The sequence below is a fragment of the Pinus tabuliformis genome, chromosome 3_1 (genome assembly GCF_031772625.1).
Source record: "Pinus tabuliformis cultivar Carrire ecotype Pingquan chromosome 3_1, CPIR1, whole genome shotgun sequence".
Taxonomy (NCBI): domain Eukaryota; kingdom Viridiplantae; phylum Streptophyta; class Pinopsida; order Pinales; family Pinaceae; genus Pinus; species Pinus tabuliformis.
In genome coordinates this window covers 699639756-699928113 of record NC_142301.1, presented here as the reverse complement: position 1 = coordinate 699928113, position 288358 = coordinate 699639756, and the positions used below count along the sequence as shown (strand labels likewise).

Here is a 288358-nt window from a genome sequence, read left to right as displayed (position 1 = left end):
TTGTAACAAAAATTCTAAGATAGCTCATTTTAAATGGAATTCAAGAACAATGACAAACCCCAACTTTCGTCAGGTATATCTTCAAAAGTGTAGTGAATCAAAACTTGAAACTTTTACCACATGTACTTAGAGGTTTCTCCTCGATCTACTCAAAATTTATGTATCTAAAACTTCCTAGAAAAAAATTATAGTGAAAATGCCACAAAGTCTTGATTAAGGAGAAAAGCCCTAGGATCATAGCTCTAACACCAAATGTTATAAACCATATAGCTTAAAAATGGTAAAAATTCAATGAACACAATCCACTTCAAGGGTAGAACCTTCTTTGACAATGAATACACGAAAAGATAAGATATAATTATCGTAGTACTAACTTTGTTTGGTGTATCTATATAGGAGACAAATGTTACAATTATAATGAAAGAGTACAATAAAAGGTTCTAGCCTACATAACAATATAAATGTAATAACACAATATCTAGGGCTCAATAAGGGGTTTTAGGGTTAACATGGAGTTTGTCTACAACTTAACAATCCATCCACCTCCCCTCTCCACTACCCACCCATCTCCCTCTCCCTCCACATCCTTCCCACCACTATTTTAAATAGAAAGAAAAAGTGGAAGCACCCTCCCATCAACCCAATTTCAAAGAATGACACTTGATGTAGCATTGACTTTCAAAAAATTTATAATTAGAACCTCAAAAAAATGGGTGATACTAATATCACCACTTTTTGATTTGTGGAATGATTTTAATATTTTGGCTGCAACAATCCCAATTATTAAGTTCATGATTTCAGTGAGGTTGTAGCTTCAACAACAAATAAAATAAAATAAAAAGTGGCCATTAGTAACATTTTTTTTACGTCCAAGAGTTCAATTTAAAGTTCTATTTGGTAACATTACAAGTTTTAATGCCATGGTTTCAAAAGTTTGTAAATTTAACATATAACTGAGAGCACCACTTTTTGATTCGATTTAAAAGTAGCCACTAAAAGTGACTTCTAAAAAAAATAAAAGCTCTAGATTTCTCATCAAGTAGTTAACTATGTTAAATTTGGAAAAAATTATCACAACATTGTGTAATAGATAGCTATCTATAGGTGGTAGATTCATACGTATAAAATATGTTCTTGGGAAATACCAATTTATTCTCACTCTATGTCATACATCCTTGTTGGAAAGGTGGAGAAGATTAGGAAAACTGTTTCCACATTTTATGCATTATAGGAAAGATAAATATGGGATTGCTCTTGTTTATTGGAAGAAAAAAAATGAATCTTAACGAAACAAGCTTGGGGTTGAAAAAAGAGTTCATCACTTAAGTAAAGCACTAGTAGCTAAAATTTTATGGAAATTTGTGGAATAATGATATTTTACATTAATGCCTTGATCGTATGACCTCTAATGAATGTGAATAAACTCCAGTTAAATCAACCACTAATGTTTGAATACTCTGGATCATTTTTGTTGACCCTTTTCCCCTAATTGGTAACCAACTTGTTTGGTGAAATTAAGGTGTGATCCATGGGTATGAAGTTTAGACAATAATAATCTCCAACAGGATATTATAAAGTTTCTAAATGATCAATAAAGGCTAGTGGTAATTGACATAACAAATTCAATATTTGGCAATGAATATGGTTGGGGTTTGGAGTGACATGATGTTAATTATTAACATATGTTGTAATAGGAGATTGGCTTAGAGCTCCATTAAGATGAGACAACAAGAATATACCCTAGTATGGTTAGAAAACCTTGTTATAGGGTAATCTTCCTCTAGCCTAGGATATGAGGCCATGTTCAAAGATAAGACACCAGATGCTCCTTTGGGATGAGTGATGATTTGGAAAGTAAAAGCACGAATGAATTCTAGAATTTGTGTAGCTAGCCCTAGCAAATAAAACGTTGACATGGGACATCCTTCAAGGAAAGATAAGACAAGAACCTAGAATGCATATAATTTAATGCAATTATGAGGCATAAATAACCAATCATTTGTTGGTATAACATGTATACATAAATGATCATTGTAATTAAATTCTTCCTTGAACTTGAGGAAAGGTTTTTGAAAATATGATCAATCGTCAGACCATATGAGAGTTTGGTTTGATAATAGATATCTTGAAATTTAGGAAGCCTTGCCTCTAATTGCCTCAAGATCCAACCAATTGTCAAGAAATATTGATATTTTAGAGGGTAAGTAGACTTCTAACTTTTAGGTTCATTACCAATTACATGTTTATAAAAAGATATTAAACTCTTTCAAAATACTATAGTGCCAAGACATAAATGTAATATTTAGGTGGATGAAACATATTATCAACTTTCTTTGATGGTGCCTAAGGTATGCCTATTTTAAGTTAAAATCACAAGATATCTTTAAAAAATGGATTATGTGCAAGCACAAATAACATGATTCAATAGAAGGGATTAGCTATTATGTTAAATTATGGTAGTGGAACATGTGTCAATCATATTAATGTATTGGAAAAGTCAAAACTAGTAATTCACCAAGCCAATGGGGCATTGGGTATGTAGAATCTTGTTCCAAGACATTTGTTCAATCAACTAACCAAGTTAACTTGGTGGATCCAACCTTTATTTATTATTTCTTATGTTCATATCTTCAAGGAGCTCAAAATGGACACCAATGACTAGGACAAAAAAACATTTGGTTTAAAGGACCTTTGGAAATTTTGGAAAATAACATCCTAAACATAGCTACCTTGAGATCCTTGCAAACTGCATGATTAATTTAATAATATTAGCCCAACAATGTAAGTTAAATATATGTTAGACATCAATATGAATCAATCCGAATTATTTTCAATTTTGAGATTAATAATTATTTAGGGTTGTATTATTTTTTTTAATATTAATATTTAGGGCTTTCATATTGTAGAATTTTGTAGTTATGGTGGGTCTTCATAATTATCATTTTGGTCATTGACGTATTTTGCAAAGAATGATCTTCTCTTCCTTGAACTTGAGGACAAGGTTTTTGGAAATATGATCAATTGTCAGACCATATGAGGGTTTAGTTTAATAATACATATATTGAACCTTAGGAATCCTTACCTATAATTGCCTCAAGGTCCAACAAATTGTCAAGAAATCTTGATATTTTAGAGGGTAAATAGACTTCTACCTTTTAGGTTCATTACCAAAAAAAAAATTATAAAAAGGTATCAAACACTTTTAAAAGACTATAGTGCCAAGACATAAATGCAATCTTTAGGTGGACAAAACATATTATCAACTTTATTTGATGGTTCCTAAGGTATGCCTAGTTTGAGTGAAAATCACAAGATCTCTTTGAAAAATGGATTATGTGCAAGCAGAAATAACATGATTCAATATAAGGGATTAGTTATTATGTTAAATTATGGTAGTGGAACATGTTCCAATCATATTCATGTATTGGAAAAGTCAAAACTAGTAATTCACCAAGCCATTGGGGCATTGGGTATGTAGAATGTTGTTCCATGACATTTGTTCAATCAATTAATGAAGTTAATTTGGTGTAGCCAACCTTTCTTTATTATTGCTTATGTTCATCTCTTCAAGGAACTCAAAATGGACACCAATGATTAGGACAAAAAAAACATTTGGTTTAAAGGATATTTGGAAATTTTGGAAGATGACATCCTAAATATAGCTACCTTGAGATCCTTGCAAACTACATGATTGATTTAATAATATTATCCCAACAATATAAATTAAATAGATGTTAAACATTGATATGAATCAATCTAGATTCTTTGCAATTCTATGATTATTAATTATTTAACAACAATTATTTAGGGTTGTATTATATTTTTTTAATATTAATATTTAGGATTTTCATATTGTAGAATTTTGTAGTTATGGTGGGTCTTCATAATTATCACTTTGGTCATTGATGTATTTTGCAAAGAATTCTCTTCATGCTTGAATTAAAAGAAAAGAATTTGAATTTTTAATTCTAGATTTTGGTTCCAAAATGACATGGTCGACCCTCATATAATGACAAGTCTCCTACAAATAATCATGTTGGACCAGCTTCTAGAGGTGCCCATTTGAATTCTCCTTAACTATATATATACACTCCATTTCATCCTCCTTGATGCACAATAATTCAGCTAGGTATAAGGCAAAACAGGGGGAATTTGAGGCCACAAAAGAGGACTTTTTTGAGAAATCAAAGGAAGAAAGTTCGGACCTATGATGGAGAGGAAGGAACAAATTTGTGGATGAAAGTAATATCAAATCTATGGAGCAGATATAGGGCTGAATTTTTTGCCTTGTTTGAAGGGAAGTTGACCTGGTGTGACCTAGATATTTGGTTAGTCTAGTTGACCTTGTATTTGACAAATGTATCTATTGTTAACTTGATGATTTCTCTAAGGAAGGGTTGTCGGGTTTTCCCTTGGTTTTGGGTTCTCCCAGGGTAATTTTTCATCCTTGTGTTTGGTTGTCTCTTTAATGTTATTACTGGCATTGGTGTTCTATTTTTATGATTTTCTTGTATAATTTCTTAATGATGAATGTGGTATAAGATAAATTTAACTAAGAAACATTGGAAGTAATTATCAATTAAGGAAATAACTGGAAAATCAACATGGTATCAGAGCTATGGTAAAAAGAGCGGCCAAAGGAGTTCAAGAGCTTAACGAGACTAGGTCTGTCAAAAGAAGGAGGTCAAGTTTCTCCTTCTAGGCCTAGCTAGAGTATGGTTCTAAGTTGTGTTTATTATTGAACTATATGAGAGGGTCAAAACCCTAACTCTCTATGGTAGGAGGGTCGAATGGAAAGTGAGGGTGTTGGAAGGAGGGTCAATATCCCTCAGCTTAGAAGGACTTGTAGACCACTTACACAGCCTCAGTAGGCCAAGACCTCAAGAGAAGCCTTAGTAGGCTGAGACCTTGTGAAAATATTCTAGCATAACCTCATCAAGAAAAAAACCTTAAATGTTATCTCTAGAGAGGTTGAAAGGCTAAAGAATACTTTCATATCTAGTATGAAGTTGAGCTAAGTCTAGTCTAAAGGGAATCTAGCAACTTCAAACATAATTGTGATTTAGATCTATTGATGAAACTCTTTGTTGAAATTTATGAAGTATGTATGTATATATTCCCATTTAATCTCCTCATCTTGTATTGTGTCTTGATCATCTAATATGGTTCCAAGAGATGTTGGGTGATGAAGGATGTTAACACTAATACCAAATCCTTGATGCCTCAAATAATGACCAGGAGGTCAAGTAACTTTATAAAATCTTGGATTATCACAACCAGTGTATAATTTGTTCAAATATGTAATATTTTTGTGATTGATGGAGCTTATCCCTAGCACAAATGATACTATGTGATATTTTGAAAGGCCGAATGTATAAGGATTAGAGAACTTGTATGAAAATAAAACAAAACTGTCCAAATAAGATCAAAGCCCTAATCCTCAAAAATCTTAGAGCTCGTCATAATAACCTCAACCATATTTTGTCTTATCATGAAGATCTATTAGAACATCACATCTGAAGTAGGTATTAATTTGTATTAGGAAAAAAGGCCTCAATATACTTTGATAGCCAAGAGGAAAAAAAATATTTGAACCTCCATCTGTCCCAATAGACCGAGAAAGGCCTCAGAACATGTTTAAGAAAGTAGATATGTCTCAAAAAGACCGAGGATTTTTAAGAATCTAACAATTTCAATCTCAGTCCAAGGTTCAAATTTTGAAGGAGCTTTGGAGTCTCGATTAAGGGTTGATGTGATCCTCTTGATTGAAAAAGGTTAATCATACTTGAAGACTATATTGTGTTTAGAAGATCATACATGTGACTTCACATCTGAAGAAGACTTGAAATAACAACCTAAAGTATGATCTAAGATTGTGAAGTATCAAAGATATCAATTGCCAAATATCTATATGGAAGGACAAGGATTGTATTTTTTCTCTTGAAGCAGACCAAAGAAGCTTGAAATTATCTCTACCATTTGAAATAACAATATCATAAAATCTACTAATTAAAGGCACAAACGCAGATTCGGAAGAAGGATCCATACCTTTTTTATCCATGTGCAAAATTTTGAATAATTCATTTGTTACAATGATGATACCTTAAATAAAATTATCCAAAAAGGCATTTGGAAGGAATCTCTAAAGACATGTGAACAAATCATCTTTTGTGCTTCTAATCCTTGTGGTGTGGAAGGCATTGTACAGTGATGTATTAGTCAAACCAGTAATTAAGGGATTTTCCGGTCTAAAATGGGCCTCCTGAGGAAATTATAAAAAAAAAAGTGGAAATAATAAAATAAGATTATATTACATCATCAAATTTAAGAGGGAAAAAAGAAAAAACTATTTTTTTCAACTCATATTTTCAACTTATCTCCCTATGAGTTTACTCAAATTTTGAGTGACAAAACTCGTTGGATGCAGAATTTGATTCCTCATCCAATGAGTACCCGTGTTGCATACTTTCTATGGACCCTGCTATATGCAAAATGAGAAATACATGAAAAACGTTATTGCAAACACGCTTTTTCATGTATTTCTCATTTTTTGTGTAGTAGGGTCCATCGAACGTATGCAAGATGGTTACTCCTTGGATGAGGAATTAAATTTTGCATACAACGAGTACTCCCGCTCGAAATTTGAATAAAACCTTAGGGAGATAAGTTGAAAATACGAGTTGAAAAAATAGTTTTATTATTTTATTTTATTTTTGTATTTTTTACTTTTTTACTCAAAAAAAGGTGAATTGTCCCACATGGTTGACATCATCATCTTGAATCCTATTGGTTCTTATAAAGTTTATTTTGGTTGTACATTTTTCTTAGGAGGCCCATTTTAGACCTCAAAATTCCCCTCATGGAAGCCTATGCTCAAAGAGGTATGCATCATCAGTAATTTCTTATCTCAAAAATTTCTTGTTAAGGACCTTTGTCATTGAAGTCTTATATAGACACCAACAAAGATATAAATCCAAAGTATGTCGCTTGAAATATAAAGGTATGTTTTATCACTTACAAACTTGCTAGTATTTACAGTCTCATTTGGGACGAAAGGTTTCCTTGTACAGCATTCCTAGGTCTGTCTTCATTAGGGCCAAGTATAATTCTATGGTAAGGTTCATATCATAATTTTTCCTTTGAACTATTGATCTCTGGTTCAATAAGAGTGAGGTTGAATCTCATAGAGACCGTGAGGAATCTTTAATGACAATTGTGAACTCTGAAGGTGTCCTTTCACTTCACTGAATAATCTTTGATATTGTTAATGTGTCGCATAAAATTATGGAAAGGAGAAATGACATAAGATCATAAAAATATAGCCACATATGAATGTGTGGCCTTACTAATATATCAAAAAATCAAGCATGATAGATGTTGTAATATGTTCATAAGTCAGATATATCTCTACATTGCATTTTTAGAAGAATGGTATCTATTTCATAAAATATGGTTTCTCAATTTTGAAATATGGAAGAAAGGTATCACTATCAATAATAATACCTTTGAAGGAAGCCTTCCTACATTGGAAAATATGTTGAGTTCCTCTTTAAGGATGAAAATCAAAGCTTCTAGAAATCTAATATTGCCCTATTATTACTAAAGACCTATTTTTCTAAAAGTATGGATGTCATATGTGTCAGCATGATTGAAGTACTTGGGTACTGAGATTTTCCTTTGTGAAATCTATTGCTACAATAATTTAAAGTTGAGCTACCTAGTTTGATGTGACCTCATATCATAAAGATTCTAGGGTTTTAAAATTGAACATCTAAGGTTTGTGAACCCCAGACATAAACAAGGATTAATAAGTAAAACTCTAGGGTTTATGGAAAAAACCATAGGATTGATTGCTTCCGTGGAAAGAAGAAACCATGTCTCCTGCAAGGAAAGAATAACATCATGATGATGATGTGGATAAGGTTGATTTGCAAGCTGGATGCAAGAAGGATAATATCAAGAGGGAGATGACATGTTCTCAAAAGATAATTATTTTATATATATCTTTCTTGATTATTACTATTGTTGTTATTTTTACTATTAGTCTCTTGTCTTTGTATATATTTATTGGTTGTATTTTTTCTTCCCTGGCATCATAGTGAGGATTGTAGGTACATTATAAAGGCTAACAAGGTTGTGGTGGTAGATGAAAATAATGGAATAACAAAGTAAATCTTGTGACAAGAAGACTAGTGTTGTGGACTCAGAGGGATAAGATCAATCAACCATATTGAAGTATGCCTTGATCCATGTCGAAAAGAAGTGACTTGTGACTTCCAAGATGAAGATGGCTAGAAGTATAATGCATGAGATTACCTCAGTAAGAGAGAGAATATTATGAAGAGTCTTTTGCTCCCATTGCTAGGCACCTCGGGATAGGTTGGTGAGTCCTTTTTTCTCAAAGAACAATGTTGATCCAAATATGTATTACAAATTTGTTGGAGATGAGTCGTTGATTTTACTACTATATGTTGATGATGTTTTCCTGACAAGGGCTAAGGATCTCATTATCTAGTTTTTGAACTTGAAATGAAGGATCTAGGTTTAATGCATTATTACCTAGGATTAGAAGTGTGGAAAAATCTTGACGAAATATTTGTTGAGATCCTTAAAAATTTGGCATGATGGTTTGCGAGTCCATGGATACTCCCATGATGAAAAATTTGAAGAAGCTATGAGTCTCTGATTTTGATTTGGTTGATCTTACTAATTAGCTAGGTGATATATTTGTTGCATGGACTTATAATATTTTGATTTGGTTTGATGCACTAAAGATAAGAAGCACACTTCTAGATGTTGTTTTAGCATGAATCTTGCTATGACATCATGGATGAGTATGATGCAAACCTTTCTTGCATTTAGCATGGCTAAAGCTATGTATATAGTTGCTTGTTTAGCATATTGTGAAGCAGCTTGGCTTTAAAAGTTGCTTGCAAGCTTGTCATGATCAAGTGTTGGTGATGACTATGGTGATAAATCAAAGCACGTTGAGTAAGGAGTTGTGAGTCTCAAATACATTTCTACTAATGTGCATTTTTCTAATGATATGACTAACCCATTGTTCCAGAAGAAGTTTTTTTACTTCAATAGAAGCATGGAATGGCTGAAAAATCTCTCTCTTGAGAGAGGGATAATTGATTGTATAATGTCATGAGACTGGCAATCTTCCTTGGGCTTGGCTAAGAAACCATGGTTTATGGTTGGGAAGATTGTCATGATTTCTCCCTAGGGTCATTAAGTTTGACTAAGAAACCTCTATGGTTGGGGAGATTGGTTCTGAGGCTTGGAGTGTTCCCTTACGTGATTTTATTTACCAAGAGACTAATGGACTTGGTCGAGGAGACTAATTTTGAGTACTCTCCCTTAGGTCATTGTATTTGACTAAGATTTCATTTGGTCAAGGAGATTGGCTCTTTTGACATTGAGATCAGGATCCCCCCCTTAGGTCATGGAGTTTGACCGAGATACAATATAGTTGGGGAGTTTGATATCTGGATAGGGAATCTTCCCTTAGGTCATGGGTCTTGACTTAGAGACCTTTGTTTATGGTTGGGAATATTAACCCTTTGCACTCTCTTAGGTCATAGGATTTGACCAAGAGACCATTTTTGTGGCCGAATACATTGATCTTGATTACTCTCTTAGGTCATTGTGCTTGAATGATAAACTATTACATATGGTTGGATATTTTGGCCTTATGAACAATATTGATTGATCCTGTTGTCAGTTCGGTTCTGACCTTGATGCCATTTATTGTGGATTTTGGAATGAACTTGATGTAGTTGATACTGTTGAGTATGATATATTTTTTATTTGTTATAACCTTTTCTAAGAGAAATCTATCAACATGAGAATAACTGGATAGTCATTATGAATACCTCCCTGGCTAAGAGGGAGTGTTGAATTTTGTAGCTATGGTCAGTCTCCATAATTATCATTTTGTTCATTGATGTCTTTTGCAAATCATCTTCATGCTCAAATTAAAAGAAAATAATTTGAATTTTTGGTTCCAAAATGACATGGTTGGCCCTCCTATAATGACAAGTCGGCTCGTTCAAATAATCATGTCATCACAGCTTCTATAGGCACCCATTCAGCCCTTCCTTGACTATAAATATAAACTCCATTTGGTCCTCTTGATGCAAAACAATCCGGAAAAGTCTGATGAAAAATAGGATGAGTCCAAGGCCACAAAATAGGATGATTCTTAGCAAGCAAAGGAAGAAATTTTGGACCTGTGACAGAGAGGGAGGAAAAAAATCTATGGATGAAAGTAATATCAAATTTTTGGAGCAAACCTAAGGCCGAATTAGTTGTCTTGTTTGGAGGAAAAATAACCTAGCGTGACCTATATATTTGGTTGGTCTATTTGACCTTGTAATTAACTGATGTATCTATATTGAACTTGATGATTTATCTAAGTGTTGCTAGGTTTTTCCCCTAGTTTGGGGTTTTCCCATGGTAATTTTGTGTCTCTTTTGTTTGGTTGTCTCTTCAATGTTTTTACTGCCATTATTTTTCTACTATTGATGATTTTCTTATATAATTGCTTAATGATGAATGTGGTATAAGATAAATTGAACTAAGAATCATTGGAAGTTTGGGGCGATACGATGGCCTGCATTTTCTTTAGGATTACGATAATCTATTTAGCAAATAATGACACCACCATCATGAACAAGCCACAAGATGGTTACCATGGCACCTTTGGACAAGAGGATATCATTTCCAGTAGTGATAATATGTTAGGATGGGGACATGTACTATTATTACATGTGAAGTTTTGATTGGGACTATGGCATCCTATGTCCAAGGAGTTATTTAAAGTAGGGAGGCTCAGCTCTATCGATGCCTCTTTAGTTGGGGCTTATCAAAAGACTAAACTTTGTTTCAAGGACAATTCTTTAAGTCTCGTGACAAATGATGATGGCACTCTCCCTATGTTGGTGTGAATGAGTTAAGCCTTGCGGCCTAGTTTTTCGAGGGTATTTTCATTCCAGTGTGTACATTTTTGTTATAATTTTTATATTTTGGAACCCTTTTTGTGGTGGTTTTCAGCGGATGTGGAGATCATTTATTTGTCTCGAATGTTGTCTATTTATGAGCTCTTTAGAATCGATTTAGGGGGGGCTTCTTTGGGTTCATACTATTGGGATGCCCTATTTGAACTTAGTCCCTCATACTTATGCCTCTAGAGGCAACCCGATTCTCAAGCTTTCGAGTTTTGATCCACTCCACTATGGGGTTTTTAATTTACCTCGGGCTGAGAGGACACAAAATCAATATTTACATATTTTTATTAAAACTTTTAGGGGCGGATCTCTCACATTTTGGATCAGAAATGCAGAATTTGTCTTCAATCTACATGAGGCTATTGAGTTGAAAGGGGGCATTCCCACATCATTACAATGTCTCCAATTTGATGGGAAGGTCCTACAAGATTTTTTCCAGATAAAATAATACTACACCACAAATAATTCAATTATCATCCCGTATACAAGGTTACGTGGGGGTGCTCTTGGTGCCAGGACATCAAAAGGAGCTCTAATATCCTTAAGGCTACAGTACAAGGGAAGGCTACTACCCCTACAGATGTTTGTCAAAATATTCCAGGATCCTATTGTTTGTGTCCATTAGTTCTAGTGATCAAATTTACTCTTTCAATATCAGTTGATAAGGTCCTAGGTCCAATTGTTATAGTTTCAAATAAAATTTTAAAATAAAATTTGATCATTGGTCAGTGTCTAGGTATTATTACACCTCCCTCCATTTTCAAGGTCATAAAATTCCATCATGGTCATGTCATCACTCCTTGTGATAGGTCATCAAATGTGTGTCTTAGTCATCATTTTGGTCATCGAATCATAAACATGCATACTTGATAGGGTTAAAAGTTCCAAATCATGGTTTTACATATGCATTTGGTGTATCATTAGATCACGTCATTATAAGTGATGTAGGGATTCATGTCATCACCATAGTCACCATCATAGGAGTTAGTAATTAGGGAAAAAAATTCAAAAAATATTTCAAAGGTACATTTCACCCCTCATGGAGATGTAACCTTGCATAATAAAGTTAAAAAGTTGCAGTACACTACCACATTTCATCATTCCTCAAAAAACATATATGATGTCATACCACTACCTAAGAAAAAAAATCAACTTTTGAGCTATAAGAAGAACATCCAAGCATTCTAATTATTCATTTCATATTCATTGAGATTCTATCCATCATCTAGCTTCATCTCAGCCACCAAGGCATCGAATTTCTTCATTAAAACCCTTGCCTACCTAGCTTGTTGCGCTTCTGGTGCCTTCACGGTGTTTTTGGAAAAGGAGGAAAATCTGAGCATCCAAAGGGCTTCATTCAGGATTTGATAGGTTCTAGGGACTCCAAATGAATTAATTTAGCCTTTACTACCTCTCTCATGCAGTCATTTCCCTAAAAGCTCATTGAAAATCCCTCTCCTAGGGCTTCCCTGAGCCTTTGGTTTCTCTAAGTTTTTTCTTCATCTAAGTCATAAAATCCCTAGTTTTCCTACTCTATCACCCTCATACACACCTTATATACCCCCGCAACCATTTCACATACCCATTCCCTTCATCTCCCCCATTTTTCCCACAAACCCTAGCCCACACTACATTTTTTGCAGGTTTCTCGATTAGGACTGTGTTTTTGAGTTTTTTTTCCATCTTCCCTCACCCATTTCAAGGGATTTAACTTCCCTATCTCCCCTAACATCTACCTCTACCCCATAGAATTTTCCCACAAATTTCCCTAATCCCTATTCCCTCCATTCCCTTCCCTAAACTTGCTGCCCCATTTGTTTTCCCAAATTTCACCCTTTCCTTTCCTTCTACCAAACCTAGGGTTTTGTCAAGAAAACTAAAACCATGGACAGTGAGAAGAAGAAGTACAATAAGGGGGGTCCTATCTCTAGATTTGAGCCATCCAATATGAAAGAGATCAATGCTTCATCATTCATCAAGAAATCATTTGAAGATGTTGGTTTCCTAGGGTTTTGTGAAAGAATACAAGAGGTGGGATGCCTTGCTAAGTTGACCAGCCTCTTTGCCACCAATTTCAGGAGGGATAAGACCACAATAACAGGGATTGACTTCATCATATCAGTAGATTCCATAGCTTCAGCCACAGGTATCCCTAACCAAGGAGAGATTTGGTTTAAAGGGATGGATTTGGACATTGAAAACTACAAGGTCTTCCTAAAACCACACTATAAAGATGCTCCCACACACATTTTTCCTTTTAGACAGTTGCTGGATAGATATGCTCCATTGATGAAGATGATCATGAAATACTTTACATGTGAAAGGATGTTTTCAAGGTTGTATCAGTATCACATAAGGTTGCTGATGCATTTCATTGCCATCAAACCATTAAACCTACCCCACTACTTATTTAGGAGCTTAGTCAAGATGACTGAGAAAGTACAAAGAAAAGGGAAAGATCACCAAGAAAGTTTTTTTCATCATGGTTTGGTCAAAGTCATTTTTCTTCATCAGCTTTCACAGGTTAATATATCATGGGAGACATTCATGCAATCAGCTGCCTTTATGCCTACCACTAGTCAACCTACTAGTTAAAGCACTCCATCAGCACCATCAAGGCCACAAGAGGTTAGCTCATCCAACAAGTTTTCAGTTAGATAGACACCTAGGGCATATATCACACATACCTACAAGAAAGGGAAAATATTGGTTTTTTCCCTTGAGATCACTAAAGAGGTGCCTACAGCTAAACCTCTGACTAGGTCACAAACTAGACAATTTCCTAAGGAAACTATAGTTGAGCAAGTTCAAGGAGAAATGGAGCAATCGCCTAGGCATGCAACTGACTCACCCTTGCAGTGATATGAGGAGGATATGCCTCATGAGCAAGAAATTTTGGACCATGGAGATAGATCAAATGCAGAAATTATCAAGGAGCAATAAGCACAAATACAAGAACTAAAAGATGATCTTGCCAAGGCAAACTACATGGTGGCCTTCTTGAAACAAGAAAATAGACTTTTGAAGGTGAGCTTGATGCATCATAGTACCTCACAAGGCACTCCATCATCTATCAAGGCAAAGTACAAAGGTAAAATAATGATTGGTTTAGAAGAGCAGGTTGAAGACAAGGAACCATCTCTTTCATCAATATAAAAAGACCTTGTTGACCCTTTAGCTGCAAGAATTGGTAAGGATAGGGTATATTGTTTTGAGAAGCATAATGAGCACTTGGAGAAGCTCCTAAGAAAAGAAAATGGAGCTACAAACATTCAGAGACACATGGCTAGACATTACTACACCAGGAACTGGATTTCCAAAATTAGGGTTAGAAGCATGAAAAGGAGACTTAAGAAAACCCTAATCAAGATAAAGAAGAGGGATAACTTGGATTTGGTGGCGGATTCATATCTATTTGTCTAGGCCATAATTGAGAGATGCTAAGAATGAAGTTTCAGAAAATTTTGAGAAGTTTTGGTTAATTTTTGGATTTTTGGTTGGTTCTGGCAATTTAGTTGCACAGAAGCCACACTGCGCTTCTTCTCAGGGAACCCAAATGGAAATTGGTTTACATTTATGGATGCATATTGACCCCCACATCACATATATTCACTTTCTTTGCCATGTCAACTAAAAATTTTGGAGAAAAAGTCAATAAACAGGTCATTTTCATGTTTCTGCCTCCTTTTTGGACCCCATGTTGCGCTTCTGGAGTAGCCTTGGAAGATTTGATTTTTAGGTGTCATGGAGGTGGATTTTTATAGGATTAAAATTTCAATAGTCTTCTAGATATCCTATTCTATCTACACCAACCCTCAGTTCAGTTTGAAGATGCACAAAAGTGACCAAAAAATGGCTCTACAAAGGCACGTTGTGCTTCTGTCAGAAAGTCAAAATTCGAAGTTTTCTAAGGCAAAGTCACTTTCACATGATGTAATTTTTCTTCCTAGGTTCTTTTATGATGTAATTGAATGTCATAATGATGGTTAAGGTCATTTTCATGTAAATTTTATGTTCTTGTAAAAGTCAACTAAGTCAGTTAGGTCTAAACAGGGAGTTGGTTTCTAACCTCCCTAGTTTTTGGTATGGTTGGAGACATTCATGTAAACAGTTCCTATGATGCTGGATTTGACCCCTGAGAGGGGGGAATGTATTTTTTCATCTATATATAGCCTGATATAAGTCAAATTAAGGATTTGACATAGAGAGTCAAAAGATTGGAGCTAGTGTACACGTTTGCAGTAATAATATAGGAAGTTGCATCTATTATCTTAAGATTCATGTGTTATGGTTTGTGACAATGTTTTTCCTTTGCTTTATCATCAAATTGAATATATATTTCTCCTTACTACCATATATATGCCTTCATGTGATTATCTCATAAGTGTTTAAGAAGAATTCATAGTCTTTATGCTCTGTTTTGATGGGATTTTCATGTTTATGCTTCACTTCTTCTGATAAATGAATTCTCAAATATGTCACTGAGCATACCTACCTTTCCCCATTGTATCTTTACAACTGGTATTTTGAAACCTTGACCTAGTTCCTAGACCTATGACCCTGATCCAGCAAACCCTAAAAATCAAACCCTACTGTGCTAAATACCTAGCCTAAGATCTACTTATTCTCCAGTCACTTCCATTGACTGTGAGATTGTTTTTGAGAGAGCCCTCTCTGATTTGGTAGGGCTAGCTACCAAGTCCAAAGTTGGTTTGAGGTTACCTCCTTGGCTCCCTTTCTCAACCTCGGGACACTGAGGAGTGCTAACATTTTTGGCATCGTTTTCGGGGATGCGAAAGCTCACATTTTCCTTGGGTATGAACAACAAGGATCAGATCTTATTTTCTAATGGTGGACAGCGGTCGAACACATATGAAGGCTGACCCATTCACCTAGAGACTCCAATCAACTTTCAACGTGATTTGAAGACTCCACTAGAGGATGAACCTTACCAACAAAAACATGAAAAGACAATATGGAAAGATCAGGTATTCGAGTTGGACTTTCATCCAAGACTTCATGTTCTTTGTCATAAATTATTTCTTCTCTTTTCTTGAGAATGTCAAGAAGGTTTTCCAAAGCATATTATATTTGAGAAAAGATCCCATACCTACATTTGATTCCTTTCCTTTGAATATTATGAATAAAAATTCTGCTTACACTTTTGATCTTGGTCAACACCCTTCCTCTGAAACTTATGTTGATCATATTCAACTTGATGAGCCTCAAGAGATCAAGACTAATCTACATCTTTTGTACATACTTCTATACCTTTTAAAATTCTAGATAGATACAAGCCACTCATCTTACATATACTCCATGATTTCCCTAAAAATTATTACAAATATCTTACCAGGTTTGATGGAGAATATGGTAATGTCACTGCTGAAAAACACATTCAGAGTTTTGAAATTTTTCTCGACCTTTTTTAGGCTGAAGAAGATGATGTCAGTATCAAGATTTTTTCTCTATCTTTGTAAGGTGAAGCCAAGGAATGGTTCAAAAACTTGCCAGCTGCAAGAATTTTCGATTTCCATCAGTTTGTGAAAGTCTTCCTTGATAAATGGGTAATCAAGAAAAAATTGTTTCTGATTTTAGAAGAATATAATCATTTGAAAAGATAGTCAGGAGAAACAGTGCGACACTTTTCAGCAAGATTCAATCAACTATACTATTAAATCCCTACTTATATAAAACCACCTCTTGGTTTAGCTCTCTTACACTACCCGGATGCCTTTTGATCCGGAAATGGAGTTACAAATGAGAGAAAGGAACACTACAACACTCAAATAAATGCAGGGCAGTGCAATAGTTGTGGAAGCTAAGCTGTTGATCAAAAGGTCAAAGATGAAAGTAGAAGAGAGGGAGAACATATAGGAGTACCTAATATCTTCATAATTGAAGGTTGACATTTTGGTAAGTACGATGGAAGAAATGATGCAAAAGATCATCATGAGGGATGAACTTGTTGTTCAAAAACACCATGTCCCACTTATTGTAGAAGAAGAAGAGGTTGTTGACCCTAGCCATTTTGTTGCTAATCCTTGTTACCGTAGATCAGAAAATGATTTTTTTTGTATTCATTTATGGACAATCATGAAAATGGATTTGTAGATCAACCTGTGAAGAATCAATCTGTTGATCTAATGTGTATGCTTGATGACATTCCTTATATTGATTATTTACCCAAGTATGATCAGTATGATGATGATTATGTCATCAAAATAGAGGCTGACTCTTCAAGGCAATCAACGACATGTTTCTGGGAGGAGGAATTTCAACTACAACAGCTCAAATATAGTACTCATCCTATGCATATCAATCATGACAGAAATGAAGAAAATGCAGAAAAATTCAAAGTAAGTGAAAGGTCTTTGCCCTTATGTTTCACTTCATTTCAATTTATGAGAGAAAATTTTCCTAAAATTAAAAATCAGTAGTCTTTTAGTTTTGATATTGAGCACGGAGAAGACAACGAAATTCTTGATTGGGACTCCGTATCCTTGTGTTTCTCCTCATTTGCAAAAAATAAGAGAAAGTTATAAGCAAAAAGATAAGCGAGTTGTCAATAGTATAAATAGGAAACCTTCTCATGAATCGGCTGAGGATGTCACTTGTGATATGGAAGCTTCTTTGGCTCCAGAATCGCAACCACTAAGTTACATTGAGTTTCAAAACACAGATGAAAGCTTAGAACCTGAAACATATTATCAATTGATGCAGGATAATTCTGTACCATTAATTTTTGATTCATTTCAGTTTTTGAAGAAATTTTTTGATAATATCTTTGAAGCAAAGAATGACAAGCCTATAGAAAATCATGTAGTCTCATTAGAACCGATGTATAACAACTTACAACAGTCTTCTCAAGTTCTCCATGATCCAATAGCTGATGTTTTGGATGATATATGTAGTCAAAGTCCTTCTCCATTAGCTAACTATGAGCTTAAAAATAGAGATGATAAAGACTTGATCAGACAACCGACTTCATTGTCTTATTCAGCAGGAGTCTCATTACAAAGCTCATCTGAAAATTTGCAGCCATATCATGACAATTATAAGTTAGAATTGCACGAGAATAAGGACGAAAATGAAAGTTTACATTCATGGTATAAAGATCACCTAGAGCAGAATTACAATCAGTTAGATGATCTAAACCTCAATGCACATTTGTTTGAAGATAATTTTGCTAATTTTTTGCAGTCATCAAGGGCGATGAGTTTTATTGTATTTATGGATCATGTACACATGTTCAGTGGACACTTGGAGTTGTCTATCTTTTGTTCTTTTTGCCTGCTCAAGGAAAGTGTGAGCAGGATTCAAGTAAGTTGCCATTTGTTGGATTGGTTACATTAGAGGGATCATATCACATGATTGTATATATATCTTTAGCAGGTGAGCGGTTATCATCAGGATTTGAAACCCGAGGGGAAGGCCCTAAGATCCTGATTATCTGCTGCCATATGTAAGTCAAGTCAGATTTTATTTTCTTAAGTTTAGTTAGTTATTCATTTCAGTGTCAAGTGTTTTATTTTGACTACATTGCCCAATGGATGAGGCTACCTGGTCTACAGTGTTCTTGACACCTCCTAAAGGAGCTTCCATCCCCAGTTGGAGCCAATGTTAGTGTCCATTAGTTCCAGTGATCAAATGTTCTCTTTCAATATCAATTGATAGGGTCCTAGGTCAAATTGTTCTCGATTCAAATAAAATTTGATTATTGGTCAATGTCTAGGTATTATTACTCCTCCCTCCATTTTAATGGTCATAAAATGCCATCATGGTCATGTCATCACTCCTTGTGATAGGTCATCAAATGAGTATCTTGGTCATCATTTTGGTCATAAAATCATAAACATGCATACTTTAATGGGTTCAAAGTTCAAAAGCATGGTTTTACATATGCATTTGGTGTCATCATTAGGTCAAGTCATTATAAGTCATGCAGGGAGTCATGGCATCACCATAGTCACCATCATGGGAGTTAGTAATTAGGGGAAAATGTTCAAAAAATAGTTCAAAGGTACATTTCAACCCTCATGGAGATGTAACATTGCATAATAAAGTTAAAAAAACTTCAGTACACTACCACATTTCATCATTCCTTAAAAATCATATGTGATGTCATACCACTACCTAAGAAAAAAATTGACTTTTGAGCTATAAGAAGACCATCCAAGCATTATAATTCTTCATTTCATCTTCATTGAGCACCTCTCCATCATCGAGCTTCATCTCAGCCACTAGGGCATCAAATTTCTTCATTAAAACCCTTGCCTACCTAGTTCGCTACGCTTATGGTGCCTTTGTTGTGTTTTTGGAAAAGGAGGAAAATCTGAGCATCCAAAGGGCTTCATTAAGCATTCGACAGGTTCCAGGGACTCCAAATGAAGTAATTTAGCCTTTGCTACCTCTCTCATGTAGTCATTTCCCTAAAAGCTCATTGCACTCCCTCTCATAGGGATTCCCCGTGCTTTTGGTCTCTCTAAGTTTTTGCTTCATCTCAGTCATAAAATGCCTAGTTTTCCTGCTCTATCACCCTCATACACACCTTATATACCTCCCCCAACCATTTTCCATACTCATTCCCTTCATCTCCCCCATTTTCCCCACAAACCCTAGCCCACGCTATGTTTTGCAAGTTTCTGGGTTAGGGTTGTGTTTTTGAGTTTTTTTCCCATCTTCTCCTCACCCATTTCAAGGGATTCCACTTCCCTAGCCCCCATAACAGCTACCCCTACCCCCTAGAATTTTCCCACAAATTTCCCTAATCCCTATCCCCTCCATTCCCTTCCCTAAACTTACTAACCATGTTTCCCCTGTTTTCCCAAATTTCACCCTTTCCTTTCCTCCTACCAAACCTAGGGTTTTGTCAAGCAAACTGAAACCATGGATAGTGAGAAGAAGAAGTACAATAGGGGGGTCCTGTCTCTAGATTTGAGCCATCTAATATCAAATAGATCATTGCTTCATCATTCGTCAAGAAATCATTTGAAGATGCTCGTTGCCTAGGGTTTTGTGAAAGAATACAAGAGGTGGGTTGCCTTGCTAAGTTGACCAGCCTCTTTGCCACCAATTTCAGGAGGGATAAGACCACAATAGCAGGGATTGACTTCATCATATCAGTAGATTCCATAGATTTAACCACAGGTATCCCTAACCAAGGATATATTTGGTTTAAATGGATGGATTTGAACATTGAAAACTACAAGGTCTTCCTAAAACCACACTATAGATATGCTCCCACACACATTTTTCCTTTCAGATAGTTGTTGGATATATATTCTCCATTGATGAAGATGATCATGAAATACTTTACATGTGAAGGGAGGTTTTCAAGATTGTATTAGTATCACATAAGGTTGTTGATGCATTTCACTGCCATCAAACCATTAAACCTACCCCACTACTTATTCAGGAGCTTAGTCAAGATGACTGAGAAATTACAAAGCAAAGGGAAAGATCACCAAGAAAGTTTGTTTCATTATGGTTTAGTTAAAATCATTTTTCTTCGTTAGCTTTCATAGGTTAATATTCATGGTAGACATTCATGCAATCAGCTGCCTTTATGCCTACCACTAGTCAACCTACCATTCAAAGCACTCCATCAGCACCATCAAAGCCACAAGAGGTTGGCTCATCCAACAAATTCAGTAAGAAAGACACCTAGGGCAAAGATCACACAGACCTACAAGAAGGGGAAAATATTTTTTTTTTCCCTTGAGATCACTAAAGAGGTGCCTACACGTAAACCTCTAACTAGGTCGCAAACTAGATAATTGCCTAAGGAAACTACAGTTGAGAAAGTTCAAGGAGAAATGGAGTAGTCACCTAGGCATGCAACTGACTCACCCTTGCTACGATATGAGGGGGAGATGCCTCATGAGAAAGAAATTTTGGACCATGGAGATATATTGAATGCAAAAATTATCAAGGAGAAGCAAGCACAAATACAAGAACTAAAAGATGATCTTGCCAAGGAAAACTAAATGGTGGCCTTCTTTAAACAAGAAATCAAACTTTTGAAGGTGAGATTGATGCATCATAGTACCTCACAAGGCCCTCCATTATCCAAAAAGACAAAGGACAAAGGTAAAACAATGATTGGTTTAGAAGAGCAGGTTGAAGACAAGGAGCCATCTCCTTCATCAGTACAAAAAGACCTTGTTGACCCTTTAGCTGCAAGCATTGGTAAGGATAGGGAATATTGGCTTGAGAAGGTCAATGAGAACTTGGAGAAGCTCCTGAGAAAAGAAAACAAAGTTACAAACCTTCAGAGGCACATGGCTAGACATTACTACACCAAGAACTGGATTTCCAAAATTAGGGTTAGAAGCATGAAAAGGAGACTTAAGAAAACCCTAATCAAGCTAAAGAAGAGGGATAGATTGGATTTTCTTGCTGATACATCTCTATTTGTCTAGGCCATCATTGAGAGATGCTAAGAATGAATTTTTAGCAAATTTTGAGAATTTTTGGTTAATTTTTGGATTTTTGGTTAATTTTGGCAATTTAGTTGCACAAAAGCGTAGCGTGGCCACGTTGCGCTTCTTCTCAGGGAACCCAAATGACAATTGGCTTACATGGATGGATATCCCTTGACCCCCACATCACATATATGCACTTTCTTTGCCATGTCATCTCACAATTTTGGAGAAAAAGTCAATAAACAAGTCATTTTTCATGTTTCTGCCTCCTTTTTGGACCCCACGCTGCGCTTCTGGAGTAGCCTTGGGAGATTTGATTTTTAGGTGTCATGGAGGTGGATTTTTGTAGGATTAAAGGTTTAGTAGTCTTTTAGACATCATAGTCTATTTACACCAACCCTCATTTCATGTTGAAGATGCAAAAAAGTGACCAAAAAAGGGCTCTACAAAGGCACATTGTGCTTCTATTAGAAAGTCAAAATTTGAAGCTTTCTAAGGCAAAGTCACTTTCGCATGATGTAATTTTTCTTCCTAGGTGTTTTTATGATGTAATTGAATGTCATAATGATGGTTAAAGTCATTTTCATGTAAATTTTATGGTAATTAATGCTTGTAAAAGTCAACTAAGTCAGTTAGGTCTAAACAGGGAGTTGGTTTCTAACCTCCCTAGTTTTTGGTATGGTTGGATACATTCATGAAAAGAGTTCCTATGATGTTGGATTTGACCCCTGAGAGGGGAAATGTAGTTTTTCATCTATATGTAGCCTACACTAAGTCAAATGAAGGGTTGGACATTAGAGAGTCAGAAGCTTGGAGCTAGCGTACACTTTTGTAGTAATAATACAGGCAGTTTCAGCTATTATCTTGGGATTCATGTGTTATGGTGTGTGACAGTTTTTTTCCTCTATTTTATCATCAAATTGAATATATATTTCTCCTTACTACCATATCTATGCTTTCATATGATTATCTCATAAGTGTTTAAGCAGAATTCATAGTCTTTATGCTTTGTTTTGATGATATTTTCATGTTTATGTTTCACTTCTTTTGATAAATGAATTCATAAGTTTATGCTCATTTTGATCCTCCCCTATTTCAACCCTATACCACAATGACAACTAAGATATGTCACTGATCATACCTACCTTGCCCCATTGTATCTCTGCAACTAATCTTTCGAAACCCTGACCTAGTTCCTAGACCTATGACCATGATCTAGAAAACCCTAAAAATTAAACCCTACTGTGCTAAATACCTAGCCTAAGATCTGCTTATTCTCCAGCACTTCCATTGACCATGAGAATTTTTTTGAGAGAGCCCTCTCTGATTTGATAGGGCTAGCTACCATGTCCAAAGTTTGTTTGAGGCTACCTCCTTGGCTTCCTTTCTCAGCCTTGGGACACTGAGGACTGCTAACACCTATATAGTGGGACAAAATGGAGCAAGCTCCTTCCATGGAGATTAATAACTCAAAGTTTTCTTACCTATTATTTGTTCCTCAGTCAAAAGCCATCATTAAATTCAAATTCAATGACTTTTGGCCTAGACTCGATGCCTTATTTCAATGGGTGTTCACCTCTTGGAAACTAGAATGTGAAATTTTTCTATGCTCTAAAGGATTCTTCATTGTCCAATTTGAAACACAAAAGGACTTAGATTTTGTTCAAACTCAAAGATCATGGTTTTGGGGTAGAGCTAGTTTATCTATTACTCCATGGTTTCCTGGTTTTGATGCCACTACTATGGTGATCACAGCTATGCCAGTATGGGTTAGGCTTCCAAACCTCCCACTTCCATTCTAGTATCACAAATTTCTTGAAGACATAGGAAACGCATTGTGGAAATTCAAAAAAATGGACTTGGAGAGATCAGAGAATGGCTTATTCACTTTGCCAGAATATGCATGGAGATAAATCGAAGTAAAGGGCCACCAAATCACCTAACATTGAAGCATGGGGACTTTCAGTGGTCACAATCTTTAGATCATAAGATCATAGCATTCCAGTGTCGTGCCTAGTTTCAAACAAGTCATTTGTAGGACACGTGTGCATTGGCCAAAAAGTCAACAAAAAAGAAAAAAAAGATAGAATAGGCAAAAAAATTTGCATTTATCTGAGATGCACCCTTCAGATGATGAAGAGGAAGAAAACAAAGAAACACAATAATTTCAAACAGAGATTAAATTGGTTGGGGAAACTACAACTCAATTATAGGTTGGCACTCAAGTCCAACAGGTTTCTATTACTGATTGCTATTAGACTCCACAAGATCATCATATAACTACGACACACAATGACGATGGCACAACAGGCACAAACCATGTCCATATATCAAAATTCTCAGATTCAGACAAGGACCATCCCTTTCAGGTCTATGTGGGTGACTTGTTTATGGTGTCAGTGGATCCCAATGCTAGGGCTTGGCTATAGGTCCAAAAAAAGAAAGGGAAGATGGGGAAGACAAGTGTCTACATTATTTGATCATGCCCTTTGTATTTATATTTTTTTTGTTTTGGTTTTTGTAGAAATTATAATGTAGATTTTCAACTGCTCATGAAATTTTAATTGAAATCACAAGACACAAACCTACTCTACTGCTCTGCGGAATTCAATTCACAATTTAAAACATCAATCATAAACTTGCAATGAGAAATAACACATGTGCACATAATATTTTTTTTGCTAGGGGAAATAATATGCTAAAACCCCCTTTCTTTGCTTGCATTAATCTGATGAATAGAGATGTATTACAATTTGTAACTCAATCTGAGTTGAACATGCAAGTTAATAACATATATCTTTGCTCACTGAGAAGCTCTGACCCGGACGTTGTCAATTTCTACCTTTGCTTGAACCCCTATTTGTTTGCACAACTCTTGAGGAAATAGACCCCTATTAATTAGGAACTTCCTCAAAAATGCTTGCGCAATTCCTCAGAGTTGATCACCTAATATCATGCAACACTTGTACACTCAACTAGTTAACTTATTTGGAAACTCCACCACAACTAGGAAACTCATATTCTTTGCATGAATGAGCTAATTATTAGTTGATTAATGAGTTAAACTAGATGATCTCTGAGTTAGACTGATGTCCCACTACTTAACTGGCCACCAACTAGTTCTGTTAACAGTTGGAACTTGTTTAATTGGTTACAACTGAAATTAACTCAACCTAGGCTTCTAAAATTTAGAAATCACTACATACAATTGAACTCATGCCCCTAACTCGAATTAACTGAGCTAAATGAGTGACAAGAGCCATGTCACCTCAGTTAACTCCTCCAAGTTGTCTGCTGATGTGGAATTTCGAATTTTCTCAATTTAATCAAGGAAAAATCAAATTGAGAATTTCTTGTTGCATTTTTCAACAGTTTTTAGTTGTTTGTGTCTTTTATGGCTTTGGGCTCTTATGGAATTCTTACATGCATATGTATTGAAAATTTTTGCCACAAAGGATCTAGGTAGATCCTTGATGAATGCACACATTTATAAGTGTGCATATACAAAATGTATTTTCTTTTCAATCATAAATGAAAATACGGGTTTTTTTTCTCAGGAAAAAGAAAAAGAATAATTGGAAGTAATTATTAATTAAATCTCTAAAAAATCAATACATATTAATTGTTTTTGGATATGAATCCTATCAAAATCTTGTAATTAATTTCAATACAATTTCTTTACTCTTGAAGCTTATTCTTTTGTTGTTGAATACCATGAAAGTATCAAACGAATGCACACACATGTCATACAATCTTGAATTTTTTGAATTCTTAAAGTAGGTGAATTTGTAACACTACCAAATGAGGGGATGAAGGTGCACACGTGTCATATAGTTGTGAATTCGTAAAGTAGGTGAATTTGTAACATTGTCAAATCAAGGGATGGAGTACATGGCTATAGATTATATAACGGAAAAACAATTTAGAAACCCCTAATTGCATTCATTCAATCATGTATACGATGAAGAATATTATGTTGGAAACAATGAGTGGGGGGGTGAAATAGTATTTATTTTACAATTGTGAAATTATGTTAGTTAAGATCACTTTAGTAAAGCAAAACACACCAGATGTATGACAAAAGAATAATTTTATTAATAAAAATGACAAGGACTCCAACCCTTTTTTACAACAATTCAAGTACAATAACACTTCAGGGATCCAACCCTAGACGAAGACTCCAATATTCAATCAAACCAGACTCCAACATGTATTATACCAAGTTCCAACTTGGTCTGCTTTAGGACTCCAATCCTCTCAACAATTCAGGATCCAACCCTCTGCTTCAATTCTTCAAAAATGGTTATAGTACTGCTTCAATACTTCCAATATCTTATTCAACAAGTCTTGAAAATAACTTCAAAACATGATTCAACAAATGCCTCAAATAGTTTACAAAATGATTCAGGGGCTAGTTCATCAACAATCCAAAAATATTAATGTTTGCACAAACAATCCTCTTCAAAGATACATCATCAGGGCTTCAACAATGTTACTCCAAATATTTCTTTAATGGTCTGCACAATAGGTTCTCTTCAAACTGCTCAATAAATCATCAAGAGGTCTTCAAATTATCTTTAATACTCTATTACAAGTGGCCTCTAAGATGCTTCTAAGGATGTCTACAAAACTGCTACACAAACTGCTTCAAAGGTCTACTTCACAAATTGTCATCAAGATGTCTTCAATAAGTTCTCAATTTCAGCTTCAATATAGCTCTATGAAAGTGTGTCCAAGGTTGTTTTTCCATCAGCTAATAAACCACCTATTGGGTGGTCTTCAAATATGTCACTAGGTTGATCACGAGCCTACACTCGAGACGCCCTTCAATTCTTCCTCAAATATATATTCAAGAACATGTTCCAAAGTTGTCTTCAAAACATTCTCCAACAAGTTGCTTCAAGTTTGCTAAGAAGTCTTCCAACAAGCTGCTTCTAGTCTACAATGAGGTCTTCCAACAAGTTGGTTCAAAAATGCACAATAGATTAACTCCAAACAATGTTCAAGGTTTCCTCAAGTGGACTCCTCCAAGATACTCTTCAAAGTCTACTCCAAAGGTATCATAAGATAGTTAAAAAGTATGTCTTCAAAGGATCCCCAAAACTCTTGACTTCAAGACTTCAAGTATGTTCTAAATAATGTTTCAAAAAACCCCAATGACTGCCTTGGAAATTAGCTTCAAGAAGCTTACCAGATCTACTTTCAGAAAGTCTTCAAGATGCTCTAAACCAAAATACATGAACAATGCTTCAAAAATTTCTCTCAATTGCAACAACTCTTTATAGAATTTACCAACAAGTCAACAGGTCTTCAAAGAATGCTTTCAACAAATCTCAATACATATGCTTCAAGGTATTCTCCAGGGTTTACAAAATTATGTTCCCAGTAGTTTTTGCACAAAGACGAGGTTTTTCTCATAAAAATGCTACTCCAAAATATGCTTTTGGTCTGGTCCAAAGGATGTCACTAGGCTGCTCATAAGATGTCACGATCAGCTCCACAAATTTGAGTTAAGTAGGGTCACAGGTCCAAATGTAAAAGTCTACAGGTCTGTGAATACAAGGCTTGCTCAAAACCCAAAACTAAGTTACAAGAGGCCAGATACAGTGGTCTTGTCTCAGATGCAAAAACAAGGCCAAAAATTGTCTTGTTACGGGTCTGCAAAAATCACTTGAAACAATTCTGCAATCAAGCCCAAAATTGCAGACGTTTGTTGCAGACCTACCACAAACCCAAAGTCTTAATCTCGACAGGTAAGATAATAATAGTTTGCTACAAATCCAAAAATTTTGTCACAAATTGTTTGCTATAGATCTAAGTTGTTGGAAATCAAGTTTTCATAGATCGGAGCTTGTTAGAACAAGGTTGCCACAAGTCATCGCCTTATGCACAAGTCTGAATTGATGTCTATGTCCACAGGCTCGAGCACAGGTTTATAATTTCCTCTCTGATTTCTCAGTTCTGAGTTCTTCCTTTCATTCTTGAACAAGTTGGTGATGAATTGAAGGAATCCAACTTTATATTTATACTTGTTAGCATATGTGAAAGGACGTGTCTATTGAGAGAGTCGACAACCATTTGGAAGCTAGCCTATGCAGCATATATTAAATTCCTTTTTTTTAAATATTGAGGAATTCGATATCTTATCTACTTGTGTCCTCTTTTAATCCACTTGTTGCTTTGTTTATAATGCAAGTAATTGCGTATTGACTAACCAAGATTCTTTTCCTCGCTGATCACTTGTAACCGAGAGGGTACTTCATTACATGTTGACATGTAGTGGACTTACAAGGTTCGGACTGTTAAAAGCTAGTGCTTTATTCTCTCACAACCTCTTACCATATATCAATAATGCTCTAGGTTTTAAATATGGGCATGTGTTGTATGCATGTGAAGTGCCCGACATTAAGATCAATTCTACATTAACAATTCTAAACAACTAGTCATAGCTAGAACACAATAAACATGGAATTTATGTAGAACATTTCCTTCATACTTTCCAGCGATGAAGAGTGCACACAGAGCCACTAGTTGTTATGGCTTAATGCTTAGGAATTTTCCATGCGCCTAGGGTTAATTAAGACATGCTTCAACTAGGGCTTCAACAATGTTAAGGGTTGACATCATATTGACATCAATGACAACCTTATCCAACAATATCCCTCTTTGTCATTGATGGAAATACTCTTATTAACAATGAGACTCATTTTTCTCCTCTCCCCCTTTGAAATCAATGGAAATGGGGAGCTTTTATTAATAGTATTTTCCCATCAAGTGCTCTTGTCATTTACTCCCCTTGTCTTTATTAAGGACATCTCTTTCTGACGACATGTTACTCCTCTCGTCATCATGTTGTTCGTATTGTCATAGCGTTGTTCCCCCTATCATAGTGTTGATTTTGTGAGACAATATTTAATTAACCATTCTTTGACATGTGCTCCCCTTAATAGCATGCATGACCTCCCTCTTTCTAATAGGAAAAACTTGGTGGAACATAATCTCTACCCATGATGCCCATATTTGATAAAAAGAAAGCCTTGATGCCTTGAACATTCAAGGCACATTCAACATGTTCCTTTTCTAGTTCAACATGCTTCCTTCTCCAAACCTTTGTGACTCTTTTTCCATGTTTCGTTGATAACTCTTTGGATTGTCTAGAAACCCAGTTCAAGTTACAATCTCGAGTTATATGCCCAACATTATGGCATTTGAAGCATTATGTTCTGGACTTGAATGAGGGAGCATATTTTTTTTTGGTGAATACATTGTAGTATCTCCCTACAATTTTACTTCTAGGGAACTGATAAGAGTCCTCGTAAATGTATTTTTCATATGCCCTGCAATCCTTTGCCATGTGCCCAAAATTTGTACAATAGTAACAATATCCAAAAAAATATAGTTTGATAACTGGGAAATAAGGATTGTCATGGTGCATTCCTAAAGTTGTTATGCCTTAAGGTTTTCTCATGATATTCATTGCTACTTGAATTTTTTATAGCATCAACATATCTTCTTGGAGCATAGGTTCTTCCAATGTTAAACTCTTTTCCTTATTTTTGTTGGAGCCGGGAGTACAATTTTCAAATTTCTCCACATGTGGAAGGCTCACTTGCATATCCAAGACCGGTTTTGTCAAGTGATGATCTTTGATGACTTATGATGTCATCCAAGACTTGAGAACTCTTTAAACTCTTAGATAAATTGTCGACTTCATTTCTCAAGGAAACAGTCTCTTCTTCAAGTCTTTCACAAATTTAATTTTTCTTTGTTAATTGGATCTCCATTACTTGTTTTTCTCTCTTTTCTTCCTCTAGTTGAACATTTAGGTAGTTGACTTCTTCATGTTGGCCAATTTTTGCTTCAAATTTACTTAAGTCATCATATCTTTGTTTGAGATGACTAGTCAAAATGTCTTCCCTTCTCTCTATTTCTAATTGAGTTTTCATGGAGATGAATTCTTCATTATGTCTCTTCTCATTTAGATGTAATTATACCTTAACCTCGTTGAGATTCTCATCTCTTTCTAATACTTGGTGCCTTAAAAGGACAACATATTCCTTTGTTTTTTCAAGGTCATGATCAACATCTTGTAGTTGCTTCTTGAGTTCTTTATTTTCCTTTGCCAGTTTGCTTATCTCTTCTAGAGCAACCCAAAGTTTTTCCTTGATGTCTATTTCATCTTCTATTTCAAAATTCTCTTCATCTTCATCATTTTTTATGCAATTGGTGCCTTCATCTAATCCCTTTGACTCTTGATTATCTTTGTGCTCTAGTTCCACAAGCCCCGGATTTGTTATAGTTGACACAAAAGTAGATTCTTCTGAATAAATCTTTTGTTTCCCAAAAACTCTTAGTTGAGGAGCATTGACCTATCTTTAGTTTTACTAGATTTGATACACTGCTCATGATCACATTCATAGCTTTTGTATCGAATTTTTTTGACTCTTTTGAGCTTCCAATTAGTCACTGATTCCCATACCTCAAAACCTTGTGCCATCAAATAAAACTTCATTCTATTGCTCCATGCCACATAGTTTGTTCCATCGAACGAGGGAGATTTGTTGACTTGATTTAATTTCTAATTTTATGACTGAGGAGGAGATATCTTCAAAGGTTTTGGAGGCCTTATTCCTTGATTTTTCTATTTGTGTTCTTAGGATCTACTTTCGAGTTGTTAGGTTGTGACTGAAGGTACTGGCTCTGATACCAATTATTAAAAATACTAAGAGGGGGGGTGAAATAATATGTCTTTTACAGTTGTTAAATTATGTCAGTTAAGTTCACTTTAGTAAATTATAACACAAGATGTACAACAAAAGAATAATTTTATTAATAAGAATGAGGAGGAATCTAACCCTCTTTTACAATAATTCAAGTTCAATAACACTTCAAGGCTCCAACCCTAGACAAAGACTCCAATCTCTAATCAAACTGGGCTCCAACCTACATTATACCAACCTCCAACTTGGTCTACTTGAGGACTCCAATCCTCTCAAGAATTCAAGCCCCAACCTAGTTTCCCACAAGGCTCCAACCTAGTTTCCCACAAGCCTGCTCCAACCTTGTGTGAGGACTCCAATCCTCTAGGGCTCCAATCCTATGCTTCAATTCTTCAAAAATGGTTATATTATTGCTTCAAGACTTCCAATATCTTCTTCAAAAAGTCTGGAAAATAACTTCAAAATATGCCTTAACAAATGCCTCAAATAGTTTACAATAATGCTTCAGGGGCTAGCTCATCAACAATCTAAAACTCTTCATGTCTTCATAAACAATCCTCTTCAAGGTTACTTCACTAGGGCTTCAACAATGTTCCTCCAAAGGTGTCTTTATGGTCTACACAACATGTTCTCTTCAAATCGCTTCAATAAATCATCAAGAGGTATTCAAACAATCTTCAATGCACTGCTACAAGTGACCTCCAAGATGCTTCAAGGATGTCTACAAAATTGCTACACAGTCTACGTCAAAGGTCTACTTCAAAAATGGTCTCCATTATGTCTTTAATAAGTTCTCAAGCTCAACTTCGATCTAGCTCTATGAAAGAGTCACCAAGGTTTTCGTTCCATCAACTAACAGACCACCTACTAGATGGTCTTCAAATTTGTCACTAGGTTGCTCACAAACCTACACTCAAAAGATGCCCTTCAATTCTTCCTCAAAATATCTTCAAGAACATATTCCAAAGTTGTCTTCAAAACACTCTCCAGAAAGTTTCTTTGGGTCTACTAAGAAGTCTTCCAACAAGCTGCTTGTGGTCTACAATGAGGTCTTCCAACAAGTTGCTTCAAAAATTCACAATAGATTTGTTATGATCCTATACCAATAGGTGTCATATTTCATGATTGACTGGTTAAAATACCTAATATGTTCATCATTTCCCTGCGGCAAAGGTTTTCCATATTATGAAAAAATCAAAATTTAAAAGATGTAGAGATGGTATGCCCTAAAAGAAAGATCAAAGGGCATAAAAGAATGAAATGGTCAAAAAATGAAAGAAATGAACCCCAAATCAAATAGGCCAGGAAAGTGTGCAAATCCAAAATGCCACTACTATTCTATTTTTGCAATAAGCTGATGGTGTGCAGCTTGTTGATTTATGCCACTAATGATGAATGGCCAAATAGCTTAATCTTGGCTAGTTCATGTTTCAATTTCCTGTTTAGAGATAGAGAATAAAATCTATCCAAACTGTTCAATCTTGGCAGATAAATAGTTAGGTAGAGAAGCAAAGGAGCTCAACTGTTAAACCTGAGCCCTTGGATGTGATAAGGGTAGATCTAGATAGGATTGCAGTGAAAAGAAAAGAAGAGAATGAGGGTTTGCCAGTTCAAGTGCACCCAATGGCAAAAGAAGAAAAAATGTTAGGTATTGTAGGCTGGGTAGGTAGTTTTGATGTTGCAGAAAGAAACTTGTGATAAGTTTTGTCTCTCAGAGTGATTAAATCTTACTTCTATCACAGGTACTATGGCAGAAACATGACTAACTCCCCTCCATCCTTTCTCCAAATCATTTACTAATCTCCCCCAAGGTATTGAGATCTGCTCAATATCCCCAAATCACTCCATCTCATTGCATAAAACCCTAAGTAAAACTCTTTTACTTAGGAGATTGTACAAAATCATAAATAAACTCTTTCTTCCCCTAAGCCTAAGTTATCAAACTTTATAAACTTAGCGCTTATGTTCATATCGTTTCTCATATTAACCAATAACTTTATTATATAAATCCCTTGTATAAATTCCCCCTACCCCTATTGTGTATATACCACATAAAAACCCCCAATATGTAATATCCTACCCCGATTTAATTATAAACCATATCTTTATGTAATTCGGGATTTAAAGGTTTATTCGAAATCTTTAAATAACCTAACCCACTACGCAAAACCCAAGAGTTAATTAACATTCGGTTAATTAATAGCTTAAACCAAGCCCGACAACCAATGATATTTCCCCCGATATAATTTATTGGTGTTTAAAACATGGGCCCCCCACGCCATAACCCTCCGTCACCTCCATTGCCCGCCAACTGTCAGATCTCGGCCCGCTCATCCAATGGCCCACGATCAAATCGAGAGCTCCTACGCCGCCGAAGTTTACCGCTCGGGGGATTGGCGGTATTACACCCTACCTTGGACGCGTGGCGCATTCCCGCACTGCTCGCGACCCTCCCCACCAAAACCATTTCAGCTCATAAGCGGTGCGGGGTGAAACCACTTACCGCCCTCCCACTCCCCCCCCCCCCACTGACATCACCGCCACATCACCCTTCCGTACCCTCTGCTACGCGACAAAGTGTCCCATCCCGATGACGTCATCCATGCAATAAATGCCAAAAAACCCCGCCAAAGCCAAATTTTGTTAAATTGTCGGGAAAATGTCATTTTCATTCACTTTCTCTGCGAACTGTTTCCATGCACATTACGTTCGTTGATTGCTCGAGCACCCAGTCCGCCACCCGGCCAAGAAATTATAGTGTCATGCTCTGCAACTCGTCGGTCAACCTGCGAATCACACTGTTTTCGCCTAAATACAGGTATCTTTCAAGTTGCATCAGCAAACCGGAGTGGGTACATCCTCTGCTGGAACTTCACAGCAGCTTGCACAAGAAACTAGCGCACCAGTTACAAGGTCTTCTAAGGGAAAGGAAGTGGCAGGCACGGAGCAGCAAGCAGTGACTGATCAGCAGGGGCAAATTCCTCCGGTCCAAACCAAAGAAGCAAAGATTCCTGCATTACAGACTCCTCTAAATGAGGAAAGAGGCAAGAAAAGAGACAGGGAAGAAGCCACACCTATCAGTGGACCTGCAGAACAACCAGGGGAAAAAGGCAAAGACTCAATCCTCTGTCTGAAGAGGAAATCATTGAAGAAACAATAGAAAGTCTAAGAGGTGAAAGGATAACCAGCCAGCAGGCATCCCCAGTGGTGGAAACATCAACTAGCTCACATAGGCAGGAGCTAGAAAGGCAGCATAGTGTGGAAGTTTCATCCACTAGGCCACCAAGTAAGCAGACCTCTGACATCAAAAGAACATTCACAGAGATAAAGGCTAGAAATGATCCACTAAGGCTGCAGATTTATAACCAGTATCTTAAGATGGCCCCCACAAAGCAGCAAATATTAATGTCAGCATATGACATAAAAGAGGGCAAAATGATCATGAGTTATTTCAAGCCCAAGGTGCAGCAACCACAATCAGCAGCTGATTACATCAGGACAAATCTGGAGGTCCTAGCCAAGGACATTCACCCAATAGACCAGATTGAGCTGCATAAACAGACTGGAGAGATGGTATACTCCACGCTAGCTGACAAAGCTATGTTAGCTCATAAATTGCAAAACTCCTTGAATAATACCTCTGCTCAGTTGGATTTGGAGAAATCTTCTTCTCTAGCAAAGGACAACTGGATCAAATCCTTGGAATAAATTATCGTTGAACTGGGGCATGATCCCAAAGATGCCAAAGGTATAAAGGCATTGATGAAGAAGAAAGAAGAGGACATTGTTGCCCTCAGAAAACAGCTAAAACTGCCTCCTTCTATGCATCCACAGACTGCAGAAGTTGTCCAACAAAAATCTGAAGAGGACATGATGGACCTGCTCATGAGACTAAATGAGAGATTGAGTGAAACATAGCAGGCATTGGAGAAATCTCTACAAGAAAAGCAGGGAGAGTTGACCTCCCAGCCACCTGAAGTAGCTCGAACAATCACTACTGCCCCCTCCACACTTATAACAGCATTGCCTCCCACTGTCCCGGCATCAACAGCAGAGGTCATCACAGGAGCAACATCAGCAGAAGCAGCATCAGGTAGCAGTACAAGCATGAGCACAGAGCAATTAATAAAAGCCATAGAGGAATTGAAACTCCAAGTGTCAAAGCTGAAGCAAGTAAAAGAAAAATTGACAAAAGTTGAACAGAGTTATGATAAATCCAAGATGAATGTGGCAGAGAAAACAAGGGAGATCAAAACATTGGAGAACAAGGTGAGAGCATTAGAAAAATATCTCTCTCTGAATAAACCTCTAGCGGAAATCAGGGGAAATTTGTGGACCAACATCACTCAATCCCTTAGTGATGTGTGGAGGTCTATCCAAACCATTTATGAGCAGATTGACTTGATAAGATTGGCCCAAGTGGAGATTCAAAAAACAAGAGCCTTATTGGGACAAATACCTGAGCAAGCTAACCGGCTAATACATTTTTCGAACATCAAGGCCAGTGAAGAATTGGAAGCAATGGAAATTAGAGACAGAACAAGCACTATTCTAGACATCAAGAGAGTTCTAACCATGAAAACTCTAATGCAAAATTTGGACAGAAGATGCCAGGACATGCAGGTAGAGATTAATTCTTTCACAGAAAAGTTTACAGTCCTACATCAAAAAGGTTTGCCAAGTCCCTTGGGAAGTAATGATCGTCTAATGAAACACAAAGACTATGTACATAAATTGAATACATATGCTTTTTATCAAGTTAATACATCATCAAGTACTTTAGGAGGAAAGGCACTTCCATCTGGCCAAGCCCTCTATGACAGCCTGGAAAATTTGTTCTACATTGAGCACGAGGTGAAGCATCTATTCACCATCCCACCTAATTTCTTCAGGTACACAGAGACTGACGAAACTCTGAGGAAGCTTCAGAGACATAAATTACCAAGACCAGAGTGGTGGCAAAGTATGTTAGAGATCCTATAAACTTATCTTTGGTCAATTGAAAATTTTGGACCATCTACTATAATGCGGAGAACAGAAATGAATCAGAGTCATGTGGGTCAAAGTGCATCACATCAGGGTCAAAGAAAGTCCGGCCAAGGCAGAATAACCAGCACAGAGTATCAATAGAAGACGGTCGTGAACCGACTTGCAACACCTACCTCCAGTACATCTCATAAAGACGGAACAGCCAGCACAGCATCAATTTATTGTTCCCCTGTTTTCGAGACTGTCTATCTCTATCTTTGTAAAACACATTAATCATCACCAGATATTATCTTCTTCAGATATTTTGTAAGATATTTGATATTTTTGTACAAATACCCCCCCCCCGGACGAAGTATTTGGGGTTGTGGGTTGGTGGTTGTTCATAGTTTCTGACTGTAATACTGAAGTTTTCTGGAATAAAAGGTTGTTGGAACCATTTTTGTCTGGCTTACTGAATGAGGAATTGATGTTGATGACCATGTTACAAAATTCTTGAATCATCTTATGGATCAATAAGTCCCTTCTAACTTGTGTTTTACAGTTTCTATGTTTATTATATCATCTATGTTTCATAATCTCAGTAATAAAGAAAAAGAATAATTCAGAATTTGCTTGACTGCACTCTGTCTTCAATCTTTGTTATTTTCTATGTTTTCTTCAGAATTAGAATAAACAGTGAATTCTTAATTGCTCCTGTTTCCCCTGATTCTCCATCTTGACTATTTGCTAAGGAATTCTTAATTGCTCCTTAACAATAGTCAGCCATTTTCCCTCTGTCAACATGATGAAGGATTCTTAATTGCCCTTCACCCATTGACTCCATTCCATCTGATTTCAGCCTATGAATTGTTCCATATTTGAGTACCTTGCTCTGTGATACCTCCTCTGTTAAGAAACCTAATCCAGGAAGCTATCCTTCTTTGACTCCATCATGCCCAATGGACTGAAAATTTTCAGTTTTACCTCACTGTTCTATTGAATCTCCATCCCTCCAACCAAACTCAAAACAAAACACTTGCACTTCATAGCTAGCCTAATATACCTCAAAACAAAGCTAAATTATAAAGAGAATCTGTATCTAAAAGATTGGTCTATGGTTACCTCGGTCGTATTCCCTTTCTTAAAACTTTGGGGAACAACCTGAGTGATAACAAGATTAACTCCAAATAGTCTTCAAAATCTCCTCAACTGTCCTCCAAGATACTCTTCAAAGTCTGCTCCAAAGGTATCATAAGATAGTTCAAAAGTTTGTCTTCAAATGATGCCCAAAACCCTTGACTTCAAAACTTCATGTTTGTTCCAAACAATGTTTCAGACAACCCCAATGACTGCCATGGAAATCAACTTCAACAAGGTTACAAGATCTTCTTTCAAAAACTCTTCAAGATTCTCTAAATCAAAACTTGAAAAATGCTTCAAAATTGTTCTCAATTCCAACAACTCTTTAATGAATGTCTCAACAAGTCTACAGGTCTTCAAAGAATTCTTTCAACAACTCTCAATATAGATGCTTCAAGGTATTCTCTAAGGTTTGAAAAATTTTGTTCCCAAAAGTTTGTTCACAAACACGAGGTTCTGCGCATACAAAGGTTGCTCCAAAAGATGCTTTTGGTTTGCTCCAAAGGATGTCATTAGGCTGCTTAGAAGATGTCACAATCAACTCCACAAATCTGAGTGAAGTAAGGTCACAGGTCCAAGTGTAAAATCCTACAGGTATATAAATACAAGACTTGTTCAAAACCCAAAACCAAGCTATAGGAGGCCAAACATAGTGGTCTTCTCTCAGATGCAAAAATAGGAACGAAAATTGTCTTGTTACAAGTCTACAAAAATCACTTGACATAGGTTTGCAATCAAGCCTGAAATTGCAGAGATCTATTACAGACCTACCATAGACTTGAAGTCTTAATCTCCATAGGTAAGATAATAATAGTTCGCTACAGATCTGAAATTTATATGTCACAAATCCTTTGCTACACATCTGAGCTGCTAGAAATCAAGTTGTCACAAGTCTGAGCACAACGATGTAATATCCTCTCTGAATTCTTAGATTTGAGTTCTTCGGTTTATTTGTGACCAAGTTGGTGATAATTGAAGGATTCAAACCTTATATTTATATTTTTTTGTATATCTAAAAGATTGTGTCTATTGAGAGAGTCGACATAACCATTTGGAAACAGACCTTTGCAACATATATTAAATTCTTCCTTTTAAAATATTGAGGAATTTGACATCATATCTGCTTGTGTCCGCTTTGAATCCACTTGTTGCTTTGTTTATAATGCAAGCAATTGCATTATTGATTAACCAAGATTATTTTCCTAGGTAGTCACTTGTAACCCAGAGGGTACTTCATTGCATCTTGATAGATAGTGGACTTACAGGGCTCAGATTGTTCATAGCTAGTGCATTATTCCCTCATATCCTCTTACCATATATCATTAATGCTCTAGGTTTTAAATATGGACATGTGTTGTATGCATGAGGAGTGCCATACATGTAACATCAATTCTACAATAATAATTCTAAACAACCAGTCACAGCTGGAACCCAATAAACATGGACTTTATGTAAAACATTTCCTTCATACTTTCCAACCATGGAGAGTGCAAACAGAGCCACTAGTTGCTAGGGCTCAATGCTTAGGACTCTTCATGCACTTAGAGTTTATTAGGACATGCTTCAACCTGGGCTTCAACAATGTTAGGGTTGGACATCATTGACAACCTTATCCAACATATTCCACATTTATTAAATCTCGACCATCCATGCATTTATTTTTATTTAAATATTGTAAATTATGGAACCCCTATTTTGAAATAGATCACGCCTATCAATATAAATGTATTTTTTTTATTTTTTCTTTATATTTGAGTTTGCAGAAGGTGTTTACTTTCGAGCATGTTCAAGAGGTTACCCTATGCCTAATGTATTATTTAAATTTCAAGTGCATAACTATTGGTGGATAATGGTGGCCACCCACCTATTCCACTTGGACCCCCACCATTGTTTCTTTCAGTTTTTTAGTTTCCTTATTTGTAGCACAATTTACTATTTTTGGCAGTTTTTCGGGTCCTGAACTTCCGAAGCCATTTTGAGGCCCTAAACGACGTTTTTTTGGGAAAACTGGGAGCAACATGAGTTGTAGTTCTATGTTGTTCACTCAAAAGTTGTAGTCCTCATATATATCTTTCTAACGAGGTATTACGTGCGTCAAACGGAGATCGTATGCCAAAGTTACAACCCTGGGAAGTTGATGTACCAATTTACCCAAATGGGGCCCATAGTTTAGCGCTTCATCTCCTAGGGTTAGGTTTTTGGATGTTTAGGGTTCCTATTGTTTCTCAACAATAAATAGTCCTTCGAGCCTCATTGTAACACAGTTCAGAGGCATGTAGCCACCACAACTCTTCTTAGAGATAAGCTATCATCGTTCGAGCTAGTCTTATTTTCATTCTATGTGTAAGCATACTTCAATATTTTATATTAATGAAAATGAAGTATTGTTTCTACTACATCTTTGTATTTATGGTTATATCTATAATTTGTTGTGTTCTTGTTTAAATTCGGATCAGTGGTATCAGAATGGTCTGTTCTGTCTCTGTTTTTCTTTGCATGTCCCCAACGAGGTCAGGATATAGGGAGTTAGGGCTTGAACTAGTCGAACCTTTGCAAGACCAGCCTCGCAAATCCCGACGGCCTCCCATGGCAGTTGAAAAGAAAGATGAGGGAGCAGGAGATCCTATCAAAATCTTGCTCAAAGAAGCCATCGAGCGACAAAGGGACACGATGATGGACAACTTTGCCCAGATCCTTCAGCGGCTACCCAAGGGCGACGCATCTACTTCCGACAACTACTCTGCAAGCGCCACACCCTTTAAGGTACAAGTTAACTTTGACATTCCCATATTTAAGGGTCAGATAGACGCAGACGATGTAGATAAATGGTTAAATCTGCTAGAAGGATATTTCTCCGTTCATGATTTTTCCAGCCGAGAAAATATCACTTTCGCACTTCTCAAATCAATCCCCCACATCAAGGACTGGTGGGAAACCTACTATGAGCAGAAGGATGAAAGTACGAACTCACTGCTTTCAGTCGCACCCACCTAGAACTCGTTCTGGTGTGCCATCAAGGAGTAGTATTACCCTGTCGGGAGCTATGAGGATAAATACATAAAGTGGACAACGCTACAGCGAAGGGACCAAGATATGTCAAAGTTTACTAATGTTTTTTATACCCTTCGCACGAAGTTGGGTATCAAAGATTCTGAGAAGCATTTGGTTCTCAAGTACCGCGGCTACCTGCACAGGTACATCCAGGACGAGATGGAATTCCTAGACATCTCCTCACTCAGCACGGTATACTAATATGCCGTCAAGATTGTGCGGAATTTTAAACAAAAGAAGCGAGACTTTGGATATGCAAATCCAAAGCAAGGGAAAGGTGCCCCCAAACTGCAGAACAAAGGACAAAGCCAAGGCAGGGAGGCCCATGACAACCCGCCAAAGCTGCAAGCAAAGAACAATGTTGCGAAGCTAAAGAAGGACACGGGAAAGTGATGTGAGCTCCATAAGAGCTCCACTCACAACACAAGTGAGTGTCGGGCGAAGCAGTCACTAATGGTTGAGCTAAAGACTTAGAAATCAGATGCATGTTCCGACTCTAGGTCAGAACCCGACAAGGGGAATGACAAAGGGAAGCAGATTATCGATGCGTAGCCCAACGCCACCGTTGCCACCACGAAGATCCAGAAGGAGGACCCGAAGATCCAGAGGAGGAGGAGTGCCTCTTCCACTCCCAGATGTGGATAAATGGTTCCTCGCTACAGTTCATTATCGATAGCGGGAGCTAAAAGAACCTCATTTCGGCAAAGGTCGTGAAGCGGTTGGGCTTACTGACCATAGCACATCCACCACTGTGCACCACCATGGACGGTATCTTCACGTGAGCCAACGGTGCCGCCTTCCATACAACATCAAGCCCTTCACAGATGAGGTATTATGCTCCCCTTAATGTTTGTGATGTATTATTAGGTCAACCATACTTATGGAAGCAACATGTTGTGTATGAGTCAATGCCTCATGTTGTTATTGTTACTTTGGGAAATAAGTTGTACATGATACGGAAGGTAGCACCACCTACCACCATCTCTTTGGTTACTGCAAAACAATGCAGTAAGCTCATTTATAAAACCGGGAAATTTGTTTTCCTGATGATATGCCCTCAAGGAAAGAAGAAGATGATGGCCACGACCTCCAAATAGGGCCCCTCCGCGCGACAACAACAGATGGACAAGGTCATGGAGGAGTACGAGGACGTCTTCACCTCCCCCGCAGGGGTGCCTCTGCATTGTTAGGTCAAGCACTCCATCGATCTGACCCCAAGTACGTCGTTGCCCAATGGACCAATCTATTGGCACTCTGTTCTGGAGAATGATGAAATCAAGAGGCAGATTCAAGAAATGCTGCAAAAAGGTCACATCAATCCGAGTTCATCGCCTTGTGGGAGCCTGATCGTGTTGGTACAGAAGAAGGACGAGAGTTGGAGACTTTGTATTAACTATCGGGTGTTTAACAAGATTACTGTCCGGAATAGGTACCTGATCCCACAGATTGATGACCTTCTGAACCAACTGAAGGGGGGAAATATTTCAGCAAGATCAACAACTTGAAATCAAGATATCACTAGGTACCAATTGAACCCTCCAATGTGTGGAAGACTGCCTTCAAATCCAAGGAGGGCCTTTTCGAATGGTTGGTTATGCCTTTTGGGTTGACGAATGCTCCCACAACTTTCATGAGGCTGATGGATGACATCTTGCGGCCATTCACCAACTCATTTGTAGTGGTATACTTGGATGACATCCTGATCTTCAATGAGAGTTGGAAAGAGCACCTCCACCACATCCGACAGGTTCTCCAAACACTGCGACAACACAAGTTGTGTGCCAATTTGGAGAAATACACTTTTTGGCATGACCCGGGTTCAGTATCTGGGATACATTATTGATGAACGAGGGGTGCATGTGGATCCAACCAAGATCCAAGTCATTCGAGATTGGCCAACCCCAACCACTCTGACAGAGCTCTGTAGCTTTCTAGGTCTTGCCAATTTCTACTACAGGTTCGTGTTGGGATTCTCTCATATCACTTGGCCCTTGAGTCAAGTCACCAAGGGAGGAGCGAAAGAAAATTTCTTTTGGTCTGAATCTCAACATAAGGCATTCGTAGAGTTGAAACATTGCCTCTGATCTGCACCAGTGCTCACTTTACCAGACTTGCAACAGCCATTTGAGATCGAGACAGATGCCTATGACTATGCTATTGGGGCAGTCCTTACTCAACGGGAGCATTCAGTGGCATATCATAGTGAGACACTTTCAGACACAATCCAGAAGTATCCCACTTATGACAAAGAAATGTATTCCATTATGCAGGCCTACCAATAATGGAAGCATTAAATTTTGGGGAAGGAAACAGTCATCCACACAGACCACCGACCCCTGCAATTCATACAAACGCAAGGGAAGTTGCATAATGATCGCCATCAGAAGTGGTCCACGTACCTGCAACAGTTCCATTTGAATATCAAGTATAAGAAGGGTAGCACCAATAATGTTGCAGACTGCCTCAGCCGACCACCAATCATGGCGTTAACCACCGTGCTCAACTCTTGTGGGCACGAGACTTCTGATTGGCCACTTCTCTACAAAAGCGACCCAAAATTTGCCACATGTACCAGATGCTTTTGGAGGGTCAGCAAGTTCCAGATTTTCACCTCCAGGATGCCCTATTATACCACCTCGAACAACTTTATGTTCCTTCAAGCGAGCGAGCCAAGATGATTTGGGAAGCATACTACAGTCGAGCCGCTTAGCATTTCGGGGTCGAGAAAACAGTGGCAGTACTGCAGAAGTATTTATATTAACTGAATCTTCAATAGGATGTCGGAAATTACATTAGATCTTGCACTACTTGTGCCATTGCCAAACTGACCATCAAGAAGCAAGGCCTCTATACTCCGCTGCCTACCCCTAGTCAACCTTGGGAATCCATCTCCATGGATTACATGTTGGGCCTTCCTTCTACTAAGCATGGCAACGACTGTGTTTTTGTGGTTGTCGACAGATTCTCGAAGATGGCCATTATGGTGACCTACAAGTAGAATATCACAACAGAAGCCACTGCTAAACTCTTCTTTGAACGAGTGTGGGTACACTTTGGGATCCCACAGTCTACCATCTCAAATCGGGATAGCAGGTTCCTCATTACATTTTGGTCCAATCTCTGGTCGATGCTGGACACCAAGCTCACTAAGTCCACAGTTTTCCATCCCCAAATTGATGGCTAGAAAGAGGTCGTCAATAGGATGATCATACACATTCTGCGCATGTACAACTCAAAGCATCCACACACATGGGATGAGAGTCTCCCCTATGTCCAGCACAGCTATAACCGAGCTCTCCACAGCTCGATTGGCCACAGTCCTTTTCAGGTGGGCTTGGGATTCCAGCCACTATGTCCCATTGATGTGGCCATACCATTTGCAGCTACTCAGGCAGATTCAACTCATGTCCAGTTGGACGTCGATAAGGCAAACAGCTTCATTGAGCACATCCAACATATCTGCCAGCGAGTCCATGACATTCTAGAGAAATCAAATGCCAAGTACAAGCAGCAATATGGTCAACATCGGGTGCCACATAAGTTTCAGGTGGGCGACAAACTCTGGTTGCATTTGCAAAAGGAACACCTTACCGGAGCATATCGAAAAACTCAGACCACTCCGATATGGTCCTTACACCATTACTAAGGCTATTGAAGACAATGCATTTGAGCTCAGCATTCCCCCATTCCTTGGCCTGCACCCAGTGTTCAATGTGGACCGCCTTCGACCATACATCCCACCATTGTTGGACACATCAAACATTGCAGAACAGCTCACACCTACAAAGTTAAATCCAAATTCCATGGAGCAAGCCACAACTGATCGGAATATGGACATGCAGATCAAGAACACCTGACAGCGAAGAATCCAACTATATCGAGTTGTCAAAGCAAGCCAACTCCTTCACTAGGGCAAGTGGCTCACAAGGGACCAAGTTCAGCAGAAGTTTCATCATCTCATGGAGGAATTCAATGCAATGGGGACCATTGCTTCCTAGGGGGGGAGGAATGATTCAGATGGATATTGGTGGCCAAGAGGGGAGGAATGATTGAGATGGATATTGGTAGCCACCCGCCTATTCCACTTGGATCCCCACCATTGTTTCTTTCAGTTTTTCAGTTTCCTTGTTTGTAGCACAATTTACTATTTTTGGCAGTTTTTCGGGTCCTGAACTTTCGGAGCCGTTTTGAGGCCCTAAACGACGTTTTTTAGGAAAATTAGGAGCAACATGGGTCATAGATCGATGTTGCTCACTCAAAAGTTGTAGTCCCCGGATAGATCTTCTGATGAGGTATTGTGCGCATCAAACGGAGATCGTATGCCAAAAAGTTACGACCCTGGGAAGTTGATGTACCAATTTACCCAAACTGGGCCCATAGTTTGGTGCTTCATCTCCTAGGGTTGGGTTTTTGGATGTTTAGGGTTTTCCATTGTTTCTCAACAATAAATAGGCCTTCGAGCCTCTTTGTAACACAGTTCAGAGGCATGTAGCCGCCACATCTCTTCTCAGAGATAAGCTATCATCGCCTAAGCTAGTCTTATTTTCATTTTGTGTGTAAGCATATTTCAGTGTTTGGTATGAATGAAAATGAAATATTATTTCTATTGCATCTTTGTGTTTATAGTTATATCTATAATTTGTTGTGTTCCAGTTTAAATCCGGATCAATTAGGGTTGGACATCATTGACAACCTTATCCAACATATTCCACATTTATTAAATCTCAATCATCCATGCATTTATTTTTATTTAAGTATTGTAAATTATGGAACCCCTATTTTGAAATAGATCACGCCTATCAACATAAACGTGATTTTTTAAATTTTGCTTTATATTTGAGTTTGCAGAAGGTGTTTACTTTTGAGCGTGTCTGAGAGGGTTTCCATATGCCTAATGTATTATTTGAATTTCAAGTGCATAACTATTAAACACGCACATGGAATGGACAGCAAATAAGATAGAACGTGAGTTTCCTTTACTATTCACAATATATACATTTGTAATACATTTTGATGACCCTTGGTTTTCATATACCAAGTGGTCCCTTAGACTCTGGTCACTGTTCACATTTCACACCATAACCCTTAGAGGATTAGGTGTCCAACAATAAATATTTTATTTGTTTTATTCTATTAGATTGATAGGTTTACATTCTCTTTATTGTGTTTCAACATAGTAGAATTTCAACATACTCGAGGAATATTTAGAATGTAACCATTTTGGTACCAAAATTGGAGGTTATGATTTTTACACAAGGAAAAATAAAGACCCTATGTAGAAAGAGACTATATGAATGCACAGAGATGGCTCACAATGTTGTTGAATGGCAATCTCACATGTAAGAGAGTTATTAATAATGATAGTTGGAATTTCCCATGCGAAAGGAAAGCGAGGGGCAAGGGGGAGAAGATTGGTTGAGGTACTCTTGATCAATTGTTGAAATATAGAGTTTTAGTCGACCTAACAACAATGTTTAATGAAGTTTGTTTTATTTAGAATTCTTGAACAATGTCATTGAACAATAATCTCACTTATAGAATTGTTGTTAATAATGATATGATTAATTTAATCAACTTTAAATATAGTTTAGAAACAAGATAGGATTCATATGTTTCTCAAATCCAATGATAATGGAACTAATTACTTATAATTTAAACATGTAGAACAATAGTTAATAATGTTATAGCCAACTTCACTAGTTTTGAGAACTTGGACACATTGTTCATAACTTTCTCAAATTCCAATAACAATTTTATTTTGAATTAAACTAATTACTCATGGGTAATTTGGCACCTTTTAAAATATCGCTCTTGCCTAACCTTTAGGCTAAGAATTTATTAGAATACAACATATTTGATTTGACTAAATTTGATTACATTCCAATGAAAGATAGTATATTGTATTTAGTAAAGAACCCTCATGCCATACATAAAATCAACAAATAGTTCATTTGAATAAACTAGATTTAATTATAATGCTTTTATAATATTCACTATTCATGAACATATTCGTAGTGATACATATACATCCATTGGGAAGCTCAAAAAGCCAAAGCAATAGAAAGGATCATCACAACCCTTTGAAAGGTGGCAAAAATGTCCATTGCATATGTATGTTTATAATGGTCTTAGGGTTGGCTTATGGGTTTATCATTGTACCTTTGAAAATGATAATGTTGTTCATTGGAAGATCCCTTTGAAAGGTGGCAAAAATGTCCATTGCATATGTATGTTTATAATGGTCTTAGGGTTGGCTTATGTGTAATTAGATATGATTGTACCTTTGAAAATGATAATGTTGTTCATTGGAAGATTATTGCATGATTTCTATGAGTTTCAATAAGAACAAATATATTTAAAACATAATTAAAAAATAAATCTAATGTTTATTTGAAGTAAAATTGAGCATAAAAAATATTAATAATAATATCTAATCTTAAGATCATGGCCTAACCAAACACCAATTTGATGTACGAGTTTCTTTATTGTGAAACAATGTCCCCCTTTATGTAGCATTTTGATTGTTTAAATTTATATACTCTAAACTCCTATGAATATGAAACTATAACCTCCTTAAATGTAAAACATGTTCTTAATTGTTAAGTCCATTATTTGGTTAAATAAGAAAAAAGGATAAACATCACAATTAAGTCTTTTCATCTGATACTTTTTTAAAAATATTTCAAGCACAATATGCATATATTTAAAAAAATGCAGGGAAAATTGAACATAAATAAAAACAATAAAATTTGATATATTAAAAACACAAATAAATAAACCAAATGGGTATATTAATTCCACTCATAATAAATTTGATCATAAATATAAAGCTTATGTTAATGAGAATTGGTCAAAAGGCTACCATTGACTTTAAGTGAGTTTAATAAAATATACAGATGTTTATCTAGTTGATGATTTTAAGTGAGTTTAACAAAATATACGGATGTTTATTTAGTTGAAGAAAAATATAGGTAACATTAATGGTTTTCTTCTTATTTTTGAAATTTTTCCTCTAATGCACATGCTATACTTGGTTTTAATGATTTTAAAGTTAGTTTTTATGTAATTATTTGTGATTGTGGCCTTGAAAGTGACAATGTTATTCATTGCAAGAATGATTACACAAGCTCTAAGTTTTCTCTAATATTTCCCCCCAACCCCAAATAACTTTTCTCTAATATTTCCCTCAACCTCCACTTATTTTCATATATGAAGATTGGAGTGGGAAGACATATTAGAGAAAATGGGTGACAAGAAATATTAGAGAAAACTAAGTTTGACTTAAATCAGTTTTGTCTAATATTTCTCTCCACCCCCACCCTTCAAAATTATTAGAGAAAACTTGAAGTTTCATATACAAAGGTGAGGGTGAGGGTGAGGGAAATACAAGACAAAATTTATTTAAATTTTTCCACTTGGGAAACGAGGGTGGGAGTGAGGGAAATACTAGACAAAAAATATTTAATTTTTCCACTTGGGGAACGAGGGTGAGAACGATTGGAGGGGTAGGGAAAAAAGAATTTTAGAGAAAACTTAAAAAGGGGTGGGGGATAATATTAGAGGAAATTTATAGTGAGGTATGAGGGTAGGGGAAGGGGGATATACTATACAAAGGAAGGGTGGTAGAAATACTAGACAAAAATTATTTAAGTTTTCCCCACCCTCATACCTCAATATATTGTATGACGGTGGGGGTGGAAAGATATACTAGAGAAAACTTATTTTACCCCAATATTTCCCCACCCTTGCAAGTTTGATAATCATAAGAGAATAAGGCGGAGGTGGGAGAAATACTAGACAAAAATCATTTAAGTTTACCCCCATCCATCATAACTCAATATACTATACAAGGGAAAGGTGGAGTAGCCTAAAGCATGAACATTGAATCTCAGCTTAAAGGTTGAGACTCATACGACATGTCCACACTCATTGGCCATTAGTATTCTATGTAAAACACTAACTGAGTTTTCTTGTTTATGTAGATGAAATAACAATTTTTCTTTTGATTTTGAGAGTTTTATGTAGTTTCTTTAGGGCTGGCACACAAACTTGATAAATCACATTTTTTATAAATTGGGTTTATTTATTAGTTTGATTAGAAAACAGATTTATTTTGTAGTTGGATATGAAAATCTCAAAAGTGTGGTTAACAATTTATGATGCGTTAGATACATTCAAAAGTGAGTCTAAACACAACTTGGTACTATGAATTTCATCAAAATACATGTCATGCATATTATTATTGCTTGAAATGTTAGAATCCTTCCAAATTCCTATTTGTCATGCATATTATTATTGCTTGAAATGTTAGAATCCTTCCAAATTCCTATTTTTGTTACACCATGCAATCTTGAAAGATATAGTAAAGAATATTAGTTTACTCTGATATTTCCCCACCTTCAAAAGTTTCACAATCATAATACACATAACAGACATAAGTCAAAAATGGGTACGCCAGCAAGCACTGGTCAACTTGCTAACAATAACCCCTTGAGTTGAACAAAAAGCGATGTTTATTTGATTGAAGAAAAGAATACGTAAAACGGTTTCCTATTTTCTTTTCTTTTTCACCACTATTGTTTTTTGGTTCAAGGGCATTACTGGTTGCAAATTTATATCTTATTGCCCTGATGATGGACTCACTAAGCTAGTCCGAAACATTGGTTTCAAAACTGTTCACAGGTTTTTCCACAAAATTAAAAATTTATATCTGCTAAGTATCTTGTTTTATAATTAATAAATCATTCCAGAACTCATGTGCTATTGGCTTAGGACTGAAGCTGCCTTCTATTGATAAAAATTGATGGCTATTATAGCCCTCCTGATTAAATATGTAAATTAGACGGTGATAAATTCATCCCTAATATACAATGGTTGTCTTTACACTACAAGTCGAGAAAAAGGTTTTCTCTATGTGATAGTCTATGGAAATTTCAGGCAAAATAAAGTCGTGTAATAGGAAGGTGTGCTACTGTTGTTCAATGATGCGAGTGACTATACCCACAGCTATAGTTTTGCCAGTAGCTCGCAATGTGACTCTTCCAAGGGGTCTGTAATTGCAGTACTCCTCGATGCAGATTCCCCGGTGAGGCAAAACCTGAAAAAGAAAGCCAAGATAGAGTTTAAAACTACACCACAGGCGAAATCATTACCTCCAGCTAACTTTAGAAGCAACTTCAAAATCCTCTTTTGGACATATCTCAATAAAAGGTAATGGTGTACAGGTCCTTGATTTCATTCTTCTTCATAAACGAGGGAATGATAAAAGCTAGTCTTTACCTCTATCAAAGCACTTTGGTTGGCAGTTAGAAGTCGTGGTGCCTTCTTACGGACTAAACCAGTTTTTGGATCCAATATGGCCAATATCTGTACTATCTTTGCAGCCTCCTTTGCATGGTGTGCATGGAGTTCCACCTGTCATAATGCTTCCTTGGGTTAGTGAATTGAAAAACGTGTACAAAAAACATAACTAATAAATTTGTCCCCTCTTTCTACTGTAATTTACTGAGATTGCAGTATTAGTGATTTTTTCCAATGTGAATTAGGACAAGTAAATGGCATCTGTGCAACCTCCGCTCCAAATAATATTGGTTTTTTGATGTCCAAAACAGCAACCTTCAGTTCAATACGTCTCGCTACTGGTACAGGAAAATTGGGATGACAAAGGACTCCCCCTGTCATTAGAATTAAGGAGTCAACTCCTTGAAGACCAATATCTACGCTGTCCCCAGCCTTTGCAACATTTAGCTCGTTACCATCCTGTTCAATAGCTTTCACTATTGCTTCTTCCCCTGCAGGCATAACTAAAAGCTGCAAAATCGAAACCAAATGTTGAGCTTCAGGACAAGCTTGTTATGAATGTACAATCCAAAAAGGCTTTCCAATCAATACAATTCTTTTACAGTGATTAAATGCTAGAGACCACCTTTGTGCCAACTTTAATAGCTCCTGCATCCAATTTTCCACTGGCAGCAACTTGACCTAGTGTCCGTGATTGTATAACCTCAGCGATAGGAAGCCGTAGAGGACGAGATATGTCTCTAGTTGGAGGCTTAAAAAGGTCTATGGACTCTAAAAAATGTGGTCCAGTATACCTACAAGATGGTTAAAGGAGTTAGTTTGCAAAATTTCCATTATCCCAGTTAACAGGCATTACAATCATGGATGAAGCAATAATGACACCACTTTGGGAATATATCTGATCCAAAATGTTGTAGTTTGTACTAGCGTGATAAAATCTCGTTAGCAATGTGGAAGATGTTAATGTCAATAACATATGAAGTTCTACATAACGAATGGTTATATTTTGCGACATCTCACTCAAACACGAGGGAAGGCCATAAATTCTACTAATACATCTTTCTTTGCAAGAAAATAATGGCCCAACAATGTGTACACTGTGTTTGATTTACTGGTACAGTGGTATCCACCCAGCAAAATTCCCCTTAATCAGAAAAATATTGTCTGCATGGGAAAGTATTGTCTAAATCGATGTCTGAGAAGGTAAACACATAAGATTAAACCCTATTTGATCTTTTATCACTGTAACTCTGTGTATTCCAATAGCATGCACAGACATAATGGTCATAGGAAATAAATCTTACCAGGACATCAGACGGCCATCAGATGCGCTAGTCACTAAATTCTGGTTTTCAATAACGCTCATGGGAATCCACATTAGAGAAGATTCTTTAAAACCACAACGCCGAAGAAATAGCCCAAGCTGTAATTTTATGAAGTCAAACCTTTCTTTAGAATAGTCAACTACGTCCATTTTATTTATAGCAATGATTAATTGTTCAACTCCAAAACTTCTAATTAATTGTACATGCTCCTTTGTCTGTCCCCCTGTTCCTTGCCCATCCATTCCTGCCTCAAATGCACCTGTAGAAGCATCCACAACTAAGACTGCGGCATCTGCTTGAGACGCACCAACGATCAAGTTTGGAACAAAATCCTTGTGCCCGGGAGAATCTAAAAGTACTACATGAAATTTGACGGTGTCAAAATGTGCTACAGCAACTGTCATAGTTACACCTCTCTCCCTTTCTTCTGGACTTTCATCTAGAACCCATGCATATGCAAAGGATTCCTTCCCCTGTACCGAGAAAGACATTTATTTTAATCAACAACAGTCAACCAGAAGTGACCCACAGTAGAAGACAGTCTTGCATTCTTATGTACTAGCATGTTATATCACTAATTCCTAAAAGTGAAGTACATAACAGACATACTTTCTGCTTAGCCTCTCTTTGGTATTTGTGCATTTCCTTCTGCGAAACCCGACCCATGAGATGGAGAAGTCTTCCTGTTAAAGTTGACTTGCCTGCATCAACATGGCCAACCTACAAGGAAACAATATAAAATAATGATATGCACATCGATTCTCATGTTCATTGCAAAATCAGCATCACATAGATAAACTTGCATATCAATACTACATTATTAGAAAAGGCAAGCTAAGGCAACCCAAAATTCAAATGCACTCACAATTGCAAGATGTAGCAAGTTTTTGCCCTCTTCACTCTGTTCATGAAGCATCCAAGGTTCAGCCTTGTACTCCTCCAGAGCAACAGCATTCTTCAGGACTTTGTTACTATTATGAAAATTGTAACCCGTACTGAAGCTCTGCTTTTGCAACTCCTCTGATACTAGTCCATTTGAAGAAGATTTATCTTCCCAAAGGACTCCATTTTCTCTCTTCTCGTGTTTATCAGCTTTAATGAGTGATGAAGGAGCAGGTTCTTTTGAACTTTTTGCATTATCTTCTACTATTTCTGCCTCCACTTTAGCGGTAATATCCAAAGAAGCTTTTGTTGTAGTAGATGCTGGATTTGACATAGCTACAAAGAAGACAATATTGCTTCAGAACCACATAAAAATGCTATAGACCTCTTATGTCACTTACAGTCATTCAACTAATTAAACTAGTAATGCATTTATTTTAAATACAGATATCCACTAGTGGCCAAACTCAGTCAGTGGGAGAGTAAAAAGCGCAGATATTCAAATTAAGCACAGGATGTGCTAAAGCATCTCCATAAGCAACACAGAAAAAAGAAAAGAAAGGGGACATATCAGGAGTGCCAAAGCTACTCTAAGCAGAAGGAGCGATAGGACAAGAAAAAGCTATAAAGAGAAAGCACCAAGTAACAAAGAGCCACAAGTACAATATGGATGCAGATCAGAGAGAAAATGTAAACCAAGAATGCTCTCATCCTGCAACTCTCCTAACATCCAAGACACAGGAAACGGGTGGTGAGGATCCTATTGTCCACTCAGTTGGGTGCTAGGAAGTCTGCACTGTCAGCCTGCCTTTTGAAAGAGATTTGGTCTCAAGAGCTCGTGACTGGAACCATCCAGACACTAAAGGTCATGAGCCTAGAACTAGCAATAGAGGAAGATCTGTCACTAAGGGTAGCCTGTGCATCTAATAAAGGAACAATGTTAAACATATTTGGTCCTCATACTGTATGAAAGTTCAGTGAGAGTCCCCGAACAGGAATGATAATGGCAATACATCATATAATAGGTAAGGCATCTGAACATAAAATGTTTGTGTGACTTGTGTTCCTGCTGACACAATTTGCAAACACGATGTTCCTTTGGAAGATGATGGTTTGCCTCCATGTGTAACTGGTGAGATGACTCTCAAGTTGCAAGGTAACTGTAATCTAGTAAAACCAGGAGTATAGAAGCGATCATCCTTATAAGTTATAATACATATAAGAATGAAAGCACTGATGAAAAATTATGCACATCTTGTAAGCCGCTCCTTGTCTCTACTAGGATTCTCAATATCAATTAAATATGCATTCTTTCCTTCTACATCTAAAAGGTTGATGGTACCTTCCTAATCTAGGGAATTTATCATGTTATTGAACGTTGCTATGTATGTATATTAGCTTTTCTTCTCGCTGCATGTCAGTTAATGTTCCTCAGGTAGTGGATGAACCTATAAGTGGAACAGTTCCTCTCAATAGTTGAGAAATTAGGACATGGGATAATAATCAGATGGCCAACTGCAAGCTCCATTTCAATGCATTGTCCATCACCCGACTCCCGAGTATATTCTTCTGTAAAAACTAATTTGTAAATTTAGCATTAATTTACCTCAACCAGAAGCAAATTTTGCTTCTGATTTCCCTCACCTTATCTATAGAACACACCTTCAGAATAGTAGCTTTCCACCATAGTTATCATATACAATATGACAGAAATCTGTATCTGACAAAATCCAACATGGCCAGATATGGGAGTATACATCTCACAAATACAAAAATCATGCCAATTTTTCAAAATTCTAGAAAATTTACACAGAGATAGTATTTATGATAATTCTAGTGCTTTTTATGATAATTTGGTGTTGAGAAATCCATAGAGGTGGCAGTTAAATGATTTCTCTTATTAATGACATTATTTTGTGATGTTTTCGTTATCACCATTAGTTCTTTCGATCTATATTTTATTATCATCATGACTTATGCCAAGCAACAAATAAAAGAGTACACAAGATGTAGGCACGCTCCTAGGTCAAAACCCCACTCTAGGGGAAAGCCCAGTCAAAATTCTTCCTTCAGTAGATTCAAGATGAGACAACCAAGACCCTTACAACTTAGACTCGAGACTACCTCCATCCATCAAGTCAACCTTGTCATTCTTCTTCATACTTTGATCCTTGCAATGACACTAAACTTATCACTGTGATAACAATAAGATAGCACCGAGATACTGAAGAACCGAGTCTACATCACCGAGATATTCACTGTGGTAGCAATGAGATAGCACCGAAATACATCACTGTAATATCACTGAAATGTGATCACTGTAGTAGCACCAAAACCAAGGTAGCACTGAAACTGTGATACAGAAATAGCATCGAGTCACTGTGATGTTGATTTTTGGTAGCATCGGATGTGCTCTAAGCCTCAAAATTTGCAGGGAGGCTAGGACACATGTGTTCCACAATACCCAGAAATCGTTTTGGGAATTCCACTTGGAGACAACTTTATTAAAATGATTAATTTTTTTAATGGGTGCCTAAGTCTAAACTTAGGAAATTAAAATAATTAAAAGAGTATTAATCAAACTAAGGGTGAAACTTCTAGAAGAAGACGGAGATCGAGTCCAAATGATCTGATACATTGATTAGAATCTAATATGGGTCATTGATTACTCAACTGGAGGATTATAAGGACTTCAATGGGCATTTGGAAAACACATCGAGTAAGAGATCAAGAGATCGATTTCTTAAGAGAGCAATGCAGCAGTTGCCGGAGAAGTGATCGAGGTGATTTCTTGCAGTGAGGGGCAGAGATAGTTTCCGGTTGGAGAGTTTCCTAATCCGGGGATACATCGCAGAAAAGGCAAAGAGAGATCCATAAGAGGTAGCGCAGAGCCACGCTGGGCAGCGTAGGGCCATGCAGAGGCAGCGCAGAGCCACGTTGGGCAGCATAGGGCCATGCAAAGGCAACACAGATCCTAAGAGGAGATCCAAATTCGTTGGAGAGTCGGATTCTAGAGCCAGAATTCGGGGTGTGAGACTGGGAGGGCAGAAATCGAAGTTCCAAAAACAAATCGATCAGCCAGAAGGAGTGATGCAGGCCCCAAAAGATGTGACACAAAGCAGTGCAGAGGCAACAAGGGGCTAGCCATTCAGTGGCTAAATCAGTGTTGGATCACCAGTGATAGGTATATCTCACTCATGATGACTCATCTCTCTGTCAGTGAGATTCTCTATATCAGATAGCCAGTTGGGCATCCAACAACTTGTATTCAGAAAACTACTGCTTAATAATACAAGCCCTCAATTGTTGCACCAGTTTTCCCACGTTGGGTTTTTCCGAGGACATTTGTCCAAAAATAACAGTATCATGTGTTGTGTATTTCTTTCTTGCTCAGGTTCTTGTTTCCGCATATTATTTAAAGTTGTGAAGGTTGTAGTTGTATTTACTTCAATATTTCCAATAGAACACAATAAATAACTTGCATGGATTAACAAGTAGGAGAAGTAATATCAGTTTGTTGCAATAGTGATTCGGGGATTCTCGAATTTTTCCGTGTGATACATCATTGAACTGTCTCCACTGTAATCCATATTCTATATGTTGAGAATGTCACGAAATTATCTCTGAAATCACCGAAAGTTTTCCACTGAGATCACCCAAACTTCACCGCAACCTTCTCTGAGATCCGAGCTAGTAATCTGTGTCATATCACCGAAACTTGTTCTCTGAAATGCGAACTTGTGTTATGTTATTATGCGAAGATCCAGTGCTTGTATATATAGTGGTTGTCCAATATAATTGAACTGACATGAGCATTTGAATAGTTGTGTATATATAGGCCGACATGTGATCACTTTGTGGAAGTCGACTTGATGGAGATTCTTTCAACAGCAAGGAGACTTCGATGGATGGAGGAGTCTTCACAAATTGACTTAGACAATAACCTAAAGCCTACAATGGAGGCTTGACCTATACATTTGACCCAAGCATGAAACCCATGCTTTAACAAGTCAATAATAAAAATTCTTTTTTGCTTTCTTTTGACAAATATATTACATTTGACTCAAGTACAAATTATGAAGACCGAACCTAGTTACATTCTTCAACACTCCCTCTTAACTAGGGAGGTATTCATATTTACATATAATCAAAGAGGTATATGGAAGATCTCAAAACACATCATCTATGAAGAAGTTTAGGCACCGCAATGCCATGGACTAGATTCCTGACCAAGGCAATCTATTCATTGGTCCCTCAACAATTTAGGCACTGTAATGCCATAGACTAGATTCCTGTCCAGGGCAATCCATCTGGGTGGGACTAAGATGGACTCAAGCTTTCAGCCTCTCTAGGTACCATCAGGCTTACTTGTTAACCATCAACCCAAGGACCTAGGTGCATCCATGGTTAGAGCTCTATGACCCACACCACCCTCCCTAATTTGGGACCTGGACATCAGCACAAAGTGTCGGCCAGATGTCCTCCCAGGCAATGCTTCACTCGCAAAGCCTCTCCTTGATTTAGCAGATCAAGGACAACAAATTTCTCCCGATCAAACTAATCGGTAACCAACATGCTATCAAAACCTTTGAGAGATTTAAACACAACCCCAAACAATAATATACTTTCACATATTCATAAATAAACACAAACCTTTGGGGTTTTCCTGATGTTGCTTTGCAACACGGTAGGCCTATCAACTGAATCTTTCCTTTTCAACTTCACATATAGCAACATATTCTTCAAGCTTCATTCTTCAATCAAAACTAAGCTCTCCCTCTCAACCAGGGAAGTTTTCTCTATCCAGGGTAGCTCTTAAACTCAGGGAAATTTCTTCTATTTGGGCTCCCTCTTAACCTAGGGAGATCAGCTTCTTCCTTTCGTCATCAAAGAATCTTTCGTGGCTTCCATCCTTCTTATCAAAGATATCATTACCATTCACATCATACTTATCACATCAACTTTTCTTTTGATCATCTTCATCATCTCGAAGATTGTGTACCTGCACAACTTAGATAGAAAGTACAACAAAAAACTATAGAAGCATGAAGTTAGCCATATCAGAATCTTATAATAACGGAAGCATTTACAAACATAATTAGCAAGAGACTATACTTCAATACTTCAACTTCTTGCCCAAGTTTTGTTACAAACCCTAAATCTCATCCACAACACATCAAGATATCAAGCTCATTATATTTAGGGTTTCAATATTCTTTTAATAACATGACACGATCTTACATATAGCAAACCCTAGAAACAAATCAGATTAATACATCTAACAATTTTCAAATTTCATATGTTAGACTTCCTACTAGGATTTCATGTAAACCCTAGACTTTATACATGAGCTCCAACAATCAAAACCAATCACAGCTTAATCAACATCATGACTACCTAGATTTCCATCTACAAATTCTTAGTAATCACTATATAGATTCCAAATTGTCATATCACACATACTAGAGAATTTTAACTACTACTTGGTTCAGCTGCAAAACCCTAGATTTACCAAACAACATCATCCTAGAACATCAAATTTTAACTAGGGCTTGTTTCCAAACCCTAGGACTCATGACCATCACATACATCTAGGAATTCATCACCATGTACAAGCACAATCATATGTCAAACAACATTAACACATTAGGCATATACCGATCTGGACCAAGCAAGGGATTCAACAAGATGAACACATACCTAGGGTTTCATTCCTAGGCCTTGTAACAAGGGTTTTGCTTATAGCCTCAACTAAACCCTAAAGATCTAGGATTTCATAATATAGTAACGCAAACCCTACTATATCAAGACTTCAAAGGTTCAGGATTTCAAACAACATCATTTCAACCCTAACAAGTTAGGGTTTTCATGATCATACCAAAACCCTAAACATGACATCACAAACATAATAGCAATTTCTTTAGACTTCATCAATAACCCTAAGTAGATTAGGGTTTCATTCATTATCAACATACCCTTAGGTTAGGGTTTTCCAGAGAACCTATCTAGGGTTCAATAAAGTCAATTAAGAATATGACAAGGGTAGATTTATCAAAAGGTGAATCACACTCAACAATAATCTTTATGATTCAAGATAGCTAGACATAACGATGTTAGTAATGTAATGCAAACTTCAAAAATAAGATGATCATACTTTTTAAGAGAATCTTGTAAGGAGTATAGTTTGAGACCTACTTGGAGATGTTCCTTGGCAAACCTGGTAAGGATTCCTTCAAGTGTTCTCTTTGTATTAAGCCATCATCTTTTACACCTATAGTACATACTTACAAGCACAACATATGAGAGGAATATCTATTTCAAAACCAGTGCCTTTTATCTCACGCATAACAGATCTTACTTCTGATGCTAAGGCAAGAGGGTCATCATTTTTTAACTCAAGATTGAACAATTTGATCATCAATTGAACAACTTCAAGTTCAGACTGTGAGGCATACAATTCCTTCAACTTCTTTAAAGATTCAAAGGCATTTGAAAATGGTGAAATATGACAACTTGTTAAATTGGCAACTAGGGACAAACTCCATGTGGGTCATCTTATTTATGGCAGCTGATATGTTTTCTTGGGTCCCTCTCATCGAGAGGTGTAGGATTGATCTAAAGATCATCCGATTCCGATAAGTATTCATGGAGATATGAATTTATTTGTGTTATAAAACAATTCGTCAAGGTCGGCCAACAACCAATAAACCCCACAAGTGCTCAACGTTTTAGTATAAAAGGAGATGACTTGAGAGTCATTTCTAACACACACTTCTATCTTTATTTCCCTCCACTTGTCTTGGGTTTTAGTGGAAGGGAAATCTATGAGTGGAAGCCCTAAACGTTGGAGGAAAGAAGACTAAGGGAGCTGCCCTAGCCCTAAACGTTGTCAAAGAAGAAGTCAAAAACGTTTTCAAGGAAGCATGCCCTAGCCGCAGCCTTGGAGGAATCTTATCACAGCTAAGAGAGGCCCTAATGTTGTCCAAAAGGCAGCCCTAGACGCAATATTAGAGAAGCCCTAAACGCTGTCCAAAAGGCAGCCCTAGAAGCAGTCTAAGAGAAGCCATAAACGCAGTCTAAAGGGCGGCCCTAAATGCAGTCTAAAGGGCCGCCCTAAATGTTGTCTAAAGGCAGCCCTAACGCAGTCTAAAGGGAGCCCTAACGCTAAATTACGGTGCCCTAGATGCAGACCTAATACGGCTGAAAAGGTGGCTTGTAGGTGATCCTAAAAATAGGGACAGCATGAGAGTTTGAGGACTCAAACATGCCCAGGACAGCAATGCTAATAATTGGGACAGCAACAAGACATGGTGCTGCAATAGCAATTGTGACAGCAATGACAGTGATGGGACAGCAACATACTATGGTGGGACAGCAATGACATTGATGGGACAGCAACATATTATGATGGGACAGCAATGACATTGATGTAACAGCTGCATACTATGATGGGACAGCAATGACATTGATGGGACAGCAGCATACTATGATGGGACAGCAGCATACTATGATGGGACAGCAAGCTAACTTGGAATGGCTACGTCAGTAATAGTGAGACAGCAGTATGCCACATAGGACAGCAGTGGCTAGCATGGTGCAACAATGGCACATGGGACAGTAGTGCAGCATAAGGTGCAGCAGTATGATGTGTACAGCATGGTCATGAGGTCCAGCATTGTGATGATGGATGCAGCATGGTGCAGCACGGTGAGGTGCAGCATGATGACGAGATGCAGCACAATGATAGGTGAAAGAGTCACCTTGGAGAATCAGTTGAAGCAGCATGTCTTCAACTGATCTCATGTATCATCTTCTTAGAGATGATCTATGCTCTTATCTAGATAAGTCAAAATGTTGACTTATGTTGTAAATGTACTCTCTCTCTCTCTCTCTCTCTCTGTTGAACTATTGAAGAACATATAAGATGAATTGATCAAGGGTTCCCCACATTGGGGTTTGTCCCTGGGTAGTGCCACATCTTGTGTCCTCTTGTCTTGGCTTGTCTTTTGCGATTTATGTTTATGTTCTATCTACAGTTTACTTTAATGTTGATGTGATTGCTAATCTGGAAAAGATATTGAGCTAACTATAAAAATTGAAATAAATTGCTTTAAGCATAGAACATACCTAAAATTAACATGGTATCAAAGTTGAGGTGAAGACAAAGCCCAAGCAAGAGTGAAAGAGCAATCGCCGAAGACAGTTAGGAAATGACAAAAGGATCAATGGGTTCCTCATCCCTCTTCAAATTCACCGAGGGTGAAATCGAAGCAAAGAATATTATCAGAATGGCACAGCGGAATATGGCCTACCTAGAGATCACTTCATTGGGAAGATGAGATCTCAGGGTGGAAGGAAAGGCAAATAACTAGTTCGGCCATTATGCGAAGGAGTGTTCAAATGGCAGGGACACGTCACTTGATGATGATAACAATCATTCCAGGGACATCTTCAATGGTCAGAGGAATGACGGGTAATGCAGGTCATCAAGGAAACGGCCGACTCTTCAGAGAAAGCAAGGAACCCCGGGTATGGAAAATCAAATGTTGTTTCTGATAAGATAAAGTTATCTTGTATTAGCCCTCTCCTTCAAATTCTATGGGAATCTGGCTTATTGATTATAGTGCTTCAAGGCACTTCATCAGATAGAAGGGTGCTCTCTCGAATTTGGTAAGAAACAATCGTGGGATTATACTTGGAGCCGATGCCACCTATCCCGGAAAGGATGTAGGAAATGTTACCCCTCAATTGAATTAGGGTAACCTGATTCTTTTACAGAATCTCTTTTATGTACCTAATCGCAAGAAGAACCTGGTGTCCATTTCGGCAATGGAAGTCAAAGGCTACAAGGTGGCATTCATCGATGGAAAGGTACGTGTTTGAAAATGAAATTTTCAAAGATACTTTTTCTCATGGGTTCAGGGTTGGCAATTTGTATCAAGTTGCAGGATGGTCCATTGGGGATCATGTCAATTGACATATCTCATCTATAGCACCGAAGGTCTACTTATTATGGGACCCTACCTGATGTGAGTCAAATGGTGACAGGGATGCCTGAATTCAAGAAGAGCATGAAGGTACATGTCTGAGATGTACCGAATGAAAATCTTACAAGGGGATCATTCCCCTCATGTAGCAAGTCCACAGATTTGGAACAACCCGAGGGGTTTGAGATTCATGATTGGAAATCTCATGTATACAGGTGGAAGAAAGCCCTCTATGGCTTGAAGCAAAACACCCCGAGCCTAATATGAGAGTATTGATCGTTGTTTGATGAAGCTAAGATTCACTAAAAGTGAAGCCGATCCAAACCATTGTCTGAAGGTTGTGGATGATAGACCTCTCATACTGGCACCTTCTGAGAAATGACCTATTTCTGACAGGTGCAAACCCTCTCACTTGCAGAAGAGGGAGTTGGATTCAAGATATGGAATGGTAAACTGCAAGGTCGTGACTACCTCGTGGATCTTAACTTTCAGAAGTTATATGGTGGTGATGCCGAACCAGATTTGGGAAATGCCTCTGAGTTTCATAAACTCATCTACATTGATGTTCTTGGTGAACTTCCGTTTGTATATATGCTTTGCAGTTAGCATGGTGAGCTCATATTTGGTTGAGCCTCACTAGATTGGTGCCAAGAATATTCGGAGATATCTTCAAGGCACAATCTCTCATGGATTGAGATACACTGCCGGAAATATGAAGTTGCATGATTATTCGAATGCTTACTGGGCAGGTAGTGTGGAGGATCGTTAGAGCACTTCTCAGTGTTCGTTCTCTCTGGATTCTGCTTTGATATCATGGATGAGCAGAAAGCAGAAGTCGGTTGCTATAAGCACCGCCGAGACCGAATACACAGCTACGAGTATGATCTCGTGTGAAGCTCCCTGGTTGTGGAAGCTCATCAGTGAGTTGTTTGTACACATGATGAATACCACTGTGATTCTTTGTGACAACCAGGGAGGGATTCGATTATTGAGGAATCCTATATTCGATGATTGCTCCAGCGGATAGACATCAGATACTACCTTATCTGGGATACGGTAAGTCGATAAGCGAGGAGGCTCCATCGCATTGAGACTGATGTACAGGTCGCAAACACTTTGTCCAAGCCTCGGGGAAAGGTCAAATCTTTGATTTTCCCGAACAACTTGGAGTCATTGAGAGACCTTTGTATAAGGGTCCTAAATGTTGCATGCATTGAGCTCTAGGAGCTCTCGGGGGCTTCGGATACTTACTGGAGCGACATATAACCACAGAGCGACTCACCCTCCCCTGGTGGTGCGCTATGTACAGGGTGACAGGTTCAAACTTTCCCTGTGATACCTCGTGGCAACCATAGAACAGGATGATTAGTTCTCCTGTGGGCCGGGATGATTAGTTCTCCCATGGCGACTATGAGCCAGGATGATTAGTTCTCCTGTGGGCCAGGATGATTAGTTCTCCTGTGGCGACCAATGGACAGGATGATTCATTCTCCTATGGACAAGATGATTAGTTCTCCTATCTAGGCATCCTACCCATGCAATCTGGAGCTCATGGGAAGTACCTCTCATCTGATCAATGAGCAGGGAAATGGGTTAGGGACCATAGTAGTACTATCGATGGACGCATCATAGTAACTACTGTACTCCCTATGCTAGGATGACCTCCATTGATCTAGGATCAATGAAACTGACTTCAGGTCAGTAAGAGTGGTATGACACACTCTCCTCATATGAAACTGACTTCGGGTCAATAGAGAATGGTATGAGACATTCTCGATCAATTCTTCTTCTTCATGGTTCAAAAGAGCAGAGCCGAGCAGTGCAAGGCACTGATGGCAGAGATAGTACAGTCAGACAAATGGATCAGCGGATGGAGTTCTCCCTAGTTGAGAGGGAGTGTTAAATTGGCAACTAGGGACAAACTCCATGTGGGTCATCTTATTTATGGCAGCTGATATTTTTTCTTGGATCCCTCTCATCTAGAGGTGTAGGATTGATCTAAAGATCATCCGATTCCGATAAGTATTCATGGAGATATGAATTTATTTGTGTTATAAGATAATTCGTCAAGGTCAGCCAACAACCAAATAAACCCCACAAGTGCTCAACGTTTTAGTATAAAAGGAGATGACTTGAGAGTCATTTCTGACACACACTTCTATCTTGATTTCTCTCCACTTGTCTTGGATTTTAGTGGAAGGGAAATGTAGGAGTGGAAGCCCTAAACGTTGGAGGAAAGAAGACTAAGGGAATTGCCCTAGAGGAGATGCCCTAGCCCTAAACGCTATCAAAGAAGAAGTCAAAAACGTTGTCAAGGAAGCAAGCCCTAGCCGCAGTGTTGGAGGAATCTTATCACAGCTAAGAGAGGCCCTAACATTGTCCAAAATGCAGCCCTAGACACAGTATAAGAGAAGCCCTAAATGTTGTCCAAAAGGCAGCCCTAGAAGCAGTCTAAGAGAAGCCCTAAATGCAGTCTAAAGGGCAGCCCTAAATGCTGTCTAAAGGCAACCCTAACGTAGTCTAAAGGGAGCCTTAACGCTAACCTACGGTGCCCTAGATGCAGGCCTAATACGGCTGAAAAGGTGGGTTGTAGGTGACCCTCAAAATATGGACAGCATGAGAGTTTGAGGATTCAAACATGTCCAAGACAGCAATGCTAATAATTGGGACAGAAGCAAGACATGGTGCTACACTAGCAATTGGGACAGCAATGACATTGATGAGACAACAGCATACTATGATGGGACCGCAGCATATTATGATGGGACAACAGCATACTATGATGGGACAGCAATGACATTGATGGGACAGCAGCATACTATGATGGGACCACAGCATACTATGATGGGACAGCAACAAAAACAATGGGACAGCAAGCTAACATGGAATGGTTATGTCATTAATAGTGGGACAGCAGTGTGCCACATAGGACAGCAGTGGCTAGCATGGTGCAACAATGGCACATGGGACAGCAATGCAGCATAAGGTGCAGCAGTATGCTGTGTACAGCATGGTCGTAAGGTCCAGCATTGTCATGATGGATGCAGCATGGTGCAACACGGTGAGGTGCAGCATGATGACGAGATGCAGCACAATGATAGGTGAAGGAGTCACCTTGGAGAATCAGTTAAAGCAGCATGTCTTCAACTGATCTCATGTATCATCTTCTTAGAGATGATCTATGCTCTTATCTAGATAAGTCAAAATGTTGACTTGTGTTGTAAATGTATTCTCTCTCTCTCTCTCTCTCTGCTGAACTATTGAAGAACATATAAGAAAAACTGATCAAGGGTTTCCCCACATTGGGGTTTGTCCCTGCCTAGCGCCACATTTTGTGTCCTCTTGTCTTGGCTTGTCTTCTGCGATTTATGTTTATGTTCTATCTGCAGTTTACTTTAATGTTGATGTGATTGCTAATCTGGAAAAGATATTGAGCTAACTATGAAAATTGAAATAAATTGCTCTAAGCATAGAACATACCTAAAATTAACACAACTCATCTTTTCATTTACTGATGCTGCAATCAAGGCATAGGCCTTGTTGTTCTTGTTTTCCCAAATGACAAGCTCCTTGTCTGAAGTGGGATTTTTGGTGCATTGTCTCCTTCTCCTTCACAAACCCCTTTCCACAACTCATTAAAAATCAAGGTGTGTTTTATCTTCCGGGACCACTCATGATAGTTCTCTTTTCCAGAGAGAACTACACCCACAATGGAGATGAGCGAATGCATCATATAGTCTAATTTGGCCTCAAAATAATTATAATGGTTGCAACAAAAGGTTGATGTATTTTTAACAAAATTGAGTGGCTACGTCTTCAAAAAAAATTCATTAATACACCTCCACATATACCTTATGTAATTTCATATCATATGTCCATTAAAAACGAGTTCAGAGTGCCATTATTCATATGGCATGGCTCTTTTCTTCAAAATCCAGTATACACCACTCAACACACTTCAATATTATATCATGTCTCATACCATATATTCACTCACTTAAAAATGTCATACCATACCATATGTTCACTCACAAGCCATACCATATATTCACTCACCAATGCACATGTTTAAATTCACGCTTATAAAAAATGCCATGACAGGAATTAACGCACACCATTAACACAATTTTGGTCAACATACCAATTTGAATGCACAGCCAACATGGTCTCTGTTACACAGTCTCCAACACCATATGCAACACATGGTCACGGACTTCAGACATAGTCAAATGCACCATTGTAACACTGTATACAACACCGCATTGTACACAGGCCTCCAATTCAATGTCGGAGTAATGCAGCCCTTCAAAACTCCAACAGCCAACACCACGAGTCTTTGTCGGGGTTCTTTGTCAGTGTTCACCACGATTCTAGCGTAGAGTATCATTCAAGGGATTAGCTTTCAACATACAACGTCCAAGCAATTCTTTCAACGCAGCATATGCTCTAACGTGAGACAAGCGCGCGAACCATCATACAGACATTGGAGAAGCATACACAGCGTCCAAACAAACACGCAAAGGGTATACACCAAACAAACGCACAGAGAATAATTGTGTTCTCTCTCTCTCAACAGTTATAATTTGTTTGCGGAGACAACTCTGAATGGGAGCAGAAAGAATCACAAGAGTTATAAGGCTAAAATGGAACTTGTGGACCTGCACTCTGATACCATGTCAGGCCAGGAGGGTAACTCCACGAATTAACTTGTTTATTGCATTACTCAATTCATGAATATATACATGAGTGGAGAGACTCTTGGGATTCCAATTCCAAGGTCTCTTGGTTTTCTCTAATGCATAACTGAAACTATTTACAATAATCCCAATCCTTTCGAATTAGGTGTCAATATATGGGAGCCTTGTTCAGGTAGAGGTAATCATTAATGTAGGGGCCAATCCAACCCACGTCATGTGCACCTATGTCTTTCCACATGGTATGAGTCTATACAGTCTGTACGTGGCCTTGGATTTGGTGTTGTATCCTTCAAATGTTTCTTAGACATGGAAATGTCACGATCAGTGACATTTTCACGCTTCCCAAGGTAGTTCACAATGGTCAAAAAGTCAGCAGGGTGTCAGATTGCAAGGCTTAGTGAGAGGATAACATGCCACGTGAAATTTTTCCACTTGGATGAGGCATTCTCAAGATATGGTTGATCAAAGACAATCAACAAGTTTCTAATGGCATAGTAGGTGAACCAGTGCAATATTTTGGACATGCATTATGTCCAAAGTTATCTACTCAGTGAGAGGAACAAAATCCATGTTTCAAAATTTTTTGTTCTTCAAGAGCATTGGAGATCCCCCAATTTTACTATGAGTCAAGGGGTTTGAGTTTGACTGGGCTTATTTGGAAATGCCTTGGAATTTTTGAGATGACAAACCATATGATGTGGCACTAGGAGGCAAATAGTACCAAATAGCATGGAATGCTTAGCTAACTAGGCTAGGGCATTGGAGCAATAAAAATATGGTGTAATTCAACCCACTAATGCGTGGAAAAGTTAATTCAAAGAGAAAATAGCTGGAGAAGTCATCGCAATACAAACTATCCTCATCTAGGCTCCGAAACAAGGCATCATCCATCAAACAGGGTCAAGGCCAGCTTGGGGGTTTCTTGGGTCCACAACAGAGATGAACAATCAGGAAAGATGGAAAGTGGTAAATATGGGTTACCACAAATAGGGCCATAAGTTATAACCCATGCCACTATGGGAATTCCTATTATGTGGCATGTCCTAGTTCCTACAAATCACTAATGAAGAAGATTTTTCACATGGTGAACCGCTCCTGCAAAACCATCAATGAACAACTACATGCACTTCAAGGACAACCTCATCAGCACCCCCAGATATATCAGGTTGCAACTACACTGTAGCCTAGTAGTTCCTCTGGCCAAGCTTGGCATCTGCTCCCATCAATATTGCATAGAGACAGATCATCATCTCCAAAGGGAACAATGCTCTTGTAGATTGTGCATAACATTTCATTTTTAGAAGCCCCATCTCCTATGGCCTTGGATGTTAGAGAAGCTTCTGGACAACCTTGTAATTGGCTGTGTGTCTTGCTCTATGGCAATTGAACCCTCACCAGTTTTGCTCTTTTGGGCTCATTAGGTTTTGATGATACCTACTTCAGCATTCTCCTTGAACTCTTCTATTTCTTTTCAGTTCTTACAGAGATGACTCTACACTACCTATGGTTACTCATTGTGCACTTTCAACATTTAATAGACAAAGATTGCTGAATGGGTTTCTCTCAGCCATATAAGATGGATCAAAAGGTTAGAGAAAGGTGCAATGATGTCTTGCCAATGATGCCAAATGCAAAGCCTGGTGTATTTTCAAGAAATACAAAGTAGATACCCATCACCCACAGCAACTTAGCCAAAGGAAAGGGCTGCTCAACTAGACCTTGAAAAGCATTAAAAAGCATGTGCCATAAGATTCCTATACAGTGGAATAGTGATTAAGTTCAATAAAAAGGGCCATAGGAGTCTTGCATCTGAAATTATAATAAAAACTGAGGTGATGCTCCTGGAACTATTTAAACATTTCAATGATTACAAATGTTATAAAAAATAAAAAATAGAAAAACTTTAAAAAACAAATCGAAAGAAAACTGACCTTGGTCAAGACCCAAAAGATTTTCCTCATGTTTAGAGTAAGAAGGTTTATAGAAAAGCTTGAATGAATAATCACAAGGAAACCTCCAAGAAAAAAATTGTTATTTCACTAATAATTCTCTATTTCATTTGAAAGATAACAAAAGAACACAGAATTCTGAGACATAATTGACTAGTAGTAGTTCATACAAGTTACTATTTATTCATGGTGGTTTTTTCTCTCCTTGGATTATTTAGAGACCTGCATCATTGCTTCTGACTATGGGATTGGAAATAAGACACTGATTAATATTGTCAATAGATCTATAAATTATGCTGTGTAATTGTGGGCTGTGCTTCTTTGTTTCATCATACATATTTAATAGGTGGTAATTTTCTAGCGATCTATAGTTTCATAGAGGAAACAGAAGAAGAAGAGTTACCGAACCGCTGATACTAATTGCACATTTTAAATGCTGCATACAACACCATGACTCCAGTTTATGGTTTGGAAAGCTTTATCCACAACTAACTATATCCCCAGAACTATGTTGCATAGCGTGTCTACAGCTGAGAATTTCATATTCTAAAATCTGTATATAAGTAGGGAGAAATATTATCTACCCACTATATAACAATCACAAAGTATGAATTCAAAAAAGCTTCAAGTACCTGCAGTTCCTGAAGCAGATGCCTGGGACTCTTCCAAGGAAGCACTTCTAATTGTTCTGCACATGCCACATGTAGAAACATGCTCTGGATTATCATACGTGCAACTCAGACAACGCCAAATCTTGGTTTTTCCATCTGATCGGTCTGCTTTAGGCATGTCTGAAAATATAACACCCCCAAACAATCAGCTTTATGAGCAAATTGATAAACAATAGCCCAATAAGACTTGCATTAATTCAATATGATCATACCATTGTTCAATATTGTAATGATGATTTCATTAATGTATTAACAAATAATGTAATAAAGTGGAAACCAACCTAGATCCTTCTTAACTCCAGATCCACCACGCCCCAAGAGGGATCAAATCTCTTGAGGTGCCAACCTCTTTTAGAGTGAAAATGGATTTGATCCCTCTCAACGCTTGGTAGATCAAGAGTTAAGATGGATCTAGGCTGGTCTTGCTGATTTGGGATAGCATCAAATGCGCTCTAGCCACGAAAATTGGTGGAGAGGCTAAGGCACATAAAATCTCCAATACCCAGAAAGGGTTTGGGCAGATTCTAAACAGTTTGGGAGATATTAAAATAATTAATATTTTTAATGGAGTCCTTAAGTCTAAACTTAGGCAAAATAAAATATTAATGTGAATTAATATAAAACTGTGTTAGAATGGTCCAAAAGTCGTGGATGAATCCAGATCTAATCTTAACCGTTGCTTACGGACTTAATCTCGACCGTTGATTTCTCAACGAGAAAAGTATAAGAGGAGGCTTGAGGGTCACTTGGAGGACACACCGAGTTGATCAAGATTTCGACTTTCTGGGGTTGGGTTTGCTGAGGAAGTCGAGAGAGTGATCAGAGTTGCAGCTGAGGGACAATGCATACAGAAGCAGAGAGGCATAGATAGCACCAGGAGGATCAACACAGTAGCTGAGAGTGAAGAATGCAGAACCAGCTAGGGTTTCACGCAAAGCCAGCCAGGGCTCACGCGGAGGCAGCCAGGAGCTGTGTAGTGCCTCATAGGGCCAGCGTGGGTGACACAGAGGGCCAAAGGGTTGACGACTGAGAGGCACCATTGTCGAAATTATTCTCTGTTGGGTGAGTCGGTTTTGGCACCTAGATTGTATTCAAAAACTGCATAATAATAAAACCCTCAGATAGTTGCACCCATTTTCCCGCATTGGGTTTTTCCGGGGACATTGGTCCAAAAACAACGATGTTACTTGTGTGCTTGTTTTGTTTCCTTCAATTGATGATCTGTAATGTGTTGAGGATGTTCTTGTATTTATTTCCAATATTTACATGGTAAATAACTTGTTAATTAACAGAACAAGTAGGTAGGAATAAATCAGAAAGTACATGAAGGGTTTCTAATTGTTAGACTTAGAAATTCCAACATGGTATCAAAACGTGGTTGCAGATCACAGGAGAACTGAGGACATCAGCCGAGCAGAACAGCAGTAGCAGAAAATTGTTGTCCCGAGTGACAAAAGTTGTTCCTAGCAGAGTAGCAGCAAGGAAGGGGTGGCGCAGTGCCTGCATCATCAAGATTGAGCCAGGGAGAGACCAGCGCAGAGACTGAGGAGGGCAAAAAAGGCTCACGCAAAGCCACGCAGACACTGGGAGGGTTGACGCAGTTGGCTAGGGGAGCATTTCAGTCAGTCCCTAATTGCGCAGAGCCTAGGAGCTCTAACCTTCAGTTTGTTGGGGTTTAGGAGGCTGTGGGTAAGTTGCAGAGTGGTGTTGGTGGGGTACTGTGGTGTTGGTGGGGTACTGTAGTCAGAACAATACCTAACAGGGCAACGCCAAGGACGAGGGAGTTGTACCGAGGATTTCTAGCCAAGAAATCAGGATCAGTGGTGCAGTTACACTAACGATCGAAGTGGGGCCATCTCGACATTGGCAGAAGGGTTTCCAAGAGGGAAATCGAGGCTCAGAGGGAGTCACACCAAGAACTTCCAGGAGGGAAGTAGAGGAGCAGCGAGATGGCAGTGAACGGGGTAAGAGACCAGGAAAGATTCGACGGTGTTGATTTGGGGTAGCATCGGATGTGCTCTAGCCACGAAAATTGGTGGAAAGGCTAACGCACATGAGATCTCCAATACCCAGAAAGGATTTGGGCAGATTCTAAACAATTTGGGAGATATTAAAATAATTAATATTTTTAATCGAGTCACCAAGTCTAAACTTAGGGAAAATAAAATATTAATGCGAATTAATATAAAACTATGTTAGAATGGTCCAAAAGTCATGGATCAAGCCAGATCTAATCTTAGGCATTGATTAGGGACTTAATCTCGGTCGTTGATTTGTCAACGAGAAAAGTATAAGAGGAGGCTTGAGGGTCACTTGGAGAATACACCAAGAGATCAAGATTTTGACTTTCTGGGGCTGGGTTTGCTGAGAAAGTTAAGAGAGTGATCAAAGTTGCAGTTGAGGGGCAGTGAATACGGAAATAGAGAGGCAGAGATAGCACCAGGAGGATCAGCGCAGTAGCGGGAGAGAGGGACGCAGAATCAGCGAAGGGTTCACACAGAGCCAGCCAGGAATTGTGCAGTGCCTCAGAGGGCCAGCGTGAGTGACACAGAGGGCCAGAAGACTGACGCAGTGCCTCCGGAGGCTGACACAGGCCAAGCCAGAGTGACGTTGGGCTAACAATAGGCCAGAGAGAGCTGACACAGTCCCTAGAGGTTGACGCTGGGGTTTCGTGGGGCAAATTGGAGTTGTGGAGCTGCCAGAGTGTTTATTCGGGGTTTCAACTGAAATATCGGCTTCCGAGTAGAGAGCTACTACTGCCGAGATTTTTCTCTGTTAGGTAAGCCGGATTTGGCACCCAGATTGTATTCTGAAACTGCTTAATAAATCAAACTCTCAGATAGCTGCACTGGTTTTCCCGCATTGGGTTTTTCCGGGGACATTAGTCCAAAAACAATGGTGTCATTTGTGTGCTTATTTTGTTTCCTTTAGTTGATGATCTATAATGTGTTGACCATGTACTTGTATTTATTTTCAGTATTTACATGGTAAATAACTTGTTAATTAATCAAAACAAGTAGGCATAATAAATCAGAAAGTACATGAAGCGTTTCTAACGGATTAGACTTAGAAATTCCAATAGACGGAGCCTCAAACTTCGTAGTCTGGAAGGCCAGAATCTCATCCGTTCTAGACAAGAATTGTGTCAAGGACTTCGCCTTGAGGACGATAGCCCCCAATTGACCTAGCTGATAACGACAAGTACAAGGAGGCAATGGAAAGGGCCAAGAGCATCATTCTTGACGGGGTCAAGGACCATGTAGTACCATGTATTGCCGAAAAGGTCACGGCAAATGAGATGTGGGAGACCCTAAAGAAATTGTACCAGCATACTTCTATGCAGAGAAGGATGTTATTAGAAAATCAGTTGTGATCATACCAGATGCAGAAGGGAGTACAGATCGACCCCTTCCTTGTTCGATTGAAGGAGATTTGGGATCAGCTGACTTCCATAGGAGCCACGTCAAATCAAGAATTGATGGTGAGAACATCCCTGAATGCGGTCTCAGAAGACTAGGAGGTGTTTGTCCAGAGCATACTGGGCAGGGAAACCCTTCCAGAGTTGGAGGAAATGTGGGCGGCTCTTCGCCAAGAAGAGATCAGAAGGCTAAGCAAGGCGGGAAGCAGCAACAAGGGGATCAGAATCAAGAAGGAGGGGGAGGTGGATGCTGCCCTAGCATCTAAGGGAAAGCAGGAGAAACGAAAGAAGAAGGACCTCTCCAAGGTCAAATGCTTCCACTGTGGGGAGCTGGGTCATTATGCAACCCAGTGTCCAAGGAAGAAGAGCAAGGGAGAGGCATCCACGACCAAGGCTGCGCCAGCAAGGGCAGACAAGGAAGTGGAGACAGAGGATGATTGTGCCATGAGTGCGCACACACCACTTGAGCGGAAGTGGGGAGACATCGAGCTGTAGTCAGACGAACTACAGGCGATTAGGGGTAGGATCCTCAAGGTACCCATCCTCTTGGATTAGACCTTGCTATGGGAGCCCCGAAGAGTAGGAGCAGTACTGGCAGATGGCAGTAAAGACGGATGCGAATGGAGCGACAAAGGGAGCTACAGTGCAGCATTCCCAGGACAGTGTGAGGCAGCAGTGCGAGAAGCACAGGAGTGTTGCACCCGTGCAAGATGGCACAGAGATGTGCAACAGTGCGAAATGCATGGAGTTGTTGCAGCAACGCAAAGGTTAGAGACGGAGCACTTGTTAGCGACAGAGGGAGTTTCAGCATCGAGGGTGTCTCTAGCCTGACAGAGATGTCAGAGTTGGGAGATTAGTTACTTACTTCTTAGTATCTGGGTTGCAGTGCAGCAGTTAGCAGCGACAATGCTATGGGCAGCATGATGCAACAGGATGAGAGGGAGTTGCAGTACGAATGCAGCAGTGGCAATAGCAAGGCCATGGGTAGCAGTATAGATGCAGCAATGCAGATGATGGGCAGCAGGCCTAGCATCAGCAGAGGGACCGGTGCCGAATGATCAAAGTGATACTCACTGAGGAGTATTGCTAGAGCGCAGTCCTCGCTAAAACGGAGTGTTGATTTGAGGTAGCATCGGATGTGCTCTAGCCACGAAAATTGGTGGAGAGGCTAAGGCACATGAGATCTCCAATACCCCGAAAGGATTTGGGTAGATTCTAAACAGTTTGGGAGATATTAAAATAATTAATATTTTTAATGGAGTACCTAAGTTTAAACTTAGGGAAAATAAAATATTAATGTGAATTAATATAAAATTGTGTTAGAATGGTCCAAAAGTCATGGATCAAGCCAAATCTAATCTTAGTCGTTGATTAGTGACTTAATATCGGTCGTTGATTTGTCAACGAGAAAAGTATAAGAGGAGGCTTGAGGGTCACTTGGAGGACACACCGATTTGATCAAGATTTCGAATTTTCGAGGCTAGGTTTCCTGAGGAAGTCGAGAGAGTGATTAGAGTTGCAGCTGAGGGGCAGTGAATACAGAACCAGCCAGGGTTCACGCAAAGCCAGTGAGGGCTCACGCAGAGCTAGCCAGGAGCTGCGCAGTGCCTCAGAGGGCCAGCGTGGGTGACGCACAAGGCTAGAGGGTTGACACAGTGCCTCCAGAGGCTGACGCAGGCCAAGCCAAAGAGACACTGGGAAAACGTTGGGCCAGAAAGGGTTGACGATGTCCCTAGAGGCTGGCACTGGGGTTTCGTGGGGAAGATTGGAGCTATGAAGCTGCCAGAGTGATTATCCAGGGTTTCAACGGGAACATCTGTCTCCGACTGAGAGGTACTACTGCCGAGATTATTCTCTGTTGGGTGAGCCGGTTTTGGCACCCAGATTGTATTCAGAAACTGCATAATAATAAACCCTCAGATAGTTGCACTGGTTTTCCTGCATTGGGTTTTTCTGGGGACATTGGTCCAAAAACAACGGTGTTACTTGTGTGCTTGTTTTGTTTCCTTCAGTTGATGATCTGTAATGTGTTGAGCATGTACTTGTATTTATTTCTAGTATTTACATGGTAAATAACTTGTTAATTAACAGAACAAGTAGGTAGGAATAAATCAGAAAGTACATGAAGGGTTTCTAACTGTTAGACTTAGAAATTCCAACAGGTCTTTCCCTCTTAAAGAGTCTTTCCCCCTTTAAATAGGAAATATTCCACATGAATACCATGGGTCAACATGTTATTTTTATTTTAAAGTATTGTTCTGTTTATTTTTATTTTAAATATTTTATTATTTTTGTTTACATAACATAACAGGACAGGACAGGACATCACATCTCTTCCATACTGGGTTGTAGAGTTCCTATTGGCACAATAAGTCATATGCCAAGTCACCTAACACGACACAGAACACAGAGGACACAGAAATACAAGTGTCCAACAAAAGACATAGTGACCCCAGAAACAGGACAGAGAGGACACATTATATATATATATAACAAATTAGTGAATTACACAAACAAAAATGAACTATAGACATAAAGACTCAAATTTTTTGCTAGAAGTTAGAAACTGAAACATTTACATGACGATGATACAAATTTAACCATACAACTAGTTAGTATTTGCTAGTGCTACATCAGTGATGATCAAATGACACACACAAGAATTTAGAACCATAAACTACAGTTTTCTCATTAAGTCATCAAAATAAAAATGTATGACATAGAGATTGAGCCACTGCTACTAGGTGGGAATGCCAATGGCAAATACAAAATAGAGTAGATACTAGAACGTAGATGGAAGAATCCCATAGCTCGTGACTGTCAGTAGTCCTCCTCCATGTCAAAATTATCAAAATCAGCATCACCACCAGTGCTCTCTCCTCCATCCTCCCTTTCTATATCCAATTCAATCAGTGCATCTATTGGTGTGGAGGATGACCCCTCGAGAGGATCATCATCACCAATAGTGACCCTTGATGGCCTGTAACATGCCTCCACATTGGAAACTTTTTCATTAGAGCCTGTTGGCTTGCTACGGCAATGTTTTTTTCAGCATTTGAAGCTACATTTGCAGCACCACATCCAGCAGATGGAACACTCACAAAGGTTGATGAAATAGAAGGGGGACAAACTCAATAAGCACATTCCTCTCTTTCTTTTGGCCTTTGCCAACTACCCATTGCTGATTGAGCCATCAATTTTGTGAAATGAGGAAGAAAATGAACTGTTATAGGAAAAATCATGAAAACAAGTGGACAAATTGTTAGTTTTTGTAGCATCAGATGTGTTCTAGCCACAAAATTTTGTGGAGAGGCTAGAATACATGAAATCTCCAAAACCCAAAAATCGTTTTTGGAAATTTCACCTAGAAATGTCTCAATTAGACTATTAACCAATTTTTAAATATTTCCTAAAGTGTAAACTTAGGGAATATGGTTAATTAATCAATGTTAATTGAGATAAGGCGTGAATTATCTAGAAACTCACACACATCAACCCATAAATGATCTGAGCCATTGATTAAGTTTTAATCTTGGTCGTTGGTGCTCCAACAGTGGATTATAAAAACAAGTCGATGTGGTGATGGAAATCATCCAGTGCAAATACTCAGTTGCCCAGGCAGTTCGATTTTCTCAGTGGCAACATCGCAACAGAGAAGATAGAACCAGAGGGTGAGTAGCAGGTGGAAGAGGAGAGTAGCATTCTGGGAGGAAGTCTTTCAGTTCTCGGAAGAGTCGAAGGAAGGTCGAAATCTTCAGAGGAACAGTGTAGGCACTGCGCAGAAAGTGACGTAGGCATCTCACAATATTTTTGCCAGTATTTTCTTCAGATTAGATTGTCAGTTGGGCATCTAGATTATTGTACTCAGAATTGTTGTTCAACATTAATAATAAAACCCTCATCTGTTGAACCGATTTTTCAAGTTGGGTTTTTCCCGGGACAATTGTCCAAAAATAACTGTGTCAAATTTATTGTGTAATAGAATTTCTCAGTTTCTAGTATTTTATTTTCCGCAGTATTTTTATGGTGAAAATTGCAGCAGTGATTTTATTTGTTATTTGTCGTAGCAAATAAACTTCATAATTAATTTTTGAGTTAGAAGAAAAATTTCCAATAGCTACAATAAATAAAATTTCACATGGTATCAGAGTTTAATTGATCAGTCGAGAAGCTCAGAAGAAGAGAAAGGAATTTCCCTGTTTAGAGGGAGCAGCAGACTAAAATTCCTAGAGAAACTGTGCAGAGGCCAAAACAAGCAGTTTGAGTTCCTAGGGCAGCAGTTCGATTTTTCAGTTCAAAGGAGGCAGGAAAATCAAATTGCCCAGATTAGTGAGTCCAACAGTCAGAGGGAGCAATTGCAGCTCAGATTTTCACTGAGCATAATCTTGGTTGGATGCAAAGAGTTTTTGTTGCAGGTTGTAGAGCAAAATCTGAATTGGGAGAAAAATAGGAATAGCACACTAAATTTGTTCAAGTATAGCAATGGACAGAAGTGACATTCAGGAGACTTCAAATTTGTCTTCTACATTAGAAGACGAATTTGCTTGCTTAGCAGGGTCAACTTCACAAGGAATCTGGTATATAGACAGTGGAGCTTCAACTCACATGACTGGGGTTAGAGAATAATTCTCTAGCTAGAAAGAGGAGCAGATGGATTTGTAGATTACTATGGGAAATAGAACGAAATGTACTCTAGTACGGATAGGTACCATAGATTTTCAGGGGGAGTCAAGGGCAAGCACTAGTGTTTCAGATGTGTTGCATGTGCCAAGATTGGGGAAGAAAGTGTATGTCAAACACCTGAGCTGGAAAAGGGTCAGACAGATTGGAGTTCGAAGTAACAAATTGCACTGATTACAAATCGATTCTCCAATGGCACTGATAGGCAGTAATAGTAGCAGTGGGAAGGGGCTAAATGAATTGTGGCATAGGAGAATGGGACATCTACACCATGGAGCACTCAAGATGCTCAAAGAAACCATAACAGGGGTTCCTGAACTTGGAATAGAACACGATGATGTGTGCAGAGGGTGCGTACTTGGGAAGTATGCTAAGGCGGCATTTCCAAGAAGTGACAGCAGAGTTGATGGCATGTTAGGACTTATACACTCAGATATTTGTGGCCTGATGTCCACTAGAGCTCTCAGCGGTGCCGAATATTTCATCACCTTTATTGATGATCATTCCAGGAAAACCTGGATCTACTTCTTGAAGACCAAGGATGAGGTCTTCAATCGTTTCAGAGAGTTTAAAGCTCTCGTGGAGAATGCGACAGGGAAGAAGATCAAGGTGCTTCGCTCAGATAATGGTGGAGAATATATTGATAAAGACTCCACAATTTTTTGTGCGAAGAGAGGCTTCAAGAGAGAATGGGTAGCTCCATATAATCCACAGCATAATGGTGTAGCAGAGCAGAAAAACAAAACCATTGTTGGAACTGCAAAGGCTATGTTATATGACAAAGATCTACCCAGATTTCTGTGGGCAGAAGCATGTAACACAACAGTGTATATTCAGAACAGGGCTCCTCATAGAGAATTAGGGAAGAAAATGCCAGGAGTCTTCAAAGGGAAGAAGCCAGAAGTCAACCACCTCAGAAATTTTGGCAGCATTGCTTATTGTCACGTGGCAGAGGATAAAAGAACCAAACTAGATCAGACTGCAGAGAAGGGGTTTTTCGTTGGGTATAGCGAAACCTCAAAGGCATTCAGAATCTACATTCCTAGTAGTAGGAAGATAGTAGTAAGGCGAGATGTGAAGTTCATGGAGGACCAAGCTTTCAAGGGATCTCGTGAGATGCCTGTAGGTGATCAGAATCAGTCAACAGAAGCTCCTTTAGTCCAACAGCGGGGGCATCCAGTGGGACAAGCAGGGGGATAGTGACAAGGGTCAAGTACTGTGACCAGTACTAATATTCCTTAGGTACAGGAAATCCGGAGAGTGCCCAGCAGATGGAGCAGCAGAGACAGGATGAGGAGCTAGCAGAACCTCCCACGACTAGTGGTTGAGCCAACAGAGAGGTTCATCAGACATTAAGAGATGCAGAGGAGTTTATTGGAACTCCTAGGACGAGCAAGAGACAGCGCAAACAACCTTACAGGTACCAGGCATTTGTAGCTCAGATTGTAGAACCTTCCAGCTTTCACGAGACCGCACAGCGTCAGGTGTGGATAGATGCCATGGTAGAAGAGTATAGCTCTATCATGACGAATGATGTTTGGGAGGTAGTGCCCAGGCCAGAAGATAGATCAGTTGTAGGTTCGAGGTAGGTTCGAGGTGGATCTATAAGATCAAATATGCGGCAGTGTGGAAAAATACAAGGCTAGGTTCGCGGAAAAGGGGTATGCACAAAAGGAAGGGATAGATTATGAGGAAACCTTCTCCCCAGTTACCAAATACACTTCTCATTAGGGGAGTTTTGAGGTCTAAAATGGGCCTCCTAAGGAAATTATAAAATAATAGTGGAAATAATAAAATAAGATTAGATAACATCATCAAATTTTAGAGGGAAAAAAGAAAAACTAGTTTTTCAACTCATATTTTCAACTTATCTCCCTATGGGTTTACTCAAATTTCGAACGGCAACACTCGTTGGATGCATAATTTGATTCATCATCCAAGGAGTACCCATGTTTCATACTTTTGATGGACCCTGCCAGACGAAAAATGAAAAATTCATCAAAATCGTGATTGCAATCATGTTTTTTCATGTATTTCTCATTTTTCGTGTAGTAGGGTCCATCGAAAGTATGCAACATGGCTACTCCTTGGATGAGGACTTAAATTTTGCATCCAATGAGTACTCCTGCTTGAATTTTGAGTTAAACCTTAGGGAGATGAGTTAAAAATACGAGTTGAAAAAATAGTTTTATTATTTTATTATTTTTTAATATTTTTACTTTTTTACTCCAGAAATGGTGAATCATCCCCCATGGCTGACATCGTAATCTTGAATCCTACTGGTTCTTATAAAGTTTATTTTGGTTGTACATTTTTTTTAGGAGGCCCATTTTAGACCTCAAAATTCCCCGAATGATCCGGTCAGTTATATATCTAGCAACTCAAATGAGATGGCAAATTCTCCAGATGGACGTCAAGACAACCTTCTTGAACTGAGTGATATAGTAGGAAGTTGTTATGAACGTAAATTATGTAAAAATACATAAAAACAGATAATAAATAATAACCATAATAATATAAATATAATAATAAGTAAATTAACTAATGGTTAGTTCGGTGAGAATGAAAAGGCATGTCTAGGGACAAAAGGATACTTACATGGCTATATATACAAGACCCTCATTCTCATTTGTACTCATCCTACATCAATTATTATACAGTATACAATTTACAATCACTGTCTTACAATGGATGTCTTTATCTACAAAGTATTTTAATATTTCCATTGCATATACGACTTTTGGTCGTTACATTGGTATCAGAGTTGTTCGATCCTCTCGACGCTCAACTGCTGAAGAGAACCAGTGTGATTTGGCCTTTGGCCATTAATCCTGTGTCAACCTTGTTGTCGTTACAATTGAAGCATTTCGCTACACAAAGTTGGAGTTTCTCTGTTTCGCCAATTTCGTCATTCAGGGCTTTGGCCATTAAACAAAAAAAAAAAGGAAGAAAAAATAAGAAAGTCGAAGAAAAAAAGAAAATTAAAGTACAAACAAAGAGTAAAAAAAAAAAAAATACAGTCCGATATGAATTTTGAAGAAGAACATTCATATATATAAAAAGGTTCTACACATTATTCATACAAAGTGCATGATAAAGTTAAGAGGGAATCTTTCCAAATATCTTTAAAACTATACGTAAAAGGAAGAGTAGATGATATTATCTTGATTCTTCATTAAGTGGTTTACAAACCCATGGTTTTAGCAACCCATGGTAATTGCCCATGGTATTTTCAAGGTAAAATAAAAACAAAAGGAATACAAAAACTCTTTATGTGAATGATAAGTTTTACTTTTTACATAGAGAAAATTAACTGAGTCAAAGGCACATAAGTAGACATATATTCTATATTATATCCCAAAGAGGTGAATAGCCACGTTTCACTAGGGTTGTAACTTTTCAAAAAGAAAAATAAAATATTATAAATAAAAGATATGTAAAGAGAAGTTTTATATTATAAAGGGGTATTTTAAAGAAAATTCCAAGTCATAAAATTATTGGAAATATATATAAGTACAAAGCGGGTATTATTATAAAAGGTTACTAAAAAGATTCATATATTAAAGTACATAAAGGGTTTAATCTAGAACTATAAAGAGACATAAGGATAACAAGTTATAACCAATGTTTTACAAAACAGTTGGCTCGAAATCGAAACGGTTGAGCCGGACCGAGCCAGTTTCTGGCCGGGTTGGCTCAGTGGCCAAAACGATTCCACTGGCAAAGTTGTTACCGAGCCGATGACTAACTCGGTCGGCGTAGAAACAACCCGGGTGGCTTAGCCGAGCCCAATCTAACTCGGCCATCTCAGTCACTGTCGCTGAAAGGCGGCCTATGGATATTTTTGGGTCGGAAAAAGGACCCCACAGCCAATTCTAATTCGGCTTAGGGTTATTTTGAAGTCTATTTACCTCTCCCAAACCCTATAAAAACTACCCAACCCCTCTCATTTCCTCACAGCTATCTCATTGCATGTGTAAGAATTTGTGAGGAGTTTGTGAAGAGTTGTGGAGTTTGTTTTTGGAGCAGCAGTGAGGAGTCTTGGCCAAGCATTGGAGCAGCAGTGAGGAGCTTCTTGGGCAACCATTGGAACAACATTGAGGAGTTGGTTTGTTGGAGTAGCATTGAGGAGGCGGTTTGTGCCTAGAGGTATTTTTTTTCACTTCTAAAATCTATTTTTGCTTATTTATTTTTTTGTGCAAATCTAAAAATTGAAAAGACTGTTTTTTGTAAAAGAAATGAACATTGAAGCAATGCTATTTTTTTGTTTTCATTTTCAGTTTTTTCCTTGCATTTCCAAGTCAAAAAATGGCTCTTAGAGTAAAAGATGTTGCTTGGGCATATGCTAAAATGGTTGATAATCAAATGCATTGCCAACTTTGCCATAGAAAAATTAAGGAGGGTCCTGGGGGCATTCATAGGCTGAAACAACACTTGGTAGGTATTAGAGGTCAAATTACTCCATGTGAATCACCACAAATTAAGAAAAAGAAAGTTAATAAAGAAATATTTTGAAAAAAGGCAACAGAGATTGTGAAGGTTGTTGAGCCACTGGTTAAGGTGTTGTGGTTGGTGGATGGCGAAAGATTGGCTATGGGCTTCATTTATGAAGCTATGGATCAAGGAAATGAGCAAATAAAGAGGGCATACAAGGATAGAGTGCCTAAGTATGGGCCCATTTGGGCAATCATTGATGAAAGATGGAACAATCAACTCCATCGCCCTATACATGCAGCTGGGTATTATTTGAACCCACGGTATCATTATAAATCTCTGGAGGCAGAAGCTTTGGGTGGGGAGGTTAGAGATGGATTGATTGACTGCATTGATCGCATGATCCCAATGGAGAGTGACCAGCTGAAGATACACCAACAAGCCACAACTTTCAGCAAAGCCACAAGTACCTTTGGCAAGAACCTAGCAAAGATTGCAAGGGAAGCAGATGAGCTAGGTAAACAAAAATTGCAATTTTCAAATTCTTATTTTGTTAAATTGTTTATAATTTGAAAGTTGGATATATTTTGTTGAGCTAACTCATTACACTACTATTTTTTTTGCAGCACAATGGTGGGAGGCTTTTGGTAGCCATTGTCCTCAATTGCAGAAGTTTGCAATTCGTATTTGAGTCAAACTTGCAGGAATACTAGGTGTGAGCGCAACTGCTCTGTTTTCTAGAGGATTCGCACGAAGAAGAGAAACCGTTTGGATCAAAAACGGTTAAATGATCTAGTCTATGCCCAATACAACCTCCGGTTCATACGCAACCAATTATTGAACAAAAGACCTGATTCAGATCCCATTGTGTTGGAAGATATTGATCCAACATCAGATTGGGTAGTGGAGAGTCATCCAGCAGAGTTTGATTCTGATGAGGAACTTGATTTGGATTTACAAACGGAGGCATCACTTGAACAAAATGTTCAATTGAATGCAGATCCACTTGTACCAGCCTCAGGCCTAGCCCCAAGTCCTCTAGTTGCAGGTGCTTCCTCTACTCAGCCACGATGGAAGCGCATATCTCGTCTATCTCAACGTGCAACTGTTGCACAACCTGCTAGTGCTACCACTTCTACAATTGCAGTTGGAGATGACGATGAGGGGGAGGAACCATGGTTTCCCTGTCTGACTCTGATTTAGAGTCTGAGCCAGATGATGTTAGCTCCTCTAGCAGTGGCCAATAGCGTTGGTGACTAGTGATGTTTCATAGTTTACTTTTATTGTAGAGGCCATTTCTAGCCTACTTGGTTGTGTTTTTGACATTTGTTTTGATCTCTGTATCATTATTCATGTATGTATTGGACAGTGCACTGGGTGCCATTTTGATATAATGGATATATTCATGAGCTTACTTTGATCATATGTTGTCCTCTCTATATTCTAAAGCCTTGTGCTTGGAAACATGAATGAAAATCTTTAAAATTATGTTTCTATAAAAAAAAATATTTAATGTAATTTTTACAACGGCTGAGTCATTGAAATCAAACCGGCGGAGTCGATACCGAGTCAGAGTCGGAGTCGGAACCAACCCTTGGCCGTTTCCGAACCGGAGTCAAAGTTTTAAAACATTGGTTATAACAAAGGAAGAGTACTTTTTAAAAAACATTATAATAAATATAAGGTGCAGTTTATTTAAATAGTGGAGCTATATTAGCTTATTTTAAAGTGGTAAAAAATACATAATTGAGGAAAATAGAAGTTAGAGGAATTTATAAAGGTGTTCAAGTTTATCAAATAAAAAGACACTTATTTTAAAGAAGTCCATTTTTAAAGGAAAAAAGCGAATGAAACCTAATTCTAAGATGATGAAGGAAGGAAGATTTTCCTATAAGGGTGTTTTAATCACACATCACAAGTTAATTACATTAAGAGGGACTATCCAAGGGAAAAAAGTTAATATCGCTATTAGTACAAGTCGCGAGGAAAATTACATCAATGTTAATCTGACAAATCAACTATTAATTCCAAAGTCAAACATAGGAGAAAGAACAAATATTTTTGGCAAAAAAGAATATGAAATTAATGATTTACAAGTGACAATTGATCATTATGAGTACATATCTCAATTTAGTGTCATAACTATGCTTGACAAAGAGGTTGACATAATTCTCGGTCGACCTTGGTTCAAAGAATTAGGTACATTCATTTTAAACACAACAAAAAAAAATATCTTGATGTTCCCTTACAAGAGGAAGATGGTGACATTCCAAGACATGACAACGAAGTTAGAATTGATAATGTCTTCATCAAAAGATCTTAAGGATATTTCGAAACTAATATTTCAAGAGATTCCAAAAACAGTGTCAAGGAAATTAATGATTTACAAGTGACAATTGATCATTATGAGTACATATCTCAATTTAGTGTTGTAACTATGCTTGACAAAGAGGTTGACATAATTCTCAGTCGAACTTGGTTCAAACAATTAGGTACGTTCATTTTAAACACTTATAACAAATTTAAAAAAAAAAAAAAAAATTGATGTTCCCTTACAAGATGAAGATGGTGACATTCCAAGACATGACAACGAAGTTAGAATTGATAATGTCTTCATCAAAAGATCTTAAGGATATTTCAAAACTAATATTTCAAGAGATTCCAAAAACAGTATCAAGGAAGCAAAAAAAACTTGAAGTCATATCCAACAAAAATAAAGTAAAATCATGTTTGAAAGAGCATAATCAAAAACTACTTATGCAAGTGAGAAAATGTAAAGCTAAGAAGCACAAGTTAGAACAAGAAAAAGAAAGTTTTGACAAAAAATTCATCAAAATTCTATCAAAGAAAGAAGAGAATTTATGCTTAAAAAACCTTAACAAAAATATATTAGAACAAATCAAGTGTTTAAAAGACGAGAAACTTGAAGGCCAAAATAAAGTTGACTCAGAAAATGAGGAATGCTTACGTCTCAAAAATCATAACCAAAATTTGCTCAAATAGATTAAAAAACTTAAGGACGATAAGAAATCATTGACGAATAGGTTCGAAGAAATTGTCGCAAAAGAAGCATCAAAATCGCTAGATGTAGTAGTCCAAGTTGGGGAAGAAGAAACAAACATCGATCCCACTAATCTCACAGTTCAGGCAAATCCAAATCCTACTGAAGTAAAGACGTACTCAGAGGTTGTCGTTCAAACGACGAACACTCCAAATGAGGATTCAGTGATCAATTCAACAACAACAATGCCTGAAGGAAATCAGGAAACTGCCATAAAAATGTTAAAGGAAGTTCAAACAAGAAAAACTCCTTATCTACATCTGAATCACAAGAGTAGACACCTTAATCAATCTACAGAACATAAACAACAAACTTATGTTCCAAAGAATACTGAAGTGACCTCAATTCAGTCTACTGATAATAATTCATTACAAAGTTCCAGTGATCACAAGATTCCACAGAAGGTTAATCTAAAATGGTCTAATCCGTTCTCAATACGACAATTTTATATATCACTCCAAAGATCATATCAACTTGTATCGACAAAGATGATTGTTCCGAGACGAGCAGGCATTCGTAGCAGAAAAAGAGATCAAGCAGAAGACATTCGTAGCAGAAAAGAGATCAAGCCCTTTCATCAACAAGCTTTGAGGACAAATCTTTTTTAAGGGGAAGGCAATGTTATGAACATAAATTATGTAAAAATACATAAAAATAGATAATAAATAATAACCATAATAATAAGTAATAAGTAAATTAACTAATGGTTAGTTAATAATGAAAAGGCATGTCTTAGAGACATGCATGTTCTTGAAAGGGTACTTACCTGGGTATATATACAGAACTCTCATTCTCATTTGTACTCATCCTACATTGATTCTTATACAATTTTACAATTACTATCCTACAACGGATGTTTTTGTCTACGAAGTATTTTAATATTTTCGTTGCATATACGACTTTTGGTCATTACAGAAGCATGCATAGAACAATCACAGGGCTTTGAGACTCAGGAGAGGCGCACGCATGTGTGCAAATTGAAGAAGGATCTATACGGGCTCAAGCAGGCTCCCAAAGCATGGTATGGTAGAATTGACACCTACTTGCAGCAAATGGGGTTCGTCAAGAGTGGCGCAAATCCCAACCTTTACTATTTGATGGTAGAGGATGAGCCCTTCATTCTGGTTTTGTATGTGGATGATCTATTCTTGACAGGTTCACCACGGCTCATAGAGGATTGCAAGAGGAACCTGGCAGCAGAATTTGACATGAAGGATTTGGGGGTGGTACACTATTTCCTAGGATTGGAGGTGTGGCAGAAGGATGGGGAGATCTTCCTTGGGCAAGGAAGATACGCTACAAATATTCTGAAGAAGTTCAAAATGTAGGATTGCAGACTCATGTCTACACCCATGATCACCAGCTGGAAGAATATAGATGCATCAGATGACAAGGATGTCGACCCCACCCTGAATAGACAGCTCATTGGGTCTCTCATGTATCTGGTTAACACTAGGCCAGATATTTGTTTCACAATCAATACCCTTAGTCAGTTCATGGGAGAACCAAAAAGGGTACATTAGGCAGCAACGAGGCATATTCTAAGGTACATTCACGACACAGTCAAGTATCGGTTGAAATATACTCAAAAGGATGACATCAAACTTTATGGGTACACAAATGTAGATTGGGCAGGCAATTTAGTGGATAGGAAAAGCCCCTCCGGGTACTGTTTCAGTGTTGGATCAGGGATGGTTTCTTTGTGTAGCAGGAAGCAAAAGTCAATAGCACTAAGCTCTACAAAAGCAAAGTATCTGGCAGCAAGCATAGCGACGTGCGAAGCTATATGGCTTCGGAAGCTGCTAGTAAACTTGTTCAGGAAGAGGATAGAGGCGACCAATGTCTATTGTGATAATCAAAGTTGCATAAAGCTCTCTGAGAATCCAGTGTTTCATGACAGGTCGAAGCACATCGATATTCGTGCCACTTCATCAGAGATTGTGTACAGCGAGGAGCAGGCCAACTACAATATGTTCCCATAGAAGAGCAGGTTGCAGATATACTCACGAAAGCTCTAGGGAGAGCTAGGTTCATCTATTTCAGAGAACAGATGGGTATGGTGGAGAACCCATTTCAGTAGTAGGGCCGGGCTATTTTGGATGTTGCAGATGTTGCAGTTGCAGAAGCAACAAATGAGAGGGAGTTGCAATGCAAATGTAGTGTTGGCAGCAGTATGGTAGGGTCAGCAACAGCACAGATACAACATATATCAGAGTTGTGCAGTAGTTGGTGGGAAGCAATAGCCAGACATCAGCGGCGTAACATAAAGTGATGCAGAGACAGAGTGTTGCTACAGGAAGTAGCGACACTAGAACACATTCCTCGCTAAGAGGGAGTGTTAGTTTTTGTACCATCATATGTGTTCTTGCCACGATATTTTTTGGAGGCTAGAATACATGAGCTCTCCAAAACCCAGAAATAGTTTCTGGAAATTCCACCTAGAAGTGTCTCAATTAGATTATTAATTGATTTTAAATATTTCTTAAGTCTAAACTTAGGGAATATGGTTAATTAATCAGGATTAATTGAGATAAGGTGTGAATCATCTAGAAACTCACACGAATCGACCCAAAAATTATCCTAGCCATTGATTAAGTTTTAATCTCGGTTGTTGGTGCTCCAACAGTGGATAATAAAAGAAAGTCGATGTGGTGATGGAGATCATCCAGTGCAGATACTCAGTTGCCCAGGGAATTTGATTTTCTCAGTGGCAACAGCTCAGCAGAGAAGATAGAGTCAGAGGGTGAGTAACAAGTGGAAGAGGAGAGCAATAGTATTCCGGGAGGAAGTCTTTCAGTTCTCGAAAGAGTCGAAGGAAGGAAGGTCGAAATCTTCAGAGGGCCAGCATAGGCATTGCGCAGAGGGTGATGCAGGCATCTCAGCAGAGACGCTGGGGAAGCTATTTTGGAGGCAGAAAATTGTTGTGGGATGAGCGATATTTATCAAAATATTTTTGCTAGATTTTCTTCATATTATATTGTCAGTTGGGCATCTAAAATTATTGTACTCAGAATTGTTGCTGAACATTAATAATAAAACCCTCATCTGTCGCATCGGTTTTCCCAAGTTGGGTTTTTCCGAGGATAATTGTCCAAAAATAAATGTGTCAAATTTATTGTGTGCGCACTAGAATTTCTCAGTTTCCATTATTTTATTTTCCGCAGTATTTTTATGATGAAAATTGCAGCAGTGATTTTATTCATTATTTGTCGTAGCAAATAAACTACATAATTAATTTTTGAGTTAGAAGAATAATTTCCAGTAGCTGCAATAAATAAAATTTCACACAAAACTTCTCACCCAACACTTGAAAACTCTTCAACGCTGCATTAAAACTACCCACGAAACCTGCTTAATGCACCAACTTGTTGAGTAAAGTGAGTGAGAAATGAAAACAGGTTGCCCTTTTTGGACCCATCCACTGTTGCCTTACTACAGCAATGTTTTTTCAGCATTTGAAGCTACATTTGCAGCACCACTTCGAGCAGATGGAACACTCACAAAGGTTGATGAAATAGAATGGGGGACAACCTCTATAAGGGCTTTCCTTGTTGATTTGGGGTAGCATCAGATGTGCTCTAGCCAAGAAAATTGGTGGAGAGGCTAAAGCACATGAGATATCCAAGACCTAGAAATGGTTTGGGCAGAAGCTAACTAGTTTGGAAGATATTAATATTATTAATATTTTTAATGGAGTTCATAAGTCTAAACTTAGGAAAAATAAAATATTAATGTGAATTAATATAAAACTGAGTTAGAATGGTCCAAAAGTCATGGATCAAGCCAAAACTAATCTTAGTCGTTGATTAGGGACTTAATCTTAGTCGTTGATGGACCAACAAGAAAAGTATAAGAGGCTTGAGGGTCAATTGGAGAACACACTGAGGGAGACCAGTCAGTTCGATTTCTGGAGCGGGGTTAGCTAAGAAATTCGAACTAATGGTCTAGAGAGCAGCAGGAGGCAGTGAGTACGAAGCAGAGAGTCAGGATCAGCAACAGAAGACCAGCGCAAAGGCAGGAGAGGCAGACACGGGGCCTTTCAGGAAAGATGCTGAGGCAGCAGGAGACTGCACAGCCACTAAAGGGCCTGTGCGGGTGATGCAGAGAGGCCCAGGGCCGATGCAGACAAGCAGGGGCCAACACAGAGTGTCTGGGAGCTATGGAGAGTTCAACCAAGCTGACGTTGGGACTGGGAGAAGTGATGGAGAGTTTTTCTCTCTGTTGGGTAAGCCAATTTGGCACCCAGTTGTACCGAAGAATTGTTGAATAATAAAATCCTCCCTTGCTGCACCGGTTTTCCCACATTGAGTTTTTCTGGCGACTGTTGTCCAAAATATCTGTGTCAATGTGTTGATTCTTGTGCATGTGTTTGTTTCTGTATTATGGTGTGATATCTGCAGCAGAATTTATTTTAATGTTTATTGAAGGAATTTCATAAATAACTTATTGAAAACAAGTAGGCAAAGTAAATCATATGTTGCAGTGATAGAATTTTCACATTTTCACATGGTATCAGACCAAGTAATCAGAGATAGGAAAGGAAAATCAGTTATGGGACGAGATGATGATGCAGAGGCATCCACATCAGGGGACTTGCACAGATTTTCAGAAAATTGCACAAAAGATTTCGATGTCTCCATGTTAGCTTCCAGGATGGAAGAAGAAGTGGCTTGTATGACTAGTTTTGCATCATCAGAAGTATGGTATATAGATAGTGGAGCCTCTTGGCATATGAGGGAATCAAGGAATTTTTCTCAGAGTATCGAGAAGAGAAGATGAACTTCCAAATCACCCTGGGGAAAGGGGCAAAGTGTACTCCAGTTGGGAAGGGTACCATAGTTTTTCAAACAGAATCAAGAGATCAATTCCGCGCTAATGTGTTGCATATACCAGGATTGGGGATGAACTTTCCGTTTCGCAACTTCAATGCAAGGGCTATGACATCTACTTCATCAATGAGAAGGTATACATCAAACACCCAAGCTGGAAAAAGAAAGTGCAGATCGGGATCAAAAGTAACAGGTTGTAGAGATTACAACTAGAATCACCAATGGCACTAATAGGCAGTCATGGAGACAAGAACTTGAACGAACTATGGCACAAAAGAATGGGACATTTGCACCATGGGGCTCTGAGAATTCTCAAGAGCACTGTGACAGGAGTTCCAGATTTTAGTACCGAACGAGATGATGTATGCAGAGGATGTGCTCTAGGAAAGTATGCCAATGCAGCATTTCCTAGGAGTAAACACAAGGCCAAGAGTGTACTAGAATTGATACACTCAGATATTTGCGGACCTATGTCCACCAAAGCTCTTAGTGGTGCCAAGTATTTCCTTACCTTCATTGATGACCACTCAAGGAAAACTTGGATTTATTTTCTGAAAACCAAGGACGAGGTTTTCTGTTGATTCAAGGAGTTCAAGGCTGTGGTGGAGAATCTGACTGGGAAGAAAATAAAAGTTTTGCGCTCAGATAATGGCGAAGAGTATGTCGATAAGGACTTCATTGATTTTTGCGCTAAAGAGGGCATCAGAAGAGAGTGGACAGCTCCGTACAATCTGGAGCAGAATGGAGTAGCAGAAAGGAAGAACATGACTATTGTAGAAGCAGCTAGGGCCATGATGTATGATCAGGATATGCCAAAATTCCTGTGGGTAGAAGCATGCAACACAACAGTCTATGTTCAGAACAAGACTCCTCATCGAGTGTTGGCAAGATTACTCCAAAGAAAGTTTTCACAGGGAAGACGCCTGAAGTCAGTCATTTCAGGATATTTGGGAGTTTAGCATATTGCCACATACCCGAGGAAAAGAGGAAAAAGCTGGATCAAACTGCGGAAAAGGGATATCTAGTGGGATATAGCGAGAACGCTAAGGCATACAAAATCTATCTTCCAGGGAGCAGGAAGGTAGTGGTTCGACGAGATGTAAAGTTCATGGAGGACAGGGCTTTCAGAAAATCTCGTGAGATGCCTTCCGAGGAGCAGTGAAAAGAAGAGTTGTTGGTTAAACCTCTTCAACCAACAGAAGTAATGACTTCTTCCTCGGATCAGGAAGATTCCTAAGATGAGGAGGAGATAACAGAGGCAACTGCTGGTAGAGGAAGAACTAGCAGGGAACTTCGTCAGATTCTACGAGATGCAAAGGACTTCATTAGTGCACCAAGAAACAATAAGAGGGAGTGAAAACAGCCAGATAGACATCACACATTAGTAGCTCAGGATGGGGAGCCTGCCAGTTTCCAGAAGGCAACTCAACATCAAGTTTGGCTAGATGTGATGGTAGAGGAGTACAACTCCATAATGGTAAACAATGTCTGGGAGGTAGTGCCAAGGCCTCAAGACAGATTAGTAGTAGGTTCGAGATGGATCTACAAGATGAAATACACTGCAGACGGCAGTGTTGAGAAATACAAGGCCAGGTTTGTGGCTAAGGGGTATGCTCAGAAGGAAGGAATTGACTACAAGGAGACCTTCGCCCCGGTAGCCAGGGATACATCTATTAGCATCGTGATATCTCTTGCAACTCAGATGGAATTCATCAGAAGGATGTCAAAACGACTTTTCTGAACGTGGTAATAGAAGAAGATGTACACATTGAACAACCAAAGGGCTTTGAGACACATGAGAAGAAATCTCATGTATGCAGATTGAAGAAAGCCTTGTACGGGCTGAAACAGGCACCCAGAGCATGGTATGGTCGAATCGATGGCTACTTGCAGAAGATGGGATTTGTCAATAGTGACGCAGATCCGAATCTCTACTATCTGGTTATAGAGAATGAGTCGCTAATCATAGTATTGTATGTGGATGATCACTTTCTGACAAGATCATCCAGGCTCATTGGGGACTGCAAGAAGAATCTAGCCACAGAATTTGATATGAAGGATTTGGGACTAATGCATTACTTCCTAGGGTTGGAAGTTTGGCAGCAAAAGGGAGATATCTTCCTTGGGCAAGGGAGGTATGCTACAAAAATCCTGAAAAGATTCAGGATGGAGAACTGTAGACCCATGGCTACTCCAATGATCACCAACTGGAAGAAGATTGATGCATCAGAAGACAAGGATGTTGATCCCACCCTATACAGGCAGCTCATAGGGTCCCTGATGTATCTGGTCAATACCAGGCCAGACATTTGTTATGCTGTCAACACCCTCAATCAGTTCATGGTGGAACCGAAGAGGGCGCACTGGGCGGTAGCCAAACACGTTCTCAGGTATTTATGGGAAACAGTCGATTATGGGCTCTTGTACACCAAGGGTAAGGATATTAGATTGAGTGGATTTACTGATGCAGATTGGGCTGGAAGTTTAGTGGATCGGAAAAGTACCTCTTGATATTGTTTCAACATTGGATCAGAAATGACTTCTTGGTGCAGTAGGAAACAGAAGTCTGTGGCTATGAGCTCATCTAAGGCAGAATATATGGCGGCGAGCACAGCTTCGTGTAAGGCCATATGGCTTAGAAAACTGCTTGTGAACCTATTCAGAAGGAAAATGGAGGCGACCAAGATCATGTGCAATAATCAAAGTTGCATCAAGCTCTCTGAGAATGCAGTGTTTCATGATCGGTCAAAGCATATTGATATCCACTGTCACTTTGTCAGAGACTGTGTCCAACGAGGAGTTGTACAGTTGAGCTACACTCCTACAGGAGAACAGGTGGCGGACATCCTCATCAAGGCCCTTGGAAGGACAAAGTTTGATTACTTTAGGGAAAAGATGGGGATGATAAAGAACTCGTTTCAGTAGCAGAAATGGGTGTGATAACAACACGGATACAGAGGGAGTTGCAGTGCGGATGCAGTGTTGGGAGAAAAGGACCAGCAGCAGCACGGATGCAGAGGGAGCTGTCGTACAGATGCAGCAGTGGCAATAGCAGAGCCATGGACAGCAGTACAGGATGCAGCAGTGCAAAGGATGTTGGGCAGGGAGGCTTAGCATCAGCACAGGGACTGATGCCGGATGATCAGGGTGATACTCAATGAGGAGTATTACTAGAGAACAGTCCTCGCTAAGAGGGAGTGTTGATTTGGGGTAGCATCGGATGTGCTCTAGCCAAGAAAATTGGTGGAGAGGCTAAAGCACATGAGATCTCCAAGACCCAGAAATGGATTGGGCAAAATCTAACCAGTTTGGAAGATATTAAAATAATTAATATTTTTTAATGGAGTTCCTCAGTCTAAACTTAGGGAAAATAAAAAATTAATATGAATTAATATTAAACTGAGTTAGAATGGTCCAAAAGTCATGGATCAAGCCATATCTAATCTTAGTCGTTGATTAGGGACTTAATCTCGACCGTTGATGGACCAACGAGAAAAGTATAAGAGGCTTGAGGGTCAGTTGGAGAACACATTGAGGGAGACCAATCAGTTCGATTTCTGGAGAGGGGTTAGCTGAGAAATTTGAACTAGTGGTCTGGAGAGCAGCAGGAGGCAGCAAGTACGGAGCAGAGAGTCAGGATTAGCAACAGAAGACCAGCGCAGAGGCAGGAGAGGCAGACACAGGGCCTTTCAGGCAGACGCTAAGGCGGCAGGAGAATAAGCAGTCACTAGAGGGCCTACATGGGTGACGCAAAGAGGCCCAAGGCTGACGCAGACAAGCAGGGGCTAATGCAGAGTGTCTAGGAGCTACGTAGAGGTTAGCCATGCTGACGCTAGGACTGGGAGAAGTGCTAGAGAATTTTTCTCTCTGTTGGGTTAGCCAGTTTGGCACCCGGTTGTACTGAAGAATTGTTGAATAATAAAATCCTCCCTTGTTGCACTGGTTTTCCCACATTTGGTTTTCCGGGGACTATTGTCCAAAATATCTATGTCGATGTGTTGATTCTTGTGCATGTGTTTGTTTCTGTATTATGGTGTGATATCTGCAACAGAATTTATTTTAATGTTTATTGAAGGAATTTCATAAATAACTTATTGAAAATAAGTAGGAAAAGTAAATCAGATGTTGCAGTGATAGATTTTTCACATTTTCACATTCCTCTTTCCTTTGACCTTTGCCAGGGGGACAACCTCTATAAGGGCATTCCTCTCCTTCCTTTGACCTTTGTTAGCTGCCCTTGTTGATTGAACCATGATTTCTGTGAAATGAGGAAAAAAATGGACTACTATAGGAAAATTCTTGAAATCTAATGAACAAACCATCTCACCCAGCAATTGGAAACTCTTCAACGTTGCACTTCAGCTGCACACAAAAACCCCTTAATGCACCAACCTGTTGAGTGAAATGACTGAAAAAGGAAATAGGTTGCCCTTTTTAGACCTTTGGGGCGCCTTTCTCGAGTACACATATCCCAAACGCAGGACACATGTAAGGCATGAATCCCACACAAGTTTGGCCAATAACTTGTGAATAGGACACATGCCAAACTCATGTCCAATACGTTTGATCATGAATCCATGTTTGACACGTGAGATTCGTGACATAAGACCAATGTTGTCAAAATTGGACCAAAACTAATTTAATTGATCGGTCCGATCATTTTCAGGGCCTAACCAATATGGTCGGTGGCACGAAACTAGGAAAGGTCGATTTGGTACCAAACAGACATTTTTTCATCGCACTGATTGGCTCTGTATGGAACCAGCCAGTCTCGTACAATGCAACAAAGGACACTCAGAACATAAATTTAAAAACAATAATTTATGAGTGGGGCAACCCAATATTGAACCCTAAGGCCCTACTAATGCCACACAATTAAATTTTTAACATTACCATTAATTGTTCCAGAATGTTTGAGAGTGGTTACAACTTCATTGGATTTCATATGGAAAAACTAGAACCTTAGGTCCAACTCAAAATTCAACAAACTTAACAATTTTTAGCATTTCTGGATTGGGTGGACTACAATATTTCCACTAGATTTTGTCACGTATGAAGGTATGGAACTAGCATTTAATCAAGATAACCAAGCCCTTTATGTATCTCAATGTTGCAGCTTTCAAAGTCCTTTGTCATGACCCTAGTAAATATGTACCCATCATTCAAAGAAAACCTTGATTTGACATGTTAAGCTCTTCCTTTCTTTAATGCTTAGAGGGTGATATTGATGATGAGGATCCCAATATAGGCAATGATTTTGATGATATGTAGTCATAGCATGATTTATATTGGGCTTTAGAGGCCATCTAGAGCCCTCTTTGTTGATGTATTTTTTGGTTCAGAGATGGATTGCACTCAGTGCTATTTCAACTATATACACCCTTACTTGCTAGATATATGAGAAACTTCGCATATCTGTGTAATGGTTTTGATCCATACAGATGCACATGAATATATATGTTTTCTTTTCAAAATTTGTGTATTTATATATTTTTTGGTCTACCCTTTTATTCTAGTTTTTTCCAATTCTTGGTTTTTGGGTCAACTAGTTCGATGACTAGTCTATTTCTAATAACATTGCACAAGACCCCCTAGGGTTGTGTCTAGTGAATTAGGTCATATGTAATAAATGACATTTATGTTAAATGTAATTAAGAAATTAGTTCAGTGGTTCTTAACAAGAATAATGAAACTTGCTAGATATATAGAAAACACATTGATATAATACATCTCTCATTCAAACTCTCTTGTTCTTCTCTCATATATTCTCCATAACATAGTTTAACATGATACCAAAGTCATGATTAGTGTGGCCTAGGGCAACATCAAAATATTGTGTCAAGACCAGTGTTGTAGGGACCACCCCCTCTCCCCCGCCAAAACAGCCTAGAGGCAGAAACCCTACTCTAGGCACGCTGCTAGGGCAAAACCCCACTCTAGCGGAAAACCCAGTCAAAATTCTTCCTTCAGAAGATTCAAGATGAAACGACCAAGACCCTTACAACTTAGAATCAAGACTACCTCCATCCATCAAGTCAACCTTGTCATACTTCAGTTCTATTGCTCCTATAGCAATCATTCTTCTTTACACTTTGATCCTTGCAATCGTACCAAACTTTTATCTTGAGATAGCAATGATCTCTGAACCATCGTTGTGTGATAGCCGCGAATTTACTCACTGAGATAGCCCTAAAATTTATCCATGTGATAACATCGAAGTCCATCCATTGACATCAAAGACTTTATCATTGTGATAGCACAAACATTGTGACTTCATGGCACCGAGATACTAGAGAACCGAGACTTCCTTACTGTGATAACACTAAGACCTTCACTGTGATAACACTGAGATATATTCACTCTAATATCACCAAAATGTATTTACTGTATTAGCACCGAAACTGTGATATTCGATTTGTCACACTATGAATTACACCAAGATCATCCCTGCAATCAATCCGAGTTCCTCCATTATAATAACATCGAAACATGTCTCTGAGATATTATCCGAACTTGTCTCTGTAATAGGACTGAATTTTATCTCTGAAATTGTTGAGTTGCTATTTTGTAATTTCAGCGAAGGTCATACTCCTATATATAGTTGTTTCTATATTGAAATGAGCTGACATGAGCATATGAAGAGATGTGTCATTGTATTAGGCCGACTTGATGACGAGTCTTTTGACAGCATGAAGACTTTGATGGATGGAGGAGTCTTCAAACAAAATTGACTTTGACAATCCTAAAGCCTACAATGGAGGCTTGACCTATAACAATTGACCCAAGCATGAAACCCATGCTTTAACAAGTCAATTAGAATAATAATAAAATTCTTTTGTGCTTTCTTTTGACAAATATATTACATTTTGACTTCAAGTACAATTATGAAAACCAAACCTGTTACATTCTTCAACACTCCCTCTTAACTAGGGAGATATTAATATTTACATATAACCATAGAGGTACATGGAAGATCTCAAAACACATCATCTACGAAGAAGTTTAGGAACTGCAATGCCATGGACTAGATTCCTAACCAGAGCAATCTATCCAAGGTCTCTCAACAATTTAGGCACCGCAATGTCATGGACTAGATTCCTAACTAGGGAAATCTATCCAAGTGGGACTAAAATGGACTCAAGCTTTCAGCCTCTCTAGGTACCATTAGGCTTACTTGTTAAACATCAACCTAGCGATCTAGGTGTGCATCTGAGGTCAAAGCTCTATCACCAACACCACCCTCCCAACTTTGGGACCTAGACATCAACACAAAGTGTCGGCCTGATGTCCTCCCAGGCAATGCTTCACTCACAAAGTTGATCCAGCAGATCAAGGATAACAAATCTCTCCCGATCAAACTGATCGGTAACCAGTATGCTATGAAAAATTCGAGAGATTTCCTTGTACAAAACACAACCCCAATCAATAATATACTTTCACATATTCATAAATAAACACAAACCTTCAGGGTTTTTCTGATGTTGCTTCTCAACATAGTAGGGCTATCAACTGAATCTTTGACAAAAGATTCTTCAATCATACATTTTCTTTCACATGCAGCGACATATCCTTCAAACTCCATTCTCCAATCAAAACTATTGTTAAAATTGGCAACTAGGGCCAAATTCCACCTTGGGATAGCTCATATGATGGAGATGATTATTGCATTGGATTCCTCTTTTCGAGAGGTCCAAATTTGATATAAAGATCATCTCATTCGGAAGAGAACAAGTGGACTTTTGAATTTATTCTCTCTCATGCACAAAATGTTAAGGTCGGCCTCAACATAATGTAGGCTCAAGAAGCCCAATAGATGTGTCCTTTCACCCTCAACGAATTGTATAAATAGGAGTGACCTCTCTCCTCATTTGGACATCACTCACTCATAATTTCTTCTCTCTCAAAAACAGATTGATTCGTACAACTTGGTGATCATTTATCTCTCTCTCTCACGTGTGGATGAAGGACAAATTTTTGGGTCAGATTGCAGGCCGAAATTTTAGAGTTTCTCTCCTTTGATTGAGTTTGACCGAGTTGTTTTGGGTTGCGTTTAACCTCCTCTTTAGGTCAAGTTTGACCAAGGAGGACCAAGCTTCATGTTGGAAAATCAAAGTAGTTATATTATGGTTTGATTCTCCTTTCTTGATAATTACTTGTGAGTGCGTTGGCTTGTTTTATTTCTTTATTATCTTATCTTTCATCAAGCAATTACCATATTATGTGTGTATGAAGATCACAAAACAAGAGACACGAGATATAGGCACTATGCCAAGGCAAAACCCCCATCAAGGGGAAAACCCAATCAAGATAATCCTTCCTTCCAATAATATTCTTTGAGACTCTTCACCCTAGACCAAAACTAAACCTTCCCTCCACACCAAGTCAGCCTCCAGGATCTTCGATCTCTTCCAACAACTTCGACTAGGCAGCAGCTTCTGACAATAGCGAAACATGGAAGACTTCGATCTCCCAATCCAGAGGATGAAACAAAGAGAGATAGGCACCAAAAGTTCGATTTTCTTACTCTCCTTAGACTTCCCCAAACTCGAACTTCTTTTGGCTTCCCGGCAATAGACTTCGCACTTCTCTAGCGACTCTTGAGATATCAAACTAGCTTGTGAGATGATGCTTCAAATGACAAATGACTTCGACTAGCTTGTATTTATAGGCTTCTTGTGGGTCGAATTAGGGTCCTTAGGCCAACTTGATCTCCCTTGGGTCGACTTGATGTGGAGAATACATAAATCATATTTTACTCAATACTAAACCTTTTTACATGATTCGAAAGCCCAAGAAGGGTCTCTTTAAAATTACAATGACTCTATTGACTCAAAATAAACGTTATAAGTCCTCAATGGGGACTTTGCCTAAAACATGGTGACCCAAGCATGAAACCCATGCTTTAATAAGTACCAATAATAATAATAATAATTATTTTCTTTATTCTTTTGACAAGTATATTACATGATGACTCAAGTACATTAATGAAGACTGAACCTAGTTACATTTTCCAACACTTCATTGGTAATGTGTTGTTGTTGTTTTGACTAGCGTTGATTTTCTGGTTAGGGTTGATATTGACTACAATTGACTTCTGAATTTTACAAGGTTGATTTGACTGTGTATTGGGCAAGTGAATTTGATTATTATACTCTCTCTCTCTATGTTGAAATATTGAATAATAATAAGAACATTTGATCAAAGAGTTTTCCCCACAGCGGGGTTTTTCCCTGGCATCTGCCAAATTTGGTGTCCTCTTGTCTTGGTTTCTTTTTTGCATATGTTTTTATGTTCTATCTGCATTTATTGTCAATGTGATTAAGTTAATGTGATTGCTACTAGAAATAATTGGAAATTGTCATTGGGTTGCTAAAGGAACATTGAAGTAAATTGTGTTAAGCATAGAGCATATCATTGTTGTCTAAAATTAACATGGTATCAGAGCTCAGGTGAAAACAAAGCCCAAGCGAGAGTAAGGAAAAGCAATCACTAAGGGAAGTTGTTAGACAAGAACTTGGAACTAGTCCCAATGACAATAACATCTTACTTCAAATCTGAGGACAAACTTAAGGACAAATCCGACTATCATGCATGGAAGATGTCTCTGGATTTGACTATGGAAGAAAATGATGCTATGGACTATGTCAAAGGAATAGTAGTGGAGCCTCCTTCAAGTGCACCCATTGCTACAAAAACAAAGTACAAGAAAGGTGAGGTTAAAGCTAAAAAAACTATTGATAATTCTATTCACAAGCCTTTAGTTGCCTATATTTCTGATTTGGAAACATCTAAGATGTATGACAAGTTGATTGGAATGTTCAAAGTAAATAATGCAAATCAAGGTCTCTTTCTCAAGAACAAGTTGAAAGACATCAAGACGGATAGAGGAGAATTCATTCAATCCTACTTCATGAGGATCACTGAAATCAAGAATGATCTTCTATCAATTGGAGAAGTTAGTGGTGATAGGGAGCTCACTCTTATTGCACTTGGAGGCCTTACAAGTGAATGGGATGTGTTTAACACTACCATCCTCAACAATGGCACGATTCCAGGATTTGATGAATTATTGGCCACATGCACTCAAGAAGAAATAAGGATGATGGAAAGAGACAAGCCCTCAAATGGAAACAATCCTACCGCCTTCTCCGCTCATGCTAAAAGGAAGAACAATGTTGGTCTTGTTGACCACTAGAGTGGCACCTGATGATTATATGAAGACTCCATGCCCAAGGATGATCCAGAGGACACTTGTACCATCAGATATCATTAGTCAACAGAGTTTTTTAACTCTACTTCTATCTTTTCATCATCTTTCTTGACGTAGATGCCACACCCTACGGGGAATTGTAAGAAGTGATACTAAAAATGATGAGTTTTGAGTATGTAACAGGCATAGGATGTTGGGACTCGATCAACAAACGAGTACACCTTGGAGCGCTTTTTTTATCTGGTTAATTATCCCTTATTTTTCCGAGGAAGATAATTTTTTGGGTTTTTTCACTCACTTTTTACCCCAAAGTCGAGGTGATGGTTTGAAAGTTGAGCCCCTAACACATATTAGTGTCTAGAGTCGATGTATATTACCATAATAGATCACACAAAAAATTTCGTAGAATTTGGTTAGGTCTAGGTAGTCATTTTTTAATTTTTTAGATTTCTCGCAGGTCAAAATTTGCAAATAAAATTGTAATAAGTGTAGTATAGAGAAGTTGTATGGGGTATGAGTAATGAAATTTACACCTCTCACCCTCAAATTTCTACTATGACACACTTTGAGGTGTTAAAAATGTGTTTTTAACCCTCAAAACCCACTTTTCTTAAGTTTAGTGGTAAATTTGGCAATCAATTAAGCCAAAAATTAAATAAATGAAGAAAAATAAATATCCACACATGTTAAATGTTGTGTAAATGAGGTGGAAAATTATGGGGGAGTTAAAGTGAAGTCCCAAGGTGATGTGAACTCCTAAAATCAAAGAAAGGACATGTGCTCAAATAAAATTGAATTTCTGGCATTAAATGAGAAAGTTGCTTACTTGGAAATTCGAATTTGTGAAGTTAATGCACATCTGGGGTGATTTGGGGGAATATTTGGTGGAGATTTTTGTGGAAAATTGTCCCCACATGGGTTACCACCCATGTACACTTGTCATTCCGTCATAAAATTCGAATTTGGCACATAAGGGAAGAAGAAAATGATGTCCACTTGCCAGAATTCGATTTTTACACTTGGCATTGGAGCTTCATTCAACAAATTCGAAGTTCTCTTTGGAATTGTCACCTCATGCCACTTGTTTAATCACTTCTACATTGAGATTGGCTCCAATGCTATTTGTTATTGTCATTCTTCATTTGGATTTGCTCTCAACTCTCTATATTATAGAGCCATGGGCTGGTGGAAAAAACCCTAACGGAGCTCTGATGGTCGGTGATAATGGAGGTTCTGAGACGATGTCACATTGCCCGTGACGGTCAAGGATAACCTCCGCAGCTTGCCTGACACCGTCCTGCCTAGCTCCTACCCGCAGTTTCCTTGGCTCTCTGTTATTGTGGTCATCCCACTTTCCTCACAGACCGTAACCTCCACTGACCTGCTCCCTGTCGGTTAGCAATGGACCTGGACACCGTCAATTATATCGAGGACTGTTAAAATTGGCAACTAGGGCCAAACTCCATGTGGGTCATCTTATTTATGGCAGCTGATATTTTTCTTGGATCCCTCTCATCGAGAGGTGAAGAATTGATCTGAAGATCATCTAATTCCGATAAGTATTCATGGAGTTATGAATTTATTTGCGTTATAAGACAATTCGTCAAGGTCGGCCAGCAACCAAATAAACCCCACATGTGCTCAACGTTTTAGTATAAACAGAGGTGGCCTTCAAGTCATTTCAACTCACTTGGGATCTCTTCCTCTCTCTACTTGTCTTTGGGTTTTAGTAGGAGGAGAGATCCTAAGGAATAACGTTGCCCTGATCCGAGGGCAGAAAGTCGGAACTGCCAGAAAAGTTGGAAAAGCCAGAACTGCTAGAAATGTCGAAAAAGCCGGAACTGCCAGAAAAGCCGGAAAAGCCAAAACTGCCGGAAAAGACGGAAAAGCCGAAATTGCCAGAAAAGACGGAACTGCTAGAAAAGCCGGAAAAGTTGGAACTGTCGGAAAAGTCGAAATTGTCGGAAAAGACAGAAACACCGGAACTACTAAAAAGGCTGGAACTGCCGGAAAAGATGGAACTGCCAAAAAATACGGAACTGCTATAAAAGCCGGAACTGACGGAACTTACGAAAAAGACGAAACTGTCGAAAAAGCCGGAAAAGCCGACACTGCTGGAAAAGCCGGAAAAACCGGAAATGCCGGAAAAACCAGAAATGCCGGAAAAGGCGGAACTGCCAGAAAATCCGAAACTGTCGGAAAAGCCAGAACTGCCGGGAAAAGCTGGAACTTCCAGGAACAACCGGAACTGCCAGAACTACTGGTAACTGCCGAAACAGCCTGTCTCCAAAGGAGAGCAGCATGCAAAGGACAGCTAACTAACATTGGGATAGTTGTATGGTACTTAGCAACAAATACACCAAGCATGGAATGTTACAGCTAGCATGCAAGGGACAACTAGCATGCAACAAGAAGCATGCTAAGGACAACAAGCATGCTAGGGACAATAAGCAAGGTGTAGCCAACACATAGGTCAGGATGGCAACATGGTGCAGCAATGGCACATAATGCAGTACAGTGATGGGTACAGTCATGATTAATGAAGCGTGATGAGATGCAACATAGTGATGATGGGTGCAGCATGGTGAGGTGCAACATGATGACGAAATGCAGCATAATGATAGGTGAAGGAGTCACCTTGGAGAATTAGTTGAAGCAGCATGTCTTCAACTGATCTCATGTATCATCTTCTTAGAGATGATCTATGCTCTTATCTAGATAAGTCAAAGTGTTGACTTCTGTTGTAAACATACTATCTCTCTCTCTCTGCTGAACTATTGAAGAACATATAAGAAGAATTGATCAAGGGTTTCCCCACATTGGGGTTTGTCCCTGGCTAGCGCCACATCTTGTGTCCTCTTGTCTTGGCTTGTCTTCTACGATTTATGTTTATGTTCTATCTGCAGTTTACTTTAATGCTGATGTGATTGCTAATCTAGAAAAGATATGGAGCTAATTGTGAAAATTGAAATAAATTGCTCTAAGCATAGAACATACCTAAAATTAACATGGTATCAGAGCTGAGGTGAAGACAATGCCCAAGCAAGAGTGAAAGAGAAATCACCGAAGACAGTTGGGAAAGGACAAAAGGATTAGTGGATTCCTCATCCTTCTTCAAATTCATCGATGGTGAAGTCGAAGCAGAGAATATTATCAGAATAGCGCGGCGGAAGTTTTTGATGGCCTACCTAAAGATCACTTCATTTGGAAGTCTGGATCTAAGGGTGGAAGGAAAGGAAGATGCCTTGGTTGCAATAAATTCAGCCATTATGCGAAGGAGTGTCCGAATGGCAGAGACACATCTCTTGATGAAGATAACAATCATACCAGGGACATCTTCAATGATCAAAGGAATGATAGGTAATGCAGGCCATCAAGGAAATGGCCGACTCTTCAAAGAAAGCAAGGAACCCCAGGAATGAAGAATCAAATGTTGTTTCTGATAAGATAAAGAAGCGTTATCTTGTATTGGCCCTCTCCTTCATATTCTTTGGGAATCTGGCTTATTGATTGTAGTGCTTCAAGGCACTTCATCGAATAGAAGGATGCACTCTCTAATTTGGTAGAGATGGAAACAATCGTGGGAGATTATACTTGGAGTCGATGCCACCTATCCCGTAAAGGGTGTAGGGAATGTTACCCCTCAATTGAATGAGGGTAACTCTATTCTTACAGAATCTCTTTTATGTACCTGATCGCAAGAAGAGCCTGGTGTCCATTTCAGCAATGGAAGTCAAAGGTTACAGGGTGACACTCATCGATGGAAAGGTACGTGTTTGAAAATAGAATTTTCAAAGATGTTTTTGAGTTCAGGGTTGTATCAAGTTGTAGGAAGTCCACTAGGGACCATGTCCATTGACACATAGCACCGGAGGTCTGTGAGTCAAATGGTGACAGGGATGCCTGAATTCAAAAGAGCATGAAAGTACATGTCTGAGATGTACCGCAGGAAAATCTTATAAGGGGACCATTCCCCTCATGTAGCAGGTCCACAGGTTTGGAACAACCCGAGGGGTTTGAGATTAATGATCAGGAATCTCACGTATGCAAGTGGAAGAAAGCCCTCTATGGCTTGAAGCAAAGCTCCCGAGCGTAGTATGAGAGGATTGATAGCTGTCAGATGAAGTTGAGATTCACTAAGAGTGAAGTCGATCCAAACCATTGTTTGAAGGTTGTGGATGATAGACCTCTCATACCAGCACCTTATGAGGACGACCTATTTCTGACAAGTGCACACCCTCTCATTTGCAGAAGTAAGAGGGAGTTGGATTCCAAATGTGGAATGATAAACTGCAACCTGTCACTACCTCGAGGATCTTAACTTTCAGAGGTTATATGGTAGTGATGTTAGACCAGATTTGGGAAATGCCTGAGTTTCATAAACTCATTCGCGTTGATGTTCTTGGTGAACTTCCGTCCGGACATATGTTTTGCAGTTAGCATGGTGAGCTCATATTTGGTTGAGCCTCACTGGATTGGTGCCAAGAATCTTCTGAGATATCTTCGGGGCACAATCTCTCATGGATTGAGATACATTGCCAGAAATATGAAACTGCATGATTATTCGAATGCTGACTGGGCAGGCAGTGTGGAGGATCACTAGAGCACTTCTCAGTGTTGGTTCTCTTTGGATTCTACTTCGATATCATGGATGAGCAGGAAGCAGAAGTCGGTTGCTATAAGCACCGCCAAGACTGAATACATAGCTACGAGTATGATCTTGTGTGAAGCTGCATGGTTGCAGAAGCTCTTAAGTGTGTTGTTTGTACACATGATGAATACCACTATGATTCTCTGTGACAACCAGAGGGGGGATTCGATTATTGAGAAATCTCGTATTCGATGATTGCTCCAGCAGATAGACATCAGATATCGCCTTATCTTTGATATGGTAAGTCGATGAGCGAGGAGGCTCCATCGCATTGAGACTGATGTACAGGTCGCAGACATTTTGTCAAAGCCCCAGGGAAAGGTCAAATCTGTGACTTTCCCGAACAACTTGGAGTCATTGAGAGACCTTCCTATAAGGGTCCTGCATGTTGCATGCATTGAACTCTGGGAGCTCTGGGGGCTTGGGCTACTTACTGGAGCAACATACGACCACAAGGCGACTCACCCTCCCGTGGTGGTGCGCTATGAACAGGATGATTAGTTCTTCTGTGGGCCAGGATGATTAGTTCTCCCATGGCAATTGTGGAACAGGATGATTAGTTCTCTTGTGGGCCAGGATAATTTGTTCTCCGTGGCGAATATGGAACAGGATGATTAGTTCTCATGTGGACCAGGATGATTTGTTCTCTGTGGCGATGCGGAACAGGATGATTAGTTCTCCTGTGGGCCAGGATGATTAGTTCTCCGCGGCATCCACTGACAGGATGATTAGTTCTCCTCTCGAGGCATCCTATGCATGCAGTCTGGGACTCATGGGAAATGAAGACAGGGACTAGAGTAGTACTATCGATGGACGCATCGTTGTATCTACCGTACTCCCTATGCTAGGATGACCTCCATTGATCTGGGATCAATGAAACTGATCTGGGACTAGTATGTGTTAAAGACAAGCTCTTCCCAAGGTCTGATGATGGGCTTGGGAAGTGCAGACTGAACCTCTACATCTGCATGTGACTTTGTTGCTTCCTTGGGCACTGGATTTGAATCAACTTGCTGCTTATGGGAGTCTGCTTCAATGTTCTAAAGAGAAACAGGTTCAGAATGATGACTCCTCTGTTTTAATTCTTCTTTTTATAGCTGAGATTCAAGCTCCAAAATTTCTATCTTGTCTTGTGTATACTGCAGATAGGTTTTAATATCACAGAGAGTGTTCTTGTTGATTTTCATTGTATCATGAACTGTGGAGTGTATTACAGTATTTAACAACTCTAATACTTCACCAATTTTATCCATTTTCCAAACAATCAGACCAAAAATGCACTTGTAGAAATAATAATGGTTTTAGAAAATTAATTTGCCAACACGAATTAATTTGCACTGATGTCTGCTCATGTTCTCACTTCACAGTGTCTTGTGCCTCAATTTCTACGCAGCAAGCCCAATATTGTTGCCTTAACAGAATGTCCAGCTTGATAGGTTTGCAGCCCACAGGCTCTTCTTTTCCAGCAATAACAAGGCCCCAACAGAAATGAGATTAGGTTCTATATTTCATGTACCATACACCATATAACACCCGTGCACAATAGACTTCAATGCATTCAAAGCAGCATACAGTAGTTACAGGCCGTGGAATTTCAATCGTCCCCGCTCAATTTTGAATAATACAACACCAAGGGGATTGCCTTATGCAATGCTCAACACTCAACATTAAAATGCTCATGCCAATGTTAAGAAACTTCAAAGATTTCACATCCACTTGTCAACCCTGTTGGCCTTTAGGTGTTATATCATGTCAGCTAGCGTTATGATGGAAACGCAGTTGAAACAATACAATGGACAACGTTATACTATCTCTACAAACTGTGTTATACCAACAATATTCAACTTATCAACAGCGTATATATCTGGACAGCGTTAATGTATATAACCTGGAGCAGCCTTCTTTGCAGTTGGCTTCTTTGCTGGGGCAGCTGGTTTAGCAGCCTTCGTAGACTTGATGGACAGAGCAGCGTTCAATGGATACCAAAAGTTTGAAGCAGAGACCATGGAGGTATAATGTATATCAGCGTTCTTTGTATATGAAGACCACGGAGCACCACGTACAAGGACTATGCGTTTTAATTCCCAAAGAACCCGGTCAATCAACCAATAGTGGAATACACGTAAACTCACCTTTTCACCAATCTGCGGCTTTCGCACAGTTCCCGAGGTTTAACTTTATCGGGTTCATTCTCCACCGTAGATTTCAACCCCACGATCTGACAGTTGATATCCTTTCCGCGATCAATCAAACTTGCACGACCATCCTCCACCGTAGATCTGCACTCACAGGATCTGACGATCTTCGATGATTTCAGAAGGAAAACTTGTGTGACGATTACCCATCCGAAATGGGCGGTTTTTCTCTCTCCTCTAGTGGCTACGTGTCGAACGGTGAGTGGAATCGGGCGGACTCACGAGATTACTGCTTACCACTTTTTATGCCCCCGAAATACCATTTCCTGTGCGAAGACCACCTTTTTCACTGGCTATCTTCCGCGTGCCTTTTCCAAGCGATGACCGTTAGATCTGTCGATCTATCGATCGGACGACTGTTGCTCCCCTTCAGCTTTTGACTCAAAATTGTTGGGTTTTCCTCTGTTCCGCTATAAATTTAACACTTCCGCCAGTTTATATTGGAGTCGTGGTATGGAGGAGCTCCGATACCAGAGTGTGAACCGAAGTGGTAGGGACCGAAGTGTGAACGAGGTAATACCACGGAGGAGCGAGCAATGATATAATCAGGCCCGACAGACAACACCACAAGTCAAGTCCAATGGCAGTTCGCTTCAACGAAGCTGACAATGCATAGGCTGAGGATGACTGTCGTTGGTTCACACAAACGCCCTTCTTGCACAACACCTCCAGGCAGCGACTTGATGTTCGAGTTGGGGCTATGGTCAATGTGTCAACACAAACATTCAATACAATGTGTAGAGAATAAAATTCTCAGTCGAATTTGAATGGACTGACCTTCAAACACACAACAATGATGTACTAGAGTTTCTGCTTATAATGCATGGCTAGTGATTCACATCTCCCATTGGAATTGGAATTGGAATGAATCGAAATAGAATAGAACAGTGAACCAGACAAGTATTCAAGACTTTGAAGATGCCTTTTCCAGCGTAGGTACACTTCCGTATTCAAAAGGAATGCTTGCCATTACCAGAGGAAAAATTCAAGGCTGCCTTAGAGGTAATAAACTGTTGGGTCCCTATAATACTAGTGATTACCCCATTACTATTGTAGTTATACCCCTTATTTATATTGTTGTGCCCCTATTACCCACATATTGTTATTTCTGTGCCCCATAGAATCCCTCTATTATTATTTTTGTGGCTTTATATTATTATTGTTAGGTCGGCTGGATTATATTGTGACTCCTTAGACTCCTATATATAGAAAGGAGGTTTTGTCATTTGTATCATCCAAGAATTGTTCATTTATGTAATGTAAAGGAGGTTGCCCCCTCGAAGAGGCTGAATTCTAAGGCGTTGATCTATCTTTTCTATCTTTTCTTGAGCTGGTTTCATAACATTTGGTATCAGAGCTTTGGATTCTAGGGTTTCGCTGCTCCAAACAGGTCATCGTGGCATTTTCGCTATAACTTTTTTTCTGTGACGTTTCAGAAGTCGCAAAAAAAACCCATTTGAGAAGAAATCGCGCTGAACCTTGGGTCCGAATTTCAGAGTTTTTCGCGCGATATTTTCGGAGATATGATCTGAGGAAGTTGGTCTTTTTGCAGACTCCTGAATTACATTCAAAACAGGTGACCTAGGGAAAATCGTCATAACTTTCTTTCTGAGCATCGGATTGAAATTTCGTAAGAAGTTACAGAAAGAGGACGGACTGTAGTTTTCTTTTATATATTTTTCAGAGTCAAAGGTTGAAACAGTGACACGTGGCACGTCGTACAAGTTCGCTCTACTGAACTAGTCTATAATCAAGTCACTGTGGGAGATTTCGCATAACTCTTCCTTGGAGAATCCAATTTGGGTCAGACTTGTGGCATTGGAAAGAGGACACAGAGGGCTACTACAGGTCACAAATTCAGAACTAGATGATCAGAAAGTACAGAGATACATCAGAGGCAATATCGAGCTCCTACAAAGTGAAAAAAGGTGTGTAGATTTTCTTTAATTTTTGCTTAAGCTTGGTTTGAAAATTTATTTTGAAGGAATTCAAAGGGCATATTAGAGAATTATTATCGGTAACTGATGCCCCGAGGAAAGAAAATGCAAACACCTAGTAAGGAACCTGAAAGCTCTAGCATGACTCATGAAGAAGAAGAAGAAATGCTACATGATATATCAAAATTACAAGAACAAGTGCAACAAATGTCACTTGCACAAAAAGCAACAGAATCTAAAATGGATGGTTTAAGGAAAGATGTAGAAGCTAAGATGGACGGTTTAAAGAAAGGTGTAGAAGCTAAGATGGATGGCATGGAAGCTAAGGTGAATGGCATGGACGCTAAAATTGATGGCATGGATGATAAGATGGATAAGTTTCTACAAGAAATGGTCACTAAGGGTGAAAGAGTACTAAAGGAAACTCATGATGAGAACAAAAGAAATGTTAATCATGATTCCATAGACTCTAATGTTGGATCGAAGACTCACCATGTTCCAAAAATCGATATGAGGAAGTTTGATGGCAAGGATCCCGCCACATGGATATTACAGATGGAGCAATTCTTCGATCTCAATAATGTGCAAAACACACAAAAGGTACGTATGGCAACTTTATATTTGGAACCAAATCAGTTTGTATGGTATCAATGGCTTTGTTCTCGTAAACAATTTATCACTTGGGCAATTTTTACGGAAGAATTGATAGCACATTATGAGGATACAAAAAGCAACACTTTTTTTAGCCAATTGATAAGTCTCAAACAAAAGGGTTCAATAATGGAGCACATTGAGGAGTTCCAAAAATTGAACATAAGGGTAAAAGATATTCCAGAGGAGCATAGGATTGATGTGTTCATAGGGTCTTTAAAGGATAATATCCAACATGATGTGCGCCTTTGGGAACCTGATTCATTAGAGAAGGCATTCAGGTTAGCAAGAAAAATGGAAAGCAAAATTATGGCAACTAGGAAGCATACCATTCACAACTATAAAGACGGAAGTGTTGTTGCCCATAGTCTTCCACAACCTACAAGGTTGACACCACAACAATTGGAAGAAAAAAGAGCAAAAGGGCTTTGTTACAATTGTGATAGCAAATACACAAAAGGTCATAAGTGTGCTGAGAAGAAATTATTCTACATAGATTGTGAAGAGGAAGAAGAAAAGGAGCAAGAAAGGTCAAAAGAAGAGGATATATTCCAGGAACAAAGCCTAGATGAAGAACAAATAAATCCGACCATATCTTGTAATGCATTGGCGGGAATTACCACTCCTCAAACCATCAAGATAGAAGGACAAATCAAGAAGAAAAAGGTAATAGTGTTGATTGATTCAGGAAGCACCCACAATTTTATTCATTGTAGGGTAGCAAAAGAATTGAATTGCTTCCTATATCCAGCACCAGAGTGTCAAGTGATGATTGCAAATGGAGGAACAATAAATTGTTCTGGAAAGTGCCATAATATCAAGCTATCCATGGGAGAATATGTATTGACTAGCCCAATGCTTTCCATTCCAATGGGAGGTGCTGATGTTGTACTAGGAGTCCAATGGCTACAATCCTTGGGTACAATAGCTTTTAATTTTCAAGAACTTTTCATGAAATTTTCTGTGGAAGGAAAGGAAGTTGAATTAAGGGGTATTGCAGGGAAACCAGGAAAGATAATCAGCTCTAATGGCATGACAAAGCTTCTAAAAAAGGAGCAAAGAGGTGTAATTGCACAATTATGTTCGCTAGATGTTTCCACATTGGAATCATCTATTTCTCCAGATCTCCAAAAAGTCCTGGACAATCATTCCAAGGTATTTGAGACTCCCAAAGGTCTCCCACCTATGCGTGATCATGATCATGCTATTCATCTGATTCCAGGAAGTGTTCCTCCAAACATCAGGCCGTACAGATATCCCTATGTCCAAAAAAGTGAAATTGAACGTATGGTTGCAGAAATGCTAGAGGCTGGTATAATTCAACCGAGTCAAAGTTCTTTCTCAGCTCCAGTAGTATTGGTGCACAAGAAGGATGGATCATGGCGCATGTGTCCAGATTATAGGGAGCTCAACAAGCTCACTATTAAAGATAAGTTCCCCATTCCTGTCATTGATGAATTACTGGATGAATTGCATGGATCAATTTACTTCACCAAGTTGGATCTTCGTTCGGGATATCATCAAATCAGAATGAAGATTGAAGACATTCCGAAAACGGCATTTAGAACTCATGAGGGTCATTATGAATTTTTGGTCATGCCTTTTGGCCTTACCAATGCACCTTCAACATTTCAAGGTTTGATGAATTCAATTTTCAAACCATTCCTTAGAAAATTTGTGTTAGTATTTTTTGATGATATACTAATCTACAGCAAGTCTTGGAAGGATCATGTTGAACATGTTGACAAGGTGCTACAACTATTGGAGGAGAAACAATTATATGCAAAAAGATCCAAATGTTTCTTTGGAGTCCAGGAGGTGGAATATTTGGGTCATATTGTATCTCATGAAGGAGTTAAGGTAGACCCTAGCAAAATTAAAGCCATTAAGGAATGGAAAATCCCCACATCCATAAAGCATCTGCGAGGATTTCTTGGGTTGACAGGGTATTATCGCAAGTTTGTTAAGAATTATGGGAGAATAGCAGCACCTCTAACAACATTATTGAAGAAAGATTCATTTTCATGGACTCCGGAAGCAACAAAGGCCTTTGAACATCTTAAAGAGGCAATGTGCCAAGCACCGGTCTTAGCTACACCGGACTTCACAAAAACCTTTATTGTGGAATGTGATGCTTCAGGAAATGGAATTGGTGCTGTTCTAATGCAAGATGAAAGACCCATTGCTTTTGAAAGTCGTCCAATCAAGGGAAAGTTTTTAAGCAAAGCTATTTATGAGAAGGAAATGTTGGCAATACTCCATGCACTTAAGAAATGGCGACCCTACCTAATGGGAAGACACTTCAAGGTAAAAACGGATCATGATAGCCTTAAATACTTTTTAGAACAAAGATTATCCTCTGAAGAGCAACAAAAGTGGGTCACAAAGATGTTGGGTTATGACTTTGAAATCATCTACAAAAAAGGGAAGCAAAATGTGGTGGCAGATGCACTCTCAAGAAAGGATGAGGATGTGGAAGCATTGTTGTGTGCCATTTCTATTATCCAACCAGATTGGATAAACGAAGCAAGGAGGAATGGAAGAATGACGAAGAAGTGTGGGCACTTATTCGAAAGCTACAACAAGATTCCAGTACTTCTGATACATTTAGCTGGAAAAATGATTCGTTATGGTACAAAGATCGCTTATACCTCTGTAAGAATTCCCAGCTAAAACAAAAGATTCTTATGGAATTGCACACTTCTCCCTTAGGAGGGCACTCAGGATTTTTAAAAACTTACCACAGGGTTAAGAAGGAATTTTTTTGGGATGGCCTTAAATCAGATATTCAAAAGTTTGTGGCGGAATGTTTGGTTTGCCAACAAAATAAAGTTGAAACAATTAAGACACCGGGTCTATTACAACCTTTATCCATTCCAAGCCAACGTTGGGAGGAGGTTTCAATGGATTTTATCACAGGTTTACCCAAGTCTGAGGGAAAGAGTGTCATCATGGTGGTAGTTGACAGACTTACCAAGTATGCACACTTTTGTGCATTATCACATCCATTTAAAGCCAGTACAGTTTCTACTGCATTTATGGAAACAGTTCAAAAGCTACATGGAAACCCAAAGATTATTGTAAGTGACAGAGATCCCATTTTCACTGGAAATTTTTGGACAGAATTATTTTCTTGTCTTGGTACTCAGTTAGCTCATAGCTCATCTTATCATCCTCAATCTGATGGGCAAACTGAGATAGTAAACAAATGTTTGGAAGGATATCTTCGTTGCTTTGTATCTGATAAACAGACACAATGGGTCAAATGGTTGCCTCTGGCTGAATGGTGGTATAACACTTCCTTCCATACAGCAACAAAAATGACCCCATTTATGGCACTTTATGGGTATCAACCACCATCCATCACATCATATTTAAGAGAAAATTCTAAGGTTCAAGCAGTGGAACATCACATCGAACATCAACAACAAGTCCTCCAACTCTTAAAGGATAACCTCGTGTTGGCACAAAATAGAATGAAACAACAGGCAGATCAACATCGCAGTGAAAGAAGTTTTGATGTAGGTGATTGGGTATTCCTACGGCTACAACCATATAAGCAAATGTCCCTAAAGCAAGCTAAGAAGGATAATAAATTATCACCAAAGTATTATGGTCCGTACAAGGTGTTGCAAAAGATTGGTACTATGGCATACAAATTGGAGCTTCCTGCAGCTTCTCGATTGCACCCAGTTTTCCATGTTTCATGTTTAAAGAAGGTTATAGGCGACAAGCTCCCAGTTCAAACAATATTGCCAGAACTTGACGAGGAAGGAAAAATTATATTGGAACCGGAAGCAGTCACAGAAACAAGAACTCGACAGCTACGAAATCGATCAATTTCAGAGTATCTTATCAAGTGGAAGAACTTATCCGCTGAAGATTCCACATGGGAGGATGAGAATTTTATGCAGAAGTATCCAGAACTGCTCAAGCGTTGAGGACAACACTTTTTTTGAAGGAGAGGGGCATGTTGGGTCCCTATAATACTAGTGATTACCCCATTACTATTGTAGTTATACCCCTTATTTATATTGTTGTGCCCCTATTACCCACATATTGTTATTTCTGTGCCCCATAGAATCCCTCTATTATTATTTTTGTGGCTTTATATTATTATTGTTAGGTCGGCTGGATTATATTGTGACTCCTTAGACTCCTATATATAGAAAGGAGGTTTTGTCATTTGTATCATCCAAGAATTGTTCATTTATGTAATGTAAAGGAGGTTGCCCCCTCGAAGAGGCTGAATTATAAGGCGTTGATCTATCTTTTCTATCTTTTCTTGAGCTGGTTTCATAACATAAACAGATAGGCAATGTTCCACCAAGGTTCTGGGACGAGGGGGCGAGGGAGCTAGGGGGCGCGGGAGCGGCCTATGCAAAAGCTCCCTACCATTTTTTAGGAAACGTGGGGGAGCGTCAGGGTCTTAAAAATTTATAAATATAAAATATAATTTATTAATTGAGTCCACTATGACAATTTGGTTTGAATTGAAAAGCTGCAAAGCATGATCATTGATATGAATATCATTTGACATTATCCAAATTTATAATATCATATAAAATAATAAATTTAAAATTCTAATTCAGCTTGGTCAAATTCTAATTTAGATTTTGGTCAGACAGAGGGAGAGCTTCAGCTTGATAAGGTAGCCACTGAATTCTGTGAAAAGGTAAATGAACAGATCAGGAACACTGCATTGGCAGTAGAAGGGGCAACTACAATGGGTTGTCCAGCTGTATTGGATCCAATAGCTAGAAAGTTTGTTATATTATATATAATATAGACAGTACACCATACGTTGAAAGAAGAGTTTTAGTTCCAGGAGAGATGAGAAGGTCACATGAAAGAGTTTCTGACAGTTTACTATCAAATGACATTGACTGCAGGATGACCATCTGCGAACCAACTTGGGTGACCAACGATGGCATGGATAATTTGTCTACCTTATTAGAGCAATGCCATGCAGTTCAACCTTCAAACTAGCAGTGTATTTCAGGGGTGAAAATAATTTTCAGACCTGAGAATTCAAGTTGAGCAACTGTGCTCTGTGTAAATTTTGTAACTGTATAAATTCATATATAACAACAGTTCCTGAGATTTCTTGTTGCCCATAGTATGTTGTCATGCTTGCAGTAAACGCATGTTAGTCTATAGTCCACCCAAATATTTCCCACATGACATAGGTGTTGCTTCCATAGTTTGTATGTCAAATTTCATGCAAATTAAAAACACAAACTGAATGTCTCATATTCTTTGCCTGTCACTCCAGTTATCTCCCCACTGTAATCCAGCCATCACTTGAGAAAAAAAGGAGAAGTTTTAAAAGGGAGAATTCATGTACGTGCTATATGGTCCAACAAATTTCCATGATACTGACCCTCTAAAATAACGCTCTTTGAAACCAAAAGACAGCAAAAGACGTTATCCCCATACAGAACATGAGTAGCTTTGTACCACTTTAGGTCTATTAAATCATAAACTATAAGCAAGGCCATTTTTTTGGGAGCGTGGGGAAACGTCCCCTCAGGGAAGGGAAACGTTTCCCTGGCACATCCCCCTGAGTTTCCTCCTTTTTGGGAGCGTGGGGAAACGTCCCCTACTCGTCCCCAAGTCCCCCGGAGCGCGGGGGAGCGAGGAAACTAGACCCCTAAGGGGGGGGCGAGTCCCCGTGGAACACTGCAGATAGGCTTAGATGGCAGAGCCCTAAATTTGACAAGACCACAAGTCAATTCCAAACCAAACTCAGATTGGAGCAGCTATGAACCAGATGATATAGTGCTCACAATAACCTCAACGGATATATAAATACAACCGAAATTTACTACAGGAGTAACGCTATAACTTAGCATATAAACCTTGAACTTCAATTAACACACAGAAAGAACGTATATACCAGGAATAGAAATGTCAGAGGAGTTACTCTATATAAAACTAATTTGAGACCTGCGCTCTGACCGATGCAGATAGATTCTGGAAAGCGTATTAAGGCGGTTCACAAAATTCAAGGTATGGTATAACGTTTAACTCTTGACCAACTCATTCGACAACAAAGATTTTACAGAGATGGCAGTCTAGAATAGAGGTACAAGACTGATATGTATAGAAAGGCCACAAAACAACAAGCTCACATAAACAAGTGGCTCATACTTGAGCAGGGCAGGAGATCACCCGCTCTGATACCATGTTAAACACACACATGGCAGCAACAGAATATTAAAGATAAACAGGAGAGTACCTCTATTATTAACAAATGATATACATTTATAGTACATGGTGTGACCGTTGGGTTCCACATCCCAAGGTCTCTTGGACTTCCTTAGTCTATTCAGCTTCCACACCAACCCTTAGAGGATTAGGTGTCCAACAATATGAGCAGTTTGAGACTCTCTCTTGTGACATTGATCTGGGATCAATGAAACTGATCTGGGATTAGTATGAGTGGTTTGAGACACTCTCTTGTGACATTGATTTGGGATCAATAAAACTGACTTCGGTTCAGTAAGAGTTGATGTGACACACTCTCTTCAGATGAAGCTGACTTCGGGTCAGTAGAGAATGGTATGAGACATTCTCGATCAATTCTTCTTCTTCATGGTTCAGCAAAGCAGAGCTCAACAGAGCAGAGTAGAGTAGTGGAGGGCACTGATGGCAAAGATAGTACAGTCGGACATATGGATCAACGGATGGAGCTCTCCCTAGTTGAGAGGGAGTGTTAAAATTGGCATTTAAGGCCAAACTCCATGTGGGTCATCTTATTTATGGCAGCTGATATTTGTCATGGATCTCTCTCATCGAGAGGTGTAGGATTGATCTAAAGATCATCCGATTCCGATAAGTATTCATGGAGTTAGGAATTTATTTGCATTATAAGACAATTTGTCAAGGTCGGCCAGCAACCAAATAAACCCTACATGTGCTCAATGTTTTAGTATAAATAGAGGTGGCCTTCAAGTCATTTCAACACACTTGGGATCTCTTCCTCTCTCTACTTGTCTTTGGGTTTTAATAGGAGGAGAGATCCTAAGAAATAATGTTGCCCTGATCCGAGGGCAGAAATCTGGAACTGCCGGAAAAGACAGAACTGCCGAAAAAGTCGAAACTGCCAGAAAAGCCGAAACTGCCGGAAAAGACAGAAAATCTGGAGCTTCCGGAAAATACAGAAAAGCCGGAACTGCCGGAAAAGCCGGAAAATCCGAAACTGCCAAAAATGTTGGAAAAGCCAAAACTGCCAAAAATGCCGGAAAAGCTGGAACTGCCGAAAAAGTCGGAATTGCCGGAAAATCCGGAAATGCCGAAAAAGTCGGAATTGCCAGAAAAGCCGGAACTGCCGGAAAATACGTAATTGCCGAAAAATATGAAGCTGTCGAAAAAGCCGAAACTGCTGGAAAAGCTAGAAAAGCCGGAGATGCCGAAAAAGCCAAAACTGCCAAAAAAGCCAGAAAAGCCAGAACTGCTGGAAAAGCCAGAAACGTCATGAACAGCCAAAACTGTCGGGAACTGCCGAAACATCTGGAGAATCTATCTCCAAAGGAGAGCAGCATGCAAGGGACAGTTAACTAACATTGGGATAGTTGTATGTTACTTAGCAGCAAATACACCAAGCATGCAATGTTACAGCTAGCATGCAAGGGACAACTAGCACGCAACAACAAGCATGCTAAGGACAACAAGCATGCTAGGGACAACAAGCAAGCAAGGTGCAGCCAACACATACATCAGGATGGCAACATGGTGCAGCAATGGCACATAATGCAGTATAGTGATGGGTACAATCATGATTAATGAAGCGTGATGAGATGCAGCATGGTGCTGATGGGTGCAGCATGGTGCAGCATGGTGAGGTGCAGCATGATGAAGAAATGTAGCACAACGATAGGTAAAGGAGTCACCTTGGAGAATTAGTTGAAGCAACATGTCTTCAATTGATCTCATGTATCATCTTCTTAGAGATGATCTATGCTCTTATCTAGATAAGTCAAAGTGTTGACTTCTGTTGTAAACGTACTATCTCTCTCTCTATCTGCCGATGTTTTAAAACTCCAACTCCGACTCTGACTCAGCCGAGGGTCAACTCCAACTCGAACTCTAACTTGGTATTGACTCAGCCGACTCGATTTCAATGACTCGGTCATTGTAAAAAATACATTAAATATTTATTTTTTATAAAAACACATAATTTTAAAGATTTTCATTCATGTTTCCAAACACACAGCATTAGAATATAGATAGAAGACAACATATGATCAAATTAGGCTCATGAATATATCCATTATATCAAAATAGCACCCAGTGCATTGTCCAATACATACACGATGATGATATAGAGATCAAAACAAAAACACATAACCAAGGAGGCTAGAAATGGCCTCTACAACAAAAGTCTGTGACCAGTACTACTAGCTACTGCTAGAGTTGCCAACATCATCTGGCTCAGTGTTACTTGGGAGCGGGAGTGAAAGCAGGGAGCGAGAGCAAAAACGGGAGCGAGAGCAAAAACGGGAGCGGGAGCGGGAGCAACATTTTCAGAAGCTCCCGGTTTGGGAGCGAATCCCGGAGGAGTTCGACAACCAATGTCACTAACATCAAGGTACATAGAGGGATTGGTGCTCTTGATTAAATACGAGTTCCATACCCTAATACATGACAAAATTCAATGGAAACATTGCAATCCCCCAATCCTGAAAAACTGATAAGTCTGCTGAATTTTGAATGAAATCTAAAATTCTACTTTCTCCATATGAAATCCAATGAGGCAGGAACCACTCTCAAACATCCCGAGTCATTTCATGGTAATGTTAAAAATTTAAGTAAAAGTGACATTCTCCTTAATCTTCATTTTCATCCTTTTACTTTAAGAATTTAACATTACCATGAATAGCATATCAATACTAGGGATCAAAGCCAGACAGAGAAACCCATGAGTCAGACAGGGAAGCCCAGGGAGTCCCCAAAAATGAAATTTCAAAAAAAATGTCGTTGAAGTGACTTGACCGACCACTGTTACCGAGCCGGCCACGTCTTTAGCCAACTCGGTCGGCTCGATAACAACCCGGCCGGCCGGTCCGGTTCAAAGGTCGAGTCGACCCGATTGGGCTATGACTCGGACCAACTCGGCCTAATCGGAGTCGAAACGGCCAGTTTTTAAAACAGTGCTCTTTGTTGAACTATTGAAGAACATATAAGAAGAATTGATCAAGGGTTTCCCCACATTGGGGTTTGTCCTTGGCTAGCGCCACATCTTGTGTCCTCTTGCCTTGGCTTGTCTTCTGCGATTTATGTTTATGTTCTATCTACAGTTTATTTTAATGCTAATGTGATTACTAATCTGGAAAACATATGGAACTAACTGTGAAAATTGAAATAAATTGCTCTAAGCATAGAACATACCTAAAATTAACAAGGACCCCAATCCCCATGAGGAAATATGGACTCGCCATCATGTCGTGTCAAGGTCCAGAGCTTTTGGCTCATCTCTGCACCCTCTGGCTGCTTCAAACAAGGCGCCGGACCGACCAAGGCCATCTGTGAACCACCCGCGGCCCTCAGTCAACCTTGATGATGCCATCGGCTTGTACTGCCCTCCACTCTCTCTGGCTACCTTGAAACTCCTCGGCACCTACCTGCAACCATCCCCTACCTTCGACTCGCCGATACCCTGCCTACCTCATATCTCTGCCTCGCCCAGCAACCTTACCTTCTCAGGCATTCCTCCACTTGGGGCTGCTGCCCCCCATCCTCTGCACAAGTCAAAAGTGCCTTCAATACTAGCGGCCCTTCACACAGCTCCCCCATCCGTTCTAGCTGCTTCAGCACATTAGTCCCAAACCCTAAATCTACCCCGCCACCCCGCAGACGGTTAACCAGGGCATCAGGGGACTCCTCCGGGATTCCCCGACAGCTCGCAGGTCGGACAAAGTTAAGAAAGGGAGGTGTTTGTAGGTCGTTGACAGGGATATCAATCTTTCCTTGGGGGAAGACCTCTCGATGTGGGAAGTAGCTGAAACGGCCAAGAAGGTACTGGTGGGCCGAGTTCGGGGGCGGAATTACTCTATGGAGAGACTCTGTCTCTGGACCCATGGATATTTGGGGCACTTTACTCAAAGAAATGCCCACAATTTGGGTGCTCGCTCGAGGGTGGTTCGCCCTTAGATTTCACAGGGAAGAGTATACAAACTGGATACTCTCAAGGTTTTGGCATATTGAATTAGCTCTGGTTTTGCTGAAAATATGGGATCCTTTATTTGATCATGAGAGGGAACAGTTTGGAGCTGGGCCAATCTGGGTTTGTTTGCAAGGGCTACCTATGCAATATTGGTCTCCGGTTGTCTTCAAGCGCATAGGCAATGCGCTAGGCACCTATTTGGAACATGACCAGTCCTATGAAACATCGGGGATTATGACCATGGCGCGCATTATGGTTCATTTGGACAACCAAAGAAGGCCTGGAGGAGAAGATCACCCTACATTGGAGTCATTTCTCACGAAGACAAAATCTGGATTATAAAGGTGTCCCATTCAGGTGTCGAAGATGCCATAAGGTCAGACACCTTTACAAAGATTGCCCTCTGCTCTCGCCATCTGCTCCTCCTACATCAAAGGGAACGAAACATCACAAGTCAGAAGACCCAATTGTGGACGAGCAGCCCACAGGTCTGGATAGTCCAAAGGATGGAGCTGGGGACACTGTTCATCCATCTTGTGCTTCGTAGATGCCGCCAATCTCCCCTCCTATGACTAGATCCTGATCTGCTGCGGTGGCTTCTCCTACAACGGGTACTGTTTCTTCTCCCTTTTCCTCTGCACTGAATGTTAGTCATTTAGATTTCTCTTTAGCTTCATATGCATCTATACCTTGTATGGTCACCTCCCCCATCACTTGTGCACTTGATCCCCTGTTGTCCATTTTTTCCACCACCACCCTAGCTGTTTGTGCACAGGGGCTCCATGACTATCCTACATCCCCTTTTGTCTTGGGCTCTCATTCTTACAACCTCCACTCCCGCCACCAGGCTCTCCCTGGATCGCTTGGTTTAGGCATCACACCCTCTCATGCTGAGCATAATCCCTCCCGGGGGAGGCCATCCAAGATTTCCAAAACCATTAAGATTGTTGGGGCAGACTAAACACCACTGAATGGGTACTTAGAGAACAGGACACCCTGGGCAATGTTCCCACATGAAGTGGTTATCCTTCAATTGTAGGGGTTTAGCTAGCCCCTCTAAAAAGTTAGCTCTTAAGTAACTTTTGGGCAATGAGAGATGTGATATTATTTTTCTACAAGAAACCCTGGGTAGATCTGAGCAGATTGTTAAGACCCTACTAACAATCATGCCAAGTTGGCATTTTCAAGCCCTGGATGCTGCTAGGAAATTGGGGGGTTATAGCGCTTGGGGTAAACCCTCAATCCATCAAGGTTACCTCGGCTTGGGGAGGTCATGGATTCCTGGGTATGGATATATTTTCAGCTGAATTGGGCAGATCTCTCTGTATTATGAACATCTACGTCCCCAACCACAGTAGACTGGACTTCTAGCAAAAGATACTAGAGAACCCCCTGCTAGACCATTCCACTATTCTAGGGGGAGCTCTAAACCTCACCATCGGTCATGAAGAATCCTAGGGACACCACTCTCATTGGATCCACTCTCAGATCAGCTGGGATTACTTCTGGAGAAACACAATCTTATTGACATCCCTATGAACAAGAAGATGCCAACATGGCACAATAGGAGGATTGGAGAAGCAGCCCTGGGTAGAGGACTTGACAAGTTTCTCATACGCAAAGACCTGTTCACTTCCCTCACTAATTACAGACAGTGGGTGGGCACTGGTGGGATATCGAATCATTCCCCCATCTATTTGGAAGTCGTAAGCTCCTTTAAAAAACCCAGGGCCCCCTTCAAATTTAACTCGACCTAGTTAAAGGACCCTGAATACCTCAGATTGGTTATGGAATTTTGGAAAGCCCATCCCCTACCAAATGATCAAAGGAAGGTCGTCGGTTTCTACAGCAACCTGGTCAATCTCAAGAGAATATCCATTGATTGGGCCAAGGGGAAAAAGGCCAAGGAGGAGCATACCCTCTGGGATATTGAAAATCAGTTAGCCTCACTAACAGACGAACAAGGCAGAGGGTACACCTCTATCGAAGCAAAACTACACCTCATGGTCTTGGAAGCCCAGAAATCCAAGACCCTGCTAGAGCGGGAAAAAACAAGGAGGCTTAGAAGCAAAGCAATTTGGTTGCGAGCAAGGGATTGCAATACTAAATTCTTTCATAAATATGCCAATGGAAGGAAGGCCAACAATACTATTTGGCCGATACCAAATGCACAGGGTTTGATTGCTAAAACCCATAATCAGTTAGCTAGGATGGGGAACACTCACTTCAAGCAGATTTTCAAAGCCCCTCCAGGCACAACCCTAGCTGATATTATTAGCATTGCGGGGCATTACCCTAGATTTGTGGAACCAAGCTCAGAGGAGGACCTCATCAAACCTGTCACTATGGAAGAACAGGAAGGCACCCTGAAGTGGTTTAAGAAGGACAAAAGTCCGAGACTGGACGATTGGTCCGTGGAATTCTATCTTACCTTCTTTGACATCATTGGCCCGGATCTTCTCAAAGTGATCAAGGAATGCCGCTCATCTGGCAAAATGTATGAACCTTTAAATTCCACCTATATCGCCCTCATACCCAAGACGGACTCCCTACTATCCTTCTATGACTTCACGCCTATATCACTCTGTAATTGCCTATACAAAATCATTGCAAAGATCATTGCCAATCGCATCAAGCCAATCCTATCGGACAACATATCCTCTAAACAGTTCGCCTTCCTACACAACCGTCAAATCCATGAGGCCATCGGTACAGCACAAGAGGCCCTCCACTCAATCAAACAGAAGAAGCTTAAAGGGGTTATGCTCAAAATTGACCTCTCAAAGGCCTTTGACTGGGTCAGCTGGCTATTTATTAGGATGATCCTTACACACTTGGGCTTTCCATTTGCTTTCATCAAATGGATCATGTGTTATATCACAATTGTATCCTTTGGAACTTTGATCAATGGATCAATCGGTCATTTCTTTCAAGCAGAACAAGGAATCAGGGAGGGATGTCCACTCTCCCCACTTCTTTTCCTTAGTGTAATGGAAGGATTAAGCAGGCTGATTGCTTTGGAAATTAAAGCCGGGAAGCTCAAGGGCCTCAAGATCACGGAGCAATGCACTCTTTCGCATCTACTTTTTGTGGATGATATATTGATATTCTTAGATGGAGGTATTCAGGACAACAATACTCTCTCTGAAGTGTTGCAATTATTTTGTGCCGCAACAAGGATGGAAATTAATGAGGCCAAATCCACTATTACTCTATTTGCATGCTCTCAACGGGAGACCTGTCATGCACATCACAAATTCCCCTTCCAAAACCTGATGATGGAGGATGTTTTGAAGTATCTAGGATTCAATATCAAAGCAGATGGATACAAAATCAATGTTTTAAGACTCCGACTCCGACTCGGCCGAGGATCGACTCCGACTCCGACTCCGAAACAGTAATGACTCGGCCGACTCGATTTCAATGACTCGATCGTTGTAAAAAATACATTAAATATTTATTTTTTTATTAAAAAACATAATTTTAAATATTTTAAACATAATTTTAAAGATTTTCATTCATGTTTCCAAACACACAGCATTATAATATAGATGGAAGACAACATATGATCAAAGTAGGCTCTTTGCTTCTGTTCAATTTGTACATTAAACCTTGACTGTCAATCTTGACATTGTCACTATACAACAACCACTGTTGCCCTCGACACAAACACTGCAATGCTCACGAATGAATATGCAATAGGGAGCTCATGGCGCAGTTGCTAAATCAACTATGCCAAGCTGCTTTCAATCTGACACTGCTGCACTGGTGCCGAAAGGATGTATCAACAAATATGCTGCGAGCAGTGAGGCTCAGAGCTAGATGTCTTAGGTCAGCTCTATGACCTTGAAAATATCTCAACCTCTGCCCAAGGAGACTTACTGGCATGCGTCTTATAGCTGCTCAGATATAGCAATGAAGCACCTTCCAGAGTGCTACAACAATGATGAAACATAAACCTTTACTGCCCCCTATCTTAGAATGAAGGACTGTTGATGAAGTAAGCCAGAATATGTAAATGAACTCCTGATCATGAGACCAATTCCAATGATGATAACCTTACTATAGACAAAGACATATTCTTCTACAAATCTTCAACTTCAGTCAATAAGAGGAATGCTACTACATACAGTGCCTCAGTCTTTTCACTTAGAATCATCAAGACTCACAACTGCAATGTGAATACCCTTACTGCAAACCAATGAAACATGAACCTCTCACTGCTGCAATATAAGCCACTGAACCTTACACTGTCAGAAGGTGCCTACCATTAATTTCTAACTGCTACTATTGGAGGCACTGTTGAAGTAATGATTGATGATGTAGTCCTACTCAATCTGCTTGTCAAGTCACCTTGGAAATTCAATTGTGAATAGAAGACCACGTTTGAAGTTTCAACTTTGTAGATGATGATGTATATAAAGGATCAATACTTCAGTGCAATAAGTAGGTAATAAATGCGAAATGGATCTCATTGACTAAGCCAATCACAGAGCTAAATGATTCAGAGTTTTAAGCCTCATACAGTTGTGCAAGTCTGCAAGAACAGTCCTTATTAGCTTGAGAATGGACTTCGCTGACCTGCCCAGCCGTCCCCTTGTGACTCGGCCAAGTCAAATTGGATCCGGCCGGGTTGACCGAGTCACACATGACTCGGCCGAGTCATGTGTGACTCGGTCAACCGGACCGGTTACTTGGCCGGGTCACTCCTCCAGCAATTGACTCGGTTCGACTCGGCTGTTTCGGTTTCGAAACGGCCGGTTCGTAAAACACTGTACAAAATAGCAGATTGGACCTGGTTGATTGCCAAGGTGGAAAAAAGATTCAACAATTGGAGCCATCAGTTACTATCCAGAGCGGTTAGACTGTGCTCATCAAATCTGTGTCGAAAGCAACCCCAGTCTTGTTGTAGCTCCGATACCAATTGTTGTAGCTCTGATACCACTTGTTGTAGATCTGATCCAAAAGATATATGATAACAGAAATAAACCCAAGAAAGAACAAGATCAAAATAGATAGAAATGATTCTCTTTATTATCAAAACCCTTATGGTAGGGCAACACCATACATTCACTCCTTAAGGAAGGAGAACACTCCACAAGCCATATGCCTGTTCATACAAGAATACTTCTCTTCCTCTTCATATCTCTCCATGTGGAGTCTCTAGCCTCTATATAGGCCTCATACATACAATACCATGCATCATTACCATGGTTTCCTCATACCATCAACTAATACCATGGGCCCATTACATTATTATTAACTACTTGTGGTCCCTTACATGACATGGGTTAACCACCTTATTTATTACTATGGCCCATCCCATTATTAAATTATTATCTTGGGTACCTCCCTTGGTACCCCATATTACCCCCCCTAGGTATATAACATTCCACCCCCCTAAGCATGTTTCGTCCCCGAAACATGGGAAGAACACAAATAATAAGATCTACTCAAAAGAGTAGTCCACTGATACCATGCACGTGCATCTAGCCATCCAAGAGAAAGGTGAACCCTCGATCTCGCTGGTGCCTCGTTCGCTTGAGATGGAAGTTGACCGTGGCAGCTCTTCTGTGTTGATGTGTAGTAGGTGGATCGTTTCTCCTTTCTATCCATCATGTGACTACTTGGTTTCCATGATGGTTGTCGTGCGGGGTGATGTGGGTGATGATATGTTGAAGTTTTAACCCACGATGGCTTTTGCTTGACTTCATCTTGTTGTGGTGCCTGTTGTGGTGTCTTCTTTTTCAATATGACTTCAACCACTGAGCCCTCCTCTGATGTATCATCACCTGTAACCTTTTCTTCTGCAGCCTCTGTTTGTGTTTGATTGTCGATCATCAAAGGCTCATCATCTGATATGTCAGTCCCTTGAACATCATCTGCTTCCGCCTCCATGTGCTCTACCTGTTTATGGATGGAAATATCCTGTAATGTAATTTTCTTCTTTTTATACCATAGCTTCAGGAATTTTTTCTGCACATTAATATTGATAGTACCCACAGATTCCATCCAAGGATATCCCAAAACAACATCCATATTATCCATCTCTGAAGCATAAAAATCACCATGCAACACATATTTATCCAAAAAAAGCTTCAAATCCTTATAAATTTGAACATCCTTATCATCAACCTGTGTATGTTCAATTTGTTTCGCTGGGACTTGCAATTTTTTTTGCCAAATTAACACTGATAAAATTTGTTTACAACTAGGATTGATAGAAACAATGATCTTCTCTTTCTGAATCAATCCATGAATCTGCAATAAGGATATACTAGTAGGAAATAACCCTTTAGGTTCCATGGTTTCCTTCTTTTTTGTAAAAATAAAATCTTTGCTAGGCAATGTGACCTAACGAGCTACCTAGCAAGCCTCCTTCCACGTGGGAGGGTGGTGAAGTAGAACTTGAGCTTTGATGGCTTCTTTAAGACTGTTGATAAAACATTCCTTGAAGAATGCATCTGTGAGACCCCTAGTGCGGAAGGCTAAGGCTTCAAAAGCGGTAATATATTCCTCCACTGTACCAGTTTGTCGGAGCCTAACGAGACGACCCAAAAAAGATTCTTCCTGTTCAAAGCGATCTAGGCCCGCCATCACAAAAATATTGGCGAAAAATTGAAATGGTCACAGATCCGTCAATATTGCTCAGAATCCCTATTATAACCTGTTTTTAGAAATGGAACAATCATTCTGCATCTGCCCATGTGATAAAAATCCTGATCCAGGCACTAGAATTCCAGATCTGCTCTGCTACTCTCCCGCCGTCACCCAAAATGTCTGCAAAAATAGCTGATTTTAAATCAGCGATATCTCCCTCATAGGGCCTTGATATATCGGATCAGTGGCATATGGAGTGGAGGAGATACACTTCGGCTTTAATAGAATCCCATGTGAGAGTTAGAGATGCTGATGATGAACTGATATGGGGCCTTGCTCAAAAGGGGATTTATACACCAAAAGAGGGCTACCCTATTATACACGCTGGCCATAAACCTAATTCAATGGAAAGCTGGTGGAGTGGATTATGGAAGCTGAAAGGCCTGTCGCAAACTCGTCTCTTGATGTGGAATATAATTATGGACAAGACCCCATCCAAAACAAATCTCAGGAAACGTTCTTTTCAGGGACCTTCCTGGTGTGTTTTATGTCATGGGGAGGAGGAATCAAATCACCATCTATTTTTTTCCTACCCCTCAACACAGCAGGTCTGGGAGCAGCTGATACATACTCTAAATATAGCTCAACGTTGGGTTCGCGATTGTATATTGAATGCCTGGAACTGTTGGTGGTCTGAAGCCCCTAATCCAAAAACCCGAAATCTACCTCTAATCGTGTGCTGGCACATATGGATGAGTAGGAACAACAACATATTTCGTGGAAAGCAAATAATCTGGCCACTCATTATCCCTAAGATATGTAATAGTTACATGGAAATCCCGGATGATGAACTAGTAGACACGGTTCGTACCATCATTCTGGAGGTTATAGACAAATCACACCCTTGGGCTTACTTCAATGGTTCTGCACAGGGCCAGGGTTGTGGAGGTGGTGTTATCCTATATATCTCTGAGACACATATTTTCCATATTTGCATGGGGTTGGGGGATGGCACAAATAATTTTGCAGAGCTCTTAACACTTCGCCATCTCTTATACTTTGCATTAAACAAAAACTGCAGGCATTTACAAGTTTTTGTGGACTCCAAGATTGTTATTAACTGGTTCAACTGCACTTCGATATGACATGCACATACTCTCAGAACCACATTGGATGATGTTTTGTTTTTAAAAACTCGTTTTGATTATATCTCATGTGCTCATATCTACAGGGAGCGCAACGAACATGCGGATTAGCTTTCAAAAGCGGCAGCGCATCATCCCAAAGGGGAATGGTTGATCCGTGAGCACAGTGTAGAGCAGATCTACCAATACATCCATAGTCCATACATCGATCGAGATCTGCAAAGGGCTGATAGGTCCTAATACATTAATTTAAGTTATATCCATTGACTACAGAACAATAATCACCGTGGGTGACATTTTGAAAATTTTTGGAAATATGTAAGTATTTTGTATATGATCGAATATAGGTTGCATACCCTACTTAGGGTTATTTTGTATAGACTCCTTCATATCTTAACAGATTACAAAAGACTACGGTCACTACTATGCATATGCCTATGGCATTTACAACATGTAATTTCTCTTGATAATGGAAATTATGATACTTTTCCCCAGGAAAAAAAATAGAGCCATGGGCTCTCATATTGTATCATGTAATACGAGCTATTGTGCTTAAGGAGACTCTGCAGGATTGTATTCACTGCTTGCAATATAATACAACAGTCTTTGGGGTAAAGTGTGATGGTGTTCTTCTCCTTGCATGTGTGGTAAATTCTTGACTTCTTATTATGCTTCTATTTATTTCCTCATGTCATTATGTCTTCCATGCTTGTTACAAGTTATGTTAGTATGCAACTATCTCATATTAGCATAAGAATTAATTATTTTCTTTAGGAAAAGAAATCTTCTAGTGGATAATAGATGTATCTCTAGGAATTATTTCCACTGCACTTATTTAATTTCAAGTTGATTTAATGATTTGTGGTGAAGTTTTGTAGATGAATCATTACTTGATCAAGCTTTTCAAGTGTGAGGGGAGATTCTTGAAGGAATCAACCCATTCTTGAAAAATATTCAAGGAGAACCTGCATGTTTTGAATTCCAAAGTCTCATCTATATCTTACTTGTGTCTTGCAGGGATTTTTTCAAGTTTCTTAAAGCTTCTACTTCTTGCATCAAAATATAAAACTTGGAAAATTTTATTTTTTACGTATTGGACCTCATTTATCAATATCTGGCTATTTCAAAGAGCTAAGTCATGGCTAGTCAAAGAGGAGAGCTTGCTCATACTCTTTGGCCTAGCCTCTTCTAGATTATTTTGTAACATACTTTGTTGTCATCTTGGTCTAACATTTGAGTTATTTTCGAATCCTTTTGAGCAAGATAGTTTCCATGCTTTGATTTGTAGACTTATTCATCTTCAAAGCATTGATTATATCTCGTGCTAACAATTTAGTCTTTCACTTTTTTGGGTTGTCTTGGCTTTCCATTTGAAAGCATTTCACTTCATTTTAAGCAAAATACAATTTCATTTCTTAAAGATCAAATACTTGGAAGGCACTGCTTTATGTATTTGATGCTTATCTTATGATGGTTATTGCTCATATCAATTTTTTTGCTTATAAATCTTAAAGAGATAATCTATTTAACTCTAACAATTCTCCTAGAAACTTACATCCTTCTTAAATTAAATTTTCATTATGGACCACCCCCCTTAGCTAACCTGGGAGATAGCTCAAACGGAGAGAGTCAGGATTAGTGTGACAGCCCCTTCTCTGAGTTCCCTGCCACCAACCACACCTTGTGGGGTTGAAGGATTTTCTCACTAACTTGTAGGTAGGTGTAGGCGGCAGGGTCAACAGGGCCAAGAAGACAAGGTCAAGGGTTCAAGTCGAGATTCAAAGAGGGAAGAAAAGGAAAATGCTTTAATTGCAACAGGTTTGGCCACTTCACTAGAGTGTCCTCACAAGAAGGATACTCCAAGAGATGATGACAACAATAACAACAACTACAAAGGCAATGGCAATCAAAGGAACAACAGGTTCAACAACAAAGGAAAGAGGAATGCTCCCGCTGCTCTATATGGAAATGGTCCTCCTCCCAAGAAGTCAATAAACTCCAGGCAAAAAGAATTTTATCTTATTTCTGCCCTTACTACCGCCTCTCCTCCGGATACATTGGATCATTGGTTGATTGATATTGGTGCCTCAAGGCACTTCACTGGGTACAAGGAGGCTATTATGAGTTGGGAGTGTTAACAACATATTTTTATTCCCTATAAGATTATGAGCCTAATGACTATAATATTGTGGAGTGTTGAATTTCCACGATCTTGGGTCAAGGTTAGAATCTTAAAATCTTTAACGCTACCAAACCAAGAATCTCAACAATACTACTTTGCATAGCGGAATATAAACAGCAATAAGTCACACATGCACAGAATATGGACAACTTTTTACTTTTTTTCAACCCAACTTCGTTATATTAAACAACATATAATACAACAGTCTAGGGCTCCCGTACCAAGGATAATGGCCCTCATACATCCACTAGTACAAGATACAAATTGGGGCTTGGTGTCGGCACATCGACAACCAGTATGCCCTCAACAAGATACTTTGACCATTTGGCTGATAAAGTCGACTCTCTCAGCTCCCCTCGATCGTACCTTGTACCTTCCCAGTCCTTCGGCTCCCGATCTACAACTCATGCCTCTATCAATGCTCCAAGTCCATTTGGCCACTGAATCTCGGTTGTCAATATGCTCTCTAGTTGTGCCTTAGTCCATCAAGGGCACAACACATCGAGACTCATGTTGAGTTGTTCACAGCTCCACTTGTGAACAACTCTCAACTGCCCACTTTTGCTCCTCAGCTACTCTAGGACTTTAGCCCACTATGGTCTTCTTGTGTTGCACCTATGAAGACCAACATAGGGCATGGAGGGTTTCCACCTATCACTGCAAGATGTCCATCTCCCATAATGAACACGAGCTAGGAGGATTACCCATCATTTGTTGTAGAAGTCCTTCTCCACACACAAGTCTCGAGCTCCACAAACTACTCCTGGTTGATCAAACCCTTGAGCTCAACAACTGCCTCTCTCGCAACTACCTTTCTCCATTAAGGTGTTGCTCGCTGGGCTCCAACTTGGGCACTATCACGATGTCCTCCAGCAGACCATAAGTGCCCAATCCAAGTTCACACTTGGTCCACTCTCACGCTGCCCTCCAACAATCCAGGTTGTAGCATCTGCACCTAGCTAGGGCATCCCCATACTTACGAGAACCTTACACATGGCTGCCAATAGACTTCTCAACATCTATGCTTTGCTCTGTAATAGAGGAGCTATTGCACAAATCTAGACTCCAAACTTCATTGTGAAACTGCCTATTGGTAAGGGCTTCTAACATGCCACATCAGCCCTACCTCCTTGGCTTCCAAAGGCTGCAACAACTTTGTCCACACTAGGACACCTACATCACTCCATAGTAGGATTTGATCCTAGTTGGAGTTCCTTCATGCCCAAGGCAACTCCAACAAATGGCTCCCAACAAACTGCAATGTAGACTGATCCAAAACTGATCGTAAACTAGGATACAACATAAAACACAAATGTTGCCCTAATCTGTTGTCTTTTTGTTGTTCCTAACAGTGACTAGTTAGGGCAGCCACACGCTACAACAGCCCTTAAAACAATCACCAAACAACCTTCATTTTTCTGCAGCCTAGGCAAGGAAGGCTTCTCTCCATATGTCTTGTTATTCTAGGCACTTTACAGCCCCCCTAACACCTCCACGCTGCCCTGTTTTGTGGTGGCCAAGAATGCATGCTAACACAGTCCTGTGTTGCCACTTCCAGCCCACATAGAACAGCCCTTCGTTGCCTCTTGTCTGCCTCCAATAGATCCGCAACACAACTCCTACCTCGACCTTCTAGCAAGGATCCACAACATTCATTCCAGCTCCTCGGATGCTTAAAATACCCTTCAAACAATCCTCCAACCTCCTCGCTGGTCTAGCCTGTAACTGCAGCCCAAAACAGAGAATGTTCCCTCCTCAACGAGTTGATCTATTTTGTTTTTGTTGCACAAAGGGATGGTAAAATGCCTCTACAACACCTTGTATTTATACACATACAAGCGCTCCTCCAAAACGTCACAATGGGGCTTGAACAGTTGTCACTTGGCTTATTAACTTCAAGCCTACCTAGACACACATGTGCAAAACCCAATCATAACTTCAAAAATTCATAACTCCATTTCTACAACTCAGAATCAGATGATTCTCATTGCGTTAGAATCGTCTCATCGAGAGCTATCATCCTCATCCATCACATGTCGAAATGTGCTCATGGTTTTGGCCCAAATCCCGATGGGTACAAAACCCCAAGCTTGGGTTTCAAGCCCACAAGCCTCCTTGTTGCACTTTCCTTTCCAAACACGAACACTGGGGCTTGGAGTACCTCCCAAGCTACACAAAAATCAACACTCCCTCTTAGCAAGGGAGGTACTTCCAAGACTAGCAAGTAACCATCATCATCCGGCGACACTAGCCAATCTGGCATCCATCACCGCAGCAGACCCTATAGAATGAATCCAACAATCTCAGTAGTACCTCTGCCTCATCACACTTGAGCCTGAAATCCCGAACCTCCATAGGGTTGCTCCATCTGAGGCTAGACTCCCTCTGAGCCTACATGATCTCCATTGGCTCAGTATTGCAAGCACTCATCCTCCTGGATCAATTACAACTCGGGCAAATCCCGATTCCCACCAATTTGGATATGCAACATCACGATCCGATGAAGACTCTAGCCTGCCAGCCTGTAGTCCATCACATGAAGCCATCTTGATCAACCTGATCTCATCCAAGCCAAAGAAACCCTCAAGTTGTCCCAACCATTCATGACAAATCAACAGAAGTCCATGATCAGCAATCTGCCCTACAACAAACTGTTGTTCACCAGGCTCACCTGTTAAATTTTAGGTATGGTCTATGCTTAGAGCAATTTATTTCAATTTTCCCAATTAGCTCAATATCTTTTCCAGATTAGCAATCACATCAGCATAATAGTAAATTGCAGATAGAACATAAACCTAAATCACAGAAGACAAGCCAAGACAAGAGGACACAAGATGTGGCACTAGCCAGGGACAAACCCCAATGTGGGGAAACCCTTGATCAATTCTTCTTATATGTTCTTCAATAGTTAAACAGAGAGAAAGAGATAGTACATATACATCAGAAGTCAACATATTGACTTATCTAAATAAGAGCAGTGATCTTCTCTAAGAAGATAGCATATGAGGAAGCTGATCTGAGCTGAGTAAAAGGCGTACTGCTTCCACTGATCCCAGGTGACTCCATCACCATGTTGCTCCTCACTGTGTTGCACCCAATCATCATGTTGGACCTCATTACCATGCTGCACACATCATACTGCTACACCTTATCATCAAGTTGCACCTCCTTGTGTTGCATCATCAAGTTGTACCTTATCATCATGTTGCACCTACCATTGTTGCCTCATATTGTGCCTCACTGTGCTCATCAAGCTATATCTTATCTTTACTTCATGTTGCTCTGTGCAGTGTGTTGCACTATGCATAGTAGCATACTATTGTCATATACAATGTTGTCTACTTACAGCATTCATCATAAGACATCAAGGTGGCTAGCTATGGTGCTATGGCCAGATACCTAGCACATAGCAATGTCAATGTCTTCAAACAGCGTATTAGATTACAGTGAGTAATTAGGGAATTATGTTTGCAGCAACAACCCTAACAAATTCATCAAACAACCCTTATAATCTGCGGCCTAGGCAAGGGAGACTTCTCTTCAACCGTGTTGTTGTTTTGGGCACAAATCTGCCCCAAACCTATCCACGTTGCCCTTGTTCTGAGGTGATTAGGCCTACGGCCTATCATAGTTCAGTTGTCATCTACAGCTCACCCCAAAACCAGTTCTCCTTACCTCGATTGTTGTCCAAACAACCTTGATTAGGCTCCTGAAGATACTTGGCCTCCTAGTTGAAGCAACAGCCCTACACACAGCTCCTAAAAGGCTCCACGCAACCTCTTTTCCCATGCAGAAGTAGCCTCTCTTCTGCGGCTCAACAGAAGTGCCCTAGCTGCCTTTACTCCAGCATCTCGATGCTCTTGAAATACCTTCAAGATAGGCCTGCGAGGAGCCTCCTCAACTCGGCCTAACCTCCAGCTCTTTAATCCTTGAGACAACCCTGTTCTCGGGCCTATTTGCACCCTCAAACTAATCCACACTCCCACAACAACTCAGCCTCTAATCTAGGCTCTCCACACTGTCCTGAAGTGACCTTACCGAGTTGTCCTCAATTCCTCTTCTTATTACAGCTACGACATTCTGCCTTCATTTCCATCCCTGTGTCTTAGGGCATCATCTCCATTACGATGTTTTAGGGCATCATCTCCATTAAGGCAGCATTGTCTTCTTAAGATCTCTCCTCCCACCAAAACCCAAGACAAGTGGAGAAGAAGAGATCACAAGAAGTGTGTGTGTAAATGACCTTCAAGGCGCCTCTATTTATACAAAAACGTTGAGCACAAATGGGGGTTATTTGGTTGCTAGCCGACCTTGACGAATTGTCCCACAACACAAATAAATTCATATCTCCATGAATACTTATCGGAACCGGATGATCTTTAGATCAATCCTACACCTCTTGATGAGAGGAATCCAAGAAAAATATCAGATGCTATAACTAAAATGACCCACATGGAGTTTGGCCCTAGTTTCCAATTTTAACATCACTACCAATCCACCAAAACTCCTAGCCCATCTCGCCATGTAACCTGTCAAGACCACGTGTCCTTAGCTAAACCCTATGCTCCATGATCTAGACATCAACAACTCCTAGGTTGCTTCGATATGCACACTCTGATTCATTGTCCCTCAAAGTAGCTCAGATACACTCTGATACCATGTTGAATTTCCACGACCTTGGGTCTAGGTTAGAATCTTAAAATCTCTGACGCTTCCAAACCAAGAATCTCAACAATACTACTTTGCACAATGGAATATAAACAGCAGTAATTCACACATGCATAGAATATGGACAGCTTTTTACTTTTTTTCAACCCAACTTCAGTATATTAAACAACATATAATACAACAGTCAAGGGCTCCCGTACCAGGGATATGGCCCTCATACATCCACTAGTACAAGATACAAATTGGGGCTTTGTGTCAGTGCATCGACAACCAATCTGCCCTCAACAAAATACTTTGACCATCTGGCTAATGAAGTAGACTCTTTCAGCCACCCTTGGTCGTACCCTGTATTTGCCCGGTCCTTCGGCTCCCGATCTGCAGCTCTTGCCTCTATCAATGCTCCAAGTCCATCTGGCCACTGAATCTCGGCTGTCAATCTGCTCTCTAGTTGTGCCTTAGCCCATCAAGGCCACAACACATCGAGACTCCTGTTGAGTTGTTCACAGCTCCACTTGTGAACAACTCTCAACTGCCCATTGTTGCTCCTCAACTACTCTAGGACTTCATCCCACTATGGTCTTCCTGTGTTGCATCGATGAAGACCAACATGGGGCATGGAGGGCTACATATCGCTGCAATATGTCCATCTCCAAGAATGAACACAGCCTAGGAGGACTGCCCATCATCTGTTGTAGAAATCCTTCTCCACACACAAGTCTCGGCCTCCACAAACTTCTCCTGGTTGAGCAGACCCTTGAGCTCAAAAACTGCCTCTCTAGCAACTACCTTTGTCCATCAAGGTGTTGCTCAGCGGGCTCCAACTTGGACACTATCACGATGTCCTCTAACAGACCACAAGTGCCCAATCCAAGTTCACACTTGGTCCACTCTCACGCTGCCCTTCAACAGTCCACGAGTGACCAAGTCCACGCTATAGCATCTGCACCTAGCTAGCGCATCCCCACACTTAGGAGACCCTTACACACGGCAGGCAACAGACTTTTCCACATTTGCCTTTTGCTCTGCAATAGAGGAGCTATTGCATAAATCTAGGCTCCAAACTTTACTGTGAAACTGCCTATTGGTTAGGGCTTCTAACATGCCACGTCAGCCCTGCCTCCTTGGCTTCCACAAGCTGCAACAACTTTGTCCACACTAGGACACGTACATCACTCCATAGCGGGATCTGTTCTTAGTTGGAGTTCCTTCATGCCCAAGGCAACTCCAACAAATGGCTCCCAACAAACTGCAATGTAGACTGATCCAAAACTGATCCTAAACTAGGATCTAACATAAAACACAAATGTTGCTCTAATCTGTTGTCTTTCTGCTGTTCCTAACAGTGACTGTTTAGGGCACCCACACGCTGCAACAGCCCTTAAAACAATCACCAAACAGCCTTCATTTTTCTGTGGCCTAGGCAAGGAAGGCTTTTCTCCATATGTGTTGCTGTTCTGGGCACTTTACAGCCCCGAACACCTCCACGCTGCCCTGTTTTGTGGTGGCTAAGTCTGCAGCCTACCACAGTCCTGTGTTGCCACTTCCAGACCACACAAAACAGCCCTCTATTGCCTCTTTTCTGCCTCCAACAGATCTGCAACACAGCTCCTTCTTCCTCGGCCTTCTAGCAAGGATCCACGGCATTCATTCCAGCTCCTCAGATGCCTGAAATACCCTTCAAACAATCCTCGAACCTCGTCACTGGTCATGCCTCTAACTGCGGCCGAAAACAGATAATGTTCCCTCCTCAACGAGTTGATCTATTGTGTTTTTGTTACACAAATGGATGGTAAAATGCCTCTATAACACACCTTGTATTTATACACATACAAGGGCTCCTCCAAAACGTCACAATGGGGCTTGAACAGCTGTCACTTTGCTTATTAACTCCAAGCCGACCTCATAACTTCAAAAATTCATAACTCAATTTCTACAACTCGGAATCGGATGATTCTCGTTGCATTAGAATCGTCTTGCCAAAAGCTATCATCCTCATCCATCACATGTCGAAATGTGCTCATGGTTTTGGCCCAAATCCTGATGGGTGCAAAACCCCAAGCTTGGTTTTCAAGCCCACAAGCCTCCTTGTGGTGCTTTGCTTTCCAAACCCCGAACACTAGGGCTTGGAGTACTTCCTAAGCTACACAAAAATCAACAAAGAACAATGCTGATCCAAGAAGACAAGGTCAAGGGTTCAAGCCGGGATTCAAAGAAGGAAGAAAAGGAAGATGCTTCAATTGCAACAGGTTCAACCACTTCACTAGAGAGTGTCCTCACAAGAAGGATACTCCAAGAGATGATGACAACAATAACAACAACTACAAAGGCAATGGAATTCAAAGGACAGGTTCAACAACAAAGGAAAGAGGAATGCTCCCACTGCTCGATATGGAAATGGCCGTCTTGCTAAGAAGTCGAGAAACTCCAGGTATGAAGAAGTTAATGTTGTAGAAAAGCAAAAAGAATTTTATCTTATTTCTGCCCTTACTACCGCCTCTCCTCCGGATACATTGGGTCATTTGTTGATTGATAGTGGTGCCTCAAGGCACTTCACTGGGTACAAGGAGGCTATTATCAGTTGGGAGTGTTGACATCATATTTTTATTCCCCATAAGATTATGAGCCTAATGACTATAATATTGTGGAGATGCAGGTAGTGTTCTATTTTTAGTGACGCTTATTTTTAGGCTACTACATGTGGCAAGGTCCCCATATAAAGATTCAATTCCAGACATTTTTTGTCTTTTCCCATTTCTTAGGGGTACTGCTATTTTGGCATGTCTATTTATGTCAGGGTGACATGTGGCAGTCTGAAGGTTAACATCTAGCATCTTATGGAATTGGACAAGCGATGAGATTTTACAGATGAGTCGTCAATGATGTGGCATAATGCATGAGTAAATTATTTTGGAGGTGTGACACGGCAACGACGGAAATTTATTTTTCCTCCACCCTATTTTCTCTCTCCCAGTATGCTTTTGTCTCCTATTCTCCCTCTTACTTTCACTCCTTTTCGTACTCCATTTTTTCCTCAACACGAAAAAACATATATTTTTTGGCCTAACTCAAACTCCCAAAAAACATTTGAAGTCAAATTAGCCAAAACTGCTTTGAGAATATTTTTATCATAGATAGAATTTACTCAAAATACTCCAAGATGCTTTTACCCAAGTCGAATTAGCTAAAATTGTGCTCAAAAACATTTTTACGTCACAACAAATCGAAGATACTTCAATTAAACTCAAGCACGTTTCACTTCACTCAATTTTTTTCTCCAGTCCAAGTTCTGTTGACTCTACATGCTTTTTTCAAATGTCATTTTTGGGGGATTCAACCTCCTACATTGCCTATACTAATTAGAGGAATTAGAGGGGGGGGAAGCCATATAAATACAAGTGGAGGCCAGGCTCACAACTCGAATTGTCTTCAGCAAGTAGCAACATTACTCTCATCTCCTTGCTCTTTCTTTCCTCTCTTTTCTAACTTCTACTTTGTCGTGTCTGGATATCATTGTCATCGGTTCTGGAATAGTCATCTTGGTGCATCCATCCTTTTGGCCGCTGCAGAATAAAGCTCGGTTATGGTCTATTATTTCTCTCCGGGTTTGTCCGATGTCTCAATGGTATGTTATGCAATTTGGTAAAAGCTTTTAAGCTATTTTCTTTGGTGAAATCTGCCATTAAAATATGCTTTCTACCTATTTTATTTTCCATATAAAAAGCTGATTTCTAGAGATCATTCCACTTATTAAAACGCTAAGAATTTTACTAGTTTGTTTGGACACTAACTTGTTGATCAAACAGCCATTATTTTTCTGTATTTTACATGCTATATTGCATATTTATAGGTAAAACAGCCCTTGCCAGAGCGGGAGATTTGCTAGTGATTCTAACTGTTGATTCTCATATATGTTACATAGAATATTCGTATCCTAGATTCATCAGATAATTTAATTTTTCGAAGGGGTAAAAATTTGTGCTAACACACCCACAAGAGGAGGCCTTACAGCAAGCATTTTCCAGAGTTAGAGAGAAAGAAGATCTACCCACTGTCTTCTAACAATATCCAAGTGAGGCAGCAGCTGCCAGGAGGGATCCTCATTGATCCGAGGTAATGAGGAAAGTGGCTATGCTTGGGGCTTAGGAATTGCCACAAATAATGAAGCAGAATCACAGCCTCTCTACCAAGGTTTGCAAAGGCCGAAGGCACATGTGATCGATAAGATCAGTCTTATCAGGGACTCGTCAATCATAGTGCAGTTCCTCCTCAATATTTCAACTCCCAATTATGTCAGGTTAAAAAAGATAAATCATTGAGTTTTGGCTCTGGCTATGCAATTGGACTCCATTTAATTTTATCAGGTGCTATGATCTCTAAATAGGACCTCAGGCACAGACTGCCCAGACAAGCTTGCAATGCAACTTGACAAAGGAATGAGAAGACTTTGAAATGGTGATATACCCAGGATCCCTAAAGGCATATGAAGGTAGCTATGACACATTCAAGCATCTATACCATGGAGGTAGCCAGAAGAGAAAAAATAGTTCAAGGCACAACAGCAGAAGGAATTCAATGATAAGTCTAAAAGGGGGGCCTCCAATTCCCATGACCATCCCTTGAATTAATTCAGTATTTCATAAGGTGGTGATAGACATGTCAACACAGTGGAAGGAATGACAAGTCAGACATTAAAGCCACCTTCTACACCTCAATTCAATTGTTTCAAACTGAGAGTAGAAGGAATTATAGGGATAGCAAGAGGGTTTTTAATGCTGTGTCAGATATTTTGGCCCATGCAGTCTCCTTATTTTCTAGTTTCATTTGCCTCATCTTTGCACTGGTTCGAGGGTGAAGGGCACATCTTGGAGCGGGGAAGCCGGTGGCTATATTGTCTATCTCTGTGGTTGCTCCTCATTATGGTTATAGCACAATACATGAAATGGTGCTATGTAATGTGAACTGGTAGAGCTATGGTGACATATTAATTATTGAAGTTTATGGGAGGGGGCTAGCTAAAGCCCAGCACAAGGTGATCAAGGAAGGATGAATTGGTGTGATTAGCATGCAAATTGGGAACATGCTTTGCTGGCAGAAGCTAAGGAGCAAGAAGGCATGCCACAGAAATGACAGGGCAACTACCGGCAATGACAGACATGGAAAGGGCCACGCACACATGCAGATCAAGGTCCTCAGATATCAGGAAATGGGAAACTGCTGAGTTTGATGGCCACCAGGGTGGATAGTGCAGAAAGGTTTCTTTGCAATCCCATGGATGGCACTCTGAACACCACTCTGCCACCAGAACGCAGGCAGTTCAACCTCCAGGAGGTCAAGCAGGAGCGCAAACACAAACCATCAATCTCAGAAACCAGCTCAGCAGTGCATAAAGGCATGAATAGAAGCAGAAGCAAGTCAGCTGAGAAATCTCAGATTCAGGAATGTGTCCTCCATGGGCCTGCCTTTTAATCTTTCTGTCTAATTAGAATGTATTGCATATATTTGTTAGTCTTGGGTTAGTTTGTACAGCAATAAACTTGTCATTATCGTCATTTCAGTACCTGGACCTTCAGTTTAGAAGTTATTTTGGAACCAGACCTCAAATTTTTCATGCAGGCTGTCACTCTTTTTTTATATATTTGTATTACAATGACATATGGTTTGGCTGCAGCCTCCTTCTAATACAAAATTTATCCATTCTTGTTAAGAAAAACAATCTTGAAGTATGAATTCCAAAAAGCATTAAACACCTCTGGTTTCTGGAGAAATTTCCTGGGACTCTTCAAAAGAAGCTTTTCTAGCTGTTCCACAAATTCCACACACAGAAATATGCTCTGGATTGTCATAGGTGCAACACAGACAACGCCAAATCTTGATTTGCCCCTCTGACAGGTCTGACTTAGGCATATCTGAAAATGAAACACTCTAAACAATGAGCCTTGCGAGTAAAATGGCAAAAAATGAGTAATAAGACTTGCATTTGCATTTTAAATCTATTCAGTATGTTCAAGGCACTGCAACCTAGAATGACGTCAATATTTCACAAAAAGGTAAAGCTAAACACTGATGAGCTAATCCAATAAATACATGTGCATTGTTCTCACAATCCAGAAGGGTCAATTCCCCAAAATGCTCCAGTACCTTTAATCGTTGAAGCTGCCATCTGACAACCTTTCAGAGAAGCATTTCTAATCACTCCACACATATCACATGCAGAACGATTCTCTGGATTCTCATAAGTGCAAATTGAGCAATCCCAAACATCAGCTTGTCTATTGAGATTCTCTACTTGTGACACATCTGAAAGTAGAACACCCAAGTGACTCAAAACGTAAATAGTTAAGGAAGAAACCAATTAGCAAGATTCACAATATCATGACACAAACACTGGGATTATCAAACTGAATGCAACAGACCTGAATCATCTTGCTTTAAGGAATCACCAAATGTACCAAAACAACTCAAGACTTTGTTGATGTTTGTAGCTCGGGCAGGTACTTTTGCACAGGCCTAAGTATCCAGGCATCCAGAAATTGCCCAGAGTCTCCTTAGGACACTTGCTCAAGTATGAGCAAATTGCTACTGTAACTTAGCCTATGTCTAACTTAAGGAAAACACAATTAATTATGTTGGCTATTGAGCTAAAGAAACTTAAGATAGAAAACACAATTAATTATGTTGGCTATTGAGCTAAAGAAACTTAGGAAAAGTAAAGTATTTACTTTAATAATTGTGTTTTAATCTCAACCATTGATCTAAAGTGAGGTGAGACTAATCTCAGATGTCACTCACTTTGGAGATTAGCGTTAGGGACTTAGCTCAGTGTAAAGTTATAAAAGCAAGGCTAAGAAGAGGAGAAAGACACACCATACAACAGCACAAGACATTGAGAAAGACATCTCGGTGGTGAGTCGAGAAGGACTTCCTATTCTAGTGTGCCGGGTCTGAGGAAGGTGCAGAAGTGCAGCATAGGAGATTCAGATCAGCCAAGGAGATCTCGGAGAGATCCAGGACCTGAGCAGGTAGATAAGATCCAAGGACCAAGGTATGTTGTAACTATAAATTTATTAGTTGGACCATTATCCCAGGAAGAGAACCTTAAACGGTTCTGATTTAATGAAGAACAGATTTGACTGGGCAGAATATGTATGTGTCACATGTGATTGAGATTGGTTGTAATTTTGCTTCTGCTGAATAATTACGTTAAGAACCTTTTTGTACATTTATTCAGTAGATCTGTGATAAATCTAAGAAGAACTAATTGTCAGGTGTTGGGTTCAAGAAATTGACATGGTATCAGAGCATAAAGTCTAAAACCGATCTCTAAATCACCAGGGAACCCAGGTTCGCACAGGTGTTGCAGAAAGAACAGGTTCAGCCACAAACACGTGGCATCAATATTTTATTTGCATGGTCAACCATAGGCAAGCCATACATCATATGACATGGGTTGGCCAGCAAAGGAAAAAAACTTGGCTGAATAAAAGTCACAGCAAGTGAAAAGTTTGAATTAAAAAAAAAAAAAGTAAAATAAAATTTAGGTTGTATCGGGTTGAGCTGGCAGACCTGAACTCAAATTAAAAAATATTTAATAAATGGTGTTTGGTGATTATGGTGGCATAAAAGCTAGCAACTAAACAAAGCCAACAGGCACAGAGATTCAAGGCAGTCACACGCATGAGTGGATCAGGAAGGGGGCGCACGAGTGGTTGCAGCCACAACGTTGTCGAGTAGTCGCATGAGGGCCACAAGATCGTGTTGAAACCGCTGAGAGACGGTCATCGACAAGTGCAAACTCGAGGCCACGTGTGGAAAAGGGGGTTGAGTTGGGTTTGTATAGCAACCATGGAGGAAGCAGCCCGCGCACGTGAAGCAGAGCCAGCGATAAGGCCAACAGTCTTGAGCGTGTGTGCATCAACCAACAGAGAAAGTTGTAGACCACCCAACAAGCTGCCAACAGACAAACATTTCAAGACACACATGAAGCAGGAGCTATGCGCAGGCGCTGAAAGTCAAGGTTGCCAACCAGTGTAGGTAGACGCAGTAGGACTGTGTCTCAAGTCTGTTGTAGCGTCCTAGGGAAATTTTGCCCTTAGGGTTCTTCTATGGCTATGGTTTTCTCAGTAAATGAGGAAGACTATGTAACATCAATGCATATTCAATAACAATGGGTATCCTTTTATACATACATGGATATAAAGATTCTCCACAGTAACCAAACTCTTCAACCAAATCACAATTATTAAGGCATGTCTGCCCAATAAATAGTGAATATATTCAACCAATTAAATTCCAATATACCACATTGATTTTACAATTGTCAGATCAAGTAAACCAACATTCAATAGCCACTAAACTCTATAATCTAATTCAAATGTGGTTATGCTAGTTCCCTATCTATTATGCAGCTCTGAAATTATTGCAGTCTGAGTCTTCTCTCATGGGTAGCCGAAAGGGAGACTAAATTGTCACAGGATCAATTTCACAGGTGGTTGTCTCTCACCAGCAAAATTGAAGATGCCACAGTTGATAATTTTCCAATGTTCTATGCTGTAACAATAACTTGAACAATTTTTTCTCTCAATAGCAATGGCTTTTCCTCTTCAATTGCAATCACCCAATAACAGTGAGCAAATGTAGATAGAACAATAAACAATATGTACAATCGAAGACAGCCAAGATCAAATGATACACAGAAATTTAGGTCAATGACTAGGGAAAAACCCCATAAGGGGGGAAACCCAACCAGATTCTTCTTCTATTAGATGTTCATCAAATGTTCAGCAGCATGATACATAGTCCAAGTACATCAACAACTAGTCAAAGGTCAAAGCCTTGACCAAGTCAGCAAACCAATATCCAATCAGATATGAGCACAAAAGTCAAATCTGATCAAACAGCAACTCTGCAATTTTCAGTCAAAATCAGCAATAGTCAACGCAGCTCTAACCAGTCCAAGGTCAACGGTCAAATCAGCTCGAAAAGATTTGTTCAACCAGTCTAGGAATGTGGCCTCCTTTGCTTAGCCAAAATAGTCCAAAACTCTACCCACAAATTCTGGACAAAGTCAAAGTTGATCTGCGAAAACCTAGTTATACACCTACGGTCAATGTTAGTCAAAGTGCCCAGAAAACTTTGATCCAAGTCCTGGTCAACTCGGCCTCCCAAAACAAAACCATAAACCAATTACACGAAGTCAAATCTCCTCAAGTCAACACCAGTCAAACAATCCCAAAACAAAATTCAAACTCAGTCAAATCATATTGCCTCTCTCTCCTTCGCACGTGTGAACTCGAACCCTACAATTTCAGACCAGATCGAACCAATAGAAGATGAATGAATGAGTGATGTGATGCCTCCAAGTGATGCCAAGTGATGTGTATTCCAGGCCGACTTGTACTTTTGAGGGTGACTTGGACCAATACTAAAAATAATATTTTCCCATGTGCAAATTTAATTTTTCCAAGGGCCAATGGGGTCTCCTTAGGGTTTGTAGGGCATCTCCAAGAAGGGTATCGCTCCCTCAGCTGCCACTTTTTAACACTCCCTCTCAGCGAGGGAGGAATTTCCAACTGCATCATAAGTCTCATCTCAAATGGCTCGATATCATCATCGCTGTATCATATCATATCTTTGTTGATTTGGGGTAGCATCAAATGTGCTCTAGCTATGAAAATTGGTGGAGAGGCTAAAGCGCATGAGATCTCCAAGACCCATAAATGGTTTGCGCAGATTCTACCCGGTTTGGGAGATATTAAAATAATTAATACTTTTAATGGAGTTCCTAAGTCTAAACTTAGGAAAATTAAAATACTAATGGGTACTAATATAAAACTGGGTTAGAAGGTTCCAAAAGACATGGATCAAGCCAAATCTAATCTTAGCCGTTGATTAGAGATATAATCTCAACCGTTGAAGGACCAACGGGGAAAGTATAAGAGCAGGCTTGAGGGTTAGTTGGAGGAGACACCAAAGCAATCAGTCATTCGATTTACTAGAGCGGAGTTTGCTAAGTAAAGTCGAATCAGTGATCAGTTTGCAGCGAGGGGCAATGAGTACGAGGCAGAGAGGCAAAGATAGTGCCGAGAGACCAGCACAGAGGCAGAGAGGCAGACACAAAAGCTAAAGCAGGCCACGCAGAGGCTAGCTGAGGCAGCGTGGAGGCCAGAGGGCTTGCGTCATCCACGCAGAGGGCAGGAGGAGTGACGCAGAAGGTCGTAGACGCTGCGCAATGCCTCGAAGGGCTAACCAGAGGCCAAGAGGGTTGACACAATGCTACAGTTGTGCTGGAGAGGGTTTCGTGGGGGAGATTTTCTGAATATCTACTTCCGAATAGAGAGGAATTACTGTCGGTTATTTTTCTCTGTCAGGTGAGCCAGTTTGGCACCCAATTGTACTCAAGGATAAACTGCATAATAAATAAGCCCTCAGAATTGTTGCACCGGTTTTCCCGCATTGGGTTTTTCCAGGGACGAGTTGTTCAAAAATAACGGTGTCACTTGTGTGTTTGCTATTCTTTCAGTTGTTGATATGTAGATGGTTGAGACTATATTGCGTTTATTTCGATGTTTATATGTTTAAATAACTTGTTTGTAATTAACAAGTAGGAGAAATAAACCAAAAGAATACAGATAAAATTTCTAACAGATAGACTTGGAAATTTCAACATGGTACCAGAGCGTGGTTGTAGATCACAGGAGAGTTGACAGCATCAACTGAAGCAGAGCATTTGCAACAGAGACAGCTGTCTTGAGTGACAGAAGTTGTTCCTTGCAGAAAGCGACAAAAAAAGGGTTGACGCAAAGGGACTGTGTCATTGGTCCGGGCCAGAGAGAGGCCAACGCAGAGGCTGAGGAGGGCAGAAAAGGGCTCACGCATAGCCACACAGAGACCAAGAGGGTTGATGTAGTTGGCTAGGGGAGCATTTCAGCCAGTGTCGAGATTGCGCGGAGCCTAGAGGCTCAGTCCTTCAGTAGCTAGGGCATAGGAGGTTGTGGACAGATTGCGATGAGTGAATTTGGTGGGGTGTCGTGGGAAGAACAGTACCTAACAGGGCAAAACCAAGGTAGAGGGAGTCGCTACCGAGGCGGATTTCTAGCCAAGGAATTCGGATTAATGTTGTAGGTGCACAGGAGATCGGAGAGGTGCGACTCGACAGTTGGAAGGCGGATTTCCAGGAGGGAAATCGAGACTCAAAGGGAGACTAGCAGAGAACTTCCAGACGGGAAGTAGCGACTCAGAGGGAGTCGAAGAGAGAACTTCCAGAGGGAAGTAGAGACTCAGAGGAGTCGAACGAAAGAGTAGAGAGATGGCCATGTGAGCTGAGGGATCAGGACAGGCTGGACGGGGCGTCCAACTTTGTGGTCTGGAAGGCCACGATCTTGTCCATTCTAGATAGACATCGCATCAAGGCCTTCGCCTTGAGAACAGTGGCTATCTCAGTTGATCTGGTAATGATGGACAATATTTAACATTATGTGATTCTGCATGGACAGCACAAATATCAGCATCTTCTTTTTCTTCATCTTGCATTCTTAACAATTCTACTTGTTCACTTAGATTGCTTAGAATTTCCATTTTAAAGTTATCAAGCAAATTTCCAAATTTAGCTTGACTTACCGATCTTGATGTTGATTGAATTACTCTTGCCCTTCCTCTTGATATGCGTTTGCATGTTTCACAAATTTCTTCAATTACATATATAAAATTCTCCTTTCTCAATTGGTAATCAAACTTCTTCTGAATCAATAGAAGGTTGGTTTGAGAAACCCTAGTGGCCTATCGCCCAACTCAGCAGTGACAAAAGAGTGGACCCATTGCATCTACTTGTGTATACAACATTGTCACCTCCAAGTTTGTACGAACCCCGGGTTGATGAAGTAAATTTGGTTGATAATGAGAAGTACGAGGAGCAATGGCCAAGGCGAAATGCATCATCCTTGATGGGGTCAAGGATGATGTGATCCAACATATTGCCAAGAAGGAGATGGCAAAGAAAATGTGGAACACCTTGAAGACGTTGTACCACCATACTTCCGTGCAGAGGAAGATATTACTTGAGAATCAGTTGCGGTCATACCAGATGCAGAAGGGGGAGCAAATTGATCACTTCCTCGGTCGGCTGAAGGAGATCTGCGACCAACTAACTTCCATAGGGGCCACGCTGAATCAGGGGTTGATGGTGAGGACCACACTTAATGCAATCTTCGAGGAGTGGGAGACATTTGTCCAAAGCATACTGGCAGGACAAACCTTCCAGATTGGGAAGAATTGTGGGCGGCTCTTCGCCAAGAAGATCTCAGACGGTTGTCCAAGACGAGAAGTGGCAACAAAGGAGTCTGGATCAAGAAGGAAGAGGAAGAGGATGCAGCTCTAGCATCTGCAGGGAAGTAGGAGAAGAGGAAAAAAAGGACCTCTCCAAGGTTAAGTGCTTCAATTGTGGGGAACTGGGTCATTATGCAAATCAGTGTCCGAGGAAGAAGAAGGGAGAGGCATCTGACTCCAAGGCAGCGTCAACAAAGGCAGAAAAGGAGGTAGAGGAGGATGACGATTGTGCCATGAGTGCTCATGTACCTCTAGAGAAGAGGTGGCGAGACATTGAGCTGTAGTCAGGAAGACTACAGGCGATGAGGGGCAGGATCCTTGAGGTGCCCAAACTCTTGGATTATACCTTGCTACGGGAGCCCCAAAGAGAGGGTAGAAGGACTAGCGGATGTCGGTAGAAACGGATGCGGATGAAGCGGCAGAGAGTGCTACAGTGCAGGAGTCCCTGGCAGTGCAGAGCTAGCAGGCTGCAATAGTGCGAGAGGCACAAAGAGGGTGGCAACAGTGCAGAATGGCACAGAGAGGTTTGCAGCAGTGCGAGAGGCAGGGAGTTGTTGCAGTAGCGCAAAGGCAGTAAGGGAGCACTTGTCGTTTACTTCTCGGCCATATGTGGGACCACATGATCCTTGACCCCATCAAGGATGATGCACTTTGCCTTAGTCATTGCCTCCTCGTACCTTTCATTAGCTATCGAGTCAACTGGGATAGCCATTAATCTCAAGGTGAAGCCCTTGATACGATGTCTGTCTAGAATGGACAGGATCCTGGCCTTCCAAACCACAAAGTTGGACGCTCCGTCCAGCCTATCCTGATCCAATATCTACTTTTCTCTGTCGACTTCTTTGAGTCTCTCTATTTCCCGCCTGGAAGTTCTCAGTTCGACTGCTGCTGAGTCTCTCTACTTCCCGTCTAGAAGTTCTCGATTCGACTCCTCTGAGTCTCTCTACTTCCCGTGTGGAGCATTAACTATAAAATAAAATTCCTTGATCATGAAACCCATGATTCAAGCATTACAAAAATAATTTTATTTTCTTCTTTACATCTACATAAAATCATAATTACACATGTCATTATGAAGACCGAACCTAGTTACACTTTTCAACACGGGCATTCATATATTGTGTTTAAATTTTTAAATTAAATCGTTATTTCATTGTAGATGATAGGAACATTCTTTTTGTAAGCTTCGGGTTTATCTTAGGTGATCTGATTTATTGTTGTTCTAACAGTTTATGCTTGAGGAATTATATAGTGTTTGCAGGTTCCCCAGCCCTTGGGCTCCAAGTTCACAAACTATGGGCAGAGGCTAACCTTGTTTGGATTTCAAATAATTTTATGGTTTTTCTAACGTCGTTAAGGCTATAGCTTGCATTTATTTTTCAAAGTACATTTAGCCATTATCAAAAAAATTCAAAAATTTATCTCTCAAAATCCCTTTAATCATTGTATACTTGTACATTTTGTAAATAGAATTTGTATAATATAATTTTGTAAATTATTTTCTACTTCTTGTTTTGCAGTTGGGTTTTTAAGGGTTTTGAAATTATTTTGGAATGTTTGTATATATTGAGGTCTTGGGTATTTGTAAATTCATTTGTGCAAGTGAGATCAAAGGCAAATAGCTATATTAGAGCTAGATCTAGGCCCTTGAGGGTAAGATGTAGCCTCTAAAATCTTTTGCAAGGCTAGCTACTGAAGAAATTTTGCAAATATTGATGATCTGAAGCTAAATAAATATTTAAGCGAGGGTTTGCAATTTTTTTAGGGCCTTAAGGCCTAGCGTCCACCTCCAAGGCCAGTGTTAGCCCTCCTTGGCCTTGCTTCACCCTTTTGCCCTCTGTCTCCCCTTCTAGCCACCTAGAGGTCGATCATAAGCCCTCGAGGGCCTCGGCCTTCTCTTTAGCCTTGGTCGCATGCCTTGTGGGCCTCTCCAAGCCCTTGACCCTCCTCCTCTTCCTCTCGACCCCCACCCTATTCCCTGCGTCAAGGTTCTTAGGCCATTTTTGGCCTGGCCATAAGCCTAGAAGGCTTCGGCCCCCTCCTAGATGTTGAGAAATCTAGGGCATCAAGTATTAGGTGATTTCTCTTCTTTAGATAATTGCTTGTGAAAGCTTTTTACTTCTTAGATTAGGATCTTCTTTTACTTATGTTATTATGGTGTTCTTCTTCATCAAATAGTTATGAATGCATAAACATAAAGAGACAAGAAACAAAAATATAGGCTATCAGCTAGGGCCAAAACCTCTCACTCTTTGAGAGGAAAACCCGAACAAATTCTTCTTCTTATAGAGATTCCAATTGATGAATACCAAGACCAAGAACATTGACATATTTGATCTCTCCAAGACCAAGACACCAAGTTTCTTCTCTTGCCCTCTTGAGTCAACGATAGCCAACTGCCTGCTCCTCCCTTCTGCTTCAACTTTCTTTCAAATTTTGACTTCCTTTCCTCTGCTTCATGTTAGAAAATCAAAAAGGTAGAAATATTTTCTTATTCTTGATAATTACTTGTGATGTTTCTTGTTATTACGATTGTTTATATCTTCTTTCTTTTAGTTCATCAAGCAATTACCAAAGCAGCAGCACATAAAACAATAGACACCAGATGTAGGCACAATGCCAAGGCAAAACCCCCCTCGAGGGGAAAACCCAGTCAAGAAATTCTTCCTTTCAATAGTATTCTTTGAGACTCTTCACCCTAGACCAAGACGAGACCTTTCCTCCACACCAAGTCAACCTCCCAGAACTTTGACCTCTTTCCAGCAACTTCGATTAGGCAGGAACTTCCAACAACAAACAAACTTGGAAGACTTCGATCTCCCAATCAAGAGCACGAAACAGAGAGAGAGAAATACCAAAATTTCGATTTTCCTTTTCTCCTTGGACTTCCCCAAACTCGCATTCACTTCAGCTTCCCAGCAATAGACTTCGCACCTTTTCCCAGCTACAAGAGAACTTCGCACTTTTTCCCAGCTACAAGAGAATTTCGCACTTCTTCCCAACTACAATAGAATTTCGCACTTCTTCCCAGCTACAATAGAAATCGAACTTGTGTGATAGAAAATGATGCTCCAAATGAATTCGATGAGCTTGTATTCATAGGCTCCATGTGAGGTCGAATAGGTGTCCTTAGGCCGACTAGATCTTCTTTAAGGCCGACATGGCGTGGAGGTTACATAATTCATATTTGACTCAATACTTAACCTTTTTACATGATTCAAACGCCCAAGAAGGGTCTCTTTAAAGGTACAATGACTCTATTAACTCAGAATAAATCCTAGAAGCCCTCAATGGGGACTTTGACCTAAAACAACATGACCCAAGCATGAAACCCATGCTTTAATAAGTCACAATAATAATAATAATAATAATTTTCTTTATTATTTTGACAAGTACATTAATGAAGACAAAACATAGTTACATTTTCCAACGCTTTCTCGTAACTAGGGAGGTATTCATAATGTACAAATACAATGGAAGATCTCAAACTATATGAACCATGAAGAACTTTAGGCACCGCAATGCCATAGACTAGATTCCTAACCAGGGCAATCTATCCAAGTGATCTCTCAATAATTTAGGCACTGCAATGCCACGGACTAGATTCCTGACTAGGGAAATCTATCCATGTGGGAATAAGATGGACTCAAGCTTTCAGCCCCTCTAGGTACCATCAGGCTTACTTGCTAACCACCAACCCAAAAATCCAGGTGTGTATCCAAAACATAGCTCAATGACCAACAGGACCCAGACATCAACACAAAGAGCCGGCCAAATGTCTTCCCAAGCAATGCTTCACTCACAAAGCCTCAACACCCCTTGATCCAGCAGATTAAGGACCACAAATCTCTCCCGATCAAACTAATCGGTAACCAACATGTTATCAAAAACCTTCGAGAGATTTACATGTACAAACACAACCCTAATCAATAATATACTTTCACATGTACATAATCAAATACAAACCTTCGTAGTCATTCTACATGTTGCTCCTCAACTCAATAGGACTATCAACTGAATCTTTGACAGAAGATTCCTCAATTACATGCTTTCCTACTTTTCATGCAGCAACATATCCTCCGAAAATTATTCTTCAATCAAAACCAAGTTGTGCCCTCCCTCTTAACCAAGAAGCACCTCTTCATCTAGACCCCCTCTTAATCTTAGGGGGATCTTTTCTATGCAGGCTTCCTCCAAGAGATGAGCTTCTTCTTGTCATCGAAGAATCTTTCGCGGCTTCCAATCATTTCATCAGAGTTATCATTATCCTCATCATGCTTAGCACATCAACAAGCATCTTCCCCATATTGAAGATTGTGTATTTGCACATCCTAGATAGCAAGTACAACCAAAACTATAGAAGCATGAAGTTAGCCATATCAAAATCACGGAAGCATTTCAACTTTATACATATCAGATATCCAGACTTAATTACAAACAAGGGACATGCACTCTTCAACATCTTGTTAGGGACTTTGTCATACACCCTAGACTACTTCATAATAACTTTCATTCCATCTAGGGTTTCAATGTGTCTTCCAAAGGTATGACATACCTTACTACAACATATATCAAATCCTAGAAACAATTTAGACAAATATAGATCTACAAAGTATCTAAAAACCTTTTCAAAGTTCATATGTTAGACTTCTCACTAGGGTTTCATACAAATCCTAGATTTCATACAACGGAATCAATCAAAACCAATCATAGCTTAGTCACTAACATGACTAGCTCCCACTAGGGTAATTTGCAAACCCTAGATTATTTATCAACCATCAATCCTAACCAAAACTTCAGATTTCAACAATCTTACACAAATCTCAAATTATCATGTTGTCATCATACATTAGAGATTTTTACTACGACTAAGGTTCAACTCCAAAACCCTAGAATTCCATTTTTCACAATCTCAACAATCATTAAATAAATAGATCTCAGATTGTTATATCACACATACTAGACAATTTAACCAATACTAGGATTTGGCTGCAAAACCCTAGATTTCCAAATATCATCATCCTAGAATCTCAGACAAGGCATTCCATTAAATACTAAGACTTATGACCATTAATAACTAGGTCAACACACATATCTAGGAACTCATAATCATACATAAGCATACCATATGTCCAACAACATTCATACATCTAACCTAGACCAAGCTAAGGTTTCAAGTTTCAACCAAAAGGACATATCTATATATGCCTAGATTTCATCATCATGCAAAGACATTTCATATCATGTGATAGTCAAACCCAACTTCACAATGATCAATAAGAAAATCTTGATTAGAATAGGGTTTGATCAGACAAACACACCTACACCAAGGAAAACATGTCTAAGACAGTATAAGGGTCTTGCTCACACATTCCACCAAACCCTAATGAGTTAGGGTTCCAATGTAGAAACATAGCAAACCCAACATTACCAGAACTTCAAAGGTTCGGGATTTTAGACCTTATCATTCAACCCTAACAAGTTCGGTTTTCCTAATCATACCAAAATCCCAAACATGACATCTTCAATTAGCATTTCTCAATATCCCTAAACAACTTATGGTTTCAAACATTCACATTAGTATACCCTTTGGTTAGGGTTTTCCAAAACCTGTCTAAGGTTCTACATAATCAGTCAAGAATATGAGTGGGGTGGGTAGATTTATCAAGTGATGAATCACCCAAAGCAAGAATCACTATGATTCAATATAGCTAAACATAACAATGTTAGTAATAGATTATCAAATGAATAATCCTTTCAATATCAATGTATTTAAAGCATACCTTAGTTCCTTGACCAACCTTGTCTTGAGAGATCCTCCTTCATACTCCTTGTAGATGTTTTTCCTAATCAAAACAATAGAGGGAGAATGGTGATTAGTATTTAATATAATCAAAACTAAATGAATACATGAACCCAAAACTGAAAGGAAATGAGATACTTATCTTTGGGAGTTGTTGGGGGCTCCCTCCAAAGCTTGAGGGATACCTACAAACTTATAAAAACAATAAAAGAATGTCTTTTCCAAAAAATGTTAAAAACATATAAAACAAGACATATAAAGCTACAAGTAAAGTTCTTAGTAGTGTAAGTCCCTAATGTCAGACTCTTCGAGCTTGGCCTTCTTTGAGTCTCCTTCCTCAGCAAAGTTAGCATGTTCTCTATCTCTCCTTATTCTTTGGATTGTCAGGACAGACACTCTTGTAGTGACCCTTCTTATGGCATTGATAGCACTCTATCTTGGACATGTCAACTTTCGTCCTTGGTCCCTTCGATCTCTTTCCTTTATGTTGGGCAATGTACGCATTTGAAACTGTTAAATTATGGTATGTTCTATGCTTAGAGCAATTTACTCCAATTCTTCTTATTAGCCCAATGAAAATTCTCAGTATAGCAATCACATTAACATACAAGTAAAACGCTGATAGAACATAAATGAAATCGACAAAATACAAGCCAAAACAAGAGACACAAGATGTGGCACTAGCATTAATGGAAGCACAAAATAGTGAAAGTATGACGGTCAAATCAGCAATGAATGCTACAGCAAATTGTAGCCAGCCCTAACAAGTTAACATTGTCATAAATGTGCCCTCAAACAGTCAACACAAACTTGTCTAGCACTTCATCTAGCCTAGGAGAGGTTGCTCATACAAAGTCGCAGTCAAAGAAGGCAATATGTTGGTCAACGCAACGCTAAACCACTTGTTGCACCTTCATGCGTCCTTGCTGCCCTAATTGTGTCCTCCTCTGCCCTAATTGTATCCCCTCCAATGCTGCCCTAGATTTTGTGTCCTCCTTCAATGCTTCCCAAGAGATCTGCGTCATCCTTCCTTCGTAAACCCAAGAGACAAGGAAGAGATGAGAGGATGAGATGAGTGCTCTAATGCCTCAAGGTCTCCTCTATTTATATCCCACGTTGAGGCTTAGCTGGGGGTGTGCAACACAATTTTACATGTTGGCCGACCTTGAGAAATTGTCAAAAAATACTAATAAATTCATATCTCCATGAATACATGTCGGAATCGAATGATCGTTAGATCAATCCTACACCTCTCGATGAGAGTTATCCAAGAAAAATATAAGTTTCCATAAATAAGATGACCCACATGGAGTTTTCCCCTAGTTGCCAATTTTAACACTCCCTCTCAACTAGGGAGAACTCCATCTACTAATCCATTTGTCTGTCAGTACTATCTCTGCCATCAAATGCATTGCTCAACTCTGCTCTCCTGAACTATGAAGAAGAAGAAATGATCGAGAATGTATCATACCATCCTCTACTGACCCGAAGTCAATCCCAGATAAAAGAGAGTGTCCAATAGCACTCTTACTGACCCGAAGTCAGTCCCAATGACGAGAGTGTGTCATACCACTCTAACTGATCCCAGATCAGTTCCAAAAGAGAGTGAGTTATATCACTCTTACTGACCCGAGGTCAATTCCAATTGATCCCAGATCAATGTCAACCTAGCATAGGGAGTACGATAGATACACGATGCGTCCATCAGAACTACTATGGTCCCTATCCTCATTTCCCTACTCATTGGCCAGATGAGAGGTACTTCCCATGAGTCCCAGACTACATGGGTAGGATGTCTCGGCAGGAGAAGGATGAACCACTAATCCTGCCCACATGTCGCCACGAAGTATCACAGGGGAAGGTTGAACCATTCACCCTGTACACAGTGCACCACTAAGGAAGGGTGAGTCACCCTATGGTCGCTCGGCACTCCAAGAAGTACCCCAAGCCCATCGAAGCTCCCAGAGCTCAATGTATACATCATACAGGACCCTCATAAGAGGGTCTCTCAACGACTCCTAGTCGTTCTCGGAAACAAGAATTTGACCTTTCCTAGGGGTTTCGTCAGAATGTCTGCGACCTGCTCATCTGTCCCAATATGATAGAGCCTTATTGCTCCTCGTTGTACCATATCCCGGATAAAGTGGTACCTGATAGCAATGTGCTTGGAGCGATCATGAAATACAGGATTCTCTGATAAACGAATCCCACTCTGGTTGTCACATAGGAGCACGTAGCATCTAGCATATCTCCTAACAGCTCACTGAAGAGCTTCCTCAACCAGAAAGCCTCACAAGAGGCCATACACGCAACAATGTACTCTACCTCAGCGATGCTCAAAGCCACCAACTTTTGCTTCCTGCTCATCCAAGATATCGAAGCAGAACCCAAGGAAAAACAGCACCCGGAAGTGCTCTTTCAGTCCACCACATTGCCTGCCCAATCAGCTTCAGAATATCCATGTAGCCTCACAGCTTCAGCACTGTATCTCAACCCATAAGTGATTGTGCCCCGAAGATATCTCAGAAGATTCTTGGGACCAATCCAATGTAAGTGATGAGGCTCCACCATATATTGGCTCAATGTGTTGACTACAAAACATATATCCGAACGGGAGTTCACCAAGAACATCAATGCTCCTAAGAGTTGACGAAACTCATAAGCATTTCCCAAAGCAAGTCCGACAAAACTACCGCATAACTTCTTGAAGTTAAGCTCCATCGGGGTAGTCACGGGCTTGCAGTCCACCATACCAAATCTCTCCAAAATCTTCACCACGTATTTTACTTGAGATAGGAAAATTTTTCCTATTTCTGCCAGACCTCCAACCCTAGGAAATAGTGTATAAGTCCTAGGTCCTTCATCTCAAATTCGGAAGCCAACTCCCTCTTACATTTGTGAATGAGAGGGTCTGCACCTGTCAGGAAGAGGTCGTCAACATACAGCACCAGTATGAGAGGCTTATCATCCTCAACCTTAAAGTAAAGGTTTGGATCGGCTTCACTCCTAGTGAACCCCAGCTTCATCAAGTAGTTATTAATCCTCTCATACCAAGCCCAGGGTGCTTGCTTCAGCCCATAGAGAGCTTTCTTCAACCTGCATAAGTGAGATTCTCGATTATGAATCTCAAACCCCTTGGGTTGTTCCACATAGACTTCCTCTTTAATCGAACCATGCAAGAACACGGTCTTGACATCCATCTGATGTAGGTTCCATCCTTGCGAAGCAGCAAGGGCTATCATCGAGCGGATGGTGGTGTATCGAGCAACAGGTGCAAATATCTTGTCATAATCTACACCTTCCTTTTGAGAGAAGCCTCGAGCAACAAAGCGATCCTTATACTTTTCAGCACTCCCATTAGTTCCATGCTTTATTTTGTAAAGCCACTTCGAGGTGACAACTGTTTTGTCCTACGGTCTGGGGACCACATCCCAGACATCATTCTTCATGATAGACTCGTATTCCTCATTCATAGCATCCTTCCATATTTGCTGCTTCACAGCTTCTTTGAACAATGAAGGCTCATTTTGAATGATGGTGCTCATAAGGGTCAAGTATCCCTGATACCTGGTTGGCTTCTTACTTTCACGAAAAGTCCCTTTGGGTGCAATATGTCCTTCGGCATCATCAAGTGTCCCCCTAAGCCATGACGGCCTCTTCCTAGAAGAGGGAGGCTGTTGCGGAGGGGGATCAATGCAATCCATAGGTTCTTCCACATCGGGCATCGTCTCATCTTCCTTCTCATCCGGTTTCCCAGTGTCAGATTCTTTAGTTTTCCTTAGAATAGGAAGATTGTTAACCTTGCTAAGAGCTGTATCTTCGTCAAAGGTGACATCATGACTTATCTCAACTTCCCTTTGACCAGCCACAGATTCTATAGCCCTTAGAATTTTCGCTATAGCCCACGAAGATTCCCTTCTTTCTAGATGCACCCAATTTGCTCCTTTTCTCTTTCGACACATGAAAATATACAGGACTTCCAAAAATTCTAAAATGAGAGACATCAGGTTTCTTACCAGTGAACATCTCTTCGAGAGTCTTAGAATCCAATGCTTGATGAGGACATCGGTTTTGAACATATACAGCGGTATTCGCAGCTTCAGCCCATATAAACTTCGGAAGCCTTTGATCATGGAGCATGGCACGAACAGCTTCCACAATCATAAGATTCTTCCTTTATGCCAAACCATTATGTTCAAGAGTGTATGGTGTTGTGGTCTCCCTCTTAATGCCAGCCTATTTGCAAAATTCATGGAACTCATTGGATTCATAATCGGTCCCATTATCAGTCCTTAAGATCTTTATCCTCTTCTCGGTTTGATTCTTGATCAAGGCTTTGAAGTGACGGAACCAGAACACTTCATCCTTCTTTTTCAAGAAGTATATCCAAGCTTTGCGAGAATAGTCATCTGTAAAAGTGAGATAATATAGATATCCTCCCAAAGAGTTCACGGCATCATACCAGATATGTCGGATTGAACTAACTGCAAAATGTCGGAGGTCTTGCTATGGCTTGAGGGGAATGGTCCCCTTTTGAGCTTTCCTTCGGTACATCCCAGACATACACCTCTATTTTGAACTTGGGCATCCCTTTCACCATTTGCATCACATCGGGTAGAGCCCTATAATGAAGGTGGGCAAACCTCCAGTGCCATAGTTCAGACTGAAGAGATGTGTCTCAAGACATGACTCCCAACGGACTTCCTCCAACTTGATATAAAGAGTCAACTCGAAACCCAAGAGTGAAAGCATCTTTAAAATTCTTTTTCCACACACGTACCTTGCCATCGATGAAATCCACCTTGTAGCCTTTGTCTTCTATTACCGAAATGGACACCAGGTTCTTCTTGAGATCGGGTACATATAGGACTTCTTGCAAATGAATTGTGTTACCCTAATTTAATTGAAGAGTAACATTCCCTACACCCTTTACGGGATAGGTGGAATTGTCTCCAAAAATAATCTCCAAGTTTGTCTCCTTCTCTATCAGATTAGAGAGAGCTTCCTTGTAACCAGTGAAGTGCCTTGAGGCACCACTATCAATAAGCCAATTGCCCAACGAGTCCGGAGGAGAGGTAGTGGAGAGGGCCGATATCAGATAATATTCATCTTGCTTATTGTTAACAACATTTCATTCATACCTGGAGTTCCTTGCTTTCTAGGAGGTTTGACCACTTCCTTGATTTCCGACATTCCTCTTTCCTTTGCCATTGAACCTGCCATTCCTCTGATTGTGGTTGGAGTTGCCCCAGGAGTGATTTTGATCATCGTCATGAGATGTGTCCTTCCTATCTGGACACTTCCTCGCATATTGGCCAAATTTATTGCAAGCGAAGCATCTTCCCCTTATTCCACCCTTCGATCCGGCCTTTCCTTCGAATTTAGACCCAGAATTATTTCTCCTTTTAGCATGACAGGAGAAAGTAGTGGGATTGCCTTTGCTTGAAGGCATTTCTTGCTTTACCATCCTTGTCTCTACTTGAATGCATCTCGCCATCAATTCCTCAAATCCAGGAATTCGATCATTGTTGAGAAGAGTGGTTCTAAATACATGCCATTCTAATGGGAGCCCTCCAAAAGTAGTGATAGTCAATTCCCTGTCAGCAATCACTTCTTCAATCGATAGGTGTTAAATTGGAAACTAGGGCCAAACTCCATGTGGGTCAGCTTATTTATGGCAGCTGATAATTTTATTGGATCCCTCTCGTCGAGAGGTGTAGGATTGATCCAAAGATCATCCGATTCCGATAAGTATTTATGGAGATATGAATTTATTTTGTTTATGTAATTATTATCAAGCCGACCAGCTCTTATGTAGGCTCTAGAAGCCCAAACGTCATGTCTGTCCGTCATATATGATTTAGTATAAATAGAAGAGTTTTGATGTCAATTGGAACACTCATTCTTGAAGTGATCTCCTCTCCACGTCCTGGGTTTTTGGAAGGAGAATCACAAAAAGAGTACGTTGGTCCATACGCTGTTTATGAAAACATCTGTTCATAATATACGTTGTGGATGATATACCCTGGTTTCATGTAGTCATGGGATCACGTTGTACATGTTGATTATACGCTGCCCTAAAGAGATCAAATCACAGTCCTAGGAGGAGACATCTAGACGCACAGAAAGGAGGCTCTTCTATGCAGCAAGGAGAGGCTTCAAATGCGTTGTCCAAGGGAGCTTCTATTCACTGTCAGAGGAAGCTCTAAAAGAGCCCTCAACGCAGTGAAGGAAAGATCCATAATTGCAGACACCTATACGCTGTCCTAAAAAGAGTCTTAGCTGCAGTTTAAGGAGGCCTATCTAGCAGCAAGGAAGAAGCGCTAATCACTGTCTTGAAGGTGCCCTAATCCGCAATCCTTAAAGGGCCTTATCCGCTATCAAAATAGACCCTTTAACACAGGTCTAGAAGAGACTTTAATCCGCAGTCTTATCTGTTGTCCTAACTGTTGTTCTGGTGTACCCTAGACGCAGTTGAATGGGGACCCTAGCCACTGTATTGAGAAGAGTTTAGGCAGCAGAAAGGAAGTCTTCTATACGCAGTCACAAGAGGCTCAATCCGCAGTTGAGAGGAGGGCTAATATAGGCCCTAAATGAAGGCCATAATCCGCAGCTTCAGAAGGCCTAAATCCGCAGTCTGTTGACCCTATACGCAGCAAGAAAGAGACTCATAATCCGCAGCAAAAGAAGGATCTTATTCACAGTATAAGGAGGTCTGGAAGGACAGTGTTTCGGTTGCTATAGATAAAAGAAGCATGGTGACAGCACATTGATAAGGGTTGTTCCTTAGGACTGTTCAAGGTTGATAAGTCACTGTCATCAGATCAGCATATGTTATTAGTTGCTGACTGTTTGAGGATCATAGGCCTATCTTGCTGCTGGGCTAGGCCGTAGGCCATAGCGAGCAGCATAGGTTGTTCTATCAGTCTTGGACTGCATGGCCTACTGCAGACTTGAAGGCCTTCATTATTGATGAGAAGGATAACTGCTGGAGCAGTGTCAGTTAGTACAGCAAGAAGATCACAGTGTTCTGGAAATTATATTGAGTCAAGGTTTGACTATGTTCAACTCAGTTTGATGAGCTTCCTATTGATGCCACCTGGATGGAAGATTCTGTCTAGTTTGACCAGCATTAGCTTCTCTGGTCAAGGGTTTTCTACTGCTGTCATAAATATCAGATTTATGTATTTGTACTATCTCTCTCTCTGCTGAACTTTGAAGATAAAAGAAGATTTGATCAAAGGGTTTCCCCACACATTATGGGGTTTGTCCCTGGCTCGCGCCATATCTTGTGTCCTCTTGTCTTGGCTTGTCTTCTGCGTTTTATATTTATGTTCTCTCTGCAGTTTATCGTAATGCTGATGTGATTGCTAACTGTGAAAATTTAAATAAATTGCTCTAGCATAGAACATACCAAAATAACATGGTATCAGAGCTAAGGCGAAGACAATGCCCAAGCAAGAGTGAAAAAGCAATCACCGAAGACAGTTGGGACAAGACAGAAGGATCAATGGGGTGAAGTCAAAGCAGAGAATGTTATTAGAATGGTGCAGCAAAACTTCTGATGGCATCACTTCATTAGGAAGTTCAGATCTAAGGGTAGGAAGGAAAGGTAGATGTGTTGGTTATGAGTTCGGCCCTTATGCGAAGGAGTGCCCGAATGACAGAGATGCGGGTCATCAAAGACAATGGTCGACTCTTCCACAAAAGCAAGGAACCCCAAAATCTCTTTTATGTACCTGATCACAAGAACCTGATGTCTATCTCGGAAATGGAAGTCAAAGGTTACAGGATGGAACTTATCGATGGAAAGGTACGTGTTTGAAAATCTTTCCAAGATGTTTTTGAGTTCAGGGTTGTATCAAGTTGCAGGAAGTCCACTAGGGACCATGTCCATTAACTCAGCACTGGAGGTCTGTGAGTCAGATGGTGACTTGGATGCCTGAATTCAAAAAGGAGCATGAAGGTACATGTCTGAAATGTACCGAAGGAAAATATTATAAGGGGACCATTCCCCTCATGTAGCAGGTCCATAGGTTTGGAACAACTCGAGGAGTTTGAGAATCATGATCAAGGAATCTCATGTATACAGGTGGAAGAAAGCCCTCTATGGCTTGAAGAAAAACACCTCGGGCATAGTATGAGAGGATTGATAGCTATCTAATGCAGCTGAGATTCATCAGGAGTGAAACCGATCCAAACCATTACTCAAAGGTTGTGGATGATAAACCTCTCATACCGGCACCTATGTCTAACAGGTGCAGACCCTCTCATTTATAGGAGACAGAGGGAGTTGGATTCTGAATGTGGGAAGATAAGCTGCAAGCTTGTGACTGCCTCGAAGATCTTAACTTTCAAAAGTTATATGGTAATGATGTCGGACCAGATTTGGGAAATGCCTTTGAGTTTCATAAACTCATTCGCATTAATGTTCTTGGAGAACCTCCGTTCGAACATATGTGTTGCAGTTAGCATGGTGAGCTCATATTTGGTTGAGCCTCACTGGATTGGTACCAAGAATCTTTTGAGATATCTTCAGGGGCACAATCTCTCATGGATTGAGATACACTGCCGAAAATATGAAACCACATGATTATTTGAATGATGAGTGGACAGGCAGTGTGGAGGATCACTAGAGCACTTCTCAGTGTTGTTTCTCTTTGGAATCTGCCTCGATATCCTGGATGACCAGGAAGCAGAAGTTGGTGACTCTGAGCACCACCAAGGCAGAATACATTGCTGATAGTATGGCCTTCTGTGAGGCAGTCTGGTTGCTGAAGCTCTTCAATGAGCTGTTTGTACACATGATGAATACCACTGTGATTCTCTGTGACAACCGGAGATGGGATTCGATTATTGAGGAATCCCGTATTTGACAATTGCTCCAGCAGATAGACATCAAATACTGCCTTATCTGGGATATGGTAAGTCGATGATCAAGGAGGCTAGATCGCACTGAGATGATGTACAGGACAGAGCCATGAGGAAAGATCAAATTTGTGATTTTCTCGAACGACTTGGAGTCATCGAGAGACCTTTGTAAAAGGGTCCTGCAGGTTGCATACATTGAGCTCTGGGAGCTTTGGGGGGCTTGCAGTTCTATTGGAGCAACATACGACCACAGGGTGACTCACCCTCCCCTGGTGGTACGCACTGGAACAAGATGATTCGCTCTCTTGTGGGGCAAGATGAATCGCTCTCTTCTGTAGCAGGATGATTAGTTCTCCTGTGAGGCTTGGATTGATGTGTTCTCCATGGCGATTGTAGCAGGATTGATGTGTTCTCCTGTGAGGCCTGGATTGATGTGTTCTCCATGGCGATTGTAGCAGGATTGATGTGTTCTCCTGTGAGGACAGGATTGATTAAGTTCTCCTGTCGAGGCATCCTACCCATGCAGTCTGGGACTCATGGGAAGTACCTCTCATCTGATCAATGAGCAGGGAAATGAAGTTAGGGACCATAGTAGTACCGATGGACGCATCGTTGTATCTACCGTACTCCCTACGCTAGGATGTCCTCCATTGATATGGGATCAATGATACTGGTCTGGGACCAGTGGTAGGAGTTGTACATACTATGACGTTGACTTCGGGTTGGCTGAGACTGGTCTAGGACCAGTGGTACATACTCCGAGACTGACTTCGTGTCAGTGCAGGACTGGTCTGGGACTAGTGAGAGTCGTACATACTATGACGCTGACTTTGGGTCGGTTGAGACTGGTCTGGGACCAGTGGTATGCACTCTAAGTCTGACTTCAGGTCAGTGGAGAATGGTATGAGACATTCTCAATCAATTCTTCTTCTTCGTAGTTCAACAGAGCTGAGCAGAGTAGTGCTAGCAGAACCAGCAGAGCTGAGTAGAGCAGAGCCAGCAGAGCTGAGCAAAGATGGGCAGAGCAGTGCAGGGCACTGATGGCAGAGATAGTACAGTCGGACATATGGATCAGCAAATGGAGTTCCCCCTAGTTGAGAGGGAGTGTTAAAATGGCAACAAGGGCCAAACTCCATGTGAGTCAGCTTATTTATGGCAGCTGATAATTTTATTGGATCCCTCTCATCGAGAGGTGTAGGATTGATCCAAAGATCATCCAATTCTGATAAGTATTTATGGAGATATGAATTTATTTTGTTTATGTAATTATTATCAAGCCGACCAGCTCTTATGTAGGCTCTAGAAGCCCAAACGTCATGTCTATTCGTCATATATGATTTAGTATAAATAGAAGAGTTTTGATGTCAATTGGAACACTCATTCTTGAAGTGATCTCCTCTCCACGTCTTGGGTTTTTGGAAGGAGAATCACAAAAAGAGTACGTTGGTCCATACGTTGTTTATGAAAACATCTGTTCATAATATACGATGTTCACATTGGATACGTTGTGGATGTTATACCTTGGTTTCATGTAGTCATGGGATCACGTTGTACATGTTGATTATACGCTGCCCTAAAGAGATCAAATCACAGTCCTAGGAGGAGACATCTAGACGCACAGAAAGGAGGCTCTTCTATGCAGCAAGGAGAGGCTTCAAATGCGTTGTCCAAGGGAGCTTCTATTCGCTGTCAAAGGAAGCTCTAAAAGAGCCCTCGACGCAGTGAAGGAAAGATCCATAATTGCAGACAACTATACGCTGTCCTAAAAAGAGTTCTAGCTGCAGTTTAAGGAGGCCTATCTAGCAGCAAGGAAGAAGCGCTAACCACTGTCTTGAAGGTGCCCTAATCCGCAAACCTTAAAGGGCCTTATCCGCTATCAAAAGAGACCCTTTAACACAGGTCTAGAAGAGACTTTAATCCGCAGTCTTATCTGTTGTCCTAACTGTTGTTCTGGTGTACCCTAGACGCAGTTGAATGGGGACCCTAGCCACTGTATTGAGAAGAGTTTAGGCAGCAGAAAGGAAGTCTTCTATACGCAGTCACAAGAGGCTCAATCCGCAGTTGAGAGGAGGGCTAATATAGGCCCTAAATGAAGGCCATAATCCGCAGCTTCAGAAGGCCTGAATCCGCAGTCTGTTGACCCTATACGCAGCAAGAAAGAGACTCATAATCCGCAGCAAAAGAAGGATCTTATTCACAGTATAAGGAGGTCTGGAAGGACAGTGTTTCGGTTGCTATAGATAAAAGAAGCATGGTGACAGCACATTGATAAGGGTTGTTCCTTAGGACTGTTTCAAGGTTGATAAGTCACTGTCATCAGATCAGCATATGTTATTAGTTGCTGATTGTTTGAGGATCATAGGCCTATCTTGCTGCTGGGCTAGGCCGCAAGCCATAGCGAGCAGCATAGGTTGTTTTATCAGTCTTGGACTGCGTGGCCTACTGCAGACTTGAAGGCCTTCATTATTGATGAGAAGGATAACTGTTGAAGCAGTGTCAGTTAGTACAGCAAGAAGATCACAGTGTTCTGGAAATTATATTGAGTCAAGGTTTGACTATGTTCGACTCAGTTTGATGAGCTTCCTATTGATGCCACCTGGATGGAAGATTCTGTCTACTTTGACCAGCATTAGCTTCTCTGGTCAAGGGTTTTCTACTGCTGTCATAAATATCAGATTTATGTGTTTGTACTATCTCTCTCTCTGTTGAACTTTGAAGATAAAAGAAGATTTGATCAAAGGGTTTCCCCACACATTGTGGGGTTTGTCCCTGGCTCGCGCCATATCTTGTGTCCTCTTGTCTTGGCTTGTCTTCTGCGTTTTATATTTATGTTCTATCTGTAGTTTATCGTAATGTTGATGTGATTGCTAACTGTGAAAATTTAAATAAATTGCTCTAGCATAGAACATACCAAAAATAACAATAGGAGATCATTCTTGATCTCAGTGATCCTTAAGAAGTAGGATTGAATATCCTCGTCTTTGCCCTTCTTAATATCCTTCAGCTTATTTTTGAAGAACAAAACTTGATTTGCATCACTAACTTTAAACAAGCTTACCAGTCTATCGTAGATCTCCTTGGAGGTGTTCAACTCGGAAACTTAGGCCACAAGACGCTTGTCAATAGAGTCTCGAATGATCTTCTTTGCTTTGACTTCACCCTCAGTGTACTTGTTCCTTGTAGCAACCGGTGCATTTGATGGAGGCTCTGTAATTTTGCCTCTCACATAGTCTAACAATTCCTACTCTTTCAATGTCAGATCAAGGGACATCTTCCATCCGTGATAGTCAGACTTCTCACGGAGTTTGTCTTCGGCGGGGAAGTATGATGAGGAACCCATGAATCCTTTTGACTTTTTCCAACTATCTTCGGTGATTGCTCTTGCTCTTGCTTGGGCTTTGTCTTCACCTCAGCTCTGATACCATGTTAAATTATGGTATGTTCTATGCTTAGAGACATTTACTCCAATTCTTCTTATTAGCCCAATGTCAATTCTCAGTATAGCAATCACATTAACATACAAGTAAAATGTTGATAGAACATAAATGAAATCGACAAAAGACAAGCCAAGACAGGAGACACAAAATGTGGCGCTAACCAGGGACAAACCCCAATGCGGGGAAACCCTTTGATCAATTCTTCTATATTCTTCAATAATTCAACAGAGAGAGAGATAGTACAATATCACAAATATGTGATTTACAACAGCAATTATAAAACCTTTGAACAACAGTAGTAAAGGTGATCAATCAGCTCCCAAAATGTCTCCAAGACAACCTAGGAGAACTCAGTCTCCAACAGCATTAATGGCAGCCCAAAACAGTCAAAGTATGATGGTCAAATCAGCAATGAATGCTACAGCAAACTGTAGCCAGCCCTAACCAGTCAACATTGTCATAAATGTGCCCTCAAACAATCAACACAGACTTGTCCAACACTTCATCTAGCTTAGGAGAGCCTGCCCATACAAACCGCAGTCAAAGGAGTCAATATGCTGGTCAACACAGGGCTAAACCACTTGCTGCACCTTCATGCGTCCTTGCTACCCTAATTGCGTCCTCCTCTGTCCTAATTGTGTCCTCCTCCAATGCTGCCCTAGAGATTTGCGTCCTCCTTCAATGCTGCCCAAGGGATTTGCGTCCTCCTTCCTGCGTATACCCAAGAGAGAAGGAAGAGATGAGAGGATGAGATGAGTATTCTAATGCCTCAAGGTCTCCTCTATTTATATCCCACGTTGAGGTTTAGTTGGGGGTGTGCAACACAATTTTACATGGTAGTCGACCTTGACAAATTGTCAAGAAATACTAATAAATTCATATCTCCATGAATACATGTCAGAATCGGAGGATCGTTAGATCAATCCTACACCTCTCGATGAGAGTTATCCAAGAAAAATAGCAGCTTCCATAAATAAGATGACCCACATGGAGTTTGGCCCTAATTGGCACTTTTAACAGAAACACCTTCAGAATTGGTAACTAAAGAGTTCCTCAATTCTTCCAAACTGAAGGCAATCCATAGTTCTTCAAAAGTGGGAGCTTCCTTCCAAGTGTTAAGACCTGCAACAAATGCACCCCAAGTAGGTGGTAATCCTAATAGGGCAGTGATCACGAGTTCTCTGTCTGGAACAATTTCATCAATGGCCAAGAGATCATCCCTAACTCTAGATATCTTCACAAAGAAGGCTGCCATAGTGTCTTCTTTAGTCATCTTCGTGGTCCTTAGCTCATTCTTCAAACCAGTGAAGCACCATCCATATAAGACCTGCGAGTCTTGGCAGGTTCTATAGCGAGTCGGGTCACTCGCATAGAACACGTGCTTAAGCCCTAGACTAGACAGGTATTTTATTATACTCAGCTACCTGTATAAGACTCGCGGGTATGCTATAAAACCTACATCGGACTGTTATAACACCCGTCGACCCTCAAAAGGAAAAAAAATATTTTATTATTTTATTTTTATTTTTATTTTTCTTTCCTTTTTTGGAAATGAGGTGAAGGTAAAGGGAAATTGGAGGGAAGAAAATCCTTTGTAAGCACCTCTCTCCCTTCCATTTGTAATTCACTTGTCATTTGAGTGTTTAGCTAATTTCTATGAGTGTTGAGTGACACCATTACACAGTGAAGGAGCTCTTGGAGGAGGCTAAAGGAGGCTTCATCGAATCGGATCATGGAGTTTGAATGTTTTCCATATAAATTTTTTGTATTCAATTTAGTTTCCTTTTGTTTTCAATTTTTTTTATGTTTGCAAACTTTTTGGGCTCTGTGGCTGAGTTTCTCAATCACACAGGGCTGATATGTGGCTAAGAAACTCAACCACAGGCCCAAAAAAAATTGCAACTTCAAAAAAAAAAAAAAAAAAAAATAAATAAAATAAAATAAAATAAAATAAAATCAAAACCCAAAAAAAAAGAAAAAACCAAAAAAAAAAATGCTTCCAAATTATGTCACCATGCCACCAAAGGGTACTAGAAAGTCTCGTGATCTAGCATGGGCACATGGTCAACGAATCATTGTCGGTAATGAGCACCATGTCAAGTGCAATTATTGCAATGCCACATGCATGGAGGCATAAACATGCTAAAATACCACCTAGCTAGAATTCCTCGAAATGGTGTGGGATGTTGTCAAAATTGCTCTGATGAAGTCACTACTGAAATGCCAGTTGTTTTGGAAGCCATTAAAGATGAAAGTTCTAAGAGGGCAAAAAGGAAGGATGAGATTTTTGGGATAGGTAGATCTTCATCTTAGAGTGAAACACAAATTCAAAGTCCAGGTATTGGTAACTACTCTTCAAGTGTTGTGGCAAATAGGAGTATAACCTCTTCTTTCTTCAGTCCTCGTACAACTCCAGGATCTCAACCAACCTTGGATAGTTTTAATGAAAAGAAGAGGAAGGAGGTAGCTATGGCAGTGAGGAGATTTTGGTACCATAACAGTCTTTCATTCAACTATGCAAAGTCTTATTTTTATCAGCCCATGGTGGATGACCTTGCAAGTGTTGGCCCTGGATACAAAGTCCCATCTTATAATGCACTTAGGGGGGAAGAGCTAGATGAGGAGCTTGAGTGTGTCAAGGAACAATTGGAGAGCATTAAAAGCTCATGGAAATTTACAGGTTGTACAATTATGTCTGATGGGTGGACAGATCAAAGGGGTAGAACAATAATAAATTTTGTTGTAGCTTGCCCTAAAGGAGCCATGTTCCTAAAATCCATTGATGCATCTACAAATGTAAAAGATTCACATTTGATTTTTACATTGTTGGTTTATGTGGTGGAGGAAGTTGGAGTTGCAAATGTTGTCCAAGTAATCACTGACAATGCAACAAATTATCTAGCAGTTGTAAGGTTGCTTTGTGCCAAATATCCCACCATTTTTTTTACTCCATGCACTGCCCATTGCATAGACTTGATACTAGAGGACATTGGGAAGTTGGAGTGGGTGCAAAATGGTGTGCAAGAATGCAAGCAAATTACCAAGTATATTTTTAATCATGCTTGAGTATTGATCCGTACGAGGGAATTCATACAAGGTGAGCTTAGTCGACCAACTGTCACACGGTTTGCTACAAACTTTCTTTCCCTCCAAGGCCTTTTGTATGAGTACCAAGCTTTGAGAAGAATTTTTTGTAGCCAGCAATGGGTATTTTGGAAAGACAGCACAAAACCAGAAGCATTGTCTGTGAAAGCATATGTCTTTGGTGATAGTTTGTGGTACTAATTCACTGAGATTGTCAACTTCACTGAGCCCCTTGTGAAAGTATTGAGATTGATGGATGGAGAGAAACCTGCAATGGGATATATTTATGAGGGCATGGACAGGGCCAAAGAGGCCATCAAGACTTTCTATAAGGGAAATGAATCTAAATATTTCCCTATATGGCAAATTATTGATCCAGGTGGGGTAGGAAACTACATTCACCATTGCATGCAGCAGGAGCATAACTCAATCTGAGCTTATTCTATAATTAGGGCTCTAGCATTCAAAGAGATCCCAAGGTGATGAGAGGTGTCATGATATGCATTGAGAAGATGTTACCGACCAAGATATTCAAAACAAAATCAACATACAACGAGATATGTACAAGGAAGCATCTGGCATGTTTGGATTCAGCTCAAGCCAACGTCTCAAGGACAAGAAAATGCCTTGTAAGTGCAAATTGTTAGAAATTAGCTTTTAATTTGCTAGTTCTCTTTTATATGTTTGGCATTGCAAATTGATAATCTTTGTTGCTATCTTTTTATAGCTCATTGGTGGATAGATTATGGCACTGAGGCACCACAATTACAAGAATTCGCCATCAGAGTTTTAAGTCAACACTGCAATGCTTCTTCTTGTGAGCGCAATTGGTCAGTATTTGAGCACATCCACAGCAAAAAGAGAAACAGGTTGGAGCATGAGAGGTTGGAGAAGTTGGTTTTCATCTACTACAACCTTCGAATGCTCACAAAACAAGTGTAACCAAAGGATACAGATCCAATTTTATTGGATACTATTGATTTAGAGTCTGAATGGGTTGTGGAGGAGTCGTCCCCTTATTTGAGTTAGCTTGATGAAGAAACTGAGGATCTCTCTAGTTTTCCATCTCAAATGGAGACTCCAAATACACCTGCCTCACAGTTGCTTCAGCCTTCCGATGTTAGCACTAGCTCCACGAGGGCTTATTGTAGGCGTAGTCGTCCATGAGTGATGAGACTCAAGATTGTTATGAGACAATCATTTATCATTTATGACATATGTATTTGAATTTTGAACTTGCTAACATTTTTTATTTTAATTATGGAATCATGAGTCCTTTTCTTATTCAGTATCTAAATGTTTTGCTTACAAAAATCGAATATGTTATGTTGTACTTTTATAGATATGAGATGATGTTATGAATTATTGCATATATTGTGGTTTTTATAACTTATAAGGATTGCAATTTTCATTAGTTTCTTTTTTGTGCTTAAAATTTACCATATTTTAACATTTTTTTGTATTTTGACGAGTCTTATAAGGGTCGTTCCCAAGTCTTATACGAGTAGAGGAGTCAATAGCGTGACGAGTCTTATACAAATACGAGTCGTGCAACATTGCTTCAAACTTGCTACTTGACCAATGTTCGTAATAGTAAATAACTTCGACAAGGCCTCATACATTTCCTGCGCATGATCGATGTTAGCTATGAATGGGACAAGATTGTCCTTTATTCCTTCTACCATCAGAGTAATGGCCACCAATTCTAGTTCCTTGTATTTCACTTTATCAGCATCACTAGAATCCTTTGTAGACTTCTTTGCTTTTCCTTTGACCAAGTCTAGTACCTTGTTCTTTTCAAGGATTAGGTCAATCGTCTTCTTCCAGGACCTATAGTTGGAGGCCCCTTCAAGTTTGTTCTCTATCTTAATTGTGTTAGACATCTTCCTTGAATATAGTATATTCCTTCCCTGAGATAGTCCCTTTGAATGGTTCCTTGATTAAGTGCTTGACACTGCCTTTTACTTCCTTCTTCACCAAAGTTGTGATACCATGTTAGAAAATTAGAAACGCAGAAATATTTCCTTATTCTTGATAATTACTTGCGACGTTTATTGTTATTACGATTCTTTGTATCTTCTTTCTATTAGTTAATTAAGCAATTACCAAAGCAGCAGCACATAAAACAATAGACACCGGATGTAGGCATAGTTCCTGGGCAAAAGCCCCCTTGAGGGGAAAACCCGGTCAAGAAATTCTTCCTTTCAATAGTATTCTTTGAGACTCTTCACCCTAGACCAAGACAAGACCTTTCCTCCACACCAAGTCAGCCTCCCAAAACTTCGACCCCTTTCCAACAACTTCGACTAGGCAACAGCTTCCAGCAACAGAGAAACTTGGAAGACTTCGATCTCCCAATCAAGAGCACGAAACAGAGAGAGAGAAATACCAAAATTTCAATTTTCCTTTTCTCCTTAGACTTCCCCAAACTCGCATTCATGTCGGCTTCCCGGCAACAGACTTTGCAACTTTTCCCAGCTACAAGAGAACTTCGCACTTTTTCCCAGCTACAAGAGAATTTTGCACTTCTTCCCAGCTACAATAGAATTTCGCACTTCTTCCCAGCTACAATAGAAATCAAACTTGTGTGAGAAAATGATGCTCCAAATGAATTCGATGAGCTTGTATTCATAGGCTCCATGTGAATTCGATGAGCTTGTATTTATCAATGTTTTAAAACTTAGACTCCGGTTCGGAAACAGCCGAGGGTCAACTCTAACTCCGACTCCAACTCGATATCGACTCGGCCGATTTGATTTCAATGACTTGGTCATTGTAAAAATTATATTAAATATTTACTTTTTTTATTAAAAAAAATAATTTTAAAGATTTTCATTCATGTTTCCAAATACAAAGCTTTAGAATATAGAGAGAAGACAACACATGATCAAAGTAGGTTCATGAATATATCCATTATATCAAAATGGCACCCAATGCACTCTCCAATACATACATGAATGATGATATATAGATCAAAACAAAAACACATAACCAAGGAGGCTAGAAATGGCCTCTACAACAAAAGTAAATTATGAAACATCACTAGTCACCGATACTACTGGCTACTACTAGAGGAGCCAACATCATCTGGCTCAGACTCTGAATCAGAGTCAAACAGGGAAACCCATGGCTCCTCATCATCATCATCTCCAACCGCAACTGTAGAAGTGGTAGCACTAGAAGACTGTGCAGCAGCTACACGCTGAGATAGACGAGATATGCGCTTTTGTCATGGCTGAGCAGAGGAAGTGCCCGCAACTAGAGGACTTGGGGCTGGCCCTGAGGCTGGTACAAGTGGATCTGCATTCAACTGAACATTTTCTTCAATTGATACCTCCGTCTGTAAATCCAAATCAAGTTCCTCATCAGAATCAAACTCTATTGGATGACTCTCCACTACCCAATCTGACGTTGGATCAATATCTTCCAACACAATGGGATCTGAATCAGGCCTTTTGTTCAGCAATTGGTTGCGTCTGAGACGGAGGTTGTATTGAACACAGACTAGATCATTTAATCGTTTTTAATCCAAACAGTTTCTCTTCTTCGTGTTAATCCTCTCAAAGACAAACCAATTGCGCTCACACCTAGTAGCACTGCAAGTTTGACTCAAAATACGAATTGCAAACTTCTACAATTGAGGACAATGGCTACCAAAAGCCTCCCACCATTGCGCTGCAAAAAACATAGTAGTGTAATGAGTTAGCTCAACAAATTATTTCCAACTTTCAAATTATAAACAATTTAACAAAATAAGAATTTGAAAATTGAAATTTTTGTTTACCTGTCTCATCTGCTTCCCTTGCAATCTTTGCTAGGTTCTTGCCAAACGTACCTGTGCCTTCGCTGAAAGTTGTGACTTGTCATTGTATCTCTAGTTGATCACACTCCAATGGGATCATGCGATCAATGCAGTCAATCCATCTCTAACCTCCCCACCCAAGGCTCCTACCTCCAAAGCTTTATAATGATATCGTGGGTTCAAAAAATACTCAGCTGCATGTATAGGGCGATGGAGTTGATTGTTCCATCTTTCATCAATGATTGCCAAAATGGGCCCATACTTAGCCACTATATCCTTGTATGCCCTCTTTATTTGCTCCTTTGCTTGATCCATAGCCTCATAAATGAAGCCCATTGCCAACCTTTCCCCATCCACCAACAACACCTTAACCAATGGCTCAGCAACCTTCACAATCTTTGGTGCCTTTTTCCAAAATATTTCTTCATTAACTTCTTTTCCAAATCTTTACCTTCTTGTTTGTTAAACCACTGGCTTTGATTCCAATCATCACTGGAAAACATCTTTTGCAAGTTTCTATGTTGGGAAAGCATAGATTGCAATGTCAAAAATGAGTTGCAAATCTAGTGATGGCAGGGCTAATAATATCTCTGCCCCCTGTGTGTCTCCTCATCAGGCTCAAAATCCATGAATGATTGTAGATAAATTTTGTTATGCTTTTGGCATGATCTACAGTGTTCTTGACCCAATCTAATTTGCCAATATCCTCAAGCATGAGGTCTATGCAATGTGCAACACATGGGGTCCAAAAGATGGTTTTGTGTTTTTCCTCTAATAGTTTACCAGCAAGAACATAGTTAGAGGCATTATCTATGATGACTTGAACAACATTAGCCACCCCCACCTCCTCAACAACCTCATCCAATAGCTGAAACAACAATTGTCCATCTTTCACCCTATCAAATGCATCAACTGATTTTAGAAACATGGTTCCCTGTGGGCAAAAGATAAGAAAGTTTATGATGGTACGGTTCCTTTGATTAGTCCATCCATCTGACATGATGGTACATCCTGTTTTTGCCCACGAGTTTTTTGAAATATTTCAAATACTCATTAGTGGAGGAAATTTCTTTCTGCAAACGAAGCCCCCTTAACTCATGCATAGTAGGGCCTTTGAAGCCCTATCCAGCAGCAAATATGGCATCAAACATAAGCTCATAATATGGTGAACGGGAAGCATTGAAGGGGATATCAGCATCATACCACCATCTAGATATGTAATCACAAGCAGTCTTCCACAATTCTTTCTTCTAATGGTCATCTAGAGTGGGCTGCAAAGTTCTACTAGCTTGAGGACCATATCCATCAGATGGAAAGGAGGGCGTGACAGTGAAATAACTTTCGATATTCATCTCACCCTTCTTTTTCATTTTACCCTTACCCTTTTTCTCTTGCATGGAATCCAAAGAGGGAGGAACATAGCAGAAGGGGTTGGATGCATTAGTACAAGGGATAGAACAAAAGCCCTCAAAATCAAAATGGGGGTTGGTAGCCATCATTTGTTGTATACTCCTCTTCCTCCCAATTTCAGCCTCTATTTATTTTTGCCTAGCTTTTTCTTCCTGAAACTCGTCAAAGCTATTTAACAACTCCTTCCTAATCTCCTCAATTTGTGGTGATTCAAATGGAGTAATTTGGCCTCTAATACCTGCCAAGTGTTGTTTCAGCCTATGAATGCCCCCAAGACCCTACTTAATTTTTCTATGGCAAAATTTGCAATGCATTTGATTATCAACCATTTCAGCATATGCCCAAGTAGATCTTTCACTCTAGGAGCTAGTTTTTGACTTCGAAATGAAAGGAAAAAAAAATCTAAAAATGAAAACAGGAAAAATAGCAATGCTTCAACATTCATTTCTTTTACAAAAAACACTTTTCAATTTCCAGATTTGCACAAAAAATTAAATAAGCAAAAACATAGTTTAGAAGTGAAAAAAAAAAAAAAACCTCTAAGCACAAACCACCTCCTCAATGTTGCTCCAATGGCTGCCCAACAAACTCCTCACTGCTACTCCAATGCTTGTCCAAGACTCCTCACTGTTGCTCCAAAAACAAACTCCACAACTCTTCACAAACTCCTCACAAATTCTCACACAAATACAATGAGATAGCTGTGAGGAAATGAGAGGGGTTGGGTAGCTTTTATAGGATTTGGGAGAGGTAAATGGACCTCAAAATAACCCTAAGCCAAATTAGAATTGGTTGTGGGGTCCTTTTTGCCCCCCAAAAAATTCCACAGGCCGCTTTTCAGCCACAGTGACCGAGTCGGCCGAGTTAGCTCAGGCACGGCCGAGCCGGCCAAGTTGTTACTGAGTCAGTCGAGTCAGTCACCGGCTCGACCGACTCGATAACAACCCGGCCAGCCGAATCGTTTCGGCCACCGAGTCGACCCAGCCATGCATTAGCTCGGTCTGGCTCGGCCGTTTCGTAAAACACTGGTATATATAGGCTCCACGTGAGATCGAATAGGGTCCTTAGGCCGACTTGATCTTCTTCTAGGCCGACATCGTGTGGAGGTTACATAATTCATATTTGACTCAATACTTAACCTTTTTACATGATTCAAAAGCCCAAGAAGGGTCTCTTTAAAGGTACAATGACTCTATTAACTCAAAATAAATCCTAGAAGTCCTCAATGGGGACTTTGACCTAAAACAAGGTGACCCAAGCATGAAACCCGCGCTTTAATAAGTCACAATAATAATAATAAAAATTATTTTCTTTATTCTTTTAACAAGTACATTACATGATGACCCAAGTACATTAATGAAGACCAAACATAGTTACATTTTCCAACACTTCCGGCCTGCAACTTCTCGGCCTTAAATCAGAAACCCTAGCACGTGTAGATGACCGTCCTTTCTACCTTGATTTCCTTCGGTTGAGATGGAGGATTCCTTTTTGGCAACTCGGCTTGTATTGCACCTCAATTTCTCTTAGATCTGACCTTCAAGTATCACAGTAGAAGTCCTCAGCTCCTTCTGTATTATGCAAGTCTGCAATTTCGTATGTGTGGAGGTAAGTTGGCCCACAAAACAGTCCCAAATCAACACTAGATACCTCGTTGCTCTTTCCTTCTTCCTCGCTGGTTATTAAACTCCCTTAATGACCCTCACACTTCTTCCAAGCTTCAAATCTTAACCAAATTGTATCTCTGAAATTCTACTCTGAAATAAGGTCGAGCTGCCCTATTTATAATGGTTGGAGCCTCATAATTAGCTGACTTGAGAGAGCTAAGCCGACATGTCTCTTTGAGTAGGTTATATACTCCATATTGTAGTCAACTTGAAGGAGTTGTTTTGTGCTTGGTCTTGGAGGGCTTACATACTGATTTAATGACTCATACAAAATGTAGCATACCCAAGAAGGGTCCTTCATACATGACATTGACTCAATTTGACTTTATCACCAATGCTAAGGACTCACAATGGGAGTCATACTAAAAATAAAATTCCTTGCGCTCATGAAACCCATGAGACAAGTATTACAATAATAATTTTATATTTCTTCTTTGCATCAATTACAGAAAATCACAATAACACATGTCATTATGAAAGTCGAACCTAGTTACATTTATAAACACTCCCTCTTAACTAGGGAGGTATTCATAATGGTACTTGGTTATTCTCAATCTGAAGAATTCTCATAAGAAGAGTCAGATTGGTAACCCATTTGTATAGCATCATATCAACCAACATTGTCACATAGCAAGGCCTTGACTAACAACTCTATCTTTGCACAAGATTAGAGCACAATATTGGGGATACCAATGATGTACAGGTAGCCTCATCATTGTCTCTCTCAAAACATATCCCACCCAGGTTCTCAGGGTGTGTTCCACCAAGACTATTCTTATCTTGGATTCCCAGTCCTCAAAGAATATCAGTCCTTAACAACTACTCTTATCTTGGATGCCCTAATACATCCTCAAAGAACATCGGATGCCAGATGTTTACCCAATCCTCCAATTTGTCTTCCCAAGTGAAGAAAAGAATGATGTGTCTATCTCTCCCTCTTAATTAGGGAGGACATATCTATTCCAATAAAGGATTGTATTCATTCCTACGGAAAGAATGTACCTAAGCTCCCTCTTGGCTTAAGAATTTCCAAGTTTCTTCTAAGAAACATGTTTCCAGGCTCCCTCTTAATTAGGGACCTACAACAGCTCCTCAGGTGGAGATGATGGGACAACCAACTATTTGAAGAACTCCTCCTCACGATATCATGAACTTTTTCCATTATCTAGGAGTCTTCATGTTTGGGACTTCTACATAGGGCACCAACCATCCATCACTTTCATCCATGAGCCAGCCATGTCATCATCGGAAAGTGATCTATCAGTCCATATTTGGCCTTCCTTCATGCCATGTTTACTTAAGAATCTTTCATCCTACTACATGTGCATCGATGGTGCAAGACATCCATAGATCTTCCCTTAACAGCTTCGCATAAACCCATCCAAATATTTGTTCAAAAATAAAGGAATGAACATTAAAATCAACATTACCTTTGTGATGGTCTTTCATCGTGACAACTTCTAGTTTGCATCAATATCCTGCATACATATCAACACATCTTTCACAAATATATATTGTCAAGGGTCTCTTTCTTTTTTAGACTCCATCAAAGTCTTCATATCTTTCATGGAGATATCCTAGTCAAATCTTCTTGGTCTTTCGGATGTTGATTGCTTTTACCATGGTTACAAATCCCACGATCTCTTCCTTCCTTTCTTTACACATTTCATTCCCAGGAGCTTCCAATCAGAGTTCCTCAATTGTCGTCACCCACCTCATACTTCATATGAAAACATATTATGTTGATTCCATCTAGTGAATGTGTGAGCCATGCATTCCTGCATCCCTTTTGAGGGAGGAGATCCTTCCTCTTGTTTATGCTCTCAAGATAGAGCATTGATCCATGTTACCTGCAACCATATGACATGACTCTTTAATATTGAATATAATCATACATACCTCATTTTCCTTTGGGTCATCCAAACTTCCTGCAGCAGCTTCCTTGATTGAAAGAGATTCAATCCCTTGATCTGCTTCACTTTTATGTCATCATACCATCATCCCATGAATTCCACAAGTTTTGAATTCTTGATGAAACACTTGCTTCCCCTCATGATCGGTGAACCTTTCAATGAAGATTCCATCAGAGAATCTTGAGGATCTAAAGTATCCCCATCAGCAGATGTTTCCATTTGACAAATGTATGATGAACCTTGTACTAGATGACCTTGCCACTTGTGTTTTCAATGAGATTCCCAAGAGCTATATACTTGACTTCCATAGATTCTAACCGTCTTTCATGCTTCTCTATGATGATGTCCTGAGCTCTTGCTTTCAATGCTTCTATTATGCCTTGATGCATCCCATTGTTTTACTTAGTAAATCATGATAGCCATATCTTAAAAGACTTAGGAACTTGAAAAGAAATTATGTGAGGAAGACTATCTCAATAGTGGAGATCTATTACTTCCTCCTTGGAATTCTTCTTTTTAGCTTCCTCCACTTCCTTGGTGATGTGGGCTTCTTTTTCTGAGGACCAAAATTTCCAAATTGTCCCTTTCTTTTTGTCATTGCAGCATGAGCTTGATTTTGCTCACCTATTCCCACATTAGATTTGGCCTTTAATCTAAATTCTTCAATCTTGCACAGTGACCATAGATCCTGGAATGGAGTAGCTTCTTTCTTCCCATAAATACTTGAAGTAAAGTTACCCCACTCCTCTGGTAGTGCATTTCATACAACTATAGTCATTTCTCTATTAGACATGACTTCTCCCAGATCTTGTAGTTGATCTCGGATCTCAAATATCCTCGTAAAGTACGAGGCTATTCCGTCTTCCCTTGACATCTTCGGCTTGTAGAGTTCTTTCCTTAATGAGATGAATTCTCCAACAGTGCTTATGTAATACAACTCTACCAGTTTGTCATAGATTTCTTTTGAAGTTTTGAGTTTAGATACATAAGGGATGAGGGGATCCTTGATGGATTCTATGAGAATCCTTTGAGCCCTAACTTCCCCTTTCATACACTTGGCAAGAGCTTGGGCATCTTCCTTTCTTGGATTAGTGATAGAACCATTGATATGTTCCATAACCTCGTTTTCAATGAGATTCAAATCTCTCATTTTCTTCCATGCAAGATAGTTTGAAGCCCCAACCAATTTGTTGCTTTCCTTGCAAAAAGACATTTTGATAGATTCAGGTGTGGACATAAATATACTTATACTTCATAGAATGTTCCTTCTTCTTACTGCTTCCTTGATGTTGATGATGATATAGAGGATAGAAAACTTCTCCTTGATGAAGGTAGTTTTCTTCAAGAATGATCCTAGATCCCACAAAGAATGAGATGACACCGCCTTTTGATCTAGCTTCCTTTGGATGAATAGTCTTCAAAACACTTTAACTTGAGTAGAAGTAGGGTTTTGGCCTTCTCCCTCTTGATGATGATCCCAATACTTCTTTGTAGACGTCTTTGATCTAGGGTTATGATGCTTACTTCAAGATGATCTTCGCTTCTATGTCTTCCTTGAGATTTGATCCTTGAGTGTCCCTTGATAAGATGCCCTTCCTTGACTTAGTAACCTTAGCTCTGATACCATGTTGAGAAATCTAGAGCATCAAGTATTAGGTGATTTCTCTTCTTTAGATAACTGCTTGTGAATGCTTTTTACTTCTTAGATTAGGATCTCTTTTACTTATGCTTTATGGTGTTCTTCTTCATCAAACAGCTATCAATGCATAAACATAAAGACACAGAAGACACAGAATATAAGCTATCAGCCAAGGCCAAAGCCTCTCACTCTTTGAGAGGAAAACCCGAACAAATTCTTCTTCTTATAGAGATTCCAATTGACAAATACCAAGACCAAGATCCTTGACCTATTTGACCTCTCCAAGACCAAGACACCAAGTTTCTTCTCTTGCCCTCTTGAGTCAACGATAGCCAACTGCCTGCTCCTTCCATCTACTTCGACGTTCTTTCAGATCTCGACTTCCTTTCCAGTGCTTCAAGCCTGCAACTTCTCGCCCTAAATCACAAACCCTAGCAAGTGTAGATGACCGTCCTTTCTACTTTGATTTCCTTCGCTTGAGGTAGAGGACTCCTCTTTGGCAACTCAGTTTGGGTTGCACCTCAATTTCTCTTAGATTCGACCTTCAAGTATCACAGTAGAACCTCGACTTCTTCTGCAGTATGCAGGGCTGCAATTTCGTATGTGTGGAGGTAAGTTGGCCCACAAAACAGTCCCAAATCAACACTAGAGACCTCATTGCTCTTTCCTTCTTTCTCGCTGGTTATTAGACTCCCTTGATGCAACTCACACTCTTCCAATGTTCATATCTTAACGAAACTGTATCTCTGAAATTCTGCTCTGAAATAAGGCCGAGTTGCCCTATTTATAGTGGTTGGAGCCTCATAATTAGCCGACTTGAGAGAGTTGAGCCAACATGTCTCTTTGAGTAGGTTATATACTCCATATTGTAGCTGACTTGAATGAGTTGTTTTGTGCTTGGTCTTGGAGGGCTTACATATTGATTTAATGACTCATACAAAATGTAACATACCCAAGAAGGGTCCTTCATACATGACATTGACTCAATTTGACTTTATGACCAATCCCAAGGACTCACAATGGGAGTCATACTAAAAATAAAATTCCTTGCTCATGAAACCCATGCAACAAGTATTACAATAATAATTTTATTTTTCTTCTTTGCATCAATTACATAAAATCACAATAACACATGTCATTGTGGGCTTTTCCAGCCCTTTTTCTTTTCCGGCCTTCTCCTTTCAGCCTTCTGCTGCTTCCTTCACCCTTCTGCCCTCTTTTTTGGCCTCCATTAGCCCCTATGTCAACCTCTCCCAACCCAACGCTAACCCTATTAAGCCTAGCGTTAGCTTCTTTTGCCCCTATTTTGTCCTCAATCCATCTCTGAAATTTCTGGACTGAATATTGGTGGGTTTTACAGGAAAGAATTTGCTCAAGTTTGATGTTTTCAGGTGCCAAGTTCATTTGAAAATTTTTGGCAAATTGGGCAAGCAATTTTCAAGGCCTTGGGCTTAAGGTTCGATCTCTAAACCCTCATTTTCTCACTGTTTGCTATTGCTCTCTGAATCATTCATAACAGTGGTGAAATTCATGTTTAAATGCTCTAAAATTCACAAATCAATTGCCTAAATGCACTAAGAAATTCATAGTAAAAATTTACAAGTGTTTTGGTAAGTTGGGCATTGATTATTGGGCATAGATCTACTTGTTTGCTGACTGAAATATCTCTGCATAATCAGTGAAATCAGATCTGATATATCATGAATACTACATCTTAAAGGGGCTAAAGAACTCATAATTTCATATTAATAAGCTTGGTTTGGCATTTGGGAATTTTTGGGCACATTTTGGCACACAATCTTACATTGGTAGTTCACTATTTTCACAATTTTATTACTGATGTCATAAGTGCCTTAAGATCTGATATAACACTTAAAAATACATCATAAGAAGGTTGGTTAGCTCAAATTTTCATTTGGCAAGTCATTGGGTGTCTCATTGCTCACATTTGGTTCATTACTTGCTTGTCATTTTGGAGTAAAAGTGATTTTGTTTACTGCTGTCCTAAATCTATCTTAACAGTGAACTACAAGTTACATAAGTGGTTTTCATTGTTTCATGCTCTAATAAGTTCATTGTGGAGAAGATTTGTTTTATTATGCTATTGTGAAGAAGGTTGCTTAAACATTGGAATCTAACATTTGCTTGTCTTGTGTTAGATCTAAGAATCATTAACTTTGCACTAAAGTCACTCATAAAGCACTTACACATCTAAGCTCTAATCTTCTAATCTTATTGGATGGTTTAAGTTACTTTGGGCATTGAATCTTAATTGGCATTAAAGTATCTCTCTCTCTCATGAGTATCTTGGCATCTAATTGGCATTATTGTGTTGAGCATCTAATTGTCTAAGGAGCATTGCTAATCTCAAAAGGAATCATTGGATAATTGCTAAACACATAATCTTGCTTTGCCATCAAATCTTAAGAAGCTTTGATAATTTTATTGTCTATCTTAAGCATTGGCATATTTAAGAATTATTTGTTGTGAATCATTCTAAGTGAGCATCTCTTAATATTGGCATAAGACCATTGGCATTTACTTTGTTAAAATATCTTGGAAAACTTTAAATTGTCTCTAGTAATTGTCATTATTATTGCATCTTGTGGAAGATCTATTGTTTAATATGGCACTGGATAACTTGGCACATTATCTTGTGGTTAAAACTTGTCTCTTAATTTTCATTAATAAGTACTTACTGTCGTAATTGAAGACTAATCATAACTAAAGTACTTAACATAAGCAACCTTAAACCAAGAATCACCCATCCGCCTTGCATAAGCATTCTAAGCCTAGTTGCATTAATAATTTAGCTCCAAGCCTAAGCTTGGTTGATAGACCTCTAGGGCCACCCTTTTTCAAATTAGCGTGAGGGATTCAGGACCTTTCTAGTGGTTAACACAGAGACCTTGAAGTCGTCAGAGCCACAGTCTCCGCAGCGCCAGAGGCATCGGGTGGTTGGAACACAAGGGGAGGTATCGTTAATCAAGCCTTTGCTTGCTTCCCGTTGGCTTCCATCTCACAACCTACTCTAAAGACTGGTTCCAAAATAGTTAGGAAGAAGGATATACTTAGACTAGGCATATATCTAAAAGTAACCAGGATTCTTGCATCACACCTAGGTCCTATGATTTGCATAGCATATAGGTTAGTGGAGCATCTAAGCAGCGATTATCAATCCAGTTACTTGGTCTTGAGTTAATAATAAGCAAGAATTTGACTCTGTAAGGCACTGGTCTCATATTTGAATTTAATCTAATCTTTGAGTCTTGCTAAATTTAACCAAAAAGCTAGGCCACTCAATCATGTCTCCCGCACTTGTTGGTTGCCAACTTGTCCTTCGTCTTCACATTTCCATAGGGACTGCCCCCCATAGCCTGTTGTTGGGAGACAGCTAGAATGGAGAGGTCAGGGATCAGATTGACAACCCCCAAAATAAGTTGTTGTCGTAGTCCCTGTACAATCTGAGTGACAACAGAGCCATCATTCTCATCGCCTACAAAAGAAAAATTCTTGTCCAAACAATTATCAAAAGATGGAAAAGGGCAGAAGGATGACAGTGACAAGGATCGCAGAAAAAACCAGTTCTAAAGTAAATTTGGCAATTGGGGATTATAGACAGATAGCCATATCACCTCATGTGACATGATGAAGATAGCCAAATCACCTCGTGTGATTGTAATGTAGATGGAATGCTAAAAGGATTTTAAAAGGAAGCAAAACTTCTTACGAGCCATCATTCTCATAGCCAACAAAAAAAAAATCTTGTCCAAACAATTTGCAAACTAAATAACCTAACACATGGATTCGGGATTTGTCAAATACGGGGATTCGAGTGTCGGATTCGGACACGTTGACCCCCTGAAATAGGACACGTTTGGATATGTTATATATTATTTTATTAAAATATATATATATATATATATATATATATTAAAATTAGATATTTCTTACACAAATTCTCATTCATGATACAAATTCATTGATTCCAAACATAGATCTTCATCTAGATGTAAGTTTTACAGTTTACAAAGTAAGTTAGTAACATTATAGTTGCATAGTACATACAAAATTCAAATACAATTGTAATTTGTGACATGTCACATAAATAATAAATCATAAATTCATAATACATATTCAATTCATCAATGATCCAATAGGAGAAAGACAAGATAGTAAGATAAAGACACTAACAGTTGTAGTTTTCTCAACTGCAAATAACCTACTTCTGAAGTGTTTAATATGCAAAACTCTAAAATTACACCTGAATGCTTCAACGGGACACTTATACTGTCAACTGTAATAGTAAATATCTCATTATATGAAATTGTTCTAAGCAATGAAATAATTAACAATCAAAATCATTTCAGTCACTGCAAACTAGGTTCTTCCAGTTTAATTAACAATGTTCTAAGTCACCAGGTTCGAGTTCGAGTTCGAGTTCGAGGACCATGAAATTCGAATAAAGTTCGGCAACTCAAATTTTGTCGATAAAATTCGACATAAAATTCGACATATAGAAATTCGAAAAAAAAAATGTATATTAAAGATAGATATATCATATGCATATGAGAAATGGTATGGCAACTTCAAATGCATTTAGTATAGCTGTTTCTGTTCTGTTTTAGAATAACTGAACTACGTGCCATTTGTTTCTTAAAGATCAAGCAAAAATGTTCTTATATATTAATTCAGGCCCTCGGAGAGAGAGAGAGCTTCCACTATTGTTCATGTATACAGAACTTGACATATAAAACATAAAAGATTTAAAACAGATCATTGATGTCCCTATAGATAGTATGTACCTATCATTACATGGAAACACTAAATAACTTGAAAAGAATTGTACAGAATTCAGAACAGACCAGTGCAGCAAGTCCTGTAGGCTGTGAGCAACCATTCATAACTGTTTTTTAAAGATAGATCATAGATTGGCATAAAAAAAATATACAAAAACAGTTTCCCAGTAGGGGAATTCCTTGATGCCCCAAGTTGTGTGACAAAAGAGCAGCCTTGTCACTGTGGAAGGGCAGCCCTAGAAGACCCTATAACTTATCAACCATCCGGGTGAAAAACTTGAGAAAACATAAAAAAAACAATAAATGTAAATGAAATGCATGGTTTGGACTTTAATCTGTTGAAGCCTGAAGGTCAATACTGAATAACTCAGACACCAGTAAGAACTGGGTGACCCGTGAGTCACCATTGATAAATTGTTACAAAGTTAATGGCTCAAATAAAGGTTTCTGGATGGCGAGAAATTTTAATTTTACTTAAACAGGTGTAGTTGAGCAATGATTATATGTTGCTTATAGTTATATTTAGATATAAAGACTAGGGGAAAGCATTAGGCTTAACTTTGAGCAGCATTGATCGAGTGTATAACAAAGGCCATTTGTAATAATGGTCATTTGGTTTGTAACTCATGCAGCATAGAGGCCTCAAGAAGATGATCGGAATATACATTGAACAAACTCTGACAGCTCTGCTTTGTAGGTTGTGTGTAAATCTCTTCTAAGTAAGCTACAGCAGATATTAAAAGTTGTGACACAATAAAAGTTAGGAGATTTAACTTCCCAACATAGTTCAGGGTAACATATCTGATGGTAGACTATGCTTCGAGTCCCAGGGTAACATATAAGTTTATAACGTAAAGCATACATGACTTCCAAAATGCTTGTCCTCAATTTCTCATCCGCTTAACAGCATCTCTGGCTTCGAATAAATTTACCATAAAAATTAAAACAATTGCAGGTAAATACTCGCATAATTTACCACAGGCAGAAGCAGCTCATGCACAAAATATTACATATAAACTTAGGACCCTCCACACATTCAATCAGAGATGGAAATGCATAGAGAGTGGACTCACGCTGTAGACTCACGCGGCAGTGGGCACGCCTGCAGTTTTCTCGGCCTGCAGTTTTGCACCCAGACCAACGCACCAAAGGTTCAAAGCCCTTACGTATCGCCTATCGGTATGGAGACTGGACAGCGTTCTGAAGCTTCAGATCCAGGAGTCGGTATGGAGACTGGTAAACACAAGCCCTTACAAGTTACGATCGTGACTGGAGACTGGAGTATGGCGTCTGCTGAGTGACGAGTCTGGACCACCGGCGCCAATGAAACAATGAAACCCAGGTCCCAAACAGGAACAATAAAACCCGCGGGCGCGAAAAAAAAAAAAAAAAAAACGAATTTAATGAACTGTAGGCGAATTTCAACGATTTTAAACGAATTTCATGCGATTTTATTCGACAAAAAATCAAATTCGACTTGAAATTCGAGTTCGCCGAATTTAATGGCGAACTCGAACGAATATGTTCGTTTGCCCTTGAAAATCGCCGAATTTCGAATTTAATGGTTCAAATTCGGCGAATCTGGTGACTTAGACAATGTTACATTACGTATGTGTTTCCTTCTTAAAAACCAAACAGGAAGGGCAAAGCCATGTCAAACCTTGACCACTGAGAACTTGAGGCTAAAACAACAATTAGAAGAACATATGATTGAAGAACATTTTTAAAATGACAATACCCTTGAGAACAAAGTAATTTGTTATGAAGATTAGGATAAGATCAAACCAACAAAGTTAGAAATTGGTAGAGGAACCCATAAAGTTGAATGGGAAAAAAGAAGTTTAGACTGTAATGAGCAAATGAGCGTTAAATAAATGGCGCATCAGGAAGTTGCACAAAATATGTGCACACTAGATGCAGAAATACCTTTTGCTCCTTGCTCCAAACCCCTCAGCAAACCCACAGAAAACCTATAGCAAAAGAGAGGAGAAATGATAAAAAAGAACAGCAAAGTCGCCTTTCTTAGGCCATGTGGATCACTTTTTCTGGATTCCTGTCCGGAAATTGGGACACGATTTGTCCGATTAGGACACGATCCAGATTCGATCGTGTCCCAATCGGACACAACACGTCTCGATTTCCAAACACGAATTGGCACGAATCGTGTCCAATTCGCCAGATTCAGGACACATTGGCCTACTTCAACGAATCCGGTTTCAGAGTTTGCAAAAGATGGAAAAGGGCAGAAGGGTGACAGTGACGGGGAAGGAGCGAAAAAACCAGCTCTAGAGGAAATTTGGCAATTGGGGATTATAGACAGATAGACATATGTCTCAGTAGCATAACTTTCTTCCAAAGACTTGTAAAGGAAGGAATCAGAACACAAGGGAAGCCTCTTCCAGAGTGTGTCATGACCCAATCAAAGATGGAAAAGGGCAGAAGGATGATAGTGATGGGGGGACAGAAAAAACCATCTCTAGAGGAAATTTGGCAATTGGGGATTATAGACAGATAGCCATATGTCTCAGTAGCATAACTTTCTTCCAAAGGCTTGTAAAGGAAGGAATCAGAACACGGGGGAAGCCTCTTCTAGAGTGTGTCATGACCCAATCAATTCAAGGTCAAGAAGGAACATATTCATGCTGTTGAAGTCAATAAGTCAAGAACTCCATCATTTCTTCAGAGTCAGGGAAGTTCTAATTTGAATGGAAGAGATCAGCGAAAATGCTATTGAAAAGCTTGCAAAGATACCAAGAGGCAACAGAAGCACTGAGGGGAAGTAATTATCATTTCAATTTTAGTTTTTTTTCAAGAAGGAAAAATGCTAGACCCTGCATGTCCTTCCCAAACAAACTTCTAGGTCATCCATGATATTTAAGGAAAGGACAACACCACAATTCAACATCCTCAATGAAAGAACTACAGAACGAGCCAGACCACCTCATATGATTGTAATGAAGATGGAATGCTAAAAGCATTTTAAAAGGAAGTGAAGCTTCTTATGAGCCATCATTCTCATAGCCTACAAAAGAAAAATTATTGTCCAAACAATTATCAAAAGATGGAAAAGGGCAGAAGGATGACAGTGACAAAGAGGGCAGAAAAAACCAGCTCTAAAGGAAATTTGGAAATTGGGGATTATAGACAGATCAGATCACCTCATGTGATATGATCAAGATAGCCAGATCACCTCATGTGATTGTAATGTAGATGGAATGCTAAAAGGATTTTAAAAGGAAGCAAAACTTCTTACGAACCATCATTTTCATAGCCTACAAAAGAAAATTTCTCATCCAAACAATTTTCAAAAGATGGAAGAGGGCAGAAGGATGACAGTGACAGGAGGTGGGGAAAGCAGAAAAAACCAGCTCTACAGGAAATTTGGCAATTGGGGATTATAGAGAGATAGCCACATGTCTCAGTAGCATAACTTTCTTCCAAAGACTTGTAAAGGAAGGAATCAGAACACAGGGTAAGCCTCTTCCAGAGTGTGTCATGACCCAATCAATTCAAGGTCAAGAAGGAACATATTCATCCTGTTGAAGTCAATAAGTCCAGAACTCCATCATTTCTTCAGAGTCAGGGAAGTTCTAATTTGAATTGAAGAGATCAGGGAAAACGCTATTGTAAAGCTTGCAAAAGTACCAAGAGGCAACAGAAGCACTGAGGGGACTTCTGAAGCAGCAACACTCGTTATAGATAGTAATAAGGAAAAGTAAGGAGAAACAAAAATAGTAGAGAGAGATATCAAAGAAGATTCAGGATGATCAAGATATAACCCAATAACTGATCTTACAGATTCAAGAGACAATTGTCAAGCTAGAAAGGAAGATAGCCAATGAATGAAAATAACAAACTCCTCAAGAGCAGACCAGTTTATATTGAGAAAGAGCCCTTGGAGCAACCTGCTTCAGCCAATCAGCCCACCAAGGAGTTGTCCCAGCCAAACAGCCACCAGTACGATCTAATGTTTTTTGAATTGATTTCAAAGCATGGAGGAATACTGCATAGAACAGTTTTCTAAATATGTTTGAACCTCCAGAGTATGATATGTGTCAGCATGTTGTGAAAAAGATGTAGCCCTAATGTCATTTGTCTCATTTAGGCAAATTTTATAGTCTGTTAGTGAAATTCCAGTTGTTGTGAGCTTCAGAGCAATATCTTAGGAATTAATTATTAAATCCCTGATTCCAAAGGATAAGGCATCCCTCCAAAGCCTCCAATTTTATACTATAAGTAAATATTCTGGCTTTCAGAGCCATGGTAATATAAATCTTTATTTCCTATCAGAAAAAAGGACGAGGGAGGTAAGAAGCATATGTAATAGGGTGTAAAAGCCAAGTGCTTTGCACAAATTTTGCATCTCTCAGTATTTGAAACAGCTCTTCTATGTTAATTCCTCTTGCCTCTCAAAACAGGGAGCAAATTATGTACTGCTTTTGTAATTTTTCTGTGGGGGTAATAGAAGCACTTTTAAATTATTGTCTACCAAAAAGCAGCAAATTTAAGGAGAGGAGACAAGAGAAAGCGGGATATCAATGGTTTGTTAATGTAAAATATTAAACTAAAAATTTCAGATAGGTCTCCAACAGAAGGGAAATATACCATGGCATTCAGCTGATTCTTCATTGTCATCATAATCATAGGCATAGTCCTCATCATAATCATAAGAATCATCATACACGTCCTCATAATCGCGATGCTTGATTTTCCGAGGCATCTTCCTGTACATAAATTTGAAATCAACACCTTAGAATGAAAACATAAACATGCACATAAAGTGTAACAGCAAAGCATCTGACTGTTTCAGAGATCAAATGACTAATGATGCATGCAGCCAACTAAAAATACCTTTATCTTAAAGCAGTAAAATACATCTTTTTGCCCTATCTGTGTGCATGACTTACCATACTCGGTACATAGTTTACAAAAGTAGAATAGGAACATAAATAGTTCATCCAATAAAGTTTATACTGATTTACCGGGATACAGATACAGATACAGATAAGGATTCAGAATCAGATCCAGATATGAATACAGATTCACCAGACATTTGGAAAGCCCGGATCCAGATATGGCACAGAAATGGTAAGTACAAAAAAATAGAGTTAAGAATCAAAACGATTCAGGAATAACAACAGTATAACTATAAGTTATAACCCAAAAAGGTAGTTCTTGTGCATATTACTATCAGACATCCATGTACCATGATTGATAACTGATAAATTGATAAGTTATAACCACCAATGATAATTGATAATTTGGAAGACCACTTCAGCATGCACATGAAACAGATCATAACAGCGTTTTTGTGAGTCACCTCCATGTCTCCATATCAACAGTGAATAAAGTGGTTTTCTTAGAGGCTATGCCAGGAATAAACAACAGTGTGGGTGAAGTCAATAATGGCACAACACATAAGGATAGGTCAGACCTTGACAGAGACCTTGACCATAATGATATATCAAACCTTGAGAGATCAGACCTCAAGAGAAAATCTGGACACAAGGATAGATTAGACCCTTGACCAGGAATGGGGTTTATGGTGTTGAGAGATTTTAACTTTTTTCCATTAGAAAATCGATTTTCGTGATCAGTGGGTCAAAAAAGCACTGAAGTTTCAGGATCCGGGTCCATTTCATTTTCCACGGAATTTGTTTCCTTCTCCAAGGGATCTGCTTCCATCAAGGATCCTAGGTGGCTCCTATAGGATCTGGATCCGGATCAGATTTTTTTCACCCCATATCATATGAGGCTCCACTTTGTGATTTTCATCACATCAGTGGAAATTTGCCATTGGTAGCTTGGAGCATTGAACCAACTTGGTAAATACATCTTCAAGGACCCCTTTCTCTTCGTAGCATTGGATCATTTGATGGAGACCTTTGGTTGGGGGAGTCTATCTTTTCCTTGGATGGATCGTTGTGCTTGCTAGTTTGGTGGTCTTCTCACATGTGCTCTCCTTGTTGATCACCCTTTGGTTACATATTTTTCTGGTATCTTGGAGCATATTATCTCATTATGATGTGGTTTGGTATACTGAAGAGCACAGATGTGCTACATCTCATCATTCTTAGATGATGATTCTAGCCCATGCAAGTGGTTTTAGCATGGAGTTAAGAGGTAGATGTTCCAAGGTCAAGTTGGAGCTTCCTAGTGACTTTTACATGGTGATGTTGTATTATTTGTGTCACTAGGGGAGGATGTTCTACATGGTCCTCTTGTGTTGGATCTGTGGTGGGGTCATACTTGACAATTCGATGAGTTAGCATCTCCATTGTTCCCTTTTCTTATGATATTGATGCCAATATATGGATGTGTTGTGGTAGTGCACTTGCCTTGCTAGGATTTCCCTAGGAAATACAACTTAACATTTCTAACCAACCTTAGTAAAATGTATTTGATGATGTTAGTACCCTTGTGGATGTACCTTTTTCCTAAGTTAGAGTGGAAGGGTACTACATACATCTTGGATTATCAAAGCTTTTTCTAAGGTTTGTAAGGTAGTTGTCTATTATAGTCCTTCAGTGGCATCCACTTGTTAAAACCAAGGTGGAGCTTCTATTTTGTCATTGTGTTGTTATCATGGTAATCTTTACTAGGAGACATAACTTGTTTGCATAGTGCAACACTTGTTGGAAACCCCCCCCCCACATTGGCACACATGTTCATGTTGATTTAATTAATTGGTGACTATCGAGACGTTGGACTATGGTTTTATTTGAGCATTAATCTTTGTGTAAACATGTTGCCGCTGATTTAACAATTTAATGTTTAAATTTAACCCAATTTATTACCAACTAATAGCTTGAATGACCTACTTAACTTGTTAGTTGTTCATGCTTGGAGGGGTTACTTTGAGGAAACTTAGGGTCTCGAATGGATCCCCCCTCTCATGGATACAATTTCCAACGCATGCATGGTCAAGGTTGCCAAAAGCTTCCCGCCTCCCACCATTCTAACCCTAGAACCACACTCCAAGTGGGTGTGCTCAAGGAGTGCACTCAAAACCTTTTAAGCATGCTCCCTACCAATTTGGGAGCATGGTGCTCCCAAAGCTTGGAACTGTGCTCCCTCCATGCTCCATGGATGCTTCCTAGATCCTCCAGGGAAGCTCCCTAGGTGCTCCCTAATGGTAATGTTAAATCCTAAAGTAAAAGTTGACATTTCCTTTATCTTTTCTTTTTACATTTCCTTTATCTTTCCTTTGACATTTCCTTTATTTTTTTCTTTTTACACTACCTTTATCTTTCATTTTTATCCTTTTACTTAAATTGCTAATGTTACCATTAGTTGTTTTAGGATGTCTGAGAGTGGTTCCAACCTCACTAAACTTCATATGGAGAAAGTAGAATTTCGTATCCCATTCAACACTTAACAAACTTAACAATTTTCAAGATTTCATGATTGATAGGATTGTGACATTTTCATTGGATTCTACCACATATGAGGGTATCTAATTGGCATTTAATCAAGAGCACCAAGCCCTATATGCACCATAATGTTGGTGGTGATGATTGTTTAACTCCTTTGACATGGCTTTAGCAAAAATGTACCCTTCATTGATCAGACTTGTTAAGCTTTTTCTACCATATTTTAAGGCTTGGATTAGGTAGTTTCATCAATATTGGGTGGTGGTGACTGATGTCCCTAGAGAATCAAGGTAGAGGCAAAGGATAGACAAGAGGAAAAGAATGAAGGATGATACTAATGATGACGATCTCGATATAACCGATGGTAGAACATTGCTTGTCAAGGAGGGGTGGAACATGCATGGCAATGCTACCCCACAACCACGTTATTTTGCAATGTGGGTGCTTTCACAATTGATGAACATTGCTTCTATAAAGCAGCATTTAGAAACTAGTTAAGTTTATTGTTTTGGACCTTTCAGTCTTCATATTTCGATGTGCAAATGGCCTATTTTTCAAACATAACTATTTGGTCATGTTATAGTCGATAGTTTCTAGGTAACCTATTTCATTCCATGAGTTAATGATTTACCTTCTATTATATGGCTTAAAAATTTGTAAGTTTATCTGTAATTGATAGAATCTAAATTCTAGATGGTTGATGCTCAAATGGTTAATCATTAATGTACTATGGATGTCATTTCTATCTTCATTGATGTACAAATATACATGTTTACATATATTTCGCAACTAATTTGGCATTTTGCATGTTTTTTAATATAGATGCAATAATATATATATATATAATGGATGCTCTTGGGATGCTCTGCTACCCAAGATCTTTGGAAAATGGCACTTCTGATGCTCCTAATCCACTCCACACTCTAGCAACCTTTTGCATGGTTATTCTACTATTAATGGACAGATTACCACATTTCTCTAGGGTTCACTTTCTCCTATGCGCATGGTTTAGTAGGATTAGTTGATGGTATTGAGAAATAACACATGGTTTTGGCATGAGCATTGATCATGTCTAACCACTTTTGGCACTTCTTTCTAGGAAACACTTCACATGGAGATATCATATTATTTGTTGAGTGGTTGAGGTAGTTACATGGCACAATTTGCTTTGCTAGGACACACCTCTCCTAGGTGTTCTCTCATCTTTATTGCATAGATATTTCGACTACACATTTCACCTTATTAGCTTTCATTGGAGAGCGCCCTCACCTCTTTGACTTGGCACATATATTATTTTATTTGAGTTGGTTATTGAGGATTTTATTGAAAGGTGTGTGGCATACTTCGAGGGTACAGCAACTGCATGCTCTTACTTGGTCTTAATACTATTACTGGAACATTATCTTGGAGAAAGCATTTGTGGAGATGGTTCACTTACTGTTTTTCGGAGTTGACCACTTATTTTATTGTGGAGCACTCCATTTAGTTGGCACTTTGCACATTTATCCATGGAGTTGTTGTTTTGGGATTCACACATCTAGATTGGTTACATGCATTTTGTGGATCACTTGTTATTTTTCGAGGTTGGTTATGGAGAATTCTCACAAGAGAACTATTTTATCGTTTTATCTCTCACGCACCTTGGAGGGCGCACTTTGTGAACTTTTCTAGCTGGACCGCTGAACACATCCTGCTAGGTTGAAGATTGTATAATTATATTTTACATTCATCCATTCTTGGAGACCGAATTCTATGTGGACCTTTTGCATGTTGATTTATCATTCTTATTTTTAGGTGTAAACCCTCTCTTGGAGACTTTTGATGTAAACATTTCCTATTTTAGGATGACAGCAAGTTCTCCTTGAGAGGCTTCTGTCACTCCACATATTGTGACATCGTCGACCATGAACTAAGGAGGTAATGTTCTGCTATAAATTTCAGCAAGCTAAGGATGATTTGTGGCATGCATAGCAGCCCTATTGCCTTACATCTCCACGCTCTTGGCCTTAGGGTTTATATTAGTATTTTATGTGAGCCTTTCATTGCACAATTTATTTTCTTATGCTGATTTTTGTATTAGGAAACCTTTGTAGCACATTGCAAATTGCCTTTTAATGAACTATGCTTCATTTGGATAGAATAATGTGAGGAACTGATCCCTCTTATCACTATTGTTGTTGTGTTAGCCTAGCATCTAATAAACTTAATTCTTGCTAGATTAACATAGACTAACTTTAATCATAACTCTTAAGAATGGCACTCCGCGCTTTCCAAACTAATTTTCTGCTATAAATTTCAGCAAGCTAAGGATGATTTGTGGCATGCATAGCAGCCCTATTGCCTTACATCTCCATGCACTTGGTCTTAGGGTTTCTACCATCATCTTTCCTTTTCAAACCACTCATGATTCCATATATATTACAACCATCCATTTTTCTTCAACTTACTCTTCAATAAATCATCTTGTGCTTCCACTCTATCACCTTAGTAATCCTATCTTTACAGAAGTAGCCCTACAGATGGAGAATAGCAATCTAGTAGTGAGAGGAAGAAATATTGCAATGATAGTCGGTAGCTTTCTTAAGTTGCACGTGACTATCCCCTTGATGCCTGGGACTTTACATCATATGGGGATGCTAGATTCTGTTCTAACAAGATCTGTGGATCCTACAAACAAGGGTGGCAAATCCACTAACACAGAGTTTTTATGAGCATTCTATATAAAATAAATGGGAACTTATAAATATTTAAATAACTATCAAGTACGTTTTTATATATGAAAATATGACCTTGAATTGGAAAGGGGGGCCAAAATCCTAGGGCATGGAGTATTCAATTACCATCTTTCAATAAAAAAACAAAGAAAAGAAAATCTGGCACATATTTATGATGTGCATGTATATTTCAAAAATGATATTTTAAATATTAAACCAGACTAGTCACAAGAGTGCATATCCATTCTTTTAGTTTGTTTCTAGCAATTCTTTTACCTCTACTTTTGTATGTTGTTAGTATATCTTTACAAATTCATCAAAAATTTTAAATTTATGTTAACATAGGTATATTTCAGTTGTGACACATCAACCAATTTCACAATCTAGATAAAGGGCGTCCATAATACTTGTGATTTTATGTCTTGCTAAAAGAAGTGATGAGCATCCAATGAGTTGACTTGACGTAAATAAATTTCTACAAACATACGAAACATCCCTCTTCCAAAGTCTACAAAGATAGCTAGGTGGTCTTTTGAGATTTTGTGACCTTAACAATTGATAGTCAACCTTGGGAAAACCAAGGTTATGATTTTCAATTGCTCAAAGAAGACCCTCTCAGAATTTCACTTCTACTTGAGGGGGTAGGAGGTCAAGATTACCATTGCATACACCTATCTAGGGATTCATTTCTTAAGACCCATGTTAGGGTTGAGGCAATCTCTCGAACACCAAGTTAATAAAGGGTACAAATCCCTTGCCATTCTAGAGAGAGTTGCATCCAACACCACTTCGAAGATATCTTGTCCAAATTGGACCTCATGGACTCCATCTTCAAACCTACAATTTTATATGGTCCAAAGGTGTGGAGGCATAGTTTAGTCAGTTCAAATTGAACCCATACTGGAAGCATTCGAGTCCTCTTGCCTCTCTATATTATATGACGCAAAAAGACAATTCTCCAACTCATCCTAAGCAGAGTTTGCAGCAAACCGTTTTTGGGTCAAGAATGTCTTGAAACTAGTAACATGGTTGCATGGTCTCCAAAGATTTGTTGACTCAATGTTGACTCTATATATCCATATCTTGCCAACTACTCCTCAGAGGCCATTGCTTTGTGTGCACTTACTAGTGGAGATCAACATTCAGTCAAACATACAAATGGACTACCTTCCCATGTTCAAGTAGTCTCTGGATGCTCCTAGCCACCTCTTGACTAATTAGCATGAGGGGAACAAGATTATTTGGGAGCATATCTACAATAGATATATCTAGATCAGTTGGAAGTTGGATCACCCCTCCTAGGGGGTTAAGGCCCAACACAGCCCTCTATGCAAAGCACTTCTTGGAGATGAGAAATGGCCCCATAGTTTGACACCCTTACACGCTTTAATATTGGATGCACGTACTCAAGAAAATTTTATGAATATAATTCATAGTAAGTAAAATAAATAAAATTAATGTAAATATTAAATAATCAAATATTGGTTATGTTAAATAGTCATTAAGTGAAAAGGCATGTCTAAAAGACATGCCCAGTCACAAAAGGACACCTTCTTAGGTATATATAGGCGGGTCCTCATTGTAACATTCATCACTTATACATTTTTATATATAATAAATTATTATTACAAAATACCTCTTGTGTATTTTTACATTCAAGTCAACAAGCTATCAGTTTTTATGCTTCAGTGGTATCAGAGCCATGGCGCACAATATAATCATGCGGGTCTTTGAACGTGGTCCGCCGCACAATGTGCCATTCCGTTCACGTCCTGAATGCATTGAACAGATTAGTAAAATTCAAGAAGCATTTCAGTGTTTAGAAAAATCATATGCAGAAGTTAAAGCATGTCGAAGGGAAATCGATAATAAGGAAGATAATAGCGACCGTAAAGAAACGAAACAAGGTAAAGCAGGAAAAGAAGATTTTGATCAGAATGATAATAATGAAAACAAAGATGAAACAGATAATGATGAATATGAGAATGATATAGATCAAGATGATGATCCAAATGAAGGTGATGATATGAATATGGAAAATTTTGAAGAAGAGGTTATGTCAAATACAGATTATGATGAGAATGAAGATGATCCTAAAAATAGAGATGACTATGAAAAAGATGATGATGATAATGATGAAAATGACCTTGAAACATTTGAAGTTGTGCAACATGTTCCCTTAAATGAATTTGGTAAACTTGATCCATCAACTGATGAGAAAGGAAACCATGATCAAAATGATGAAAATAATGCACAAAACATTACGTTTAATAATGGTGAAGATAAACTTGGTCGTAGTAACGAAGATCCACATGAATATGATGATGATCACAACCATAAACATAGAAAGAGAGGCACTCAATTTCAATCTTTTGATTGGGATGGTGAAGAGGATGATGAGACAACACCTATCAAGAAGCGAGGCGGGTTTATAGAGAATGGCCAGTCATTGTAGGAAGGTGAGGCACAGTTTTCAGATCACTGCAGGGAATATACACCATTACAAATAGAGAGAGAAGGCTCTGTAAAGTTTGACAAGAAGCGTTATGGTTCTTCACCCTTTGCTCGGTTGAATGTGGAGGGAGGTCAAAAATCAGTGAAGGGAAGTCAAACATATCGTGTTGGACTTGCTCCTCAGTTTGATGTGCAGAATTCCCTTCTTTGTGCTCCCTTAGGAAGAGGAAGGGGAAGGAGTATAGGTAGTTGGGCTCTACATGATTCAAGGTTCACCTCCATGGAGATAGTTGATTTTTCGTCGGCAATGCCTCAGGGACCTAAATCTTCAAATATGTATCGTGCAAGGCCTATATCAAATCCTAGAAATTCTGCAAATTCATCATGGGATGCATTTGGGCTGATTCTTGGAATGCCTAATGGTGGTCTAGAACAGATGCATACACTATACACATTAAAATACAAGGAAACTGGAAATTTGAAGTCACATCCTTTGTTATGCCACTACCCTATCAAGGCTCAGTTCCTAAAGAACGATCCTTTTTATACTTCAAGTGTTATTAGTTATTGCAAGTGGAGAATTGGGCACAGTTGCTTAGTCAAGGTGTGCACTGGTTCTATAACATTCAATGTTATAAACATCCGCACTGATGTAGAGTTTGTACAGAGATGGCCTTCATACCCCCTGCATACTCAAGAGATCCAAACCTCTCAAATTTGCTTACCCAATTATGCCTCTATATGGTCATCTCTCCAGTATGGATTCCACAGGAACGACAATGAAAATATTGTTCAAGATTTCTGAGACAGTCCACAGTGCAATTTCTTGTTTACCGCCAAACCATTTAATCCTAGTTTGCGTAGACATAAGAAAAAATGATGGTCCTGATCTGGTAAGAGTAAGGGAAAGAGGTGATATGTGTCGAAAGGCCTACGACATAACTGCAGAATTGTTTGGAACTGTAAATGTTGTTGATCCAAATGTCTTTGACCCACAAGAACGATGCAACGAAGGGCGGCTCTGTTACAGGATGTCACAACATTTCGGCTGAATTACAAATGTTATCGATGTGGGTGAATTTTCATCCACAGAACCATACATTTAAATTTTCTTCATATATGGGGCATGACAATAGCCACCAGCGGGATAGACGCCGCTACCCATGGTTGTCTTCGTTAAAAGCATGCTACCGCTCTGTTTCCACACCCGCTCCCCGCCATGTCTCCTTGCAACACCGCTACTCTTCTGACACTGTCGCTATCACTCCAGTCTCCATCGAAAAGTCTGTATAATCTTGTTCCTAACTGAGCCGTAAAATCCTTGCTGTAAAATACTTGTCGGCTAGGGGTCTCGATGCGTCACGCCTCATCTTTATCACGATTCGTACGGGGTATAAGGGTGGTCTTATATATATGACGAGGTTAATATATAATCGGCCAATAAACATAACATTAATACAGTAATAATAATCTTATAATAACATAATTTAATTAATTAAAAATATTTAATTATTATTAAATAAATATATATATATATATTTTAAAAAATTTAAAAAATATTGTTAAAATAAAAATTAAAAATATTAATAAAAAAAGGGGGAATGTTATTGATGAGCTACATGACGAAACGATGAACGGATTATATAGATCAAGACGACAAACACTAAGTGAAGAAAATCGACAACATTAAAGCTTTGAGGACAAAGCTTCCGAAGGAAGGGGCTATGTTATGAATATAATTCATAACAAGTAAAATAAATAAAATTAATGTAAATATTAAATAATCAAATATTGGTTATGTTAAATAGTCATTAAGTTAAGTGAAAAGGCATGTCTAAAAGGCATGCCCAGTCACGAAAGGACACCTGCTTAGGTATATATAGGCGGGTCCTCATTGTAACATTCATCACTTATACATTTTTATATATAATAAATTATTATTACAAAATACCTCTTGTGTATTTTTACATTCAAGGCAACAAGCTATCATTTTTTATGCTTCAAATACCTTTAGGCCAGTTCAAAGTGGGTTCTTGTGGAAGCTAAGCATCAAATTCCATTGGAGGACAGAATATGCCAGCCTTGCCATAAGCAAGATGCAAAGACAGAGGAGCACTTTACTCTGTGTTGTTAGTCATATTATGAGGTACATCATAGGTTCCACTACATGTTTTGAGAGTCTTTAATTCCCTCTATGCTTTTTCCCGTATCCAAAACAAAGACACTTAGCATTATATATGGGAGCTACTCTTATCATTAAGCCTTACATCATTCAGCCACCCCACAATTCAGATACTACTCATAAAAACACATGTTTCTACCTAGTGCTTCCAATGGCTAGAGGAAAAAATGAACACAAGGGGAAACTCCATTTCAACTCCCAAACACCTCAAACCCTAGAAGGTAGTCCATCCCCGCATTACAAGACCTTAACGGAGTTCCTACCCTAGATTTCTATATAGTTTACACCAAACAAACAAGCATCCCTCCTCCTCCAATTCCCTTCTACAGGCCACCTCTTCTAGATGGAGAGACATCCCCCAACCAAATCCAACTCTTCCAGCTAATATTTATACAGAGATACTTTTATTCAACCTTGGATGGTAGGTGGGTTATCAATTCAATTTCGAATGAGAACAAATGAAGATATGAATTTATTTATATTATGGACAAATTGTCAAGGTCGGCCAGCGAGCAAAACCCACAACTCATCCTCAACGTTGCATATAAAAGGAGGAGACCTTAAGTCATTTTCACCATCATCTCATCTCATCATCTCTCCCTCTCCTCTTGTGATTGGGTATGCTCTAAGGCTCTACCCGATGTGAGAAAAATGGTGACAGGCATGCCTGAGTTCAAAGTAGAGAAAGAAGGTGTATGTCCAGGATGTGCCGAAGGAAAACTTACAAGGGGACCATTCCCCTCAAGTAATAGCAAGACCACAGATATATTGCAACTGATCCACTCAGACATATCTGGTATGATGCCCGTAAACTCTTTGGGAGGATACTTATATTATCTCACCTTTACGGATGATTATTCTCACAAGACCTAGATCTACTTCTTGAAGAAGAAGGATGAAGTGGTCACTTGGTTCCGACAATTCAAATCCATGATCGAAAACCAATCCAAGAAGAAAATCAAGATATTGAGGACTGATAATGGGACTGTGTACGAATCAAATGAATTTCATGATTATTGCAAAGAAGTTGGCATTAAGAGGGAGACTACAACACCATACACTCCTGAGCAAAATGGTGTGGCTGAAAGGAAGAATCGTACTATTGTAGAAGTTGTTCGTGCCATGCTTCATGATCAAGGGCTTTTGTAGTTCCAATGGGCTAAAGCTACAAATATCGTCGTGTATATTCAAAACCGATCCCCTCATCAAGCATTGGACTCCAAGACTCCCGAAGAAATGTTAACTGGTAAGAAACCCGAAGTCTCTCATTTTAGAATTTTTGGAAGTCCCGTATATTTTCATGTGCCGAAAGAGAAAAGAAGCAAATCGGGTGCATCAAGGAAGAAAGGAATCTTTGTGGGCTACAGTGAAAATTCTAAGGGTTATAGAATTTATGTGGCTAGTCAAAGGGAAGTTGAGATAAGTCATGTTGTCACCTTTGACGAAGATATGGCCCTCAGCAAGATCAATAACCTTACTATCCCAAGGAAGGATAAAGAAGCTGACACCAGAAAACAGGGTGCAAAAGAAGATGAAACAATGCCGAATGTTGAAGAACCTATGGATCCTATTGATCCTCCTCCTCAAGAGCACTCCTCCTCCAAGAGTAGACCCTCATGCCTTAGGGAGACTCTCCAAGATGCCAAGAGACATATTGCACCAAGGGGGACTTTCCGTGAAAGCAAGAAGCCGAACAAGTATCAAGGATACCTGACCGTCATGAGTACTATCATTCAAAATGATCCTTCATCATTCGAAGAAGTCGTGAAGCAACAAGTATGGAAGGATGTTATGAATGAAGAATACAAGTAGATTATGAAGAATAATGTCTGGGATGTGGTTCATAGACCCCAGGACAAATCGGTTGTCACCTCTAAATGGCTCTTCAAAATCAAGCATGGAGCTGATGGAAGAGCAGAAAAGTTCAAGGCTCGCTTTGTTGCTTGAGCCTTCTCTCAAAAGGAGGGTGTAGATTATGATGAGATATTTGCACCTGTTCCTCGATACACCACCATCCACTCAATCATAGCCCTTGCTGCCTCGCAAGGATTGAACCTACATCAGATGGATGTCAAGACATGTCAAGACCGCTTTCTTACATGGTTTGATCAAAGAAGAAGTCTGTGTGGAACAACCAGAAGGGTTTGAGGTTCATGACCGGGAATCTCATGTATGCAGGTTGAAGAAATCTCTCTATGGCTTGAAGCAAGCACCCCGGGCTTGGTATGAGAGGATTGATAGCTATCTGATGAAGCTAAGATTCACTAGAAGTGAAGTCAATCCGAACCTTTACTTTAAGGTTAAAAATGATAAACCTCTCATACTGGTTCTTCATGTGGACGTCCTCTTTCTGACAGGTGCAAACCCTCTCATTCACAAATGTAAGAGGGAGTTGGCTTTGAATTTGAGATGAAGAACCTAGGACTGATGCACTACTTCCTAAGGTTGGATGTCTGGCAAAAGCCAGGAGGAATTTTCTTATCTCAAGGAAAATATGTTGTGAAGATATTAGAAAGATTTGGGATGGTGGATTGCAAGCCTGTGACTACCGCGATGGAACTTAACTTTAAGAAGTTATGTGGTAGTGCTGTCGGACCTGAATTGGGAAATGCTTCTGAGTATCGTCAACTCATAGGAGCACTGATGTTCTTGGTCAACTCCCGTCCGGACATATGTTTGGAGTTAACATCTGAGCCAATATATGGTTGAGCCTCATCATATACATTGGATTGGTGCCAAGAATCTTCTGAGATATCTTCAGGGCATGTTGATTTGTGGTAGCATCGGATGTGCCCTAGCCATGAAAATTGGTGGAGAGGCTAAAGCACATGAGATTTCCAAGACCCAAAAATGGTTTGGGCAGATTCTACCCGATTTAGGAGATATTAAAATAATTAATATTTTTAATGGAGTTCCTAAGTCTAAACTTAGGAAAATGAAAATATTAATGGGTATTAATATAAAACTAGGTTAGAAGGTTCTAAAGGACATGGATGAAGCCAAATCTAATCTTAGCGGTTGATTAGAGATTTAATCTCGGTCTTTGAAGGACCAACAGGGAAAGTATAAGAAGAGGCTTGAGGGTCAGTTGGAGAATACACCAAAGTGATCAGTCATTCGATTTGCTACAGTGGAGTTGCTAAGCAAAGTTGAATCAATGAGCAACAGCAAGGGGCAATGAGTACTAGACAGAGAGGCAGACACAGTGCCGAGGGACCAGCGCAGAAGCAGAAAGCGAGAAGCAGCAGGCCACGCAGAGACCAACAGAGACAGCGCAGAGGCCAGAGGGACTGTGTCATTCACGCAGAGAGCAGCTGGAGTGACGCACAGGGTCCCTGAGGCTACGCAGTGCCTCAGAGGGCCGACGAAGAGGGGTTTGGGGCTGACGCAGAGGCCGGAAGGGCTAGCGCAATGCTTCAAAGAGGTTGGAGAGGGTTTCGTGGGACAGGTTTTCTAAATACCTATTCCAAATAGATAAGTATTGTTGCCAGTTACTTTTCTCTATGGGGTGAGCGGTTAGTCACCCAGTTGTACACAAGGAAATACTACATAATAATAAATACTCAGAATAGCTACACCGGTTTTCCCACATTGGGTTTTTTCCAAGGACATTTGTCCAAAAATAACAGTGTCACTTGTGTGTTTGTTTTCTTTTAGCTGATGACCTGTAGATGTTGTGACTGTATTGTGTTTATTTTGGTATTTAAACGTTTTAAATAACTTGTTCCGAATTTACAAGTAGAAGAAATAAACCAGCAGAATACAGATTAATTTTCTAACGGATAGACTTAGAAAATTCAACAGGGCACAATCGCTCATGGACTGAGATACACTGTCGGAGATGTGAGGATACATGGTTATTCTGATGTTGATTGGGCTAGCAATGTGGTGGATCGCAAGAGCACTTTTGGATGTTGTTTTTCTTTGGGTTCTGCTTCGATATCCTGGATGAGCAGGAAACAGAAATCGGTTGTCTTGAGCACCGCTGAGGCCGAATACATAGCTGCTAGTACGGCCTCCTGTGAAGCTGTCTGGTTGAGGAAGCTCTTCAGTGAGTTGTTTGGACATGTGCTGGATACCACCGTGATCCTCTGTGACAACCAGAGTGGGATTCGATTATCAAAGAATCATGTGTTTCATGATCGCTCCAAGCATATAGATATCAAGTACCACTTTATCCGGGATATGGTACAACAAGGAGCAATAAGGCTCCATCACATTGGGACTAATAAGCAGGTCATCGATATTCTGACAAAGCCCTTGGGGAAGGTCAAGTTCTTGGCCTTCCGAGGACGACTTGGAGTCGTGGAGAGACCCTCTTGTGAGGGTCTTGTATGATATGGACATTGAGCTCGAGGAGCTCCGGGGGGGGCTTGGGGTACTTCTTGGAGCGATAAGAAACCATAGGGTGAGTGGTTCATCCTTCCCCTGTTTGCTGTGTACAGGGTGAGTGGTTCAGCCTTCCCCTGTGATACCCTGTGGCGACATGTAGGCAAGATGAGTGGTTCATCCTTGTCCTGCTGGGACATCCTACCCATGCAATCAGGAACTCATGGGAAGTACCTCTCATCTGGCCAATGAGTAGGGAAATGAGGATAGGGAGCATAGTACTACCGATGGATGCATCGTGTACTTACTACTACCATACTCCCTATGATAGGATTACCGATATTGATCTGGGACCAATTAGAACTGACTTTGGGTCAGTAAGAATGGTATGAGCCACTCACTTTTGATTGGAACTGACTTCGGGTTAGTAAGAGTGGTATGAGACACTCTCTTTTATCTGGGATTGACTTCGGGTCAGTAGAGAATGGTATGATACATTCTTGATCACTTCTTCTTCATACTTCAGTAGAGAAGAGCAGAGTCAATGTTCCTCGGGAGCGGGAGCGGGAGCGACCATTTTCAGAAGCTCTCGGTTTGGGAGCGAATCCGGGAGCGATTTTTTAAAAATATATATATTTTATATTTTTAATTTTTGATACATATATGTCAACAAAAACATGTAGAATGATGAATTAGACATAAAAAACATAAAAAAACATAGATTGATCATTGAACCATATCACATCAATCATCTAGAAATTATAATCGTCATCAACCATGTCCACAAGTTAGTAAAATACATATTACAACTGCAACATATTGAGTCTCATCATCATGAATCATGATTCATCAAATCCAATCTTAAAGTTTCAACTTCAAGCTTTCAGAATTGAAAATTCAATAACATTTATCATCATTGATCACCAAAGTTGTACTTGTAAGCTAAGTTTAACCATTACAAGAAGTAATATCTAAGATATTTCTAAATCCTAACTTCTAACTGTTAACATGATATGAAATGTTATAAATTTATAAAATGAAACATGAATAATGAAATGAAATGAAACAACTTTAGTCTTTCACGAAGCATCATATTCATAATTCACATCATTACCAATGAGTTATAATTGCCAAGGCCCAACTTCAAACTTCAAATTTTCATTGTCACAGTGATATATTGTTTACAAAAAATATCATTATGATATGAAAGAGTCAAGAGTCAAGAGTCGACTCAAAACTCAATAGTTATGAAAATTAAAGTCTAATAGAAACTAAAAAAGACAAGTAAACTGTAAATCAGAATCTACATGTGGCCCTTGCCACGAGAGTCTCCAGGAGTATAAGCAGGTCGTGGTGGTCTTCTAGGAGTCTCCTGCACTGACCAACGACCAGAACTAGAACCTCCACGTGAGGGTGTAGATGGAGGTGGCGATAGCAAAGGAACAAGACTCGGACCTCGAGCACTGCTACTGGATGGTGGAGGTGGAGGTGGAGGTGGCATGGCTGCTGCGGCTGCTTCATCTTCATCCCTTACAAGTTCCTCTTCCAGTTCTTCAATATGTACAATGCCATCCTCCAAATTGTCATCCTCTGGGTGATTGTCCCAAATTTTATATGTGGGATCCTCATAAGCCCGATCACAGTAATGACTCAACAACCTCAAGTTGTAGTGCACATAAACCAGGCTTTCTGTTCGGTTTTCATTGAGTCTGTTTCTTTTCACATTATGTATGTAGTTGTAGGTGCTCCAACACCTCTCTGCAGAAGAAGTATTTGCAACCTGTGAAAGAACTTTTTTTGCCAATTTTGGCAAAAGTCCATGCCCGCCATATGTTTCCCACCATGTGAGAGTATCAAATCTATCTCTGTCGTCCATTGCATGGAAGTTACCATACAAACCAATGCCACTGAAGTATCTGCCTATTTCAAGGCGCACAGCTGCACATTCCTCCCTGTCAGGTACCAACTTTTCTAATGCTTCCAAATATCCTTTAGTTACCTCTGGATCTAAATGGGGTTTGGCCCAAACAAGATGTAGAGTAGTATTTTGGCGTAAGGATATACGCCAAGCAATGCAGTGGAAGATTAAGCCTATTCCACCGTTCACACACACAATCATGAATCAGTTTGTACAAGTTGGGATCTCTATTATGAACAATGTCTTTTATTTCCCCCAACATGGTATCCATTTTCTCATACACCTCGCCAATCACTGGTCTGTCTGTATCTGCAAACCGAATCATGTGATAAATTGGCTTGGTGAAATCCAATACCTGCCTCACAGTTGTCCAAAACTGCCCATCAAGAGCGGCCTCCTCCACCATTTCAAAACCTGCCATGTCAGCTACATTTGTAGCCCTTTCCTTTAATACCTGCCAATGTGGGCTTGATACCATGCTAGCCAATGCCTCTCTTACCTTCAAAAGGCGCCTAAAGGTGAGGTAATAGCTACCAAATCTGGTCTTCGCAATCTTCAACAACTCCAATCTCGAGTGACTGCGGAAAAGGCCATGGGTATTGCTATGATTTGTAATAAATTTTATCATTTGTTGGCCTTTCTTGTACAAATCACCAATCCATTGGTATTGTTCATTTTTGTTCTTGACAATATCATGCAACAGAAGGTTCAATGTGTGAACCAAACATCCAGACCAAAATATGTTCGGGTATTTATCCTCAATAATTGCTCCCGTTGCCTTACAATTAGGAGCATTACCAGTGATGACTTGGATGACATTGTATGGCCCAATACGCTCAATTGTTTCAAGTAATGCTTCTGCAATGTTGATGGTGGTCTTGAACTTGTCTGAGTAATCATGTGCAGCTAGAAAGATCGGACCACTAACAGACACAGCAAGAACACTTATCAATGGCTTGCCTTTTACATTTGTCCACCCATCAGATACAATGGACACCCCATGGTCAGTCCAAGAACTTGTCATTCTATTCAAAGAATGTGATATTTTTGCTTTTTCATGATCAAGGCCAACGGTTCTTGCCTTGTCATATCCAGGGCTCTTGTATCCTTTAGGCGCATCATTTATGGCAGAAACCATTTCGTGCCAATAAGGTGAGCGAAGAACATTGAATGGTATCCCACATGCATAGAGAAACCTGTAAACCTTTGAATCCACATCATTCCTACACCCCTCATCAAGGAAATCTGATATGGTTCTACGCCTTAAAGATGATGACCCTGTGCCTCCATATCCACTGCCTTGGGAGGATGCTGAAGGAGTTCTTTGTGAGTGTGAGCTTGGTTCAAAGAAACCCCTTGATTTTTTTGATCTGTGTTGGGCTTCCTCCTCTTCTCTTATGTATTTGGCTCTATCCGCCGCTGACACCGCTGTACAAGTTTTGATTCCTATTTGTTTGTCTCCATCCCATGGCGTTTTCCCGTAGAGGTGTCTTCTAGCACGGGTGTATGAACCTGTGTAATCAGTGTTGCAATGCGGGCAATGAAATTTAGTGGTTCCACCCCCTCTCCCTGTTTCAGCCCTGTTAACATATTTCCACAATGGAGTTTGGTCTTGTTTAGTTTTTTGAGGGTCATGTTCACCCTCCTCCAGCGCCTCCTCACCGGGGTTTTCACCAATTTGACTTTCTCCGACTTCTTCATCCCCCTCTTCAGTTTGGCCCCTCCGTTTCCTACTCTCCAGCACCATAATAACCATAAAAGGGACCAGAAGAGGAAAATTCCAAGAAATATAGCCAGGTCCATGGTGTTTGATGTTTATAGGGTTTTGATCCCTGAATCTGCAAATTAATTTAATTTATTGGGATTAATTAATTTAATTTATTAATTTAATTTAAATTTATGATTTTTAAACTCAATAAACTAAATTAAATTAACTAAATCAATACCTAACTAACTAAACTAACTAAATTACTAAGTTACTTATCTCTGCAGGCTTGCTCCTCGCTCCTTGGCACTTGCTCCTCGCTCCTCAGCACTTGCTCCTCGCTCCTCAGCACTTGCTCCTCGCTCCTTTGCTCTTGCTCTTGCTCCAAACTCTTGCTCAATGAAGTCATAATGAAATTTTTTTAGGCCCATTAGGCTTTTAAAACCAAAAAAAAAAAAAATTAAAATTTGATTTTTCTTTGCGTCCGCGGATTTTTTTTCCTCCGGATCGCTCTCGGCCTGAGTCGAAACGCTCCCGGAGCGATTTTTTATGCCCGGAGCGATCGCTCCCCGATCACTCCCAGGCGTTAAAAATCGCTCCGGGAGCGACGGAGCGATCGCTCCCCAAAATGATCCCGAACAGGGCAGGGAGCGTAAAAATTTTTTAGGGAGCGTGCTCCCGAAAATCGCTCCCATCCGGAGCGATTTTGGGAGCGCGCTCCCGAGCCGCTCCGGCCCGGAGCGCGATTCGGGAGCGGGTTCGGGGGGGGGGGGGCGCTCCCCCGCAACTATGAGCAGAGTAGTGCAGTGCAGAGCAGAGCACAGCAATGCATTGATGGCAGAGATAGTATCGACTGGCAGATGGATTAGCAGATGGAATTCTCCCTAGTTGAGAGGGAGTGTTAAAATTGGCAACTAGGGCCAAACTCCACATGGGTCATCTTATTTATGACAGCTAATATTTTCTTGGATTCTTCTCTCCAAGAGGTGTAGGATTGATCTAAAGATCATCCGATTCCGACATGTACAAATGTAGACATGAATTTATTTATATTATGGACAAATTGTCAAGGTTGGCCAACAACAAAAAAACAAGCATTCAAACCCCCAACTCATCCTCAACGTTGCATATAAAAGGAGACCTCAAGTCATTTTCACCATCATCTAATCTCATCATCTCTCTCTCTCCTCTTGTGATTGGGTACGCATATCTGGGCAGCTTTCTCTCATACGTGCGAAGGAAGAAGGACGAATTCTGTTGACTACATTGACCAGTGTTGACCAAGCTGCAGGGAGGTTGTTTGACTGCGTTGACCTCAAGTGTTGACCTGTTTTGACTGCAAAGGTGACATATCTATGTCCTAGAAAGCCGCAGATCTAGGCACTAAAATCGAGGCAATCTAACCTCTCCTTTGACTAGCGTTGACTGCCCTAGGGTTGGCGCAAGTGGACTTTTGTTGACCAGTGTTTGACTGGACTTTTTGGGCTGATTAGACTTGTTGTTGGAGGTCGAAGTTGACTGGGTTTGACCGAGCTAATTAGAGGAATAATTTTGCCCTATTTGACCAACATTGACTTTTCTAGTTAGGGCTTTTTGTTGTTGTCATAAATTATCAGATTTGTAAATTGTATTGTCTCTCTCTCTGCTGAACTAGTGAAGAATATAAGAAGAGTTGATCAAGGGTTCCTCACATTGGGGTTTGTCCCTAGGTGGTGCCACATCTTGTGTCCTCTTGTCTTGGCTTGTCTTCTATTGTTTATGTTTATGTTCTATCTGCATTTTACTATCATGTTGTTGTGATTGCTAAACTGGATATTGATATTGGGTTAATAAAGAAATTGAAGTAAAATTGCTCTTAAGCATAGAACATACCATTGTTACCTAAAATTAACACAGGAGAAACATTTTCCCAGACAGCAGCACACTAGACGGCTTGAGGAGAGGTTGATCTAGACTAAGCGCAAAAAGGACTACGTTAGGGTGACGCAAAGGCAGTTTGGACAACTCACTTGGAGCTGCAGTCAGAGCCCGAATTTGCTTATGGGGTGAAGAAAATTCCTCGCTAGATTTTTGTTAGTATTTTCTCTGCAGGATTTCCAGTGTTCAGCATCCAAATTGTACTCTGATTATTTCACTGTTGCTTAATAATAAAACCCTCAGTTGCTGCAACAGTTTTCCCAAGTTGGGTTTTTCTGGGGACTTTTGTCCAAAAATAATTGTGTTATTTTTATGTGTGTGTGCTAACATTTCTTCCAACGTTTCTTCTTCCGCAGTTTTATTTGTGTAGATTGCGGTGTGATTTATTCAGTGTTTGTCGTAGCAAACAACAACAAAAGTTGTTAAATAAAATTAACAATTAAAAGAATAATTTCCAGTTGCTGCAATGGGATTCCGGTATTGGAATTTTCACATGGTATCAGAGCGCATTTGATCAGTCGGAGAGCTTAGAGACGAAGAGAGAAGGGATTTCGCTATTCATTGTGGGCAGCATGCCGAAATTCTGCCAAGAGGTCGATCTACTTGTGGAGTTTTAATTTTTCTATGTGAGGGGCAGAAAAATTTGATCTTTCCAGATCAAGTGATTCCAGAGGCAAAGGGAGCAGCTCAGATTTTTCGTTGAGCAGATCTCTAGCTGGACACAGTGGTTTTTGCAGCAGTTTGCTAGAGCAAAGCCAGCGTCAGGTGGAAGGAAGAAGAGCACACACAGAGGGAAAATTTTCCTCAGGGAACTTCTAGTCTCAAGAAGTTCGATTTTTCCTTGCAGATCAACAGTTGTTGTGAGCAGATCTTCTCACTCCAAAAGGGAGTGTGAATAGCAGAGCAGCAACTGAGTAGAAGGAAAGAGGAGATTTTCGACATTTTGTTGAGATGGCCACTGCTAGGCTTCGTGATCAGGACAGGTTGGATGGGGCTTCCAACTATGTCATCTGGAAGGCAAGGATGTCCTTCCTTCTAGATGAGTTTGGCCTGAAAACATATATTGATGCAGTGGTAGTAGTTCCCTAGGATGCAGATCAGCTGAAGGAGTACAGAAAGGAGATGGCACGGGCGAAACGATTGATCCTAGATGGAGTCCAAGATCATGTTTCACACATAGCTGGCAAAGATATTGCCTGTGGGATGCCATCGCCATGTTGTATCAAGGTACTTCCTAGCAGCGGAAGGTGTACCTCAAGGAAGAGTTGAGGCTCATCCAGATGCAGAAGGGAGAAATCATAGACACCTTCCTCACCAGGATTCAGGAGGTTTGGGACCAGTGGTCAGTTGTTGGGGCAGCACCTCAACCCACAAAGCTTGTGAGATTGGCACTCAACAGTGTCTCCGAGGAATGGCAAGTCTTTATCCAAAGCATATTGGGCAAAGACAAGCTACTAGATTGGGACAGGACGTGAGCTGACTTGCAGCAGGAGGAATTGAGGCAAGTTCTTCTAAAGAGCTCCATCAGTGACAGCAGCAACGGACAAAAGCAGGTGAAGGAGGGGAGAATGTGGCCCTCACATCGAAGGGTCCCAATCAGGGACAGAGAGAGCAGAGGAAGAAGAAAAAGGACATGTCGAAGGTCAAGTGCTTCAGATGTGGTGAACTCGGACAATACAGTACCCAATGTCCTCTCAAAAAGAAGGACAGCGAGGAGAAGCAGGACCAGGCTGCAGCACATGCTGAGATGGATAGCTTATCCACCAGGCTGGAGGAAGACTTCGCTATGATCGTCGACTACCTCTAGGAGTGAAGTGGGGTGATTTGGAGTTGTAGCCCAGAGAGCTACAAATGGGCAAGGTCCTTGAGGAATCCACCTCTTGGATCAGTACCTGGCTACGGGGGCCCACAGTATTCAGTAGTAGGATGGATCAGTGACAGTTGTTGAAGTCAGAGACCAAGTGATAGTTGCAAAGACTAGTAGCAGTCCGATGCTGGGGAGCACAGTGCAAAGTTGGGAGCAGTGCAATTGGCACAGTGCAGAGTCAGCAGCAGCGCAATTTCTCCAGTGACACTGCAAATGCTAGTAGCAATCAGAGACTCTAGAGAGAAATGCGTCATACTGATCAAAGATGATTCAGTATTTTGAAAGCATTTCAGTTGCAAATGTTGCAGCGGCAACAGATGAGAGGCAGTTGCAATGTCAACAGTAGCACATATGCAACCTATATCAGAGTTGCACAGTGGTTGGTGGGCTGCATGGCCAAACATCAACAGCGTGACAGGAGATGATGCAGAGAGAGGGTGTTGCTACAGGGTGTGCAGTAGCACTAGAACATATTCCTCGCTAAGAGGGAGTGTTAGTTTTTGTAAAGTGTTAGTTTTTCTAGCATCGGATGTGTTCTAGCCTTGAAATTTTGTGGAAAGGCTAGAATATATAAGATCTCCAAAACCCATAAATTGTTTCTGAAAATTCCGCCTAGAAATGACTTAATTAGATTATTAACCAGTTTTTAAATATTTCCCAAGTCTAAACTTAGGAAATATGGTTAATTAATTAGTGTTAATTAAGTCAAGGTGAGAATCATTTAGAAACTAACACGGATTGATCCAGAGATGATCCTAGCCATCGATTATGTTTTAATCTTAGTCGTTGGTACTCCAACAGAGGATTATAAGAGGAGGTCGATCTGGTGATGGAGAAGATACTTGAGAGGTTTGATTTCTGAGCAGATCGATTTCCAGAGTAGCAGCAGTCAGTTGCCGGAGAGAGTCAAATATTGAATCAATGGGAGAGGGGAGAGACAATGAAGTCGGAGGAAGATTTCCAAATCCGGTGAGTGCAATTGCAGAGAGGCAGAAGAGCCACAGAGAGGCTGACGTTGGGGCAGTGCAGTAGCCTCTAGAGGCAATTTCTATTCTGCTGAGGAAAAGCCAAGTTTCAGTGCCAGACATTGGATAGAGGTTCTGGGGACCAACATTTTCCCAGACAATAACAAACTAGACGACTTGAGGAGAGGCTAATCCAATTGAGCGCATAAAGGAGTGTGCGAGGGTGACGTAGGGCCAGCGCAGAGGCAATTTGGACGGCTCACTTGGAGCTGCAGTCAAAGCCTGGATTTTCCTATGGGGTGAGGAAAATTCCTCACTAGATTTTTGCCAATATTTTCTCTGCAGGATTGCCAGTATTCAGCATCCAGATTGTACTCAAATTATTTCACTGTTGTTTAATAATAAAACCCTCAGTTGTTGCACCGTTTTCCCCAAGTTGGGTTTTTTCCGGGGACTTTTGTCCAAAAATAATTGTGTTAGTTTTATGTGTGTGCTAGCATTTCTTCCAACATTGATTCTTCCACAGTTTTATTTGTGTAGATTGCAGTGTGATTTATTCAGTATTTGTTGTAGCAAACAACAAATAAATTGTTAAATAAAATTAACAATTAGAAGAATAATTTCTAGTTGCTGCAATAGGATTCTAGTATTGGAATTTTCACAAACACCACCCTCTTAGGTTGGTCATCTAATGCTTAAGCATTAGGGCAAGAGGTTAGAACCCCAAAGCCAAACTAACCCCTCAACTAATCAAGGGAAAATATTAAATCGTGGCCCCACTAGAAGGGATCCCTCAAAGGGGAAAGCCTTCAAAATTCAACCACAATCGAGCATGGCATGAAATAGAATCAAAACCATTACTAAGGAACTTTTAATTATGGCCTCGCAAGGAGGATTAAAATGTACCCCAAACCAAAGGAGATCATGTGAGAAGAGCCTCTAGACGTCCTCCCTCCAAGTGACAAAGTTTCCATTCAAATGGATCAACCTTAGTAGCATTTTGGTACTCTTGAGTGGTCACAATGATGCCTTTAATGGTGTAAAAGAAACAAACAAACAAAGAACAGATTCTAAGTTAAAAACATTCACCACATATATAAACCCTTAAAACCAAAAATGCTCCAATAAAGATATTTTCATTGAGCTACATGGAGAGGAGTGCTCTCACAATCCAACCATGAGTCAAAATGAGGAAGCTCTCCTCTATTTACAGATTGAGATCTAACTTCCTTTACAATAAAATATCATTATTTGAATTAATTCCTTATATCTAGCTTAAGAAAACTAAATCTAATTAACTCCTAAAACCAAGTAAACTAACACACCATTAAAATTAAAGTGATCACCCAACATGTCAATTGGGTTTATCTCAAGTGGTTCGGAGGAATGATTGTTATCCTCCCCGCTCAAGTTCAGTTCAGTTCTTGCAAGTGACAGTGATGAGCTTTGTTGTAGTGGCTTCGAGCCTTGTTGTTGAGTCTAAGCAAATCCCTCAAGGACTGAAACATGTATATTTCTCATATGAAATATAAAGATATTTCTCATTAAAAAAAAAGTGATCAAGCCACATCTACAATGAAAGGTGGACTAGAACACTTAAAGAAAGGGATCAATCCGCCCAAGAAGAGATAATGATCATCCCTGCCAGGTCTAGCCTCCAAATGGTTTGAAGATGGTCAACATTCCCTTCAAGAAGAGTTAACCCAGCCACAAAACATGGTGAAATGTCCTCCCAAGTCAACCAACCTCTGACATTCATCCTCCTTTTATACAACAACCCCATGGAAAGGCTAGACACATACCCTTATAGGGGGTGCCATCATGAAAACAGCTCCAAAAATCATGCAATAGAATGCACCAAGACCCCCACATAGTGTCTCAAATGAAGGCCCAAGGTAAAACCTTGGGTCAAGGCATCTCCATGGATTAAGTAACCTTTCAACTCATGAAATGGGCTATAAAATCCCCCACTAGCAAAGTGACATCTAAAAGAAAGGTGATCACCCTCATTTCCAACTCATGAAACTTCAAGGAAGATCATTGAATCACCTCCACATCATCAAGCTTGTTGAGGGAGTGCTAAGTCATATCATCTTTCTGATAAAGGGGCCTCCATAACTTAAGGGGATCACCCCTCCATATCAAATCACAACACAACAATATACCCCAAGGTTATCACAAGGTTGCCAAGTGTGAATCAGCCATTTGATCAAGTGAAATAAAGGTCAAAATCATCAATAATTCCTCCAAGACATAACCACATCACCACAGTGCACCCACATGACCAATCGATATCATCAAAACACCTTGAAGCTGCCACAAATGTTGTAGTTGCAAATCAATCCTCAAATCAAGTGCTAATCAGCTCATAAAGTGACAAACAAGGATAGCACTAAATGATCCTCTATGTAGCATGTCAAGGAGATGTCCACGTGTGCCCAAATAACCCCAATAATGTTGTGGGATGTGACCAATTCCTCAGAACACATGAAATGCCTTGGGAAACATGAAAGTACCTAAAAATCAGAATGCAACCAGCCCATCCAAAGGGTTAAGCCATGCCACCAAAATTGCTCTACTCCAAAATTTTACTAAGGTACCCTTGCTGGAAGGAGGGATAATAAACACAATTCCAAAACATAGGTTAGCAATGAATTTCCTTAATGTTGGAATAACTGGTACGTTTGTTAATTATAAAATATGCATAGAACTATGAAAGTTGCTTTCTACAATAATGGACATTAGGACCTTGCCGATTCCTTTCATTGATAAATGGACGACCAATTTATCAAATTAAACCTTTTTAGTTGCAGAAACATTGCAAGGGGGGTTACAAATATTAGAAGGTTGCTTCTCAAGCTTGCCAACACAAATCGAGATTGCTACCTCCTGAACCTACACTTCAAATGTTACAAAATCCCTTAACCAAGTGCAACCCTAGGGGAACTAAGCAAGGTTGCCCATTGTCATCACATCATCTCATTTTAAGGCAAATCTTTTCAAGCACAAAGGGGAACCTAGTAAATATGTTTTGTGATGTTCTATAGAAATAACAGGATGGAGGATTACCAAGACCAATATCCATCCAATTGGGTGATGGAATCAAGATCCAAGAGCAAGAGGGTTTGAATAGGATAGAGAAGATGTAATCAAGCCATTCACCAATGTGCCATAATTAGTCCAAAATAGACTTTCAAATTATGCCAGAATAAGTCAAATCCCTTATAATATCACAACCATGAAAATACATCCAAAATAACATGCAACACATAAACAAAGAAGGAACAACCATAACATGAAACCCTAGATGAAGTATTCAAAGATAGATTGTTGAAGTATGTGGTAGCCTTGGAAGGTCTTTTGCATAGACTTGGTGTCTTAGCATGCAGAAGACATTGTTTACCTATTATAGGTGCTTGCTTGGTGGAGTAAGTGATTTATGTCTTCTTTCCTAAGTCTAACTTAGGAAAAGTACAATAATTAAAGTCAATTAATTATGATGGACTATTAAGTCATTTTTCTAAGGATAAGTAATTTAATTATTTGACTTTGAAATAATCTCAATCGTTGATATCCAGATGATTCTAGAAGGGAGATTGGGGTTAAGGATTTGGACTTAATGAAAATTAAAGAGAGCCTTATGTGGAGGAGAAGACACAAGCTGTGTGAGCAGGACATCATTCGGAGAAAGCAATTTTCTCTAAGTGTGAGTGGATTGGGGCTAATCCAAGAAGGCCGAGTAAGAGGAGATTGCAGGGTTGAGTTTTCGGAGGGAGATTGATTTTATCTGGAGGAGGCCAAGTCACTAGAGGGTTGAGTTTTCCCTAGTACACATTAGTGGCACGCAAGGAGGGCGCAAGTCGATTTGTTGGCTGAGTATTTATGTCGAGTTCTCCAAGCTGAATTCATCCAAAGGTTAATTTCCTAGAGGTTAAGTTCCTTGAGTCAAATTCATGCTGAGATAATCGTGTTATAGGTTCTGGGATTTTGTATTTTTCCTTGTATCTTTGTGGGTCGTGTAGACCACTGAAGTACACTTGAAGACTCAATGCCCAAGGATATGTCAGAGCATTCCTGCACTTACAGAGTTCCAGATTTCATCATGGCTTCTAAGCCCCTTTCCTTCTCTCTTTCTTCTTTCAGTCCTCAAATTCTACAACCATACAGGGATATTGTATAAATGTCACTAGCATGATGAATAAAGCAATGTAACAGACCTAGGATGTTGAGACTCGATCAGCAAACAAGTACACCTTGGAGTGTTTTTTTACTTGATTAATTATTCCCACTTTTTAGCAACGAATAATTTTCTAGGTTTTTTCACTCACTGCATACCCCAAATTCGAGGTGATGGTTTGAAGATCGCGCCTTAAGTAGATCTTAGTGTCTAGGGTCAATATATATTACCACGCTAGGTCATATTTGAAATTTCGCAGAATTTGACTAGGTCTAAGTAGGATTTTTTAATAATTAAAAAATTCTCACAAAACGGGATTTTTAATTAATTTCTATGTAATGATGTAAATAAGTGGTCTTAGGAAATGTCTGGGGCGTGTGACTACTCAAAATCCATCCTCAGAGGCCCAGCATCATCTTAAGACCCACCTTAAGGGTCAAAAAATGACTTATAGTCCCTCAAAAGCCACTTTCGCTAATGTTAGTAGCAAAAAAAAAATAAATAAATAAAATAAAATAAAAATAAAAAAATTTGGAAAAATTTATAGACTTTTCCAAAGTCAAAATTTGATATGGAAATTAAGTGGAGAATCACTAATGATATGGAAACCATGTGGGGCCCACCACATGAACCACAACTCAAGTCAAAGTCAAAATGCCAAATAACCAAGTCAAAGAGGCCCACGTTAAGATTCATGAGGCAACGAATCGTTGAAGATCAAATTTAATTTGTGGTAATGTGCAAAGTATAAAGTTTGAAATAAATGAGTGGGAATGGACTCCACCTCAGTTATGGTCTACGCGTCATAAAGGAAAAAACGTGCTCTTGCGCTTGGGGAGATTATCTTGCCTTGGATACTTATATTTTAGTGCAACAACAAGACTTTGGGGTTCATATGTGGTGTCTTGCTTCCATTTTCATGGTATGATTTTAGGTTATGTGCTTATGTTCTATGTGCTATAATTTCCATTGTTATTTCCATTTGCTTTATAGACTAAGTTGCACGAAACGAGGAAACGGGTACGACTTTCCGAAACGGAAGCAATATGAAACGCGACCTCCCCAAATTTTGGAAACGGGGAAATGCAAATATATATATATATATATATAATATATATATTAAAATATTTAAATATATATATATATATATATATATGTGCAATCATAAAGCATAAATGATACATTATAATTTATTGCACTTAAAAATTAAGATTTAATTTACATCACATTTACTCATGAATGATCACATAATGGAAATAAAAATATCGACTATCCAGAAGCAACCTTTATTATATATCCAAATCTCAAAATCAGCCTTTATTTATATTAATATATGAGGCTGCAAGTACAATAAAGACTATAAGGCTGCAAGAGAGAGATCCAAATCAGGATTTTCTACATCCACATCCCATTCTTTAGAAGGATCACTGTTATATTCAGAGTCTCCTCCTACATAGTCGAACGACCTTAATGCTCTTGATTAAATACAAGTTTCATACCCTAGTACCCTACATGATCTTAATTATTGGAAGTTTCCCCTGCATAGAGGGCTTGGTACCCTTGATTAAATACAAGTTCCATACCCTAGTACATGATAAAATCCAATGGAAACATTGCAATCCCCCAATCTTGAAATCCTGAAAAACATATAAGTCCGCTGGATTTTGAGTTAGATCTAAAATTCTACTTTCTCCATATGAAATCCAATGAGGGCAAAACCACTCTCAAACATCCTGAGTCATTTCATGGTAATGTTAAAAATTTAAGTAAAAGGATGAAAATGAAAAATAAAAGAGAAATATCACTTTTACTTTAAGAATTTAACATAACCATGAACTGCGTATCAACACTAAAATTCACTTTTATAACTTTAGACACGCATCTAAAGCAACTAGAAGTCACTAACATACCCTAAAAATAAATTTAAAAACAAATTTAAAAAAATAAACACAAGTTAATAAGGAAACGTGGGTTGTACGGCCGTGAAACGCGTTTCCGGCCGTACTGGCCACGTTTCCATTTCGGGAAACGTGGCAATACGGTCGGAAACGCGTTTCACGGCGGCGTACCAAATGCATTTCCGCATTTCATACCAGTTTCCGTACATAAACGGACCTCTGTACCACGTTTCCTGCAACATAGTTCATAGATCTACTAGTGTCTAGTTACCTTGCACTAGTATTTGGATTGGAGAATTATTCTAGAATTGAACATTTTAGTTGATTTTTGGTTAAATTGCTAAGATTTCTTTTTCATTATATTATCTAATCCCAAATGGATCTAACAATTCATCTTGAGTTTGTGTAGAATTTCTTGTGAACCAGATCTCAAGCGTGAGGGGACATTCTTGGTTGGACTATCCCACTCTTGAGGAAAAAAGTGGAAAGACTCACATATTTGTTTTTCCCAAAGTCTTATCATTTGATTTATGGTGCAAGGGTCTCCTTGGCCTTGGCTTCTGGCAAAAGATCTACTTCAAAACTATTTTCTCAAATTTATATTGTGCTTATATTGAATCAATTTGCTTATATAAAGCATTGTTATTGGCTAGGCTAGGAGAGGAGTTATACTCTAATCCTTGATCTAGTTCCTTGTAGATTATTTGTATATATTTTCTCCTAAGTCACCTGACACAGGGATTCAGGACATATAGGATTCGAGATTCGGGTGTCAGATTCGGACACGTTGACCCCCCAACAGGACACGTAGGATTCGTTATATATTATTTATTAATATATAATATATATATATATATATATATATATATAAAAATTAGATATTTCTTACACAAATTTTAATTAATGATACAAATTTATTGATTTCAAATATAGATCTTCATCTATAGATATTAGCATGCATAGTACATACAAAATTCAAATACATGTCAATCTATTATCTATTTATTATGCTTGGCCCTCTTGCCACCACAAGAAATGTATAATTTTTTAGTCTTGTTGGAAAATCAGGATCTTTGTCATTAATATCACCCTCTAAGCATTAATATCCAGAGGTATTTTTGTCATTACCTCTATATCTGTATAGGGATCTTCGTCATTAATATCACCCTTTAAGTATTAACATAAGATAGAACAAGCATAACATGTCAAGTCAAGATTTTGTTTGAGTGATGCGTACATTTTTAGGAGGGTCATGATACAAGAGTTTGACAACCAATGTCACTAACATCAAGGTACATAGAGGCATTGGTGCTCTTGATTAAATACGAGTTCCATACCCTAATACATGACAAAATTCAATGGAAACATTGCAATCCCCCAATCCTAAAATCCTGAAAAACTGATAAGTCTGCTGGATTTTGAATGAAATCTAAAATTCTACTTTCTCCATATGAAATCCAATGAGGCCGGAACCACTCTCAAACATCCTGAGTCATTTCATGGTAATGTTAAAAATTTAAGTAAAAGGATGAAAATGAAGATTAAGGAGAATTTAACATTACCATGAATAGCATATCAATACTAGGGCCTAGACTTGATCATTAAGCTGCCAAAACGCTTGCCAAATGAAAATATGTGTGGCTGTAATGACCAAATGCGGCCTTTTCATACCCGTGCAAGTCACTTTTGCCACCTAACGAGTCCTGGAAAACAGGACATGTTGTCAAAATTGTGACACGACCTCGGATTCAACGAGTCAAGAAAGGACACGACGTGTCATGGTTTTTGGACACGAATCAGCGCAAAATCGCGTCGGACACGCTTGATTCGGGATTCGTGGGGCCTATAGGACGAATCCGGTTATCTAGATTTTCTCAAATTACTCTTTTGTATCATTTATTAATCCTGTGAGCGCATTTTGCAGAAAACAATCAAATTTATTTGGGAGTTTAATCATCTAACTTTGGCAGGGGTTTAGGCTCTCAAGGCTGGAAATTACTTCAAAATTTTTGCAGGCCATAACCATTGTTTGGGAGCAGAAATTTCTCAAGGTCGTGGGCCTTCGAGGCCACTTTTTACCTCCACTAGACTGTGGACATTTGGAGGAGGCTCATCCTTTTTCATTGCACAAGTTCTTCATCTTAAGTGGCTGACCCTTGAGCAAAAGTCATTCAAGAAATTTTCAGACTTGTTATGAAAAATTCTCTTGTATCTCATTTCCATCAACTCTTGTAAAATTTCCTCACTATTTTCTTGAGGAGGGATTCTATTGTTTCAAAGCTAAATTTTCATTTTAAAACCCTCCTTGAAGTTTGAGCCCTTCCTCATTAACAAAGGAACTCTTATCTTGTAACATCATAATAATAAAAGTGACATTTTTCTCTTGGAGCTTGGGGAACCATCCCCTTGGCATCCATTCCCTTTCTCTCTTTTGGGGAGAAGACCCTCTTCTTGTGTAGTGTTTCTTTAGCTTTTCATTTCTCTTTTGAAGTTAGTTTTGGTGTTGTCAATGCTCTCTTATTCTCATTTGGAAAACTAATATTTCATGGTCATTTGCTAATTGTTCATTTTTCATTTTATGCCATCTAATTTCAATTTCATTCATTTACTTCATAGTTTCATACTGAATTTGGTAAAGTTTACTTGCAACTTGTTTCAATTTGGAATCTCACTTTGAGCACATCTTAACACTTGGAGCAATCTTTTGTAAGTTTCATTTACTTGCAATCGAACTTGAACAATCTAATTGTGCATTTTTTGGATCATTAGCTCAAACCTACATTCCATTTACATATTGAAGCAACTCATTAGCCTATGCTCTCTTGCTTTACAATGCAATTTTCACTTGGATATTTATCATAATGTTGCAGTAAAGATAAATTTTCCATTTCAAGGCACTTGAGTTGGTATTCTAAACATTGAATTATTTTTCGTTTATTGTTTCCATTGAGTTATTGATACATCTTTTATTGAGCATCATTTCAAGCTTATGACATATTGTGCTTAGTACAATCTTGACCACAAATTTCATTTGTTATCTCTCTATTTGAAGCATATTGTTATCAATATAACTCTTTGGATACATTTCATCAACATTTAGGCATTTCACTTGCATATTAAACTTAGGCTTGCATTTTTAAATCTACCTCCAAGCATAAGCTTTGTTGAATAGACATCTTAGGACAATTTTTTTCTGATGTTCTATCACTTGTGCAGGGAGTAAGGTTAAAACACGTGACATCGCAGTTCTCTTGCGGTCGAGTCCTTGTAGGAACGAAGGCACGTGAATTGCAAGGATCTTGGGAAGGGTATTGTTAACAAAGGACTTGTGCCTCCTCGGCCCATCTTTCTTGCAACTCACCCCAATCTTTACCTTATTGTAAGAAATTGAAGGAAGATTTCTCACCATAGATTAGGCATTTAATTATAATCAACCAAGATAACTTGCATCTCACATAGTTCAAAGTGGCAACATATCATTTAGCATCAATTTGATTTGTGGGCATTCTATCTTACTTGCAATATTAGTGTACATGTTATCTAAACTTTTGCTCATGGCTATTTGATATTGTCCTATTTTACTTGAGCACTTCTTTCATAGTACAAGTTTCACTTATTTTGCAAGTTATATCTTACTGTTCATATTTCAATATCTCTTGTACTAACACTTGTCTTGCAGCATTGCTTATCATTGTAACTTGAAGTGTTATTTCCATTAAGTATATAATTTTTACTTGAGCATTGTTTATAAGGCATTGGTCTCTCATTTTAGGTTTTGTTGAATGCCATATTGATCTTAATCGAACTTATCTTTTACATCGCTCATTAACTCTTGTACTTGTTAATTTTAAAATCAAGTTGCATTGGGAAGTGATTGTCTTCCCTTAGTCTCCTAGGACTTGTTTTCAACAAATCTTTCCTTTTAGAAACCTTCCCTATGGTCTACCCGCCTTGGCTTTAGCTAGGAGAGAGACTAGACAGAGAGAGTTAGGATTAGGTGATAGCCCCTAATCTGAGCTTTGCCACCACGGCCACATCTAGTGGGGTTGAGAATTTTTCCCACATTAACTCAGTGTGTAAGTGAGGCAACAACAGGTCGAAAAACCCAGATTTTCCAGATAATTAAATTACAGAGAATTGTTGTGGGTGATTTTATCTTGCAATATGTGATTGATCTCTTCGGTTTATTTTCATTGCATATATTTAATTCTAGAAATTAAAAATGCCAATGATTTTATTTTTAAGCGATTCAGCGTTTGTTTGGGTGAATAAATAAATTGTTGAGGATAGATAAATTGCCATGAGAAAATAAATCTAGCTTGTATTAGAAATTCAAAATGGACAACCTTCTTATTGAATGAATAGCCAACAATACATCATTTCTTCAAGTATGATTTCACAAAAAGATCAAGATGACCAAATAGGTCTCACCTGAAAAGAAGATTATGGTAAAAAATCCTCTAATAATTCATGGTTACATCAAGGATTGGGGAGGGTTTGACAACCTCAACCCCAATCTCTTTTATGACAAATTTAACCTTGTCAACGATTATTTCAAGAATAAACCCTTGGCAATTCTTGCAAAAGACCTAATCATCCATGAAAAGAATAAAGAGATGGATAAACCTCACTTTGAACTTGTCCTTCTTCCACCCCCTTCCCAAAGCCATTTAACTAGGTTTCGAGCAGAACTCCCAATCTTCCAAACATGCCCTTAGAAAATGAACCCTCTCCTATATCCATCAAATCAAAACCCCGAATTCATAAAATAATATTTTTTTAAAAGACCCTAAAATCCTCCTTGAATGGAGCAATCCCATTTGCCTTTGGAGTAAATAAAATAGGTCCACAATGTCACTCATCATCTCCATAAAAAACACCTTTCCTTTGAAGCTAAGTTGCACAAAATGCCGAAACGTTTCGGAGTTTTTGAAATGGGTACATTTAGAAACGTCACCACCCAAAAATGGAAACGTTGGCCGAAACATTAACCAAAACGCCATATATGTATATATAAATAAATATATATAAACAATAAGTGAATAACACATTATCTTGCAAGAAAAAAGGGAATAAGACCCATAGACAACATTTTAGAAGGAAAAACAAATCTATATTAACTCTCTTATATGATTACATGATGGTCGAGTTTCGGCCAAGTTTCGAAAGTTCGAGTACGGGTACGGCCCGAAACACCAGGTTTCCTAGAAGTTTCGTGCAACATAGCTTTGAAGGTTTGATATTGTCAATGATGCCACATGCTATCTCCTTATGCAAAGAGGTTGCTCCAAATTTGTATAGAATACCTTGAACAGATAATGTGTCCCTACCCCCGAATACCTTAAAAGGTGAAATACACCTCCAAATATGTGAAAATGGATTAAATTATGTGTCCATACTCCTAAGAGTTCTCAAAGTGGAAACACACCTCAAAATATATGGAACATGCCTCAAAGAATGTGTAATCCCCCCCAAGGGACCTCTTGTGGCCATACAAATGCTTCTAGTGCCACATGACACCTCTCAACGAGGGGTGTTCCTCTTTTAGCATCTTTCCTTGCCATCTATCATACTTCAAGCCTCCTCCAAGGTAGGGTGTTTGTCCTATGGTCTCTGTTTGACCTGTACCTCACCATAAATCATGCATTGGACACCTCTTGAGGTAGGGCATTCATCTTGTAAGGTTTTAATTGCTCACATCCTCCATCTAGGTGGACCCAGACCCTGGGCTCAACCTAGGAATAAGGCTCATCTTCAATGACGCAACAAAAGATAATGTAAGCCATGTAACCATGCCTCAAATGTATCAATCGTGTATGTTGCCGCAAAATCTAGCAGGCCTAGTGTAAAGCCTCACTATGCAACCTAGGTCTTGTGGCAGCAAGAATCAACCACCATAGTCACCTTGGTGCCTTCTCTCCAGTTGTTTAGTGGTGTATATTATCCCCACAAGGGAGGCTTCCCTACAAAAATTCACCAGCAAGATATTCAACTAAGGAGGGCTCAATGCAAGGTCTAATAACTAATGGAAAAGGTATCGACAAAGCCTTGAAACGCTGAGATAAGAGTTGCCTAGGGTTCAAGTACGCTTTTCTAAGTACCTTAGGAGAAGGCTACAATAAGTTAGGGTTTGTATGATATGCAAATTTAGGGCACACAATGGCATATAGAAACCATAGAAAATAGTCTTTAAGTGATAGGATCAATAAAGTAACAAAGGCTATGAAAGAGGTAGGGTAGGTTTAAGTAAACAATGGTTTTAAATGGTTGAAAATGCATATAAAAGCAATGAAAATTAACATGTCAACCCTAATTTTAGAGGTGAAAACATGCAATTAATGTTATATTTTGCCTTTTTATGTTTATTAAATGCAATCTCTTTCAATAAGGAAATAATAAATGGACAATAAATTGTTATAAAATGCAAAATTAAGCTAACCCTAACCCTAGTTACCATAATTTGGAAGAAAACAGAGAATTTATTGTGACCACCACAAGTTAGTCTAGTGCCTTCTCTCAAGGACAATGATAGAGGAACCTAGATGAGGTGGGTGGAGGACAAAATGCCTCTCTTAGAAACCCTAGTGACTTTTTCTAAGTGGAAATTTTAGGTCAAGGGATGCATGAACCAAATTCCCTTGATGGATTCTTGAAAGACTAATTTTGCAAAGCTTAAAGAAACAAGATTTCATCAAAGATATTGCACTTTTCAGTTGGTGCATGAAGAAACCCTAACTTCAGAAATTTGCATGCAAAATGGAAGGAAATCAACAATAAACTTAATTCAACCAAGAATTACTTCATCAATCCAAGACAAGTCTCCTCGTGGAAAAATATCCCGCTCAAAACAATTTACTCCATTCGGATCACATTGTGTCCAAAAGAAAAGAACAAGAGAGCTAACGTGCACTTCTTGAGAGAGAGAAGTGTTGTGTTATGTGATGATTAATAATGAAAAGTGACTCCAATCTATTTATATGAGGGTAACCAAGTCATTTTTTCATAATTTTATAATAAAATCCCTAAAAGGGTTGCTTGAAACATTCAACTAGGTCAAAGGTCACAAACCGACCTTGAGATAGCTCTAAAACATAATAAAAATGTTAAAATATCCAACACATGTGGCAATAAAAGCTCTTCACTGTCATGCCATCCTCCAAGAATGGATACTCTATCAAGCAAGTGATAAAATGGTCCATGAGTGTTCCTCAAAATCATCAAAGTGCATGGCTACATCTCCAAATGGCACCTCCTCCACCATAACGTCATCGTCAAAAGGGCCTATGTCACTCTTCTAGGGCCCATATGGATGATGTGGCATCATTTTCATCAAGGCATGGTGTGCTAGCCCTCCCAAATCATTTTAGTGATCTGTTTACTCATCTGGGCTTTAGAACAAGGTGTTAAAATTGGAAACTAGGGCCAAATTCCACCTTGAGACAACTCATTTCATGGAGATGATGATTGCATTAAATTTCTCTTTTCAAGAGGACTAAAATTGATATAAAGAGCATCTAATTTGGACAAGGAGAAGTTTGGTTTTGAATGTATGCCCACAGATGTGCAAATTGTTCAGGTCGACCTCATCATCATTAGGCTCATGAAGCCCAATGGACAGTCACTTCACCCTCAACGACTTGTATAAATACAAGTGACCTCACACTTCATTTGGCACCATCACAACTCATCATTTCTCTCTCCTCATCTGATTAGGTCGTACAAAATTGCAAGTAGCTCACTTTCTCTCACACGTGTAGATTTCAGGATGCTCCTTTGACTACATTGACTTTTCTGTTTTCAGCTGAAGTTTGACTAGCGTTGACCAAGGTGTCTTTGACCAATATTAATTGTAATTTTTGGAGAAATATTTATGTTTGACCAGGCCACATTGACTGGCATAGAAATCGAGATTTTCTAGACTATTTGACTTGAGTTGACAGCAGACCAGTTTGACCATAGTGTGGACTTCATGTTGACCAACTTTGACTGCAAATTTGTTGACTATTTTGGGTTGAATTTGCTCAGCAAGGAAGGTCAAATTTGATTGGGTTTGACCGAGTTCTAGGTGGACTGCTTGTTGTTGCGTTGACCTTCGTTGACTTCCTGGTTAGGGTTGATTTCACTGTTGTTGACTGAGAGCAATATTGCAGATTTTACAAGGTTGTTTTCGATAGTGATTTGGCCAGTGAATTTTGAATTTGACTTTGTATTATTTTACTCTCTCTCTGTGCTAAACATTTGATATAATAATAAGAAGAATTGATCAAACAGTTTCCCCACATTGGGGTTTTTCCCTGGCATTCGCCAAATCTGGAGTTTTCCTGTCTTGGCTTGTCTGCTGCATTTTATTTCATGTTCTATCTACAGTCACTGTCAATGTTATTTATGGTTAATGTGATTGCTACTGGAAACTAATTTGGAAATTGTCATTGGGTTGCTTAAAGTGCATTGAAGTAATTGTGCTAAGCATAGAACATACACCATTGTTATCTAAATTTAACATCGAATCAGAGCCCAAGTGTAAAAAAAGCCCAAGCAAGAGAGAAAAGAAATCACCAAGAGAGCTTTATTGGACAAGTTTCAATGGCTTCTTCATCTCACTTCAAGACTAAGGACAAGCTCAACGACAAATCTGACTATCATGTATGCAAGATGACTTTGAACCTGACTTTGGAGGAGCATGAACTATTGGAATATGTGCAGGGAAAAGGGGAATAGCCTCCGTCAAATGCACCAACTGCTACTAAGACAAAGTATAGAAAAGGTGAGGTCAAAGCAAAGAAAATTTTGGTTGACTCTATTCAAAAGCATTTGGTTACCTATATTTCTGATTTGGGAACTTTTAAGGAGATATATGATAATGTTAAATTATGGTATGTTCTATGCTTAGGGCAGTTTACTTCTTTTCTTCTTATTAGCCACTCATTAGCAATCACAACATAAAGTAAAGTGCAGATAGAACATTAAATGATCGACAGAAAACAAGCCAAGACAAGAGACACAAGATGTGGCGGCTAGCCAGGGACAAACCCCAATGTGGGGAAACCCTTTGATCAAATCTTCTTTTATCTTCAATAGTTCAGCAGAGAGAGAGAGAGAGATAGTACAATATCACTAATCAGTGATTTACAACAACAGTAATAAAACCCTTGGACAGCAATAGTAAAAGTGATCAATCAGCTCCCAAAATGTCTTCAAGACAACCTAGGAGAACTCGGTCTCCAATAGAGGTAGTGGCAGCCCAAAACAATCAAGGTAAGATGGTCAAAACAGCAGTGCATGCTACAGCATACTGCAGCCAGCCCTAACCAGATAACGCAGTCATAAATGTGCCCTTAAACAATCAACGCAGACCTGTTCAGCACTTCGACTAGCCTAGGAGAGGCTGCCCACACAAGGCCGCAGTCAATGGAGGCAAATTGTTGGTCAACGCAAGCCTAAACCATTTGTTGCACCTTCCTGCGTCCTTGTTGCCCTGGCTGCGTCCTCTTTCCCACGCTGCCCTAGCTGCGTCCTTCTCTTTCCACGTTGCCCTAGCTACATCCTCTCTCCTTCGTATACCCAAGAGACAATGGAAGAGATGAGAGGTAAAATGAGTTGAGATAATGACTTTACCTCTCCTCTATTTATATGCAACACTGGGCAAGAGTGCCACACACTTAATTTCTGACCGACCTTGACAATTTGTCAAGTAATTACTAATAAATTCATATCTCCATAAATACTTGTCGGAATTGGATGATCTTTAGATCAATCCTACAACTCTCCACAAGAGGAGTCTAGGAAAAATATCATCTGCCATAAATGAGGTGACCCACATGGAGTTTGGCCCTAGTTTCCAATTTTAACACTCCCTCTCAACTAGGGAGAAATCCATCTGCAATCCGTCTGACCGTCGCTGCTATCCCAACCATCAAATGCATTGCCCTGCACAGCTTGGCCCTGCTCTGCTCGAACTATGAAGAAGAAGAAATGATCGAGGATGTATCATACCATCCTCCACTGACCCGAAGTCAATCTCAGAGTGTGTCATACCACTCTCACTGATCCCAGATCAGTATCATTGATCCCAGATCAATGGAGGTCATCCTAGCATAGGGAGTACAGTAGATACAACAATCCGTCCATTGATAGTACTACTATGGTCCCTAACCCCATTTCCCTGCTCATTGATCAGATGAGAGGTACTTCCCATGAGTCCCACACTGCATGGGAATTATGCCTCGAGGAGAACTAATCATCCTGTTCACACGAAAACGAATCATCCTGTCCAACAGTCGCCACATGAGAACTAACCATCTTGTCCAATAGTTGCCACGAAGAACTAATCATCCTGGCCAACAGGAAAACTAATCATCCCGTTCCACAGTCGCCACGGAGAACTAATCATCCTAGCCCACAAGAGAACTAATCATCCTGTTACACAGTCGCCACGGGGTGTCACAGGGGAAGGTTGAACCTTTCACCCTGTACATAGTGCACCACTAGGGGATGGTGAGTCGCCCTGTGGTCACATGACGCTCCAAGAAGTACCCCGCACCCCCCTGGAGCTCCTAGAGCTCAATACATCATACTTGACCCTCATAAGAGGGTCTCTGAACGATACCAAGTCGTTCTCGAAAAGTCAAGAATTTGACCTTTCCCAAGGGCTTCGTCAAAATGTCAGCAAGTTGTTCATCTGTACTGATATGTTAGAGCCATATTGCTCCCCGATGCACCACATCCCGAATATAGTGGTACTAATATCGATATGCTTGGAGCGATCATGAAATACGGGGTTCTCTGATAAACGAATCCCGCTCTGGTTGTCACACAGGATCACGATGGTATCCAATGTAAATCCAAACAGCTCACTGAAGAGCTTTCGCAACCAGACCGCCTCACAAGAGGCCATACTAGCAGCAATGTACTCTGCTTCAGCAGTGCTCAAAGCCACCGACTTCTGTTTCCTGCTCATCCAGGATATCGAGGCATATCCCAAAGAGAAACAGCACCGGAAGTGCTCTTTCAGTCCACCACACTGACCGCCCAATCAACATCAGTATATCCAAGTAGTCTCACATCTCCAGCAGTGTATCTCAACCCATGAGTGATTGTGCCATGAAGATATCTCAACATATTCTTGGCACCAATCCAATGTGTGTGGTGAGGCTCAACCATATGTTGACTCAACGTGTTGACTGCAAAGCATATATCCGGACAGGAGTTCACCAAGAACATCAATGCTCCGACGAGTTGACGATACTCAGTAGCATTTCGTAAAATAGGTCCGGCAGCACTACCGCTTAACTTCTTGAAGTCAAGCTCCATCGGGGTAGTTACGGGCTTGCAGTCCACCATACCGAATCTCTCCAATATCTTCACCACATATTTTCCTTGAGATAGGAAAATCTCCCCTGGCTTCTGCCAGACTTCTAGTCCTAGGAAATAGTGCATCAATCCTAGGTCCTTCATCTCAAACTCAGAAGCCAACTCCCTCTTACATTTGTGAATGAGAGGGTCTGCCCCTGTTAGAAAGAGGTCGTCAACGTACAGCACCAGTATGAGAGGATTGTCATCTTCAACCTTACAGTAAAGGTTAGGATCAACTTCACTCCTAGTGAATCCCAGCTTCATCAAGTAGCTATCAATCCTTTCATACCATGCTCGGGGTGCTTGCTTGAGCCCATAGAGGGCCTTCTTCAACCTGCACACATGAGATTCTCGATCATGAATCTCAAATCCTTCGGGTTGCTCCACATAGACTTCCTCTTTTATCGAAACATGCAAGAACGCAGTCTTGACATCCATTTGATGTAGGTTCCATCATTGCGAAGCAGCAAGGGCTATGATCAAGCGGATGGTGGCATATCGGGCAACAGGTGCAAATATCTCATCATAGTCTATACCTTCCTTCTGAAAGAAGCCACGAGCGACAAAACGAGCCTTATACTTTTCCACACTTCCATCAACTGCATGCTTTATCTTGTAAAGCCATTTCGAAGTAGCAACAGCTTTGTCCTGGGGTCTAGGGACCACATCCCAGACATCGTTTTTCACGATGGACTCATATTCCTCAATCATAGCATCTTTCCATACTTGATGCTTGACAGCTTCTATGAATGACGAAGGCTCATTTTGGATGATCGTGCTCATGATGGTCAAGTATCCTTGATACCTGGTTGGCTTCTTGCTTTCCCGGAAGGTTCCCCTAGGTGCAACGTGCTCTTCAGCATCATCAAGTCTCCCCCTAAGCCATGAAGGACTCTTCCTAGAAGTGGAGGGCTCTTGCAGAGGGGGATCAATAGGATCCATAGGTTCTTCCACATCGGGCATCGCCTCATCTTCCTTTTCCTTTGGTTCCCTGGTGTCAGCGTCTTTAGATCCCCTTAGAGTAGGAAGATTGTCAACTTTGCTAAGAGCCATATCTTCGTCAAAGGTGACATCATGGCTAATCTCGACTTCCCTTTGACCAGCCACATAGATTCTATAGCCCTTAGTATTTTCGCTATAGCCCACGAAGATTCCTTTCTTTCTAGATGCACCCAATTTATTCATTTTCTCTTTCGGCACATGAAATATACAGGACTTCCAAAAATTCTAAAATGAGATATGTCAGGTTTCTTACCAGTGAACATCTCTTCAGTAGTCTTGGAACCCAATGATTGATGAGGGCATCGGTTGATTTGTAGCGTCGACCCATAGAAACTTTGGAAGTCTTTGATCATGGAGCATAGCACGGACAGCGTCCACAATCATACGATTCTTCCTTTCCACCACACCATTCTGCTCGGGAGAATATGGTGTAGTAGTCTCCCTCTTAATGCCAGCCTCTTTGCAAAAGTCATGGAACTCATTGGATTCATACTCAGTCCCATTATCAGTCCTTAAGATCTTGATTTTCTTTTCAAATTGATTCTCGATCAAGGCTTTGAAGTGATGAAACCAAGTGAACACTTCATCCTTCTTTTTCAAGAAGTATATCCAAGTCTTGCGAGAATAGTCATCTGTAAAAATGAGGTAATATAAATATCCTCCCAAGGAGTTCACAGGCATCATACCAAATATCTCAGAGTGAACCAACTGCAATATATCAGAGGTATTGCTTTGGCTTGAGGGGAATGGTCCCCTTTTGAGCTTCCCTTAGGCACATCCAGGACATACACCTTCTTGGTCTACTCGTAACTCGGGCATCCTTGTCACCATTTGTCTTGCATTAGGTAGAGCTTTATAATGAATGTGAGTAAACCTCCGATGCCATAGTTCGGACTAAAGTGATGTGTCACAAGACATGACACCTAGCGGACTTCCTCCAACCTGATATAATGAATCAACTCGAAACCCAAGAGTGAAAACTTCTTTAAAATTCTTTTTCCATACACGTACCTTGCCATCGATGAAGGTCACCTTATAGCCTTTGTCTTCAATTGCCGAAACAGACACCAAGTTCTTTTCGAGATCAGGTACATATAATACACTTATAAATGAATTGTATTTCCCTGATTCAATTGAAGAGTGATATTCCCTACGCCTTTCACGGGATATTTTGAGTTGTCTCCAAGAACAATTTCCAGGTTGGTCTCCTTCTCTATCAGATTAGAGAGAGCTTCTTTGTAACCAGTGAAGTGCCTTGACGCACCACTATCAATAAGCCAATTTCCCAACGAGTCCGGGGGAGCAGTAGTAGAGAGGACCGCTAGTAGATAAAATTCATCTTGCTTATTGTTAACAACATTAGATTCATACCTGGAGTTTCTTGCCTTCTTGAAGGGTTGTCCTCTTCCTTGATTTTTGGCATTTCTTTTACCTCTGCCATTGGACCTGCCATTCCTTTGATTGCCTAGAGAGTGATTTTGATCATCGTCTCGATGTGAGTCCCTTTTATCATGGCACTCCCTCGCATAGTGGCCCATTTTATTGCAATTGTAACATCGTCCTTTTCTTCCACCCTTCGGTCCAGTCTTTCCTTTGGATTTAGCCCCGGAATTATTTCTTCTTTTAGCATGAAAAGAAAAGGCAGAGGGATGGCCTTTAAGTGCGGACATTTCTTGCTCTTCCATCCTTGTTTCTTCTTGAATGCATCTAGCCATAAATTCCCCAAATCCAGGAATTACATTATTGTTGAAAAGAGTAGTCCTGAATATATACCATTTAGGTGGCAGTCCTCCAAGAGTTGTGTGTATCATTTCCCTGTCATGAACTACTTCCCCAATAGATAGGAGATCATTCTTGATCTCGGTGATCCTTAAGAAATATGCTTGCATATTATCATCTTTTCCCTTCTTAATTTCCTTCAGCTTATTTCTAAGGAACAAAACTTAATTTGCATCATTAACTTAAAATAAACTCACCAGTCTATCGTAGATTTCCTTGGAGGTGTTCAACTCGGAAACATAGGCCACCAGGCGCTTATCGATAAAGTCCCCGATGATCTTCCTTGCTTTGACTTCTCCCTTAGTCCACTTGTTTCTAGCAGTAGCGGATGCATTTGATGGAGGTTCAACAATTCTGCCTCTCACATGGTCCAACACTTCCTGCTCTTCTAATGTTAGATCGAGAGACATCTTCCATCCGTGATAGTCAGACTTCTCACGGAGTTTGTCCTCAGCAGGGAAGTGTGATGAGGACCCATGATTTCTCTAAGATAGCCTTGCCAACCTTCTCTTCGGTGATTTCTCTTGCTCTTGCTCTTGCTTTGTCTTCATCTCAGCTCTGATACCATGTTAAATTATGGTATGTTCTATGCTTAGAGCAGTTTACTTCTTTTCTTCTTATTAGCCACTCATTAGCAATCACAACATAAAGTAAAGTGCAGATAGAACATTAAACGATCGACAGAAAACAAGCCAAGACAAGAGACACAAGATGTGGCGGCTAGCCAGGGACAAAACCCAATGTGGGGAAACCCTTTGATCAAATTTTCTTTTATCTTCAATAGTTCAACAGAGAGAGAGAGAGTAGTACAATATCACTAATCAGTGATTTACAACAGCAGTAATAAAACCCTTGGACAGCAATAGTAAAAGTGATCAATCAGCTCCCAAAATGTCTTCAAGACAACCTAAGAGAACGCAGTCTCCAACAGAGGTAGTGGCAGCCCAAAACAGTGAAGGGAAGATGGTCAAAACAACAGTGCATGCTACAACATACTACAGCCAGCCCTAACCAGATAATGCAGTCATAAATGTGCCCTTAAACAGTCAATGCAGACCTGTTCAGCACTTTGGCTAGCCTAGGAGAGGCTGCCCACACAAGGCCACAGTCAATGGAGGCAATGTGCTGGTCAACACAGGCCTAAACCATTTGTTGCACCTTCCTGCATCCTTGCTACCCTAGTTGTGTCCTCTTTCCCACGCTGCCCTGGCTGCATCCTCTTTCCCATGCTGCCCTAGCTGCGTCCTTCTCTTTCCACGCTGCCCTAGTTGTGTCCTCTCTCCTTCGTATACCCAAGAGACAATGGAAGAGATGAGAGGTAAGATGAGTTGAGATAATGACTCAACCTCTCCTCTATTTATATGCAACACTGGGCAAGAGTGCCACACACTTAACTACTGGCCGACCTTGACAATTTGTCAAGTAATTACTAATAAATTCATATCTCCATAAATACTTGTCAGAATTGGATGATCTTTAGATCAATCCTACACCTCTTGACAAGAGGAGTCTAGGAAAAATATCAGTTGCCATAAATGAGGTGACCCACGTGGAGTTTGGCCCTAGTTGCCAATTTTAACAGATACGCTGGTTGGGATGTTCAAAGTGAACAATACAAATCAAATCCTTTTTCTCAAAAACAAGTTGAAGGACAACAAGATGGATAAAGGGGAGTCTATCCAATCCTACTTCATGAGGATCACATAAATCAAGAATGACCTTCTATCTATAGGAGAAGTTATTGCTAACAAGGAGCTCACTCTCGTTGCACTTGGGGTCTTTCAAGAGCCTAGGATGTGTTTAACACCACCATTCTCAACAATGACAGGATTCCTAGTTTCGATGAATTATTGGCCAGATGCACTCAAGAGGAGACAAGGATGATGGAGAAAGACAAGCCTTCAAAAGAAAATGAAGTTATTGCTTTCTCCACTCATGCTAAGAGGAAAAATAATGTTGGTCCAAGGAGACAGGGTCAAGGGTTCAAGCAGCGATTCAAAGAAGGAAGAAAAGAAAGGTTCTTCAATTGTAACAGGTTCGGCCACTACGATGATAACGACAACAACAAAAATTTCAAAGGCAATGGAAATCAAAGGAACAACAGGTTCAACAATAAAGGAAAAAGTAATGCTCTCGTTGCTCGATATGGATATGGTCGACCTCCCAAAAGATCGAGAAATTCCAGGTATGAGGAAAGTTGTGTTGTTGAAAAACAAAAGGAATTTTATCTTATTTTCGCTCTATCTACTACCTCTCCTCTGGACACTTTGCATCATTGGTTGATTGATAGTGGAGCCTCACGGCACTTCACTGGGTACAAAGAGGCCCTGTCAAATTTGATTGAAAAGAAGACTAATTTGGAGATCATACTTGGAGATAATGCCACCTACCCCGTGAAAGGGATAAGCATTGTCACTCTTCACTTAAATCAAGGTCAAACCATTCATCTACAAGAAGTATTGTATGCGCTTGATTTGAAGATGAACCTGGTGTCTATTTCTGCAATGGAAGATAAAGGCTTCAAAATAGCATTCATTGATGGCAAGGTATGTATTTGGCAAAGAAACCCTAAAGATGCATTCACACTTGGATTTAGGGTTGATGGTCTCTATCAAGTTGGTGGAAGTCCTTTAGGAGCCTTGACTTGCTATGCTTCACTTCAATCTGAGCTATGGCACTAAAGGTTCGCCCACTTACATTACAAAGCCTTACCTGGGATAAGGAAGATGGTCATAGGTATGCCCGATTTCAACATGAATCATGAAGGAATTTGTCAGGTTGTACAGCTGGGAAACTTACAAGGGTACCATTCCCTTCAAGTGAAAGGCAAACTATCGATATTCTTCAATTGGTCCATTCTGACCTATCTGATATGTTGCCCATAACATCATTGGAGGATACTTATACTATGCAATTTTTGTAGATGACATCTCTCGCAAAACATGGATCTACTTCTTGAAGAAGAAGGATGAAGTGTTCAAATGGTTTCGTTCTTTCAAAGCCTTGGTGGAGAATCAAACAAGGCAGAAGATCAAAATATTCAGGACCAACAATGGAATCGAATATGAATCAAATGAATTCAATGACTTTTGCAGAGAGGTTGGCATTAAGAGAGAGACAATTGTTCCATACACTTTTGAGTAAAATGGAGTTGCTAAAAGGAAGAATCTAACAATTATGGAAGCCACCCGTGCCATGCTCCATGATCAAGGTGTACCAAAATTCTTACGGGGAGAAGTTGCCAACACTATCGTGTATGTTCAAAATAGGAGCCTGCATCAAGCATTGGATTTCAAGACACCTAAAGAAGTTTTCACTGGTAAGAATCCTGATGTTTCTCATTTTAGAATATTTGGTTGTCCCGTGTACTTTCATGTGCCTAAAGAGAAAAGAAACAAGTTAGAAGCATTTGGGAAGAAAGGTTTATTTGTGGGCTATAATGAAAAATCAAAGGCATACAGAATCTATGTGCCTGGTCAAAGAGATGTGAAAGTAAGCCATGATGTCACGTTCGATGAAGACACTGCCCTTGGGAAATTCAGAGATCTCCGCATTCCAAGGAAGGACAATGATGATGTTGCAGAAAAACAAGATGAACCTTTGATAGATGAGCCTATGACCAATGTTGAAGGCCCAATGGATCCCATTGATCCACCGCCTGGTGATCCCTCTACCTCAAGGAAAAAATCTGTGGCTCAAAGATACTCTCAAATATGCAGAAAGACATATTGCTCCAAGAGGGACATTCTGTGAAAGTAAGAAGCCGAACAGGTTTCAAGGGTACTAAGCTACTATGAGTACTATTGTTCAAACTGAGCCATGTACGTTTGAAGAAGGCGTAAAGCACCAAGTCTGGAAGGATGTGATGAATGAGGAGTATGAATATATCATAAAAAATGATGAATGGGATGCGGTGCCTAGACCGAAGGGCAAGTCTGTAGTCACCTCAAAATGGCTACACAGAATCAAACATGGAGCAGATGGGAGTGCTGAGAAATACAAGGTCAGGTTCATTGCTCGAGGCTTCTCTCAAAAGACACTGACAAGATATTTGCACCAATTGCCCGATATACCACTATCAGATCTATTATTGCTCTTAATGCCACTCAAGTATGGAGCCTACATCAAATGGACGTTAAGACCGCTTTCTTGCACAACTCGCTTAAGGAGGAAATCTGTCATGAATATAATGCATAACAAAATAAATAAATATATAAATAATATAAATACTAAGTAATCAAGTAGTGATTATGTTAAAAAGTCTTTAGTTAAGTGAAAAGGCATGTCTAAAAGACATGCCCAGTCACGAAAGGACGCCTGCTTAGGTATATATATGCAGGTTCTCATTGTAACAATCATCACTTATACAATTATATATATAGTAAATTATTATTTATTAAAATACCTCTTGTGTATTTTTACTTTCAAGTCTACAAGCTATCATTTTTTATGCTTCTGTGGTATCAAAGCCATGGCGCACAATATAATGATGCAAGTCTTTGAACGTTGTTCGCCGCACAATGTGCCATTACGTTCACGTCCTGATTGCATTGAGCAATTTAGTAAAATTCAAGAAGCATTTCAGCGATTAGAAAAATCATGTGCAGAAGTTTCAGCATGTCTAAAGAAAAGTTATGTAGAGGAAGACAATAGCGACAATGAAGAAACGAAACTAAGCAAAGCAGGGGAAGAGGATGAACAATATCATAACAATGAGGAAGATGCACAAGTTTCAAGCGAACTGCATGAGACTGCAGGTACAAACCAATCCTTTCTTCTTCACGAGGAAACTAACGGTCTCAGATTTGAAGGCGGTGAGGGTGATGTGAGTATTTCTTCTATGGTTGTCTCCATTCAAAAAGTGGAAGTGAAAGAGCCTGAATCTGGTCCATTTAAGGTGGTGCCAGTTACTGACAGCAATGATGTGGTATCTATTCCACTGCATGATTCCACAACCACTACCATATCTGAGAATCTGGATAGCTTTGCAATTCTTCCTAATTCTGAGCCCAAACTGTCACAGACAGTGGCTAGCCTAGTGTGGCCAATGCACAACCAAATTAGTAAAAGACAATACCATCGTTTATTGCGCTGAATTTCCTCTGTACTCCGTTATAACTATATGGAAGGTTCGTTGGAACTGATGACCCGTGCAGGGGTTGTGAGCCGAGTGTTTCAGTTATTGGACTACGCCACACTGGACGAAGATCGACGAGAAGAATACCCCTTGGGATGGGATGCGAGGGATAGGACAGTCTCGCAAGTAGAAGACGAGGATATAATAATGAGGTGCTTTGAGATTTTGTGTTTCCTGAGTTCGGTTAACATTGGGCGTCTGGAGATGGTGAGAGTCATAAAACGCAGTGGTTTTAAAGTTTTCGATGGTTTCTGCTCAGCTATCCAACGATTCCTTTCCCCTGAGACTCTGGAATCTCATGTGATACCGCGTTATCTGTTCTTTGCAACCTGTTGGAAAATACTCGTTATATTGAGATGGAGAAAACAGACGACCGGGGCTTAGACGACAGGGACTTTGATTCATTGGGAGAGATGGATTTTGGAATTTTTGATTACGAGGGATTGACTACGATTACCACAAGACTTTTCGTGGTCGTTGAAAGGAGGCTTCCACTTTCTGTTACCCAGTAACTTCTCTGCATCACACGCCTTCGTCCCTGCTCATCTGTCACCCATCACCCTGTTCAGATTACCTGCCCGACGTCTGCATAAACACACCGCAACTACGTTGTCGTTGCAGCAAAATTTGTGGCCTCCTCCTGCTTCATGCCGCGCCTACCTGTCCGAGTTATCCATGTTAGCAAGGGCCAAATAAGACAATCGCCTTTAACCGCTCGTCGTGCTACCCGGCTATTCGCTCTTTCATTGTATTGGTGTCGGTCAACCTAGTTCCACTGTTTTGTACAGTCGTGTCCTGCTAGAAAATTATAAAGTTAATTATAAAAACATTAAACTACATAAATTTTAATTATACAATTATATTTTATATTATATAATTATATAATTGTAATATATATAGTTTACAACTTTATAATTAATTTATTAAAAAAAACTATTATTAAATATATATATATATATATATATATATATTATTAAAAAAAATTAGAGTTTAAAAAAAAAATCGATAACCCTGGACTCAAATCAAAGTTACCAGCGAATCATAGAAGATGAGCTACCAATGATGCAGTCAAATGAAGAAAGTATTAGCAGTCAAGTGAAAAGAAGACATTCGTGGCAGATAAGAGATCAAGTCCTTTCATCAACAAGCTTTGAGGACAAAGCTTCTGAAGGAAGGGGCTATGTTATGAATATAATTCATAACAAAATAAATAAATATAAATAATATAAATACTAAGTAATCAAGTAGTGATTATGTTAAGAAGTCATTAGTTAAGTGAAAAGAAAGGACGCTTGCTTAGGTATATATATGCGGGTTCTCATTGTAACAATCATCACTTATACAATTATATATATAATAAATTATTATTTATTAATATACCTCTTGGGTATTTTTACTTTTAAGTCTACAAGCTATCAGTTTTTATGCTTCAAAATCTACTTGAAACAACCTCAGGGGTTCGAAGTACAAGATCGAAGGACACACATATGCAGGATGAAGAAAGTATGAGAGGATTGACAGCTATCTTATGAAGTTGGGATTTACGAGAAGCGATGATGATCCTAACCTATACTTCAAGGTTGAAAAGGACAAGCCTCTCATTTTGGTCCTTTATGTAGATGATCTCTTTCTGACAGGTGCAGACCCTCTCATTTATCAACGCAAGAGGTAGTTGGCTTCTGAGTTCGAGATGAAGGACCTAGTACTAATACACTACTTCCTAGGCCTGGAGGTCTGGCAAAAGCTAGGTGAGATTTTTCTTTCTCGGGGAAAATAAATTGTGAAGCTGGTCAAGAGATTAGGGATGGTGGATTGCAAGTTTGTGTCTACTCCGATGGAACTCAACTTCAAGAAGTTGTGTGGTAGTGTTGTTGGGTCCGAATTAGCAAATTCTTTTGAATATCGACAACTTTGGGGACCCTAATGTTCTTGGTAAACTCTTGTCCGGACATATGCTTCGTTATGAATACGTTGAGTCAATTTATGGTCGAGCCTCATCACATTGATTGGATTGCTACTAAGAATCTCTTAAGATATCTCCGTGGCACAATCAACTATGGAGTGAGATACACTGCTGGGAATTTGAGGCTACATTGATATTCTGATGCTGACTGGGTTAGCAATGTGGTAGATAGAAAGAGCACGTCAGGATGTTGCTTCTCATTGGGATCTACCTCAATTTCTTGGATGAGCAGGAAGCAGAAATTGGTGCTTTAAGCATTTTCGAGGCCGAATATGTTGCAGCTATTATGGCCTGTTGTGAAGTTGTTTTGTTGAGGAAGCTCTTCAGTGAGCTATTCGAGCACATGTTGGATACCACCATGAACTTCCGCGACAACCAGAGTGGGATTCGCCTTTCAGAGAATCGTGTATTCCATGACCACTCCAAGCACATTGATATCAGGTACCACTTTATCCAGGATATGGTACAATGGGGAGCAATAAGGCTCCAGCACCGCAAGACTGATGAGCAGGTCAAAGACATCCTCACAAAGCCCTTAGGGAAGGACAAATTCTTAGCCTTCCGAAAGAGACTTGGAGTCATGGAAAGACCCTCCCATGAGGGTCGCGCTTGAGTTGGACACTGAGCTCCTAAGGACTTGGGGTACTTCTTGGAGCTATGAGCGACCATAGGGTGAGTGGTTCACCTTCCGCTATTGGTGCGCTAGGTAGAGGGTGAATGGTTCACCTTTCCCTGTGATACCTCATGATGGTTGACATGTGTGTACGATGAGTGGTTCACCTTCCCCTACGTTTGATGACACGTGTGTAGGGTGAGTGGTTCACCTTCCCCTACAATTGACATATGCATAGGATGAGTGGTTCACTTTCTCCTATGGCATATGAGCAAGATGAGGGGTTCACCTTCGCCTGTTGATGCCCCAGCATACATCCTACCCATGAGTTGGAAAAGTGGATAGGGACCATAGCACTACAGATGGACGCATCGTGTACTGTAGTACTCCCTATGTCTAGGATGCATGATGTTCAACAACTTGATCTGGGATCAAGTCTGATTGAGGTTCTACCTCTGGACTGACTTTTGTCAGTGGAGAGTGGTAAGGTCTTGTGACTCACTCTCGATCGATTCTTCTTCATTATTCATATCAATGTTCAACAGAGCAAAGATGAGATGAGATATAGAGATGGTACATGACAACAGGATGGCATGATGATCGATGATGATGGATGGAATGGCAGGTGGAATTATCCCTAGTTGAGAGGGAGTGTTAAAATTGGCAACTAGGGCTAAATTCCACCTTGAGACAACTCATTTGATGGAGATGATGATTGCATTAAATTCCTCTTTTCGAGAGGACCAAAATTGATATAAAGATCATCTAATTTGGATAAGGAGAAGTGTATTTTTGAATTTATGCCCACACATGTGCAAATTGTTCAGGTCAACCTCATCATCATGTAGGCTCATGAAGCCTAAAGGACATGTCACTTCACCCTCAATGACTTGTATAAATACAAGTGACCTCTCACCTCATTTGGCATCATCACAACTCATCATTTCTCTCTCCTCTGACTGGTTTGTACAAAATTGCAGGCAGCTCACTTTCTCTCACATGTGCGGATTTCAGGAGGCTCTTTTGACTACATTAACTTTTCTTTTTTCAGCTGAAGTTTGACTAGCATTGACCAAGGTGTCTTTGACTAGTTTTAATTGCGATTTTTGGAGGAATATTTGTGTTTGACCAGGCCGCATTGACTAGCATAGAAATCAAGATGCATTTGATAATAGAACTATCAATTTAGAGGTGCATGTGATAATGTGGTCATGGAGTGGGAAGACTTCAAGGAAGATACTACAACCATGAAACCAGTTGATGGAGGTCCAACATCCCAAGTATAATGATGTAAGGAGGGAGCAATCATGGAGACATGAGTTAACCCTTTCTTCAACCTACTTTTTCAACCCCTTTGGTGCATCTTCTACTTTAATGATTTTCATGCAAGGTCTATGTGACCAATTTGCCCTTTTGATTTTCCATTACCCTTTAAATATGTGGCAGTTTATCGTTCATCAAGGTTGGGACATTTTTAAGCTCCCCGATTTTAGATGAAGCATTAAATTCTTAAGGAACTAGGTGATGGCTAATGAAGGGGGGAGAGCTCAGGCTAGGATTTTTTCCATGTGCTAAATAAGTCCCAGCCATCTTTTGCATTTATATTTTCTTTCCATTGTCACTTTTTATGCTTTTATCATTCTTTTAGCTACATCAACCTCCAAGGCCAAGTTTCCAGGCCCTAACTCAATGATGTGGACATAGGGTGCCAATCCCAATGAACAATGACAATCAACCCAAAGAATGGTCATGAATAATTGAGAAGAATGGAAAGTAGTATGTATGGATTACCATGGACATGGTATATGAATCAATAACCCCCTACTAGTTCCCCTCCTAAATCATAAGGCCTTAGAGGAGGTCCCACTAGACTAGGGTCAAAGCCTAATTTTTCAGGTGAAGTGTGGCAACAAGAATACAATCAAGAGTGGTCAATCATCCAACTTACCGCATGATTCATATTAACATGCTTTTAACATTAAATGAAGGCACATGACTGCTAAAATGGTTAAGTACCTATTGATATATGACCCACCTTCCTTCAAGAAAAATGCTAGATGGGAGAGAGACCTAACCAGATCAATGGGAGGAGAGCTCTAATATCAAGCTATCTTAAGACCATCATAGGGCTACTTGGTTCGTTGGATGTCACAAGAGGAGAAAAAAATTCTCCTATGGGTTTCCCACCTTGGTGGTTAACAATGCCCAAGCGCAATCAAGCCAATCATGCTCCTTCTACACCATTGTTCTTCCCTAGAGATGAGAAGTGCTTGGGCAAGGCACATGTTCTCCAAATCTTTTCCCACAACTTGTAACTAAAACTGGACTTCAACAATATTTTAACGTGTAGGTGATATAAGAAATCCCATGATAATGTGGAATTCAAATGGTAACAAAGCCAAAGTTCTATCTTGCCACATACCACAACTTATCATAATAGGGTCTACGTTTTAAGTACAATGTTGCCCCTAGTGAGTAAACAACAAGCATCACCATTGGGCTAGTCACTGAGGCCAAGAGTGGAATGCCTATTGCAACAAGCATTGAGAACCCCACAGCCTAAGAATGAAAAATACTCTCATTTAAATTTGGCAATATCCATAGAGAAGTGCCCAAAATAGAAAGCAAAGGATGGATGGGACAGTATCCACATAATGTTGATCCACCTATTAAAGGGTGTGGCCCCAAGCTTAAAGATTGAAACCCTCCACTCTACACAAGATACATTATTGCTACTCAGTTTTAATGTTTGTCTTTAATGTGGCACTCAAACCATCTATTATGGTTTAACAACTTACAGTTCTAGACTATGGCCATATGATTTTGATTTTGCATGAGCCATTTGGGCCCACATACTATATGCCATTTTGACTAGCCCATGGGGCCCTAGACCATAGTAGTTTTTGGGCTTATGGAGATGCCACTAAGTGGCTCACCCTTTTTCATATATGTTGTTGTATATATCCTTTTTATTAATAAAGTCCTAAGGAAGCAACTTATCCCAAAAAAATTGCATATAGTTTATGCCACAAGGGTGACCAAGTCTGAAATAGAAATGCCTGCAAGAAAGTGACTAGAAATTGCTTTTTATCAAAGAATGCCCCAAGAGGTTACAAATTTTGGAAAAGGAGGGTCTGATGCAAGGGCATATATTTAATTGGAGGGATTTGCAAAAAATGAATGTGTTTTGAAACTATTATTAGCTATGTTTCCACCAAGATTCTAAGATGGGACGACATGGGAATGGGGAAACACATATGGGGGATGTGTTGAGACGCCCCCCAAATTTGAGGAAAGGTCAGGACATAGGGGATGTTGTAACTTTTTCTGACACTTTTAAAAAGTTACAAAAAATTCCAAAATTTGCCATTTAAACTCCTGACTAAGCTCTCAAACATATACCTGTTTTCATGGCAAAATGGTTATTGGATTACTTTTATAATTTTAATTTTAAATAAATTTAGTTTATAAAAAATAATTATAATTATATATATATATATAATATTATTGATTTAATCTTAAAATTATTCAAAAGTATTGGGTTAATGCCCAATCTCTAATTCTATTTCAACATCGAACAACTAATTTTCAAGCCACAGCAGCATTCAACATACAAGCATTAAGTAATGGAGGAAGGAGCCCACAAGGGGCTTTGTAATTGCACAATGCATCGGATAATTTTCACCATGTTGATGTATATTAATACATGTTGGTTGTTTTGGGTGGTTGATGTGGGATTATTCCCAGTCATTTAAAAAGGGGAACATGAATAAAAATGTCAAATGTGCTAAAGCACCATGCAGAAATCGCCTGGCAAAGTTCAATGCCATATACAAAAGGAAAACGCCATTTGTTGATAGAATTCCTAAGTGCCAGTAGTTGTCAATTGAAGAGTTCTTGAAGCTAGCAATCAACGCTAAGACAAAGCAAAGATATATTTAGCGAACAATTTGTTTTTCAAATTGTTAATGTTTTGAAGATTGCTTCAAAAATGAATTCCCAATCATGCAGCAACGGTAAATGGTTTTCCAGTTTTACCATTGTTTTCAGCTTGACAGGTTTATTATTTTGATTCAAAACATCTGCAGTTTTTAACGGTGGAGACAAACGCTTGCAAATCAAAGGCCATAGTTCAAATGCGGACCCCCCAGACTCTCTGGAGTTTAACATAGGGGGCGCCCCACATTGGCTGTTTCTCCAAAACCATTTTTCTTACGTGGCAAGCTCACATGGATTGCAGCACCCCTCCAGTCCAAAACCACATACCGCCAAGAGACCCCCCGACTGCTTTAGAAACTGCTGGCGTAAATTTTCGCAGGGTTTCCAAACAGTGCATTTCGACTGCAAATTTCAAGCAAACAGAGATGAATTTCTAAATTCTGAGACATGGGTTTTGGCCCAATTGGGTCCAATGTGCGAATTTTTGCGAAATTGTCAGCAGATAAAGAGATTTGTCTAGTTTTCTGAAGGATATTGTTCAGTTCCGTTTTCTGCAAAACACCTGTGAACAAAAATTGGCGTTCTTTGACAAAGTACTTTTCTGAAGAAGATATTAAATATGTTCTGAATGTTATCTTCTCTAGCAATCTTTGCAGAAATAAATTCACACACAAGAAATTGTTCTGTTCCAGCAAGTGTTATATCCTGCAATGAAGTGTTGGATGTTGGATGAGAGATCAGAGGTTCAATAAGCTTCTCAGATATTGAGCCTGTAGATATAACATCTGGAGGATCAAGATTGTTAACTATAACTCAAATCGTTCAGAAGATTCATGTACAAAAGAGCTTGTTATTTGGTGTGTACACAAATCACAGAGGTTTAAGCAGATGATTTTTGGAACTCGAAAATTGAGACATGATGAACCGGTTTTCCCACATTGGGTTTTTCCAGGGACATTGTCCAAAAACAACTGTGTTGATGTGTGTGTTTATTTCTCTCCAGTGCAGTATTTAGTTTCCGCAGTATTTTATTTTGTGTAGGCTGCAGTGTATGTATTTCCATATTTACCGTAGAAAACTACAAGTAATTTAACAAGTAGGAGAAATATTATCAGTTTGCTGCAGTAGGAATCGGGTAACCGGTTTTCACATGGTATCAAAGCACAGATCCTAAGCCGGAGAGCTCAGCGCAGAAGGAAGGAGGCAGTTTGAATCTCTGCAGAGGCAATAGTTCGAAACCCTTTAAGGCAGCGCAGTCCCTTGGGCAAAGAGGGTCAGTTTTTGAGGAAACTTATCAAATCGTTCAGAAGAATCATGTACAAAAGAGCTTGTTATTTGGTGTGTACACAAATCACAGAGGTTTAAGCAGATGATTTTTGGAACTCGAAAATTGCGACACGATGAACCGGTTTTCCCACATTGGGTTTTTCCGGGGACATTGTCCAAAAACCACTGTGTTGATGTGTGTGTTTATTTCTCTCCAGTGCAGTATTTAGTTTCCGCAGTATTTTATTTTGTGTAGGCTGCAGTGTATGTATTTCAATATTTACCGTAGAAAACTACAAGTAATTTAACAAGTAGGAGAAATATTATCAGTTTGCTGCAATAGGAATCGGGTAACCGGTTTTTCACATGGTATCAGAAAACAGATCCTAAGCCGGAGAGCTCAGTGCAGAAGGAAGGAGGCAGTTTGAATCTCTGCAGAGGCAATAGTTCGAAACCCTTTAAGGCAGCGCAGTCCCTTGGGCCAAGAGGGTCAGTTTTTGAGGATACTTATTTATCTGAGAGAGTCGACAAAGAAACTAAATTTTCCAGATCGAAGATTGACAGAGGCAGAGGGAGTAGCAGCAGTTTCCTTGCAAAGCAGATCTTCAGCTGGGACGCAGATATTTTGTAGCAATTTGCTAGTGCAAAATAGCATCAGGAGGGAGGAAGAGCACACAATGAGAGAATTCTTTCCTCAGGGGACTTCTAGCCCAGAAGTTCAAATTTTCCTAGCAGAGCAGCAGTAGCCACGCAGATTTGCCCACTCCTGCAGGGGGTGCGTAGAGCCAGTCAGCAGCTGCACAGAGCAGAAGAGGAGGAATTCGACTTTTTGCTTAGATGGCCACATATGCAAACAATCCATGGAAGAGCAGCAGATTAGATCCAATCGCTGCAGATTTCTCACATGGATCAGTATCCTTGCTACAAGAGCCCAACAGAATCAATTGCAGGAGGATCACAGTGTCAACAGACGAAGCTAGTCATTCAAATGACAGTTGCATAGCTAGTTGCAGTCAGTTCCTGGAAGACAGTTGCAGAACTAGTTGCAATGACACAAGCAAGGTAAATTGCCCAATTGCAGAATGTAGGTGCAGTTCCAGCGAGGAGATTCCAGCGCAGAGCTTCGCAGTCCAACTTCCAGTGCAAGAGGATTCTGTGAGTTGCCAGGAGGGTGTAGAGAGATTTCCCATACGGAGATCGAGACTTAGAGGGAGTCTAGTTTCAAAGGAACGACCCTATGGAATCTAGTACTTCAGGATTTGGGGAGATCAGACTCATTATTGCAGAAGTTGCAACAGCGCTGCAGAAACATCAGCAGTACGAGTAGATTAGATTTTGCGATGATAATCACTGATATACCTCCAGGGGTGAGGTGGGGTAGTCTAGAGTTGTAGCCTCAGAGAGCTACAAGATGGGCAGGATCCTTGAGGAGTCCACCTCTTGGATCAAGACCTTGCTACGGGAGCCCACGGTCAGCAGTAGCAGGATGGAACAGTGTCAGTTGGTGCAGTTAGGTGCCAAAGTGACAAACGCAATGGCTAGTAGCGGTCAGATACTAAGCAGTGCAGAGCAGAGTTGGCAGTAGTGCAGTTGGCATAGAGCAGAGTCACCAGCAGCATAAAGAATTCAATGACAGCGTAGAGGCTAGCAGCAATCAGAACTAGGGCAACGAATGCATCATACTGAACACAGTTGGTTCAGTATTTTGTATGTTTTTATGTTGCAGTTGTCGCAGTTGTTGCAGTTGCAGTAGCAACAAATGGAGAAGGTTGTAGTGCAGATGCAGTGTTGGCAGCAGTTCAGCAAGTCCAACAACAGCACAGATGCAACAGCCAGCATTGCGCAATGGTTGATGGGCAGTAGAGCTAGACATCAACAGCGCAGCAGGAGATGGTGCAAAAACAATGATGCTTCAGTAGGGTGCAGCACTAGAGCACATTCCTCGCTAAGAGGGAGTGTTGATTTTTATAGCATATGATGTGCTCTTTCCTCGAGATTTTGCGGAGAGACTAAGACACATGCATTCTTCAATACCCAAAAATCGTTTGGGAAAATTCCACTTAGAGATGGTTTAATTAAAATAATTAACTTTTTTAAATGGTTCCCTAAGTCTAAACTCAGGAAATATAGTTAATTAAAGGATATTAATTAAATCAAGTGTGAATCTTCTAGAAGAAGACGAGGATCAACTCCCAGTTAATCTTAGTCGTTGATTATGTTTTAATCTTGGCCGCTGGAGATCCAACGAGAGAGTATAAGGAGGAGTTTGATGGGTACTTGGAGAACACATTGAATGAGAGATCAGAGATCGAATTTCTCAAGAGTAGCAGCGTTGAGTTGCCAGAGAGAAATCAAGTGATCTTCTTGCAGTGAGGGGTAGGGATAGTAGTCCAGAGGAGAGTTTTCCAAATCCAGAGAGTGCAACGCAGAGAAGGCTAGAGCAGTTCAGTGAGTCAGTGTAGTGCCACGCAGAGGCAGCGCAGAACTTCAAAGGGAGTTCGAAATCCAACTGGGAGAGTCGAGATCTAGTGCCAGAAGGTCGAATTTCTAGACAGCAAGAGATTAGCAAAGGAGGTGACGAGAGCCAAGCCAATGTGACATGGATTTGCGTAGGATTGACGCAAAAGCTGCCCAGAGTCAACGTGGGGCCAACCAACCAGCCCCTAATCAGTGTTAGATCTCCCGAATCAGTTTGAGATTTTCTCACTAACTCTTTGCCAGTGTTTCTCTGTATCGGATAGCCAGTTTGGGCATCCAACGATTTGTACTCGAATTTACTATTGCATAATAATTAAAACCCTCAGTTGTTGCACTGGTTTTCCCACATTGGGTTTTTCCGGGGACATTGTCCAAAAACAACTGTGTTGATGTGTGTGTTTATTTCTCTCCAATGCAGTATTTAGTTTCCGCATTATTTTATTTTGTGTAGGTTGCAGTGTATGTATTTCAGTATTTGCAATAGAAAACTGTAAGTAACTTGTTCAAGTAATTTAACAAGTAGGAGAAATACTATCAGTTTGCTGCAGTAGGAATCGAGTAACCAATTTTTCACGTCTTCGAAACTTCATCCACCCCTGACACCATGGCTAGACCATGGCTCACTACAGCATTTCAACCATTGGATGTGAGTGGCTTCCCTGATTATCCTCACAAATTTCCTAATAAATATGAAGAGGTCTACCAAAATTCAATGGTATTGATGTTATCGCAACCTCATATGTTGTAAAATGTAACTAGGTTCAGTCTTCATAATGACATGTAAATGTAACTTTTGTAAACGATGTAATGAAGAAAAATAAAATTATTATTGAAAGCCTTGCTACTTGGGTTTCATGAGCAAGTGATTTTATTTTAGATGGCTCCCATTGAGAGCCTTAGGATTGGTCATTAAAAGTCAAAGAGTTTATGTCATGTATGAAGAGCCCTTCTTGGGCATGTAACAAATGTATTTGAGTTAATAGGACTGTCTAGAAGCTCTCCAACGACAAGCACTAGCTCTCTTCCTCATGTCGGCTTCAAGTTAAAGTAAAGATCATGTCGGCCTCATCTTATGGAGTCACAACGATTCACATGGCTCATGTCAGCTCATTTATGTAGACCAACCACTATATATACAAGGTAAAGGCACTTCACATAAACATAGTACAGAACTCAGATACCTCTGAGATTTCGGTGATAGTTACAGTCAACAAGTTTAGATATTTTGGATGAAGAGTACATTGATGAATTCAGACTCCTAGCACAGTCACACAACAGTTCGGATCTTTGTGTTGATGGACAGTTTCGGGTGTCATATCACAGTACACAGTTCAGACAAAAGAGAAGAGACAACGAAGGTTTGTCTAGGATACAGTTCAAATCTCCATAGTAAAGAAGCTCGAATATATCTCTCTGTAATCTCGGGTAAACAGTGACAGTATGAAGTTCGGATCTCTGGGTAAAAGGTCTCATTGCTACAATAGAAAGATAGAGTGTGAATATACCACAACTAGATGAAGTATAGAAGCCACGGTTTGGTAATGTGAAGGAGTTGCCATTAAGAGAAGTATTACAGTGTCTTGCTAATGTTGCAGTAAGGACAGTTTGGTGACAAAACAATGATATGGTACAGTGCCATCTCAAGTGTGTCAATTGTTTGTTGCTATCATATTATGCTCAGAAAGGAGATGATCTCAATACGTAAGAGGAACTGAAAGGAGGAAGGAGAAGACAGTCAAGAGAGCTAGTGTCTTGATCTTGGAAGCAGCTAATAGGTCAAGGGTCTCGGTCTTGGTATTCGTCAATTGGAATCTCTATAAGAAGAATTTGCATGGGTTTTCCTCTCAAAGAGTGAGAGGTTTTGGCCCTAGCTCATAGCCTACATGTTGTGTCTCTTGTCTATTTATGTTCATGCATTGGTTATTGTTTGATGAAAAAGAATACTAATAATCTAACATGAAGAAGATCCTAATCTAAACAAGTAAAAAACATTCATAAACAATCACTAATCGAAGAGAAATCACCTAATGCTAATGCCCTAGATTTCTCAACACATGGCTCACTATAGCACTTAAACCATTGGATGTGAGTGGCTTCCCTAATTATCCTCACAAATTTCCTAATAAATATGAAGAGGTCTACCAAAATTCAATGGTATTGATGTTATCGCAACCTCATATGCACGAATTTTATTGGGCTATGAGTAGTAAGTTGATTGAAGAGGAAGATATAGTAATGATGTTGTTTGCCTTGTCCTTTGTATGAAGTTCTAGGGATTGTACCTACATTTACCTGTAGGTAGCCTTAAAAACTAGGACCATATCCATCAAGCATTTCACAAAAGATGGGCCACAGTCAAGTAAGGCACACAACTTAGAGATAAATTCCAGGGAACCAAAAAAAAGAGAATGAGACTATTAAAGAGTTTACACAGGTTTGACAAGTTACTCAAGGAAGTCCCTCTTCTATACAAGCCAACTAATCAAACTATCCTTGAGAGTTACATAGAAGCTTTCCCTGGACACTTGTGTTATGCTCTAAAGGGCAAGGGACCTAAAACCTTGTAGGAAGCCAAGGTCCTAACTGTGAAAATTAAAAATAACTTAAGCTCATCCAAGATTGACTTGCTTGCTTTCCCAAGGGATAAAGTTGAAGTAAAACCTAAGTCCAATGCCCAAGTTGACCCTGGCTTGCAAAATCTTCCCAAAATTTTGATAAAGTTACCACTATGCTAATGCAAGGGCAGATGGCCATGATGAACAAGCTTTCAATCTTGGAAAGGGAAAGAGGGGCTCGACAAAATTTTCCTCCTAAACCACAATTTAATAAAGAAAGGCCTCCCAAGAAAAACCCTTATAATGGAAATAATGTCTCACAACAAAATGTGCCTAATACTCTTGCCCTAAACAATGTGATTAGCCAAGAAGGACCCTCTTGGTGTCAGACATGTAATAAATTGAATAATCAAAGTGAGTGCCCATATAATCAAGTGGAAGAAGAGGAAAGCCCGAAGCGCCTTGAGATGATACATGATAATGCCCCATTTAATACTTTGCTTGGTTAATCATTCTTCTCTTGTCAACAACAGCATGAAGAAACCATTGGAGAACCTACTAATGATCGTGATGAGCCAATCATGGTTGTTGAAGAGGGAGGGAGGTTCAAAATGTTGCATTACTCTAGGAGGATTAATCAACAAAACCACCCTCAAACAAGTACTAACAATAATAGTATTCATCAAAAGAGTCCTAGGCCACCCCCACCTCCTATGAACATCTAGAAGCTTAATGCACCTAATCCTAACATGTCCCTAGATGTTGACTTAGGAAGTGTTTTAGCGAAGACGAATATGTGAGTAACTCTTTTAGACCCCAAAGAGGGCAAGTTAAAACTTAAAATGTGTTAAAATTGGCAACTAGGGCCACACTCCGTGTGGCTCATCTTATTTATGGCAGCTGATATTTTTCTTGGATCCCTCTCATCGAGAGGTGTAGGATTGATCTAAAGATCATCCGATTCCAATAAGTATTCATGGAGTTATGAATTTATTTGTGTTATGACAATTTGTCAAGGTCGGCCAGCAACCAAATAAACCCCACATTGCTCAACGTTTTAGTATAAAAGGAGATGACTTGAGAGTCATTTCACATACACACACTTCTATCTTGATTTCTCTCCACTTGTCTTGGGTTTTAGTGGAAGAGAAATCTAGGAGTTGAAGCCCTAGACGTTGGAGGAAAGAAGCCTAAGGGAGTTGCCCTAGAGGAGATGCCCTAGCCCTAGACGTTGTCAAAGAAGAAGTCAAAAACACTGTCAAGGAAGCATTCCCTAGCCACAGTCTTGGAGGAATCTTATCACAGCAAAGAAAGGCCCTAACATTGTTCAAAAGGCAACCCTAAACTCAGTCTAAGAGAAGCCCTAAACGCTGTCAAAAGGCAGCCCTAAACGCAATCTAAGAGCAGCCCTAAACGTTGTCTAAAGGCAACCCTAACGCAGTCTAAAGGGAGCCCTAATGCTAACCTACGGTGCCCTAGATGAAGGCCTAATACCGCTGAAATGATGAGCTGTAGGTGATCCTCAGAACAGGGACAACGTGAGAGTTTGAGGACTCAAACATGCCCAAGACAGCAATGCTAATAAATGGAACAGTTGGGCTACATGGTGTTGCTAGGACGGAAGGGGACAGCAGCAAGGTATAGCATGATTGTTAGGGACAGCAGCTACACCTATATATCTAGGCAGCAGTGGCAAGGGACAGCTGTATAGTAAATGGGACAGCAAAGGAATGTTAAGGCAAGCATGGTGTTGCAAACATGTTGTGTGTCAACATGGTTCAGCATACCACTTGGGACAGTTGTGTGGCAACATGATCAGCTTCAGAACAATGATGGGACAACAGCATGTTGGGACAAAACTATGATGGGACAACAATGACATTGTGTAGCAGTGGCACAATGGGATAGCAGCAACAGCAAGGTGCAGCAAGTACATGGTGCAGCTAGGTGCAACAATAGTACTTGGGATAGCAATGATGCTTAGTGCAGCAAGTACATGGTACAGTCATGATTGGTGAAGCAAAATGAGATGCAACATAGTGATGATGGGTGCAACGTGGTGTAGCACGGTGAGGTGCAGCATGATGACGAGATTTAGCACAATGATAGGTGAAGGAGTCACCTTGGAGAATCAGTTGAAGCAGCATGTCTTCAACTGATCTCACGTATCATCTTCTTAGAGATGATCTATGCTCTTATCTAGATAAGTCAAAGTGTTGACTTCTATTGTAAATGTATTATCTCTCTCTCTCTCTCTCTCTCTCTCTCTCTCTGCTGAACTATTGAAGAACATATAAGAAGAATTGATCAAGGGTTTCCCCACATTGAGGTTTGTCCCTGGCCAGCGCCACATCTTGTGTCCTCTTGTCTTGGCTTGTCTTTTGCGATTTATGTTTAAGTTCTATCTGCAGTTTACTTTAATGCTGATGTGATTGTTAATCTGGAAAAGATATTGAGCTAACTGTGAAAATTGATATAAATTTCTCTAAGCATAGAACAAACCTAAAATTAACAGGGAATCAAAGCTGAGGTGAAGGCAAAGCCCAAGCAAGAGTGAAAGAGAAATCACCGAAGACAGTTGGGAAAGGACAAGGGGATCAGTGGATTCCTCATCCCTCTTCAAATTCACCAAGGGTGAAATCGAAGCAGAGAATATTATCAGAATGGCGCAGCGGAAGCTTCTAATGACCTACCTAAAGATCACTTCAGTGGGAAGACTGGATCTCAAGGCAGAAGGAAAGGCAAATGTCTTGTTTGAAATAAGTTCGGCCATTATGCGAAGGAGTGCCCTGTTGACACCTAATCCTTGTGATTGGGTAAATATATGTAAATAAATAAATGAGAAATGTGAACAGTCATTGGGAGATGAACTGAACAGTCTCTCCCTCATGTATATAACAGACCTACCTAATTGAATGAATATACGAATCAGTTTTCTGCCTAATGGAGTTACTGCCTGGCCTGACATGGTATCAAAGCCAGCTCCTTTTTTAGCTCTCATGCTCCTTGTAACTCCTCTGCCTGTCTGCCATATTCTTTTTATACAGACCTGCACCTGACATTGCAAACGCCCCTCTGCCTGACACTGCCAACGCTACCCCTCCATACTGTCCTGACTGTCCTAGCGTTTCATGGTAATTATTAGCATTATCTTGGTAGCTTGCTCCACGTATTAGGTGGAAGCCTGAAACGTTCCTCTGCTCTCTGGTGGCCTATGCAGGTCTTCATCGATTATTGCAAGAAACCGAGCTAGCAAAGGCGATAGAGGGGTGGACCTGGAGCAGTTTGCTACTCCAGAACTTGCTCCAGCAACAGACGCAGATCCATTCATTGCTATGGATGCCAAGGACGCTGCTGATTTCCAGCTATATTTTTGTATGTAGCTGGGGCCCAAGTCTGTTCTTACAATGGTGAAATATAGTTGAACGCTGGTTGTATTCCTTTCAAATAGTTGAACGCTGGTCTGACTGTTCTAATAGTTGAACGCTGGTTGTATTCCTTTCAAATAGTTGAACGATTGGCCCGGATTCACTGTTGTTACTGCGTTTTTGTGAGAAGATGGAACGCTGGAACGCTGTCCTGTTTTGTTAATAGTTGAACGATTGGCCCGGATTCACTGCTGTTACTGCGTTTTTTGTGAGAAGATGGAACACTGGAACGTTGTCCTGTTTTGTTAATAGACCTGATATGCGTATGCGTGGTGATGTTTTGTTAATGGATTTGCATGGTTATTATGGTCATAATACCTGTGATGCGTGGACACTAATATGAACCATTAAGTGTTTTATACCTTTGTAATGCTGCTGATGCGTGGACATGGAGACCGATGAATGTTTGAAGTGGACATGGAGACCGATGCGTGGACATGGAGACCGATGAGTGTTTGAATGGTGTTAAAATATAATGCATTAAAATGTTATATGCAGTAAAGATTTTTAGGGCAGCGAGGTATAATGTTTGTATTATTTGAGAATACATACATATGTATTATACCATAGTGTTGTTTTCATAAAGTTGTTTTCAAAGTGACTAACATAGTTAACGCTCTTGTGTTTGACTGTGTTTAATATATTGTTTGAGGCCATAATACATTTTGATATCAGAATCAATTTTCTTTTAGCAGCAGAAGTATTTTTACAGCTCTTGGATTTTACAATGCATTCAATCATATCTATGGTGGGAATAGTTCTCACTGGCAAGGAGAACTATCCTGAATGGTCCCGGATGATAAAACACACCCTCATTTTTGATGAGTTGTGGAAAGGAGTGTGTGTCGGAGAAGGAGACAATGACCCAGTATAGCCTACCTCAGACAAATAGCTCGTCATTTGGGAAAACAAGAACAACAAAGCTTATGCATTAATCGCAGCATCTGTAAATGAAGAGGTGAGTCGCCATATTTCGTCATATTCAACTGCCTTTGAAGCTTTACAAACGCTGAAAGAACTCTATGACTCACATTCTGCACTTGAAGTCGTTCAACTCATGATTAAACTCTTCGCTCTTGAACTGCAAAATAATGATCCTCTTGCTCTTGCATCTGAAGTAAAGTTTATAATGCATGATATCAAATCCACTAAGGTTGAATTGGATATTCCTCTTATTGCTTTTCTCAAGGCACTTTATTTTACTTACTCCAATTATCTTGAGTCATTGCAAGCAAATGGAAATCTCAAAGATATAACCTTTGACTCTCTTGTGAAAAAGTTTGTTGAAAGAGAGAAAGCTTTTGGAAAGAAGATAGCCCCTGAATCTTCTAAAGAGACTGTGTGCCTTGCTCATAAAGAAAAGCATCCTGCTCAAGATTCTACAAAAGGAAGAGGTGGACGAAGAGGAAGAGGAAGATATTTCAGAGGCAGGGGGGGCAGACATTCTCGAGGAGAGAAGGCAGATTTGCACTGCATTCACTGCAAAAGAAATGGATCACATGATGCCTCTACATGCAAGCTACCATGGGACAAAATTGAGCAGAAAAGAAACCAACAGAAAGGTAAAACTGATGATACTGACAAAGGAAAGCACCTAAATTCGCTCACTATGTTGAGGCACAATGTAACATTGGAGTAAATGAAGATTTGTTAAATGCTTCACTTGCTTCATGGAAAAATGATAGGTTGCTTGATTCAGGAGCAACCTGCCACATGACTCATAGAAAAGATTTTTTTGAAGATTTCACTGACAATGTTGATAGAGCAGTATACTTTGCAGATCAATCAAAAATCAAGCCATCAGGGCTTGGCACAATCAGGCTTAAACTGCCTGGTCTTCCAGACTTTCTTCTGGATCATGTTCTATATCTCCCACAGCTCAAGAGAAACTTGTTGTCCTTGGTCCACATCCGCCAGCAAGGTCACTCCATTCATATGTTTGATGGCAAGCTTGAGGTAAGAAAAGCATCTGACCACTCACTTGTCATGAGGGGAATAGAAGAAGAAAGACTTCTCAAACTGCAAGGAACCTCTGCTCATGCACAACATTTCTCATACAATTCTCATCATGAAGAAGGTACACTTCCATCAAGTTTATTATGGCATGCTAGATTTGGACAATTGAACTATGACAGTCTCCGCTTATTGAAGAAAAATGGTGTTGTTGGTTTGCCTACAATTCCTAGAAAACTTAAGCAATGTGATGCTTGCATTCTAGGAAAGCATAGCAAACAGTCTTTTCATGATTCACATTCAAGAGCACATAGGAAACTTGAACTCATTCATTCAGATTTATGTGGTCCAATGCATGTTCCTTCTGCAAATGGAAATAAATATATCATGACGTTTATTGATGACTACACCAGAATGTGCTGGTTTATTTATTGAAGAACAAATCTGATGCTTTTCAAACATTCAAGAATTTTCATAAATGGATTGAAAATGATGCACAATCTCATATTGGGTCTATTCGCACTGATAATGGAAAAGAATACACATCAAATGAATTTGAAAACTATCTTCGCCAACATGGGATCAAACATCAAACAACTGTGCCTTATAATCCCCAACAGAATGGTGTAGCTGAAAGAATGAACAGAACAATCTTGAATATGGTACGATCCATGCTTTTCTTCAAAAATGTAAAGATAATGTTTTGCGCTGATGCTGTTCTATGTGCTGCATATATAAAGAATAGATGTCCATCTAATGCTATAAGAAACAAGACTCCTTATGAATTGTGGTATGGACATGTTCCTTCGGTAAAACATCTCAGGGTCTTTGGTTCCACCTGTTATGCTTTGATACCAAAGGTACATAGAAACAAACTTGGTGCTAGAAGTCGCAAGTGTATCTTCCTGGGGTATTCAAACACCTCCAAAGCATACCACCTCTATGATGAAGTAAATAAGAAGTTTGTTGTATCTAGAGATTCACAAAAGCAAAATCATTTCAAAAATTTGATAATCAGATTCCACATCTTGAAGGGGGGATTCCTATACTAGATCACCATGTGGAATCTTCTTCTGAAGAACACTCTCCCCCGCATGAAACTCCAACAACAGATGATGCTTTAAGTGATGTAATTGATAGAATTGGGAGACTCAATCTTGATTCAATCCCAACTCAATCAACAGAGCAGCCTGGACCATCCCAGAAAGGTCCCCCAAAGTGGCTGACAAAGACACTTGAAAGTGTTCATCCTGATGAAGTTGGAAAGACAGGAACCAGAAATTCAAATCGGCAAAATGGAGGTGATGTAGATGACTCTAATTCACCTGTTGATATGGATATTTCTTATGATTGTGAATTGAACTTGTCTACAGATTTTGAACCAACTTCCTTCAAAGAAGTTGCTTCTCATGATGAATGGAAAGAAGCGATGCAAAAGGAGTATGATGCCCTCATAAATAACGGCACTTGGATGTTGGTTGATCCTCCATTAGGAACCAAACCAATTGGTTGCAAGTGGGTCTACAAGAACAAGTATAAGTTGATGGCCCACTTGAAAAGCACAAAGCTACGCTTGTGGCAAAAGGTTTTGCACAGAAGGAAGGGGTCGATTATGAGGCGACTTTTGCCCCCACAGCAAAATGGGCTACCATCCGGACACTCTTTGCACTAGCAGCTCAGAACGGTTGGAAAGTCCATCAAATGGATGTAAAAACTGCTTTCCTGAATGGAGATCTAAAAGAGAATGTTTTGATGTCCCAGCCTGAAGGATTTGCTGTGAAAGGACATGAACATAAAGTATGCAAACTTGTAAAGTCCTTGTATGGCCTTAAACAAGCACCGCGAGCCTAGTATGAAAAACTAACTGAGCATCTTCTGAAACTCAATTTCAATCATTTTGATCTTGATGATGCAACCTTATTTGTCAAGAAAGTTGGCAAAACAGTTGTATATCTTGTGGTATATGTAGATGATCTTTTAATGACAGGGAACAATGAAAGCTACATTGCATCCATAAAAAAGGAATTGGGGAAAAGTTTTGAAATGACTGATTTGGGCTATGTTCATTACTATCTTGGCATTGAAGTAACCCAACATCCAAAGTCCATATTTCTTTCTCAAAAGAAATACATTGGAGATTTGTTGAACAGGTTTGGCATGATAGAGTGCAATCCTTTCACTACTCCAATGGAACAAAACTTAAAGCTCACATGTATTGAAGGAAAGGAATTTGAGGATGCAACAAAGTATAGACAGCTTGTAGGAAGTCTCAAATACCTAACTACTACCAGACCAGACATTTCATTTGTTGTTGGAATCCTCTCCAGGTTTATGCAAAACCCTTGTGAGAGACATTGGTCTACTGCAAAAAGAGTTCTAAAGTACTTGAATGGAACTCAAAACTTTGGAATCAAGTACACACAGGTGGATGACTTCAGCTTGATCGGATACTCTGATTCAGACTTCGATGGAGACAAAGAAACTGGGGTATCTACTTCAGGATATGCTATGAGTCTTGGATCAGGAGCTGTCTCCTGGAGATCACGCAAACAATCAGTTCCAGCAGATTCCACAACAGAAGTAGAATACGTGGCAGCAGCTGAAGCAACAAAAGAAATTGTGTGGCTCAGGAAAATTCTTGAAGATTTGCAGGTAAAACAAGTACAATCAACTCCACTCATGATTGAAAACACCTCTACAATAAAGTTGGCCAAGAACCCAAAGTTCCATGATCGAACAAAGCACATCAATACTAAATATCATCTGATTCGACATCATGTTGAGGCCAAAACAATCCATCTCTGTCATTGTTCCACAAATGAGCAAATTGCAGACATCTTCACCAAAGCGCTTGGAAGAGAAAAGCTTGAACGATTCAGAACGATGCTTGGACTCACCAACATCCCTTCAGATTAAGGGGGGGAATGTTGACACCTAATCCTTGTGATTGGGTAAATATATGTAAATAAATAAATGAAAAATGTGAACAGTCATCGGGAGATGAACTGAACAGTCTCTCCCTCATGTATATAACAGACCTACCTGATTGAATGAATATACGAATCAGTTTTCTGCCTAATGGAGTTACTGCCTGGCCTGACATGCCAAAGCCTGGATGATGATGATCATTCCCAGGATGACAAGGAAGAGCTTGTAATAGCACTTGGAGCCCCAACGCTAGAGAGAGAGATGATGCCATGTCACTCTTCTAGCCTTAAGAAGGTGAAGTAGGGCACCCAGAGCATGGTTTTAACTCTTGGAGGCATTTTGGGGCACTTCTTGAGGGTTTACCACCAAGGATTGGAATTGATTATGATGATGGGAAATCCCCCTAGCCCATCGATGCACTTTCACAACATTTATTGCCCAAAAAGGGCATGACGTCGTGCTTATGGAGCCTATCTGTTGAAATGTGTAACTAGGTTCGGTCTTCATAATGACAGGTGTAATCATGATTTTATGTAATTGACGTAAAGAAGAAAAATAAAATTATTTTGTAATGCTTGAGTCATGTGTTTCATGCTCAAGGAATTTTATTTTATAGTTAAAGCTCCCATTATGAGCCATTAGGTTTGGTCATTAAGTCATAAAGTCTAGGCAGTCAATGTCATATATTGAAAACATGTTACATATTGTGAAAAGAAAAACTGTTTGAGTCATTAACCCTCCAAGACCTTGTCATAAGCATTTGTTCAAGTTGGCCTTCCAAAGGAGCTAGAGACTTTTCTAGAAAAGCATGTCGACCTACTCCCTGACACAAGTCAGCCTATTTCAAGGAGCAGATCACTATATATAGAAAGAGCTCGGCCTCACCTATTACACCATTTCGATCAAGCATCCAAGATAGTGAAGGAAGTGCGAGAAACACCAAAGAATAAGCTCATTAACAAGCAAAGAAAGGAGAATCATAATCGAGTTAGTTCTGATCTATTTTGGGCCAATATACTTCACACATGCAAGGAGAATTGGTGCCATCTGTTGCAGAAGAAGTTGAGGCTAGCACAGTCATCCTAAAGGCCGAATTAAGGAAAAAGACAAGGTATCCATCAAGACAAATTGCAGAAGGAAGTCTTACTATCCAAGCAAAGGGAATCAAGGTACAAAAAATTGTGATACCCTCACACGTGCTGCAACTAGGGTTTCTGAAGAGGCCAAGAGTTGCAGGTCTGATCCAAGAGGCTGAAATCTGAAGGGTAGCTGAGATCCAAAGGAAAGCAAGTAGTTTGACTAGTGTTGACTCAAGAAAGAAGAAGTTGATCATAGAAGCCTTGTGACTTGGTCTTGGAGTGGTTGGTAAGTCAAGGGTCTTGGTCTTGGTATTCGTCACTTGAAGTTTCTATAAGAAGAAGAATTCATTTGGGTTTTCCTCTCAAGTTGGAGAGGTTTTGGCCCTGGTTGATCGCCTACATCTTGTGTCTCTTGTCTCATTATTGTTTATGGTTTGGTAGTTGTTTGATGAAGAAGAACACTATAATAATCTAAGTCAAAGAAGAACCTAATCTAAAGAAGTAAAAAGTATTCACAAGCAGTTATCATCAAAGAGAAATCACCTAATTCCTATGTTGTAGATTTCTCAACACTATCGACCCACACATGTGGGTTTTTATGGCATACTTTTAAATATTTTGAGCTATGGGATTGACTCGTAACCCTCTATCTTGATTGACACTCAAAATTAAACTTCTAGTAGGCTAATTTTATGTTGTAAAAGTGAGTGATAGACCTCATACTTATAGAGGATCCCTCACTTTACTTTATTGATCATCACACTTGAGTTTCAACCTCTTTTCTAGGGCACAACTTAGACTTCGTGTAACTCACTACTTGTAGAGAGGTGATTTTTCGGAGCTTTTTGCTATTAGAGATTGACTTGTGTATTGGAGATGTCTTTTTTGTTGATTTGGGGTAGCATTGAATGTGCTCTAGCCATGAAAATTGGTGGAAAGGCTAAAGCACATGAGATCTCCAAGACCCAGAAATGGTTTGGGCATATTCTAACCGGTTTGGGAGATATTAAAATAATTAATATTTTTAATTGAGTTCCTAAGTCTAAACTTAGGAAAAATAAAATATTAATGGATATTAATATAAAACTGGGTTAGAATGTTCCAAAAGTCATGGATCAAGCCAAATCTAATCTTAGCCGTTGATTAGATATTTAATCTCGGTCATTGATGGACCAATGAGAAAAGTATAAGAAGAGGCTTGAGGGTCAGTTGGAGAACACACCAGAGTGATCAGTCATTCTATTCTCTAGAGCGGGGTTTGCTAAGAGAGATAGAATAAATGATCAGCAGCGAGGGGCAGTGAATACATAGCAGAGAGGCAGAGTTGGTACCAGAGAGACAGCGCAGAGCCAGGAGAGGTTGACGCAGAGGCAGCTAGGTGCTACACAAAGGCAACCAGGAGCTGCGGAAAGCCAGAAGAGGCCAGCGTGTGAGACATAGAGGGTCTAGGGGCTGACGCAGAGGGTCTAGGGGCTAACGTAGAAGCTCCAGAAGCTGACGCAGAGGCTAGCATAGCCAAAGAGGCAGCGCGGGGAGGATTTCGTGGGGCAGACTGGGAGATGGTGAGCCGGGTAGGGTGACGCAGTCCCTATCAGAGTGACACAGAGCAATGGGAGTTGCAATTGTTGCTGTGGGATCGTTCATCTGATGATTATTCAACCAGAATATTTGTCTTCGAGGAGAGGTACTACTGCCGAGGGCATTCTCTGTTGGGTGAGCCATTTCTGGCACCCTAATTGTATTCTGAAAACTGCATAATAATAAAACCCTCTGAATAGCTGCATCGATTTTCCCACATTGGGTTTTTCCAGGGACATTTGTCCAAAAATAACGGCGTCACTTGTGTGCTTGTTTTCTTTCAATTGATGATCTGTAGATGTTGATACTGCACTTGTGTTTATTTTCGGTATTTACATGGTAAATAACTTGTTAAGTAATTGAACAAGTAGGATGAAATAAACCAAATAGTACAGAAAGAATTTCTAACGGGTTAAACTTGGAAATTCCAACATGGTATCAAAGCCAATTTGCAGATCACAGGATAACTGAAGGCATCAGCTAGCAAAGCAGTAGTAGCAGATTCGGTTGTCCCGAGTGACAGAGTTGATCCGTGCAAAAGGCGACAGAGGAAGGAGTGACGCAGGGAGACTACGTCATCATTCTGGGCCAGAGAAAGGCAGCGCAGAGGCTAAGGGAGGCAGAATCAGGCTCACGCAGAGGCCAGGAGGGCTGACGCAGTTGGCTAGGGAAGCTGATTTTCCGATGTCGGGATTGCGCAGAGCCAAGTGGCTCAATCCTTCAGTTGTTGGGGTATAGGAGGTTGCGGGTAATTGGCAGAGCGAAGCTGGTGGGGTATTGTGGTCAAAACAGTACCTAACAGGGCAAGACCAAGGGGAAGGAGTCGCTGCCGAGGCGAATTTCTAGCCAAGGAATCCAGAGTAGTGGTGTAGTTGCACAGATGATCAGGGTGGAGCAACTCAACAGTGGCAAAAGGATTTCTAGGAGGTAAATTGAGACTCAGAGGGAGTCCAGAAGAGAACTTCCAAATGGGAAGTAGAGAGACTCGGAGTCGAACAGAGGACTTCAAGGAGGGAAGTAGAGAGACTCAGAGGAGCCGACAGAAGAGAAGCGAGATGGCCATGAATGGGCTAAGAAATAAGGATAGCCTGGACGGAGCGTCCAACTATGTGGTCTGGAAGGCCAAGGTCTTGTCCATTCTAGAGAGACATCGCATCAAGGGCTTCGCCTTGAAAACAATAGTGATCCCAGTTGACACAGCTGAAAATGAGAAGTACAAGGAGGCAATGGCCAGGGCAAAGTGCATCATCCTTGACGGGGTCAAGGATCATGTGGTGCTACATATTGCCGAAAAGTGTACAGCAAATGAGATGTGGAGGCCCTGAAGAAATTGTACCAGCATACTTCTGTGCAGAGGAAGATGTTACTTGAAAACCAGTTGCAATCATAATAGATGCATAAGGGAGAGCAAATAGATATCTTCTTCGGTCGATTGAAGGAGATCCGGGACCAACTAACTTCCATAGGGGCCACGCCGGATGAGGAGATGTTGGTGAGGACCGCACTAAACGCAGTTTTCGAGGATTGGGAAGTATTTGTCCAGAGCATACTGGGCAGGTCAAAGCTTCCAGATTGGGAAGAACTATGGGCGGCTCTTCGTCAAGAAGAGATCAAACGGCTGACCAAGGCGGGGAGTAGCAGTAAAGCGGTCAGAATCAAAGAGGAAGAAGAGGATGCGGCTTAGCATCTGCGGGAAAGCAGGAGAAGAGAAAGAAGAAGGACCTCTCCAAGGTCAAGTGCTTCCATTGTGGAGAACTAGGTCATTTTGTGAACTAGTATCCTAGGAAGAAGAGCAAGGGAGAGACTTCTGAGACCAGGGCAGCGCCAGCAAGGGTGGAGAAAGAAGTCGAGGAGGATGACAATTATGCCATGAGTGTTCATGTGCGACTTGAGAAGAAGTGGGGAGACATCAAGCTGTAGTCAGGAGGACTACATGCGATGAGGGGCAGGATCCTTGAGGCACCCAACCTCTTGGATTATACCTTGCTACAGGAGCCCCGAAGAGGAGTAGCAGGACTGGCGGATGTCAGTAGAGATGGATGCGGATGGAGCGACAGAGAGTGCTACAGTGCAGGAGTCCCGGGACAACGCGAGGCTAGCAGGCTGCAACAGTGTGAGAGGCACAGGAGTGTTGCACAAGTGCAGGATGACACGGAGAGGTGTACAACGGTGCGAGACGCAAGGAGTTGTTGCAGCAGCACAGAGGTCAATAGAGGGAGCACTTGTTAGCGGCAGAGGGAGCTTCAGCATCGGGAGTGTTTCTAGCCTGACGAGGATGTCAGAAGTTAGGTGGATCAGTTACTTACTTCTCAGTAACTAAGTTGCAGTGCAGCAGTTAACAGTGGCAGTGTTATGGGCAATAAGACACAACATGATGAGAGGAGATGCAGTGCACATGCAGTGCTGGGAGTATGAACCAACAGCAGCATGGACGGAGAGGGAGTTGTCATACGGATGCAGCAGTGGCAATGGCAGTGCCATGGGCAGTAGTACAGGATGCAGCAGTGCAAAGGATGTTGGGTAGGGAGGCCTAGCATCAGCACAGAGACTGGTGCTGGATAATCAGGGTGATACTCAGTGTGGAGTATTACTAGAGCACAGTCCTCGCTAAGAGGGAGTGTTGATTTGGGGTAGCATCGGATGTGCTCTAGCCATGAAAATTGGTGGAGAAGCTAAAGCACATGAGATCTCCAAGACCCAGAAATGGTTTGGGCAGATTCTAACCGATTTGGGAGATATTAAAATAATTAATATTTTTAATGGAGTTCCTAAGTCTAAACTTAGGAAAAAAAATATTAATGGGTATTAATATAAAACTGGGTTAGAATGTTGCAAAAGTCATGGATCAAGCCAAATCTAACCTTAGCCGTTGATTAGAGATTTAATCTCGGTCGTTGATGGACCAACGAGAAAAGTATAAGAAGAGGCTTGAGGGTCAGTTGGAGAACACACCAGAGTGATCAGTCATTCTATTCTCTAGAGTGGGGTTTGCTAAGAGATAGAATCAGTGATCAACAGCGAGGGGCAGTGAATACATAGCAGAGAGGCAAAGTTGGTACCAGAGAGACAGCGCAGAGCCGAGAGAGGTTGACGCAGAGGCAGTTGGGTGCTACACAGAGGCAGCCAGGAGCTGTGCAGAGCCAGAAGAGGCCAGCGTGTGAGACGCAGAGGGTCTAGTGGCTGAGGCAGAAGCTCCAGAAGCTGACGCAGAGGCTAGCAGAGTTGATGTAGAGCCAACGAGGCGGCCTGGGAGGATTTCATGGGAGAGACTGGGCACTGGTGAGCCAGGTAGGGTGACGGAGTCCGTATCAGAGTGATGCAGAGCAGTGGGAGCTGCAATTGTTGCTGTGGGATCGTTCATCCGGTGATTATGCAACCAGAATATATGTCTCCGAGGAGAGGTACTACTGTCGAGGGTACTCTCTGTTGGGTGAGCCATTTCTAGCACCCTAGTTGTATTCTGAAAAATGCATAATGATAAAACCCTCTGAATAGCTGCATCGGTTTTCCCGCATTGGGTTTTTCCAGGGACATTTGTCCAAAAATAACGGTGTCACTTGTGTTGCTTGTTTTCTTTTAATTGATGACATGTAGATGTTGATACTGTACTTGTGTTTATTTTCGGTATTTACATGGTAAATAACTTGTTAAGTAATTGAACAAGTAGGATGAAATAAACCAGTTAGTACAGGAAAAATTTCTAACGGGTTAAACTTAGAAATTCCAACATTTTTGGGATTAAAAGAAGGTCTTTTCATGGAAGAATTGTAAGTTTATTGCAAATTTTTCATTGATTTGCATGTAATTGAACTATTGCTAGTGTTTTTCAATGATCCATGTCTAAATGTAAATTATTTATGGAAGATCTTGGTTAATTTTTGCATGTTCAATATTTCTTCCTTGAAATACATAGGGTAACTCCTAGTGTGCATCTCCTATTTAAATTTTCCCCTCACAAAAAGAATAGTCAGGGTTTTATTTAGTGGAAAAAAAGAGTTTTCCCCCCTTACTCCATTCATTTGTCACTTATCTCTAAAAATTGCCCTAATACTATTGAAGAATCTAGGGGCAACAAGTGTAGGAGATTTCTCTTATGTGATAACTATTTGTGGTGAATTTTTCCTTTTCTTGTTTAGCTTCTTCTTTCATTTGATTATTATTATTATTCTCTTCATCAAACAGCTACCAAACCATAAAGAACAATAAGACAAAGGACACAAGATATAGGTGATCAACCAAGGCCAAAACCTCTCCAATCTGAGAGGAAAACCCACAAGAAATCTTCTTCTTATAGAATCTCCAATTGACGAATTCCAAGAGCTAGACCCTTGACAAAGACCTCTAGTAAAAGACACCTCCAAGACCAAGTCCAATTTCTTTCTTATAGAAGTTTCTTCTCACAATATCAACCCAAGTCAAACTTGTCCTTTAAGCCTTCAAACCTGCAATGATGATTGTAACTTCGGCCCCCTAAGTCTACAATTCTCGACCTGACTACAAATGTTGCATTTCTCGCACGTATGAGTGAATTATGGTTAGATTGATCTCTTATTCCCTTCGTTTGGTGGTCTCCTTTCTCTTTATTCATTCGACTTTCAAATCAGATTATAAAAAGCCCAATCTTTGTGATTTTATGCAATTGTGTGAAGCCCTAATTGCCTCGCACATGTGGAGGAAAATAACCCAAAAAACAAACCTATAAGTGCTTTGATCTTCCTCCATTTATGTCTTCTTGTCTTTGTTGGAATTGGGCTCTCTTTTTCCTCCTTGATCGAATTCTTTCTTAGTTGAATGAATGCCTTGTTGAGTGAGGTCGAGTCCTCCTTTATATAGGTGTTTTGTCCCATTCATTACGCAGGCTTGTAGTTATCTCCAAGACAACTTGTTGCTTCATGAAGCCGACCTGATGCTTGCTTCTTTGACAAGGTCTTGAGGCATCTTTGACTCTATTTGACTTAAAATCAATTTTTCTTTTACAATATGTGATATGCCCAAATGGGCCTTCAATACATGACAATTACTCATTTGACTTGTAGACCAAATGTCAAGCCCTAGAAGCTCTCAATGGGAGCTTGACCTAATATAAAATTCCTTGAGCATGAAACCCATGCCTCAAACATAGCAAGAATAATTTTAGTTTTCTTCTTTACATCATTTACACAAAATCATGATTACATATGTCATTATGAAGACCGGACCTAGTTACACATTTCAACACTCCCTCTTAACTAGGGAGGTATTCGTAATCCACAAGGTACTTAGACATTCTCAATCTGAGGAATTCTCATAAGAAGAGTCAGATTGGTAACAGGTCTGCTTTAGCTTCATATCAACCAGCATTGTCACATAGCAAGGCCTTGACTAACAGCTCTATCTCTCCACAAGATCAGAGCACAATGTTGTGGCGAGACCAATGATTTATAGACACCATCATCATTGTCTCTCAATGAACATACCCCACCCAAGTTCTCTCAGGGTATGTCCTTCCAGGACTTGGATTCCCAATCCTCAAAGAATATCGATCCTCTATGACTAGTCTTATCTTGGATGCACTACCACATCCTCAAAGAGTATCGGATGTCAGATGCTTACCCAATCCTCCATTCTTTCTTCCAAAGTGAAGAAAAGAATGATGTGTCCATCTCTCCTCATGGCCTTCACTAAGACTTGCGGTTGTTAGTCTTGGTCTGGTGCATGACACATGAAGTAGAGAACCATATCTATCACTCCCTCTTAACCATGGATGACCAAACCATTCCATAAAAGGAATGTACCCAAGCTCTTTCTTAACCAGGGGCTTGCTTCTAGCAGCTTCCTGCTCTAGGTGTAGATCATGGGACTATCAGCTGCTTGTCGGGCTCCCTCTATTGAGGTCATGAAGTTCATTTTTGATATTATGGAGCCTTCATCTTTTGGGACTTCTTTGTAGGGCATCAACCATCCATCACTTTCCTCAAGTCAGCCATGTCATCTTTCCTTGTCTTGAAAGTGATCTTCTAGCCCACATCTCGCTTTCCTCCATACAACTACCTCTTCCACGTTATGTTTCCTTTAGGATCTTCCATCCATCCACATGAGTTCTTATTGTAGATGACATCTACAACTCTCTTCCGATAGCCCTATATCAACCCATCCAAATGTTGTTCAAAATAAAAAATGAACATCAAACCAAAATTACCTTTTTGTGATGACCCTTCATCATGACATCTGCTTGTTGCAACATCAACATCCTGCATACACATTGACACATCTCCAAGATATTTAATGTCACGGGTGTTCTTTCTTTACCAAGGTCTTCATACCTTTCCTATGGAGATATCATGGCCAATTCTTCTAGTTATTGGATGTTGATTTTCTTTTCTAAGTGACCATAGTTGCATTTTCCATGATCTCTTCTTGCTTTCTTCCCATATTGCTCTCCAGGAACTTCTATCCATAGTTCCTTCATCCTTGTCAACAACCTCATATTCCATATGAGGACATATTATGTTGATTTCATCATGCCTTCATGCATTCTTCCAACAAAAGAGATCCCTTTCCTTTAATCACTCATGAGGTAGAGTATCTATCACTGTTATCTGCAACTATATGATGACATGACCTATTATATAAAACATATGCATACATACCTTTTTCCTTCTTTTGGTCATCTAGACTTCCTTTAGCAACTTTCGGTCCTAGATTGCATGTACTTCAACCATCTTGACATGCTACATTCCTTTGTTAAATACCTTCATTCTTCCAAACAGTGAATTCCATCCAAGGTGGAATTCTCAGCGAGACACTTGCTTCTTCCAATAGGTGAACCTTTTAATGAAGATTGCAACCAAGGATCATGATTATCCTCATTTGCAAATGCTCCTTTCCAATGATGTATGATGAGGTTTACACTAGATGACTTTCATAAGTACTACTTATGCTTTCAATGAGGTTTGTAAGCGCCACTTCCTTCTAATGATGATTGTCATAGACTTCTACTTCAGCTATCTTTCAAGCTTCTTGATGTCATGGGCTCTTGCTCCAATGGTATGTAATAAAGATGCCATCTCCTAAACAATGCATCCTGTCATAATGCTTTTCTTCTTGACTGTCATGGTGGAGGAATTTTTAAATGCTTCTCGCCATCTTGTTGAGATCCAGACATCCATGAATACCAATAGCAGCAAGCAAGGTGAAAGACCTTCTGAACTTGGGAGCGAACCCTGGAAAAATGGCGAAACCCTAGGGTTTCTGGCTGCTGAACAAAGGATTCCCGGACTGTGTGTGACCCATCGGAACTAGGAATGGCTACTGCCGCGGGCCTGCCTGCGGGTTAAGGTTTTTATATGGTTGGGACCAATACCCGGGACGGTCGGAGTATTATTTTAAGGGTTTGTTTGCGAATCGGCCTTTCACCTTCCGAGATACAGTTCATTACCTGCAGTCGGTCTCCCCCTGGTCATACGGTGGTCAGGCGGTGTTTTGTCGGTTACCATGGTAGAGGAGGATCTCGTTGACTACGAGGAGGACCCCATGCCTGAACAGGAGATTTGGGCTCATCAAAAAGGCTCGGACATGGAACCCTGGGGTAAAAATCTGGTTCGGTCGACAGCTGCAACTCAACCGGCGCAACACCCGCCTCTCCCCGGTAAAAGGCAGCACCCGGCAGTCAATGTGGAGGACTTACCGGCTCTAGACTGTCCCCCCCTCTCGCCGGCCACCTTGCATCTACTTGGCTCCTACATGCAAACCTCACCCTCTTTCGACTCCCCCTTACCATTCTCCCCGAGGCATGCTTCCCCATCCCCTGCGCAGGTCTCCCAGCACTTGAACCCTCCCTCCTTCTCCTTGGCCCCGGCTGGCCCATCAAATCTGTAGTGTCCTGCTCGATCCTCCATCCATCCCGGTTCCTGCAGCTTAAACCCTCATTCCCCTATTCGTTTGGGTTTCTTCAATTCTCCTTTACTGTCTGCTCGCCCTACTTTATCAGCCCAGCACTGCTCCTCGGACCCGTGTCGGAACCTGCTCAAAGAGTACCCAACGAGCCGGCGCTCAGACAAACAGAAAAAGGGCGGGTCCTCAAGCCCATAGACTTGAATATTAACCTGACCTTCGGTGAAGACGTTCACATGGAGGATGCACTGGAGACTGCAAGGAAAGTACTGGTTGGTCGAGTCCGTGGAAGGACCTATACCATGGAAAGATTGCGTCAATGGACTGAGGAGATTTGGGGTTCCCTACTAAAGGAACTTCCTGCAATATGGGTCCTAGCCAAAGGCAGGTTCGCTCTACACTTTCATAGAGCGGAGTACACGCAAATGATATTGTCGCAATTTTGGCATATTGAGCTAGCACCAGTCCTATTGAAGCGTTGGGACCCCCTTTTTGATCCTGAGCGCGAACAGCTTGGAGCTGGGCCTATTTGGGTGAGATTGCCTGGTTTACCCATGCAATTTTGGACTCCACAAGTATTCAAGCGTATTGGGGATGCCCTGGGAACCTATCTTGAGCACGATCAATCCTACGAAAGAACAGGCATTATGACCATGGCAAGGATCCTAGTACACCTTGATACCAGGGCGGGGCTGGAAGAGAAAATTACTCTTCACTGAAGGCACTTCTCGCGCAAACAACTACTGGACTATGAAGGTGTCCCATTTCGTTGCAGGCAGTGTCACAAAGTGGGCCATTTATACAAAGATTGTCCACTACTCTCTGCGGTGACCTTGGAAAATTCGAAGGGGACGAAAAATCAGACCTCGATGGAGCAGAGCAAGGGAGATTCGAAGCGAGAAGATGCAGAAAGGAAACAAGCAGAGGCCCCATCGGCGACGGAGGAAGGTGCTTCAAAGAAGACAAAAAACAGGCGAAAAGCTGCGACCTCACCTCCTCGGACCCGCTCCAAATCAGCAGTGGAAGCAACTTCTATCATGGGTAATGAGTCTATTCCTATAACTACTGCACTATTTTCCGAAGTTATGTTCTTTGTGCTGCATTCATCTCTGCATCCTCCCTCCTCCGCTATGGGCTCTATTCCCTCCATTCCTTGCTCCATTATCCCTCCTCCCCCCACTTTCTCCACTACTCCCACCTCCCTCAGGGAGCTTTCCACTCCCCCCACCCGTTCCTCCTCCCAATCAGGGACGGGCTCTCATCCCTACAACCTTCGATCTCGGCCTCGGCCAAAACTTTTGGGGTTGGGTCTCTCCCCTAGACGGTCCAAAAAAAAATAAAGCAGCCAGAGGCCGTCCATCCAAGATCAAATCAGCCATTAAGTCAGCAGTGGCAGATGTTGCCAGGGGCCGACAGTGCACCATAGAAAGGGCGCTTAGAGCAATTGAGCCCTCTGTTCCTGTTTCCCCATGATTTGCCTCTCCTACAATTGCAGGGGACTAGCCAACCCCAAAAAGAGATTGGCTCTCAAGCGACTGGCACAAGAAACCAAATGTGATATCCTCTTCCTACAGGAAACTCTTGGCTCTTCGGACAACATTACCAGAACCCTCCAATCTATTTTGTCGGGTTGGGTTTTTCAGGGTCTGGATGCCAATGGCAAATCGGGTGGCCTAGCAATTGGTATTAATCCTAAAGTTGTCAAGATCTATTCATCCTACGGAGGGTGGGCCTTGGGAGAACTTGGTATCAGAATAAGAGTGATCAACATTTATGGGCCTAATCAGAACAGAGCGACATTTTGGAATAATTTCATGGAACATAACCTTATCACAAATACTACCATTATTGGAGGGGATTTAAATTTTTCCTTGGGTATGGAGGAATCCTGGGGTCATCATGCTCAAATGGATCCTATCTCGGAGCAGATGAGTACATTACTGGACACCTACAAGCTAGTTGATGTTCCCATGAACAAGAAAGTACCCACTTGGCATAATAGGAGAACATGGGAAGCTGCTTTGGGACAAAGATTGGACCGTTTCCTAATCCACGAAAATCTACTCCGTCATCTCCCCCTGTACAGACAATGGGTAGGCACTGGAGGTTCATCAGATCATCTTCCTATACTTCTTCAAATCACTAGACCAACCAAGAAGCCTCGTCCTCCTTTCAAATTCTTTACGGGCTACCTTCAAGATCCAGAATTCATCAACCTTGTTACTGAATACTGGCAATCTCAACCTCCGCTGAGGGAACAGAGGATGGCGGCGGATTTCTGTGAGAGACTCAAAACTCTCAAGAACAGGACCGAGGAATGGTCAAAGAGGAAGAAACTGAGAGATGAACAGCATCTCATCGATATTGATTTACAGATTGCACAGCTAACGGATGAACAGGGGCTTGGTTTCTTATCGGAGGAGTCTAAAGTACATTTGAACAATCTGGAGAAACATAAAATTAAGCTGCTACTTGACAAAGAAGAACAGTGGAGGTTGAAAAGCAGGGCCATCTGGCTGCAAGCGGGAGATGGAAATACAAAGTTCTTCCACAACTTCGCAAACGGTAGAAAGGCTACTAATACTATCTGGCAGCTGCCTAATGATCCTGATGGATGGGCCACAACTCACAAGCAATTAGCCAAATTGGGAACTTCTCATTTCAAAAGACAATTTACGGCTCCGACAGACATCAATCTACCGGAGATCATTAACCTGGCAGGGCATTTTCCAAGGTTTGTGGAACCTGATTCAGTGGAGGATTTGATCCAACCGGTCACCATGGAGGAACTAGAAGGAACACTAAAGTGGTTCAAAAAAGACAAGAGTCCAGGGCCGGACGGTTGGCCAGTGGAATTCTACTTGGCCTTCCTGGAGCTGTTGGGAAAGGATCTTTTGGCAGTCATCGAAGAGAGTAGAATCAAAGGACATATTCATCCTCCCATGAACTACACCTTCATAGCCTTGATTCCCAAGACTGATTCTCCTGCCTCCTTCAACGACTTCAAGCCTATATCCCTCTGCAACTGCCTTTACAAAATCATTGCAAAAATTATTGCTAATCGTATTAAACCTATCCTTTCTAATCATATCTCCCAGGAGCAATTTGCTTTCCTCCACCATCGACACATACAAGAAGCCATTGGTACGGCCCAGGAAGCTTTACACTCCATAAAACACAAGAACCTTAAAGGCATCTCTCTCAAAATTGATCTGTCAAAAGCCTTTGACAAAGTGAATTGGCTTTATCTTAAAATGATCCTTACTCACCTAGGTTTTCCCCCCACCCTCATCTCCTGGATCATGGGTTGCATCTCTTCTGTCTCTTTTGCTATCCTTATAAATGGATCGGCCACTTCATCCTTCAATATTGATAGAGGCATTAGGCAGGGATGCCCTCTTTCACCTCTTCTTTTCCTTTTAGTCATGGAAGGATTGAGCAGACTTATTGCAACAGAAAAAAGGAGAGGGGGACTTAGTGGTCTAAAAATCATGGAGCATTTCTATCTGACCCATCTACTTTTTGTAGATGATATACTGATATTTTTGAATGGGAGTGTCCGGGACTCTACCTCACTAAATGCAATTCTGATCCTTTTCTGCAAAGCAACGGGAATGGAGATAAACAGAGAAAAATCTTCCATCTCCCTATCAGACTGCTCACTGCAGGAATCTCAGCTAGCCATTCAAAAGTTTGCCTTCCAAGAAACTGATCTAATGGGAGGACTCAAATACCTGGGTTTCAGACTTAAACCGGATGGATACAAGATTGCAAATTGGACATGGCTCATCACTAAAGTGGAAAAGAGAATCAGCTGCTGGTGTCATAGATTCCTCTCTAGAGTTGGCCGACTTATACTCATAAAATCTGTCCTTGAAGCCACCCCGGTATACTGGATGTCACTTGCCTGAATACCGCGTGGGATACTCCACAGAATTCAACAAATTTGCTGTAAATTCCTCTGGAATGGTAAAAAGGAGGGAAGGACTTTTGCCTGGGTAAATTGGAACAAAATTGCCACACCAAAGAAGTGGGGAGGTTGGGGGCTCAAATTACTCCCGGCTTTTGCTCAAGCTTTGGCGGCCAAACAGGGTTGGCTTTTGTTGAAACACAATAGTCTTTGGGCGGAGGTTATCCACCATAAATATATATGGTCGTCGACCATCACTAACTGGATCAGAGACACAACTTGGAACAGGAGAGGTATTTCAGTGATATGGAGGGCCATTCTCAATGCTATGCCCATTATCAAAGAAGGCTTGCTATGGAAAATTGGGAATGGTGCATCTGTCCGAATTGGCATTGACCCTTGGCCGGGCTGTGGAAACTCCCATAAATTACCAGAAGGTTTGATACACCATCTTAATAGCAGAGGTATAAAGTACCTTGGACAGATTGGGGACCAGCAGAACTCTACTTTTCATTCACAAGCATGGATGACTGAACAGCACTGGCATATCCCAAATGAATGGAGTAGATCTTGGCAAAATTATATACAGGCACTTATAGAATCACATGTCAGATTAAGGAATACAGAGGATGAACTTATATGGGCACTCTCAAAATCTGGACAATATTCACCAAAACTGGGTTATGATAAAATCATTGCTAATAGAAAACCGGAGGCCTTAAAAAGCTGGTGGGATTCATTATGGAAATTAAAAGCACCTCCGCATACCAGATTGCTGATGTGGAACATTTTGGAAAACAAGATCCCCACTGGATCATATCTAAAAAAAAGGGCTTTCTTGGGTCCTACCCGGTGTGTGTTGTGCCTTCAAGAAGAAGAATCGACCCATCATCTCTTCCTTTCTTGTCCTACTACCAGGTGCATCTGGTCACAGGTCATACAAACACTAAATTTGAATATAAACTGGCAGGGGGCGGACATCAGTTTAGCCTGGGAACACTGGTGGAGTTCCTCGGCTACGGACAAAACTCGGAACCTCCCACTGCTTGTCTCTTGGCATATTTGGATCAAGAGGAATACTTTTATTTTTGAGGACAGACCGGTCAATTGGAACCTTATCCATCCTATTATCTGTGCGGCATATGCAGAACTTCCAAATGACATCAGCAACACAAGACCTCGGACTATCCGGCAGGAGCATATCAATAGTTCAATTCCTTGGGCCTATTTTGATGGGGCCGCTCAACAGCATGGCTGTGGGGGAGGCATTTATTTCCATTTATCTGAATCTCATTACTTTCATATTAGTATGGGACTGGGGTCGGGAACAAATAACCATGCAGAACTGATTTCTCTTCGACATCTTTTATACTTTGCCATTAAGAAAAACTGCCGAAATTTGCAAATTTTTGGAGATTCAAAGAATGTGACTGATTGGTTTAACAACACTGTTGTTTGTTATGCATACTCATTGAGGAATATTTTGGAAGAAATTGTTTTTTTCAAAACATTCTTTGACCAAATATCTGTTTCTCATATCTACAGGGAAAGAAATGAAACTGCTGACCGGCTATCAAAAGAAGCGACGCATCGTCCTCTAGGGGAGTGGATGATCGTTGAATTTACACCAGCAGGGACATACCAATTTTTTCACAGGCCTTATATCGATGGAGAAATACAGGGAGGCAGCAGCCTCTAATTTCACAGCATATGTATATGAACTTTTTGCCGAATTCTATGTATATAACAGCAAAATACTTGTAAATATGGACATCTTCTTTGTACAGAAGATACTTTCTGAACACTATTTTGATGGTCATAGTACCATTACTGTACCCCCTCCGGGGTTCTTTCTGTTACTAGTTTTGTTTTGACAGTGGACGAGAGCCACAGTTTCAGCATATGCCTTCGGGCATCTACAGCATGTAATTTCACTTTTGAAATTATGAATTTTCTTCTTCGGAAAAAAAAGAGATCCAGACATCCATAGTTATACAAATTCCTTCTTCCATCATGTTTCTTAAAAACAAAGGCTTAGCCCATCCATCTTTACTTCTTGTACCTGCAATATTTATTTACAAGCACCCCAAGCAAAGTATACGATACCAAAACTTGATGCCAAAATTTCTTTCTAGGGTTTTTTCATACAATCACAAGGTCATCCTAAGGTTTCTAAAACCCTAGATCAGATTCTATTCCCTTTTTATGCGATGCTAAAGTTCATCCTTTTCCTGTAATACTAACAAACCCTAGAATTATATCTTCAACCATAAACGTCCTATGATGGATCCTTAAAAATATATATAACATACATACCTTATGGTTACTTACCTTTGTCATGATAACTTGCAATTTTGGATGTCGTCTTCATTGATCTAGTGTGAGATATTCTTCACAATACTCATTGCTCCTTTCAAGTATATGATTGCCACAAAGACCCTGTTCACTGACCTTGAATCAATGTCCCTATAGCTTCACTGGTCTTCATGTAAAACTGATAGTTATAAGCATATCAATGTTTCTCTCTAGTGATGATACAGTTTTCGACATTTGCTTGAAGACTAAATTGCTTCAAGTTTGCTTCATTAGTCCTTTTCAAACTTCTTTATAATGAATGGATCTTTTTCAGAGAACAAGTATTGGCAACTGCATCTTTTGTTGCCATAGAACTCGGTCACCACAGGATTTGAACTTGAAAGTAGAGTAGAGTAGTGATGTAGCAAGGACACATCTTGAAGATGAGATCTATGCTATCACAGAGATAGAGAGATTTGTGCTTCAAACTTTTAACAAGCTTGAACTTTTGACAGAGGCATTTATATGTGTGTCTGAAGGGTGATATGGTTGTCGAGTATGAATTTCCTTAAGATGAATATCAGGTCTATGCATGCCCAAAAGAGGATCAGATCTTGGGATCCGTTTATTTTACACAACGAAATTTGATTGTAGCTTCCTTTTGGAGTTTCCTTTATCAACTTTTTGCAAGGAGATCTCGGCTCTTGAATGGGGACTTCAAAACAATTATATTTACCTCAAAATCTCTGATCTATGGTTGTTATTGTAGGTTAAACTTCGTGGGATGGTGCAAACAATCCCGACTTTTTCTTTTCCTTGCAATGAATTCGACCTTCAAAAGATCTTGATGATAGACTTCTCTGGTCATCAAATCAATGTTTGAGAAATTTATACTTCTTCATTGCTTATGTTCTGATTGTAGCAACTAGGGCTCGAAAGAATTGAGCCCAAAATTTGATCAAGACTTTGTTCTAGGAGGAGACACTTCTTCACATTTCTTGTAACCTCTTGTGATCTGAATCTTGCCCTTTTTGGTCCTTCATTTAAGTAACCTTAGCTCTTATACCATGTTGAGAAATCTAGGGGCAACAAGTGTAGGAGATTTTTCTTCTTTGATAATTGTTTGTGGTGAATTTTTACTTTTCTTGTTTAGCTTCTTCTTTCATTTGGTTAGTATTATTATTATTCTCTTCGTCAAACAGTTACCAAACCATAAAGTTCTCGAACCTGAGAAGAAATCCCACAAGAAATCTTCTTCTTCTAGAATCTCCAATTGACGAATTCCAAGACCTAGACCCTTGACAAAGACCTCTAGTCAAAGACAGCTCCAAGTCGAAGTCCAATTTCTTTCTTGTAGAAGTTTCTTCTCACAATATCAACCCAGGTCAAACTTGTCTTTTCAGCCTTCGGACCTGCAATGATGACTGTAACTTCGGCCCTCTAAGTCTGCAATTCTCGACCTAACTGCAACTGTTGCATTTCTCGCACATATGAGTGAATTATGGTTAGATTGATCTCTTATTCCCTTCACTTGGCAGTCTGCTTTCTCTTTATTAATTTGGCCTTCAAATCAGATTATGAAAAGCCCAATCTTTGTGACTTTCTGCAATTGTGGGAAGCCCTGATTGCATCGCACTTGTGGAGGAGAATAACCCAGAAAATAGACCTACAAGTGCTTCAATCTTCCTCCATTTATGTCTTCTTGTCTTTGTTGGAATTAAGCTCTCTTTTTCCTCTTGATCGATTTTTTTCTTGGCCGAATGAATGCCTCGTTGAGTGATATTGAGTCCTCCTTTATATAGGTGTTTTATCCCATTCATTAGGCTAACTTGTAGTTATCTCCAAGGCGACTTGTTGCTTCATGAGGTCGACTTGATGCTTGCTTCTTTGACAAGGTCTTGAAGGTGTCTTTGACTCTATTTGACTCAAATAATTAATATGTGATATGCCCAAATGGGTCTTCAATACATAACAATTACTCATTTGACTTGTAGACCAAATGTCAAGCACTAGAAGCTCTCAATGGGAGCTTGACCTAATTTAAAATTCCTTGAGCATGAAACCCATGCCTCAAACATAACAAGAATAATTTTATTTTTCTTCTTTACATCATTTACACAAAATCATGATTACATATGTCATTATGAAGACCGAACCTAATTACACATTTCAACAAAGACTCCATCGCTCGAGTAGGATTAGGCACTGGAAAAATTTTGTGTTGATCAAAAATCTTAAAAAACTAAATATTTATCTTCCTTTTTACTTTATTGAGCCTTTTAAGGCAAGCCACTAGGGATTTTCCTCTGGACGAATTGATCTAGGGCATTGTCAATGTCTTTGCGGGCTAAAGACCTAAGATTTATCTGTATGATGCCTTTTAACACAAAATTTAGCTTTATTCACGGTAAATCTTCCTCTAGGAGACCTGACATCATCCTTCTCTAAATATATTTGTGCATTGGAAACCCAAACCCTAGCCTAGATTCAACTTGAGGCTTATTTTGAGGGTTTGCTCTATTGTTTTGTTGACCTAATATTTTTAATAAACCTTGTCTTTGACATTTATGGGTCTAGGTACTCCTTTGTTGTTACATATCAAGAAACCATAGATCATACTAGTCCTCATCCAATCTAGGTGCATGATACATTGTTCCTTATCAAGAAGAATTGAGCCTTTGTCCATTAAAGAGTGTCTTCACCTAGCCTATATCTGCATCACCTTGAACCTCGTAACTTAGAATATCCTTATAGGTGAGTACTAGGAAGCCCCCTTTTTAGTGGAATTCAACTAAAGAGTGGGGGGGAGTTTGTTGAGGTGACAATAGAAATCTCCCTCATTGTTGCTACAAGGTTTGGCACTCACATTGTGAGTCCCCTCCAAAAGCCTACTAGATTTTGAGGAAACATGCCCCCATTAGTTGGTCTCATGGATGTGGCGTCTTCCTTGAAGTTTGTCCTACTCCATGACCACCATATCACACACACATATGGATTGATGGATCAACCTAGGACATGTCAGTCCCCCTTGGGGGTTGGAAACACCTAATGGGGTTGTTGAACTAATATTCGTACATAAGTGAGGTAACTTGTTTATAGTTCTTGAACTAGTTAGAGATTTGAAGGTGAGTTTTGTGTAAAGTATTTCTTGTACCCTAGCATTAGATATGGTTCACCATGATGATTTAATGGTTTCGTGTCCCTAATTAAGGTGATCTCATCTGATCTTGAGAGGTTGTGTTCAAGTGGTGTCACATATATGGCAAAGATCCCTTAAGGGCAGGATCAACCTGACTCTTCTTCAGCACCTTCCAGAGGGCACTTTACCCTTGTTCTAAGAGCAAAGTTGACTTTGTGGCCCCAATGTTACTCCTCTAGAGATAAGCATTGGACCTTGAGCAGCTTCCACATGCGATTGCACCTGTTGATGAGCTTCTAAATGCTGAAAAGTTGAGCTTGAAGCTTGGGCGTTGAACTATTTGATGATGTGCTCAGATGGACCCAAGACACCCCCAAGCTGCCTTTGAAACTATTTGATGGATGGTACCTTGTTTCGAAGCCTAGATGAGGATGGTTATCACAAAGATGATTTGGGAGGGCTAGAACATCCCTCTTTGATGCCAATGCTTGCCCTAAGTTGTGCCATGTTATGAGATTTTTGGGCACTAGACTCAGTGCATACACACACACCAAATTTGGTAATAGCTTCCTATTAACTTTACACAGCTAATGAACTTAAATACATAGATGTGTCTAAGTAGAAACAAATTTAACACAGCGAAACTTATAAAACAGGCAATCAAATCATGCATAGGAACACAAAATTTCAGACCCAAAACACAATTCTTATTAGTGCTTCAACAAGAATCTAGGGGTCCCATAAAAGGGAAAATGGCCCTTTTACAATGCTCAGAAAAAACGCCCAATACAAGGGAAAGCTTACAAAAAATCCTTGTTTTGACCCAAAGAAAATTACTCAAAGAAATAACAGTTGAAGGAGAACATGTAACTCAGCCCCCTGGAGATTATGGCTACTGAAAAACTCAAATGTTGAAATGGAATTGGACCCAAGACAAACTCGGCCTCCTTGGAGTGATCTTTACCCTCTTTCCCTACTCACAGCCTCTCTACCAATCGTATGGCTTACACATCTATCAAATCAGCCCAAGGAAATAACTTGGCCTCCACAACAAATCGGCCCCTCAACGTGGTCCTTCTCCTTTTGTTTGACTTCTCTTGAATTTCCTCGTAAATCTCCACCAACAATTCCTCCTCAATCTTCTTTAGTCAACTAGAGCCTCTTAGCCATCCACGGGCCCTCTCATCCCTCTAGAAGTTTAAGGCCTACTTGGCCTTCTCCTCCACAAGATGCTCTCTTGCCGACCACCCTCCACAAGCCCTCTCTACCCTTAGGGGTCTAAGGCCTACTCAGCCTTTTCCTCCATAAGATGCTCTCTGCCAACCTGCCACAGGCCCTCTTGACCCTCCACAAGTTTAAGGCCTACTCGACCTTCTCCTCCACGAGATGCTCTCTTGTCAACCACCTTCCACAAGCCCTCTCAACCCTCAAGGGGTCTGAGGCCTACTCGGCCTTCTCCTCAATAAGATGATCTCTTGTCGACCACCTTCCACAAGCCCTCTCAACCCTCAAGGGGTCTAAGGCCTACTCAACCTTCTCCTCCACAAAATGCTCTCGTATCAACCACAAGAATGAATCACTCATCCTTGTACTTATACTCTTCCAAAGGGTGCAATAAGGCCTACTCAACCTTCTCCTCCACAAAATGCTCTCGTATCAACCACAAGAATGAATCACTCATCCTTGTACTTATACTCTTCCAAAGGGTGCAATACCATGGGTCTATACTATGGGTTATCAAAATACCATGGGTCATTAGAATATCATGGGTTTATACCATGGGTCATCAGAATACCATGGATTTATACCATGACCCATTAGAAAACCATGGGTCTAAGGGTGCAAAGCCCCATCATTTAGCCCACTTGCCCCACATGTGAGAATACTCCCAATGCTACCCAAAACATCAACATGTCACTCCCACATGCATGAAAAGGGTGACATAGGGCTTCTTCTCGATGACATCATAGTGGAGGAGGTGCCTTTTGGAGATATAAACATGAACTTTGAGGTTTTCTTGGAGTAAGAAACACTTTTGGACCATTGCCTCAATTCCTTGATCCATTATTGCCTATTGCATTATTGACCTTTAACCTAGTTGAATGCTCTAGTAAACTTGTTTTAGGGACTTTCTTGTAAAATCATGAAAAAGTGACTCAATTACCCTCATATAAACAGAGGGGAGTCACTTTTCATTTTATCATCATTCATCATCACACTTCTTTGGAAGTGCACACTAGCTTTTATCTTCTCTTCTAATTGACCGCAATGTAATTTCATGATGTGAGTTTGTCTTTGAGGATCTTTTGCATGAGGAGGTTTCATTGGGATTGATTGAGGAGATTCTTGTGGAAATTATGTAAGTTTGTTGCTTATGTTTTAAATTTTTGCATTCTATCTTATGTGAATTAGAGTTTATATGTGTTCTATATTGAAGTTGCAATATCTATCTTGAAATCTTGATTTCTTATGCTATGCAAAGTTTTTTTCCTTGAATCCTTTAAGAGAACTACAATGTGTGCATCTCTTGAACTTAAAATCTACTATCTAAGAAAGTTGTTAGGGTTTGTAAGAATAGGCTCTTCCCCTCTCACCCCATCCATCAAGGTCATCTTCATTCAAATTTCGCTAAGACTCCATTGCCCATTTAAATCAAGGCACTAATCTAGCAAGTGTTGATCAACCTCTCCTTCACTTATATTTTCTCCTCCTCCTCTCTTAATTCTAAGTATTTAGAGCTAGGGTTAGGGTTTTCTTGAAATTGTGTTAAATTATAATTTTATTTCTGTGTTATTTCCTTTTTAACAAGGATTGCATTCAATAACTTAAAAAAAAGGAAAATCTAGAATTAATTGCATAAATGAAACCTAATAAAAAGGCTGACATCATCTTTATTATTGTTGTTTTATGCTTGTTTCAGCCATAAAAACTCAATTGCATACCCTAAACCTTGCATGCCTAATTGATCAATCATTGTAAGGCTATTTCCTCTAGCTGTTATATGACATTGCATGCCATATATTAATCTATCAAACCCTAAATTATAACAGCTCACTAATCCATTCTAGTGGTCTAAAGATAGAGTACTTGAACTTTGGTAAAGATTATCTTAGTCTTCTTGGTTCTACCAGTACCTTGTCCAAATCATTAGACCTTTCCAACACCTAAACCCTTATTGTTGAATATCCTTTAGGTGATCTATGCATAGGGAAATCTCCCTTGTGGTTTTATTCACCACTAACAAGTTGGAGAAAGCTGCTAGGTGATGCTGGTGGTCAATCTCATGTTCCCGCAAGGTCTAAATCTGCCTTGTGAGGCTTTGCACTAAGCCTGCTAGATTTTCCAGTAACAGGAACACCCCGAAAATTCAAAGCAGGAAAGGACAATCTACAAAATGGAGTGTATCCTAGATGAGTTAGAGGGGGCTAACTCCATCAGCATAGCAATGCTCTCTGATGAAACCAAGAGGATTCACGAACAGAAAAAACAAGACGCAATATTGCCTTGTCAATCACAAATAAGTCGGACAATCACCAAAGCCCAGAGTTTTGTTACTCCTTCCATCTCAGTCACCCACTCTTTTCAGCTGCTGTCTTCATGTTCTTGTATAAGCTTAATCCTTTTAGTTCATATTGTTCCAAATAGACTGGCCGATGTTTCAAGCTATGGAGTTTAAGATGCCTTGGTCACTGTATTTCAGATTTTGGTGTCCGTATCTCCAGAACAGGGAACGGCTGGCAGACCAGTCTGGAGGACGTAGGTTTCTTGAATCGACAACAAATACTCTAAGATTTGTCCTGGGCAATTAAAAATCAGTATATGGGCTTTAAGTTAATACAAAACATTTTTGCACATTTTTCCAAAGCAAAACTATATATATAGAGAGAGAGATGGGGTGAGGGGGGGTGTGAACCCTCAAAGAACTCCCCTGCAAAGGAAGACAGAGAAAGCAAGCACAGTCACAAAAGTAATTCAAACCCCGTGGAATCACCACAGATCCTTGGATATTTTAATTGGGCTGGCAATGTGCTGATGTCAAAACACAATTCCGTGGTTAACATGCACCCACTTTGTCACTGAGCCTTGGGAAGTCTCATGAATTTGTTCAACCGCTGATGGTCTATCCATTTAACATGTCGCTCCCAGCAGTCCCGGTAACCCAGCGCACTCTCTCTAGACTACAAAGCCCTTGTCGCATAATGTAGTTTTAACGCCTCCAGCCCTAGGTCATTTTTGTCTTGTCCATGAACACATGGATTTGAATCGCCGGCATTGCCTGACTCCTAGTATTTCACATGTAGTTTGTCATGTTTTACAGGTGAATAGCAACCATTAATTTAGCGCATTAGAAATTACACCATAAATAACACCCATTTACTTCCTGGCAACTAAAACTGGCCCGACGAATTTCGCTGTTAGAACGAAAATTCAAATAAAGATTGAGTGACCGACGGAAAACTTCCGTAACTATTTCCTCTGGATAATTTATACTACTATATCAGTTCATAGTGTTAATTGAATCCCTAAAAAACCCTAAACACACTGCAATTAGCGCTGACTGTCATGAGAATGAATTTGCATACATGTAAAAATGAATGATAAACGCAAAAAGACAGAATTCCATACCTTTTCTCAGACAAGCTCCGAGCGGACCAGAAATTCTAGTTGCATTCAACCAGTTGAGCGAAATTCACCACCAATCCACAAGCATTCTTCTACAATTACCTGCAATATATTTCGAATCGCCGTCCACTAAAACAAAACCGCAATAAGACACCCCCGGTCTCACTCCTTTCGATAGTTTACTATTTACAAAATACATTTGTCTCCTCCAGAATTTCTGGATTGCCTTCGAAATCACGATCTTAGCCGCTAATCCTCCCTCGATTACACGCTTCGCCAGACCCTGAACTCGGATGTTGTAACCAGTTAACGTCCCGCACCGTGGACTCACTTTCGCTTTAACACTGAAAGATGTATAGCATTTCCACAAATCATTGTAAAATTAATTTTTTAAAAATGGAACCGTTCCGCTGTGCAACTCGTAATTTATTTTTATTTCTTAATTTATGGGGAGATTTAGGATCCATCCTAGTAGATGCTACTACAACATCAAAAGTACATCCAACTACTTGCAAGTCCTATATTAAGATCCTATGATTTTAGCAAAAATGAGATTGCCTTCACCCTTTTTTAATTCAAAAAATAAAAATTTAATCATTATGAAACAATATCAAATCTTTTGTTCTCAGCTGCATCATATTAGTATATGAATTAGGTAATGGTGGACTAAGATGAAGAATGATTAGGTAAGAAATATGGTTTTTCTATCGGAGTAAATAAGATTTATTTTAATTTAGATTTATTAAGTATTTAGAGGGATCTAGGTTGGATTTTTAATTAGTCTAGATGTACAAACATTTACACCACTACAACATTTTTTTTATAGTTTTTTGCTTTTAAATTTAATTTTAAAATGTTATAAAATAAATATTTATAAAATATTTTGATTTTGAAACCAGTGATGGTTTTTGGGAAAGTGGTATTGATAAGTCATTGTATTGTAACAAAACATATTTACAAGTTAATATATCCATGGTAAAATGGGGGTGAATATCCATGCTTAAGAATTTCGTTATATTGTATGTTAAGTTTTAATTTAAAAAATGCTATAAAATTAAACTAAAGTAAAATATTAAAATATTAAAATTATAGGCCAGGTTTGTAACTCTGATTCAAATTGTGTTTTTCATTGAGAGAGAATATGAATACATACAAGGAGAGGGAGACTATTCAGTTTTATCTCCTAATGTCTCTTCATCTTCCAACTTCCTTTAATTTTGCTATTTACATAGGTTTTGGTAATCCCAAAGATTAGGTGTCAACATTTCCCCCCTTAATCTGAAGGGATGTTGGTGAGTCCAAGCATCATTTCGAATCTTTCAAACTTTTCTCTTCCAAACGCTTTGGTGAAGATGTCTACAATCTGCTCATTTGTGGAAGAATGTCATAGGTGGATTGTTTTGGCCTCAACATGATGTCGAATCAAATGATATTTTGTATTGATGTGCTTCGTTCGATCATGGAACTTTGGGTTCTTAGCCAAATTTATTGCAGAAGTGTTGTCAATCAAAAGAGAAGTTGAATGTATCCACGGGGTCTTGAATAGACGGTGATCGAGTGTCTTGTTAAGGCACTCCTTGATGTGAAGTCACCCGTTCAATTCCCCTCCCCTATTGGGGTGATATGTTGGAGATGATGAAGATGCAGTCCTGCCAAACTTACAACGAAAAAAAGAATGTACTTGTTTCTCCTGCAAATCGTCCAAAATTTTCCTGAGCCACACAATTTCCTTTGTTGCTTTAGTTGTTGCCACATATTCTTCCTCAATTGTGGAATCTATTGGAACTGATTGTTTGTGTGACCTCCAGGAGACAACTCTTGATCCAAGACTTGTAACATAGCCTGAAGTAGATATCCCAGTTTCTTTATTTCCATCGAAATTTGAATCAGAGTATCCAATCAAGATGAAGTCACCCACCTGTGTATACTTGAGTCCAAAATCTTGATTTTCCTTCAAGTACTTTAGAACTCTTTTTGCAGTAGACCAATGACCCTCACAAGGCTTTTGCATAAACCTGGAGAGGATTCCAACAGCAAATGAAATGTCTAGTTTAGTAGTAGTTAGGTAGTTGAGACTTCCTATGAGTTGTCTATACTTTTTGCATCCTCAAATTCCTTTCCTTCAATGGATGTGAGTTTTAAATTTTGTTCCATTGGAGTAGTTAAAGGATTGCACTCACCCATGCCAAACTTGTTCAACAAATCTCCAATGTACTTCTTCCGAGAGAGGAATATAAACTTCGGATGTTGGGTTACTGCAATACAAAGATAGTAGTGAACATAGCTCAAATCTATCATTTCAAAACCTTTCGTCGGTTATTTCTTTATGGATGCAATGTAGTTCTCATTATTCCTTGTCATCAAAAGATTCTCTACATACACCACAAAATATATAATCGTTTTACCAACTTTCTTAACAAACAAAGTTGCATCATCAAGATCATAATGTTTGAAGTTGAGTTTCAGAAGATGCTCAATAAATTTCTCATACCAGGCTCGTGGTGCTTGCTTGAGTCCATACAAGGATTTTACAAGCTTGCATACTTTGTGTTCCTCACCCTTCACAACAAATCCTACTGGTTAGGACATAAAACATTCTATTTCGGATCTCCGTTCAATAATGCAATTTTTACATCCATTTGATGGACTTTCCAACCGTTCTGAGTTGGTAAGGCTAAGAGTGTCCATATGGTATCCCATTTTCTTGTGGGGGCAAAATTCTCCTCATAATCAACCCCTTCCTTCTGGGTAAAACCTTTTGCCACAAGCCTGGCTTTATGCTTTTCAAGTGAGTTGTATGGTTTTCTACCTGTTTTTGAAGACTCGCTTGCAACCAATTGGTTTGGTTCCCAATGGAGGAGCAACCAACTTCCAGGTGCCATTCTTTATCAAAGCATCATATTCTTATACATCGCTTCTTTCCATTCATCATGAGAAGTGGCTTCTTTGAAGGAAGTTGATTCAAAATCTGTAGACAAATTCAATTCACAATCCTAAGAACATCCATATCAACAAGTGAATCAAGATCATCTACATCACCTCCATCCTATCTGGTTGAGCTTCTTATTCCTGTCTTTCCAACCTCATTAGGACGAACACTTTCTAGTGTCTTTGTCATCCATTTTGGACGACCTTTCTAGGATGGCCCAAGCTGCTTAGTTGACTGAGATGGGGTTGAATCAAGATTTAGCCTACCAATTTTGTCAATCACATCACTCAAAGTGTCATCTTGATCAGTGGTTGGAGCTTCATGAGGAGGAGAGAGTGCTTCAGAAGGAGATTCCATGGATTGATCTAGTATAGGGACCCCCCCTTCAAGATGTGGATATCATTATCAAACTCTTGAAAATACTTTGCATGTTTAAATCTATTCAAGTGATCAAGCTACCGCTCAACAACATTGTCAGTCTTGGAAGATTCAAGAAAGATAACATCTCTATATATTATAAACTTCTTATTCACTTCATCATAGAGACGGTATGCTTTAGAGGTATCTGAGCACCCCAAGAAGATACATTTGCGACTCCTTACACCGAATTTGTTTCTTTGTTCCTTAGGTATCACGCATAATAGTTGGAACCAAAAATCCTGAGATACCTCACCGAAGGAATGTTTCCATACCACATTTCATAGGGAGTCTTGTTTTTTATAGCACGAGATGTACACCTATTATTTATATAAAAAGCACATAAAACTGCATCAACCCAAAACATCAGCCTAACATTCTTGAAAAACATCATTAAACATACCATATTTAAGATTGTCTTGATCATTCTTTCAGCTACTCCGTTCTGTTAGGGATTATAAGACACAGTTGTTTGATGTTTGATCCCATGCTAGTGAAGATAGTTTTCAAATTCATTTGAAGTATATTCTTTTCCATTATTAGTACGAATAGAGATTTTCAATCCATGGATGAAAGTTCTTGAATGATTCAAAAGCTTCAAATTTGTTCTTCAATAAAGAAACCCGACACATTTTAGTGTAGTCATCAATAAATGTCATCATATATGTATTACCATTTGCAGAAGGAATAGACATTGGGCCACATAAACTATAATGAATGAGTTAAAGTTTTCTATGTGCTATGGAATGAGAACCATGTAATGATTGTTTGTTGTGTTTTCTTAAGATACAAGCATCACATTGCTTAAGTTTCCTAGGAAATGTAGGCAATCCAGTAACACCATTTTTCTTCAACAAATGAAGGTTGTCATAGTTCAGATGCCCAAATCTAGCATGCCATAAAAGACTTGATGGAAGTGTACTTTAATCATAGTGAGAACTATATGAAAAGTTTTGTGCACGAGTAGAAGTTCCTTGCAGCTTCAAAATTCTTTCTTCTTCCATCCCAGTCATGAGAAGTGAGTGATTTGATGCTTTTCTAACCTCAACCTTACCATCAAATATGTGAATGGAGTGTCCTTGCTGGAAGATGTGGACCAAAGACAACAAGTTTCTCCTCAACTCTAGGAGGTATACATCATTATGTAGAAGAAAGTCTGGAAGACTAGGTAGTATGAGCTTGATGGTGCCAATCCCTGATGGCTAGAGTTTTGAGGTGTCTGCAAAGTAGAATGCTCCATCAACATTGTCACTGAATTCTTCAAAGAAATCTCTTTTGAAATTCATGTGGCAAGTTGCTCCTGAATCAAATAACTAGGCATCTTTCCATGAAGCAAGTGAAGCATTGAATAAGTCTTCAGTTACTCCAATGTTGCAATGTGACACAACATAATGAGTGTGAAAAATCCTCAAACCGGGAATCCCTACTGCACCAACTGATGATATTTCTCCTACTTGTTAGATTTACATGAACAAGTTATTTGCAATTTTCTATGACAAACATTGAAATGCATACATTGCAGCCTACACCATTTAAACAACACGTTGAAACAAGAAATTGAACAAGAGAAAGATACAACACAAATGACACAGTTGTTTTTGGACAAACATCCCCGGAAAAATCCAATGTGGGAAAACCGATGCAGCAGATCTGAGGGTTTTTATTATTAAGTAGAAGTTATTTCTCAATACAACCTCTGGATGCCTCGTTGGAAATCCTATATAGAGAATATCACTCGACATAAGAAATTAGTGAGATTACCTCACTCTACACTGCAAGTCCCGACTAATCCGGTAGTTGAACCAACGAGTCCTCGACGACTTCTGCGCTGCCCCTATGCTGTCACTGTGTGGGCCTACATCACATCCTCTAAGGCCCTATGCCACCTCTTGCTCGATCGATTTTCTCTCAGGCGATGACTCCAACCCTCCCGGCTCAAAACATCAAACCCCCAGCAAATCTCGGACTTCTGCGTGAAGGCTCTACGTTGCTTTGCATAAGCCCTTCTTGGCTCTGCGTCACCCTCGTTTGGCACTATGATGCCTCCTCTGTGTGTATCTCTACATCTCTCCTGAGTATTCTTGGCTCAGGAGAAGATACTTCAGCCAAAACTCTCTTTTCCCCTCTCTGCTTGATCACTACGAAATCACTGCGTTGCTCTAGCTTCAACAATTCAATCTGACTGATCAACTCTCTGTGTGTTTTCGAAATGACCCTCAAGCCTCCTTAAATAATCTCCTCTTTGAGATTCAATGGCCCAGATTAGAATCTAACAAATGGCTAAGATCATTTATGCTTGATCCTTGTCTTCTTCTAAAAGTTACACCCACAATTAGATTAATACCCATTAATTATTTTAATTTCCTAAGTTTAGACTTAGGGACCCATTAAAAATAATTAATTATTTTAATAAAACTGTCTTTGGTTGGAATTTCCCAAAACGCTTTCTAGGTTCTTTGGAATACATGTGCCGAAGCCTTCCTACAGAATTTGAGACTTAGAGGACATATGATTTTACCAGAAATCAACACAACCTCTTAGTGAGGAATGTGTTCTAGCAATGCCTCCCACTGAAGCATCACCCTAACTTCATAACATCGTCCTCTGCTTTGCTGATGTATGACATGTTGTCCACCAACTACTACGTTGTTGCTGCAAATGTATTGTTGCTGACACTGCCACTGTTAACACCGCATCTGTACTACAACTGCCTCTAAATTTCTGCATCCGTGCTGTTGCAGGCACTAATAACTGTCGACTGTCATTGCACTGTAAATTGTTGTTGCTACTACATTAGCAACGGAAAAACATCCCAAATTATTGAACAAGTGTCTAACGTAGATACATCTCAATGATGAAGATCTGACTTTTTCTAGTCCCACACTATCCCTCTTAAGCCACTACGTTATTGTTGCTACTGCATTGTGCCTCCCTACACTGCTATAACTCTGCACTACACTACTTAGACTTGCCGTTCTAGCCACTGCATTTGTCGCTCCAACACTCCTTTGCACCATCTGACACTTAGTCCATCCTGCTACTACTGATCCGAGCTCCTGTAGCAAGGTATTGATCCAAGAGGTGGGCTCCTCAAGGATCCTACCCATCTATAGCTCTTTCGAACTACAACTCCAACTTAGCCCATCTCCCTCCTGGAGGTATCTCGGCTGTCATGGCAAACTCCTCCTCATCGATCTTTGCTGGTGCAACCTTCTGATCATGCTTCTCATCTTTGTCCTTCTTCCTGAGAGAACATTGTGTTGCGTAGTGACCCATTTCACCACACCTGAAGCATTTGATCTTCGAGACGTCCTTCTTCTGCCTCCACTACTCTTGTTGCCCCTTGGATGCAAGGGCTGCATTCTCTTCCTCCTCCTTGGGCTTTGACCCATTGTTGTTGCTTTCGTCAAGTTTAAACTTGACCAAGTCTCTCCTCAGCTCCTCTTGCTTAAGAGCTGCCCACAACTCATCCTAATTTGGAAAAGTTGCCCTACCTAAGATACTATGGACAAAGACTTGACAATCTTCAGAAACAGAATTTAGGGCCAGTCTTAACATCTCATACCCTTGAGGTGTAGACCCCATCACTGCTAACTCATCACGGGTCTCTTGAAGCTTTGTGAGGAATGGATCTATGTGCTCCCCCTTCTCCATCTATGCAGATCTCAATTTATGCTCTAAGTACATCTTCTGTTGTTTGGAAGATCCTTGATATAGCGTTGCCAAGGCATCCCACATCTCCTTAGCAGTCCCTCTGCTAGTGACGTGATAAACCACATGATCCTTTACTCCATCAATGATCACCCTCTCGGCCTTCACCATTTATGCCTGGTACTTCTTCAGTGGATCTTGATCTGCAGGCACAACCACCATGTTGTTTACATAGGTCTTAAGATAATGCTCATCTAGAAGGAATGACATCCTTGCCTTCCAGATGACGTAGTTGGATGCCCCATCCAACATGTCCTAATATCTCAGCCCATTGGTTATCATCTTTGCCACGAAAATGTCGAACTGCTCCTCTCTGTTCTTACACCTTCCCCTCAGCCAATAAGAAAACGGACTTCTTGGCGGGAAGTCTATTGAGGAAAAATTCCCTCATTGTGCTTCTCTTCTCTGTTCCGACGTATTTCAGCCCAATAATTTGCCTGTTGTAAAACTACATACCACCAGCTCTTCCTCACGCTAAGGATCAGCGCTGCTCCCTCTACAACAACAAGATTTTGATCTGGAAGCCCTTCCTCTCTATCGACTCACTCAGAGAGAGACTTTCCTCGAAACTTTAGCCCTCTTGGCTTAGACAGCGCAATCCCTTTGGGGATTCGAATTGTTGCCTCCTGCAACTATTTCGATCTCCTTTTCTTCTTAGCGTTGGGTTCTCTGGAACTATTCTTCTTGTCTCACCTGCACTCCTCTGATACCATGTGAAAATTCCTCAAACCGAGAATCCCTACTGCAACAACTGATGATATTTATCCTACTTGTTAGATTTACATGAACAAGTTATTTGCAGTTTTATACGACAAAAATTGAAATACATACACTATAGCCTACACCATTTAAATAATATGTCGAAACAATAAGCTTAACAAGAGAAAGATACAACACAAATGACAGAGTTGTTTTTGGACAAACGTCCCCAGAAAAACCCAATGTCGGAAAACCGGTGCAATAGATCTGAGGGTTTTTATTATTAAGAAGAAGTTGTTTCTCAATATAACCTCTGGATGCCTTGCTTGCAATCCAGTACAAAGAATATCACTCGACAGAAGAAATTAGCGAGATTACCTCACTCTATACTGCAAGTCCCGATTGATCCGGCAGCTGAACCAACGAGTCCTCGATTACTTCTGCACTACCCCTATGCAGTCACTGTGTGGGTATGCGTCATAGCCTCTAAGGCCCCGTGTCACCTCTTGCTGGATCGATTTTCTCTCAGGAGCTGACTCCAACCCTCCCGACTCATAACATCAAAGCCCCAGCAAATCTTTGACTTTTGCGTGAAGGCTCTGCGTCACCCTCTTTGGGCACTGCGATGCTTCCTTTATGTGTCTCTTTGCCTCTATACTGAGTATTCTTGGCTCCGGAGAAGATACTCCAACCAAATCTCTCTCTGCCCCTCTTTGCGTGATCACTACGAAATCATTGCGTTGCTCTAGCTTCAACAATTCGATCTGACTGGTCAACTCTTTGTGTGTTTTCCAAATGACCCTCAAGCTTCCTTAAATAATCTCCTTGTTGACATTCAACAACCCATAATAGAAGCTAATCAATGGTTAAAATCATTTCTGCTTGATCCTCATCTTCTTCTAGAAATTACACCCATAGTTAGATTAATACCCATTAATTATTTTAATTTTCCTAAGTTTAAACTTAGGGACCCATTAAAAATAATTAGTTATTTTAATAAAACTGTCTTCGGGTGGAATTTCCCAAAACACTTTTTGGGTTCTTTGGAATACATATGCCCAAGCCTCCCTGCAAATTTTGAGACTTAGAGCACATCTGATGCTACGAGAAATCAACAATGAGCAGACTCAGGTGCTTTTCCTTTCCCTTTACTAGGTGTTTTTACCTTTTTCTTCATTTCTTTCCTACTCGATTATGTCCCAAAGTAGCTTACATGTGGAAGCATCATGTCTATTTCTATTGCATTGTATACAATGAAGATCAAACCTTTCTCCTTAGAAATTCTTGCCCCCCTGCCTCTAAAACTCTTCCTTCATCTTCCTCTAGAAGAATCATGTGCATGATTCTTCTCTTTCTATGGAAGGCGCATAACTTCATCAGAAGATTGGGGAGTTGTCTTCTTCCCAAAAGCCTTTTCTCTTTCAGAAAACTTCTTCTCATGGGAGTCAAAGGAAATCTCCTTAAGTTTTCCACTTGCTTGCAATGACTCAAGATAATGTGAATAAGTGGG

At 39.9% G+C, this 288358-nt stretch overlaps 2 protein-coding genes across 3 annotated transcripts; one reads left to right on the top strand and one right to left on the bottom strand.

Moving 5' to 3' along the window:
• Positions 1 to 48014: 48014 nt before the first annotated feature.
• On the bottom strand, positions 48015 to 279455 carry LOC149189056 (Translation elongation factor EF1A/initiation factor IF2gamma family protein). Of its 2 annotated transcripts, XM_089411755.1 has the most exons (12): positions 279096 to 279454; positions 185310 to 185428; positions 138097 to 138255; positions 137706 to 137864; positions 67091 to 67249; positions 50809 to 51161; positions 50553 to 50663; positions 49923 to 50416; positions 49244 to 49412; positions 48889 to 49128; positions 48598 to 48732; positions 48015 to 48415 (listed from the first exon to the last, which is right to left on the bottom strand). In XM_089411755.1, exons 2-12 carry the CDS (start codon positions 185422 to 185424, stop codon positions 48287 to 48289), a joined length of 2223 nt encoding a protein of 740 aa, XP_089267881.1. In that variant the 5' UTR covers positions 185425 to 185428; positions 279096 to 279454; the 3' UTR covers positions 48015 to 48286. The 2 variants fall into 2 exon arrangements, with proteins under 2 accessions (XP_089267881.1, XP_089267882.1); XM_089411756.1 differs by lacking the exon at positions 67091 to 67249 and having other exon boundaries at positions 279096 to 279455.
• LOC149189057 (uncharacterized) lies at positions 265362 to 265844 on the top strand. Its single transcript, XM_089410113.1, has one exon. It carries the CDS (start codon positions 265362 to 265364, stop codon positions 265842 to 265844), a length of 483 nt encoding a protein of 160 aa, XP_089266239.1.
• Positions 279456 to 288358: the final 8903 nt, after the last annotated feature.

Bases quoted from the DNA above. Each gene is read 5' to 3' on its own strand.
- LOC149189057 (XM_089410113.1), top strand. From the start codon at position 265,362: ATGGAGGATGCACTGGAGACTGCAAGGAAAGTACTGGTTGGTCGAGTC.
- LOC149189056 (XM_089411755.1), bottom strand. From the start codon at position 185,424: ATGCCTCGGAAAATCAAGCATCGCGATTATGAGGACGTGTATGATGAT. The intron at 138,256-185,309 runs GTATATTTCCCT...TTCTACTTTCAG, and splicing joins AGAATCAGCTGAATGCCATG to ATGTGTCACAAGTAGAGAAT. The intron at 48,416-48,597 runs GTAAAGACTAGC...TTTCTTTTTCAG, and splicing joins ACCAAAGTGCTTTGATAGAG to GTTTTGCCTCACCGGGGAAT.